General features: G+C 39.9%; 5 protein-coding genes across 7 annotated transcripts; 3 read left to right on the top strand and 2 right to left on the bottom strand.

Moving 5' to 3' along the window:
- Positions 1–10,051: 10,051 nt before the first annotated feature.
- On the top strand, positions 10,052–13,010 carry LOC120526764 (zona pellucida sperm-binding protein 3-like). The gene is made up of 9 exons (XM_039749915.1): positions 10,052–10,438; positions 11,324–11,442; positions 11,614–11,717; positions 11,813–11,987; positions 12,069–12,189; positions 12,280–12,371; positions 12,445–12,557; positions 12,630–12,743; positions 12,892–13,010. Exons 1-9 carry the CDS (start codon positions 10,085–10,087, stop codon positions 12,993–12,995), a joined length of 1,296 nt encoding a protein of 431 aa, XP_039605849.1. The 5' UTR covers positions 10,052–10,084; the 3' UTR covers positions 12,996–13,010.
- A 7,739-nt stretch (positions 13,011–20,749) lies between these two features.
- LOC120526763 (zona pellucida sperm-binding protein 3-like) lies at positions 20,750–23,168 on the top strand. Its single transcript, XM_039749914.1, has 9 exons — positions 20,750–21,135; positions 21,456–21,574; positions 21,699–21,802; positions 21,927–22,092; positions 22,167–22,287; positions 22,397–22,488; positions 22,560–22,669; positions 22,750–22,863; positions 23,050–23,168. The coding sequence occupies exons 1-9, from the start codon at positions 20,788–20,790 to the stop codon at positions 23,151–23,153; spliced, it is 1,278 nt and encodes a 425-aa protein (XP_039605848.1). The 5' UTR covers positions 20,750–20,787; the 3' UTR covers positions 23,154–23,168.
- Positions 23,169–45,093: 21,925 nt separating this feature from the next.
- LOC120526762 (zona pellucida sperm-binding protein 3-like) lies at positions 45,094–48,065 on the bottom strand. The gene is made up of 9 exons (XM_039749913.1): positions 47,677–48,065; positions 47,223–47,341; positions 46,825–46,928; positions 46,564–46,729; positions 46,369–46,489; positions 45,797–45,888; positions 45,613–45,722; positions 45,416–45,532; positions 45,094–45,212 (listed from the first exon to the last, which is right to left on the bottom strand). The coding sequence occupies exons 1-9, from the start codon at positions 48,025–48,027 to the stop codon at positions 45,109–45,111; spliced, it is 1,284 nt and encodes a 427-aa protein (XP_039605847.1). The 5' UTR covers positions 48,028–48,065; the 3' UTR covers positions 45,094–45,108.
- Positions 48,066–73,633: 25,568 nt separating this feature from the next.
- On the bottom strand, positions 73,634–76,087 carry LOC120526761 (zona pellucida sperm-binding protein 3-like). Its single transcript, XM_039749912.1, has 9 exons — positions 75,700–76,087; positions 75,242–75,360; positions 74,988–75,091; positions 74,718–74,892; positions 74,522–74,642; positions 74,315–74,406; positions 74,131–74,240; positions 73,936–74,052; positions 73,634–73,752 (listed from the first exon to the last, which is right to left on the bottom strand). Exons 1-9 carry the CDS (start codon positions 76,048–76,050, stop codon positions 73,649–73,651), a joined length of 1,293 nt encoding a protein of 430 aa, XP_039605846.1. The 5' UTR covers positions 76,051–76,087; the 3' UTR covers positions 73,634–73,648.
- Positions 76,088–112,961: 36,874 nt separating this feature from the next.
- On the top strand, positions 112,962–227,755 carry LOC120525023 (phospholipid scramblase 2-like). 3 transcript variants are annotated; one of them, XM_039746955.1, is made up of 10 exons: positions 112,962–113,114; positions 166,216–166,311; positions 191,895–191,971; positions 201,820–202,000; positions 202,034–202,295; positions 205,594–205,636; positions 206,116–206,336; positions 206,498–206,659; positions 213,786–213,947; positions 226,671–227,755. In XM_039746955.1, the coding sequence occupies exons 3-10, from the start codon at positions 191,959–191,961 to the stop codon at positions 226,728–226,730; spliced, it is 1,104 nt and encodes a 367-aa protein (XP_039602889.1). In that variant the 5' UTR covers positions 112,962–113,114; positions 166,216–166,311; positions 191,895–191,958; the 3' UTR covers positions 226,731–227,755. The 3 variants fall into 3 exon arrangements, with proteins under 3 accessions (XP_039602889.1, XP_039602887.1, XP_039602888.1); XM_039746953.1 differs by having other exon boundaries at positions 112,963–113,114; positions 201,820–202,295; XM_039746954.1 differs by lacking the exon at positions 166,216–166,311 and having other exon boundaries at positions 112,963–113,114; positions 201,820–202,295.
- Positions 227,756–284,495: the final 56,740 nt, after the last annotated feature.

Below are 284,495 nucleotides of genomic sequence, written 5' to 3'. Positions count from 1 at the left end.
GGACGCAGTGTAATCCGGGCCCACTTTTAATAAATAGCGGGTGCCAGTACACAGCGTGCCCTACAAAAGATGCCAGTTCGGTAACCGAGTGGTCGGTGGAAGGGCTGTTCGATCCGGGGCAGCTAGACAGTGCTGGCTCCCGGAACGAGGCGGCCCTAAAGACGCCGCCACCGATAATTTATAAAACTGAAGGGGTGCAGACAGTAAAGGGTCTCTCTTTATCTAATAGAGAGACTCAGACTGTGGGCAAGCCCCAGATCAAACAGGAGATCCCGAAAATAAAACGGGGGTCTCCTGACAAGAAAGGAAAAGGAGAGAGAACACCGTTAGAGGCAGCAGGGGTTTCTTTCCCAGCAAGAGAAAGGGTGGCCCTAACGTTTCCCCATTGTTTTCAATTCCACATGGGGAGAATACCAGGAGGACAGAGGCAGTGTTACAGGTGCCGAAGGTTGAGCCACATTTGGCAAACTGACCTTGGAGAGAGGGGGACAGGATGTCAAATTGGACTAATATTCCCCCTAGATTCTCCAGGGATCAAGATACAAAGATTAGTCAAGGCTCAACCGGAATGTCCTCTTGGAGAAAGACTTCCCTCTCGGCAGGCGCCCGAATGATAATTCGTCGCTGGGAGGGGAATACTGTGGTGGATGGCCAGCCATTTATCCTGGCCAATACCCCCAAGCTGCCACGTGGAGCCCTCCTTGCAGTATGGAGGTCCCTAGAAGACCAGCAGGGCATCATGGACAATGTAGTTTTTATACGCAGCCCTGCTGGATGCCGTCGGGGTCACTAGGGGATGCTGCAGGGAGGAATAATGAGTATTTTCCCTACGCCCCGGAAGCACACGTGGACAGGAGGAATGACGTGCTTCCGGGGTGAAGAAAAGAACTTGTTCCTGGCCCGGAAGTGATTGAGAGTCACATAGACTGGGGATGGAGAACACTTCCGGGTCAGTAGATATAAAAGGACTATGGGAGCTCCCAGACGGCGAGCTGAGCTGGGTGGAAGGGTGGCAATGCGTCTGGGAGTTGGAGGATTGGTTTATTGTTAGTTATTGTGTAGTATATGAGTATTGTGGAGGAGAGGGTGCTGTGTACACTGTGGAGATTTATTAAAGTCAAGGACTGGACTTTTACCTGGTGTCTGGAGTCGTGGACAAGGGTTCAAGGGAGCGAGAGCGCCCCCTATCTACCACACCATATATACTCATGTTTAAGTTCCCCCGAAGATAAGTCGGGGCTTAATTTTATCATATAATTTCCAGTATTTTATATTGTTGATCATATAAGTCGAAAGCGCACGTTATTGGTCCAAGAGATTATGATATGCTAACTCCCACCTGAGAGATTAACCACAGAGCACACTGCCTTTTTTTTTAAATGTATTGTGCCTACGTGACCACACAGTAATACCCGGACTATTCCGAGGCAACATTTGCACTGTTTTGTGTTTTTTGTATCTCACACCCTCATACACCTTTATCGTAAGAGCATCCCTTATTTACAATGGAGCATTTAATGAAAAAAAAAATATTAAGCTGGTTTTAAATTAAAAGTTGTTGAAGTGGCGAAAGAAAATGGTAACTGCGCTGCTGCAATAAAATTCAATGTGTCTGAAAAACTGGTGCGAGAATGGAGGAAGCAAGAAGATTAAAAAAAAATGTAAGTGTCGCATTTTTGAACAGTCATATAAGTCGGGGTTTGATTTTATGATCGATTTTTTGGGTTTCAAGATCCGACTTATACGGAGTATATACAATACAATACAATACAATACAATACAATACAATACAGTTTATTTTTGTATAGCCCAAAATCACACAGGAAGTGCCGCAATGGGCTTTAACAGGCCCTGCCTTTTGACAGCCCCCCAGCCTTGACTATCTGAGAAGACAAGAAAAACTCCCATAAAACCTTGTAGGGAAAATGGAAGAAACCTCGGGAAAGGCAGTTCAAAGAGAGACCCCTTTCCAGGTAGGTTGGGCGTGCAGTGGGTGTCAAAAGTAGGTGGGTCAATACAATACAATATACACAACAGAACAATTCCTTAATACAGCATAATAATAAAAATTTTAGAAGTACGGTTTAACAGTAGATAATATGACATAATTAGGTTTGGATATTTGTATCCAAAGTTCTGGAGACCTCATCCATCAAGCTGCCTCCCCATTTGGCCATTCCACGGCTAAAACGTTGCTCCGATGAAAGGACCCCTCTTTCCCATGATTCCTGTGATCCCCCATCAGGGATGACTTTACCATAGGCAGGCAAACAACTTGGCAGGTGGGCCGTGGCACCAATTGCCACATTTGGGTACCGAGAAAAGAAACAGAATAGGTGAGGGTTAGTATTCAAATATAATTATCATGTTACTTATGGTATAGTGCTAATGACTAACAACAGAGATGCAGTCTGTACAGCAGCAGCTCTAGTAAGGATATGCTAAACTGAAGTAGTGAGTCTTCAGCCGAGATTTAAAGGTTAAGACTGAAGGGGCATCTCTTATAGAAGCAGGAAGACCATTCCACAGTTTAGGGGCCCTGTAACTAAAAGCTCGACCTCCCACTGTTATTTTATTAATCCTTGGAATCCTAAGTAGACCGGCATCTTGAGATCTTAATGTGCGCTCAGGTTTGTAAGTCATGATAAGTTCAGACAAGTAAGCCGGACCTTGGCCATTTAATGCTTTATATGTTAAAAGGAGGATTTTGAAATCTGCCCTAAACTTAACTGGGAGCCGGTGTAAAGATTTAAATATACGATATTTTGTTCAAATCAAATGATACAAATTTATTATAATTTTTATTTTTTTCTTTATCACAACACTATTTTGTTTTTCTAGTGGTCACCACCATTTTGAGAGTCTCATTGCCAGAATAAAATTCCTGGTTGTTATGGGGCACAATACCAAATGCCGCTCCTGGTGACATGCGTAAAAACCCAACACCGCGCATCTTAGATTGCGGAAAATTCAAGGAACTTTGGGCTTGGTATTATAACATATTTATTCTTGCTTAACTCACAGTTATTCTTAATTCCCGGCTAACGACTCTTTCCTGGCTTTAGGCTTATGTTTCACTCCCCAATCCAGCGTTTCTCAACCTTTAAGTATTTGCAACCCGAGTTTTCATAACAGTTTTCATTGCGCCCCCCCTAACACATTTTGAAATGTAGATGCATATTTTATTATACCTACTTAACTTTTATTGACATTTATCTAACTCTATATTTATTGTTCTAGTATCAGAATGTAGTTTAAGTTAATTTGTTTTGGTTTCAACAGATGTTTTTTCATATTTTTGATTCTTGTTTTCTTTTTTTCACATCTTCGTCCCCCCCTTTTTGTTACTTCACGCCCCCCTAGGGGGGCCCGCCCCACAGGTTGAGAACCACTGCCCCAATCTGTATAAAATTTCAAAATTGCTCATATCCCTGTCTCTACACTAAGTAAAAACATTTTCCACAGCTAATTTATTGTTTACTAGCTGATTACCCAGTGGCTTCACTCACTGAGTGCAAGGGATAAAAATAAAATGTAGTATATAAATTATTAAACAGTAAAACATTAACATGTAAGAAGTAAAGATACATTGAGCAGTAGTGGAGTGCTTTCGGGTAAAGTACATTTTAAAGGCGTTATAACACAACAGGAAGTAGCACTAACAGCAGCTTAAATGTATTTGGATCATCTCTCGGTAGCAGATCCCTTATGAAAGGCGCTACACGACTGCTGTGGTATAGAAATTACATTTTCTATGCAATCCTGCAAATTTCTGCCTGACAACCTTGCACTACGTGCCTGTGATTTAAGAGAAAAATTATTCTGAGAAATGTGGGCGCTGCCATTCCGTGCTTAATGGGCAGAAGGTCCAAACAATTCCCAAGTCCAAAACTTAACATTAAGAGGTCGGTACATCTTCTTAGATATAAACCTGTGGTGTAGCGGGTCCACAGCACACGACAAAAAGTCCATTTTTAAATAAATAGTCACTGTGCTCGAGGCTTAGCGAGGGGGTGTGGTAGTGTGGCTGAAGCGGTTCTCGGGATGATTCACGGTGTGCACGTTTCTCACCAAAGTGCACAGGAAAAACATTTATGAGCCTCCTTGTTTTCAAACCTGATGTTTGTTATGGACAATCCCTAATCCAACAACAACTCACCATTTTGGTTCAGATCTTGCAGTTTGTTCCTCCCAACATCCCTCTTACACCCCTCAAATTATCTGTGTCATTCCCAACATGAGCATTGAAGTCACTTAGTAACACTGCCGAGTATGTGGACGGCACAATTTCAAGTACCTCACCCATCTTCTCTAAGAAGGCTGAATAGTCTGAACTGCTCTTTGGTGCTAACACAAACAACAGTCAGAGTTTTCTACTCTGGAACTTGCAGCCACATTCAGGCAAACGTCTTATCCTCTGGTGATGCACAACCAAATGCAGAGCCCTCAGCCAGGAGCTTATGAGTATCCCCACACCCACCCAAGGTCATTCACACTTGAGAACTTCAGAGTAGGAGACCACTCCGATCAAGAAATTTGGTTCCATACAACAATTATATCTAGCTGGTACTTTTCCACCTCCCATACTAGCTCTGGCTCCTTGCCCTCCAGAGAGATGATCTTCCAAGTTCCCAAAGCCATTCCCCGTTTCCAGGGTCTAGTAATTCAAATGCTTCCAGTCTGTGCTTGCAACTAAACTGGCATTGCACACAACCCTCCCCCTTTGTCTCTCAAGTGGTGAGTTCACAAGACAGCTCCACCTCACCATTCTGGGTTCAGCCTTGCTAGGTTATGTGGGTTACTTAACCACCAGACACTTGAGGGTGAATGCCACCTCCTGGCCTGGCTCTACAACTGGTTCCTGTTAACCCCATACCAGGCAGGGTACACTGTTTCTTTAATTAGTACCTTCATGAGGGTCATTGTTAACCAATCTTTGTATGACCTTCAGCCCAATCCTGTTCGGCAAGGGAGACCCCAACCAGGAACACAAAGCTTCAGATGACCTAGCTCTGAGCATCACTAAGGTGCACAGGCCCCACTCCACAATAAGGTGAAGGTCCATGGTGGGGACAATATCTATATATAAATATATAAAATATACACAGTATATTGTCACCCACGTGTGCATGGGTGCAGCTATAGGACTCGAATGAGGGTAATTCCATGCCAGACCAGGGGGTGTCGGAGTGCACAAACCCTTTTTCTCTTTACTCTGCAGAGCAGTTAATGGAAATTCAGCCTTGTTCCGGGTCAGATGATGTCACTTCCGGTTCCAGAATTGACAACATCACTTCCAGTTTCGTCCTCAATGATCTCACGTAATCATAAAACCGCCATTTTGTTTCCTGCAAACCTGTTCTGTGACCACGATTGCTCACATCTTTTGCATTTAGAACCCAACTTACATTACATGGAGTGGTTACCCCAAACCATTTTGTGGTGTTTGTCTGTTCTTTTGACAATATATAATATACAAATAAGATGAAAGAGCACCTCCTAGATACAAATGAGAATAAAAGTCCTCAAACTGCCCTTTAAAAATATTGCTCTTTCCACCCCCTGGTCCATAACAGTCTGCCAGAAGACATGGAATTCTATTATTTGAAAGTTCAGTTGTAATAGTTGGCCCAATTGTCCAGCCCGGCAACTACGCCGTCAAGACCTATGGCCTGGCAACCTGAGGGGCATTAGACTTAGACAAGCCGTACTTCTTCCAATTACTTCCCCAATTGGTAATCAAACAGGCAAAAAAGGCAAACAGAAGGTAAGTTACTAAAGTGAATATATATTGATGGAAAGAAGTGAAACAAAATGCCAAACAGTATAAATATTTCACTTCCCCTAACACAAACAACCCCACAAGTGAATGGTTAGAAACTGTCCAGCAGTAACTGCGATATGGAAGCACTTGATTGTTTGCATCTTTCCTGAAATAAAAAGAAACTGTCTTACAATATGGTCCTTGGTGTGTCCTGTTACTACTGAACCCCAGGGTTTTCTGAGAATGGAGAGATCATTACAGGTCCAGCATTGAGAGCAGCAAGCTGTGGAAAGGTACGTGATGACCCCGATTGGCGTTTCTCTGTTTCTTGATGCGTTTCTGTGTTCTGTTCTGGTTTGTCTCCTTCTTTTTCCTCTATCTCCTCTCATTTAAATAAAAAATAACTGGATGGACTTGATGGGTGGACAGGCAAATTACCTTGAGGGGTCAAAGTCCTGCAGGGTTCTCCTTCCCCCTTTTTTTTCCAGGGGACAACATTTACACAGACGTACCATAGACTACTTAAATGAGACAGAGCTATGAAAGATGCGACTTTGCACAAAACACATTAAGACGTCCCCATTTATGTACACCGATACACAGATTATGACCATGTTGGATTTTTGCCACCTGTTATACTGCCTATTAAGCTTATCTTAAACGTCCTGTGCAAGGAGAAGAATGGACAGGGTGAAGAAGTGGAAGTCAAGTACGTTCTGTAATGGAAAAAATGGTTGGACAATTTGCAGCTTCTTGTGGTCAGGAGTCCAGCTCAGTAGTTGCCTGTTCATTGGCTAATGTGCTTCAGGTAATACTGATAGTGCAAAGTTCACTGAGTGATGAGAACAACTACAGATTCAAAGTTAAAGAAATGTAAGTGAAAGCAAGAATATGCCTCAGACGTGTGCATATCTGAGATGCTTGAACAAGCAGAAGGTCAGCTCACGTGTGCAATTTTAAAGTCTGTCACTAAATACTCCCAAGGTACACCAGTTATGGGCCTACAATTCAAATGCTCTGTCACATCTGAGTGAGTTCCATTTTCGTGCAGTACGCAGTGAATACACATGACTTGAGCATTTCTAGTTTTCATCCTCTTTCTCTGGACATTTAGCATTCATTTGCTCAGAGGTTGAAAACGCTTGCAGCTTCCTGAGCAGCTCTTCTTTTCTCCACCCTTCTCTTCTTTTGTTGGCATCTTTACACGTTAAAACTGATTAAGTCAGTGTTTGTATTGCAATTACTTAATATGTTTTCTTCATTTTTTTATTTAAGCTGGCACTTATGTGTTTAATCTGCCTCAAGAATGATTTAAGATATGAAGAGGTAGGGGAAGTGACAGAAAAGGTGGTAGGGATGAGAGCAGCGCCCATATGCCCATAAGATTATATATATATATATATATATATATATATATATATATATATATATATATCATTGTAGTTTTTCATGTAGTTATTTATTTCAAATGTATGATTTTATTTATGCCAATTTTGCACAAACTGTGTTCCATAATTAACTTCATGAGGATCTCACCCTTGTGATGTCACCTCTTCAAATAAGCGGACATTGAGGCTGATAAAAGGACAAAATCAGGCATCTACTAAAAATGTCTAGTAAAGTAAGCAAATGATCATTTGGGTTCAGGTTGGGTAATAGCTACTGGATGTATAATTGCTGTATGGACACCAGTGGTTAGTTGTTTTATTAGATAGTGTAGGAGTGTAGGCTTTTGAATAAGTTGGAAAACCAGCAGAAATACAAAATGTAATTACTTAATTAATTTATGTTTTTTAACCATATACACATAAAAAAAATAAAGGTACCAAAGGGGTTCCTTAGAGTGATGCCATAGGAGAAATACTATCCAGGTGAATGTTGCAGAAAATAATTTGTATTTATTTAGATCCAAAGCAGGGTCCATAAATATAACCTGGTAATTGATTTGTGAAATCCCAAGGACTCTTGCTGCATAAGTTCAGGTTTTCTCAGTGTGTTATAACCAACAGGTATACAGGGCTTGAAGTGTGTCAGTACAACCAATGCAGTCTCAAAAAACAAGGCCCGCTCATGCGTTACTTATTGGTCCGGTGACGTCACAATCGAGGTGCTATGTTTACAAACAGTGCCAGCTGAACTTCCTGTCTAAGATCGTCGTTGAAGTTGTAAAGAAAGTTAGTGGCGTTTTAGTTTTTGATATAAAATTATTGCAGTCGTAAAGGTTATAAGTTCAGATGTCTGCGGTGCAGTGCAAGGTAATATTTTGATGTGTTTTGTTTATTTTAATGGAGAACAACTGCACCGCGTGCCGGGTAACATCGATAATGCTGCAAATGGAGGTTAGGGCATGTAAAATCACTTATATTTGATGCTGGTTATGTAGGGTTTAAAATGGTTACAGGCGCAGTTCAGTCACTTCAGTGTGACATGTGCAGAAATGAGCTAGTCATGGATAAGTCTTAGAATTTTCACAGGAATATAATTACCTGCTTGACTCAGACAGGGGTGGTCTGAAATGGCCCTCAGATTTGTTGGTTGAATGTGTTACGCAAATGTTTTTGATTTTCCAGTCAATTGTTACTAATGCTGTATATGAGTCAAATTTTTTATTGTTAAAAAATCAAAAATCTGCATTAATCTCACTGTTTAACGAACGCCTGAACAGATGTGGACTGCAAGTTGGTAATTGTGTTTCTGGGAAGAGTATCTGTGACTTACTGAAGTTGTCCATGTCTACAGTGGCCAACATCTGTTTAAATAAGTATTGCAAGCGCGCTGCAGATAAACGTGGTACTCTTAAGGAAAAAGCTAACCTCAAACGTAAACTGGCTACATTGACAAAAAAGAGGTAACTTAATAAGCCAGTTATTTTGATATAACGTTCTGCTTTCGTACAGATTAATATCAGCACATTTGTTAATTTTGCTTATTTTATGATGGTATGAACAAAATCATCGTTTATCATTAGTCATTTCAAAATAATGGCTGTTTGTATTTTATCTGGTGTTGCTTGTTATTTTTTAGATTTAACTGCATTAACAAAGTGTTAAATGTAGCTTTTCTTGTGATTATTAACGGTAAATCTGCATTATTTTTCACGTTACTTCTGTTTAATCCAGGAATATGTGATTTCCTGAGATGCATGTAAATATTCATTTTTCATATGGTGCCAACCACTCGTCGCTGTGATTTTCCATTTTTTTTACTTTATCATAGTCATTTTCATATATGAACATTCAGTATTGCATTGTTTTATTCAATACAGTATTCAGTGTTACTCTTAGGTTAATCTCATGTTTAAGGCATTAATTGCATTAATGTTGAGTTGCTGATATCTATATAATGGTCGCTGTTAAGTATGTCAAATATGTGATTTAAACGTTATGTGTGACGTTTTATATAAAAATAAATGAAATGCATAACGCAACTGACTTGCCTTTGTTATTTCACGCATTGCATTAATTAATTTTACACGGGAATAATTTATTTACACGCGTACAACGCGACAGGTTCTCTATATGCGTCTGTTGCTGCTGTAGCACCTCGAATGTGACGTCACCACAGGCATGAGCGGGCCTTGTTTTTTGAGACTGCATTGGTACACCCCCACAGCCACCACATACCCCCACCGGCCACCCCATCGATCAGATTGAAAATGGAGGGACCCTGCACCTTTATGTCTTCGCTTCAGGCGCTGGTCTACTATACGGTTCAAATTTCCGTTTTTTTCCACAAATTACAAACCCTTTCAGAGCCCAAAGAACTAGTTTAGTATGCAAAAAACAAATCCCAAAATAAAAAGGTTATTTGTCTAGCAACTGGATTCACGAGGAAACACGGGACCCAGTAAAGTGCTATTGTAGAACCATTATGTTTAGAGTGTATAATAATTGTCATTTGAGCACTACTTTCAATAAATATCATTGTAAGATATATGGCTGCTACAATTTCAACCCCTTTTACTTTTTAAACCTCAAACCTTAATGACACACACGTCTACAGGACATTTTTTTAAACTTCCGCTTAACTCTTGCTAGAGAACCGAGTAGTACTGTGTTGATTGAAGACAAATGACATCGATTGCAAATAAATAAACGAATGCAAAGAAAAAGTTAAAACACGACGCCGCCTTCCCTACGAGTTCCAATCGTCTGACTTCTCCGGCAGTTTCACGCTCATCTGCTCTCATTTCTCAGACAGGTGCGCGAGCACATGCACGTGCGAATGAGGCGCGCAGCCGCGGCGCGTTACCTGACGGTATAAGAGGACCGGGGTGCGTGGCTCATTTTTCTAGCACTTTGAAGTTTCTGGTTTGTTGTCATGGGGTGTAAAGCTGTATATCAGTTGGTGCTCTCTTTTGGGCTGCTTAGTTTTTATTTTGATGAAGTTTATTCTGCTTTCGGTTACAGGAGGGCCAAATTGCCATCGAAAGTCCACAAGGCTGTGGTTATACCGAAACAGAGTGCAGCACAGCAAAGAGCGGGGTCGCCCGAAACGGTATCTGCACAATGCACGGAGTGGAACGTTATCGTGACTATCAATCCTGATCTACTAGGTATTCAGCATCTTGTCCAGGCGTCCGATTTGTCAGTAGGAGGATGTGGAGTGACCAGCCAAACGCCAACTGCCTTTGTGATTGAGGCTCCATTACAGGGCTGTGGCAGCACCGTTACGGTGAGATTTTTGTATTAATGACCGCAATTTATATGGAATGATGTTAGCCATTCAAAAAGGCTTTAGTATCTTAACTAGTTTGTGAAAGCATTTCAAAATGGACCTTGTTTCTAGTTTTAGAGTTAAATTGGCACTTCTGATTTAATTTGATGTGCCCATTAGTGTAATACCCTAGTGAGTTTGAAGCTGTTGGTGCCATGTAATCTGGGACTAATTCCTTTTTCCTTGGTAATGCTTTCACTTGAACTTGATGTATAAATGGACTATCCTGATCAAAACGTCTTTGCTGTTAAAATTTTGTTGACTTGTTAGTCTTGTTGAAAAACTAATTTTTTTATTTCTTCCAATGGAAGCCTAGCCAGTCTCTGGAAATGCACTAAAGTTTAACTTTTTTTTTTTTTTCCTCTATCAACGTGGGATTCCTGTTTCCCTATAAAACATTTGTTCTTTTTATGTAGGACTTGTATGTGTATGTGTATGTGTATGTGTATGGGGACACCTGCACTTCAGGAAACCATATGCAGGGAAGAGTCTTTAACTCCAACTTCATGTTTACTGTTATGTTACATAATCCACTGGGTGTACAAAATTCTTTAAGATTACATGAAAAAGTTATCATCAAACTCCTTTACCTTGGGCAGTAACAAGTGATCCCTCTACATGCTTGTGGCCTTTCCTGTTCTATGTATTGGATCATACTGTCCGGAATTTTCATAGGTTGTGAAATCTTTGTATCCAATTTGAATCCCTCTACATTTAACTTGGGTTTAGTTTGTGGAGAGGATATTTGACATTGTTAGTTGTACATTTTAAACTCCATGATTTTGAAAATGACAGATCAAGAACTGTGGTTCCACACAAGTTGATGCATTCACTTTGTTCTAGATGACTGCTAATGAAATGGTGTACACATTCACCCTTGACTACAATCCCTCTCCTCTTCCTGGAATTCCCATTATACGAACCAACCCAGCTGTGGTGCAGATTGAATGCCATTATCCCAGGTGAGATGCTTTATCCAGTAAGTGTGTGTATGAACACTTGGTAAGGCAACATTGCCAAACATAAGGGATTGGCATTTTGGATAGACCTTGCAGGAAGTGGAAGACCTGATTTGAAATATCCTAAGATGGCTAACCAGTTCTGGCTAATTTAACTGTTTACCTCCCTGGCAGGCTCCACAATGTCAGCAGTAATGCACTGAATCCCACTTGGGTCCCATATACCTCCACCATATCTTCTCAGGATGTTTTGGGATTCTCTCTGGTTATAATGAATAGTAAGGCATTCTTATAACTATGTAAGGATCCAAACCCAAAATTGGGGAAGTGACACTTTGACAACATGGCCAATGGTAATGTGCTCTCTCTACAGGTGACTGGAGTGGACCAAGTTCCTCCAAGATCTTCTACCTAGGTGACCTTATCAACCTGCAGGCATCAGTTGACAGCACTAACCATGTGCCTCTGCAGCTCTTTGTAGACAACTGTGTGGCTTCATCAGCTTCAGATGGTTCTGCCCCAACATACACCTTCATTGGTAACAATGGGTGAGGAATCTAAACCTTCTGCCACTACAGTAGATGCGCTTTTTTTTTTTTTTTTGCCCCTCATCTCCTGCCTTTTTGCAGGTGCTTTATGGACAGCAAAGTGACTGGGTCCAATTCCCAGTTCCTCGCTCCCAGAGTTGCTCCATCCACCCTCCAGTTTGTACTTGATGCCTTCAGATTCTATGGTGTGGCTACAAGCTCTGTAAGATTAACAGATTTCACTTGATCCAATAGCAAAGTAACATCAGTACACGATTAAATTATCAAGCTTGGTTTCTTGTATGCTTTTTAGATCTTCATTACATGTCGTCTGAAGGTGACTTTAGCTTCCCAGGGCATTGACTCCTTGAACAAGGCCTGCACCTACATACCTGGACTGAGCCAGTAAGTGTTTTCTGTAGAATTTGATAAGCACCTTAACAGCCCATAGGGTTCTGACAGGCCTGCTTTCCTAAAGGTGGACATCTGTAGATGGCAGTAACCAGGTATGTGGCTGCTGTGATGACAGTTGTGCTGCTGGCCTCCGTAGACGGCCATGGAACATTGCCAGATCAAGGCAGAGGAGGGATGGTAGGTGTCTAGTGAAAGTGGCTTTTGGCCAAGGTCTGTCTTGATTGAATGTAACAGTTTGCCCTCTTTTAGCACAAACCATGCCAGCTGAATGGGAGAAGACCCTCATTGTTGGCCCTGTCTTCCTGGAAGAGAAGCCTGAGCCTGTGGTGTCTGAATATCTGGCTGCTACTGAAAAGCCAGCAGGTGACGTCTCAACCAGTCATGCATTTGAACTAAAGCAGAGTTTCCCAATAGATGCTAACCACAGCCATTACTCTTTTTGGGGTGTAATGGGGAGAATAACAGCTTCTGTTCTAGGGGTGCTAAAAGCATGACTTTCCTCTTTTCACAGGTTCCTTTGTGCTGGTCCTGGGTTCAATGCTGGTTGTATTGGCTCTGGCATGTTCTGCTTTTCTTATTTTCCTCTTGTATCGGAAACCTCAAATTTCTAATTAAACTGACTGAAATTTCTTTGTCTGCTTTTCTAGTCTGTTGGGGGTTTTTAAAACTAACCTGGGGCTCAACAATGAACAGTGTTTTGGTATGAGGTTCAAGACCTTTATTTAAAAAAAAAAAAAAAAAAAAAAAAACCAAAATGAACAAAAGTTAGTGCTGCTGGGGTGCTTCTAAAATGAATAGACAAGTCTTTAGTCCAAGTCTTTCAGTTGTCCCATTTGACAGATCTTGGTCTGCTGTGATTCTGGTTTTGCTGGGGGTCTCTTTGGTATGCAGAGAATTGAAATGACATGGTCCACTTGTTCAGTGTAAGAGGGGTGTTGGGGACCCCTGACCTAATTAGCAGGGTTTAGCAACAGTGCATGAGTCACAGATGGATGACTGGCAATAGACTGAATTCTAATAGAATATCTACAGCAAGTTAAATACACTAATATGGTGCAAACTCTGACTCGCTTCCAGTTGACCGCATGACCTCCTTAACTTGCACAACTGCCCCAAATTTTAAAATTTGAAAGTTTAAACTATTCTTACAATCTTAGGAATTTATCAGTGAAGTCCAGAAGCTGTATCAGTCTTGAGCCTTTACATTAAACAATGGCCAGTCATCTGAAGACCAGCTGTCCAAGCTTAAACCATCAAAGTGACTTTACCAATTGTCCAGTTAAGTACAGCCATGGGATCACTCCATACATCATCAGGCAGAATGATGCCATAGCAGATGGGTTGGGAGAGAGAAATGCTGGGATAGATTTAATCCTGGGTGTGGAAAGTGAGCACTGACTGCAATGGTTCCTGCTGTAGTTCAGGATGTTCCACCTGGTGATCTGCCTGGCTGGGAAAACTCTGGTTGTAACTGCTTAGGTACTGAATGGACTTTCAGTGCTTCTGTCATTAACTGGAGGCATAGGGGCATTCATTTCTGAGCACTGTCAGAACTGACTAAAATGTGGACATTCATTCCAACTATTTCTCCAAGATTATAAATAATGCTAGTAATCCCAGAGTCTTAATCTCTATGATCGTCTGCTAAACCCAGGTAACGCAAAGGAATGCATCCAAAATGCCTCCAGTGAAACCTGTGAGGGTATTTCTGTATTCAATCAAAATTAATATTAGAAATATCTCCCCACCACTGGATCCTCCTGAGCCCCAGTACTCGGTTATAAACAATTCTTTCACCAGGACAGATTTACATAATTTCTCAGCTGAGACCCTCCACCTGTATCCTTGACCCAATACTAACAAGCTTTTTTTTTTTTTTTTTTTTCACCCCCCCACCCCCCCGAGAAGTATCTGGTGTGCTAATCTTGACATCGTAAACTTGTCATTAGATAAGGGGCTTCCCAGACTGTCTTAAGGCTGCTGTAAAACCCCCTACTCAAGAAAAATAATCCTGACCCCCTCTGCTTTTGAAAATTTTAGACCCCTTTCTAACCTGCCTTAAGTAAAATTTTAGAGAAGGCAGTCATCATGCAGTTAAATAACCATCTCAAACATGCTATTGATAAATTTCAGTCAGGTTTTAGAACAAATCACAGTACAGAAACTGCACTCATTTAAAGTAGAAAATGACTTGCAGGTGAATGCAGACTGAGGCCATTTATCTGTTCTCATCCTCTTAGATCTGAGTTCAGCATTTGACACCATTGATCACAAGATTCTTAGAAATCGCCTTCCTCAATGGGTGGGGCCTCTCTGGCAGGGTCCTAAATTGGTTTGAATCCTACCTGGCAGATTCTTTGTGGTAATCACAACTCAAACACATGACATCCTATATGGTGGTCCACTGCTCTTCTCAATCTACATGCTTCCATTAGGCATTAGGTCAGATTATCTCAGGGCACAACGTGAGTTACTACAGCTGTATTTATCAATAGCACCTGATGACCCAGATGCTAATTCACTAACAATAATGTCTTGTGTGTGTTTCTAATTGGATGAATAGTAACTTTCTCAACCTAAAAGAGAAAACAAATAGTGATTGGCAATAATGGAGACAATGAGATTATTAGAAATAAACTTGATGCATTAGGATTAAAAGTCAAGACGGAGGTAAAGAACTTGGAGGTAACTATTGACTGTAACCTAAATTTTGAATTGCATATTCATCAGACCACTAGGACAGCATTTTTTCACTTAAGAAACATAGCTAAAGTTAGACCTCTTATATCTTTGAAAGATGCTGAGAAATTAGTTCACACGTTTGTTTTCAGTCGACTAGATTACTGTAACGCACTCCTCTCAGGACTACCCAAAAAAGACAAATTGTTTGCAACGAGTGCAGAATCCAGCTGCTAGAATCCTAACTAGGAAAAGAAAATCTGAGCACATTTCTCCAATTTTGATGTCACTACACTGGTTACCTGTGTCATTTATAATTGACTTTAAAATACTGCTTATGGTTTGTAAAGCCTTAAATAATCTCGCTCCATCTTATATATCGGAATGTCTGACACCTTATATTCCAAATCGTAACCTTAGATCCTCAAATGAGTGTCTGCTTAGAATTCCAAGAGCAAAACTTAAAGGTGGTGAGGCAGCCTTCTGCTGCTATGCACCTAAAATCTGGAATAGCTTACTGATAGAAATTCACCAGGCTAATACAGTGGAGCACGTTAAAAAACTGCTGAAAACACATTAGTTTAACATGGCTTTCTGGTCCTGAGAAGGTTGTTTCTTGGACTGTCCGAGGCAGGGCTACCTGGAGCAGCAGGCTATAAAAGGGGAGGATCAGGTGTTTGGGCCACAGTGAACCTTGGCTCCACTCATAGGGCCAGGTGTAATTGTGGCACATAGTATTTAGTCCAGCTACAGAAGAAGCAAAATGGCCAACAACCACCAGTTACTGTACTGCAGAGTGCTAAAGCCATGGCTCACACCCCATCTTGTTACTATTGCAGGAGTTTTGTCCTCTACACTGCACAAATGAAATCAAAGCAAATGTCTGATAACCTAAATGATCGCTTTCGAGCGGCCTAACTCCCAGGGGCCTTCACACTTGCCTTCACAGTGCTAATGGGGCTGTTATGGGAGCCCAGGCCCACCCTAAGATATATCCATTTACTACAATGAATCTCAAAGTCCGCATCCCCCAAGGTGTGTTAAGGGTATTCACTAATGCAAATATTTTAGTACAGAATAAAATTCCATCCTGCCCTAAGTGACGCTCTTGTTACTTTGCCTATCCTTCAACTGGAGCAGACCTGTGTTGGTGGGCCTCAGGAGATTGTACATCACTTACAAATGTAATTTTTTTTTTAAATTTACACTTTTGTATTTATAGATACATGTACACATCCATCCATTATCCAACCCGCTATATCCTAGCTACAGGGTCACATATTCTAGTAAATGCAAACAATTCAACATGGGTTTTTATTGATTTAAAATGTACTCTTCAAGCAATTGATAACTTCTCTTGCCCAATTGGCGGCTTAGCAGTGTGTGTTTCTTGCGGTATCTTGTGTAAATTATTTAATGTAGTGTGTGAATTTTACAGCACCAGACACCATTTTTCAAAAATGAATGACTATCAAACTGTATAAAATCACTCTGGCAGCGTTTTTTACACACAAGACTGAAAAGGAGTCTCCCAATCTGTTACAGCAGAAGCCCCCCACATTCCTGGCAGTTGGCGATAGAATGCAGTTACCAAGTTATAGGAATGGGCCCTAGGCTAATATTAGCCATGAATGAGGCAGCAGAAGAGTCGGACTAAATCACGTGTGCCAAGATTCTTCACTGCGGATGATGTGGGCACAGACAATCCTAAACGAGTCACTCTGAGCGTGTGCTGAGGGAGCTCCATGTGCACACACTTATTTTCTTCTCTCTCTGGTTTGTTGCCTGTGTGTGTATCCTGTGCCCGCCATGGTGTTTCTGCTGCTTATACCGTTTTGTCTGCATTGGTGATGATTGGTTCTGGTGTTGAGTGCGTAATTGTTATAGAACATGTTTTAAAAACGATCATATCTGACTAAATAGCCAGTGTTAGGCTTCCTCTAAGGAACAAGAATGATTTTTATTTACTGTTTTAGAAGTGAAGAGCCAAAATTAGGAGTAAACTATGTACAGTACTACGTTTTGAGTGGATAGACATTAGGTTTTCTATTAGGGATAGTTTTCTCATTGAATTGCTACAATTACATTTTCTTTTTGAAATAATACTGCCTTTTCAATGTTTTCATTTTTTTGCTTGTTACTTTTTGAAAATCTTTGTTTTCTACTAAAATACATGGATGGTGTTGTAGTGGGGTGGTGGTTAGTTAAAAGACCATATTTTATACCCCCCCCCCTTTGTTGTTTATATGAAATTGTAAAATATGACTGTAAGTGCAATGTTAAAATAACAATATAATTGCATTGAAAGCCTCCTGAAATTATTTTGAGTGAATATTTGTTCCTGCCCCACTCAGGTAATTATTTAAGCAATATATGTGCCCCTCGAAGAGATAAAGTTTAGAAAAGCAGGTCAAAATAAATCAGCAGCCAAATGATCAGAGCATCACTTCAGCCAAGTAACATAATAATAATAATAATGAACCCCCAAGTTTTCAAGTAGGAAGCCAAATGGCCGGTCATGAGAGCTGGCATGTTGGGCTTAAAGTTCAAGATCACTCTGAAGAGCACAAAACTGCTGTTAATGGAGAGAGTTCCTCAGCAGAAGTGACAGACCATTTGGTGAGGTTTGTTTCATTATGTTTCCAAATGTGCCATTTTTAAAAAGCAATGAGGACTTCTCCTAAGTTATAATGGATGTAGTGTTCATCATTTCTACTTCAGGTGTTGAAACGACAGTGCATTAGAAAAAAAAGTACATTTTAAAATGGTGTATTACAGAAGCTAACACCTACCACTCATCACTTTTATTTTGCAAAAAACTGCTAACAGCCTATAAGGATTCCTGGGGGGGACGGGGGGAGAGAGGGTGTCCAGAGTTCTCATCCCTTGACGTTCCCTAAACAACTCCCTCCTTATCCATAGTATGAAAGTTGGAGTTTGGTCAGAAAAGGGTATGCGCTGCTTGAGTTACATGAATGGTGCCCATTGATGTCTTTAGTGTACATTTGGGGGGCTGGTGGGGATGGATTCCAGAGAGCACACCGCTTCAGTAATATGAACAGCACCCCAAGGGGTCCACGGCGCACACCTTTAAACTTTCAGAAATGGTGCCCTAGGCGGCCGCCTATGTTGGCAAATGGATTGATCGGCTCTGCCAAACATATTGTATTATTACTAGTTGCACTGTGCATGCATGTGCATCAGTTGTTTAGTGAGTGACAGCTATTGATTGGAGAGATTTAGCATGTGCATAGCATACAATCAACTGATAAGAACAGAGGTTGTAGGTATACAATATTTTAGTTTTAATCAAGCTAAAGTTTAGTAGGTTTGGCACAGCTGAGTTTGAAGAGTAGTAGTGCAGAGCTGTCATTCCTCTCTCACAGTGACAGGGTCTCTATGGTGCTTGCATGTTCTCCCAGTGTATTCGTGGATTGATTTTCATCAGTAAGTGTGTTTAAGTGCATATGATTACCTGTTTTAACAGTGAATACTAGAAATGTGTTCGTTAAACATTTCAATTAACAAAATGTGCTGTTAATTATAAATTGCATCTATGCCCTTTATCCATCCACAACCCAAGCCCCCTAAGCTTTGCGATATGAATACTGGCTGCTGTCCACACCATAGCAAGCTTTTTAAAAATATCTGTTTGAAAATAACTGGGTTAAAACTAAAGAGACATTTTATTTATAGGTTTCAGTTACTGGATTGCATGCAGCACACACTTTTCTGACAGGCTATGCAACTGAGCCCCACACCAGACCACCAAGTGTGCTTCTCACCTCACACCCAGTGCTGTTGCTGCGATAATCTCTAGCTCCCCGTTACCCCTAACTGGGCAGATTAAATTTATACTTCAGCACATGCAGGACTAAATGTACAATATATTTAGAATGTCTGCTCAGTTCTAGTCAGTAGATTTTACGCTGCTGTTTGTACTTAATCTCTCATTTGCTAGCTGTGACTTAGATGGTTGGTGCACATTAACAAGTGGCAGGAACAGGGCTTGGTGTACTAGTCGCAAAGGAGGTGCCAAGCAGAGTGCCATTTATTCACTATGGATGATGTGGGCACAGACAATCCTGAACAAGTCATACTCAACGCATACGGAGTGTGTTATGAGTGCATTATCTGTACAATAAGCAGAGCCACTGTCTGAGCAAATCTCTATCACATGTTACATGCGGCTCCGTTACTAAATGTTTAATAAATAAAATATGATAGCTATCTTTTTGATAAAGTAAACAAAACATTAAAACACTTCTTCTTTCAAATCAGTTAAGCCAAACTCTGAACACAGTCGAATGTTATGCCATGTGCACACTTTCTAACTTGTTCCAAAAATATAACAACATTCATATTTTTCCACAATTACAATTGGCAGAAAAACTACAAAAAGCAATATTTTCTGATAGTTACATTTCACTAATGATTGTTGTGTACTTTTTTGTAATTTTGAAGTTTTAAATGTGTCACTGTGGAATTTATGTTATACCAGTAACGGCGCACTGCATGATAATGTGTAGTGAATACGAATTGTAATAGGAGTAAAGTGTATTTTTTATGCCTAGTCAATAAATGATTAATAAACTTACCGATTGAAATTGAAAAAGAGTATAATTTTTTCGTCTCTTTATTTATATTGTTTGCACTCGATATTTCAGAAGTAGAAAGCGGTGAAGGAGCGTCCGTAGACTTCCATGGAGTTTGATGATAGGAAGTCAACTTGGTGCAGTTGAGCAAACCGCTGCTTAAAGACTCGCGATCGCGCACGATTTGAAGTTGTTTGTATTGACACTTAAAGCACCACAAAATGTTCTATTAAAGTGATCTCACAGGCACATCGATGACAAATCTTTAGCTATATTGCGGTTTTAAACATCAGTGGCAACATACAAGCGTAGGTGTGTGAATGGCGTGTCAGTAACATCCACGAGCTTGTGTGGACCGCAAGTGTAAAAGAAGAAGAAGACTGTGTTTCCAAGGTTGAGAACCCCTGCCCTAATATGAAGCTTGGCCATTTTGCTCTTTTAACTGGTTGTACCTCATTGCAAACGGGTGCCTGATACATTATGAACTGAACTTAAAAGCTTTTGATTTTGGTAGTTACCTTTTTTTCGAGCGCTCTTCTTTAATTAAATTTAATTTAATTGTATTTTGGATAACATTACCGGCAAATGCACATGTGAAGACACAAGCATCCCTTGAGATAATCGCTAGTTCGCTACCGGTATTTCCTGCATTTGGGCCGGTGCTCCCAGGACCCGCTGGCCAATTTGTCCATGTAGTTAATCCCGCCCTGCGTTTAAGACTTGAACATTACTGAAATCGATCAATAATAATAATAATAAGAAGAAGAATTATGACGATGATTATTATAAAAGCAATAACATGTACTGCTTTTTTACTTCACAATAGTAACCCTTCTAGTCATAATTTTAAAAGGCAGGGTTGTTTACTTCCAACAGACAAACAGTGTGACATTGCGTTAATAGACGTTAATTGACATTAATCGTAAATAGGTAAATGAATTTTAAAAAAGCCAAAACGCCCCCTTCTACTCGCCCGACTCCTCCGCCAGTTTCCCGCTCATCAGCGCTGACTTCAGACAGGTGCGCGCACACGTGCTTATGAAGCGCGCGGCCGCGGCGCGTTACCTGACGGTATAAGAGGGCCAGGGTGGCTGGCTCATTTTATCGTTCTTTGAAGTTTCTGGATTCCCATCATGGGTTGTAAAATGAGGTATCAGTTCCCACTTCTCGGGTTTTGGCTGCTTACTTTGTGTTTTGATGATATTTCTGGTTTCTGGAGGTCTGGCTTTCCTCCAAAAACCCACAAGGCTGTAGTAATACAAAAAAAGAGTGCCGCACAGCAAAGAGCGGGGTCGCCAGAAACGGTATCTGCACAATGCACGGAGTGGAATGTTGTTGTGACCATCAACCCTGATTTGCTGGGCATTCAGCATCCTGTCCAGGCGTCCGATTTGACAATAGGAGGATGTGGAGTGACCAGCCAAACGCCAACGGCCTTTGTGATTGAGGCTCCGCTTCAGGGATGTGGCAGTACCATTACGGTGAGCTTTGGTGTTGATGATAGTAATTACTGATTAACAGCTAGCTGGTGACATTACATGACTTGTTTACTTTTGTTTCAGTGTTTATTTTCAAATGCCAAATTAACAGATGGTACAAGAAGTTGATATTTTTACCATATAAGCCTGTTGGGTTGATTACATGATACCCATTCCTGCCCAATTTTAACCAGGCTGCTTAAGTTTTACACTTCACCAGGTTCATAAAACTCTGTGCCAGCATTGGCAAGAAACTAGTTGCAGAAGGTGTACTGAAGTACTACATCACTTGACATGTTGCTTGTGGTGTGGCTTTTTTCTAGATGCTTGCTGATGAAATAGTGTACACCTTCTCCCTTGACTACATCCCCTCTCCTATTCCTGGGATTCCCATTATACGAACCAACCCAGCTGTGGTGCAGATTGAATGCCATTACCCCAGGTGAGATGCTTTTCTTTATTCTGCAATTTGGCCTTGCAGATCTGCCTAAAATGCCAGGCTTTTCAAAGATTAGCTAAACTTTTTTTTTTTGGCTGTCTTCCTAATGGCTTTTTCTCCCTTGTAGAAACCACAATGTAAGCAGTAATTCATTGAATCCCACTTGGGTCCCATATACCTCCACCATATCTGCTCAGGATGTTTTGGGGTTCTCTCTGGTTATAATGAACAGTAAGGCATTTGTAGTGTTTGGGGGTTTTGCTCTCCTCAACCCCAGCATTTTTTGGCTTTGAATCCTTGTACTGTCTGCAGGATGACCTTGACAATATGGTCTAAGGCAATGCTTTCTCTACAGGTGACTGGAGTGGACCAAGTTCCTCCAACATTTTCTATCTAGGTGACCTCATCAACCTGCAGGCCTCTGTCGACAGCACTAACCATGTGCCTCTGCAGCTCTTTGTGGACAAATGTGTGGCTTCAGATGGTTCTGCCCAAACATACACCTTCATTGGCAATAATGGGTGAGGAATCTAGACCCGACACTTGTCCAAGGCAAATGCCTTTCTTACAGCTGTGATCTCCTCCTGTTTTGCAGGTGCTTTACAGACAGCAAAGTGACTGGGTCCAATTCCCAGTTCCTCACTCCCAGGGTTGCTCCATCTACCCTCCAGTTTGAGCTTGATGCTTTCAGATTCTATGGTGTGGCTACAAGCTCAGTAAGTTGGCTTAATATTGGTGTCCAAGTAACCACCTAGTACACTTGACTACATCAGATGTACGAAGTGGCTTCTGAGTTGCGTGCTTAGATTTCTTGTATGCTTTCAGGTCTTCATTACTTGTCGTCTGAAAGTGATTTTGGCTTCCCAGGCCATTGACTCCTTGAACAAGGCCTGCACCTACAGAACTGGACTGAGCCAGTAAGTTAATGCAGAGTTCTCTCATTGAGAATGAGAGCCCAAATGATTCTAATAGACCTGCTTTCCTAAAGGTGGACCTCTGTAGATGGCAGTAACCAGGTATGTAGTTGCTGTGATACCAATTGTGCTACTGGCCAAAAAAGGAGGCTTGAGATGGCAAGACGAAGACCAGGGAGGAGTGGTAGGTATTTACTGCAAGTAGCTGTTGGAGAGAGTCCATTTTGTACATTAATAGCCAAAGGTGTCCTACCCCCCCTCTAGTAAAAACCATGCCAGTTGAATGGGAGAAGACCCTTGTGGTTGGCCCATTATATCTGGAAGGGAAGCCTCAACCTGCTGTATCTGAACATCTGACTTCTACAGAAAGACCATCTGGTAAGGACTTAAAGCTTCATGCAAAATAACAAATTCAAGAGAAGTTGTGATGTAGATGGTATTAGACTAAAAACAGGGTTACATCACTCCCCAGCCAAGACTAACTAGAATAACAATCTAGCCATGGCAGGCTACTCATCCACATGTGTGCCAGAACCTTCCATCTACAGTGGTTTTCTTTTACAGGTTCCTTTGTGCTGGTCCTGGGTTCAATGCTGGTTGTATTGGCTTTGGCATGTTCAGCTTTTCTTCTGTTCCTTTTGTACCAGAAACCTCAAATTTCTAATTAAAATGAGTGGATCATATTTTTGTCTCTGGTCTTTTTTTTGTTAAAGATTAGGAGTGGTTTAAAGACCGTGAGTATTTAAACTAGGATAATCCTGGTATGTTCAGGCCAGAAATGTTTTTTAAAAAGGACAACTGGCAAAACTCTGCCTGTGCTCCATGGGTTAGGGGGTTTTTGTTGAAGCTCCTGGCTTTTCCAAGCTTGGGTGAGATGTATTAAACTGCCCCTTTCCTATGCTGTGTGTTAAATTTTAATCCTAATACTGTAAATAGTGAATTTTATTTTTTGAAAAGTTGCCTCTTCTGCTGAAGATTACCTGTGGGGTGTGGTTTTTTGCACAGTCAAGTTCTGTAAAATATCTACCTTTAAAATATCATACTTTACTGATGCATTACATTTTATACTGAATTTTTACTTTATGGTGTAAAACTGTTATAGCAAAGGTGAATGATTAAAGCACTGTCAGTAACCAGTTCTAATATTTGCATAAGGACACCCCTCTTACCATTTTCCTGGTGAACCAAATACCTTTCAATAACAGGGGAACTGAAAGTTAACCACATGTGTAAGGTTATGGAAGCTAATTGATGGTGGGGAAGTAAGTTTGCTTGTATGGTGTGTAAGTTTATTACAATGTGCCATAACTTCAACATTGAATTGTACCATTATACATGTTTGCTCTTGGTGGTTACTGATGTGTACTGGGGTTTGACCCTGACAATTTTATAATGGTTTATTACACTGTATGAATTTCTGCTTAGAGGTAAACATTCCCTTCTGTTGGAATGTGTTGTAAAGCAAAAGCAGTCATTTTACTACAGTTATACCATAGACCTAAACATATCGTCGCCTTAATTTTTGGCAACCCAGCTGCCAGTCTTTTTATTTTGTGGAAAAATTAAATTTTTATAGATTCTAATCTTGTAAAATTCTGGCAGCCCAGTTGCCAATACTTTACTGTAACTTGTTAATGTACCTTTTGCTGATGTATTTACAGGTTATAGAATGAAATGCATAAGAATTCAATGGCTATTGTGGGGTCCTTGAGTGAGCAGGTATGTTTTATACCTCTTGGAATGAGGGTTTTTGGAGCCAACAACAAATTAAATATTTAAATGGAACATAAGCCTCCCTTTAAAGGATGATAATGTAGGGGTTTAATGGATATGAATTTGATTTAACAGACAATTGTCTAAGCCTCTCTAGAGCAGGTTTGACCAATGTAGGTGCTCTCTTTGGAGTGTTAGAAATCCAAAGGATCTGACATGGACCCATCCCTTGTGTGCTGCTCCTGGACAGAAATGATGACTGAATAGGCTGTGGAGCACAAGTGAAGGGAGGTAATGGTCCAGCTCCATGATTTGCTAGTGAGGCCTCAGTTGGAGTTGTGATGAGCTGCTAGGTTGCTTCTTGGCTTGTACTGTGTTAAGGGGGGGTGTGTGGGGTTCACTCCAAACCCTCCCCATATTTTGCATTGTTGGGGCCATATCTTGGCATGTTTGAGTCTCCATTCTCAAAAGAACAGGAACCTGTCTACAAGACCTTTAATGTTCAGTCTCCTCAAATCCACTCAAAATCCAGTAGTCAGATTGGATCCATTTGTAACTCCAGCAACGGAAATTGACAAATACTATGTATAGTGTATCCCTCAAGATGTACTTGATTGCAGACTGTCTCTCTGATTTGTTCTTTCATGTACTTTAGAAACCAGACCCTAGAAATTGTTTTCAGCCTGGAATGGCTAAGTCTCTGTAGGTGGCAGTAAGTTTAATGACTTTGTTCTCATCTCTGATATTTGCCTCCACTGTTGTCTAAAGAACTTTGAGTTGTGTTGGTTATTTGAGGCATCTTCAATGTCCTTAAAATTCTTAAGCATTTATAAAGTCTAGTGTGTGAACTGCTGCACAGGTGCCTGTCCTTTGTCCAAGGATACCCAGCAGAGACCCCTTCTCTTTGTAGGTTGTACACCTGCAATGAGGGGCTTCTGCACAGGGCATATGCTTCCTGTATACTAACCTACACACCAGCCAATCGGTTAACCGTGTGTGATATCCTTTTGCACTTAATCAGAATACTGAAGAAAAATCACAGTATCATTAAAGGCAAGGAGTGAAGCTGCTGAAACAAACTTCAAGGGTTCTGCTTCAGTTGACTTGTTTAGACTCCCTTTGATACCTTGAATGGTTTCCTAACCTGCCAGTCTTGCACTACAAAAAAAACAATTGTTCTGTAAAAATGTGATTTGGATGGTGTTCACTGTGAGAGATTGTCCTTAAATAAGATGGTGATTTGACTGACATTTTACTTGGGAGGTGCTTAATCAAATCTCCAGGAAAGTGGTGAGGTTTTTAAAATAAGTAAATAAATGGTCACTTGCCTGTGGTTTGGTAGGGACAGAGAAAAGGGGGCTGCAAAGGGGGCCCCAGAACTAGCCTCTCTGCTCCTTGGTGGTGATGGATGAAAATACTGCACCCTATCGCCAAGAATCACAAGGCCAACTTCGTTGCAGTGGATTTAAGTATGGTGGCTTGTTTTCAAGCTTGTTTACATCACTGCCATGCAGAAAATTCTTGCATCCCCACTTCAAGGGGAGCTTATTGCATTCATGGTAATAATTAAAAGAAAATGTTGCCTTGGATAGCATTCACTGTACAAAGGGGCTTAATAAAATTAACATTAAGACGTGAATGGCCATTCATGCTGGAAGAAAATGATGCCTTGGGTGGTGTTCAATATAGAAAAGTTGTTATATAAAATACAAGTGCACCTTTCAGGTGGAGTGGTGGCTCTGAGGCTAGGGATCTGCACTAGCAATCAGAAGGTTGCCGGTTTGAATCCAGTAAATGCCAAAAGGGACTCCGCTCTGGTGGGCCCTTAACCTGCAATTGCTGAGCGCTTTGAGTAGTGAGAAAAGCACGGTACAGGTGCCGGTCTTTAAATTTAGAATGTCATGACAAAGTTGATTTATTTCAGTAATTCCATTCAAAAAGTGAAACTTGTATATTTAGATTCATTCATTGCACAGAGACTGATGTATTTCAAATGTTTATTTCTTTTAATTTTGATGATTATAACTGACAACTAATAAGTCCCAAATTCAGTATCTTGTGGCATGGAGTCAATCAGTCTGTGGCACTGCTCAGGTGTTATGAGAGCCCATGTTGCTCTGATAGTGGCCTTCAGCTCTTCTGAATTGTTGGGTCTGGCGTATTGCATCTTCCTCTTCACAATACCCCATAGATTTTCTATGGGGTTAAGGTCAGGCAAGTTTGCTGGCCAATCAAGAACAGGGATACCATGGTCCTTAAACCAGGTACTGGTAGCTTTGGCACTGTGTGCTGGTGCCAGGTCCTGTTGGAACATGAAATCTGTATCTCCATAAAGTTCGTCAGCAGCAGGAAGCATGAAGTGCTCTAAAACTTCCTGGTAGGTGGCTGTGTTGACCTTGGACCTCAGAAAACACAATGGACCAACACCAGCAGATGACATGGCACCCCAAACCATCACTGACTGTGGAAACTTTACACTGGACCTCAAGCAACGTGGATTCTGTGCCTCTCCTCTCTTCCTCCAGACTCTGGGACCTTGATTTCCAAAGGAAATGCAAAATTTATTTTCATCAGAGAACATAACTTTGGACCACTCCACAGCAGTTTTGTCTTTAGCCCAGGTGAGGCGCTTCTGACGCTGTCTCTCATTCAAGAGTGGCTTGACACAAGGAATGCGACAGCTGAAACCCATGTCTTGCATACGTCTGTGCCTGGTGCTTCTTGAAGCACTGACTCCAGCTGCAGTCCACTGTTGTGAAGCTCCCCCACAGTTTTGAATGGGTTTTGTTTCACAATCCTCTCCAGGGTGCGGTTATCCCTATTGCTTGTACACTTTTTTCTACCACATCTTGTCCTTCCCTTTGCCTCTCTATTAATGTGCTTGGACACAGAGCTCTGTGAACAGCCAGCCTCTTTAGCAATGACCTTTTGTGTCTTGCCCTCCTTGTGCAAGGTGTCAATGGTCGTCTTTTGGACAACTGTCAATTCAGCAGTCTTCCCCATGATTGTGTAGGCTACAGAACTAGACTGAGAGACCATTTAAAGGCTTTTGCAGGTGTTTTGAGTTAATTAGCTGATTAGAGTGTGGCACCAGGTGTCTTCAATATTGAACCTTTTCACAATATTCTAATTTTCCAAGATACTGAATTTGGGACTTTCATTATTTGTCATTTATAATCATCAAAATTAAAAGAAATAAACATTTGAAATACATCAGTTTGTGTGTAATGAATGAATCTAATATATAAGTTTCACTTTATGAATAGAATTACTGAAATAAATCAACTTTGTCATGATATTCTAATTTTATAACCAGTACCTGTATAAATGCTAAGAGTTATTATTATTTCATTGCAGACACTTTGCCAAAAGAAATGCTTTTAAGAAGGGGTAACTGGACAAGCACTAAAAAAAAGGACAATAACTGAAGTTAAGTGTATCCATCAGGGGGTGATCTTTCTTGATGCAGACCAGACTAGAGCAAATACCATCCCTTTTGTAATCATGATGGAAATAATTACCCATATAATATATATATATATATATATAGATATATGCACTGTGGCACCCGGCCAGGACGCCCCTTCTGTATATGTTCTGGGGGAGCAAGTATTGGCTACCCAATACCTCCTCCGGGACGTTAGATGGCATCCCCTGGGTTGCAACAGTGCCTCAGACTCCTGCAGGGCTTCATACGAGTTGGAGTTTGGTGCAGCCCTGTTGGAATCTGCAGGTGCTGCTGCAGGAGCTGCTTGAGCCCTTATGGACAGTGTTTTCGCCACACCCGGAAGTGCAGCCAGAAATGGGCAATCAAGAACCTGGAGCCTTATAAAAGGAGACAGCAGCCACCACTCGAGGACCCAAAGTCGGGAGGAGGGAGACAGTGCTGCAAGGGAAGAGTGGAGGATTTAATGGAGAAGATTTGTGCTTTTGTGTGTTTGTGGAACTGTGTTGTGTCTGTAGGTACGGGGAAGATGTAGCCCACAGACAAAGAAAAATAAAAAGTTCATTTATTTTATGTGTGCCTCTGGTGTCAGTCTGTCGGGTTGGCGCTCATATAGCGCCTTATCACAGTCTTTAACTTGCCTTAAAAGATAAACTTCCATTCCCAATAATACAATGACTATTCATGTATACATACATATTCAGGCCAGAGAGAAGCCAAGGACCAATGCAGCCATCACAGCCAGTTCTTCAGGTGGGAAAACACTGCCAACTTTATGTCCCACCGGCAGAATGTTTGGTGGCATGGAGGTGCTTCTGGTTTTGTGCTGGATCCTTGTCATTATAACCACTCACATATTTACATAGCCATGGCATTCTTGTCACATATGGGGACGGACTGTTTACTTCTGGAGTGAACCCAAATAACACCTTCAACTGGGGGACATTTTCCGTACGTCGCTTAAATCATCTGAGATCAGATGCCTCATCTTGGATGAGTTAATGCCAGTGAAACTCATCCAGGATAAATCGGTTTTTCAAACGCAGCCGTGTAGTAGATTAGTCTAGCTGGATCTAATCATCTGAGATGAATGCGTGCGCCAGCACTGATTGAAAAGCCCATATATATCGAGTATAGAAAACATGATCAGCAAGTCTTTGATAGGCTGCAACAAAACGACGAAAGAATGGGCGCATTATTTTTCCACACAAGCGGAGCAGGACCTTTTATTCGAAGGATATGAAGAATTTCAAGATTTAATATGCACAACGGGTAACACTGCAAAAGCAGCCCAAACCAGAAAAGACGGCTGGCAAAAAATGGCCGACAAATTAAATGCTAAGTAGTGTGCACTGTACTTACTGAATGCAGCGTTTCATTTCCTATGTGTCAGATTTATTATTATTTAATATGTCAGAATTCTAGATCAAGCGTGAGCACAAGGAGAACATGGGAACAGTTTAAAGTTAAGTACAAGAATGTACTTCAAACTGGTAAATATTGGTATATAACTATTTAAAGAATTGTTGACATAAAGAATCATATATAATATAAAAAACATTAATTTTAAAGTTAATAAGAAGGCAGACAAGAAAAAACAGGTGGGGGTCCACGCGGTCCAGACCTAACCCCTGCAGAAGAGTTGGCACACCAGCAAAATGCCCATCGCCCTGTTTCTGAGGGTATTTTTTTTTGTTGGGTCAGTTGCAGGGAATGTCATAACCCTAGAACTTGTGTCTGACCACTGAGATATTGACGGAGGTCAAATATTTGATGAAGACACTGTGTCTGATTATTCATCAGGAGGACAGGTACATTTTCCAAATAACGTTTGATCAAAGTCCACTCTGATCAGTCCCATGTGCCCCAATCACATTTGGAAATCCTGGGTGATGAGAATGTTAGGCTGATTGTGAGATTCTTTATGGAACTGAGGGTGTTTTTGCCTGTGTATTACCTACAGTACCTGCAATGGCATGAAACGCCTCTTTTATGGTCTGCACACGCAGGTGTCCAGGAAACACTATGAAAACCCGAAGGAAATATTTCAGAGCCAAACAGACTTTACGAATTGCCTGGCAAACTGCACTTTTAGATAGATTTTCCGCATCACCTACAGTATATAAAAAAAGTGCCACTTGCAAAAAAACTCAAAGCAATGCATGCTGTCTGTGTAGTTGTGAGAGCCCGACTTCGAATATAAGGTGCTAATAAATCTTTGAGGTACAATATTCCCCCTTGGCTAAAGTGGTAAATTTCGAAAAGAATTTCCTCCGGGATCAATAAAGGATCTTGCCGATCGCGCAAAACCCTCTCTATATGAAATTCTTTTCTTATAATTTGCGCACCGATATCAATTGTAGCTCATTCATGAACGGCGAAGCCATGACTGAATGAATTCCATGCATGGACACTGATTAAGTGTATGAGCTAATCCTTGATTACATAGAACAGACCTGCTCCGAGCAGGTTTTGAGGATTTGGATCTGCTGCTGTGACAACACATCCAGGAAGAGTTTCAAAAAACCGACAGACCCAGGATCAGGTCAAATCGTCAACAATTACATCCGGCTAAACGAGTAATCCACGTACAAAACATACCCCCCAGTTCATATCATTTATGGCATATCGGTCAAGCATACATCAACAGTTTTTAAATAACCTGCTTGTGCGTCCTTCACATGTCTTCTGTTCATCCCTCTGGCCTGCGCCTTCCAGTTGTCAATTGTCCATCTCTCTGCCAGTCTCTCTCTTTCAGCTGAATTGCTTGATTTTGAAATAAATTTCACAGATTATATTGGCACAAAATGACCTTTTTGTTCCACTAAGTTACATTCCTTTGTTTCGCCTCCTCTTTTACTTTTCCTATGTAATGTCAAATATTTCATTCTGCATAGCATTTAATGGGTGGCATGGTGGTGCAGTGGTAGCGCTGCTGCCTCACAGTTAGGAGACCTGGGTTTGCTTACCTGGTCCTCCCTGCGTGGAGTTTGCATGTTCTCCCCGTGTCTGCATGGGTTTCCTCCGGGCACTCCGGTTTCCTCCCACAGTTCAAAGACATGCAGGTTAGGTGCATTGGCGATTCTAAATTGTTCCTAGTGTGTGCTTGATGTGTGTGTGTGTGTTTGCGCCCTGCGGTGGGCTGGCACCCTGCCTGGGGTTTGTTTCCTGCCTTGCGCCCTGTGTTGGCTGTGATTGGCTCCGGCAGACCCCCGTGACCCTGTAGTTAGGATATAGCGGGTTGGATAATGGATGGATGGATAGATAGCATTTCGGTTTTGGTTTTGGTTTAGGGTTATTTGTCATATTTAGGTTAACACAGGGTCAACATACAATGAAATGTGTATGACGAGAAAAACAAGTCACTCAGCCTAGATCCAATAAAGCTAAAAAATAATTAAAAATAATAAAAAATAATTAAAAACGATTAAAAAAAATGACAAGTTAAAAATAGACTAGCTATATAAAATAAAATGTGTACATTTTAAAAGAAATTATAGAGCAATATGAGTTGAATGAGCAGCAAGTAGAAATGACAGTTATTGCACAGATAATGTTTTATAAGTACAGATGCGTATTCCGTAAAGTGCAGATGCATGTTCCAGTCAGTATTCAGAGTGTATGCAGGTACAGTTTGTGTGTGAGTAATTCAATGTATGTGTAATGTAAGTGTATGTAAGTGTACAGGTGTTGCTGTTGAGGAGTCGAATGACCTGGTGGTAAAAACTGTTCTTAAGTCTTGTAGTCTGAGAAGCCAGACTCCTGTATCGTCTGCCAGATGTTAACAAGGAGAACAGCTGGTGTGCTGGATGGCTGTTCATATATTAATATATCGAAAAACACTTCACAAAGAAGATAGCTTGAACTTGAAGTCTCTTGTTCAGTTCTGTGTTTCAAGTGCTGCATTGCAAATTGTGAACCTGCAGGTTCAACCCCAGCAAATTTAATTTGGGTTTCTGCAGGTCTGAGCACCTTGCTAAGTCAGACCATAAGTATTCTCCTCATCCCGTCTGCAACGCCAACATTGTGCTGTGTTGATGTGCCAATGGATTTTCTACTGTTTACATCGCTCTTATAGGTAGCTCACTATCCTTATATATGGATTTCAACTTGTGCAGCAACAGTGGGCAGTCATTCTGACTTTGGCAAGCCTGGCATTTTTATTGGCTCCCTTGCAGCTGGCTCTGAAGCTGCTCATTTGCAGAATGGAATGCCAGCTCATACTATTAATAACATGAGGCCTAGGCTGAAGTAACAAACTTTTTCATAATGCAATGTATTGTTAATTCAACAAGACTGTTACACTTCTCTCTTTTCTAAAGATGCTTCTATGCTTCTCACTAAGTTTTCTTTTGTTAAAATGACAAGAAAGAAATGAATCTTCATAAGAGCCAGCAGCAACAAACATACAAGACTGAGTCCCATCTTAGAGTGGATGCCATTCCACCAGCAGGCATTGTCACTTACACTCCCACACACATACAGGTCCTTGTCGGGCTTGGCAAAACTCAACTGAAACTTTAAAAAGGCATCAGTCTTTTCTCAAAACTGTGACAATTAGATTGGAAATGAATCTTCATAAGAGCCAGCAGCAACAAACATACAAGACTGAGTCCCATCTTAGAGTGGATGCCATTCCACCAGCAGGCATTGTCACTTACACTCCCACACACATACAGGTCCTTGTCGGGCTTGGCAAAACTCAACTGAAACTTTAAAAAGGCATCAGTCTTTTCTCAAAACTGTGACAATTAGATTGGACCAATGACATTTAACACTTTACAGTAACCCCTTAGACATCACAGTAAATCTCAATCATTAGATAGGGGAGTGCATGCCTACTTTGCCAGTTCATTTGACTGAAGTACCCTATTATGCCAGTTAAAACTCAACTGTTCTTTGTCAAAGTCATTGGTCTTAATGTTGAATAAGTAAATCTTTGCACAAGGTATGCTAATAAGTAGCCAGCCGAACGAGGAACATGCAAATAAGTAGGCAAGTTCATCCTCATTGTGAACGAGATCAATGTCAGAGCATAATGTTCAGTGCATTTACATGGACACACATAACCAAATTAAGATGAATAGCACGGTTTAGGCAGAAACCTGCTTTTTTAATATAGTAAGTCATCTGCAGTTCTCCTTTGTCAAAACACACCAACAACATAAATCAAGGCAAAACAATTAATCCAGTGTGTAATTATTTTCTTGGTGTTACATCGGACGTTGCTTTAACTGACTTTGCTCAATGCTCTCACTTTAAAATTGGAAATTACAAGATGGTCAGCATAGCCTAAAGATAAATCACAATAACCGCTGGACATCTTTAGCAAAAACGTCAATAAAAAAATTAAGCTTTTTTAAATGTGCTTTTTGTTTGACACGAGGAACCAATCATTGGAATGTTGGTAATGCAAGAGCTAAAATGAAGCCTTGACAGCCAGTTGAACTAAAAGAAGATATTCTCTTTGTAGAACCAGTGACTGCCAATTTGTGATGAGACTCGTATGCTGAATTTCATAACATGTTTTATGTCTTTGTAGCCTTTGGTGTCTTGCACTTTGTCATCTGTGGTGAATAGCTCACCGGTGACAATTTAACACTGATCTGTTGAATTCAGATCACGGCACCAATGAGATGACTTCTTCTCTGGCAGGACTGTTGTTTAACCGCCATTAAGGATGTGACTGTACAGTAAACTGGAGTGGCCTGCGTGACAGGGAGGGCCATTACTGTTACTTTAGAGTGATGTCACTTTGGAATAGATTCACTCGCTCACAAACAGCTTTGATGTATAACAGTGCTCATGTAGGTAAGAGCTAATGTGCAGACACAAAGTATATTGCACAGCTAAACCAAATGTTTAATAGTGATTGTTATATTCCTTTACAGATCATTGATTGTATATTCCTCTGGTGTTTTTAATCAGACTCCAGGAGCACGAAAGCCGAAATGATCTGTCCGAACTGAAGGTAATGATCGCAACAATGGCCACGGCCATAAATGAGTTCAAGAAAGACATTCAGAAAAATATAAAGAAAGAAAGCAAGAAGCGACTGCTGGAGATGCAGGAGCTGCGGCAGGATAATAAAGACTTGGAAAAAACGTATATAGAATCGCTTTGATGCAGCTTTTAAAGGTATGTTGGGAAAAATTGAGGAACACATTCAGGAGAATGCGTCCAAACTGAGAGTACTTGTCAATCAGCTGAAAGAAGTTAAGCAGACATTCAAGACTCGAATTGAAATAGCTGGACATTTGGCATCTACCGCTGATGGAAAAGCTACAGCTGCGAATTCTGAATGCAAAAAACTCGGAGACAGATTTGCGGCTCTGGAAGATGGATGTAGAAGGAATAATATTAGAATCTAAGGTCTACCTGAGAATCGTGAAAGTCCAAACCCAGTGAAACTCGTAGCTGAACTATTCTCAAAAATAATTGGAGAGGACTTTAAATCAGATATCGAGATAGCGGCAGCTTATGTGGACGAAGGTTCGAGACAACAGCAGGCAGATTCAAACAAGCAGAATTCTTTTTATTCTTTCTTTTCTTGGTGAGCAGACCCTGTCAGCTTGTCATTGACAGTTTCAAATCACAGCTTTCCCCCCCTTTACAGTAGGCTTTTATATCCCTTTTTTTATCAGTACACACTTACCACAAAGCTTATTTTATAGTTGCAGCTTTACAGGCGGCCCTCCCTCACTGGTGGAGTAACTTCTGTTTTTGTTAACTAACACAGGGTGCATCTTCCTAAGGGCTGACACACCCTTCATCCACCTCTTCCCACTTAGCTTGTTGCTATTCTCTACGCCCAGGCTCTAACTTTTAACATTCCTACATCACATACCTTAACAATCTTAATGCATTCATATGGTTAACACAAAGAACTCTTATACTTGCAGATATATACATTTTCTTAGCATCAGCTGGTTTGCATAACATATTTTCCATCCACCCAAATGCACCCAGATAGTCATCGTCAAGGCGTTTTAGACTTGTTTATCTAAGTACCAAATGTTATGTTGCGCTTAGGTGTAGTCTCGAGATCTTCTTCCTCTCTTTTGGACAAGGTCAAAAGGCCCTGAGCCCAAGATTCTTTGTTCAACTACTATTTAAGATATTGATTCAAATTTTTTTATTATTCCAAAGATTACTTTGAGAACACCTGCCACTGTATCAATGAGGGCAGGCACCAAAAACTGTACAAAATGAGCTTTTGGACTCCCCAGAGCACTCGGAGCCATGCATACATTTTTAAAATTAATTTTAAAAAATCACTCGGACTGGTATTTGGGTTGTGCTGTCATCTGCAGATGTTTTTTATAATGTCAATTGCTCTGTATTACTTCATTTTATTGGATGTTTTTTTGCTCAGCGCTTTGTAACTTTTGTCTGTGATAGGCGCTTTATAAATAATTTTGTACTTACTTATTTAAAAAAATACAAGGTTGTGTTTATTTTGCCATAAGTACAATAAGTAAACCAAGCAATTGTCATTTCAATATCACTAATGGAATTTGTGCAACTTTTCAGAATTTCAAAGCTTTAAAAGTGTTGCTTTAAGTGAAATTTGGGTTATAATAACAAAAACATTTATTTCTATAGCATGTTTTCATACAATTGATGTAGCTCAAAGTGTGTTACAAGATGAAGAAAGAAAAAATATAAAGATTAAGCAATATTAATTAACATAGAATAAAGTATGGTCAGATGGCCAGGAGGACAGAAAAAACAAACAAACAAAAAAAAAAACCTCTAGAGGGCTGGAGAAAAAAACAAAATCTTCAGGGGTTCCAAGGCCACGAGACCACCAGCTGCCACTGGCCATTCTACCTAACATAATGATTAAAGTCAGGCCTTTTAGTTTACAGGCTTCACATGGAAGAATTAGACGATGATGGACATGCAGACCTCTGACCTTCAATCCATCAATGCAGATCGCCACTACAGAAAACCGGAAAAAGGACAGCAGAGAAACTAGGGGTTAGTATGGATTTGGGAGCCACCATGAATGATAATGATATGCATATACACAGGGGCGGTCCTAGCTTGGTGGCCTGGGTGAACACCCCCTCTGGTGATAAATAATAGAGAGAGCACAGGCATTAAGCTGGCGTCAGCTTCACACAGGAGACTCCCCCGCCACCCCGCCCCTCTCCTTCCTGTGCGGCAAGCAGCAAGCAGCAGGCGCACCTTTCAAATGGAGGGCGCCCTTACTCCCTGCAGATGGGCAATGGAAAACCGACCGGTGCCCATGCAATCCCAAAAATGCTCTGGCATGGTGTCGGGGCAGCATGGGCGTGCACAAAAAAAAAAATTAAAAAAAAGTTTTGCCAACGCCCACGATGCCGCCCTGGGCAATGGCCCATGTCGCCCATATCAAAAACCGCCGCTGCATATACAGAATATCAGGGTTACATTAAAATGAAGCTATGAGAAAGCCATGTTAAAATAATGAGTTTTTAGCAGTATTTTAAAGTGCTCCACCGTATTAGCCTGGTGAACTTCTTTTGGTCAGCTATTCCAGATTTTAGGTCCATAACTGCAGAAGGCTGCCTCACCACTTTTTTAAGTTTAGCTCTTGGAATTCAAAGTAGACACTCATTTGAAGATCTAAGGTTACGATCTGGAGTGTAAGGTGTAAGACACTCTGATATATAAGATAGAGCAGATTATTTAAGGCTTAAAACATAAGCAGTATTTTAAAGTCATTTCTAAATGGCACAGGTAACCAATGCAGTGACATCAAAACTGGAGAAATGTGCTCGGATTTTCTTTTCCTAGTTAGGATTCTGGCAACTCCATTCTGCACTTGTAACCAATTGATGTCTTTTTTGGGTGGTCTTGAGAGGAGAGTGTTACAGTAATCTAGTCGACTAAAAACAAAAGCGTGAACTCATTTCTCAGCATCTTGCAATGTTATAAGAAGTCTAATTTTTGCTCTATTTCTTAAGTGAAAAAATGCTGTCCTAGTAATCTGATTAATATGTGATTTAAAATTCAGGTCAGAGTCAATAGTTACCCCTAAATTCTTTACCTCAAAACTTGACTTTTAAGCCTAATAGATCAAGTTTATCTCTAATATCCTCATTATATCAATTTTTGCCAATCACTAAGATTTCCGATTTCTCCTTATTTAGTTTGATTTTAATAACTTTATATTATGAACAATTTATGATGTGTGACCTGTGATATGAAGTAAATATGTTCAGGTTCTGTTGTGACTCAAAAAAATATGCATTTTTGTTAAGGGTTCATCTGCCACCCATTAAGGAGCCTACATTTTACATTTTTAATCTGTTTGTGTCCTGCAGCCTATCAAACATTAGAGATGTACGTATTTTTCTACATATTAGGTAGTTTTTCAAAGTACATAAAACCATTTTCAGAAACACCACGACGACTCAGGAGAAGCTGAATGCTTTGGCCATGCTGTCAATGGAATAGAGTGGTGACTGAAATGACTCAATTTAATCACAAAGCAACGGAGACATTTTGAGGCCTGAAGAGGAGGTGGACAACAATTATGTGCGGGTAGTGCTGTTGGGCACGATGTCGGCCGTTTGCGTGTGTGTGGTTTTTTCTTTTCTTTTCTCCTGAGCTATGAAGTGCTGCTTCAGTTTGCCCCCACCCAAGTTTTTTTCAGCAGCCGCCACTGACTTTGTAGCAGTGCTACTATTAGTTAGAACTGCATCTCCCAGCAGTCCCTGCAGGGGCTGTTGGGGTCAAAGGTGGTCAGAGGAGTTTAAAGGGAGGGCAGGTGGCCAAGGGAAAAAAAGTGTTTTTTGTTGTATTTTGTGTTTCGTTTACCTGTCGGACTGCCTTCTGTTAATTAAGCCATATTTAATCGCTGTGTCCGGGATTGTATTCGTTCGTCTGTCTACCTGTGTGCTGAGGACTGTTTGTGGATTCCCGGCTTTCCCGCAAGTATAGGAGCACTCCTGAACCATCCGTCCGTCTTCACCCTTACACTGTCTACTGGTAGGGCTGTTTTTTCATTCCCTTACAACATACAGATCTCTGGACTTGCTCTTGTCCATCTCTCATTAAATCCAGTGTGGTATTCCATGGACTTTGCTGTGCGGCGTTTGTGTTTATATGTTTAATGTAATATCGCCGTAGGGGTACAGGGGTGGTATTATTGGTTTCATTTATATTATTTAATTTAAATTATATTGTTAATTGTTGTTGGTTCCAAGTGTGCTTTATTTTGTGTGTGTGGGCAGGCCAAGACTGGGGCGCCCCGAGATCCTCTATAAAAAAAGAATAAATCACCGTCATCTTGACGGTGTGAATCTTAGCGGCACTGAACCGCTACAACTTTATTTAGCATCTTTCAATATTAAACACCATCCAAGGCATCATGAATGCCATTCAAACAGTAATTTTTATTTTATGAAGCCCCTTTTTATAGTGCATGCCATCCAAGGCTATTTTTTCTTTTATGTGTTACCAGGGACACAGCAGGTTCTTTTGAAGGGGGCATGTAAAGAGTTTTTCCCAGTACTGATGTAGTTTGCTGTGATGGGTGATCCCCTTTGAAGACCGACCACTCCTGACTGTACTTTAATCCACTGCAGTCGAGTTGCCCTTGGTGGTCCTGGTTGACAGGGTGTTGTATTTCCGTCAGCTTCCACCCAAGGGGCAGAAAAGCTAGTTATGGGCCCCCAGGCACCACACCCTCCATTTGCAGCCCTGTGTTCTACCTTTCCAGAGCAAACAGCATTTTATTTGATATAGCCCCTTCCAAAGTAAATGTCAGCCAAGTCACCATTTTATTTAATGAAGCACTGCTCCAGAGTGAAGACCAACCAAGACACATCACATGCAAACAAAATTATTAATTGATTCACTTTGAGCGCTTGAAGGCTTACACTGTAAAAAATAAATACAAAGACGTGAACTGAAGCGGCCCCCTTGAGGCTTATTTGTTTCATTGGCAAGGCCACAAGGCCAGCACCACTCCTTACCTTTAACAGTATTGTGATTTTCTTCAATACTCATAATATTAAGTGCAGAAGGCATGATTCATACTGGTAGATTGGTATAGAGGAGACATGTCCACTACAACAAGGGGTTCTGCATAGGGCTCACCATAACAAGTTTTGTATGAGGATTTCCAGCAGAGTTCTTAATTCTAGGTATTCAAGTCAATTGACTTTATAAATAGTTTTACAAATTTTAAAGACCTGGAAGTGACCTAAAATAGCCATCAATGCTCAAAGTTTATTTTCTTTAGCTAGATGGCTCTGTAGGAAAATATCTGGGATGCTCTGGAAAAAGAGGAACCAACGTGTGACTGGCCATTACAGCATCTGCATTAAAACGGTCTGCATCTATGGAGACGTGGCCATTCTAGGCTGGTAAGTCAAGTAAACTGTGATAATGGATGATTGCAGCTTTGCAGCTACCACTTGTTTCTAAAGTACTTGAAAGAACAAGTAAATGTGACGTAGCGGTCCAGTGCTGTTCAGGTTCACACCATCAAAGAGATGGGGATTTGTTTATTTTTTTGGTGGGGATCCGAGGAAAGCACCCAGCCTTGGGCCAACTCGCACCACGAAATACAGCAAATCAAAAAATATAAATAACTTAGTTATCTTATATCTATATCTTACATATATATATCTTTATATAAATAACTTAGTTAAAGCACTTTGAGCTACTGTTTGTATGAAAATGTGCTATATAAATAAATGTTGTTGTTGTTCCTTTTTTTAATATATTGCTATTAAAGAGTTCATACTTCCCTTCCCTTATGGTAATAACAAATATTAAAACATCACACTCTCCGGGGGTAGGCGTATCGATATCCAAGTCTACCATAAAGAGAAGACTGCATGAAAGTAAATACAAAGGGTGCACTGCAAGGTGCAACCCACTCATAAGCCTCAAGAATAGAAAGGCTAGATTGGACTTTGCTAAAGAACATCTAAAAAAGCCAGCACAGTTCTGGAAAAACATTATTTGGACAGATGAAACCAAGATCAATCTCTACCAGAATGATGGCAAGAAAAAAGTATGGAGAAGGCGTGGAACAGCTCATTATCCAAAGCATATCACATCATCTGTAAAACACAGTGGAGGCAGTGTGATGGCTTGGGCGTCCATGGCTGCCAGTGACAGTGGGACACCAGTGTTTATTGATGATGTGACACAGGACAGAAGCAGCCAAATGAATTCTGAGGTGTTCAGGGACATACTGTCTGCTCAAATTCAGCTAAATGACGTCAAGTGGATTGGGCGGCGTTTCATGATACAGATGGACAATGACCCAAAACATACAGCCAAAGCAACCCAGGAGTTTATTAAAGCAAAGAAGTGGAAAATTCTTGAATGGCCAAGTCAGTCACCTGGTCTTAACCCAATTGAGCAGGCATTTCACTTGTTGAAGACTAAACTTCAGACAGAAAGGCCCACAAACAAACAGCAACTGAAAGCCGCTGCAGTAAAGGCCTGGCAGAGCATTAAAAAGGAGGAAACCCAGCATCTGGTGATGTCCATGAGTTCAAGACCTCAGGCTGTCATTGCCAGCAAAGGGTTTTCAACCAAGTATTAGAAATAAACATTTTATTTCCAGTTAATTAATTTGTCCAATTAGTTTTGAGCCCCCGAAATAAAGGAATTGTGTTAAAAATGCTTTAGTTGTGTGGTCGCTGAAGTCGATAACAACCGGGAAAACAAACACCAATTAAAACAAAAAGCAATTTTTATTATTCTTGGCGAGATAGAGAGACTGCTGCCCCCCTATGCCTCTAAACAGACTGGAGCCCAAACCACCACCCCCCCAAGCTCAGTGCCACTGGCTGGTCAGAACTGACAGTCTTGCTTAAAAGAAAAAAATCCTCTTTATATTACCTAGCTTATTCATTAGCCTAAGAGAAAAAAAATTACAGTTCATTCTGAGGTCATACTTAGATTGCTATAAATTACGTTTACATCCTGATTTATTACATGCAGGAGTGCCCAGTATCTTCCCAAAATAAAGAGTTCTCGGGGCACTCACATTCCTAAAAATACGCCTTTATCAGTTTAAAGTAGTTTCTTATTCTTTATAAAGAGATTACATTCTTATAGCTTTAATATCTTGATTAGATTATTTGTTTTATTAGATTAATAATCCTTATTTATTCTCATATTCTGTGCATAAACATAATTCATTTCCTACCTAAATGAATATCAAATCATATAGCAGTATAAAATCATATAGTTCTCTGCATCATGATTAATACAAAATAGTCAATGGTATTTTGTGAATTAAAATACTTATAATTATCCACGGTGGGCTGGTGCCCTGCCTGGGGTCTGCTTCCTGCCTTGTGCTATGTGTTGGCTTGGATTGGCTCCAGCAGACCCCCAACCCTGCAGTTAGAATATAGCAGGTTGGATAATGGATGGTGTTACGGCTGGCTCATAAGTCGCAACATAAAACTGGCACAACACCACATTCTTGGGGGAAAACTCCATTTATTTACCCAAAAATAAGAAAAGTTTACAAAACTAGACGTCTAGGGGTGTAAAATAAAATTTTACACGCGCAAGTAATTAATAGAAAAGCTAAGAAGAGGGGAAAGAAAACACACAAGCAAACACAAAACCTGACTCCTCCAAAGGTAAAAACAGGTTTTTATACATCATGACCCTCCCAGAGGCTTAATTAGTGATTAATATCACCTGTTGCTCAGCCAGCGCTTTCACTTCCCGCAAAACCAGCAAAGGAGCAGTACACAGGCGTAACAGATGGATACTTATCATTACAGTTAATGTTTTTTCTGCTTTCTCAGTTGCCTCACATTTTTATGCAATCTTTTTGTTCTTCCCACTGAATTAAAGCTGAAAGTCTGCACTTCAACTGCATCCGAGTTGTTTAATTTAAAATTCATTGTGGTAATGTACAGAACCAAAATTAGAAAAAAGTTGTCTTTATCCAAATATTTATGGATCTAACTATAGAAGTTGGGTCTTGAAACCCAAAAAAAAAATCAATCATAAAATCAGACCCTGACTTATATGCCCGTTCAAAAATAGTTTTAAAAAACATCTTCTTGCTCCTCCAATCTTGCACCAGTTTCCCAGATGCATCGAATTTTGTTGCAGCACCACAGTTACCAATTTCTTTTGCTACTTCAATGATATTTAATTTAAAACAACCCTCCAAGTATGATTTCAAATATATGTTCTTTAATGACATTATAAAATGCAATATCTATTGAAGTTGTTAAAAGTAGATCTAATCAGAACAGTGATGAACTTTAATTTTGTGATTTTCTTCAGTACTCTGAATAGTCAGTGCAAAAAGCACACAAAGCAAGCTTGACCAATTTCCTGGGAGTATGTATATTAGTATACTGGAGGCATGTCCACCACAAAGAGAGAACTGGTCTCTGCTGAGAATCCTCATACAAGATTTAACAGCAATTCAAGTCAACTGTCTTGTTTAAGATCATCAGAGGACATTGAAAAAGACCTCAAATAGCCATCATTGCCCAGACTTTATGTTCTTGAACCAGGTAGCAGTTTGAGAATATCAGGGAGGGAAACTTTCTGCCTTTTAGACAGCCCTCCTAGGCTGAAAGAGTCAACTAAACTGATGAAGACAGCAGCTTTGTAGCTACCACTTATTTCTGGGATATTCTGGAAAAAGGAACCACCAGGTGACCGGCCATTACAGCATCTGCATTAAAACTGTCTGCCATCTACGGAGACATGGTCATTCCAGGCTGATAAGTCAAGTAAACTGTGAGAACGGATGATTGCAGCTTTGCAGCTACCACTTGTTTCTAAAGTACTTGAAAGAACAAGTAAATGTGACATAGCGGTCCACACCATCAAACAGACAGGAATTTATTTTTTTGGTGGGGATCCCAGGAATGCATCCAGCCTTGGCCCGACTCACACCACAAAATCCAGCAAATCAAAATTTATAAATAACTTAAATATATTAAAAGAAAAGGAAATTAAACTACTATTAAAAGAGGTAGTCATTCCCTTATGGCAATAAATATTAGGACATCACACTCACGCCAAAGTCCTTACCACAGTCCAAATGCAGCAGTAATGGATGAAAAGATGCAGAGAACATCTTTCTATAAACAATGTGATAAACAGTCCTACTGGTAGTCCTGGTGTTGAGGGTTGATGAGATTTGGAGAGTGCTACCCTCTGATGAAGCATGATGATCAATCCAACACTACTCAGGACAGGCAATCAATCAAACATATAGCACATATTCATACAAAAACAAAAAAAAATGTAGCTCAAAGTGCTTTACAAAATGAATAGAAAAAATAGAAGACAATATAAAAAATAAACATAACATTAACATAGAATAAGTAAGGTCCAATGGCCAGAAAAAAAAATCTGTAGGGGCAGACAGTTCATGCATCCTTACAGGTCTGACGATCCAGGATAGAAATGATATTCCACCGGTGGTAGTGGAGACAAGACAGATCCGGTGGTTACAAACACAAAAACGGGGGTCCCTTTTAAAGTTCCCGCCAGCCCTGGTCCCAAGCAGCCCTGCAGATGTCCAATCAGGGAAACACCCTCAGGGCAGCTGGGAAATGGAACCCATTATTTGTAGCATTGCTACAATGAAATAGGCCAATTAAAAAAAAAAAAAATCTGGTCTTGAAACCCAAAAAAAAAAAAAAAAAAACCAGACCTGGACTTATACGCCCCTTCAAAAATGCGACTTCCCCCACCCCCCATCTTCTTGCCTCCTCCAATCTTGTACCAGTTTCTCAGAAGCATTGAATGTTGTTGCAGCAGCACAGTTACCAATTTCATTTGCTACTTCAACTATGTTTAATTTAAAACCAGCTTCATATTTTCTTCTGATTGAATGCTCCCATCATAAAGAATTCTCTTACAATAAAGGTGTATGAGGGTGCGAGATACAAACAAATCAGTGCAAATGTTGCTTCAGAATAGTTTGGGTATTACTATGTGGTCATGTCACAAGCGAGAAAGACACACATAAAGAGCACATGGCTGCACCCACATAGGGAGAAAACCCCCCAGAGTTTACCACATTCAACTTGACTGCCATTATAAAAACACCAGAAATTACAGTAAAATTAAAGCCCCAACTTACCTGTGGGAAAAGTTATCCATGAGTGTGTATATATATATATATATGGTAAGTACATATGGCTGTAAGCCCCTCCAAGTATGATTTCAAATATGTTATTGCATTATAAAATGCAATACCTATTGAAGTTGATCTAATCAGAACAATGATGAACTGAAGCAGAGCCCTGGAGTTTGTTTCAAAGGCTAAGCCACAATAGCAACCTCACTCCTTGCTTTTAATATTGTGATTTTCTTCAGTACTCCGAATATTCAGTGCAAGCATTTTTATATATATATATATATATATATATATACACACACACACACACACACACACAATCTTACTGGTGGTAGGACAGGTCTCCTGTAGAGTAATATTAACAGTGAAGTGCTCACCACAAAATGTTAACTTTTCTCTGCTGGAAATCCTCATACAAGATTTAACAGTTCAAGTCAGCTGACTTTATACAAGCTGATCAGAAACATTAACCACTTGTTTCTGGGATGTTCTGGAAAGAGGAACCACCATTTGACATGCCATTACAGCAACTGTTGTAATATAGATCAATATACTTGATCTTTGAATTAATTTTCAGAAATCAAAAAATGAGGTCAAAAGGATCCATTTTATAACAATGGGAAAGGGAGAGCTTTTGAGCAGATTTGATAGGCAGTGGTCTTTTTGGTTTTAAGTTGGAGTTCAAATCCAACAAAAAAAAAAAAAAAAATCTGGCATAACACTACACACTTGGAAATCTATTCAATCCTTGTCTGGGACAATCTTGTCCAAGCCATGATGAATCAGTCTAGTAATCACTAGTGAGACCTGCTGAAGCATTGTGAAGAACAACTCCCTTAACTTTTACTCCACATCAGGTTAGATAGATAGTCTGCAGTCATATTAAACCTCTGACATGTCTGCAGCTTTTAGAATGTGTCTAAGACAATTCCTGACCAAATGGCTCTTGTCTATTTCAGGACATAATCTAATTCTCTGTAAATTAGAGGTTTGTGCTCCTTTGAATTGTGTGGTTGGATCCAAGGCTTCATGGAGATTGCCTCCTGATCAACCGTTTTGGATTTCACCAAGGTTAATGCTCACATCAATTGAAGTTTCTCCTCATTGCCAATAACCAGCTTAATGTGGAGGGAACACTCCCACACCACACCCAATAGTGTTATAACCCACTGTAGTGGAACTGGATTTCCAAAATAATGCCTGTAGTCAGTGGGATTTTGCCAATCTTGGCCCCCCAAAAACTTTCAGGCTAGCACATCCCCATGATTATGCAACACTGAAGTTCATATTCTCCTCATGGTGTTGCACAAAACCCTGAACTCCCCCCCCCAAAAAAAAGTATTAAACCAGATGCAAATAAATTTCAGTCAGTTTAATTAGAAATATGAGGTTTCTGGTACAAGAGATACAAAAGAAAAGCAGAACATGTCAGAGCCAGTACAACCAGCATTGAACCCAGGACCAGCATAAAGGAGCCTGTAAGAGGAAAGGAAGCAAACATCATGCAACTGTAATGTTGGCACACAGAAGATATAGCCTGGGAAAGCAAAATTGGTTTGACAATTTAAAAAAAAAAAAACATTCAAGTGAATAATCCCCAAAGCAAAACACTGCCATTTAGTCCACAATTTCACTTTACCTTTTAATCCTGTTATTTGCATATCCTATTCAGACCTCACCTGCTGGCTTCACTTCTGTAGCAGTCAGATGTTCTGATCCTGGAAGGGAAGACTCAGCCTGCAGGAATAGGGGACCAACCACAAGAGTCTTCTCCCATTCAACCGGTGTAGTTTTTACTAGAGAAAGGGTGGGTAGCCTTTAGCTATTCATTTACAAAATGGACCATCTCCAAAAGCTATGTGCAGTAGACACCTACCACTCCTCCCTGGTCTGCGTCTTGCCATCTCCAACCTCCTTTTTTGGCCAGTAGCACAATTTGCATCACAGCAACTACATACCTGGTTATTGCCATCTACAGATGTCCACCTTTAGGAAAGCAGGTTTGTCAGAATTCTATGAGCTACTATAGTTCTCAACTAGTTAACCCTGCAGAAACTTACTGGCTTAGTCCAGTTCTGTAGGTGCAGGCCTTGTTCAAGGAGTCAATGGCCTGGGAAGCCAAAGTCACCTTCAGATGACAGGTAATGAAGACCTGAAAGCATACAAAGAAACCTAAGCACAGACCCAGTTCTATGTTCAGCTGCCTTCATGCATGACCAGCAGAATACAGGCTTGGTGTGGGGCTCATTTCAACCACCCACAATGTTAGCAACTTGCTTTTAAAAAAAAATAAAAGCCACCCACACAGCTTGTGACAGCTCAAGTACACAGCACATCAAAAGTTTGTGGTGTTAATCAGAATTTTACTGATAACTTGTGCTAACTAGTTGTGAAAACTAGTGTTTTCAACCCAAGAAATTTTGACATTAAGGAAATTGCAAAATTTTAAATACACTGGTTTAGAAAACGAGTGAATGTATTCTAGGGTGGGGGTTAGGGAAGGCAGGCAGCAAAAAATTAAATAGCCGCTTCACCTCTAGATCCGGGCCTGCCTAAGCATGCAACATTCTAGCAGGTTTTTCTGCATCAGATGTAGAAAGTGGTTTCTGACGCCAATATTGAGCCAACTTACTGAGCTTGTAGCCACACCATAGAATCTGAAGGCATCAAGCTCAAACTGGAGGGTAGATGGAGCAACTCTGGGAGTTTTGAACTGGGAATTGGACCCAGTCACTTTGCTGTCTGTAAAACACCTGCAACACAGACAGGAGATCAGGGCTCTAAGTGACATTTGCCTTGGGACAAGTGTCGGGTCTAGATTCCTCACCCATTATTGCCAATGAAGGTGTATGTTTGGGCAGAACCATCTGAAGCCACACAGTTGTCCACAAAGAGCTGCAGAGGCACATGGTTAGTGCTGTCAACAGAGGCCTGCAGGTTGATGAGGTCACCCAGATAGAAGATGTTGGAGGAACTTGGTCCACTCCAGTCACCTGTAGAGAGAGCACACCACCTTTATGGTCTGGTCTAAGGTAATCCTGCAGAAAGATAGTGGCAGGACCCAAAGCCAAAAATGACAATGCCTTACTGTTCATAATAATCAAAGAGAATCCTAGAACATCCTGAGCAGATATGGTGGAGGTATATGGGACCCAAGTGGGATTCAGTGCATTACTGCTGACATTATGGTTTCTGCAAGGGAGACAAGCAGTTAGGAAGAGACACACAACTGAATCAGAATCAAAAGCTCTGCAGTTCTGGTCAGAGAATATTGACCAGAACTGCAAAGATTTATTAATGTAGCACTTCACTACTCAAAGCACTCAGCAATTGCAAATTAAGGGCCTTGCTCAAGGGCTCAGAGCAGAGCCCCTTTTGGATTCAAACCAGCAACCTTCCAATTGCCAGTGCAGATCCCTATAGCCTCCAAGCCACCACTCCACCTAAAAACCAAAAGACCACTAGCAGGTCTTTTGTGCATCTCACCTGGGGTAATGGCATTCAATCCGCACCACAGCTGGGTTGGTTCGTATAATGGGAATCCCAGGAATAGGAGAGGGGTTGTAGTCAAGGGTGAAGGTGTACACTATTTCATCAGCAAGCATCTAGAAAAGCAACAGTAAACAAGCATATCAATGCTGTAGTTTCTGAACATGTTCATGCAGTTACAGACTTTAGCAACTCTCCTGCAACTAGTTACTACTTGGTAAATTAAGTGGCACCTACACACACGGCCCCTTAACCCAATTGGCTCTTTAGTAAAATTAAAATTTTGATTAAAATAAAAAAAAAAAAAAAGTCAGGTTTATATAAATATATAGTACATACACAATTTCGTATAATCGATCGTAAATTTAACGCCAAAACAAAGCTCAATATACCATAATGATTCATGTAGAAACCACCACTTTGCTCGGTTTGTAATATAAAAAAATCTCACCGTAACGGTGCTGCCACATCCCTGTAAAGGAGCTTCGATTACAAAGGCAGTTGGCGTTTGGCTGGTCACTCCACATCCTCCTACTGACAAATCGGACGCCTGGACAAGATGCTGAATACCTAGCAGATCAGGATTGATAGTCACGATAACGTTCCACTCAGTGCATTGTGCAGATACCGTTTCGGGCGACCCCACTCTTTGCTGGACTAAACTTTCTTTCTGTATAACCACAGCCTTGTGGACTTTAGAAGGAAAGCCATTCCGCCTGGAACCGAATGCCGAAGACACGACATTGAAAGTCAGCAACCCAAATACGAGGAGCGGCAACTGATACATAGCTTTACACGCCATAATAAAACAAACAGAAAACTCAAAGTAAGAAATCAGGTGCCCCCAGCAGTCCTCTTATACTGTCAGGTAACGCGCCGCGGCTGCGCGCTTCATAAGCACGTGTGCGCGCACCTGTCTGATGTCAGAAATGATAAGCGGGAAACTGGCGGAGGAGTCTGGCGAGTGGAGGTCGATTGGAAGGGGCCGTTTTGGCTTTTCTTCTTCTTCCTCCTCCTTTTTTGGCCTTTTTAAATTAACGGTCGATGTCATTTTTCTTCAATTGTGTAAATGCAGGGCTGTCATTAATTAACCACATAAACAACTGGGCGCTTCTCGGGGCGCCAGGACCTGGGGACATCTTTAGCAAAAATTCCCAAATCATGAAACACTTGATTTAAGAATATTCGACGGATGTTTGCGTCGTCTAATGTGCATTTTCCGGTAGCTTCATAAAACAAAATAAAATAAAATGTAAGAATGCCAAAATGCAAGCGGGCGCCTAAAGACAATATCAACAGAAGTGGTAGAGACAGTTAAGAAACCCATCCACAGGGGATGCACAAACCAGTGTGTTTCCCAGATAAATGGGGAGGGTTACGTCAGGAAGGGCATTCGGTGTAAAATTTTGCCAAATCAATATGCGGACAACATGATCCGATGTGGCAAACCCTAACGGGAATTAAGCTTAGAACAAGGATGCTCACCCTTGGAAATGCAAGCAGTCTTCTATTTGATCTTTTTTCAGATGCAACCCCGACAAGTTCTTGGATGTTACTGTCATGCCGATCACTCTTCTACGCTTGTCTGTTGAGCTGTTCTTTATCACCCCAATATAGCTAAAGACTGGCAATCTCCCTCTCATAAGCTGTGCGTGTCAGATCAGTTTATTATAACATTTAATATTCCGTAAGCGTGTCTGATGTGGAGCAGCAACTTCAAATATCCATCCATTCATTATCCAACCCACTATTTCCTAATTACATGGTCACGGAGCCAATCCCAGCCAACACAGGGTGCAATGCAGGAAACAAACCCCGGGCAGGGCGCCACAGGGGGCGCACACCCACACACATCCACACCAAGCACACACTAGGAACAATGTAGAATCCTCAATGCACCCAACCTGCATGTCTTTGGACTGTGGGAGAACACCCACACAGACACGGGGAGAACATGCAAACTCCACGTAGGTAGGACCCGGGAAGCGTGCTGCCCAACTTCAAATATCCTTAGTATAAAAATCTTCAAATCGCGCGCCATCGCAGCGGTTTGTTCAACTGTAGAAAGCTGACGTCCCATTTTCAAACTCCTGGCAAATCTGCTGCTGCTCCTAAACCGCCTTCCATTTCTGGAAAGTCAAGTGCAAAGAAAATAAATAAATAAATAAACAGTAAAGGACAGTCTTTTTTCACTTCAGTCAGTAAGTACGTTAAGTACAATAATCATTTATTGACTAGGTGTAAGACATTACACTTCCCCCGCAAAACAATTTGTATAAAAATTTAGGCTTTCCCAATAGATATTTCAGCAAGATGAAAATTTCATGAAAATAATACACTGTATATGTACATTCATAAATCAAAACACTGGAAAAAATTCATAACCAGTATGTAAACAGGCAACTTTTAACATATATTTTTGTAAGATTTTCCTTTTGTATAAAACTTAAATAATCTTGTAAAGGACACAGAGCTAAAAAGATTGTGCCACTCTCCACATCACAGTTAAGCTCAACAATATGCACTTATTTAACAAAGTACGAAATATCGTTGTTAAATAACACCTTCCCGCTGTTATGGCCATGGGAGATGCTTTATAAAATACCACACACCAACTGGTAAGTATTGCGGCTACTCTTCACCTCTGCAGTCCACCGATGACCACTTACCTCTTTGAGGACCTTTGATTATCCTATGATTCCAGAGCCTCAGACATATATATATATATATAGCAAAATACCTGCGCTTTGCAGCGGCGAAGTACTGCCTTAAAAGTTTTATTAGGGAGAAAATTAAACTTTTTTAAACTGAGGGAAAATATACCAATAATTATTTGTTAAGGATCTCTTTGTATACCACATTGTGAGTTCGGCCCTCCGGTTGTAATATGACCAAGCTGTGCGCTGAGCTTACTCTTAAGCATGCAACGTACAGTTGGCCATGTGAACAGTAATCTTGTTTCAAATCTCACAGCTTGGATTGCTGCTGTCATAATCGGTTTGAGTTTCATGGTTTGTTTCAATTACGACAGTATTTGTAGGACTTGTGTTGAAGTGACATTCAGCATCTGTCAAGCGTTGTAAGTATACAACCAGTTTCATCGATAACTTCACATCCAGCTTTTTAGAGTTTAAACATTCATAAACATCAAAGTGTTCACTACTGAAATCGTCACCTGTGAATCTAAGATGTTTAAGAGGCATTGGCGGTTGTCCAAAGGTGTAAAATATTTGGCCACTTCGGTACACTTGAAAGCGACAACCGAACAATTCAGCGGCAGCCATCAACTCACATGCAGAACCATAGCTGAAGGGCTTAAGCATTTCACTCTTCTAGTGCTCCTATGAAGTATAATTATCTCCTGTACCGTCATCAGTCCACACATTGAACCTGTCCCAGTTATTCAATACATAAGACACAATGTTTCTCCAGATATCAAGAGTGAGCCTGATATGGCCGTGCAATATGTAACACAGAGAATGGAAAAGATAGATGCCATCTCCGGGCATGGAAACCACTCAGTAAGTGACAGTTCTTTGATCGATGGTGATCACCTCGGTAGACATGTTAATGCGGGTCGGTTGGAATGATAAAGGAAATGGGTACCTGAACAATGTAAAGTAAGTCTAAAATACCTACACAATAACTATAATCATAATAAACGAACAATAAAACAGCGGAGAAGCCGTGGATTAAATAAAAAGGCTGTAGTTATCAGCAGTGAGACGTGAATCCCGTGGCGAAGCAAGGAAGGGACTGAAAAGACTGGGGCGACGGATGGCCTTATATAGGCAGGCAGCCAACAACGTGGGAGGCGTTGGGATGGGGGACCCAACGCCGCCTCACACGGTGACTGAGCTGCAGGCTATGGACATATATATGTACGTAAGTAGGATTCAGTTAGTGTTGGGAACCAGTGTACCAAATTTCTTGAAGATGGGCCCATAAGTAACAAAGACTGTTGAAAAGTTCAATATGGCGGCCGACAGTGGCATCATACCACCGAAATAAGTACCAAATTTCAGCCTTCTACCTACACAGGAATTTGGAGAATTAGTGACGTTGGAAAGTTCAATATGGCGGTTGACAGTGGCGTCATACCACCAAAATAAGTACGTACATTGGTTTCGGTTAGCGCGGGAAGCCGCCTACCAAATTTCGTGAAGATGGGGCCATAAATAAGAAAGTTCAACATGGCGGACGTTGTTGACCGTTATGACTGTTATGTGTAGAATTTCGAAATTAAACCTGCTTAACTTTTGTAAGTAAGCCGTAAGGAATGAGCCTTCCAAATTTCAGCCTTCTACCTACACGGGAAGCTGGAGAATTAGTGACGTGTTGGAAAGTTCAATATGGCGGCTGCCAGTGGCGTCATACCACTGAAATAAGTATGTACATTGGTTTCGGTTAGCGCAGGGAAGCCGCCTACCAAATTTCGTGAAGATGGGGCCATGAATAAGAAAGTTCAACATGGCGGACGTTGTCTACCATTATCGACTGTTATGACCGTTATGCGTAGAATTTCGAAATAAAACGTACTTAACTTTTGTAAGTAAGCTGTAAGGAATAAGCCTGCCACATTTCAGCCTTCTACCTACACGGGAAGTTGGAGAATTAGTGACGAGTCAGTGAGTGAGTCAGTCAGTCAGTGAGGGCTTTGCCTTTTATTAGTATAGACTGCTGAATTTGCGCATTTCCTGTTCAAATAGGAGAAACACAAGATGCTTCAATAAAGAGCCTCACCTCACCTCGGACTGGGTTGATGCATGCATTTGGCGCGTGCCTGTTGCTGTCTCTCTGTATGTCTCCAATATAATGTTTGCAGACATGTTTATTATACACCCTGACTTTCCACAGTCTGGCTAATATCTCTAATGAATGCATGTGACATATTTAATTTTGCTGATCGGAGGTAAAACCGCAGTGAAATGGCACAAGGTGAGGCAGACAGTACCGTGCCGCACCGTAAGGGGCGCATATGAGCCAAACAGGTGCTTGTTGCTGGTGTTCTTCTATACGCAGAGGCTCCAATAAGTTAGTGATATCAGAAAGCAAAGTGCACTGCAGCAGTCCGTTTATTTCTATGTTTTGTTCCGACTGACTGCCAAAATGGAAGATTAAGACTTCCTTATTCCTCCTTATTTTCCTTTGGTTTTAAATGAAAGTGACTGAAATTTTCGTGGAGAAGAATAGATACGTGGAGTTCATTTACAAATCAAGATAAGACCATAAACGGTCCAATTTTATAAAAAATGTGATCAGACTTAGAAAGAAATCCAATTTTTAAAAACTAAATTTTGACCTTAAATAAAATATTCTTTTGATTTTCTTGTTATCCTTTTGTTGAACAGTCTGTATTACATTTAATTAAAGCCTCATAATCAAAAGCTTTTAAAAACAAGAAAATATTTAAATTAAGGTCAAAATTGAAATCCGTTTTTTTTGTATATCACTCTATACTTTCATTTGCATTGAATGAGTATGAATTGTGGAATTGAAATGGCAAAATTAGAACACATGGTGGGTGCAGAGTAAATGTGCTGTCTCCGCTCTCTCTGTCGCTATAAATGTAACATTCTTTCTTATCCAAATATCTACCTTACCTACAGTATGTGTGTGTAAAGAAATACTGATGAGATATGAAACATAAACAGTAGTCAATGTGCATGCTGCCAATTGAAAAATGAATAAGCTACTCTTTTTGATCCATATATTTGTAAATGTTAGTCTGAAGGAGTCAGTGCCTCACCAGCCAAAAGCCTCGCTGCATGTCACTGCATGAGAACTGTTCTAATGCAATACATTTGTGCTTTTGGTGGTCCCAATAAAGTTCAATTTTAAGACAAGCATGTGAGTGCAGTCATAGACATAGAATTACTAGACGCCGCATAATCAGCAGCATCGTACATCAATGTCGACACCATATTGCTAGTGACACTGCTGCGGAGTGAAGTAATGGATAAAGATGCCTCATGCATGTGCTGCTAGGGATTGTACAAACTGCTGTACTCTCTAAACCAGATCCCGAGGGATTACAATTCATAGGTAAGGCTGAACAATTGTTTTGGTTGTACAGTGCATCCAGAAAGTATTCACAGCGCATCACTTTTTCCACATTTTGGTATGTTACAGCCTTATTCCAAAATGAATTAAATTCATTTTTTCTCAGAATTCTACACACAACACCCCATAATGGCAACGTGAAAAAAGTTTACTTGAGGTTTTTGCAAATTTATTAAAAATAAAAAAACTGAGAAATCACATGTACATAAGTATTCACAGCCTTTCCTCAATACTTTGTCGATGCACCTTTGGCAGCAATTACTTCAAGTCTTTTTGAATATGATGCCACAAGCTTGGCACACCTGTCTTTGGCCAGTTTCGCCCATTCCTCTTTGCAGCACCTCTCAAGCTCCATCAGGTTGGGTGGGAAGCGTCGGTGCACAGCCATTTTAAGATCTCTCCAGACAAGTTCAATCAGATTCAAGTCTGGGCTCTGTCTGGGCCACTCAAGGACATTCACAGAGTTGTCCTAAGGCCACTCCTTTGATATCTTGGCTGTGTGCTTAGGGTTGTTGTCCTGCTGAAAGATGAACCGTCGTCCCAGTCTGAGGTCAAGAGCGCTCTGAAGCAGGTTTTCATCCTGGATGTCTCTGTACATTGCTGCAGTCATCTTTCCCTTTATCCTGACTAGTCTCCCAGTTCCTGATGCTGAAAAACATCCCCACAGCATGATGCTGTCACCATCATGCTTCACTGTAGTGATGGTATTGGCCTGGTGATGAGCGCTGCCTTGTTTCCTCCAAACGTGACACCTGGCATTCACACCAAAGAGTTCAATCTTTGTCTGATCAGACCAGAGAATTTTGTTTCTCATGGTCTGAGACTCCTTCAGGTGCCTTTTGGCAAACTCAAGACGGCCTGCCATGTGCCTTTTACTAAGGATTGGCTTCCATCTGGCCACTCTACCATACAGGCCTGATTGGTGGATTGCTGCAGAGATGGTTGTCCTTCTGGAAGGCTCTCCTCTCTCCACAGAGGACCTCTGGAGCTCTGACAGAGTGACCATCGGGTTCTTGGTCACCTCCCTGACTAAGGCCCTTCTCCCCCGATCGCTCAGTTTAGATGGCCGGCCAGCTCTAGGAAGAGTCCTGGTGGTTTTGAACTTCTTCCACTTACAGATGATGGAGGCCACTGTGCTCATTGGGAACTTCAAAGGAGCAGAAATTTTTCTGAAACCTTCTCCAGATTTGTGCCTCGAGACAATCCTGTCTCGGAGGTCTACAGACAATTCCTTTGACTTCATGCTTGGTTTGTGCTCTGACATGAACTGACAACAGTGGGACCTTATATAGACAGGTGTGTGCCTTTCCAAATCCTGTCCAATCAACTGAATTTACCACAGGTGGACTCCAATGAAGCTGCAGAAACATCTCAAGGATGATCAGGGGAAACAGGATGCACCTGAGCTCAATTTTGAGCTTCATGGCAAAGGCTGTGAATACTTATGTACATGTGCTTTCTCAATCTTTTTATTTTTACTAAATTTGCAAAAACCTCAAGTAAACTTTTTTTCACATTGTCATTATAGGGTGTTGTGTGTAGAATTCTGAGGAAAAAACTGAATTTAATCCATTTTGGAATAAGGCTGTAACACAACAAAATGTGGAAACAGTGATGTGCTGTGAATACTTTCTGGATGCACTGTATATGGCCATTAGAAAATCCCATTTTATAATCTTTAGCTACGCCAGGCTAAGATAGCAAAGCTATGCATTTATGTTCTCAAATGAGCCTCCAAACAATGTTTTGGCTAAATGTATTTAGTCACTATGTAGATTGTTGTTAGCTGTTAACATTTTTCAGACTCTGAAAGTTTTCCAAAGAAATCTACCTCAGGAAGCAGTGGGTGTAGCCCTTAGACGGGATTTTGAGAAAGCTGTCCTGTGACGTGTGTCGTGCTAGTTTGGTAACAGATGCTGTACCGGCATCATATGATCAAAGCTACCACTTGCTCACATTAAAAAACAAAGGAGGTTTGATGATTCCTTCTGAGGGTACAGTCAAGGTGGTCAAAGTAGTTGAGCGTGTTATCCGACAGTCGACATTAGGGCAAGCTGTCAGTGTATCTTTGATCAATCAGTTTGTTTGGGTTGAGACTGGTTCAGATGATGTGTTGTTTCTCAAGGATCACATTGAGGAAACACAGTTTGAAATTGACAACCATAATTTCATGCTCATGTCTTTAGTTGTGTCTGTCTTCCATAAACTAAGGCTGCACCATATTGCCAGACTGAATACTCTCAAATTACAGAGTTGCAACACATGGAAAAAGCTATGTAAGACAGTTCTGTTTCAAGGATTTTAGATCCTATCCTGTATATATTTGAGTAACCACATTGTGTGTGTGTGTGTGTGTGTGTGAGAGAGAGAGATTGAGAGAGGAATGAGTGAAATGTTTTCAGAAATTATTAAGCCAATTTGTATATAATAAAATTGCTTCTTTTGTCATTGAGTTTATCACTTCACTGTTAAAAGAAAGACCAGACTGCCAGTTGCAGTCTTACTATTTTGACTTTCAGACATTGGTCAAGTTTTTGTCTCAATAATTGATAATAATTAAAATAATAATACATTTTATTTAATAGGTGCCTTTCTTAGCACTCAAGGTCACCTTACAATAAAATTAAACATTAGTAAAATTAAAACAAGAGAATGTTAAATCAAAAAGCAATAATTAACAAACAAACAAACAAAGATAACTGGCAGTAACAGTGCAAAATTCACAATTGGTATGACAGTTTGAAAAGATAAGTTTTGAGGTCAGTTTTAAAATGTATTATTGAATTGAGCTGATATTTATGAGAGGGAAGAGAATTCCCGAGTTGAGGAGCACTAGGAGAGACGCTCCAGCTCCCATAGCACAGAATTTGATGTGTGGTACAGAAAGTCGAGTTTCAGATGAGGAGTGCAAGCCTGTAGGAGATCAGTGAGGTTGTGGAGATCTTTAAATGTTAAGTGCGGTATTTAGTGTTGTATTCTGTAGATAACAGGAAGCCATTGAAGTTGAGAGAGGGTAGGTGTGATATGTTCAGTGGATTTCGAACAGCAGGTTATTATCCTGGCAGCAGAATTTTGAAGAAGTTGTAAGCGATGGATAAGATTTTGTTGGAAGCCAGATAGAATAGCATTACAGTAATGTATAAGTGAGGTGACTCGGCATTAACCAATACTTCAGTACTGTGTTGCGTAAGAACAGGACGAAGTCTAGAAATGTTTCGGAGATTGAAGAAGGCAGCCCGTAAAATGTTACTTATATGGGAGGAATTATTTAATAATAATAATTATTATTATTATTATTTAATAATTGCCTTTATTAGTGTATAAATGGATATAAATAATTGCATTTAAACGATTCGCCAAAATCTGTTGTATGTAAACAATACTTTTTTAAACATTATTGATTCTTCATCAGAAAGCCCGGTTCCCACGTCTACCTGTATTAGTTTAAATGGCACTTTTGCCACTCGCAATATGGCGGACACGCTGATGTATTGTGTCGACTGGGCAACACAGGGAATGCAGTGTCTACCTATATATGTCTATGGGTACAGTAGTACCTGAATAAAAGTCTGCTTTCATTTACGGTAATGTCTATCGTGTTTTCATTCGTGATCTTCATGGAGTCAATGGAGGCTTTGATCAGGGCTCTCGAGAGACTGAGTGAGGAGTCTGTCTGGGCTTGCGAGTGTCCTGATAAAAACCAAGATCCAGGCCTTTAATGACCTCTTGGGCAAAACCATCAGCAGTGTATCTGTTTGTGGAGAGAGTTTTGACCTTATCAAGAGGTTTACTTACCTTGGCAGTGACATTCATGTCTCTGGTGACTCTTCCTATGAAGTCAGTAGATTGGGAGAGCATGGAGGGTCATGAGGTCACTGAAAAGGGGTGTGTGGCGCTCCCGATATCTATGCAAAATATGCTATACGGTTGTGAGACATGGGCGCTATCCAGTGATCTGAGACAAAGACTGGACTCCTTCAGTTCTGTGTCTCTCCGGAAAATCCTTGGGTACTGTTGGTTTGACTTTGTGTTGAATGAGCGGTTGCTCATGAAGTCCCGAATGAGGCACATTACCTGCATTGTGACGGAGCGTCAGTTACGGCACTACGGCCATGTGGCGCTTTTCCCTGAGAGTGATCCCGCTCGTAAGATCTTCATTGTTGGGGACCCAAGTGGCTGGACCAGGCCAAGGGGTCACCCACGTAACACCTGCCTGTGGCAGATAGAGGGTCATTTCCGAAGGGTGGGACTGGACCACGTGTCTGCCTGGGGGGTTGCCAACTGGGATCCCGAGATGTTTCGTTGTGTGGTGGGTGCTGCAACTCTCTGTACCAGTGCATGCTCCCCAACTTGACTTGACTTGAATAAAACAAGTATTCACAGAAACCTGATTCTAAATGCCATACAAAACCATTTAGAGACATCAGATTACTGGCCACTGAAAAACTATTTCGTAGTTTGAGTTTAAAGACCCCCCCCAACACATCAAATATAAAGCATACTACATATCATAGAAAAAGTAAAAACAACAATTTGAACTATGTTTTTAATTAATAATCACAATTACAATATACAATCTACAACTATTCAAATAATAATTAATTAATTATGCAATACTACTTTTCTTGCTTTTATGTTGGTAAATCATCAATAATATTATCAAAGTCGATTCTGTTTGTCAGTTGCTGCTCTAAAGAAAGTATGGAAAGGATTCTTACATGCAAAAAGCAGTCATTGAAGATCTTAAATAATTGTTTTGTAACTTTGAGTTTGGAGAAAATTCTTTCACAGCAAGCAAAACTAATAGCAATTGAGAGGAAAATTCGCAGAAGTGTTATGATATTTAGAACTGAATATCCAAGATTGAAGTTTTGAATACATTTCAAAAGTTGAAGGGGACCTCTGTTTAATCTCATGTAGCAGCAACAGCAATGAAAATTTGAAGTCTTTTCCTCTCAAGGAGGAACTCTTCCTTGTCAATGCTGTTGAAATCTTGATGCAGTTGACACTTGTAATCAGTATTTAAAAGACTGGATGGAGTAAGAAATATGTAACCCGCCGCATGGTTGAGTGGTCGATGAGTAAACCGTCCAAACCCTTTGAACACTGTTCCTTGGAGGAGGGTGTGCTAGACATCCTGTTGGAATGAAAAACAAAACCCATCAAAGGCGCCTCACTGGTTGAGGAGTCATCCAGTTACCGTCTGCGTCATTTGGGAAGGCATATGATATGCTCAAGTAACATCAGCACACAGGAGTAAGAAGGCAAAAATCTCATTATCATCAACGAACACACAAGCTCGAACACCATCCTTGGGCAAGGAGGGTCCCAATGCAGTTGCCCAGTTCCTTCATTGTCAGGATTCACTCCTGCTACTAGATAATGGGAGTCGGTCGATCAAGTCAAGGTATGAGTGAGGAATCCGTACCCTGATTACCACTGAAATCAAAGCATTCGGAGACTCTTTCTCTCCTTCTCCCTCTATCTTCTTCTTTAAGTTCAATGGGGATGGGGGATTGGCAACGGGTGCTGGGGCTGACCTGTCCTGGAAGTATCCAGTCCAAAACCTGCACATTGACGGCTTGTGCATGATGGTCATTCCATCCATACCATAGGAAATGGTAGCGTTCATGTTCGGTAGCTACACAAGTGTTGTAGCAGTCACTATTGAGGGAAGCACCGCTTCCCCCTCACCAGAGGAAGGGTCTAAAAAAGGTGGCCTAAACAAAGCCAGGCCTGTTCATTCTGCCTGGATAGTCAAATTTGGGACAAATGGTCCTGTCTGTGGTTCCAATAGTGTACCTAAGAAACTGACATCATTTTGGCCTCTTCTTGTTGAATCCTGGAAGGTCAAAAATTTGCTTGATTCGGACTCAAGTAACTGCCGTAAAAGACAAAAAACTGCCCTTGTTGCTTATGACCTTCAACGGTACAATATTGATGTTTCAGGTCTGAGCGAAATGAGATTGTCAGATGAAGAAAACCTTCAAGAAGTCGGAGTAGGCTACACTTTCTTTTTCAATGCTCGAGTTGGGTGTGCCTTTGGGCTATGGAAGAATGTCCTCAGACGACATAGAGTTGGAAACTGCAATGCAATCAGCTGATGACTTTTAAGCTCTGTGTTTGTAATTGTCAGGTCAAACTCAACACAATCGTCGGAGAGAAGAACACCTGTAAAATGACATGGATGCATCCAAACTCAGGTCATTGGTACATGATAGATTATATCATCGTTGAGATATACCAGATGTTCTTCTCACTTGGTCCCTCCGTGGAGCCAATAACTGTTGTGCAGATCATAAACTCCTTCTTTCCAGACTTCTCCTGAAAATACATCTGAAACCAAGATCCAATCAACCTCTAAGACACCATTTTAACATCATCAAATTACAAAATCCAGTGATTTTGAATCAGTACCCAAGAAGAGTTTTGAAACAGTTGGAATCCCATCTAGTGACAACCTCCAGCCTGGAAGAATTCGATCATTACGGCAGCAACAGAAACACTGGGTATAACTTCTATCAAACATCAGGACTGATTTGACTCAAACAATCAAGAAATCCTGATTCTCATTGATAACAAACGCCATCCCAGGATATCATGGGACAATGACCTGAAATCTAAGAGCAAATACTCTAAATACCTGCACCTGAAATCTGAGACACATGTTAGGCTGCTTGACATGGTGGAAGTAAAAGGTAGCAGAAATTCTGGAATATGCTGATTCTTGATGCACACGAAACTTTTTCCAAGCAATCAGACAAGGGTATGATCCTATCCAAAGCACATCCAGTGCAATGTGATCCATGGATGGTAATTCACTCATTCAGGACAAATATAAGATTCTAGAAAAATGGAGGGAGCACTTTGTGTCACTGTTCACTTGTTTGATCAGTCTCAGCCCTGATGTACTAGATATCATTCAGCATTTCCCAATTCATCCAGAACTTGACCACTATCCCAGCATGAGGGAACTAGACCTGGCAGTTTGATAGCTGGAAATCAACTAGTACCTTGGTCCAGACGGCATTCCTGCACAACTCTTTTTTAAGACTTCTTCCCTCACCTTTTTTTTTTTTCTAAAAGCAGCACTGCTCTCTTTTACTCTTTTCATCTTGAGATTGAGAGAATAAAATATTAGTAAAGAGATTGAAGGGTTTGTCATTTTTGGTCAGAGTAAGTCATCGGAGTGAGTCTTCGGTCAGAGCACATCAGAGAACTGGTCAAGATTTGCGTTTATAAAACATAACTATGGCAACATATGTATTTGTAAGAGTTTATAAATATTATAAATGATGCGATTTTAACATTGATAACACACCTTAGCTTGCCAAAGCCCTATCAAACAAAATTGTCAAAAAACTCTAAAAAGTCTATTACTAATATTACTATAAAGTACCAACCACAAAATATTGCTGCCCAGGACAGACCACCCCCTCCAACCCCAAAGGCTACACAAATGACTGGGAAACTTGATTAACAGAGGTAGATTTCTCCAAGAATAATCCAATTATGCAGCCATGTAAACTCACCATTGTGTTACTGTCGTAGCAACCTCTCTGTAACAGGTTTGAAAAGGAAGACTCAGCAGGACACAAGTTATTGCAAAACAGTTTCCTTAAAGCCGTCTAACAATATGTGAATGCAAACCAAAATGAATGACATTGAACTACAACTATTTATAGTGATCTATAAACCGCTCTTTGTTATAGCCATTATAGACGCTGTAAAAGAGAACTTCTGTTTCCTACACAGAATCCACCTTACTACTGTGTTTGTCCCTCCTCTTTATCTCCCTCACACCTTCCTATTGTTCCCTGAACCATCCAGAAATCTCAACCTCCGTTTTCAGCTCCTTCGTTCAGGGTACCATTAGTTTTCTTCCTTTCAGCTTTAACCATTTCCCTAACTGCAGTCCTCCACGCCACTTTCCGCCCTCCCCACGAGCCTCAACAGACCCTCAGCTGCCAGGCTTCATCTCGGCTACACTGTTTACAATTTTGTAGTTTGCACTTGTGTATTGCACTCTGTTACCCTGTATATGGATTTGCTTCGCACATGCTTTCAGCAGTCAATGGTAGAAGTGTCCACAAAATAAATTTCCAGAGGCAAATACTATACAGGTGCTGGTCATAAAATTAGAATATCATGACAAAGTTGACTTATTTCAGTAATTCCATTCAAAAAGTGAATCTTATATATTAGATTCATTCATTACACACAAACTGATGTATTTCAAATGTTTATTTCTTTTAATTTTGATGATTATAACTGACAAATTCAGTCAAATTAATACTGTCAAATTCAGTATCTTGGAAAATTAGAATATTGTGAAAAGGTTCAATATTGAAGACACCTGGTGCCACACTCTAATCAGCTAAGTAACTCAAAACACCTGCAGAAGCCTTTAAATGGTATCTCCGTCTAGTTCTGTAGCCTACACAATCATGGGGAAGACTGCTGACTTGACATTTGTCCAAAAGACAACCATTGACACCTTGCACAAGGAGGACAAGACACAAAAGGTCATTGCTAAAGAGGCTGGCTGTTCACAGAGCTCTGTGTCCAAGCACATTAATAGAGAGGCGTTGGTCCATTGTGTTTTCTGAGGTCCAAGGTCAACACAGCCGTCTACCAGGAAGTTTTAGAGAACTTCATGCTTCCTGCTGCTGACAAACTTTATGGAGATGCAGATTTCATTTTCCAACAGGACCTGGCGCCTTTACACAGTGCCAAACTCCTTGGGTACTGTGTCTCTTCAGAGAATCTTTGGGTACTGCTGGTTTGACTTTGTGTTGAATGAGCTGTTACTCATGGAGTCCTGAATGAGGCACATTACCTGTATTGTAAAGGAGCGTCAGTTACAACACTACGGCCATGTGGTGAGATTCCCCAAGGGTGATCCAGCTCATTGTTGAGGACTGGAGTGGCTGGACCAGGCCAAGGGGATGCCCACGTAACATATGGTTGCGGCATATGGATGGTTATTTCCAGAGGGTGGGATTGTACCACATGTCTGCCAGGGAGGTTGCCTAATAGGATTCCAAGCTCTTTCAAAGTGTTGTGGGCGCAGCAACGCATTGCACGCTCCCTAATCTGACCTGACCTGTCTAAAATAATTTGTCTCGGTATTTCAGAAATTGCTAAATTTATGTTGTTAAGCTGAGTGTGCAATAAGTGCAGTCTGGTAAGAGAACCATATAAGCGTTAATTTAACTAAACATAAAAACACAAGAAAATTATCATTGGCGTCATTCTTGTTGTCAGATTTGGATGATGATGTTGATTAACCCTTTTTTTGACCATTTTTATATTAGATAACAAGCAGACACTGTTCATCTTTGCCAACTCCTGGACATCATTTTCTTAAGCCACAGTCACACCAACCTGAAAAGAGCACCTCTCACAGACTCAGGAGCAGAGCTGGTTAAATCACAAGTGATATTTGCAAACACAGTTCATGAAAGTTAAGGGGTGCACGTTCTGGACAAGAAGGGGTGTCCTTAAATTAACTGAAGAGGTGCACATTGTGTACCATTCCATTATATCTGCACTATTTAAACTGAGAGGTACTGTTTTGGTTTCTCAGGTGTTGTAATCTCTGAAAACCAAGGAGGACCCGAAAGTCGTCAAACTCTGACAATACTGCCAGTATGGTATGGACTATGGACACCCATGGGGATAATAAATCCTAGGCCTCTCTGGTTGTCATAGCTTAATAACACAGAAATTGTGCTATGGACAATGGACACCAATGGAAAGAACCAACCCCCTACCTCCCTGCATCTTCGAAGTTAAATAATATTGACAGCACGCTATGGACTGTGGACACCAAGGGGTGCTGTCAAGAGGACGTTCTAAACAACAAGAACAATTTATTTCTAGCTCAAAATGACACAAGGAATGCATCAATGGGCCTTAATAGTCCCCTGTTTGAACTGCCCCTCAATCTCAATCAAGAATAACCTCATAGGGCTCCATATGGGCTTTGACCAGGGGGGTATTTTCCGTACATTGCGAAATCAGGTGCCTCATTTTGGATAAGTTAATGCCGGTGACACTCATCTGGGATAGGTCGGTTTCTCAAATGCAGCGATGTAGTAGATTAGTCTAGCTGGATCTAATCATCCGAGATGAATGTGCGCGCCCGTGCTGATTGGAAAGCCCATATATATCAAGTCTAAAAAACATGTTTAGCAAGTCTTTGATAGGCTGCAACAAAATGATGAAAGAACGGGTGCGTTCTTTCACACAAGCGGAGCAGGACCTGTTAAGGATATGAAGAATTTCAAGAGTTAATATGTACAAGGGGTAACACTGCAAAAGCAGCCCAAACTAGAAAAGATGGCTGGCAAAAAGTGGCTGACAAATTAAACGCGTAAGTAGTGTGCATTGTACTTACTGAATGCAGCATTTCATTTCCTATGTGTCACATTAATTATTATTTAATATGTCAGAATTCTAGATCAAACATGAGCACAAGGTGAACATGGGAACAGGTTAAAGTGAAGTACAAGAATATACTTCAAACTGGTAAATATTGGTATATAACTATTTAAAGAATTGTTGACATAAAGAATCATATATAATAGAAAACCATTAATTTGAAAGCTAATAAGAAGAAGGCAGACAAGCAAAAGACAGGTGGAGGTCCACGCGGTCCAGACCTAACCCCTGCAGAAGAGTTGGCTCTCCGGCAAAATGTCCATTGCCCAGTTTCTGAGGGCATTCCAGGGGGAATCTCCTCCTCAGAACCAGTGGCAGGATGCAGTGGTAACTTCATTTCAGGTAAAGGATGGTCATTGCATATATTTTGTCCTCAATGTGTGCCATAGGTATGTCCCATTTAGCCCTCTTTTTTATTTTGTTTTTTTGTTGGGTCAGTTGCAGGGAATGTCATATCCCTAGAACCTGTGTCTGACCACCGAGCTATTGACGAATGTCAAATATTTGATGAAGACACTGTGTCTGATTATTCATCAGGAGGAGAGGTAAATGTTCCAAATGTTTGAACAAACTCCACTCTGATCAGTCCCATGTGCTAATCGTGATATAACTATGTTGCAGGAGTCTGTAGCCAGCACACATGTACCTTTTGGAACATCCACATCAAAAAAAGGAGATGGTGAGGTTGGTTGAGCCATCTGTTGTACTTGATACGAAATGATTCAAAATGATATACTGTGTATACAATATAGAGGAAAAAGGCATTTGTAATTGTGTATTTATTTGCAGAAAAATGTGAGGGCTCTATACAAGAGATATCTTCAGCAGAAAGTCACGTACAGGAAACTAAAAATGAGGAAAATACAGCAGGACATGGAACTTCATGAACTGAAGACAACCAAAATGAAGTTGCAGATAAAAATACTAGAAAAATAATTGGTAACAAATTTCTTTTCTCTTTCCCATGATGTGTATGCGTGAGTGTATCCTTAATTTATGTTCTCCTCCTTACAGGCTGAACGTCTGTAATATATAATAAATCAGTTTTGTGTGAAACCACTGTTGTCTTTTTCGTTGAAAATGTTGAGCCACAATTCTGTCTCTGGCAGCTCTGCCATTGCTTTGCTCAGGGTCATCATCAGGCTGCACCAAAATCTCAGGGACTCTCTCTTTTCTGATGGTCGCTATGTTGTGTAAGGCAGAGCATGCAACAATTATGGCACATGCTCTGTCAGGTGCAACCCTCAGCCTTTTTAGACATTGAAATCTCTCCTTCAGATGGCCAAAGGTCATTTCAATTTGTGCCCTTGTCCTAGATAGAGCTGCATTATATCGAGTTTGTGGCCCAGGGTTGGGGTCCGGAAACGGAATCATTAGAAACTTCCTACAGGCATATCCCCTGTCCCCAAGCAGGATTCCATCGTGATGACCTGTGGAATATGTAAAAATTGTGACTACAATACACAGGTCACCATGATTAATAATTAGATTATTACCTTGTTCAAATGTCCGATACAAGTGTGACTCCTTAAAAATTCTAGAGTCATGAACAGACCCTGGCCATTTAGCCTCCACATTTGATACAAGGTAGGATGCATCACAGATCATCTGAGAATTGATAGCATGTAGGTCAAACAATTTTACTGTTGTGGAAAAATACAAAACAGCTTGATCAATCTGGTGTACATGACAAGGGTCAGGCAAACTCTGCTTGCCCATGGCGAACGTGACAAAGGGTCGTGTAGACCTTGCGTGCCCAAAGTATGTGTGCTAAGTGCTACTTCTTGTTTTAAGGTTACTACACAAAAAACCACAAGTGTGGACTCATCGAGCCCCAAACTAAGGAAACTAACAGATGTATTCCACCTTTAGATTTCTGGTAGTGCTGATTCAGGCTAATATTTTGAAATACTTGTGTAACTAAAGTCATAAGACAAAAGCCCTATAAAAATTTGGGACACCGACCCCTGGGGGCAGACGAAGGGCAGGTGTTCTAGGACTGTGCTTCTCTGTCATTTAACCTTTGCCTGGTGTGTATCAATAAAAGATTTTTACTAACTTTAATTATATCTCTCTGTCTTCAGTCACAAGAAACGACACTATAGAAAAAGTGTCCACACTGTCAACATACCTATTGGCTATTTTCAACTCTTTGAAAAAGTGACATTACCTGCACGTTAATACTGTGGAAGCCTTTTCTGTTCACGTAATCTGTCTCATTTGGACCTGATGGGGCCTTTATTCGGATCAGCGTACAATCCAGTGCCCCAATCACATTTGGAAATCCTAGGTAATGAGAATGTTAGGCTGATTATGAGATTCTTTATGGAACTGTGGGTGTTTTTGCCTGTGTATTACCTTCCTGCAATGGCATGAAACGCCTCTTTTATGGTCTGCACATGCAGGTGTCCAGGAAACACTACGGAAACTCGAAGGAAATGTTTCAGAGCCAAAAAGACTTTACGAATTGCCTGGCAAACTGCACTTTTCGATAGATGTTCCGCATCGCCTGCAGTATAAAAAAAAAGTGCCGCTTGCAAGAAACCTCAAAGCAATGCATACTGTCTGTGTGGTTGTGAGAGCCTGACTTTGCCGAGTTTGATTTTGAATATAAGGAGCTAATAAATCTTTGAGGTACAATATTCCCCCTCGGCTAAAGCGATATCTTTCGAAAAGAATTTCCTCCGGGAGCAATAAAGGATCTTGCTGATTGCCCAGAACCCTCTCTATATGAAATTCTCTTCATATAATTTGAGCACCAATATCAATTGGTCGCTCATTCATGAACGGCAAAGCCATGACTGGATACAGTTTACAATACAATACAGTTTATTTTTGTATAGCCCAAAATCACACAGGAAGTGCCGCAATGGGCTTTAACAGGCCCTGCCTCTTGACAGCCCCCCAGCCTTGACTCTCTGAGAAGACAAGGAAAAACTCCCAAAAAACCTTGTAGGGAAAATGGAAGAAACCTTGGGAAAGGCAGTTCAAAGAGAGACCCCTTTCCAGGTAGGTTGGGCGTGCAGTGGGTGTCAAAAGAAGGGGGTCAATACAATACAATACACAGAACAGAACAAATCCTTAATACAGCATAATAATAAAAATTTTAGAAGTACGGAGCAGAATTTAACAGTAGATGATATCACATAATAAGATTTGGATATTTTAGAGTTCTGGAGACCTCATCCATCAAGCTGCCTCCCCATTTGGCCATTCCACGGCTGAAACGTTGCTCCGATGAAAGGACCCCTCTTTCCCATGATTCCTGTGATCCTCCATCAGGGATGACTTTACCATAGGCAGGCAAACAACTTGGCAGGTGGGCGTGGCACCAATGCCACATTTGGGTACCGAGAAAGAAACAGAATAGGTGAGGGTTAGTATTCAAATATAATATCATGTTACTTATGTTTTAGTGCTAATGACTAACAACAGAGATGCAGTCTGTACAGTTAATCAGCAGCTCTAGTCAGGATATGCTAAACTGAAGTAGTGAGTCTTCAGCCGGGATTTAAAGGCTGAGACTGAAGGGGCATCTCTTATGGAAGCAGGAAGACCATTCCACAGTTTAGGGGCCCTGTAACTAAAAGCTCGACCTCCCACTGTTATTTTATTAATCCTTGGAATCCTAAGCAGACCGGCATCTTGAGATCTTAATGTGCGCTCAGGTTTGTAAGTCATGATAAGTTCAGACAAGTAAGCGGACCTTGGCCATTTAATGCTTTATATGTTAAAAGGAGGATTTTGAAATCTGCCCTAAACTTAACTGGGAGCCAGTGTAAGATTTAAGAACTGGAGTTATGTGTTCATATTTTCTTGTTCTTGTAATAATTCTTGCAGCGCATTTTGGATTAACTGGAGGCTGTATAAAGAACAGTTTGAACAGCCAGTGAACACCGCATTGCAGTAGTCAATCCTACTAGAGATAAATGCATGAATTAATTTCTCACAATCCTGTTTATTTAGAAAGCGCCTTAATTTCCTAACATTTTTAAGATGGAAAAAACATGTTTTGGACGACTTTGTAATATGTGCTTTAAATGACATGCTAGAGTCAAAGATAACTCCTAGATTGTGGGCTGATTCAGTAAAATTAATTGGGATTCCAACTGAGTTAAATGATGACAAAATATTGCTGTGATCAGCGTCATTCCCTCCAACAATTAACATCTCTGTTTTATCTGTATTTAAAGACAAGTAGTTCTCATTCATCCATTCCTTTAATTCACTAACACAACTAATTAAAGACAACATCGGAGAAACTTCATTTGATTTAAATGAAAGGTATAACTGGGTGTCATCTGCATACGAGTGAAAATTAACATTATGTTTCCTAATGAGAGATCCCAGTGGAAGCATGTAAAGTGAAAACAGTAAAGGTCCCAGTACTGAGCCCTGCGGGACACCATATTGAACTTCTGTGTATAATGATGGAGTACTGTCAGCACATTTCTGTACATATTGGAATCGATTTGATAAATAAGAACTGAACCAAGCGAGCACGGGCCTGTAAGCCCAACATCGCTTTCTAGCCTGTGCAGTAAAATAGAATGGTCAATGGTGTCAAATGCTGCACTTAAGTCCAACAACATAATTACAGTGGAGTTTCCTTCATCAGAGGATATCAGAATGTCATTTACAACCCGTGTTAGTGCGTTTCTGTACTATGACCAGTGCGAAAGCCAGACTGGAATTTCTCAAATAAATTGTAATGCGTAAGGTGTGACTGAAGCTGACTGGCGACTACTTTTTCTAGTATTTTAGAGAGAAATGGTAAATTTGAAATAGGCCTATAATTATTTAGTATGTGTGGGTCTAGGTCTGACTTTTTAAGTAAAGGTTTAATGACTGACACTTTTAGTGCATCAGGTACTGTGCCATGCAGTAATGAACTATTGATAATGGTTAGAATAGGCTGCAAGAACATCCATTGCATTTTTTACTAGTTTTGTTGGCACTGGATCTAGGGAACAAGTAGTGGGCTTCATTTTAGTAATTAAAGTTAAGACTTCCTGGTGAGTTACAGGATTAAAATTACTAAAGTGCTGAATGCAATGTGCAGCAGGGTCTGCTAAGCTAGTATTTGGTTTGTACTGTGATGCTGAGATCTGGGATCTTATATTTTTAATTTTCTCATTGAAGAAGTTCATAAAGTCTGTACTGCTAATATCTGTTGGTATTTTGCACTGTTGATCTGAATTCCATTTGTTAATTTAGCCACTGTTCTAAACAGTACCCGAGGATTTTTATTATTGCTATCTATTAATGTAGAATAGTATTCTGAGCGAGCTTTAAAGAGGGCTTTTTTATATTTTTTAACACTTGTGCTTTGATCACTTTTGTTTTAAGGGGAGCCACTGTGTCCAGAGCATCTCTCAAGGTCACATTATAATGTGATGTTAGCTGATCTAAATTGTTTTCCATGTTTACATTTGATGTTAACTGATCTAAATGGTTTTCCACAATTACACTCGACTTACTCAAGGTATCTATAAATTTTGAAGCAGAATTACAATCTAGATGTCGCACTGTCTTTGTTTTAATCTGTGAGTGCGTTGGCATGGGCAGAACTAAATCAAATGTAATTAAGAAGTGATCGGAAATAACTACATTTAATGGAGTAATATTTAAATTTTGAATTTCAACTTTGTAAGTTATAATTAAGTCTAATTTGTGGTTATGATTATGAGTTGGACCTTTGACAATCTGACAAAATCCTACTAAATTTAACAAATAATTAAAACATTTGCTAAAAGTGTCAGTTTCCACATCAATGTGTACATTAAAATCCCCCATCAGAACTACGTGATCATAATTTATAGCCAAATCAGATAGAAGGTTGCTAAATTCAGTCATGAACAATGAATATGGCCCTGGTGGTCTGTAGACTAGCACTATAATTGTGTTGGAATCTGTTTTAATATTTAAAATGAATACCTCAAAGGATGTAAAGTTGCCTAAATTTTTAGGAGTGATTTGCATTTTGTTACAATGAATTATTCCAAGGCCTCCTCCTCGACCACAATCTCTATGCTTATGAAGGAACGAGTATCCATCTGGTGACGCCTCTGCTAGGGGGACAGTGTCACATTTACTAAGCCAGGTTTCAGTAAGAAGACACAGATCAGATTTTGTACTTAATATTATATCATTTACCAAAACAGCTTTAGTGCCAAGAGAGCGAATGTTCAATAAACAGCATTTAAAACTGCATGGTTCTTTCTGAACTGCTGATATATTTTTTATTTTAATTTGAAGTAAATTTCTATTACAGATGCCCCTGGTGGAGGGTCTGGTTTTATCCCTTGGTCTAATTATACACCTTATTTTTTGGTTATCAATTAATTTAAGGTTTGTATCAAGACTAAATTTACTGGATGCCCCACAACAGGGATTATGGGTAACAGCTTCAGGAAAATAACAGGTGGGATAAACAACAGCCTGTGATTTAAGATTACATGACTGCGGCCTGGATGGTGCTCTAATCAGTCAACCAGGCAGTTTTGCTGCCATATTTTGGGATAATACATAAGATCCCCTCCAGTTAGGATGAAGACCATGTCTTCTGAAAAATCCAGGCCTTTCCCAAAAATCATCCCAATTGTTCACAAATGCTATGCTTTTATTTGCACACCAGGATGAATTCCACGCACCGTCACTGATTAAGTGTGTGAGCTAATCCTTGTTTACATAGAACAGACCTGCTCCGAGCAGGTTTGAGGATTAGGATGTGTTGCTATGACAACACTTCCAGCAAGAGTTTCGAAAAACCGACAGATCCAGGATCAGGCCAAATCGTGAACAATTACATCCAGCTAAACGAGTAATCCACGTACGAAAAATACCCCCCAGCACCGCTCAAGAAAACTCGACGTATATTATGAACAGGAGCAGTATATCTTGTCCTTTGTGGCAAAGTTTTTGCTAAAAATGCATAAAGATTACACTTTTAACGTTTATAGTTTACTAGTTTTTCCAACTTTATTATTTTGAGTGCAAGGCAAATCTTTCACCTGCACCAGGAGGCACCCACATATTTTTCCATGCTCATAATAAGCACAGGTGGAAGGTGGATAATCAACCCAATGAACCAGGCAGGGGCAAGCTTGTCTGTTGCGTCTTTTATATTCTCTTCAGCAAATACTTGAAGAGGGAGCGTTCCTGTTACAGCAATCTACTGGGAGACTAATGGTCACAGAATACAAGCAAAGACCTATGTTTATGATAACTGAATTTGCATACATATTTCTCTGACATTTACTCTGATTGGTTCAAAAGACAAGGTGTTTTGTAAGCAGTTCTCATACCTCAAAATAAAAGTATTGTTTCTACTTTATTCTTGGTCCTTGAAATACTTTCCAATTTTTCTTGAGTTACTGTGTACGTAACCTGTCAAGTCTCACTGGGTACATGATAGTCAACTTCTTGAACCATCTCAGTAGAACCTTCTTGTTCACTTGACCTTTATCTGGTTTCCTGATATGAGCAGACTACTTGCTAACCCTTTATGCTACTTCTAAGATTTGTGCTCTATTTTATTTATGGATAGCACACAAAGACAATTCCTATATTACCCCTTTATGACCCCTAATTCTAATTTTTCTTCCACAAAGGCAATTCTTTTTGCCAGCACCTGGGGCACCCTGAAGACACAACCAGCACACAAATATCCATTATACATGTTTTGTGGAGCATATCAGCACACGCTGCTTCTTTCTTTTGTTTTTTGTGCTTCTGGTATTGACTTGAAATCACTTTCTCTCTGGTCGTTAATGGAAATAGCAAGTATCATTGATGGAAAGGGGTGCTATATACAGCTTTATAATCTCCTATACAGCATCGAAAATACTACAGCACTTCTTACAGGAGAATAGAGCTACCGTTAATCATGGCTGGATTTAGAATAGACAGTGTCTGAGGCACCATCACTTTTGGTGCCTTCCTATACATGCACGGACACAAATCCAACGCATACACATTAAACAATTTAATTAGTACTTTATTGAAAGCAAACAAGCTTTCAAAGGATAGACCTGACACCTTTATTCATATTCTTAATTTCACACACAATAAGGCAAATTTTTTTTGCTACTTCAGCTATTAAAACCAGCTTCATATTGTCTTCCGATTGAATGGTCCATCGTAGATAAAGGAATCTCTTACAATAAAGGTGTAGGACGGTGCGAGATAGAAACACAAATCAGTGCAAACATTGCTTCAGAATAGTTCGGGTATTACTGTGTGGTCATGTAGGCACAATACATAGAAAGGAAAAGAAAAAAGTGTGCTCTGTGGTTACTCAGTTGGGTGTTAGCATATCATAACCTCTTGGACCGATAGCAGGTGTTTTCTGCATTTGACTCATATGACTGATATACCAGAAATTATATGGTAAAAATCAAGCCATGACTTATCTGCAGGATAACTTGTCCACGAGTATATACATATGGCTGTAAGGCTCTCCGAATATAATTTCAAATATACTTATAGCATTTTAAAATGCAACATCTATTAAAAAAATGGAGCTAATCCGAACAGTGATGAACTGAAGCAGAGCCCTTGCAAGTTTGAGGCTAAACCACAATGGCAGCCTCACTCCTTGCCTTTAATATTGCGATTTTCAGTACAAAAGGCATTATATATACACTGTATAAAGCGTCAATTTCCTGGTGGTTTGTACATTACTCTACAGGAGACATGTTAACCAGAGTGAAGTACTCCAGCACAAAAGGTTAACTGGGAACCCTCATACAAGATTTAACAATTCCAGTCCATTGACTTTAAAATGCTCAGAGACCTTGAAAAGCCGTCATTGCCTCGAGTTTGTTCTTGAGCCAGATAAGTTTGAGAATATCAGGAACTGCCATACATATAACTCACCCAGGCTGAAAAGTCAATTAAAATTGTGATGGAGGGCAGCTTTGTGGCTACCACTGGTTTCTGGAATGATCTGGAAAGAGGAACCATTACAGCATCTGCTGCAATTCAGAAGATCAAGTATGAAATAGTCTAGAGAGTGCTTGATTACCAGTTTTCAGAACACAATTTTAATGTATTAAGATAGTTGTCAATTGATCCATTTACAACAATGGGAAAGTGATCAAGCTTTTGAGCAGATTTGATGGGTAGTGAAGTCATTTTGGTTTTAGTTGGAGACTGAATGCACCAAGAAAAAAATTGGGCAAACTTGGAAGTCTATTAAAAAGTCTTGACTGGGATGATCCTGTATAAGCCACAATGAAAATCAGTCTAGTTCTTCACAATGCTCCAGCAAAAAAAAAAAAAGTCTCACTAGTGGATTACTGTACATCACTTAAACCATAACCTCCCTTCACATCAGGTTAGATAGCCTGCAGTCATATTGAACATCTCAGACATGCCTGCAATAGGGCAGGGTCCAGATGGGACAACAGCTACAGCTTTCAAATCTCTGTATACATGGTCAAATTAGACAACTCTTGAACTAATAGAATGTGTTGTAGGCAAGAGCTATTTCAAGACAATCACACCAGTTCTGTAAGTTAAGGGAGGTTTGTGCTCCTTTGAATTGTGCAGTGTTGGGCTGTTTGATCAGGAGGCCATTGATCTATCATTTGGGATTTCAAAGGTTAAAGTTAAATATCAATTGAATTTCCACTTATTACTAACACCCCTTGCTTTAAAATACAATGTTTGGAGGGAAGAAACCTACAACCAATAGTTTTAACCATTGTAGTGGTGGATCTCCAAAATTAGCAAAGTAGTGCCTGTGGTCAGTATTGGGATTTTGCCAATCTTGGCTCCAAAAACCCTTTCAGGCTAGAACAGGATTATAGGATAGTAAAGTTCATCTGCTCCTCATGGGGTTGCATGAAACCCTCAATCCTGCCCCTCCCCCAATGCAATAAACCAGAAGCAAATACATTTCAGTCAGTTTAATTAGAAATCTGAGGTTTCTTGTACAAGAGGTATAGAAGAAAAGCAGAACATGTCAGAGCCAATACAACCAGCATTGAACCCAGGACCAGCATAAAGGAGCCTGTAAAAGAGAAGAGGTAGTAAGCATCATCATGCAACTGTAGTGTTGGCATACAGAAAGGTATGCTGGGAAACAAAGAAGTCTTCACACCCAAAAGACTAATGCCCAAAGCGAGCAATGGCATTTAGTCCACAACTTTGCTTTACCGTTCAATCCTGTTTGAAAATTGCATTCAGACCTCACCTGCTGGCTTCACTTCTGCAGCAGTCAGATGTTCAGATACTGCAGGTTGAGGCTTCCCTTCCAGGAATAGGGGACCAACCACGAGAGTCTTCTCCCATTCAACCGGTGTAGTTTTTACTAGAGAAAGGGTGGGTAGCCTTTAGCCTCATTTACAAAACGGACCATCTCCAAAAGCTATGTGCAGTAGACACCTACCACTCCTCCCTGGTCTGCGTCTTGCCATCTCCAACCTCCTTTTTTGGCCAGTAGCACAATTTGCATCACAGCAACTACATACCTGGTTATTGCCATCTACAGAGGTCCACCTTTAGGAAAGCATTTCTGTCAGAATCCTATGTGCTACTATAGTTCTCAACTAGTTAACCCCACAGAAACTTACTGGCTTAGTCCAGTTCTGTAGGTGCAGGCCTTGTTCAAGGAGTCAATGGCCTGGGAAACCAAAGTCACCTTCAGATGACAGGTAATGAAGACCTGAAAACATAAGAAACCCAAGCATGCAAATCGAGAAGCCACTTCCTACATCTGATGCAGAAAAATATGCTAGGATGTTGCATTGACATCAATATACTGTTTTGGGCCAACTTACTGAGCTTGTAGCCACACCATAGAACCTGAAGGCATCAAGTTCAAACTGGAGGGTAGATGGAGCAACCCTGGGAGTTATGAACTGGGAATTGGACCCAGTCACTTTGCTGTCTGTAAAGCACCTGCAAAACAGACAGGAGATCAAAGCTATAAGACAGACATTTGCCTTGGGCAAGTGTCAGGTCTAGATTCCTCACCCATTATTGCCAATGAAGGTGTATGTTGGGGCAGAACCATCTGAAACAGATGAAGCCACACAGTTGTCCACAAAGAGCTGCAGAGGCACATGGTTAGTGCTGTCGACTGATGCCTGCAGGTTGATGAGGTCACCTAGGTAGATGATCTTGGAGGAACTTGGTCCACTCCAGTCACCTGCAGACAGAGCACACTACCTTTATGATCTGGTCTAAGGTAATCCTTCAGAAAGACAGTAACAGGATTCAACACATGACAAATCAATGCCTTACTGTTCATTATAATCAAAGAGAATCCAAGAACATCCTGAGCAGATATGGTGGAGGTATATGGGACCCAAGTGGGATTCAATGCATTACTGCTGACATTGTGGTTTCTACAAGGGTGACAAGCAGTTAGGAAGAGGCAGACCCACAACTGAATCAGCAGTCTGGTCTTTCAATGTATTCCTCCAACCAGAAAGGCAGCGCTTTAGAAAGACCAAATTGCTTTTCTTAGATTCTAGCAGGTCTGTTGTGCAGCTCACCTGGGGTAATGGCATTCAATCTGCACCACAGCTGGGTTGGTTCGTATAATGGGAATTCCAGGAATAGGAGAGGGATTGTAGTCAAGGGTGAAGGTGTACACTATTTCATCAGCAAGCATCTAGAAAAACCGTAAACAAGCATATCAAATGCTGTAGTTTCTAAACATGGTAAAGAATGTTACAGCACTAACAAGTAGCAACTAGTTGCAGGAGAGTTGTTAAATCATTAAGTGGCACCAACATCTTCACAGGGCCCCTTAAGCAACTAATTTCAAAGAGCCAATTGGGTCGATTTAAAAAAACATTTACACAAACCTGAAATACAGAAGTACCATATACAATTTTGGATGTTCATTGATCGGAATTTTAACGCCAAAATAAAGCGCAATATACACTAATGCTTCATGTGGTTGAAATCACCACTTTGCTCGGTTTTTAATTATAAAAAAAACCCTCACCGTAACGGTGCTGCCACATCCCTGTAACGGAGCTTCGATTACAAAGGCAGTGGTCGTTTGGCTTGTCACTCCACATCCCCCTACTGACAAATCGGACGCCTGGACAGGATGCTGAATACCTAGCAGATCAGGATTGATAGTGACGATAACGTTCCACTCAGTGCATTGTGCAGATACCGTTTCGGGCGATCCCGCTCTTTGCTGGACTAAACTCTCTTTCTGTATAACAACAGCCTTGTGGACTTTAGAAGGAAAGCCAAGCCGCCTGGAACCGAATGCCGCAGAAACGACATTGAAAGTCAGCAACCCAAATACGAGGAGCGGCAACTGATGCATAGCTTTACACGCCATAATAAAAACAAACAGAAAACTCAAAGTAAGAAGTCAGAGGTGCCCAGCAGTCCTCTTATACCGTCAGGTAAGGCGCCGCGGCTGCGCGCTTCATAAGCACGTGTGCGCGCACCTGTCTGTGGTCAGAAATGATGAGCGGGAAATTGGCGGAGGAGTCTGGCGAGTGGAGGTCGACTGGAAGGAGGCGTGTTGGCTTTTCTTCGTCTTCCTCCTGCTTTTTTTTTGGCTTTTTTGAATTAACGATCTGTGTCAGTTTTCTTTAATCAGGTAAATGCTGGGCATCATTAATTAACCACATAAACAATTGGGCGCTTCCCGGGGCGCCAGGACCTGGGGGCATCTGTATCAAAAATTCCCAAACCAGGAAACAATTGATTTACGAATATTCGACGGATGACTAATGTTCATTTTCCGGTAGCTTCATAAAACAAAATAAAATAAAAAGAAAGAAGGGCAAAATGCAAGTGGGCGCCTAAAGACAATATCAACCGAAGTGATAGAGACAGTTAAAACAGCTAAATGTCATGGCTTAAGCTTAGAACAGGGATTCTCAACCTTGGAAATGCAAGCAGTCTTCTATTTGATCTTTTTTTCAAATGCAGACCCGACAAGTTCTTGGATGTTACTGTCACGCTGATCACTCTTCTACGCTTGTCTGTTGAACTGTTCTTTAACACCCCAATATAGCTAAAGACTGGCAATCTCCCTGTGTCTGTCACATCAGGTTTATTATAACATTTAATAATGCGGTAAGCGTGTCTCATATGGAGCAGCAATTTAAAATTCAAAGACATGCAGGTTAGATGCATTGGCGATCCTAAATTGTCCCTAGTTTGTGCTTGGTGTGTGTGTGTGTGTGTGTGTGCCATGCGGTGGGCTGGCACCCTGCCCGGGGTTTGTTTCCTGCGTTGAGCCCTGTGTTGGCTTGGTTTGGCTCCATCAGATCCCCGTGACTCTGTAGTTAGGATATAGCGCGTTGGATAATGGATGGATATTATAACGGACACAGAGCTAAAAGACTTTGGAACTCTCCACATCACAGTTAGTGCCAACAATATTCGTTTATGTAACAATGACATTTTGTACTTTGAGAAGTAGGACCTTCCTGCTGTTATGGCCATGGGAGATGCTTTATAAAATAACTATAACTATAAATAAACTAACTGGCAACTATCGTCTAACCACCAATTGTCACTTCTACTGTCAAAGGCGGTTTCCCTCTGCAATCCACCAATGACCACTTATCTCTGTGAGGACCTTTAATTATCCTATGATTCCAGAGCCTCAGACATCATTTTTTAATCTTCCCCGGCTTGTGAACGTGGGATTTATACAATGCAGAGTTCTTCTTACCTGTGTGGCAGGTCTCTGTCAATCAAACATCCAGACCTAACTATTGTCAGGGATGCCAGGGGCCATGACCCGGCCGGGACACCAGGAGGGACTGGAAGAGGGTCAGAGCCCTGCCTGGATCACGTGGGGTTTGCCTTCCGGGTTGCTTTGGGGGCCACGGGTCAAGGGCATGGAAGCCTTTCCCTGTAGGGGCCCGTGGTCACCGCCAGGAGGCACCCCGATGTCTTGGAGACTTGTTGCCCCAGCACTTCCGCCACACCAGGAAGTGCTGGGGGGAAGACCTTGGGTGTTACCCGGAGGGCTGTCAGGAGGACAGCCGGCACTTCCGCCATGCTGGGGCGTGGCCAACGGAGGAATGCCGGGAACACCTGCTGCTCATCCGGGCACTCTTTAAAAGGGGCCCTCCTTCATACATTCGAGGCTGGAGTCGGGTGGAAGGAGGACAAGGCAGAAGGAGAGGATGAAGGCGGCCCAAAGAAAGGCATCGTGAGGCCAGGACTTTGGGATAGGGGTTTGTGCACTTGTGTGGGTCTGTGTGACCGAAGGACTGGGGTCTTTGTGACCAGAACAATTGTATATACTGTAAATAAACGTGTGGTGGTTGTGCAAAACAAGATGTCTGCCTGTCTGTGCCCGGGTGCCATTGACACTATCTTCAGGTAAACTGCTGACTACTGCAATGCTAACATAAAATATTTGCACTGCAGTAACATAATATGTGCTGTATGTTACATGCAAGTAAGAATTTCACTGTATACACATGATAATAACGATCCTATCAAATTATAACATAAAGCTACGGCTGCGTTAAACCAACCTAATTTAAACTTATCTTTTTGTTTTCTAGTTTAAAATCAAACATTGCGCCAACCATCTCTGTCCTTTTATCCTATTCAAATGCGTTACTGGCCTGTTAGCTGTGGATCTTGAAATAAAGACAAATTGTATGCATTGTCCGTTTATTTATATATGCTGTCAAAATAACCCATCCTCTCCCAAAACAAAAAAAAATAGAAGATGAGATCATAGGTGAACTGCCTTCTCGAGCCTTTCTTCTTACTGTACATCCATGGTTCACACATTTGAGTATATCATGAGAACAGAGACGTGCTTTCAGGGGAGGATCATGAAAAGTTAAAAAAAACTAATAATGATAACATAACATACATTTGTCCACTGGTCTGTGCTATAAATTTGTTTCCTTCAATAATTTTGATAATTTTTATAGTCAAAATTGCTGAATTTGCGCATTTCCTGTTCAAATAAGAGAAACACGAGGCACAGCAGTGACGAGCCTCACCTCACCTCGGACTGGGTTGATGCATGCAATTGGCACGTGCCTGTTGCTGTCTCTCTGTATGTCTCCAATATAATGTTTGCAGATACGTTTAGGATACACACTGACTTTCCACAGTCTCGCTAATATCTTTAATTAATGTGTGAGATGTATTTAGTAATGGTGATCGGACGTAAAACCGCCGTGAATAGGCACTAAGTGACGCAAACAGTACCGTGCTGCACCGAAGGGGGCGCATGTGAGTCAAACAGGTGCTCGTTGCTGCTGTTCTTCTATGCAGAGGCTGTATGTGCCAATAAGTTAGTGATATCACAAAGTCAAGTGCACTGCAGCGGTCCGTTTGTTTAATTTTTTGTTCCGACTGACTGCCAAAATGGAAGATTAAGACATGTAAACGTCCTCCTTATTTTCCTTTAGTTTTAAAAGAAAGTGGCAGGAATTTTCAAGGAGAAGGATTGTTTTTCTTGTTATCCTTTTGTTGAACTTTCTGTATAAAAATTGATTAAAGCATCATAATCAAAAGCTTTTAAAAACAAGTAAATATTTCAATTAAGGTCAAAATTGAAATCCATTTTTTTACACCACTCTATACTTTCATTTGTATTGACAACGGTAAATGTAGAACACATGGAGCATGCAGAGCAAATGTGCTCTCTCTGCGCTATCTCTCGCCGCTATAAATGTAATGTTCTTTCTTAGCCAAATACAGAGATATGAAAATGTTTGGGAACCCCTCTCAGCCTGCATAATAATTTACTCTACTTTCAACAACAAAAAAACAAAAAAAAAAACAAAACAGTGGTATGTCTTTCATTTCCTAGGACCATCTGAGTACTGGGGTGTTTTCCGAACAGAGATTTTTAGTGGAGCAGTATTTAGTTGTATGACATTAAATCAAATGTGGGAGATTCAAATCAGATCAGAGAGTTTTCAGTTCATACGAAATGATTCATATCCCCAAAAATTTGCCTGTTTAGGAAGAAATGATATTGAAGAAAGGGGCACACTTGAGTTGTTCCCTCCTTCACATTTTGTCATGTGGGCCTCCTTGGTATCATTGTAGTTATATGAAATTAAGTACAATGGAGGGTTACATAATGGAAAGGGGTCTGCCTAGCCTGGCAATTCTCCTAGCTACAGTTCTGCTCATAAGTTTACATAACCCTGGCAGAATTTGTAAAATGATAGCAATTTTTGGAAAATATAAGTGATCAAACAAAACTGTTTTTTAAATTTAGATGTAGTAGTGAGGTGAAGCATTTTTCATCACAGAATTGTATGTGTCATTTAGTAATCATAATAACTAAAATCACAGATAGTACTGATCATGAGTATTTAAACTCTTGAATGTTTTTCCTGATAATACAATATATACTCAAGTTGACACACACAGGTAGAGATGATGATGGATATGAACGATAAGTATGCACATCTGTGGCTTGTTTTATTGTAATTAGTGTCTGTATGTAAACAGTCAGTGGGTTTCTTAGCTCTTGAGAAATCTTTGCACATTTCATCCAGAGTTGGACTGATTTTGCTGGCTGCTGAAGCATGGGAAAATCAAAAGCACTGTAAAAAGATCTGCAAGCAGAAGTAGTTCAACTTTGTAAATCAGGAAATGTATATCCAGAGATTTGAAAATGACTGTCAGTATTATTCATGCTCTTATCAAGAAGTGGAAAATTAAGGGTTTTGTTAATACCATGCCACAGTCTGGGAGACCAATCAACATTTCAGATACAACTGGCAGAATTTTTATTTTTTGGAGAAGCCTATATTTCATTTGAAGTTTCATTTAGGGTTTTTCTTTGCATTACAAAGTGGTGGGGCTGTTTCAGCATGTACAGCAAGGAGATACAGAAATTGGCTGCATGGCAGACTTGACTAAAATGCCCTTACTGTACCAACACCCACTTAAAATACACCAGACAGCACCTAAAGAAGCCTCAAACCTCTGTAACAAAATCATTTGGAGTATTGAGCTCAGAATTTAACTTTATGGTCATACTGTATGCACCTTACCTATGTGTGTGTAAAGAAATGCTGATGAGATATTAAACATAACCAATAGTCAGTGTGCATGCTGCCATTTGAATAGTGAATAATGTGGATTCATATGTTTGTAAATGTCACTCAGAAGGAGTCAGTGCCTCACCAGTCAAGAAGCTCGCCGCACGCCACTGCCAGAGTACTGTTCTAATGCAAAGTACTCATTGAAGATCTTAAATAATTTTTTATAAGTTTCAGTTTGGAGAAACTTCTTTCTCAGCAAGCAACACTAATAGCAATTGTGAGGAAAATTCACAGAAGTGTTACGATATTTGGAACTAAATACCCGAGATTGAATTTTTGAATACATTTCAAAAGTTGAAGGGGCCTCTATTTTATCTCAAGTAGCACCAACAGCAATGAAAAATTGAAGTCTTTTCCTCTCAAGGAAGAACTCTTCCTTGTCAATGATGTTGAAATCGTGATGTAATTGACAGGGTGTGCTAGACATCCTACTGGGATGAAAAACAAAACCCATCAAAGGTGCCTCACTGGTTGAGGAGCCATCCAGTTACCATTTGCGTCATTTGGGAAGGCATATGATATGCTCAAGTAACATCAGCACACAGGAGTAAGGAAGCAAAAAGCTTAGTATCATCAACGAACACACAAGCTCGAACACCATCCTTGGGCAAACGGGATCCCAGTGCAGTCACCCAGTCCCTCCATCATCAGGATTCACTCCTGCCATAGATAATGGGACTGGGTCCATCAAGTCAAGATGCAACTGAGGAATCTGCACCCTGAGAACCACTGAAATCAAAGCATTCAGAGGCTCTTTCTCTCCTTCTCCCTCTGTCTTCTTCTTCAAGTTCAATGCAGATGGGGGATTGGTAATGGATGCAGTCAAGAGAAGCTTGTCTGTTGTGTCTTTTATTGTCTCTTCAGCAAATACTTGAAGAGGGAGAATTCCCATTACTGCAATCTATTAGGAGACTAATGGTCACAGAATATAAGCAAAGACCTATGTTTATAATAACTGAATTTGCAGACATATTTATTTGACATTTACTCTGATTGGTACAACAGACATGAGGTGTTTTGTAACCAATTCCTCTACCTCAAAATAAATGTATTGTTACTTTCCAATGCTTTCCAATATTTCTTGAGTTCCTGTGTATGTGACCTGTCAAGTCTCACTGGGTACATGATAGTCAACTTCTTGAACCATCTCAGTAGAGCCTTCTTGTTCTTTCTTGTTCACTTGACCTTTATCTGGTTTCCTGATAAGCTTAGACTACTATCTTTTAAGATAGATGCTATATTTTATTTTTGGATAGCACAATTCCTATATTACCCCTTTATGACTATGTGACCCTAAGTCTAATTTTTCTTCCACAAAGGAAATACTTTTTACCAGCACCTATGGGCACCCTGAAGACACAACCAGTGCACCAATATCCATTATACATTTTTTGTGGAGCTCATTAGCACAAGCTGCTTCTTCATTCTTTTGGTTTTTTTTTGTGCTCCTGGTATTGACTTGAAGCCACTTGCTGCTATTTCGATTAACGAACAGAGAGAAAGTATCATTGATGGAAGGGGCACTATATTCAGCTTTGACTATTCTCCTATACAGCATCAAAAATGCTACAGCAGATCCTGTCAGTAAGATGTTGTCGTAGTTTGTTTACTTCTTACAGAAGAGTAGAGCTACCTTTAATCATGGCTGGATTTAGAATCGACAGTGTCTGAGGCATCATCACTTTTGGTGCCTTCGTATACATGCACGGGCACAAATCCAACACATACACATTAAACAATTTCATTAGTACTTTATTGAAAGCAAACAAGCTTTCAAAGGATAGACATCTGACATCTGTATTCATATTCTTCATTTCCATATTGACAGAATCTCTGTAATTAATCATAAAATCATTCTTTAAGTAGCTTTATCCAAATGTTTTTGCCCAGAAACAAAATCACACAAAGACAATAAGTCCTAGTCATTCCCTTGAACTTTTTTCCCTGAGTACTCTTCTTTTCTTTTCTTTTCTTTTATATCATACCATGGGGTGAATACACATGAGAAAGCACAAGTATTTATCGACATGATTGTGAGTCCAGTGTTTCCAGATTTAGAATTTTCACCACACATGCCCACAGGTCTTGGTGCCCCGGGCAGTGCCCAATTGTCCATGAAGTTAATCCTGCACTTGAAGAAAACTGACATTGATCATAAATAAATAAACAAATGACTTCTGACAGGTGTGTGCACACATGCTTATTGAGTGTGCAGCCATGGCGAGTTATGTTGCGGTAAGAGGACTGGGAGCAGCCATTAATTTCTTAGTACTTTGAGTTTTTTTTACTGTCCCACCATGGGGGTGTAAAGCTGTTCATTAGTCGTTGTTGTTACTCTTGCTGTTGCTGTTGCTGCTTTTGTTTTGGCTACTTACTATATATTTTGATATTTCTTGCTGATTTTGGTTATAGGCACGCTGGTATTCCTCCAAAAGCCAACAAGGTTGTGGTTATACAGAAAGAGAGTTTAGCACAGCAAAGAGCGCGGTCGCCCGAAATGGTATCTATACAGTGAACTGAGTGGGACGTTATTGTGACTATCAATCTTCAGCATCCTGTCAAGGCATCCAACTTGACAGTAGAAGAAAGCGGAGTGACCAGCCAAACGTCCACTGCCTTTGTGATTGTGGCAGCAACGTTACGGTGAGATTCTGCATCAGTGACCTAGCAGTTGGGTGGTAGTGGTGGTTTATATAGCACAGATCATTAAAGCATTCTAACGCTTGCTTTGTTTTGGCATTAAATTTCAGTTAGATGATACATACACTCTTTCAGGTGCTCATTTCAAGAACGTTTAAAATTTTTCAATGATTAAAGCAGTCAATTAAACATATTCTGGCATCATGTATCAAATAAGAGTAAGGTGGGTTGATTAACAACTAAGGTGCCCTGGTAGGAGTGTGGAGGCATAGTTGCTATGCACTGATTTACCACTTGATGGTGCTGGCACAGAATTTTCTGTATCTGTTGAATATGGTAAAGTGTAAAAGTACAGCATTTGACATGCATGTTTACTGTTGCTTTTCTAGATGCTTGCTGATTAAATACAAGTAGTGTACACTTTCACCTTTGCCTACAACCCCTCTCCAATTCCTGGTGTTCCCACTAGATGAACCAACCCAGCTGTGGTGCAGATTGAATGCCATTACCCCAGGTGACATGCCTTTCATTAGTTCTACCCAGTCTGATTTGCAATGTGGCCTTGCCAAGCCTTGTCTGCATTATAGAAAGACCCAGTGGCCACAAATTAAGAGCCATTTTGCAAATCTTACAAAGAAAAATTCTGGCTCTTCTTAACTGCTTCTCTCCCTTGTAGGAACCACAGTGTGAGCAGTAATGTATTAGATCCCACTTGGGTCCCATATACCTTCACCAAATCTACTCATGATGTTCTGGGATTCTCTCTGGTTATAACGAACAGTAAGGCTTTTCCATTGCATTAATTTTCTAATTTTTGCTTTGTAAAGGTTGTCCTGCAGAAAGACTTCAGTCTAGTCTAGGATTCAGTCAAGGTCTAAGACAATGGTGTCTCTACAGGTGATTGGAGTAGACCAAGGTCCTTCAACACCCTATACCTACCTGCAGGCATCTGTTGACAATGCTAACCTTGTTCCTCTACAGCTCCGTGTGGACAACTGTGTGGCTTTATCGGCTCCAGATGGTTTTCAAGGTTATACACCTTCATTGGGTGAGAAATCTAAACCTACCACTTGCACCAAGGCAGATGCTCCTGTTACACCTCTGCTGTCTGATCTCCTGCTTGTTCTCCTGCTTGATTACATCTTGCCAGAAGAAGGGGCCTGAGTTGCCTTGAAAGCCTGCATATTGTAATCTTTTAGTTTTCTAATAAAAGGTGTCATTTTGCTTGCCTTTTCACTACATCAATGGAGGAAGACTAAACCAAATCAAAAAATTAATGATATTAGAAATAACATAATATATCCCTCCAACACTAAGGATCCCCCTAAACCCCAACACCCTGTTATAAACAAATTAAACTCTTTCACTAGGATAGATTTACCTGATTTACAAAAAATAATCTCTCAATTAAAATCCTCCACCTGTGTCCTTGACCCGATACCAACAGGGTTTTTCAAAGAAGTATCAGGCGTGCTAATTGACAATATTCTTGACATAGTAAATTTGTCACTCGATACTGGGGTCTTCCCAGACTGTCTTAAGACTGCTGTAGTTAAACCCCTTCTTAAGAAACATAATCTTGACCCCTCGGCCCTTGAAAATTTTAGACCCATCTCTAACCTGCCTTTCTTAGGTAAAGTTCTGGAGAAGGCAGTCATTATGCAGTTAAATGACCACCTAAATAAACATGCTATTCTTGATAAATTTCAGTCGGGTTTTAGAACAAATCACAGCACAGAAACTGCACTCGTTAAAGTAGTAAATGACTTGTGAGTGAATGAAGACAGAGGCCATTTATCTGTTCTCATCCTCTTAGATCTGAGTGCTGCATTTGACACCATTGATCACAACATTCTTAGAAATCGCCTTAGTCAATGGGTGGGCCTCTCTGGCAGTGTCTTAAATTGGTTTGAATCAAGGTTATTATAGTTTTGCCTTTTTATATTAGTTTTTATTTCTATATTTTTTCTGACCTTACTTAGAAATTCAGTTTAGTTTTAGTTTTCCTTCATCATGTATTTTTAGTTTTAGTTTAGTTTTTATTTCACAAAGACATTTCTATTTTATTTTTATATATATTAGTTTCAGTTTTAGTTTTAGTAATTATGGCATGGAGCACCCAAGGGGTTAGTTATATGTTACAGTCAGACAGAACTGTACACTTAACAGATTTGATATACGTTTAATGTTGATGAAAGCTTACTATACTTCCTGGTTTATTATCTGGTTTTGTTTTTGTCTGATAAAAACAAGCATAATCAAAACTAGACACTGAATATGAACAATTTTATAATTTTTTAAATATTTTCTCATGAAAATCACAGGGGCCTAGGAAGAACAGGGCTCTTAGACTTGAATCAGTGTGTAGACCCCAACTGGCTGTATTGAGGGAAACAAAGAACAATAAGCATGTAGTGTCAAGGTTAGGGGTGGTGAGTCTTGAATAGCCCACCATAAGAACAGTAAACCCATAATGAGCAGGGCAAGAGCAGATAATAAGAGTATGGACAGGCACAAAACAACAGAGACAGTGTCTGAGTTTAAAAACAACATATACATTATCTAAACCAGTTTATCCAGAGTAGGATTGCAGGAAACCTGGAGCCTACCGCAGCAGGTTTGAAAGCAGGAAAAATCCCTGGTATGCAATATGTATGATAAGGCTCATGTTAAGAACAAAAAGAATATGATATTTCAACCATCTATTTAGAGAGAGAGAAAAACATTGAAAAAAAGGAGACAAATATTTTAAAATATAATTCTGCTAATGGATTACTTTCACACTATCAGGTATTTTGAGTTGTGAATATGAACTAAAAAAGATAAATTAATAAATATGGAATAAATACAAAAACCCATTAGTAGTTTTTCATCACTTGTCAGACTCTCTACCTTTGTTTGTATCGCTTCGTTGTTAAACGATTTTTTAAAGCAAAAGTGATTGGTCAGCAACAATACGCTGATCTTGTATGATGACCTAGTCAGTCTCTTGATCGGCGCCGTTTTATTTTCAAAAACCGGGAGTGGTCTCCCCTGGGGATGGATATTTAAGGATTAAACCGCAAGACAATGATTATATTTTTATATCATGGACTTTAAGGAACCATCAACAACAAATCAAATTAATAATATATTGAACAATTATTATAAAAGTAAAGTTGAATAAATCGGACTCTGCAGCTGTATAAATAAAAAAAAAATCGAGTATGTGTTCAGGTAAAGTACCACTTCCGGGTGATGGATATGGCCCAAAAGTTAATACAAATCTACAATTGCGGTGTTACTGTGTTTACACACACATACATGCGCGCGCGTACACACACAATTCCAAAAAACAGTATTGTTGGACTCTGGGAGGTCTATAACGTCAATATTCATCAAAATATCGAGGTCAAATTTTTTCATGATTACTATACTTTCTCTATACTTTGTATATGAGAAAGTAAAAACGATTTCTCCTGTCCCAAGTGGCAGGTGAATTGCTGTCAACAAAAAGCAGACACCTGAGAAATAAACTGAAATGTTACTCACTCGTGATTTTTCAGTCCATATGATAAACGTTCTATTGTCCTGCACATTCTGATTTCTGCCGTTTTAATTACATCTTGATATACAACAAGCACAAATCACTTTCTATTTCTTACGCTTTACGCACCCGCACTCAGCTTGCTCTGTCGCCGCAAATGCTGTGTGAACGGCCACCCTACGTCACCAGCCACTGTTCACTAGATGAATATGTGCGGGCGGCTCGTGGTGGATGATTTTCTGATTTTGAGTTAAAACTTACAAGGGTTAAAGAGTAACGGCAAGAATATTCATTCAAAAACGAAAACTAAAAATATTTTAGTAAATTGTTATTTTATTTCAGTTAGTCTATCCAGCTAATTTAACAGTTTTATTTAGTTTTAGTTTTTCATTTCGGTTTTGTTAATTATTTTATTTCAGTTTACGAAAATATTTTTTTAATAATAGTTTCAGTTTTGATTTTAGTTTTCGTTATCTATAATAACCTTGGTTTGAATCCTACCTGACAGGGAGAAAATTTTTTGTTAGTTGTGGGAATTACAACTCGAAGACACATGATATCCGATATGGTGTTCCACAAGGCTCTATCCTGGGTCTGCTGCTCTTTTCAATCTACATGCTTCCGTTAGGTCAGATTATCTCAGAGCACAATGTGAGCTACCACAGCTATGCTGATGACACACAGCTGTACTTATCAATAGCACCTGATGACCCCGATTCTCTTGATTCACTAACAGAATGTCTGACTTGTATCTCAGAATGGATGAATAGTAACTTTCTCAAGTTAAATAAAGCGAAAACTGAAATCTTAGTGATTAGCAATAATGGATACAATGAGGCTATTAGAAATAAACTGGATACATTAGGATTAAAAGTCAAGACGGAGGTAAAATGCTTAGGGGTAATTGTTGACTGTAATCTGAATTTTAAATTGCATATTAATCAGATCATTAGGACAGCATTTTTTCACTTAAGAAGCATAAGTAAAGTTAAACCTCTTATATCACTGAAAGATGCTGAGAAATTAGTTCACGCGTTTGTTTTCAGTAGACTAGATTACTGTAACGCACTCCTCTCAGGACTACCCAAAAAAGACATAAATTGTTTGCAATGAGTGCAGAATGCAGCTGCTAGAATCCTAACTAGGAAAAGAAAATCCGAACACATTTCTCCAGTTTTAATGTCACTACACTGGTTGCCTGTGTCATTCAGGATTGACTTTAAAATTCTGCTTATGGTTTATAAAGCCTTAAATAATCTCACCCCATCTTATATATCGGAATGTCTGACACCTTATATTCCAAATCGTAACCTCAGATCCTCAAATGAGTGTCTCCTTAGAATTCCAAGAACAAAACTTAAAAGAAGTGGTGAGGCGGCCTTCTGCTGCTATGCACCTAAAATCTGGAATAGCCTGCCAATAGGAATTCACCAGGCTGATACAGTGGAGCACTTTAAAACACTGCTGAAAACACATTACTTTAACATGGCCTTTTTATAACGTCACTTTAACTTAATCCTGATACTCTGTATGTTCAATTTCCTCATAATAACTATTCATGGTGGCTCTAAAATCGGTACTGACCCCTACTCTCTCTTCTGTTTCTTTTTTCCGATTTCTTTGTTGTGGTGGCCTGTGCCACCTCCACCTACTCAAAGCTTCATGAGGCTCCAATAATGATGGATGGATTAAAAGGCAGAACTCTACGTGACCATCATCATCAAGCCCTTCCGTGAGAACCCTAAATCCAAAGAGGAATGTTTCATTTATGTTAGGTAGAATGCACAGATGGGACTGGGGGTCTCAGGGTCTGGAATCCCTACAGATTTTATTTTTTCTCCAGTCGTCTAGAGTTTTTTTGTTTTTTCTGTCCCCCCTGGCCATTGAACCTTACTCTTATTCAATGTTAATTAATGTTGATTTATTTTGTTTTCTTATTGTGTCTTTTATTTTTCTATTCTTTATTATGTAAAGCACTTTGAGCTACTGTTTGTATGAAAATGTGCTATATTATTAAATTTAGTTGTTATTGTTGTTACATTCATAATGGCTAACATGGTACAACATCCTAGTACTACCATGTATATGGAAAGCTAAAAGCTGGCCTCCATCTCTTTAACACAATCTATACAATCTGAATTGGAGGTCCCTTATTGTTGGTCCTCTATTTCTAAAAGGGAACCATCAGGTTGCAGTTTGGATATCTGACTGCTACAGAGGAGAAACCATCTGGTTAGATCTTGACAGAATTCTAATTAACTAAAGGAGAGTTGGAGTAGATGGCATTAACGGTTTTGGGTGACCTTTTTGGGATGAGTGTGAAGTGACCCAGTTTGAAGTTTAGCAAATCGAGTCCCTGTTGCAGGCCACTTCTCCACATTCTTGCCAAAAGCCTACATCTGCATAGTTTCTGGGTCTTCTCTTTTACAGGTGCTGACCTAGGATTCAGTGCTGGTTGTATTTGCTCTGGCATGTTCTGCTTTTCTTCTGTTCCTTTTGTACCAGAAACCTCAAGTTTCTAATTAGCCGACTGAAAATTCTTTGGCTCTGTTTTAGTGGTCTTTGTGAGGGAGTGATCAAAAGCAGGTTTTTTTTAACCAAGCCCTAGGGCTAAACACAGTGAGAATAGCATACCTTCTGTGGTATTTTTCCAGTTGTCATCTCCTAAAACCTCCCAGGCTCACCCTGTCTTCAGCTTGGTGGGATTTTAGTAAAGATCCAGCTCTTCCTACATTGGGTGATAAATTTTAAAATGCTCGGGGTGTTTTTGCTAATCAAATCCCCCAGTTGAGATACAATAAGTAGGAATTGACTGTGGCTATCACAGGCCCCTTAAGCTTGTTTCAGGAGAACATTATGGATGAGTTGCTACAATGTGTATTAGAATGCAGCCTTGGGTCCAGCACCTAAATACTATAAAATTTAAACTGGGTACATACTTCTCGATTCAAGGAGAACATTAAAGTTACAGGGCCCTTAACAACATGGGTTTCTTTTTTGGCTTGGTTAATCTAATACAGAACTGAACAGTTGTTAACTACTAGCCCTTTTCTAGAGTAACTTTGCCAAATATTGGTTATTTGGATGGTTTGAAAGCTCTCATGAGATGGCACTGGTGTGGACTAGTCACTTCCCACATGCAAGCATACTTTTTGTCATACTGGCTAACCTGAATGTGTTAGCTTTATCATTTACGTCTACGGAAGTCGGAGGTTATGGCTAAGGTTCATAATGCTAGTGCAGACTCATCTGGGGTATTGTGCCTATGATTTATCTTGGCTTGCATTTCCTCTTCCAAAGACAGCAGTTGATGACTTAGCATAGAGTTTTTCAAGTAGGCTTGTAATATCTACTTGAAGTACTAAATTATGAAGGATATTGGTGCAGTAGATCCTTCTGTTCTTGTCTGTTCTCTCCATATGAACAGGGCGACAAGAACGGAGACTTCCTCGGGGTAAGCTTTGTTTCCTTTGTGAGAGATGGCTAGCAGTTTACCATGGCCAACACCCCCAGGCTGCTAGATGGAGTCCTCCCTGTAACATGGAGGTGCCCCAAATTCCCACAGGGCATCATAGACAATGGAGTTCGGCTTCACAGCCCTGCTGGATACCATGGGGGCTGCCAGGGGACGCTGCAGGGAGGCACAGGGATTTATATTTCCCTTATAACCTGGAAGTACTCCCTAGTCACGGGGACAGAAGAATTGAAGTACTTCTGGGCTGAAGAAAAAGAAGAATTTTCATCTGACCCGGAAGTGCTATAGAATCACATGGACTGAAGGACAGAAGCGCTATAAAAAGGACTGTGGGAAAACCAGCAGACGGAGCCAGAGTTGGCAGGGAGTGTGACGGAAATGCTGGGTGGAGAGGAGGATTGATTTATTGTTGATTATTGCTTATTATTGATTTATTATTGTATATTGTGGAGGTGGAGGTGCTCTGTGTACGTTATAGAAGAAATTAAAAATATTTCTGGGACTTTTACCTGGTGTCTGGATGTGTTTACTGCGGGTTTGGAGGAGCGACTGTCACACCTTGTAACACATAACTATAGTCACATGGACATTTGTAGTTTACAGGTCCTCCAACCACTTGGATTCTCTGCAATATCATTAGATTAATCACAAGATTAATGAAAATCTGAGATGTAGTGTTACATTTTAAAAAGAAATTGTGGTGGTCTGTCAACCCTGCTGAAGAAGAAAACAGTGGTTACCCAGACCTCACTGCTGGTTGTGAAGGAGCCCCTATAAAAGGTCAAGCTTCAGGCCCTGAAAAATATGGGTCTGCCACTGCCCTCACGTGTGGTCTCCAAGCTAACAGTCATCAGGGCAAAAATCTGAGACTGGCTGAAATCCAGCACTCTCAAACTCAAATACAATACTGTTGGATTTGAATCTGAATATTTTATGAAAAAAAAAGTCTTTCATAAAATATATTTGAGAAATACTGAATTATTCTAACAGTTGATTGTCAAACTCAAGAATGGTTTGCTGTTAAATTTGAGTTTAGTAAAGTGGTCTTCAGTCCTAAACACTTTGAGTATCACTATGGTAGAGAGACTCCCCATGTCTTTAGAATCAACAAATTGAAGATAAAATAAAATGAAGGACATTTAAAGCATTTCATAAACTGAATCCCTGTGCTGTTACACAAAGAACAACTCTTGTTAAACAGCTTTCTTAAATAGTATGTATTACTCTCTTGCCATTTTTCTGTAGCACCTTTCTTTGAGGCTGGCATATTAGTTAGTGTTTGTAGTGCCGGTTTCAATTCCGGACCTGTGCACTGTCTATGTAAGGTTTGCATGTCCTCGCCCTGTCCATGTTAGTGTGACAGATGACTCTAAATTGGCCCAGTTTGAGTTAGTGTGCCCTGTGATGTGCCAACCTTGGGTGCTTCCTGTCTTGTACCCATTATAGCTGGGATGGGCACCAGTGTCCACAGCCCTGAACTGGATCAGGCAGTTTTTCAGACACACAGTTACCCAGCACACATGCCAACACACGCTACCCACTGAATTCAAGATGTCTTCCTGGTTCGCTCAGTGTCCAAATAGAGGCCTAAGAGTGAGACTGGTTGATCCATGTCTTCATGCTAGATCATGCTATTGTTTCAATTCTTCAGGACTTTCTGCCCCCTATGGGAGTAATATAAATACACAAGTTAAATCTACTTTCAAAATATCTTCACTTCATTAAATTGCTGCAGTATCATGACTCCTTAGATAGCTTGTCTACAATGACTTATAAAACTACATTTGCATTTACAATTATTTACGTAGCAGTAGTGCGTTGTACCGTGTTAGCCATAGATTGGTACAGGAGAAAGTAGGGTGAAATGACACCCTTTATTGGCTAACTAAATAGATTACAAATGCAAGCTTTTGAGGCAGCTAAGGCCCCTTCATCAGGCAAGGTCGTTTTTATCCAAAATGACTTACAAAAGAGGTAAACATAATTGAGTAACATTAAGCTAAGGCTTGTTTGTTTAGCAAGTGTATTAGGACAGATAGCAAAAGTTGATTTCCAAAAGTGAAAAGATATAATAACTAATACATTTACAATCATGCCTTAACAATCAGAGGTGGCAAAAGTACACAAGTTCTTTACTCAAGTAAAAGTACAGAAACCTGCATAAAAAAGACACTGGTAAAAGTACAAGTACTCATTCAACTTTTTTACTTAAGTAAAAGTAAAAAAGTACAGGCTCTCAAATATACTCAAAATATAAAAGTAAAAAGTAGCTTCTTTAATAATGATTGTACAAGCAGTTTCTGTTCAATGCTGACTGAAAACTCACAGTATATTAATACAGCTTGAAAAATATCAAATCACTGTAACTTCAAATTACCAACAAAATAAAAACAGTATACTGATAATGAACATTCTCATTGCTTCAGTGCTCACTTTTCAATATCAGCATGCCAATTTTGTCAGAAATTCCTTTATTTTTTACAAAACTACCAAAATCTTTTATTCAACTTCAGCAGAAGCTGGTTCTCAAAGTTCTCTGAATCAAGGTGGGCCCTTTTTGGTGTAAAAATCAGTCCTGCGGTGCTAAAAAGCCTCTCACAGTTTGCCGAGGCAGGTAATGGAGTGTTGAGCACCAGAGACAACTTGCATATTGCTGGGAATGGGAATCATGTTCGATAGACACATGCCCGCCTTGTTTTCACAGTCGAGTCCCCGCTCTGTTCTTCTTTCTTGTTATGTCGTTTCCGTCTTGTTATGTCTGTCATGCATGATTCGCGCTGATTGATACTCTATAATAACTGTCTTTCCTATTGTGGGGTACAGCCCGGACACAGACAGGCAGACATGATGTTTCACCACACACACGTTTATTTACAATTATAAGAAAGTGCACAGACCCAGTACCACAGCACCAATCACCCCTTTAAGTCCAGGCCCTCTCACTATGCCTCTCAGTCTCTGGTCTACCTCCACTCCTCTCCTCTCCTCCGAGCTCTGTCCTCTTCCAGCCGACTCCAGCCTTGAATGAAGGGAGGCGGCCCCTTTTATACACACCCGTATGTGCTCCAGGTGCTTCCCGGCAATCTCCCTCCGACACGCCCCAGTGTGGCGGAAGTGTCGGCTGTATCCCCGGAAGCACTCCGGGTGTCCCTGCTCCTCTTCCGGGTGTGGCGGAAGTGCTGAGGTCCAGGGTCTCCAAGGCATTGGGGCGACCCTGGCTGTAACCACGGGCCCTTACAGTGTTGAGCTTCCTTGCTCTCTACTCGTGGTCCCCAAAGCAACCAGGGCGGTCGCCCCCACATGGTCTGGGGAAGGCGCAAGCCCTCCTCCGGTCCTCCTGGGTGCCCCGGCCAGGTCGCCTCCCCAGCTGTCTCTGACACTATATACCACTGGCCCATTCATTTAGGTTGAAATCGGTCTTTATGCTGAGAACGTGAAAGGATGAAAAATAGAAAAATACTTAATGCCAGGTTGAGTGGTAGATGGTGGTCCTTTATCCAGGTTGTGATATCTAAGACATGCAGAGACTTTAGCTGACGCTGCGTTGTCCCAAGGAGGGAACGACAGGTACAGCTGTGTATCATCTGCATAACACTGACAAGAGAACCCATGGAATTGAATGATGGAGCACAGGGAGTTGGTGTACAGAGAGAAAAGTAGAGGACCCAGCACAAATCCTTGGGGCACCCCTGTGCATGTCTAATGCACCCTCGATAACTCTCTTCACCAGGACACACTGAAGATCTGACAGAGATGTAGGACTCAAACCATCTGAGGGCAGTCCTAGTGATGCCAGGGTCAGAGATGGTAGAAAGGATGTTGTGGTTGACCGTGTCAAAGGCAGAGAAGAGGTCTAGAAGGATCAGGAATGATGGCATGTTGGTAGCTCTAGCAAATAGTAGCTGGTCAACCACAGTCAGTAGATCCATCTCATTTTAGTGGTTCCTCCTTAAGCTGGACTGGTTGGTTTTAAGCAATCCATTCTTTACAAGGAAGAAAGAGTCCTGGTTAGAAGCAGCACATTCAAGTGTTTTGGAAAGAAAAGAAAGGAGAGAGATAAGTTTTTAATGGTTAACTTGGGATAGATCGAGTGTTGTCTTTTTGAGAAGTAGGGTTATCAGAGTGAGTTTGATAATGGTAGAAAATGTTCCTGAGCTGAGTGAGGTGTTAATGACGTGTGCAATTGCAGAAATGAGTGAGGGGAAGATGGCCTGAAGGAGATGTGAGGGGAAAGGGTCAAGTGGACAGGTAATGGGGTGATTGGAGAGTCGAGAGAATGAGGAGAATGTTGAGTGATGCTTGAGAGGAGGAATAATGGGAGGTAGTTAGAGTGACAACTGACTGCTGATGGCAGTCCACCGATCCTTAAAAAAGGGCAAAATCATCAGTAGACAAGGAGGCGCACGGGTTAAGAAGGGAGGTGAGAATGGAAAAAAGAGAGCATGTGTCAATGGTGGTGTTAGTTCTGCTCTGGTAGTGTTGATCGTGGCATAAGAAAAGGATGCATGACGGGATTGGTACTTATCCTGGTCTGCCTGACCCTTTGACTTCCTCCATGTCCTTTCTGCCGTTCTGAGCTTGGTCCTTTGATTGCAAAGTGCTTCAGAAAGCCAGGGACAGGAGGGTATTTTGCACAAGGGCCTGGAAGAGAAGACAAACATTGTCAAGACAGGAGTATAAAGTCGAGCATAGGTTGTCTGTGGCAGTACTAGTGTCAAGAGAGGAGAAGTGGTCAGGAGAATATTGGCGTCTTACATTTATACAAACATTGTAAAATGTCACTTTTGATAAATATAAACAATATTATGAGGTTCAGCCATTTTAAAAGGAGACCAGCTGTTAATGCCTCCTTAGCACTTGTTTACTCCCGCTCAAATCTTTTACAGGGCATGGTTTCCACTTGAAAGACCGCATCAAAGTAAATTTTCCATGCCACCTGGTTGGTTTTGTTTTTACGTACTTCCATATTTAAGTTAGAATTCGCACAAGCAACTAGAATATACTTTAAAATGTGTATTTACAGATCACATTAGTTGTCAGAAATATGTGTTGGAAACACAGAAGGAATGTTTTCCTTTATCAAAGCTTCTGTTGCTTCATTTCTAAGTTTTTAAGCTTTTATTTTCCAGTGGTGCCCCATGTCCCATTAACCTTTATTGTAAAGCACAAGTGCAGGTAAGATATATATTTTTTCACTTCATAGGAAACACTTAAATTTAGAACATGTTTTGTTAGCAAATGCACAAATACTATAATGTGATCCTGCCTTCACTCCAACTGTGTCTGTGTGTGTGTGTCTGTCTAGATATTCATATGCTTAAAGCAGACACCTGATTTCATCCTCCTGCATTTAAAAGGGTGTGCCAAAATAGCTGAGAAACATCCTGCCACTATATATACATAACAAGATCCTTTAATGTCACTAGAAAGACGCCCTTGGCTATAACTGGTGGAGCCGGTTCTGCATTTCCTTTTGCTTTTTCCATACAACATGCCAAGTGCTAATTAAGTGTAACATATCCATCTTCCTTGCTAATATAATATTTTCACATTTCTCTCCCAAACAAGTTATGAGAGCTTTGCATTAGCCAACTATTTAATCTAGCATCTTTTATTTTGGATACAATCATAAATGGCTATGAAAATGAATCAGTTAAGTTGTTCTGCAGGTTTAATCAAACAGAGCAGCCCAACTAACTAAAAAGAGTGGAAAGGGCAGGAGAGAGTGTGTAGAAATTAAAAGTCTCGTCTTTCTTTGCTGTAATTCTAGATATGTAGTGGAGACTAGTGATTAGGGGGTCAGATGTTGCTGTCCTTTTCTGTTCCCTATATATTTATGTAACAATTCAGGTCCTTAATTCGGTACTTTGTAGAAGCCCCTTTGGCAGCAACTACATCTTCAGGTCTTCTTGGAAAGTCAATACAAACTTTCACTACTTAGATCTGGACAGTTTATCCCATTCTTCCTGGAAATTCCTCTCAAGCTCCATTAGATTGAATAGGAAGTGTCTGTAAACTGCCATCTTCAGGTCTATCCACAGATATTCAATGGTGTTTAAATCTGGACTTTGGCTAAGCCATTCAAGTACAACCAGAGAACTGACACTCCAGCATTGTCTTGGTTGTATGCTTCATGTCATAGTCATGTTAAAAGGTGAACAGTAGCATCAGTCTGAGGTCATATGCACTCTGGTGCAGATTTTCTGCAAGCACCTCTTTGTATTTGGCTGCATTTATCCTTCTGTCAATTCTGACCAGTCTCCCTGTCCCTGCCTCTGAGAATCAATCAATCAATCAACATTTATTTATATAGCACATATTCATACAAAAAAAATGTAGCTCAAAGTGCTTTACAAAATGAGAAGGACCACTACACCTTGATACTGCCTCCACCATGCTTCACCATAGGTATGGCATTAGGAAGGTAATGAGCAGAGCTTCATCTTTGCCAGACACAGTGTTTGGAGTTCTGCTCAAGGAGCTAAATGTGTGTCTCATCAAATCAGAGAACCTTTTACCTCATGCTCTCACATTCCTTTAAATGCTGCTGGGCAAGAGTGGCTTAGTAGCCACACTACTATGAATGACTAATTAATGGATTGCTGCTGAGATGGTTGTCTTTCCGAAAGGTTCTCCGATCTCAGCAGTGGATTTCTGAAACTCTGTTAAAGTGATCATTGGATTTTTGGTTTCTCCTTCCTGAACAAGACCCTTATTGCCTGGATACTTAATTTGGAAAGACAACCAACTCTAGGTGAAGTCCTGCCGGTGTCAAACATCTTCCATTTTACAATTATTGAAGCAACTATACTCTTGGGATCACTCAAAGCTTCAGAAGTGGATTTATAATCTTGACCTGATCTATGCCTCACTACAATTTGAGGCCTACAGAGTTCTTTGGACTTCATGGCTTGGATTTTGTTCTGACATTAGTGATGTTATGTGAGGCACGGAGGCTTCGAAAAATGATTCAAGTAATCCAGGAAATATTCAGTGAATCCTGTATCACCACTTGTATTGTATAAGACATTTGACAAAACCAGTAACATGTGAAGCCTTGCAGCTCATATTCTTTCGTGACTGGTTTGCCTTGTGGCTTGAATCATAAAATAGAATATCAGTGTATATAACAGATAGCAAAGATTTGGTATATAAGGATAACAATCAGGCAATGAAATTTTTCTTTACCCCAACCTCTTCTCTGCCCCCTGGATGACTATTCTCAATGGCAGGAGAAACAATTTAAAAAAATCGTATCAGTCCTGAAGCAGCTTAAAATTGTTGTTTCTAAACAAAATTAAACAAAGTCCCCCTTTAACATGATTCATTTTTCTGTTTTACATGATGGGTTATACCAGTGGTTCTCAACCTGTGGGGCGGGCCCCCCTAGAGGGGCGTGAAGTTACAAAAAGGGGGGCACGAAGATGTGAAAAAAAGAAAACAATAATCAAAAATATGAAAACAAACATCTGTTGAAACCAAAACAAATGAACTTAAACTACATTCTGATACTAGAACAATAAATATGGAGATAGATAAAAGTTAAGTAGATATAATAAAATATTTATCTACTTTCAAAAAAATGTTAGGGGGGGGCGCGATTAAAACTGTTATGAAAACTTGGGTCGCAAATATATTTAAAGGTTGAGAAACGCTGGGTTATACCAACACTTTTACTAAGTTTAGCTCAGTTAATGCATTTCCACATTTTATTGTAAGCACTTACCTTTCAATAAAAAAAAAAATCAAAATGTTTTAAAATTGACCACAGAACCAATATTCATATGCATTTGATGCATTATTTATAAAGTATGCATTTCATGCATTATCTATATGCTGCCCAGTAAAGCACAGACTTACTAAGATTTTCATTTATTTAACATTTTGACGCAGTTTAATTTAAAGGTCTGTGGTCAGATTTATAAAACTTGTATATGTACCAAAAAAGGCTAGAAACGTGTTTACGTAGCTTCCCATAGAAACATTTGAATTAGTAAAATGAAACTTGATGAGAGAACATGTTTATGCTTACCGTAACTCTGACCCATACATACCCAACATTTCAGAGAAACTGGGAAATGATGATAAGCTTGAGCAATTAGGGAAATGCTGCCAAACCAGCTAAATAATTACTTAAGTGCATAATAATTTATATCACAGAGCCCGTTATTATAATGTGTGTTGACGTGACAAACATATTAAACCTTAAAAGTGATGACTCTGATGCCCAGACTGTACTTTAATTACCTTTAATAGGGCCAATGCTGCATGTTTTCACTGAAGAACTTTTTTAGATTATGTCAGTTCATATCAGTTGCCTGTTTTCACTTTCCAGGGAACTGGCCGACAGGTCAGAAATATTTCAGCCAAGCTTCACCAACCTGCAAGGTGCTATATTCAGTTTTTGTATGGTGTGAGTGTACATACATAAAACATAACAGGTTTCTGCCAACATTAAAGGGGAATTTGCAGCCTTATATGATTCTCCTAATGTAATCAGAGCACTATACTGCACTTAAATTGCAATAAGGGCATCTAGCGAGAGTGAAGCTGTCTTTGTTATCCATAAACTGTTACATTCCAATAAAGCACAAGTCATATGTGATGCCAAGATGAGACTGACAAACATCTTGTCTCTGTGGTCTGAGTCAACCTGTGATTAATTTATTTTGAAGTCAAACTAGCTTTGGCAGACATAATGGTGCTGTATGTGATGAAGGTAATTGGCTGAACCCTAAGTGTTCCATATGTCCTATTTTATTAAATGTAACAGCAATCATATCATTTCATGTGCCAGGTGATAGTGGCTATCTGCTGAGATGCTTGCCCATACACCCTTTCTTGGACCCCCAGAATGTAGCGGAGTGGCACTATAATGCTGCACATAATCTTGCTTGACCAGTTGAATAGTGCCACCAGATACTCTAGAATGGAGGTGGTGGAGCCTTGATGTGTCAGGAGGGAGGCTGCCATACTAGCCAATGAAGTTCTGCTTCATTGTGATTGAACATGTATGAGGTTGATGAGAATGACTCATATATGGTTGTTTCAGGGCGTCAACCAGGCAGGGTACGATGTGCATACATTTGCATTACACTTATGTATCACTTTTCTCACTACTCAAAGTGCTTTTCAAAGTGAGTGGAGATCCACTTCAACCAACACCAATGTCAGCATCCACATGGATGATGAGACAACAGCTACTTTTGCACCAGTGCCCTCACCACATATCTGTTGTTAGGTGGTGAAGTGGTAAGAGATATAGAGAGAGAGACAATTAGAGACAGAGGATGACTACTGGGCCAGAATAACCAGGCCGTAGAGTGCAATTTAGCCTGGATACCAGGAGACACCTTACACTTTACAAAGGATGCGCAGGGATCATTAATGACCACAGAGAATCAGGATCTTGGTTGTAAGTCTCATCCAAAGGACGGTGCCATTTATACAGCGAGGCCCTTTATGGGCACCAACCCATACAACCCACTATACAACCCACCCTTTGCTCCCTCTTACTTGCCCCCAAGCTCTTAAATTTCTTGTATTTTTGCTTATTATTTTTGAGCAAAAGGACTGCCACACAAGACAGTGTTGTATTCATTTACATGAATCTTTAGTGCTTCATAACAGACTTTTAATTTAGTTTTCCCCCATTTATGCCTAGCCTTCCAACAATCTGTCTTAAGCTGAGACACTCTATTCATCTTCCAAAGTGTTTTTTCCATATATACGCCATATACTTTGTAAATCAATTATTTCAAACAGCTGTAGGATTTTGGCCGCTGCGCAACTAAAGATCCTTGCTTAGATCGCTGCGGGAACTGCTAGTCTACAATCATAACTACATTAATACAGGAAATGCAGAACATTTTTAGTTATGTTTGTTTAAAAGCTATTCTTGAGGCAATTTAATAACAATCTTCAAAACAGGATTTTTTCTTTTGGTTTTAAGAAAGTCAACTATGTTAAGATTACTGCATCCCCCGGTTTCAAAACCATTGAATTATGCGTTCAGGTGCTATGGAAATTCTAAGAGCTCCCACTTGTGTCGTCTCTCCTTCCTACTCCATTTCATTCATGTGACGTTGTGTTAAGTTATGTGGGAGCTTTGCTGTCAACAGAAAGAGCATAAAAATGTGCAGATTGTTCATTGTTTTAAATCCAAGTTGACCACATAAAACATCACCTCTGGCCGACCTGGTCATTTTGTTGTGGTAGCTCTGCTGTCCCACAGTAGAGAAACAAGAGTTCGCTTCACAGCACCTCCTAGTGAGGAGTTTCCATGACCTCCCTGTTTCTGTGTGGGTTTCCTCCTGGTGTTCTGCTTTCCTCCCACAGTCCAAAGACATGCAGGTTAGTTGGTTGGGCAATGCTAAGTTGGCCTGTGCATGTGTATGTGTGTGTGTACCTTGCGATGGACTGGCACCCTGTTCCTCCACACCCACATTGCCCTGTTTAGGGTTAAGCGGGTTTAGTAAATGGTAAGGTGTGGTCTTTGATATTATTGAATAAGGGAAAGGTTAGCATTACATCACAGGTGGGCTAGTTTGGGTGGCAGTGTTGGTCCTTTTTCTCACAAAACATAAAAATGTTGGGGGATTACATTTCTTTGCAACTAACCAATCTCTTAGTAAACTACCAATTAGATTTATTAATTCCATCAACGTCGATGGGTGATACGAGGAACAAGGAACATTATAAATGCACAGGGCACAGTACTGCTTGGCCACGACCCTTCCTGACTGCTGTATCTGTGTATAGGAGAGCGGCAGATCCTGCTACAATAAATAACCGCGCTGTTGCTGTTTCAAGCTGAATAAAGCAGGTGGTGCAAGACGGGGACTCGCACGTCACAGCACACACACACACACACACACAGTCACAATGCTGTAGCAAACAGTATATGCTCGTACAAATGTTGACTATAGGTGAGTGAGGCACGCCGACTCAGACGGAGAATAGGAGACAATTGCCCACAATCCCGCAGCGAGAGAGAGAGAAGAACCAACTCAGTTGTGATTACATGATGTTCAGCAGACAAAGCGTATACATACTTCTCGTATTGCAAGACATCGCTCGTTTATCAAGTCAAGATTTATTAAAAATTTTAGCTCGTCTTGCAAAACACTCGTAAACCAAGTTACTCGCAAACCGAGGTTCCACTGTATTTATAATATACATAGCCCTACACAATAAAAAATATCATAACTTTACAATTTTATATATTCTTAACAAAAAAAAAAAATAAGTAGCATACCTTTCCAGAAACAATAGAAAAAAAAAACAGGGCATCACACAAACAGTTTCTCCCCTATGCCTATTAAATAATAAATCAAATCAATTACAAATTATTGTAAACAAAACTATTAATACAAAATAAATAAAAACATATCCAGAATAAAATTTAAAACAGAAAATATTCATATGGTCATACTGTACACAGCACCAAATTACATTAACACGCTGTTCACTAAAAAAACAAAACATTAATTGTTTCTTAATTTTCAAAAGTAAACATACAGAAATGACATGTAGGAGCTTGGGAAAGATACATTTGACTTAATATACACTCGAACATTTCCAAATAATTTAACATAAAATAAAAATCAGAAAAGCTTGTGGAGAGCTAAAAACACCACCTACTCCTAACAGCATCCACTGTGCTTCTGGCGGCTGAGCCAAGAAAAACAGTGCATGCAGGTTGTGAGGTGTAAAATTAATTATAGTTAAGTATAACATACTGTACGATTGGTATACTACTAACTATTTACAAGAATAATGGATTTTGGCAAATTCACAACTAAACAAAAAAAATGACAAGTGACAGATTACAGTTTGCTACAATAGCACTTTAATGGGTTGTGTGGTTCCTTGTGCAACAGGGATCCTCGATCACGGTCCTGGAGGGCCACAGTGGCTGCAGGTTTTCCTTCCAACTTGACTCCTAATTAGAAGACAGTCCTTGCTGATAATGAAACTTTGCATCTAACTATTTGGCTTGTTAGTGCTTTCATTCATCCAAGAGAATTTTTAATTACACTGTCAAGTTTCCTTCTCAGAGAACATTATCCATGTGTTTTGTGGACCAGAACGGCTTTAAACGTAATGGTCCTTCCAATCCCCCTCTCATTTATTCCTAAACTTTTTTTTTTTTTATCTTTTATTGAATTTATTAAATCCATGCAGCATTCCATACAATCAAGTCAAACTTAACAAAATTAAATTCAATTCAGCCCCCACCCATGAAAAAGAGAGTAAAGCCAACAGTCAGAGTAAACCTTTTGAGTCTTTCTCCCTAGTAAAAGTGCTTATTCTACAATGTTATTGATTAGATAATGGCAGGTTTTTTTAAAAAAAGTTTTGAACAGATCCTCTAAGTGTGAATTCGATTTTTTCCAATTTCAAATAGTATATAACATCAGTTACTCACTGACTTAAAAGAGGTGGGCTAGGATTCTTCCAGATGACCAAGATAAGTCTACGTGCCAATAGTGTAGTAAAGGCAATCACAGTTTGTTTGTCCTCCTCCACTTTAAGCCCATCTGGAAGTCCACCAAACACAGCTGTTAATGGATTAGGAGGGATTGTGACACCAAGGCTGTCTGAAAGGCATTTAAAAATTTTGGTCCAGAATGGTGTTAATTTGGTGAATGCCCAAAACATGTGGCCCAGTGAGGCTGGAGCTCAATTGCAATGTTCTCAGGTTAGATCTTGCCCTGGAAACATTTTGGACAACTGATAAAAAACTTAAGTTGAATAATTGAATGCTTTGTGCAAATGAAGCTAGAGATTCCTAAACATTTTTTAACACAAATGATTCATGGTGTATATGTGCAGCTTTAAAAGGAAACATAGTAGCTGGAGAGCTGATGGCTTATTGGTTTGCTGCATTTCATTATTAACTAATGTCTGGTTAAGAAAACAGACAACAATTAAAACTTAAATGCAGCTGCTAAAAACTAAAATAGACAATCAAGGGTTCTGATTTGCAACAAGCAAAATAACTAAAATTAAGCCCAAAACATATACTGCTTTAATAGTAAATAAATGGGTTCTATTTTAGTGTTGAAGTGAAAATCTGCACCAACTATGGACTGCCAGGACTATAATTGAGCACCTCTGTTCTGGAAACATTGCGTGACATTCTGTGATGGGTTCTTTGAATATTAAGACAAACTAGTAATGTTTCATTTTTTTGTAACATCACTGATCAGTTGCACGAGCCAGTGATGAGTTGCCCACAACATGAGCTGGCATTCCATCATGCAAATAAGCAGCTTCAGAACCAGCTGCAGGGGATCCTATAAAGATGGCAAGCCTGCAAAATGCCAGAATTCCAACTAGTGTGGCAAGTCACAAAGTCACAGCGGCAAGCAGTCCTTTTAAGGGTAGCAAGGCACTTTAAAGGGCTATGGGAAAGGCAATAGATCCATTCTGCCACCCCGCCCTGTGCTACACTATAATAGGCAACCTACGATTCTAACAGATCAAAGCAAGCTGAACACAGCCTGTGTGACTGCATGCAGTGAGAGGCCTTTAAAATCACAAACCCACTGGCATTTTACAAATATGTTTCCCTCTATTATTAAAATCTGTTATGGATCTCAGTAAACTGCTCTTTCTGCAACTTTCATGTGGGTCATTCTTTTGGTGACCAAAAATAGGTTCCCTATGGCCTCACTCTGAAGAACCACTTTAGTATCTTTATTTTTCAATTTTTTTTCTGTGAAGATCATTTTTCTCTTATATTCTTAGCCATAAGACCTGGGTCTTGCCCTACAAATTCTGTATTTCAAATGAGGTTTGTGAAGTTCACATTCACCTTTGTAATACTTGAAATTGAAAAGCATTGTTTTTTGCAACTGAAACTGAGAAAATGTGATGGGCTATATAATTATAAAGAAATATTATTGTTATTATTATTATTACCTTGTACATTAAATGTGCGATGTATTTATTGCATACTGGCAGATATTGTAACAAATGTTGGTGAAATGTAGTTATTTATACAATGAAATAGCTCATTGTAATGCAATACTTGGAAAAGATCATTTGAATTACTTTAATTCCACATTGAAATCAATAAGGTACTAAGACATTTAATGATTCTTATGGAAAGTTTTTATCTAGACCAGGGGCCTCATGTATAACGGCGTGCGTAGAACTCGCACTATAACATGGCGTAAGCACAAAAGCCGAAATGTGCTTACGCACAGAAAAATCCAGATGCAGGAATCTGTGCGTACTCCAACTTCCACGTTCTTCCGCTACATAAATCCCGATCAGCGTGAAAACTAACGCTCGTGCACGCGCATTATGTAACGCCCCAAATCCTCCCAGTATTACGCCTATTTGAATATGCAAATCAATATAAATCGCCCTTAAGCGCAGCCTTCTGTGAAAAGACAATGGGAAAAGCACGGGGAAAATATAAGAATTTCAGCGAATACCAAGTGGAGGCAAAGGAAAAACATACTATTTGTTCCAATAAACCATGGTATAATCAACAAAAGGAAGTTGATTGAGTGACATATCGTGTTGGAGAAACTTGAAAGCTCACGTTCACAAAATCGCACAGTGTCGGAAATAAAAAAGAAGTCACATATCAAAGTCGCCGTGGAAAGCCGAGTTGTAAGCCCACTGTCTGAGTGTCATATGAAAGTTTATTAGGGTACAGAGAAAAAGCCACACGGTGGGGAAAAAGCACGAAATGTCCACTTCAATCTCGACATTTCCACTTTAATCACGTAGTTTATTTTGTCATTAAAGTAGAACATCATAAAATTCATCTTAAAATTGTTTAATTAACCAGTTTCTAAAATCACATCGTAATTAAAGTAGCACGTTAAATGCTTTGTTTTGTATTTGATTTTCTATGTGCTCTATGTGTGTGAATCACTACTTGCTTCTTAAACCAGCTCTCTTCCTCCAACTGGACATATTTTGCTGCATTTCACCTTAAAAATGATATCGTCATCATATGTAAATACGCGCTTTATAAAGTGGCCCAGGTTGTGAGATATTATAACTATAGTGCAAGTTTACAGTGGGGTGATTGTACTTACAAGTACAAACAGTTCTACAAGGTGCAATTGATTGGCTGCTTTTAAAGTTCTTGGGATTAAACTGTTTTGAACCGCGAGGTCCGTACAGGAAAGGCTTTGAAACGTTTTGCCGTGGCAGAGACAGCGTGTGCTTAATGCCGTATACAGATAATTCTCTTTCCGATCAGCTGCTGCTGTGATTCACACTCAGATACAGTGATATAAATACTCTGAGTGGTGCAGTGAGAGGAATATGGAAAAAGATGATCCGCTGTGGCAACTCCTAACGGGAGGAGCTGAAAGAAGAAGAAGAAGAAGAAGAAGAAGTGAGAGTAACAACGCTTAAGCAGTTATGGCATTTGGAATACTATGGCTGTTCCCTGAACCATTATATTGTTACGAGTTAATTACAATCAGATGCATTACACTAATAAACAATATGCGGTTAGTTTCTGTGTATTTATAAAGCCGCGTCATGAAAATAATGAGTAATCACACAAGAACAGTAGCACTGCTTTGACGCTGGGTGCCGCCAGTTTGCAAAACCGAGCGGAGAACTTGCGTACGACAAAACATGAGGTACCGTGGAAAAGTGCGTGGCTTTACGCCAAGTGTAGGTTTTATACATCGCGATTTGAACGTGGAAAAGTTCTTACGCAACATTTCTGTGCGTACGCACCGTTTATACATGAGGCCCCAGGGCTGGCAAACTCCAGGCCTGGAATGCTGCAGTGGTTACAGGTTTTCATTCTAACCCTTTCCCTAATCAGTGACCAGTTTTCACTGCTAATTAACTTTTTCCCCATTACTTTAATAGCCCTGTTAGAAGAGTTCAGCTCTCTGAATTGATTCCTTTCTTCATTAAATGACAGCCAAGCAGAAATGAGATGTGAAACGAGCTAACAGATGACCAGCTAAACTGGGGCTTCAAACTCCAACCACTTTCACTCCAATCACTTTCTTAATGAGAACCCAATTCTTGCTGTTAATTAAACCTGTTATTTAATTCCATGGCTTGTTGCTGCTCTCATTCTGCCACAGCACACATTTCGAAAACTGTTGTTTTTCTGTTCTTTCTAAGAGCACCGTCAAAATGTTTTGGTGACCTGAGAGATCAACCTTACCAAGACCTTCACCTCTCTTTAATTTCAGATATTGTGTAATGGGCACAGGGGAGCTGGTCATGTGGTGGCTTGTTTTGTGTCTCATTATTGTTTGGCTGCTAATTAAAGAAAAAAAACAACAATGGGGCCGGAGTCAAGTTAATTAAAAGAAATAATCAGCAGCACAAACTGGTCACTAATTAAGAAGATGGTAAGAATGAAAACCTGCAGCTACTGTGGCACTCGAGGCCTGGAGTACACCACGCCTGATCTACACAAATGCAAGTTTGGACATACCATTCTACCATTAAATTCTTTTGTTGTGAATTTCAACATTTCATTGAGCCTCTTAAATCTTTTAAAAATAAAAAAGATTTTACGTAACTGACATTTCTAACAGCCAATTTAACATATCCTTTAATTATTCCTTATATTGTTTTAATGTTATTTAAGACGGCCCAAGTCTGGTGGATTAATTGTCATGTCATCCATACTCAGTATAGCATATTTTTAGTTATTGTACTGTTACTATTGTTGCATTGTTTTTTAGACTTTGATTACTTAAAGTGTAACATCTTTGCTTTTAAAATAAATAAATAAAGCAATGCAATTGGTTGATTCGCTGGATTTTTTTCCAACAAGCACAAATGAGCAGTTGCGTTAATGACGTTAAAGAGGCCGGGGTCGCTGCAGCCACCCCGTTCTGGATCCCCGTGCTTCGTCGTGAATGTGAGTGTGCCTTCAAACAGACCAGTGTTCATTCGTGCTTTGTGCCCTGTCTGCCAGGGATAGGCTCCGCCCCGACCCATTAGATTTTACAAATGCTTTATTAAACAGATGGGAAGCTGAAGCCACTCGTTGTTTACTACCCAGCTTCCACCACAAACCACATGGATTGGAATGCCGGCCTGTGAGAGAGCAGCTTTGTCCTTCAGCGAGAACCACAAACTGCGAGGCTCTGGTTTCGATTTGCCTCAGTCTTGTGACGTCACGTTTACCGCGGGGTACATGTTAGTCAATTTCCAAAGCTGGAGCCACTACGGCAGTAAAGCCGTTTCAAAATTCCACAAACAATAGAACACGAAGCACCGATTCAACTAGTAGTTCACAAGGTTAGACACGGAGCAAGTCATAATGAAAAAATGACACACGGTAATCGATCGCTAAAGCGACTTTACTCACACGGTAATGTGCAGGCTTGGTGAATATCGTATTAAAAACGGGATGAAAAATAGCAAATTGGTAATGAGAGAGAAAGAAAGCACGAATTCATCAGATCAATCACAGTGAGAGGAAAATACCATACATGAATATCTTAGTCGATTTGTTGAAAAGTATACCATAATCGATGAACGATTGTTTTTCGAAAATAAAGTAATCGTTACACTTCGAATACTTTTGGAATGCAAGAAAGGAAGCGTGTAAATAATGTATGGATGTTACAGTGATTATTAGAAAAAAAGATATAAATCGTTAAAAAATGATAACATAAATAAGAAAAGCTGGGCTTGTGTTTTACTGTCTTCGCATTCATTGAAAACCGCAGCTATTGGAAGATTCGCAGGCCAACTCCCTGTAGAGCTTATTATACCTTGCAGCGCTTTAATACAATTCGAGATATCTATCGGTGCAATTCCTGAACTGTCTGTTAGACCCTTTTCACCCATTTGACATTTTTAACAGGGAGCGGCTTTCAGATATCTCAAAATGAATATCAAAAAGAAGGAAGTAATTTTTAATTTAGTTTCCACATAAAAAAAAAAAATCCATATGGACTAAAATGTTTAATGCTAGAAGAAAATTAAGAAAATAAAGTCTAAAAGAAAATTAATACATTTTCAAACCTAGAAGGCTCAAGGCATGTACAATATGATAGTCATTCTATTTATGAAATCAAACTACAGAAAATGAGTTTGTGTAAAAAATGTATATGTATGATTTTTATATGTATGATTTTTTTTCTTTTTTCACTAAACAGCTTCTGATTTGTTTACACCTTTTTGTATGTATTGCATGTTTGCAATAAAGGTGGAATAAATTCTGACAGGATTTCTCTTGGTTTCATTTTTTATCAAACAACAAAATCTGCATTTTGGCAAAGGTGTTTAGACTTTTTATAGTCAATGTAAATATAAAACGTTTGGGGCAAAGAAACATTTTTCCTTGATTTACCCCTCTGCTTCACATTTTAAATTCACAAATCAAACAAGTCAGACATGATTAATCTCCAGGGCCATCCTTTATATTCAGAACATCTTCAGTCCTTCTTGGCAATCTTGAACTATGCGTTGTGGGATATTGCACAGTTCTTCAAGAGGAAAAGCCCCCAGTTCTTTGAGGGATAAAGGAGGTGGAAATTAACTTCACATTCTGTGCGCCATATAAATTCCATGTAGTTTTAGGGTAGCATTTCTGTTCTACTAAATTTGAAGGAAAGCCATTTGGCCAGTAAATTGTCCACATAAAATAAATATGAGACTCTCAGATGTGCTCCATTCAGTTCAGAGTGGCAGAGGGTTTAAACATATCCAGACAAAGTCCAACACAAGGTGGACTCCACACTCGGGCGGGGTACTAGTTTATCCCAGGACTCACTCATGCATATGCTCACAATAATACTCAAGCCCACCATAATGTTTCAGACAAAAGACACATTTTTTCTTGATGTACCCCTCTTTGCCACAGTTTAAAATTACAAATTAAACAATTCAGATGTGATTAAAGTGTACATTGCAGACTTTAATTTAAGGCTACTTGCATACATTTCAGTCAAACTGTGCAAAAATTATACTTTTTCTGCGTGTCTCCCCATTTCAGGGCACCATAGTGTTTGGCACACAGGTATGGCAGGTATATTAAAGCCGTCATAATTTGTACTTTGTCACACATCCCTTGCATGAAATGACAGCTTGAAGTCTTTAATTCGCAGACATCACCAGGTGCTGAATATCTTCTCTGGTGATGCTCTGTCAAGCATCTAATGCAGTCATCTTCAGCTCCTGCTTGTTTTGGGGGCTTCTCCCCTATGGAAGGCCTTCTCAATTGGGTTTAACTTGAGTTAAGAATTTTTCATTTTTCAGCTTTAAAAACTCCTGTGTTGCCTTGGCAGAATGTTTGGGGTCATTATCTTGTTGTAGGATGAAGCATTGTTCAATGAGTTTGGAGGCATTTGCTGGAACTTGAGCAGATCAGATTGTGCGACTGCCGTTAGTTTTGACATCATTAATAAAGAGAAGTGTGCCAGGACCTGTGGCAGCCATGCATGCCCAAGCCCTAACACCCCCACCACCATGTTTAACAGATGAGGTGGTCTGCTTTTGATCTTGGTCAGTTCCTTTTCATCTCCAAACTTTGCTCTTGCCATCACTCTGATGCAGGTTCATCTTTGTCTTGTCTGTCCACAAAAGCATTTTCCAAAATTCTGCAGACTCTCTTTAGTCATTTTTCATAAACTGTATTCTGGCCATCCTGCTTTTGTGGCTAACTAGAGGTTTGTATCTTGCAGTGTGGCCTTTGCATTTCTGTTCATGAAGTCTTATGTGGATAGCACAGTTTCTGGCACGTATACACCTGGCTCCTGAAGACTGTTTCTGATCTTTCAGACAGGCATTTGAGGCTTTTTCTTTACCATAATGAGGATTCTTCTGTCATTAGCAGTGGAGGTCTTCCTTGGCTACCCAGTCCCTTTGTGATTGCTGTGTTCTTTCTTCTTAATTTCAGTCAGTTGATTTAGGTAATTGTAAAGTTTTACTGATGTCTATAATGATTTTATGTTTGTTTTTCAGTCTTGTAATGACTTCTTCTTTGGCACAGCACTCGTCTTCATGTGGAGTAATGGCAACTACAGACTCTAAAGGGTAGAAGCAGGCCAAGGTATCTTATGGCTGCACTAATGAAGCAATGACACACACCTGATGAATCACAAACGCCTGTGATGCCAAGTGTCCCAAACATTATGATGCCCTGAAATGGGCAGACCATGTAAAAAAAGTGTTGTCACTTCTAAATGGTGCGGCCAAGATGTATGAAAATATCCTTAAATGAAAGTCTGAAAAGTGTACTTTAATCAGGTCTGAACTGTTTTATTTGTAATTTTACACTGTGGAGAAGAGGGGTAAATCATGGAAAAATGTGTCTTTGTCTGAAACATTATGGAGTGACACTATATACTTGAGTATTATTGTGAGCATATGCATGAGTGAGTCCTGGGATAAACTGGTACCCCACCCAAGTGTGGAGTCCACCTCGTGCCGGACTTTGTCTGGATATGTTTAAGCCCTCTGCCACTCTGAACTGAATGGAGAGTCTCATATGTTATGCTATGTGGTCAATTTACTGGCCAAATGGTTTTTCCTACAAATTTAATATAACAGAAATGCTACACTAAACCTACATGGAATTTTTATGGCGCACAGATTGTGAAGTACATTTCTGCCTCTTTTATCCCTCAAAGAACTGGAGGGTTTTCTTCTTGACGAATTGTGCAATATCTCACTATGCATAGTTCAGGATTGCCAAGAAGGACTGAAGATGTTCTGAATGTAAAGTATGGCCCTGGAGATGCACATAACATAGTATACAGTAATCTTGATGGATAAATGAGGGTCTCGGTTTGAATATACCTACAGTTGAAAATATCTGAAGGAGGAAAAGGAAGACTTCTTCTGATGTGTCTTTGTCACTGAGCACACGACTGCTGTGGAAACAGACACCACCCCACTGTTCCAAAGAGCTAAAGGTGATTGCTGGAGACAGTACCTTCGAAGAGAGGGATATGTGGACATGAGTCACCAAAAGTACAAGCTGATATTCATTCTGCAAATGAGCAGCTTCAGAACCAACCGCAGAGGAGCTTAAAAAAATGACAAGCCTCTCAAAGTTGCATTAAGAATTCCAAGTAGTGCAGCAAAAGCATGAGATGTTGAGCTGCAGGTGGTTCAGTTTGTATCATGTAACAAAGTTCTTCACCGGTGTCCTGCATTGATTTTTCGTCTGAAAAACCCAACAAAGGCTATGTCATCAGAAAATTCTGCAGATGAACTGATTTAGTGTTTTATCTAAAGTCTGAGGTGTACAGGATAAACAGAAAGGGAGCCAGTGCAGTTTGGAGTTGAACAACACACAGTTTTTAAGCCACACAAGCTGTGCTATACCATATGTATGTATGGTGTTAAATCCACAATATCTCATATATATATATATTGTCAAACACGTGCGACTAGGAGTGAGCTGAATGGACCAAGTGGAGGTGATTACCCACTGGGCCAGGGGGTGGCGGGGTGCTCTAAACCTGTTTCTGTTAATTCTGCAGCTCAAATACGGGTAAACCTGCCTGATTCAATGTCACTTCCGGCTCCGGCTCCCAGACTGACATCACTTCCGGATCCGGCTCCCAGACTGATGTCATTTCCGGCTCTCAGACTGAAGTCCCTTCCAGGTTACAGACTATAAATCCTCCATATTGCCAAACTGAGTCAGTTCATTTTGGGAATTCAAACCAGCAACATCAATTGTGCTCTCAAAGATCCTTTTGCAGCTAGGAACAATATACGGGTGGCTGCCCCAAGCCTTCTTTTAGCTTTTAGTGTGTTGAGACTCATCATTTCATTATATATATATATATATATATATATATATATATATATATATATATATATATATATATATATATATATAAACTCGCTTCAGAAAACAGAAACAGCTTCATCCATCCCATCTGTTACTGGTACTGAAACTGCTGAGACTCCCGGTGACGTTCTGACAAGGAGTTGCAAGTGAGACAATATTGGGATCTTCATAATGTCTTAGGTTATAGCCACTAATCAATGGTTATTTAAGACCTTCAGCTACACTATCTTGAGGAGTTGTGCTACGCAAGACGTTTAATATACTGTACTTTGTGGTGTTCGATTCAGATGCAAAAACTACACACAGTTGCCCAACAAACACTTTCAATACCTTGGGATTAACATTTTCAGGTCCGGTAGCTTTTACATTTCTGTAGTTCTTTCTTTACCAGTGTGAAGGTCAGTCCTGGGTGGCTGGGAGGTTGGTAAAAAAAAAGTGAGTGGAAGTCGTTGTAGCTAGTGCATGAGGACAGCGACACTGACATTTGGTATGCAAAAAAGTGTAAATGGAAGGTGAGGGGGAAGGGAGGGTGTGTGGAAAGTGGTACATAGTCTTGCAGAGTAATGTGGACTGCATTTCGGGAATAAAAATGGCACTGATGAAAAGTCAAAAGACGAAAATAATGTGTTATTAGCAACTCGAGGAAATTGGATAAATTGTGCGAAACACATTGAGATACCGCGAGTGAACACTAGGTGGCACTGTAGAACAATTCGCGCACTCCGTGGCTCAGAGAGGCGCTCTGCTTGACTGATTCAAATACCTTGAAAACTGCGGAAGCAGCGGAGAAAAGAGGCGGGCAGCTGAGGTTGTTGCTTTGCTTGTTGGTGGTTTCGAATTAAAGCAGTCGATTATCTAGAAAGAAAGTCACATCGGAGTTTAATCGCAACGAGAAGCGTGCTGCCTTTAAGGCGAGCTCAGTCAGGTAAGACTGTCACAATCTTTTTTGCTTGTTACTTCTACTCCAGAAGCTTGTTTCTCGTGGTTACGTGCAGACTCGCTCCTTGACCCATTAAGAATCCCAGCAGGATCCAAGTCGTGTCTGCAGTAATGGGCTGTGGAGGAAATGATGGTGGCGCACTTTTGTAGTCTATATTTGCCCCTCGGCAGGCTTAGAAAGATGAGGAGAAATGGAGTCTCGGCGATATAACAGTGCTTGGGAGCGAAGTGCGAGCTTAATTATTAATCCCACAATAAAATGCTGCAAGAGTACCCCCTGTTTGTGTCAGCCTCCACAGACAGCCGTTTAATATTCAGCTGGTGTTTATTCATTTAGTGCATTACTATTATTTTGGAAATTTAATGGATACCTCCGAACGTTAATGCGTCTGTTTTATTGTGCAAAAACGTGCGGCTCTATGAAAACCTCCTTGAAGGGCGCCGTATGATACATTATTAAGGGGCAGCACGATGATTTAATCAGTAAACGTTTGTTGATTTCCTTGACGATTTTGGAAAAGGGGCTGATGTGCGCTGTTTCGTTTACCTGAGTGTCCAAATCTAAACTAGAAGTTAACACTAAATGGTGTTTGCTGTCGAGGCCAATGTGCAGTAAAGGTTGGGCTTACGGCCCCGGTTACCCGACTTTGGAAGTTCTGTAACTTTAGGGGCCGCAGATTTCACGTACAACCGATTTCTCCGCAGGAGGTCAGTTCTCAGTTTTAATTGGTTATTTTATTCCGGTTGTCGCTCCTCTAATTTGGAGGTACTTGGTATAATTAGCTTGCCGCAAAATAAAATTCTCCAATCCATTTAATTCAGTGGTTGAAGGAAGTGCGATACTTGTGTTGACTTCTTTAGTCTGGTTAGGAGGGTTGAGAGGGTGCGTACTTATATCAGCTAATTCAAGGGTTCCCAGCCTTTTCATCTTAAACCTTTTGGAGTACTAGGAGGGGTGGATGGACGTCCCCCCCCCCTCATTGTCCATAACGGGTATTCGGTGTTATTAACTTCGATGAACTTGGCGGCGTGAGGGTGGTGTATGCCCCTCTCGGTGGCCGTAGCACGCGCCCCATTGTGAATATGATACAGGCTTCCAGCAGCGCCCCCATTTTGGTGTACGAAGCGTGTGCACTTAATACCACGACCAGCGGGTAAGATCTCCCAGTCTGTATCATCCAAGATCGACGAACTTGTCCCAGCATTTTGCAATGGTAACTAGTGATTACTGATAGTTTGTTGTATGGTTGTGCATCTTTTTTAAATTTTTCTTGTTTTAAGTTTTTAAAATTATTTGTAACAGAGTAACGGTAGTGTGGTTTGACATGGAATAAAAAATTGCTTATAAATTCAATATGTTAAAAAAAAAAAGTACCGAATTATATATTGTAATGTGTGGGTCACAGACATGCATAGGAGAGAAGGAGGGGAGTCCAGGATTCGAAGATAATCAGCTTTGTTGTTGTAAAGACGGAACAGTCTTGTGCATTTTATTCAAAGGGGAACTGTCACATCAATACACACAAACACAGCTAGCAAGCAAGCAGTAATATTTTCAGTAATCCTGCATTCGCTCAGTTCGTCAGATTAAAGGAACAGATTGCCAGCTTCATTGTGGAGGAGAGATGCCAAACCTGCAGTTGAACGGACAGCAGAAAATCAATTCCTGCTTGTTTCAGAGCACCGTGCAGTCGGGGGTTGCCGGGTTCTTAAAAATCTCGCCATATTAGTCAAAGCCAAAAGAAGTTTTCACGGGTTACATACTACTTCAGGTCAAAACATAGAGCAAAATAATAAGTCAGTGTGAAAGCGGAGTCTGAGTCTTGGCTGCAGAGTTCTGCTTCTCCCTGTTATTTTTTTTAAAGAAGGATGAAGATTCCTTAACATTGACAACTCTGATACAATAGCTTTCCATATTGATTAATATTAGTAAACACTGAAATGAAATGTCAGATACGTTTATTTTAATTTTTGATAATTAACATTCCTGTTTGTCATTGTATTTGTCTGCATTAGTCTGACAGCTTCTAGAACCATTATTAACATGATGGTACATTATTTTTAGTTTTAATAAACATTTTTGTTAGCAACTTGGACCAGAGAGAGAGAGAGACACACACACACTGTGCAAACCTCTTGTTGGGGACGGAGGGGTGACAGAGAGTAGTAACCTCTTAAGAAGTCGGTTTTCACAAGAATCCCTCAGTTGTGATGCATGTTCTGGCATGAATCAACCCAAAGAGGTGGGTGGGGTATGAGAGGGTGAGATTATGTCAGGCATTTATATAAGCAGAGGGAGACTCAATTTGAAGCAGGCAGTAGACATGGAAGAGGAGAATGTGTTAGGGTGGACGAGATAGGAGTGAAATCTCCAGTGGGAGTACAATGAGACACGGTTTCAGCTGCTGTTTTTTTTTTTTTTTTTTTTTAAGGACTACTGTTTTCCTTTATTTCTGTATTTCTTTTCTATTGTGCAGTTACATTCATATTGGATTACTGTGGAGCAGTTGAAGAACATTTTGATTAATATTTGAAAACTATTTGAGATAGTTTAAAGCAGTCTTTAAAGTCTGGCTTTTATTTATTTATGAACATCAATCTTGGCAGGACTGCTGTGGGCCCCCAAATGTAGCATGGAAGCACCAAAAAGTTAAACATTTCTGAGCTAGTAGATATAGATTTCAATTAGGAGACCCCCATTCCTCCTTGCTACATTTTGCAGGAGATTGCTGCTTGTCAAAAACCTGTTGCATTGTAGTAGTACCAATAGGTTGTAAGAAATTCTGGTATGGAGTACCAAAAGAAAAAGTGTCCTTAATAAAGTACCAGCCCACTCCAAGCAATAAAGTTGGTGTGATGGAGCCTGACCCACCAGAACTGGGCACAGGAAAGGGGTAGAGGAGCTGTCAGTAAATCACAGGGCACATTGCACTCACAAAGGGCCAATTTAGAATTAGTGGTCATCCTAACACACGTCTTTAGAGATGTGGGTGAAAACCCAGGTGGACTCATGGAAGATATACAGACTACAAACCGACAACAGTGACTTGTGGGATATAAAACACAGAAGATATATAGATATATATATATATATAATAATTCACTAAGGCAAGACAACCATGGAAAGCGGGGCGTGGATTCACTAAGCCGCCAACAAGTGAGACACCTATGGCACAATCCAGCAGGAAGGAGCCACGCCCACCAACTCCAAGACCATTGGATACGACGACAACTCGGAGCCACGCTCACCAACTCGGACGCAACGATACAGAAAAACCAGCGTCATTTATATTCGTCTGTCGTAGAGGTCACATGCAGCTCCGACCCACATTGACTGTTAATAGAGGCATGTTTCTCGCTGAGGTGAATCGCCATATGCGGCGTAAAACTGTTTGCGAGGGTATCCCATGGGATCCTTAAAACGTTGCTTTACAACTGAGGTTAAAACACAATGAAGTGAGCAGTCTTTAAAAACGAAGTTTTGATTACGACGCATGACCGCGTGCACCATAGCAAACTGTTTTACACACTACATACAGCAATTCGCATCCGCGACAAACATGCATCTTCGTAGATACTCCTGCACTTTGTACACACCCCCCTCCCAACCTCACTACCACCGTGGTCGGGTGTCTTAGTGGATTATATATAGAAAGGCAGCCAAAACCGCACAGAGCAATGAAAAGTCTACGTGAGTCACAGGTGCATCTGGACTGTACAAAGACGACAACGACTCGAGTGACGAGTTGGAGGTGGGCACATGAGCAGGCAGCGCATACTGGACGAGAAATCAGCAGACTAGCATGACGGAGGGAGCGAAGTGGATGTCCTTCTCCTCACTTCCCGTTCCACCCTGAGCGCCGCATGGACGATTGTGTGTTGGTTCGTTCCGTGCATTGGTTAAAACCCAATGAAGGAGGCAGTCTTTAAAAACCAATAAGCCCTGTGCCTCTGTTTCATTACCGTCTCACCTGCTTCACCAATGCAGGCCCAGCAACAGGCGATCCGGCGGCGTCATTCCCATGACCCGCCGGGTAACCAAAGTCTTTGGGTTCAGGGGGGAGTATGGTTACAAAGCTGAAACTTAAAGGAATTGACGGAAGGGCACCACCAGGTGTGGAGCCTTTCGCTTCATTTGACTCAACGCAGGAGACCTCACCCAGCCCGGACACGGACAGGATTGACAGATTGATAGCTCTTTCTTGATTCTGTGGGTGGTGGTGCATGGCAGTTCTTAGTTGGTGGAGCGATTTGGCTGGTTATTTCCGAAAACGAACGAGATTCCCCCCTGGTAAATAGTTACACGACCCAACAGCGTTTGGCGTCCAAATTCTTAAGCGGGACAAGTGGCTTTCAGCCACGTGAGATTGAGCATTAACAGGTCTGTAATGCACTTGTATGTCCGGTACTGCACGCGCGCTACACTGAATGGATCAACCCGGTCTACCCGTGTCTACCCGGCGCGGGGAGGCCGTTGAACCCTATTCGTGATGGAGACCGTGGCTTCCAGTTGTTCCCCACGAACGAGAAGTTCCCAGTACGTGCGGGTCATACGCTCGCACTGTTTACGTCCCTGCCCTTTGTAAAGCCCCCCATGGTCGGGTGACTTGGTGGATTATATATAAAAAAAAAGCAGCTGGAACCGCAAAGAACAATGAAAAATCAACGTGGAAACCGACTGAGGCGGTGTTTGGAAAATTAACAGTCAACGTAACTCACAGGTGCGTGTGGACTGTACACAGACGAAAGCGACTCAGGTAGGGAGTTGGGGCGGGCACATAAGCGGGCAGTGTGTACTGAACGAGCGCCGTTCAACCCCGTCCTTCGCTTTGGAAGGAGAAAGTGCGACGGCGCTCCTCCGGTTTTCAGTCACGGACAATTGTATGTTGGTTCGTAGTGTGCATTGTTGCAATGTTACTTTTCTTGGTGTTTTATTAAATTACGGATTTTTCAAATGTTTGTTTTTTCCTCTGTACTTAAAAATCATTTAAAAAGCGGCCTGATTATGCGGCGTATGCTATGCCGCGGGTTGGCTAGTTTGTTATACTGCAATACTGAGCATTATGCCACCTACTTAAAGAAAAATGAGAGCTGGTGTTTGCTTCATCCTCTCAACTTCTGTGATCAGAGATAAAGTGCCAACCAGATTAAGCTCTGTTTTTAATGTGGCACGGAAGGGAATAATTTTTTTAGGAGTCAATTTTTTTTTTTGTCTTTTCTAATTTAAAATCCAGGGGTATTTTTATAAATAAGGATTTTTTTCAAAAATGTACATAATGGCATTTTGTATTTTGGAACACAGAGAGTGATTTAATTCAGTCTTGTCAATGGAAAATAAAAATTAAGCACCTTAGGGGTTCAGTTTCTTTTTCTTATTAAACAAAAACCGTCAAAACAAAAGCAATACAGTTAAGCTGTGTCTAGATTGAAAGTTTCTTTTATGGTGGTCTTCCTGAGCATTTTATTTTGGTCGGCCATTTATTTTATGTTTTGTCCTTTTATTTTACCTTATACAGTTTCTTGTGTTAGGAATTTGTCAGTTTTCACTTACCCCTTGGGGTCAGAGTGCAGGGTCTGCCATTGTGCAGCACCCCTGGAGAAAATTAACGGCCTTGTTCAAAGGCCCAGCAGGGTAGGATCTCTTTTGGCAGTAATGGGGATTTGAACCGGCGACCTTCCAGAATACCAACACAGACCCATATACTGCTCAACTAGTTCATGTTATGGCCATGTCAAATGAGACAACCTCCAGAGATTTTCAGTCATAGCCCCCATTTGCATAATCTTACAGGGTCAGAAGCATTTGGTGATGCACTCCTGTGGAGATCTGTCATCTTCTGTGACATACTCAACAACTCACTCTAACCAAATCAAACAGGTTCAATTTTGTGATTGGTTGTAGTGGCAGGCTCTTTGTTTATGAGAGCTGACAATCAACAAATGCTCATCTGGAAGTATAATTTATACATGAGGAATACAAACATTTTTGGTTTAGACCTCACAAACAGAAGAAAAGCTTTTCCATGTAATTTCTCATGTTTTATGTATCACAACTGAGTGAAAAAAAAAAAGGGCAGAGATTGTCATACCTGCTAATATTTTATACAGCACCGGCTCCACCAGGCAGCATGTTACTCGCTGTCACAAAAAAGTGCAAGCATGAGAGTTTGCTGGACGGTTGGCATGCAGTTGACTAAAAATTACTGGCCACATTTAGCATGTCAGCAAGTCCAATGATGCAATCTGTTTGAAGTGAAAAGTGGAATTTTGAACTGGAGCACTCCTGAAGTCAGAATTTGCAAGTCAGAAATTGAGGCTGATCTATCAAGTCTGAGTTTATCTGACTTCAGATTATGACATCAATCCAAGTACACCAAAGACTTTGGTGAAAGAAGTAGCATTATACTGTTTATTAGCACTTGTCTCATTTAATCAGTCGTACACACAGTAGTGTCCAACATCTATCCGTGGACAGGTTGCTCTAATGATTGAATGTTCAAAATACTGCATAATGCATTGTTATCAATTGCTGTTTATTACAATGGTGCAAGAACAACAAAGGTTTTCCGGGATACATCCATATTGGTTTCCAGATTTTTTTTACTGGAAATCAGTTAACTCGGGTGTGACATCATTCCCAGCTCCAACATCTTTCAAGGTAAATGGAATGCAGCATAACATACTCAATGACTAGAAGTCACATAATATAATATCCGTTGATTAACTGATAAATGTAAATTGAATCAGTGTGCTGTGTGTCCAGTCTTTCTTCCTAATGTTCCTAAAGTGAAGAGGAGTGACAATTCAAGTTGAAGTGGAGCTGCTTGGTCAGTGTCCATTTTCTCAGATCTGTGGATGAAACAAGGCTGAACTCCTACTCTGTACAATCAGATAAATGGATCCGCTCCAGCAGATGGAAGAAAAATGAAATAAAGCCTTTGTCCTTGAGCAGGCTCTTGTTTGACTGTGTGGAGGATTTCAATTGAAGGTGGCCTTTAACGTTTAATTTAGAACAGTAGAAATGAAAAGCTGCAGCCATGGTAATGGCCGTTTGCCTTCTTGTTGTCTTTTCTCTAGTGGTGTATATGCATCTTTTATATATATATATATATATATATATATATATATATATATATATATATATATATTTTTTTTTATTCTTTTAATTGACCCCACACCTTTATTTTATACTGTATAGCAGCCTTGGGATTTAGATTTTTATTATTTCTAGTCCACATTGCCTGCCAGTATTTGATTGTTCTTTGTTACTGCTGGGATAACAGGCCGTCATTACTGTGAAAGCCATGTGGACTTTTCAGGGAAGGAAATGATGGTTTTAAAAGGTGATTTTTGACACTTCTTGCTAGCGGCACAGTAGTTAGTGCCTCATCCTCTCAACTTTGGGGATCTGAGTTCAAGTGCCCCCAGATCAGTCTTTATTTATTTTGAAGAACAAAGAATACGTTTGCTTTGATGACCAAAATCCAGTGGCATTTTATAAATAAATAACGGCATTTTCCAAAATGTAAAAAATAACACTTTACCTTTTAGAACGGTGATTGTGACTAATTTGATCTTAATGACTGTAGAGAAAAGGACAATTTAACCACATTATTTCTTTGTTTTCTTATTTTAAAAACTCAAATTAAGCTTTGCATAGTTATAATTGTTTTGTCATAAACTAAGGAATAAGTCTTATATTGACCCAGTGAAAAGAGAACCTGTTTCATACAACTGGTACTTAGTGTTTCAGACTGAGGGCCAGTTTGCTAAAGTCATAGATACAGTGGTGCACCTACCATCCACAGTCACTTCTTAGTGTAATCCTTTATTAAATTTACCCCATTCCCTTATTAAAGAATATGCAGTATGCCAAAATACCAAAAGTCAAATCAATAATTGCTGTATTTGCATTTTCAAAGCCACATATTTCAGTTGGTGAAACTAAAGTTACTGTAATATACAGTGCATACATATTCTGTAAGGAAACACCAGCCTGATGTAATCACAAATCAGAAATGGTGATGCAAGCTAATTGAACAAAAAGAAAGAGTATGTGTTGCAAGCTAGGAAAAAAATGTTTTCCATATTTTTTTTTTAGGTTTGTGCCAGGTCGCTGACATCCAAAACAAAGTTTAGCCAAATGGAGCACACACACAACTGGAAAGGTGGTTTTAGATTAGATTAGATTGTATTTGTCTCCAAGGAAAATTTTAAAATGTTACAATAAAAATTGTAAAATAAAAACTTTTGGTTTTAGTTAGAGAGCTGCTACTGTCAATAACAGGGTTGTAGGTGGCAGTAATATAAGGTCAGACCTGCTCATATTCTGCCCCAGGTTTATATTAAGTCATTAATACAGTATTTGGATAGAGCAGGTTCAGTCTGTAGTGTCCACGAATGGAACATGGACAGAATGATTCATCAAAAAGATGTGGTTTAGAGTGAATCATTTCTGTCAGACAGTATGATATAACATATCTTCCTAGGTAGTGACATGGACAATTTCAGCCTGTATTTCAAAGTCTTTATCTCAAATGTTGTTTTTTTTTTTTTGTACTCTGTATTAGTCCCCAAGGGGAAATTTGTCTTTTTGCATAAGCTTTAATTGTCTTGTACTTCAGTCTTCAGCATCACACATTAATAAAAAAATCTCCATTGCCCCATCTGCTTTTTCCACTCAGTCTGATAAAACTCAGCTAGCATTAAAATAAGAAAAAAAAGAGGCATAAGCCACTTCTCCACAGTACCAAATCTTTCTTTAAGTTACTTTGAAAGATAACAGCTCAAACAACTTGCATGAAAACAACAGAACACTTCTCATTATATGAAGTCAGACCAGATCTAAATTCTTTCCGCCTTACTTTTATCATCCCTCTGGGGGTCTCGTATTACCCCTTTTTTACAACTAACTCTGAAAGGTGGCATATGGAAAAAACTATCTAATCAAAGTTCTTTGCACTTTCCTTTTATAAATCCCAAATAATGTGAATTTTAACCCCATTCACGAGCCTACAGCCCCATCCTGAATCCTCCCAGAATTTTGAATATTTGAATATGCAATGCAATAAAAATATCCCCTTCCATTCAGTGTTTTGTTAAAAAAGACAAGAGCACATGTGAAAAAGAATTTCAGTGAATGTGAAATGGAGGTTCTGCTCAGTCAAGTGGAGGCAAGGAAAAATGTACTATTTGTTGGTTTAAGCAGTGATACAAGCAACAAAAGGAAATTGATAGAAGTGGCACAGTGTGGCAGAGGCATTCAAAAGTTCAAGCTAAGAAGTCACGCAGACACAAAGTCGATGTGAAAAGGTTAGTGTCAGCACCACTGGAGGAGGTAGCGGAATTCCGGGGCTCGCACCGTTTGAGCAGCGAGCTGCTGCAATTATTGATGATACACTTGGATGTCTCGCCACCACATTAAAGAGACGCAGTATTGTATTTTTGCATCACAAATCATTTGCATATTAATAGAGAGGAAATACTTTCTCTTCACATAAGCAAATTAATTTTCTGAAGGTACCTTTATAGCAAAGTGCGTGCAGTTGACCACTCCAGTTACATTTGGAAAACTGGACGTTGCTGTGAAGTGTGCTGTGATGTTTGCTGTTCAACCAATGTATAAGGAAAGCTTGTATATCTGGATGACAAGCAGATAATACCATCCTATACAGCTGGCATGGTGCTGACTGAGAAATATGCGATCTGTCAGCTAGTTCACATTGAAAAGCTCCTGTGGCTAAAAACCCTAGGATGGACAGAACTTGTAAAGGAGCAGTTAGAGCACAATTCCTCAAAGACTGCCTTTGTAAAGGCGGTGCCAGTTCAGCACACCGCTCTAAGAGGATAGCTGTTGGAAATCGAAATCGACTTAGAAGCCAGTCATCATCATGGGACAAGAAATCAGTGTGTTCTCTAAATATGCATTCTTTTTTTTAATTCTACCGTTTGCGATGTCTTCAAACAATGCTAAAGGAGGCAGTTGGAATAATTTGGTCATTCCATACGCCATTATATTGTTACAGAATGTTTACTATTGTATGCCTTAAATTTGTAAACGCTATGCAGTTAATTTCGGTGTATTTGATAAAGGCAACGTCATGGATGCAATTGTAAAAAAAGAAAGGGAAACCACAAAGAAACCGCACTGCTTTGACGCTAGGTGCCGCCTGTTTACAAAACCAAATTGTAATATGTGTACGCATGGTGTGAGGTTGCCGTGAAAATGTGCATAGTGTTACACCGAATTTAGTTTTTTTTATACATTTCGACATGAGCATGGAAACGGGCATACACACAGTTTATACATGAGGCACCAGGTCTTCACCTCTTCTGTCTTCAGATGAGCTTGTAACTTTTATCCTTGCTCTTGGTATTCACCCTTTTTCATTTTCAGATGAACAGCTCTTATTTTAGGGCATAATGAGGCTCTTTAGGAGGTGATAGTGGTAATGTGTAATGGATCTAACTTTCCATTCCTCAGAGTCTCTTATATTCTTGTGTATTATAGATGTAGGCAGCCATCAGATCATTTAAGCTCAGTGTGTGACATTTCTCAAGTTGGTTGTTGAGGTGGGCCGGTGCACGTGTTTACATTAAGAGCAGCATCTCTTCAGTTTAGTTTAAAAATCATTCAAAAAATATGCTAACAAGTCAGAAGCTGTATCTTAACATTACTAACAAAGCAACATCATTAATTAACAATAATTATTACTTTAAAACATTAAGGTATTTAAAAAGTTTCTGTAAAGGCTGCCGCATGGTGCAGCCTCTGGAAGTCCATGGTTTTGGCTGTTGCAACACATTCTTCAAGCTACCTATTAATTATTTTCAAAAGCTGCTTTATCCTAGAATTGTTTTGAGCTAGAGAAACTGTGACTATCTCCATGACAGTGCTGCAGCCTTAGACATCTTAAAAGTATGGTAGAAAGTACTCTGACTTGCCTGCCTCTGTAAATGAGGAATGTTCAATCACGTTTAAATAAGTTTAATGCACTTGTATATGTCATGGCAAGTCACAATCAGTGCAGGTACCGTGGCAATTTTTTATTGCGGAGAAGCAGCTTAAACATCTTATTAGAGTGGCTGCTTCAGTACTGGACAATTTTCACCTGATACATTTCGATGGAATGGAAAAGGCAGGAGGTGGCTTCAAAGTGAGTGAATGAGTAATAATTAAAAAGCAAGCACATTACGTTTAAAACTAAAATGTGTTATCCAGCTTTTTAAATACTGGCTGCATTTGTCTTTGTTACTACGTAGGTAGTGAAAAGTCAAGGAAAGTGACAACTTTTTACATCTTGCTTGAAGAAGGGGCCCGAGTTGCCTCGAAAGCTTGGATATTGTAATCCTTTTACTTAGCCAATAAAAGGTGTCACTGTGCTTGACTTTTGACTACATTCATAATGGCTAACTAACACAGTACAACACCCTACTACTTACTATATAGGTAGATGCAGTATGTTACATCATTCTGAATAGTGCTTATTAACTTAGGAATAGAAATGATTCACTAATATTGTAATAAATGAATGAATCATTTTGACCCTTGAATGCTGTTGACTTAACTAGGGGACACCAGAATAAATAAACTTGAATTAACATTTTGGATTTGTGGACACAACAAGCTGGTCTTGTTCTGTTTGAATGTCAATACTTCTAAAGTAAACCTGCAGCAAAACTGAGCAGATTTGACCACAACTTTCACCTACAAGCTCTGTGATTCACAGTAGAAACACCTCTCTTATTCAAGCCAGAAGTTACGTGTGTGTGTGTGGGTGGTGGTTGTGTTTTGTTTTGTATATTGTTTTTTTGTTTTTTTTCTTGAGCTTCTAGAAAGTTTTAATTTCCCCTTTGGGACAGATGGTCTATCCGTCCATCCTGAGTAATTATTATAAAATGATACGACTGTTATCTTGTGGAAGACAGGCAGTCAGATGACCACACTTTTAGAATCACTGACATACAGTACGTCTCTGCTTTGGTTTTCCTAAAGTAACATTTTAGCTAAAAACTTTCTAAATTAACTCATTCAAAAACATCATCTGAGAGAGATAGTGACTTTATTATTACTTCTCAATAGGCTGACACCTTTATCCAGGAGGTACTTTTGAGGTGCAATTTGTTGCATTTCTTTTGTTTTTTTTCAGTTGGAGCAGTGGCAGGTGAAATGATTTGCTTATGGTCACACAGGGTCTAGCTAGATTTGAACACCCAGCTTCATTCATTGAAGTTCCAAGTCAATAAACGTATGCCACACTATCTGCCTGTCACTTAGCACAGTGGTCCCCAACCTTTTTGACACCAAGGACTGCTTTACTAGAAGCAGATTTTTTCAGGGACCGTGGGGGGGATAGATTTTTTGTAGGGCAGTTTTTTACACAATTTACATTACATTTCTATTATTAAGTTATAATATCATAATAGAAATTATACAGCTTACCATAATGCAGAATCAGTGGGAGCCCTGAACTTGTTTTCCTGCAACCAGAAGGTTCCATCTGGGGACGATGGAAGACCGTGACATGCGAAGTGTGTTGCTTATATTCAGTTGCTGTCATTGCAGAAAATGCCGCCTCACAAAGATAGGATGTTGGAAATGGAAGCAGATTCAATAGTTTCTTTCGTGTTAATTTTAAACTTCTCCTCCCTACAAGTTATGCTGACGAGAATTTTTCTCGGCATTTCCTTGCAATAATACACTTTCAGGGTGCGAATGATGCCCAAACCCAATGGCTGAAGCACTACTGTGCAATTGGGTGGGAGGACTTTAACGCAAACATTATCTGAATGTGGAAGTATGTTGTGGAAAGCACAGTGGTCAATCAGAAGCTGAATAATCCCCTTTTTCTTCTTCGTATTGTGAGGTTTCTGAACTATTTTGGGATCCCCAACGGGAACGTCACACTGAAGTGCATCCCGAAGTGCGATTGCAGCATCTGTGTAAGATTGTTTGTCCATTGCCGGAGGAGGGAAACAGCAGGCTCACAGCGTGTTGTTCCGTTGACAGAGGTCCCAGGACAGTTTAAAAACCACACATTTTCTTGAATGAGTGCCGCATTAATAGGAATGTTTCTTGAAGGAGCATCACTGAACCACATAAAAATGGCTTTTTCGCCATCTTCAAATGCAGCAGTTCGCATACGTTTTGCAACCCGAGATTTTTCTTTTTTGCATATAACAAAGTGATATGCATTGCATTTGTCATTCCAACAGTTTGCACATCACAAACATTAACACTGTTATCGTTTTTTCATGTCTGCCGTTTCTATAGGAGGGTAACAATGACTTAAATTCCGATGGATGTTTTTCAAATGTTGACGAGCAATAAGCAAAAGGTATCACTGAAAACCACAGATAACAAAAATTGCAAAAAAACAATACGAGGAAAGTTCGAAGAAAGAACTTTTTTTTTTTTACAATGTTTCTGTTTGAGGCTCATTGTGCAAATGTGCACAACTGAGCTGCGACCACAGAACTAACTGCTCTATGGATGATTCATTCAAGCATTTCAAGGTCACTTTGTTGCAATGAAAGTATCTGCTGCTGAATGTACTTTGTAGTAACAAGATTTCTATAGACTCGTATCATATGGGGAAACTGTCAGAAACATAAAAATACTTTGTTGTAATACTCTCTCGTCCGCCTAGTGTTCTGAAAAGTGTCCTTAGTGAAGGTGGCAGCCTTTGTGCTGTAGCCCTACACTGAGTCTCGCAGCCCGGCTGTCAGATGGCCGCGGCCCGGTAGTGGGCCACGGACCAGGGGGTTGGGTTGGGTTGGGTACCCCTGACTTAGCATATGCAGACATATGATGCAAGGTTGATTGTCGATTAGTGCAGAAAAGCCGCATTTTTCTGTTTTTATGCAAGTCTTTTAATTTGATTGAGGTGTTTTACCAGAATGCTTTTCTATATCAAGCCAATTTAACTTCCATTTCTCATTAGTTGATAAATAGACCTTTTTAAAAGTTATAGATATGATTGTGATGTTACTGTTCTTGTTTTGCTTTAGTCTGCTGTGCAGCAAAGTGCTCCATTTTATGATCAAAAGTATTTTGGTAGTCAGTGCAGAAAAAAATGTAATCAATCAATCAATCAACATTTATTTATATAGCACATATTCATACAAAAAAATGTAGCTCAAAGTGCTTTACAAAATGAATAGAGAATTAGAAGACACAATAAAAGATAAACATAAGTCAACATTAATTAACATAGAATAAGAGTAAGGTCCGATGGCCAGGGTGGACAGAAAAAACAAAAAAACTCCAAAGGCTGGAGAAAAAATAAAATCTGTAGGGGTTCCAGACCAAGAGACCGCCCAGTCCCCTCTGGGCATTCTACCTAACATAAATCATCATATTTTCATGGAAGGACCTGATGATGATGGTCACGTAGACTTCTGGCTTTCAGTCCATCAATGTTGGAGCATCATGATGCTTTGAGTAGGTGGTGGTGGCGCAGGCCGCCACCACAAAGAAACCGGAAAAAGAAACAGAAGAGAGAGTAGGGGTCAGTACGGATTTTAGAGCCACCATGAATAGTTATTATGAAGAATTGAACATACAGAGTATCAGTATTAAGTTAAAGTGAAGTTATAAAAAGGCCATGTTAAAGTAATGTGTTTTCAGCAGTGTTTTAAAGTGCTCTACTGTATTTGCCTGGCGAATTCCTATTGATAGTTTGATTGATTGATATCCCTAGTGATAGGGAAGTGGAAGGTTATGTAAGATTAGATGGGACTGCCTTGTCAAAGCCAGAATTGCTAACACAACAGCTATACCTAATAAGTTATGATTAATATTAGTAATAATCTGAAAGACATTTTTTTTTCCTATTCCTTTATACTTTAAGGGACATAATTTGTTCATTTTGGAGCATATTTGCTCTCAATTATTTACAGTGCTGTGACTTTGCAAATTTTTCTAGTATCACAATAATTTTTTCACAGCTGCATTTATTTTCCTGCCAAATTGTAATGATGTGCCTGTGTGGTTAATTGGTGATTCTAATGTGACTGAGTTTGGGGTTGTATGAATAGGTCCTGGTGCTCCGTCGGGGGGGTTCCTTCTTTCTCCCCAATTCTACCATGGCATGCTCCAGCTCCTCTGTACACTGAATTGACTCAAACAGGTTTGATAATGTTATGTAATGCATGTACTGTATGTGTTAAATGAGTTTATTTAAGCTATATTACTTGGGCTTAAAAGTTTAAGGAATTGCCTTAAAAAGAGGGATAATAACAGCTGCGTTTCCGAGTCAGTCATGTGTCAGCTGCATTAATTTCATTTTTATTTATTTGTGTTTTGTTTTTTTGCTTGAGGCTGCATTTTTCCTTGTTTCTCACATGTGTTCTGGTTATTAAGTAATGCCTGCAAGATTCTATATAACATAAAGAAAACTTGAGGGAATACACTGTGGGACATGTCTGCACCTGACATACCAGGTAGAACGAAAATAGAGTTGTTACTTCCTGACTTTTATCAGTTTCAGTTTAAAAGCAATGTGTGATGAAGGTTTCATTTTCTCTTGTGTGTCAATTTACAAAATCATTACTGAGTGGAGACAGGATGCCATTTCTTTGTCAATCCTTTTTCATCAATAACTACATGAGGGATGCATTCTGCTCATAATCCATGAATCATTCTTTATGGCAGGAAAAATGTTTTCTCCAGCTTTGTGGCCTAGGTGTTATGGCATTGACCAATAAAGCACACGGTCAAAATATGATAGAAATCTGAAAACCACAGTGCTGTGACTGGCAATCATCCATGGATAGTCTATCCATTTTTCTAACTTGCTTATCTAGGTCATTGGGTGACTGACATCTCTTCTGACAGCACTGTATACAAGGTGGAAACTAAGTCCATCACAGGGCACACTTGCACACAACAAAATTCAATACTTAACATAAAAAGCACCATATAAAGTAAAGTCAATTATAATTTATATACTGCCTTTCATATCTACTTTCTGAAAATAAAAAAAAATGTAAAGAACTACTGTGACTGTCCAGCACCTTGGGATTGTGTATAATACTGAAGGATATAATCCGCATAGTATAACCCAGTTTTTGTCAGCTACGATTAAAGTTTTCTTGTAGGTGAAATCAGTTTTGTTACAATTTGTTCTCTGTGTGACAATTAACTTTTTTTTTTAAACGTATGTACGAATTTTCATTGTTATCAGTGTATATTAGTAAAGGAAAGGTGCTATACTCTTGGGTTTAATTTATCAGTCCTAACTCGTCCTGTAATCTTTGTAGGCTTCTCCTGCCAGCAGTGTTGAGGTACATTACTTTTAAAAATATCTTAGTTTTATTATTATTATTATTTTTGTTGTAAATAATGAGTATGTTAAATAGTTATAAAATGTAAAGCATTTTCTTTTATATGAAAAACTGTACATTTCACTGGCCGGGTTTGTTCTTAAACCCTAAACCCATATATGAACCTTCATGAAACTGACCGGAAACACGGCCAAATCCGAAAATTTGTTGTGTTTTATAAAACCATTTAGTCCTTCATAAATAACATCACAGGCTTTGGCAGTAAAGAACCAAATCGAGCAGAGTTGGGTTACTGAATAGATGGATGACTTGGGTCCATCTTTGCCAAGTTGAGTGTAAGATAGTCTTCCTTCATTAAGTTTGCAATATATGCGAGACCTGCAGAAATTCTAGCTGGTACAGTGTGGTCCTCAATAATATTTAAGCACCTTTAGAAATTGTCCACAATGGAAAAGCAGGCACTATATACAAAAGGTTTGTTTGTGCCCTATAGTTCTTTTCATGTAGAGTAATATTCAAAAATGTTTCTTTGAGCTCCAAATGTACATAAATGTGATGTGTGAATGAAACAAAATTAAGCACCTTTGGAAGGTGTTCACCATAAAAAGGAGCTTTGGAAATGAATTGATATTGAAATGATTTCCTTGCACATAATGTAGAACACTGAGCAGAATTGCTGTTGGAGATCTGAATATATTCAATTGCATAAATCTACAAATGAATAATATTCACTAGGCAAAGGTTTCATACAACTGATGTAATGGAAGCTTCTCTGGACACTACCTTGAATACAGAGAACTGGTCCAGAGTTGTTTTTTGAATCTTGATGTATATAATCCAGTTTTAGATGGTATTCATCATTGGAAAGTGCCATGTGAAGTTACATTTTTTACAGTAAGTGTAGTGCTTTTCATAGAAAGAAATGTTAATAATTGTTGCTTGGACTAATGTTTAAGTCCAATGTGCGAATGACTCGTGCAGTAAAGCTTTTCAGGTTATGTAGAAAGAGGCTTCTTTCAGCGAAAGTACTACCTAGAAGTGCTGCTTTGACTCTAAATGCACTGCGTTAATTGTATGAATTATACCACTGTACGTAAGCTCATTTGTGAGAATAATTAAACTATACGTGTTGTCTACCCTTTGAATAGTGTCCACCATGAAAAGATGCTATATGTTAGGTTTGTTTGTACTGCCTTTCATGCCAAATGCTGTCCAAAACATTTGCCTTTACTCTAATTGTGTGAATGTTTCACCAGTACTGTATATGCTGAATGTCCTGGAATTGTTTTTTCCTTAGAAAGGCACTTTATGAAATACATTAAATTCTGTTTTGTGCATTAATGAACTTTAAAAGATCTTATGATCACAATGATAGATCCATGGACTATAAAGCACAGAGCTGCACATGTATTGCCATCTCTGTATGTCATGGGACCCCTGAGCCGTTGTTTTCACATTTTAGTCTGCCAGTTGTTTCATGGTTCTAGTAGCCATTGCATACTTGGTCCATTCAGTGTCTTATGTTAGTTCACACAGGGTCATTACTGTCATGTGTACAGAGTGGTATAATTAAAATTTTAGAATTCGTAGCTTACAGTGAATCATATACTCGGACACCCATAAAAGCAGGTGATGTGCATTTAGGTCTTCTTTAGTCAAGAGTTGTGGGAATCTGTAAGAAACCATAGTGACCAAACAGTTCAAGCAAAAAATTTAACATGCTTTAAAAAAAGGATGTGGATAAGATATTGGACAGCTGAACATGCTTGATGGATTGAATGGCCTCAACTTGTTTGTCAAATTTCTTATGTTGCCCATTCTCTGTTGCTATGATTAACAAGTATATCTGCCTTACTTAAAAATTTTAGACTTCATTATCTTAATGATCTCAGAATACAGTTTATACAAATATACAATGTACATAGAAGGCAGTGACTCAGATGATATTTTCTTATACCATTTCCTATATATAAATCGCTGCTGAAATGAACCAGGCCTTTTTAAAGTGTGGCTGGAGGCATCCATTTCATCACTTCAGGGTGACCTTGAGTGCACGGAATAATATGTGTTTAAAGTGGCTGCAATTTATGACTAATCCATAAACTTAGAGGGATATGCTGCATCTGTGTTAACTTACATTAGTAAGTGCATAAATTGTGACTGCCTTTTATACACGTCACAGTAAGAGACAATCGGAATCTCTGCTGAAATCTAGGATGTTTGCCTTCAAAGCGGGTGACCCCTCCAAACAGCTAATTCTAACCTGAGAGTGTGATATTCATTTAGTCGATGCCTTTACAGATATTGTTAACACATTACTCCGCCAAGCTTCTCTTCCCAAGTGTGTTTAACATCATCACTATTGTTCCTGTGCAACAGTAAGAAACATGCTTAAAGGTCTATCTTCTGATTGCATTTACTTCTGTCATCCTGAACTGGTTTGAGGTAATAGTTATGTCATACATTAAGCCTAAGTTTTCCAGTTACTTTAACCCTCTCTAGTATGCAGATTGGCAAAATTGGTTCACTGCTGATGACATTTTTATTGCCCTCCTTCTTAGCCCTTCTCATTTGAAGAAAAAAGAATAAGTGTACTATTCATTGAAACTCTGAAGAGAATGCTTGAAAATTCCACTATGTAACTGGATTTCAGATTTCCTTCCCTCATGCTGTCTGTTCAGATGTTCACACTCGCTTCTGGTACACCTTAGGACTGTGTTCTTTCTCCTGCCCTGTCCATCTTACTTACAGAGGAGAGATTAAACTCCTGACAAGCTGGTGCACAGAAAACAATCTCTTATCTCATTGTGGAATGACAAGTGATGAGCATTTTCAAGAAGCACTTGTATTGTACAAAATGGTATGGTTTAGGCTTTCTGTGTCTAATCAAATGGAAGAAGTGGAGGTGGGACCCAACCATATGGCATATGGCCAAAGAATTGATTATTGCCTTTAGGGCATCACCTGGAGCCATAACTCTTCTTCTGTTGCTAAAAAAAAAACAAAAAAACTCAACAATGGCTTTACTTTCTGAGAAGGCTGAGGAAAACAACCTTGCATTTCCTCAAACCATCTGTACCACATTTTACAGGCGAGTTTCAGAGAACATGCTGAACATGTGGTTCGGGAATGCAGTATTAATGAACGATAGATGCTACAGAGGATTTGTGAGAACATGCTAAGCACATGATTATTGCATCTCTGCCTTCCCTCCAAGACAGCTTTATTTAATAAATGCTGTCTCTGTAAAGCATCCAGTATTGTGGCTGATTTCATTCTCTCCTCACAAGTGTTGTGTGTTTTTTCTTTTTCTCTCCTCCTTCCATCTGGTAAAAGATAATGCAGTATCCATGACCGCTCAACCAGCCCGCTTAACAGCCTCTATCTACAAGCTGTCAGGCTCCCTAATGCTTCCACTAACTGCAGCAGAATTGTTGACGTACATTAATTTTTTTTTTCCCTTGTAATCATTAATTCTGCTTATATTCTGTTTTTTTGAAATGGGTTAGTATAGTAATTTTGCTTAATAACATCTAAAGTAATTTCTTGTGTTATAAAATGCGTGACACTTTTTTGCTGTCTTGAGTTAACACACAGAGCCTGAAGGCATGTACTTTTGTCCCACTCTGTACTTGTATATATGCCTTTGATGAAATAAAGAACACTTGAATTGAGAACCCAGCTATTATAAGACATATTAAGTTACATGTATAGTTTTTTACGGTCCAAAAACAAAGCAATGCATCTGTTTTATAAAGTGCCTTTCATGTATGTCATCTCGAAAGTTCTGCCTGCACTGTAATTGTGGTGATGATAGCACATTGATATGGAGTTCAAAGTAATATGACACTGAATAAACATACAGTATTTAATGGGGAGGTGTATCCTTAAGCAGAAGCAATCCAAACATGAGATGTGTGGTAATTTCCATGATTGTAGCTGAGCATTTGTATCCATTTGCTTTCCTGTAATGTTTGATGTTTTAAATGTCAGCAGCTTATGACCGAGTAGAAACTTTTGCTGTGGTGAAATTCCTCCTTTCAACCATTTTTGAGAAAATGAAAGAATATTGCATGACCAAAAAGAAAATGTTAATTCTGTACAGTAACGGCTATCCTGGAAGAACATACTAGCATTTTAGCTGCTTGAAAGATCCAGCTTTCTTGGATTCAGAATCATTCGTGGTTGTTGTCTTGGTGGAGTTCACGTGCTCTCCTTGTCTCTGTGTGTACTCTGCATACTCCAACTTCTTTTGCATGAAGGTTATTGGAAGATTGTAGATTATGGGTATACTGGTATATCAATATACTGAGGTTAATGGTATACTGTTATACCAATATACTGAGCTTCACAGTACTATATATCGGTACTGGAAGAATACCGAAAAAGCCCAATTTTAAAATGTCAGCTGTCCTCTCAATTCCCTTCCCTGCCCTCCTCCCTTCCCTTGACACTTGCCTTTGCAGTTGTGGAAAAATGTCCATTTCATAACCTGCCAAATAAAAATGCCCTTGCCCTGATTGCTTCAACGTGAGCAGAACTATACAAGGGTGTTGCTACCCCACCCCTTCCTTATTGCTCTAAGTCTAAGTCTATCCAGAGGGAAGCAGTGCATAGTATGGTGTGATGGTGTAGCATAACTGGGATCCTGGTGTAAAACTTGGGGTTTGGTGTTATCCGTTATTTTCTTTACAACTTGTTTTGGTATGGGCACTGAGGATTAGAAGCTGGTATCAACATTGAAGTAAAAAATTTTGGTATTGATCCAACCCTGTTCTAGATTGGCCCCAGTTTTAAGTGAGTATGGATCTCTTGCTTGTGTGTGCCCCATCCAGGGTTATTTCCTGACTTGTGCTCAAGGCTGCCAGCATTAAAGCCAGCATGCTACCACCTTGATTTGGCATAAACAGGTTCGAGTTCATCATGTCTGTCCTTGAATCAGATTTTCACCTGTCAGCTGAACAAAGTCCCAATGCTTTTAAACAACGGCTTGGTCCTTTTTAACAGATGACACATGATGAGCATCTTCAAGAAACACTTGTATTGTCCAAAAATGATGTGGTTTCGACTTTCTGTGTTTAATGTAATGGAAGACTTGGAGGTGTGGCAAAAACATATGGCAAGCAGAGAAGATGGGGGAGGGAGGGTCAAATCCAACTATCATGTTGTGATGGTCTGGGTCAGCTCCACGTTCCCTGTTGTGTCCAGAAGCCTCTTGAATCTGGATCTTCGATAGTCATATACCGAGTTGAGCTGGGCAGATGAGGGTACACACACATTTTAAGCCAGGGGGTTGGTACAAACAAGTGATTTGTGCCTTTATTTAAAAACAGTCCAAAACAGTCTAGTGCTTCAAATTCTTCCATAAATAAATAATCCATGAAATCGTCCTTGTCCAAGTAGAGTTAAAAATATAGATCTAAGTAAATATCTGTAAAAACGAGGGTAAAGTATTACAGAAAGCTTTCCTTTAAAATGCAAGCACCCTGGTACATATCTCTTTAAAAATGACGTTTCCCTGGCTTACCCTTTTCAGGTCTCACAGCACAGTTAAGCTGTCATCCATAAAGCACAGATAGCCCTCAGTTCCTGTTTGTGTCCCTGCCTCCTATCCCATGGCGTTCCACAGGGCGCCACTGAGCCTCCAGTACTTTGAACTCCTACTGCATTTCTCGGCCTTGCGGGAGAGTCCTTCCAGAGTAATCTTGTTACTCCTGCTTGCATGGTCATCAGGAGCCCCCTTGAGCGTCGGCCAAATGCTTCTTTCCCAGGGCTCACATTCCCATCCACTTGCTTCCTCCTCTTGTACTAGCTTTCTTGCTCCTGCCTTTCTCATCGTCCATTAACCTCCACCCTCTTTAATTTTTGTCTCTTTGTTCTCCTATTCTCTGCTCTGTGCAGACTTCTTTATATTGCCTGTTTAATTGGTGTGACACACTGCTCCATCAGAGGCACAGTTGAGACATCTGACCATTCTGCCCACCTTCACACGTGTATACGGCATTATTGGCCGATTACACCAGTTAACCACTGAATGAAACCTACTCGCGCACTCAATTCCAAACCTTTGACATGATTATTATTTTGAATTCTCCTGACACCACTGACCACTAATCACACTTGTGATTATCAGGCCTTGGAATTCACTTATGAAATGTGCTTCCCAATACACATTGTTTGGCTCTACCAACCAGTAAAATGTGGCCATGTTGCCATGGACCTGTTGATGGATATTTGCTAAATCCATCTTTGTGTGTGGTGGGCCAAGTTGAACCCAAACTCCTGAAACTGGTAATTCCACGGTGTGGCTTCTAGCTACCAGTTGGAGTGACGGAAAAAAAATTTGGCAACCTTAAGAAAAGTGAATACTGTTGTTACCACCCAGTGTTTTTCTTAGGCACACCTTTGTTTTGTACCTACAGTTGTGAGGTTGGCTTTGCCTCACCCATGCCGTCTAAGTTCCCTGTGATCATTACAGGTTGTGTGTTCCTGTGTCGCCCACACAACATCTAAATAAACAGTTTTAACTATTGCACCTTAATTATAATCTTTTCTGCGAGTAATTTTAGAGTAACTTTTTTTTTTTTTTTTTTGGAGTTTTGTTTATTTTTGTTTCTTGTGTTGTACCTCAGTAGATAGGGTTTTAGACTGGTATGTGCAAGGCTACCTGTTCTTGTCTCATTTACTGTGTGACTATGGATGATTCTTTCTTCATTTGCCTATGATGATATTCTGAAAAAGTGAAGGTAATTGGAGCAAAATGAATTGTGTCACTTACATTTGTTATGGCTTTACAGTTGAATTAGTAGTGGCTAAAGTGCTGAACTGTTCTGCAATTGTGTGAGCTTTCCTATTTTTGTTAGTTCAATGTGCAACAAGATGCAATGTAAGCACACTCATCACATTTTTTTTGCAAATATAGAAAAGTCCCAACAATTTACATCTATGAGAAAGGTGCTTTGTTTCCAAATATCTTAATAGTTTGGAAGGCTTTCTGCTTTCATTGCAAGTACCTCACTGCAGATCACGCACAATAAGTGTTTCTCACAGCACTTTAAGTTAAAACTAAATCTACACCTCCAAAATATAGATTGTATATTCTTTGAACTTTGTTTGGTTCAGTTTTTTGTGATGATGCTTGTTGGGTTGATATAAAATTAGAAGAGGTCAGAGTAGGCTTTAATTGAAGCATTGTGGTATGCAATAGATTTTAATCTGTCCGTGATTGGACATATCCGTCGTTTCAGTTTTGTAATATGCAGGAGCAAAATTTCTCCTTGGCTGTGCACAACTAATCTGCAGTTTGTGGCTCGATAAAATATTAAAGCAACGTGTCCTACAATAACCAACATCTGGGTTGTAAAGCACTGTATTAGACTATACCTGAAAAGTGTTTTCAGTTGATATTCATTATGGAAAGGGTCTATGTAAAATCTCAGTCAATGAAGCTGCCTTATATTGATTGTGTTACCCAGAGCAAGTCATATCAAATCTCATTGTAATGGAACACTAGACACCAGGAACAACATTGATTTATGTATTTAAAGCACAATTGTATACATACTTCAAAGTACTTCAAATAATGGCTGAATAAAATTGCAAAGAATTTATAAACTAAAGAACAGTTATTTACATATAGCAATAGGGAATCTTATTATTCAGCTTAAAACAAATTATGGCTGGATAGCCAGGGAGGACAGAAACATTAAAATTCCAGTTGTCAGGATGTTGGAGAAAATAACCTTTGGGTTTCAAAGGCCAAAAGACTGCCCACTGCATTCTACAGTCCATGAATGTGTCACCAGTAACTGGATACTGTGGTAGAGTTATCGTCAGTTTCCCGGCATTGCAAATGGTTACAGCATACTTAGGCCAGGGGCAGTGGCACACAACACCACCACGAAGTACCACAAAGCAGTAAGATAGATAGATACTTTATTAATCCCCAAGGGGAACTTCACATACTGCAGCACAAACAAAACAGAAAACACACAAACGTACTGATTGACCAGTCCATAAAATGGCAAATATAATTGTATTTTAAGAAAATACTAAGTTCTCCCCAAACCCATTGAAGAAATGCTAGTGATGCAAGAAATTTCTTACATGATCAAGAAAGTATGATTGAAAAGGTTTTTTTTTTTTATATATATATAAATTAAAAGTGTTTAACTTTTACTGGCACAGCGAATGTATACAGTAATCCCTCCTCGATCGCGGGGGTTGCATTCCAGAACCCCCGCGATAGACGAAAATCCGCGAAGTAGAAACCATATGTTTGTGTAGTTATTTTTATATATTTTAAGCCCTTATAAACTCTCCCACACTGTTAACATTATTAGAGCCCTCTAGACATGAAATAACACCCTTTAGTCAAAAGTTTAAACTGTCCTCCATGACAAGACAGAGATGACAGTTCTTTCTCACAATTAAAAGAATGCAAATAGATCTTCTCTTCAGGAACAGAGAATTTCAGAGAGAGAGAGAGCTCGCAAAGAAAAGCAAACAATCAAAAAATCAATACTTGTCCTTTTAAGTTTGCCGCGGCATTTTTTAGAGGAGCGTTCGTATCTTCTAAGCAAACCGCCCCTCTGCTCACATCTCCTCCGTCAGGCGCAGAGAACGTCAAAGAGAGCGAGATTAAAGCAACAATCAAAAAATCAATACGTGTGCTTTTGTGCTTTTAAATATGCCGAGCACCGCAATAAAGCGGCATTTTTTTAGAGGAGCGTCAGTATCTTTTAAGCAAACGGCACCTCTGCTCACAGCCCCTCCGTCAGGCGCAGAGAATGTCAGAGAGGGTGAGAGAGAGGCAGAGACAAGCAAACCATCAAGCTCCGCGAGGGATGCATATCTTATAGCATTGAGGAGTTTTAGTTAATATGTAATACATGCTCTGATTGGGTAGCTTCTAAGCCATCCGCCAATACCGTCCCTTGTATGAAATCAACAGGGCAAACAAACTGAGGAAGCGTGTAGCATAAATTAAAAGACCCATTGTCCGCAGAAATCCGTGACCAGCGAAAAATCTGTGATATATATTTAGATATGCTTACATTTAAAATCCGCGATAGAGTGAAACCGCGAAAGTCAAAGCGCGATATATAGCGAGGGATTACTGTACTGGAAAAGTATTCCAGAATTTGGTGGTTAAAAGTAGAAAGCTGCCTCACCAGTTCTTTTTAATCCTAAAGAACATGGGCAGCCAGTGTAATGATGCTAACACTGGTAAGAGATGCTCAGATTTTCTTTTTTAAAATTGAAATTCTTGCAAATGTTTTTAGACTAAATGTGACTGACATATCTCTATCCATCTATCCATCCATCCCCTTTTGGCAATCCTGACTGGATTGCATTGCAATGATATAGACATCTGAAGACAAAAGCCATGGATTAACTGCAGCATTTTGCAGTAATATAAAAGGTGCAACTTGTGCAGTGTTTAAGTAAAATAATGCAGGCTTAGTAATATGCTTAATATAGGATTTGGAATTTAGCTCTGAATCTAAAATGACACAAGGATTTTTTTTAAACTTCTGGCCTTATTAGTAAAGTCAGATGGTCTAGTTTGTTTCTAAGATCCTGACTTTTTTGTTTTCTTCCAATTATTAAAATTGCAGGTTTTTCATTGTTTTAAGGACATTTATTGCTTATTTATTTGTTGATGCTAATTAGATACAGGGTTAGTGGATTTAGGCCATCTGGATCTTCCAGCTTTGTTAACAAATACATTTATGTATTGTTTGCATAACTGGTGTAATTTGTATTGTTTTGCAATAATCAGGCCTATTGGAAGCTTGTAGCTTGAGAATAATAAGGTGACCAAAAGAGTTTCCTGTGGTGCACCATACATAATATCCAGAACAGAATTTTAATTAAAGTAGTCCTTATATAAGATCTAACCTTTTTGTTACCAGGGGGGAATTTTGACTTTTTACAGAAGCTCATTAAATAAATTAAAATGCTTATACATGCACACACTAGAATGACTCAAACAGAATAGAATTAAAAAGAAAGAAGACTTCTGACTTGGCAGTTGCAGTCACAATGAGTCATTATACAGGTGTATTGCTGCTAATATAATGGAACCTAATAGTGTTTCTTCATACATTTCTGAATAATTTGCTGAAATCCTCAATGCCAAGTGTGCTGAGGAGAGGATGTGTAACATTGTTAATAATGGTACAAAGTTTTGTTTTAATTCTCTCCTTCGCTGTTCCCTCCACGGGGTTCAGAGTAGGAATGTGCTGTATACCAGTACTGGAAAAGTACCAAAAAACTCACATTTAAAACAGTACAGTAACAGCATTTTGACGTTTTTACTACCGGCAGTAAATGTTGGCCTTCTTTTCAGTCCTTCGTCCTCCCCCTTTCCTCGACACTCGTTTTACAATAACTGCTATAGTGTTCATTTCATAGTCATCACAAAAGGAATCTACACATTTAGATGCCTGCTCCCTCCATTTTATGCTTTGATGTGATAAGGATTTCAAGATGAAGCAATAATACCTCATCTCATCTGTAATATTTCAACATGATAGGGGCCTCAGGGGTATCGGGTGGAAAATGGTGCTTTGGTGTGGCATACCAGAGAGGATGGAGTAAGACTGTGGCGGAGTGGAGGTTTGGAGTTGTTTACTTCAGAACCTGTTCTGTACCAGTACTAAGGTCCAAAAGCTGATATTGATACTGAAGGCAACATTTTAGTATCCATCCAAACTGTGTCCCAGTACTGAATTTGTTCTTTGCTGATTAACTGGTCCTATCTTGAAGTGATGTTACTGGCCCAGCACATCATAACTTAGAAAATGGCACTGGTCATCACTGAGTTGTAGAAGATGTGAAGGAGGTCACTACCTACTGTAAAGGATCACAGTCTTCTAGAAGAAGAAGAAGGAGCCTGCTCTGCCCTTTATTTATTTATTTATTTATTTATTTATTTATTTATACTCCTCTGTACTATGAAACCAGTTCAACCTGTCCGTGATAGATACTTTATTAATTCCAAAGGAAAATTCACATACTCCAGCAGCATACTGGTAAAGAACAATATTAAAGAGTGATAAAAATGCAGGTATAACAGACAATAATTTTGTATAATGTTAATGTTTATCCCCCTGGGTGGAATTGAAGAGTCGCATAGTGTGGGGGAGGAACGATCTCCTCAGTCTTTCAGTGGAGCAGGACAGTGTGGTGTTATGGGTCCACAGCTCGTTGAGAAAAGGCAGGGACTGCCCACATCCGTGATTGTTCCCGTGGCTAATGTGCTGCAGCTGCTATGGCCCCTCGCAATATTAAAGAGTCGGATAGGGGAAGAGGAAAGAAAGGTCATATAAAGAAAAGGACGGAGGTTACAGGAAGCGAGAGAATGAGCAAGGCGGTGCGAGAAAGAGAGTCACACGGAGTGTATGGGTAAACGAGCGCTCGTGGGCAGCTGCGAGGAAGCTGGGTGTTAGGCCGACACCCAGGCGTTGGAGTTAGAAGTCTCTTGTGCTGAGCGATCGGGTAGCGGGAGTGACCAGGGAAAGGCGACTGGCCGCAGAAGACCGGAAAGGCAGCGGGAGTCGCGAGGCTTTGAGTTGCAGTCCTTGGTGTGGGTGTCCTGGAGACCAAGAAGTCCAAGTCTCAGGTCTGGGATGAGTGCCAGACCGAAGCCAGGATCGGGAGGTCTCCAGACCTGTGTTAGAGAATAGAAAAGGGCAGCTGCAGAGAGAGCGTCTCGCCTGCTGCAAAGCCTAGTCGGGAGAAGCAGGTGTGATGCTAATGGTAACGGGAAAGAAGCACTGAGCTTGTTGTTGGTGTTTTTTTTTTTTTGTTTTTTTTTTAAGATTGCTTCCTGTATGAACATTTTAACCTTGTTTTTTAAAGGATTGTTTTTTTGTAGTATTTTTAACCTCCACATTTTTCTTTTATTGGATTATTTATTGAAGAATTTTTAATTGAACTGCACCATTTATTGAACATTGTTTTTCATTGTCCTTTAAATAAAAGCACTTCTGCACTTTTTGTACTATCCCCTTGCTCAATTGTTTATTGCCTCAACTGTCTAGCTCATCGGTGACATTACTGACGGTGTTGGGTTCAAGGGCTTCCAAACTGATGGGAGCGTGGAGCCAAACCCACATCGTCACAGACTGTAACAGCAGTCTGTCGCTGAAGCTGCTCTTTTGTCTGGAGATGAAACTGTTCAGTGGATGCAGTGGATTCTCCATGATTGACAGGAGCCTGCTCAGCGCCCGACACTCTGCCACGGATATCAAACTGTCCAGCTCCGTGCCTACAATAGAGCCTGCCTTCCTCAGCAGTTTCTCCAGGTGTGAGGCGTCCCTGTTCTTTATGCTGCCTCCCCTGATAGAAGGCTGACATCTTTCAACATCTGCAATAAGCTGCTGCAGATGTTCTAAGGAAGTCCTCTCTTGTACTGAGCATCAGTATTGGCAGACCAGTCCAATTTTATCATCCACCGGCATTCCCAGGTATTTATAGGTCTGCACACAGTCACCTCTGATGATCACGGGGTCCATGAAGGGCCTGGTCCTCCTAAAAATCCACCACCAGCTCTTTGGTTTTGCTGGTGTTCAGTTGTAGGTGGTTTGAGTCACTCCATTTAACAAAGTCCTTGATTAGGTTCCTATACTCCTCCTGCCCACTCCTGATGCAGCCCACGATAGCAGTGTTGTCAGCGAACTTTTGCACGAGGCAGGACTCCGAGTTGTATTGGAAGTCCAATGTATGTAGGCTGAACAAAACCAGAGAAAGTACAGTCCTCTGCGGCGCTCCTGTGTTGCAGACCACAATGTCAGACCTGCAGTTCCCGAGACGCACATACTGAGGTCTGTTTGTAAGAGAGTCCACGATTCATGCCACCAGATATTAATCTACCGCCTCTGTTGGCTTGTCCCTAAGGAGAAGAAGTTGGATGGTGTTGAAGGCGCTAGAGAAGTCTAGAAACATAATTCTTACAGCACCACTGCCTCTGTCCAAGTGGGAGAAGGATTGGTGTAGCATATAGATGATGGCATCCTCCGCTCCCTAAACCTCCTGGTATGCGAACAGAGGGTCGAGGGCGTGGCGGACCTGTGGCCTCAGGTGGTGAAGCAGCAGCTGCTCCATGATCTTCATCACATGTGATGCAAGAGCGACAGGCCGGAAGTCGTTCAGCTCACTAGGATGTGATACCTTTGCGACTGGGGTGATGCAAGATGTTTTCCAAAGCCTCGGGACTCGGGTTGAAGATGCGCTGTAGAGGACTCCCCAGCTCCAATGCACAGGCCTTCAGCAGTTACTCCATCTCCATACTTTGGCGATACTCCATCTGGACCCACTGATCTGCTGATACCAGCATAGGAGGGAGTTTCCTCCCCACCCACAATTACAGTAGTCCAGGTAAGCAGAGAGCTAAGGAAACTTTGTGTCAGCAAAAGGATGGATGGAGGGCGCAGTACTCCGAGGTGAGAGTGGATTAGGGTGGTCAAAAATGTGAAGTTGTTCATCTGGTTTGCTCTCTGCATGTCTCTCTCAATGGTGGCACCCCGCTTCGAGCTGCAGCCAGTGATGATCTTCATCCCATCCCACACTTCCTTCATTCTGTTATTCAGCAACTTCTGCTCAGCTTTCTCCTGTACTGCTCCTTCGCTGCTCAGAGCTGGACTCGGAGTTCCTTCTGCACGTGCTTGAGCTCATGCTGATCACCGCCTTTAAAAGCCCTTTTCTTCTGGTTCAAAAGGCTCTTGATGTCGCTTGTAATCCATGGCTTGTTAGCATAGCAGCGTACTGTTCTTACTGGAACTATGTCCATACAGAAGTTGATGTAGTCGGTAGTGCAGTCAACAACCTCCTCAATGTTCTCACTATATGATCCCTGCAGGATATCTCAGTCTGCAGTTCCAAAGCAGTCTCTCAGAGCCTGCTCTGCCTCAGAGGACCACTTCCCTCACTCATGGTTTGTAGTGAGGCTGAAGCAGAACCAGTTTATGATCTGCTTTCCCAAGCGCAGGCAGTGGGATGGCGCTGTATGCGTCTAACGTTTGCATACAGTAGGTCAATAGTCTTATTTCCCCGGGTGTTACAATCCACATATTGGGAGAAGACAGGTTATGTTTTGTCCAGTGTCACATGGTTAAAGTCTCCAGCGATTAGCACAAACGCCTCGGGGTGCTGTGTTTGTAGTTTAGCAACAGTGGAATGGATGATGTCACCCGCTGTCTCCACATCCACCCAAGGAGGGATGTAAACAATAACAACAAGGACGTGTCCAAACTCTCTGGGCAAGTAATAGGGACGCAGACTTACGGCCAACAGTTCGATTTCCCTGCAGCAAGCGGAGATTTTGATGTTTACATGTCCAGAGTTGCACTACCTTGTATTTACATAGAGGGCGAGTCCTCCTCCTTTCCGCTTCCCACAGGTATTTGCGTCTCTGTCCTCTCTAACTGTGCTAAACCCGGGTAGCTCCACGTTAGCATCTGGGATGTTAGTTGTTAGCCACGTTTCACAAAAACACAACAAACTGCATTCTCTGTAAGTCCTGACATTTTTCACCAGCGCGGCCAGTTCGTCGATCTTATTTGATAGTGATTTCACATTTCCCAGGATCACAGAAGGCACCGAAGGCTTATACACCAAAATTAATTGCATAATGTTTACAAATTTAATATGCCTGACTGTAATCATTCTGCAATAATATAATGGGGCATGGAATGAGCAAATTATTTCAAATACCATAGCTGCTTTAGCGTTGTTACTTTCAGTGCACTACTCGCAGTATTTTTTGGGGGTCATAAAAGTGTTTAGAAACTTAAGTCTACTGCAGATGTTCTACCAGACGGTTGTGGCGAGTGCCCTCTTCTACGCGTGGTGTGCTGGGGTGGCAGCATAAAGATGAAAGACTCCTCACGCCTGGACAAACTTGTTAAGAAGGCAGGCTGTATTGTAGGAGTAAAGTTGGACAGTTTAACATCTGTGGCAGAGCGACGGGCATTAAGCAAACTCCTGTCAATCATGAATAATCCACTGCATCCACTGAACAGTGTCATCTCCAGGCAGAGGAGTAGCTTCAGTGACAGACTTTTGTCACTGTCTTGCTCCACTGACAGACTGAGGAGATCGTTCCTCCCACACACTATGCGACTCTTCAGTTCCACCCAGGGGAGTAAATGCTAACATTAATTTTATTTTCATTTTTTTCATTTTTATTACTATTTAATTTAATATTGTTTCTTTGTATCAGTATACTGCTGCTGGATTATGTGAATTTCTCCTTGGGATTAATAAAGTATCTATCTGTCTATCTAAATCATTAACTTCATTTAAATGTATGCTGTTAATAATTAAACATGTGAGGGCATGGTGGGGCAGTGGTACTGATGAGCTGACGCCCCATCCAGGGATTGTTCCTGCCTGGATGGATGGATGGATGTAATAATTAAACATGTATAACAAAGAGTTTGCAATCTTACAGAAAAGTTTTGGAGAATCTGCATTCTAAGTTTGCAGGTGGTTTTACATTTATTACAGAGCTCACTGTGTGGCAATTGGATATGTGGAGAAAGAAAACAGGAGGACAGGAAATTGGGATAGATACATTCAGGGTTGTGTGTGTCCCAGCAAGCATCTTGCAGGAGCAATCCCTGAACGGGTTAGGCAGCTCATCACTACCACTGCACCACTGTGCCCCCATGTTACTAGTTAATAGTACATGTTACTATTCTAAAATGTTCAGAGAGCTGTAATATCATGAATGTAATGTATTTTGTGTGGCAATCGCTGCCTATGAAAGAGAGAGCCTGTTTAAGAAACACGTAGTGATTAATGAATAGGTAGGAGAACACACAGAATACCTAACATTTAATGTGCCATTTCAGTTATAATGGGATTTGAAAAACTCTAGTGTATTAAACATTGATTTTAAAATGAAGTATACTTTGTTCTGCTTTAATGACAAAAAAAGTACGAGGTTAAAGTGGAAATTTCGAGATTAAAATCCACATTTCGACCTTTCTTTTTATCTTCACTGTAGATGCACAGTTTTGTGCATCTGAATTATTTTGTGCATACGTACATTTCCGCTTTTGTCCGTATGCCATGTTAAAGTGTGTATTCTACGCATGGCTTTATACATGAGATTCCTAGTATTTATTGTATGAGGTGTACAGACTAAACGGAACGGCAGACTAAACTGGTTTCTGTGGTAATCGCATCAGTATCTAAGACATCATCCTTAAGTCTCACAATCTGTGGTCTTCCTGACAGATAGCCCATTACCCAGGATACTGTGGGCTAAATTCACCTGCGTTTCTCTGAGTTTGCACAGGGATGGCTGCATGGTCTTGAAGACACTGGAGATATCAAAGACAGAATTGTCACAGTCCTGCCAGCTTTGCCCAGGTAAAAATAAGCTTTGCAGAAAAGATAGATAACTACATCCTCGACTCTAATATACATTTTAATAGGTAAACTGCAGTGGGTCCATATGCTTTACCAGAAGAGGATTTGTACTCCATAACCAGCCTCTCCAAAGTCTTCATGATATGACGTGTGATTGTCACTGGTCTGTAGTCATTAGGTGAAGAGGTGTCTGTCGTCTTTGGTACAGGAAGAATGCAGGATTTTTTCCACTGCAGAGACCCTTTGTAGAGCCTTAAGGACAGACTGAACAGAAGACAGAGGATACCACAAAGTTTGTTAATATAGGCCTCAAAAATGCAGATGGACACCATCTGGTCCTGTGGCATTTCCTTTGTGTAGCTTCCTCAGTTGTCTCCTCCGTAGTCTTCAGTTATAGACGGCCCATACTGATGGTCTGAGATAGTCATCGCTTGCCATTCCAGTTGAAATGATAGATTTTTTTTCTCCCACTGCCAACTTCTTCCAATGACTAGTCCTTCCATACCATCCTTACTACATCAAAAACATCCTGTTTAAAAAAAAAAAAAAAACAATAAATGATTCAGGGCATTATTGTTGTCCACATCCCCTTCTAGCACATGAGCCCTGTAATGCTGGAGTCCAGTAATTATTCAGAGTCCATTCCAGACATATTCCATGTTATTCTAACTGATTGAGTTTTCTATTTTAGGACTGTGAGCTTCAGCACTCATTGTACATCCTTCAGGGCATCTCTGTCACTGGAGTTTAATGTTCTGTTTTTCTCATTAGGAGAATTTTTCGTTCCTTCGTAATGCAGGGCTTATTGGTAAGAAAACAATGCACAATCTTTCAGGATACCACAATGTCAACTCAGAAGTTAATATATAGTCTATAGTCTGTGATACAATAACTGAGTCCCACAGTGTCATCCCCATGTTACTCTCACATCATTTCCCAGTTTGTCATTTGGAAGCATTATTTCAGAGCCATTTTCAGGCTTCACTTTTTCACTATCTTGGTGGTAACAGGTTGCTATCTAACAACAATCTTGTAGTAAGCTGGATCAGATTGTGGACAGATCCCCAAAGATACTTAGACTTTAGTGCAGAATTTGATTCCATAGACCACAATATTCTTATAAATCACCTCAGACAATTGGTGGGCTGTCCCAGCAATGTCTTGTTTTCAGTAGAATGTACAGTACAGGCCAAAAGTTTGGACACACCTTCTCATTCAATGTGTTTTCTTATTTTCATGACCATTATACATTGGTAGATTCTCACTGAAGGCATCAAAGCTATGAATGAACACATGTGGAGTTATTTACTTAACAAAAAGTTATTTTTTTGTTAAGTAAATAACTCCACATGTGTTAATTCCCATATCCAAAGAACATCCCTAAAACCTGGACACAAATAGATGAACATACACAGGCTTGGTCCGCAATAGAAATAAAATCCTGCAGTACTCCTTTATATTCCTTGCTTTGTGCCCCAATAAATGCAAGTTATCGGCAATATACTAATAACCCAATTGTGCTTCACTCGCTCAGAATATGGAACCAATGTAGAAAGCATTTTAAGATGGAGAAGCTTTTATCTGTGGCCCCTGTGCAAGAGAACCACCTCTTTCAAACTTCAAAAACATATGCAGGTTTTAATATCTGGAAAAAATTTGGGATTAACTTTTTTAGAGATCTTTATATAGACAACGTCTTTGCATCCTATGAACAATTACATTCCAAATTTAACATTCCAGCTACATATTTCTTTCACTATCTTCAAATTAGGAACTTTGTTAAACAGAACCTTCCTGTTTTCCTCATCTTGCACCCTCATCCATGCTAGAAAAAATATTGCTCAATTTCAGGGACTCGGACACTATCTCTGCAATATATAAAATTATTTTACAGTCCCTCCCTTTCAAAGATCCAAGAGGACACTGGGAAAAAGATCTCTCAATTAATATATCAAAAAAAGGAGTGTAAAATAGCAATGCAGAGAATTCACTCAAGCTCCATATGCGCAAAGCATACAATTATTCAACTCAAAATTATATATCGAGCACATCTGTCTTGCCTAAAACTCTCCAAAATGTTTCCAGGGCAAGATCCAACTTACGAATGCTGCAATCAAGTCCCAGACTCACTGGGTTACATGTTTTGGGCCTGCACCAAATTAACATCATTTTGGACCAAAATTTTTAATTGCCTTTCAGATAGCCTTGGACTCGCAATCCCTCCTAATCCACTAACAGCTGTGTTTGGGGTTCTTCCAGAGGGGTTTAAAGTGGAGAAGGACAAACAAACTGTGATTGCATTCACCACACTTTTGGCACGCAGACTTATTTTGCTAAAGTGGAAGAATCCTAACACTCCTGTTTTAAGTCCGTGGGAAACCAATGTTTTATACTATTTGAAATTGGAAAAAAATCAAATACTCAGAGGATCTGTACAGATATTTTTCAAAACATGGCAGGATCTAAACAGTAATATTTTAGAATAAGCTCTTAAAGCACAGAGGAAGCAATTATTTCTGTATTTCTTTTTCTTCTCCATTCATCTCTATTGGCTTATCAAACTTATCAATTTAGGTATGTTTACAAGCCTTAAGTTTTACTCCGTTGGCCTTGCGCTCTCTCTCTTGGGTGGGGGCGGGGTTGACTTGTTCTCAATCCTACTTTTTGTAAAAATTGATTGATTTGTATGGAATAATTGCAATAAAATTTACTAAAATTAAAAAAAAAATAAAAATAATTAGTGCAGAATACTGCAACCCGAATCTTTTACTAGGAAAAAACAAATCTGAGCACATCTTGCCAGTTTTAGCATTGTTACATTGGTTACCCATGTCATTTAGAATTGACTTTAAAATACTATTAATGGTTTATAATGCCTTAAATAATCTTGCCCCTTATATTTTGGAGCGCCTGTACCTGTACACTCAGAGTCATAACCTTAGATCTTTGAATGGAGGTCTGCTTATAATTCCAAGAGCCAAACTTAAAAGAAGTGGGGAAGCAACCTTTTGCTGCTATGCACCTAAAATGTGGAATACTTTTACCTATAGAAAGTCACCAGGCTAATACTGTGGAACAATTTAAAAAAACTATTAAAAACAATTTTTTAAATGTTTTTTTATAGCTACATATTAGTGTATTCCTAATAGACTGTATGGGCACAGAACTATGATATTCTTCAGGGATTCACAATCTGTACTAATATCCGCTATTTTCTGCTGTCTTTTCTGGGTTTCTCTGTTGTGGCGATTTGCGCTTCAGCCACTGGTGGTGACATAATGAAGGTGGGTATCTCGGATGTCCATGAGACCAACTTCATCATGTAAGGCAAGAAAATGTGTTGGAAACATCTTATGTTAGGTAGAATGCCCAGTGGGGGTAGGGTGGTCTTTTGGCCTTGGAACCCCTGCAGAATTTTTTTTCCCTCCAGCTTCACTGAAGGATTTTGTTTTTCTGTCTTCCCGACCATATTTCCTACGTTGATTATATTTATGTATCTAGATAGCAAATATACATTGCATCAATGTTCATATTGCTAACTACATGTCAATATAGCTGCTACTACTTTTGTCTTGTCTTTGCACAATGCCTTGTCTCGTTTGTGTTTTAATTTTAAATTTAAATTTTATTTTTATTATTTGCACTTCATGTTGTTACGCTATGGACCCTGAGCTTCGCAATTTCATCTATTGACTTTCCTGAATTGTTTTCTTGTAACTTTTTCTTTGTCTTGTAAAGCACTTTGAGCTATATTGTAAATAAATGATGTTGAGATTATACTCTAAGGCATCATTAACATTTGAATAGAGTAGGTCATGTTTCCTCGAGTGGAACATGACACAAATTGATGGACGTTTGTCATAGTTCCTTCTAAAGTCAAATGGTTGACGTCACCAAATGCTATAGCTATAGCTGCATGGTCAGAATGAGTCATTATTAAAGTATTGGCGACAGAATGAATCATTTCTATTTCCGAGTCCCTATTTTTAGAGGAAGTAATATTAACAATATAATAATGATGTTGTAACTTCTCTTCCCTTGGCAAATTGTTGGAAAAACTACATTTTCTAGAATTTTATTTAAAAAAAGGCAGGAAAGAGAGAGGTATAAAATTGTCCATGACAGAAACTTCAGATTATTTTTTTAAGCAGTGGGAGAATCCAGTGAACAACTGACTGCATCAAATACAGTCAATTGGGAAGTTTAAGATGTCTTTAGAAAAAGGCCTGTAGGAACAGGCTAAAAGACGCATGTGAATGGCATTAACCAAGTAATTATTCAATGAAGATCAGTAAGGCTTATGTTAGTAAAGGACTTTAACTGTTCATTATGTTGAGGTTCAAGTTTGTGATTGAGGTCTATGGTATACTATATCATATGCAGTTTTATATAATGTATTTGAAAATAATGCTGCAAAGGCCTCACATTTAGCCACTGATGATTTAAACATCCATTATACAAAATAAACGGGGTGCAAAAGGCAGTCAAGCAGATGAAAAATAATTATTGGTTTTCCTGCACTATCCATCTTTCAGATTAATCCTGCACTATCCATCTTTCAGATTAAATATGAACATTTAGCGTTTCATATTGTCAAAGGGACAAAAATGTCACAATGAAGAAATACTAAAGTAAGTTCCCAAACCGCCTCTGTCTTCCACCTTATTACACATGTGGTCTTTTTTATTTTGCCTTTTTTCCAGTTTCTCCAATGTCAGCCATTGTCTTCAGTTTTGCATTGAAATTGTCAAACCTAGCATTTAGGTTGCCGGCTGTATTAGAATAACTACTAAAATAAGACTGATTATATTAGAAAAGCAGCTGTGGCATCAAAAAATCTTAAATGTTTTTTTCCTTAGTCCTAGTAAACAGAATTATTATATTAAAGATGATGCACTAATAATCAGATTTACCAGTATCCATAGTCTGAGTCACAGCATTTCTAAGCCCACATGAAATGACCAGGAATAATGTGTAGCCCTTTTTATATGATGGCTTGATGATATGTTGGGTAAGGTCAAAACCTTTTAAAAGATCCATAAATTCTGTAGCTTTCAGATAAAAATGATGTAAATGAAAGTTGAAATCAACCACTATTAGGAAATTCTGGTAACTAGTTATTGTAAAAGATAATAAATCAAAAAATAGTAATGCATTATATTTTGGCAGTCTTACAGTTAGATAAACAGAATGTGGTAATCATATAATGGTGACCACAAGATACTTTAAAGAGGCTGGCATCCTTACAGTTTAAATTTCTAGGGAAAATACTTGCTAAGACACTGCCTTTCTTCTATTCAGGCACAGACTGAGTTAAACTAAAGCTTGCTGGTGCTGCCTCAGTAAGTCCCGCAGATTCATCACTACTGAGCCACATTTCACATAGTAAAATAGAATTTTCAATTCTATCAGCAATAATCATTTACTTAACATTTTACTTAGTAATACACTAATGTTAAATCATATCATATTAATGGTTTTTGAAGGGGACAGCAGTGCACTCACTAAATTGCTGACATTAACACCAAACTGTGCTGTTTTGCTTACCTGTTATGCATAATTGAAGACTCTATATAATGCACTTCTTTAGGCAGACCCACTGCATATTTATTACATTTTCCTAATAGGTCATGGCTATTACAAATAACTGAAGGTTTTATGAACTCTGTAGCATTTGCAGTGAGGACCCTAGCACTGAATCTTTGGGGTGCAGTCTGTCCATCTGTAGGAGCATGGTCTCTCCCAAGAGATGTCCCAATTATCAGTGAAGAAAATATGTCCCTCACAGAAGGATTTCAGCCAGTCTTTTTAAGGTAGAATTCTGCTGTAACACTCATCATATCTTATCCATCGTCAGCTGTCTGGTGGCGAAGACTTTGGTAGCCGGTGTCCTAGACAACTTAAATGAGTCATGCAAAGTCACTCTTCAGTACTTCTGAATAGAAATATTGGATGTAGTTTGCAATGACATGCAGTTCCACAGTTCTGATGTCTCTGACAATGCCTTCCTTGTGATGTCCATAACACTGGAACTTGGGGAGCAGGCAACAAACATTTTGCAGTTAGAAGTTGAAAAGTTTGTTGCCAGTAACGTGCATGTTTTGACAGTCTGCAAATATGGTAGGAGAGCTAGATGAGACTGAACAGGTTAAGAAAAGGTGTAGGAGTTGCTTGTGGTTTTGTTCTCCTGCTTGTTGGTGTGGTTGATCTGCTTTGCAGTACAGAGCTAAGTTAAAACGAACAAGACCCGGCTATAACTGGTAGTGATGTTCCAATCAATTTGCTACTGATCTTGATATGCCAATTTTCACCCCAGTTGACCTGAATAGTGATCAATAATTTGAACGCTTTTTTTTTTTTTTTTTTATTCAATATCTGTTTTTGTTAAACTTTACAGTAATTTAATTGTAGCGCCCCAATACACGAAGTATTGCAACATTTGAGGAATGACATATGTCATTTGGCTGACAGAGTTTCTTGTAAACGTTAGTATTTGTCTTGTGTATGGAGAGGAATGGCAGATTTGTATGTTGTCCAGCTGATGTTAGAGTGTAAGAAAAGAGAGACACATCTTTAGCAAGAATTAAAAAGAAAATGAGTTCAGACCTTTTTACTTTGTCCTGTAATTAAACTGGGCATGCCTTATCTGAATGTGGATGGTGAGTAAGCTGGTGTTTAGTACAGAAGCTCAAATTTTTAAGTAGAAAAAGAAATAAAGATGATTTCCCCTGGCTGCTTATTAAAATAGACTTGTTAGTACAGCGAAACCTCGGTTTGCGAGCATAATTTGTTACGGAAATGTGCTCGCAGTCCAAAGCTCTCGTATATCAAAGTGAACATAAGAAATAATGGAAACTCCAATGATTCGTTACACAGCCCAAAACTATTCATATAAAAATGATTAATACAAAATATAAAGTAAAAATACATAAAACAAATTAACCTGCACTTTACCTTTCAAAAGAATCATGGCTGATATGAGTGAGTTTTTAAACTCTTGTGGGATTCCACCCAACGGAACGACACCGGAAGAGTGTCCCAAAGCAATCGCAGTCTCCCAGCACTGTAGCAGTTCTCCGTATAAGCGTATCCAAAAAGATCGCAGACATGCTGTAAGCGCCTGCCGTCGATGGGTGATGAAAGGAACATTATAAAGATCCCGCTACAATAAATAACCGCGCTGTTGCTGTTTCAAGCTGAATAAAGCTGGTGGTGTTAAAGTACTGAGACTCAGCTTCGTGTTTTGGGGCACGCACTTTACAGCACACACACACAATGCTGTAAACAGTATACACTCGTACGGCTGTTGACTATATGAGTGAGACACGCAGACTTGGACAGAGAATAGATGATTGAGAGAGAGAAGGAGAGAGAGAAGAACAATCTGCTCAGTTGTGATCACATGACGCTCAGCAGACAAAGTGTATCCATACTACTCGTATTGCAAGACATCGTTCGTTTATCAAGTCAAAATTTATTAAAAAAATTTAGCTTGTCTAGCAAAACACTCATAAACCAAGTTACTCGCAAACCGAGGTTCCACTGTAATTGGTAAATGTGTCAATATTACATGTAAACTTGCAAAACTAATTTGTGTAATATTTTTTTGAATAATATGAACATTTTTATTAAAATCGTAGCTTATAATAATAAAGGTTAAGGTTCTCCCACGCACTGATACAGCGTGTTGCCACACCCACCACATGACAAACCACCCAGATTGAAACCTGAGTGCAGCCGTGCATTGGGTGACACCTCAGCACCACACTGGAATAGTGTGAAGTTTTTTTTTTTGTTTTTTTTTTTTGCAGTGGCTGGAGTGCCAATCCTGCCACCAACCCCCAAGTTTTCCCTGCAAATTGGAAGACCTGCTTGCAGGGTTGGATACAGATTAATGTCATACCCAGGGTGAAACAATTGCAGTTTAAGGGCCTTGCTCAAGGGTCCAATGGAGTAGAGTGACTTCTGGTGTTTGCAGGATTCAAACTGGCAACCTTCCAGTTGAATTATGGATTACGTTTTTCATTAGTTTAAAAAATACTAATTTTAAGTAGATTATATTTTTAGTATTCTAATTCTGTGATGTGCAGTTTTATTATAAAAAAAATATGTCAAACAGTGACACTCCAATTGATCAGCCACGACTCTAAATTGGCCAATTTTCACTAAAAAAGCTGTAATTGGTAACGTAAAATCTGATCGTTTATTTAGTTCCATTGCTTTCTTTTTTTTTTTTTGCAGCAGCAGCAGCAGCAGCAAACTTCCTGCAGTATAAATAAAGAGTAGTCAAACTGTTTTATCAGAGGGCTTAGCCTTTACATTAGAGAAAAGTGGAATAATAAACTGAAAAAATGTAATTAGAGAAGTATTCTGTTGCTTTTGGACAAACTGCAAGAAAAACTACTTTAATTCAGACCTTTTTTTTTGTTCTTTAAATTAAAACGGACAGCAAGTTTGTTCTAAGTACAGCAGCTTACATTTTAACTGGAAAAAGAAAAGATAACGAAGAATTTGAAATTGCTGTTTAGTAAGCAATAAGAATATTAGCTTAACATCCAAATGTCTCTTATTTATATACCTGTTAAGCACGTTAGTACTGTCTTCTTGATAAACAATATATGAACATTTGATACATTGTTATTTTTTTAAAGATTTGTACTGTGTATTATTTCTGTGTGTTCTATAGTTTAGTAAGAAACAAGTACTAAATAATGAAAATGGTAATCCATATAATTACACCTCAAGAATTACAGATTTCTAAGGGTGGGGATCGATCTGTTCTTAGCATAATTCTTTTTTTTTTTTTGTAAAAACTTGATTGCTATGTATTGATTGTAATAAAATGAATAAAAAAAAATAAAAAAAAAAGAATTACAGATTTCTAGCTGATAACGCTGTAAAAAAGCACACCTTTATAAATATGGTAAATGTATATTTTAACAGCCAAAAAGCAATTAATGATTAAAACCTATGTGTTTAAGCAGTGTTTAATTGCCAGTATTAATGTATTCATTGTGTGAAAATACATGAGTATTTTTTTTTTTGTTTTTTGTTACAGAAATAATGAAAACTTTTTTTTATTTGTTAATTTTTGTTAATTAAGCCTTGTTTCAAACATATACATTACAGAAAAAATAAAAAAAAAATACTATGGCTTTTAATTATAAAAAGGGTTTTATTTTGTTTTATGCCATATGTATTATGGATACATATTTTTTTAATTAAAGTATGTATTTTAAGGAAATTTAATTTTTTGTGGGCAATAAACTTACAGAATGTCATTTTGTTAATAAAAAACAATTAATACCCGTGGTCTATAGTGCAATTATAAAAATACCAAAGATAACACTTTAATATAAGGCTTCTATGAGTTAGTATAAAGCGTTTTTTAAAGGAATATGGAAAAAAATAAGAATCAGTATTGTAAGACTTTCCAAGTAATATGGAAAAACAGAAAACCTGATCAGATAATATCAAACACAAGTCTGTTGAATGGCTGGTTATACAGCACCTTAGTGTAAAAAATGAAAATAAATTTAAAAGGTGTGTGCTTGACCTCATCCACTGCCGCCCGTCCTGTTATTCTAATGATGTTCATAATTAACCTTGTCCTTATACTTGCCTGCTTTATATTATACTGCCTTTCCCATTGTTGGTCCTCAGGATATTCTGACTGTCACATGAGTTGTTTTCAACATTCACATTTTCGGTTTCATCATGTGCTTTAACTTTTTGCCTATAACACATCTCAGCCCCCCACTTCCTGTTTTTTTGATTAATTGATACAGTGACCTTTTTTGCCAGCCAGTGTTTCCATGTTGTCTTCATGACCAACTTCCACTTCAAATGCTTTTTCAAGCACTGCCTCTAATGACTCTCATCTCTTGTGCAGACATAAGATCCAGTTGCTCACCAGAGTGGGATTGCTCAAGGGTGGGTGCTGACACTCATGCTGTCAATGTTTTTAACAAAAAAAAAATCCATGACCTTTAGCCATGAATGGAAATCCCCCCCCAACCATTTTCTAGCACTGAAGGCAGGTGGTTCAGTCCTTACTTCTGACAAACTATGTGACCATGAGAGAGCTGTTTATCCTGCCTTGACTCCCAACTGTTAACAGTTCTATTATAGCTGAGCATTTATAAAGTGTCATGTGAAGTAAATCGCCATATAAAATAAAGTTTTTGTTATCCTTCAACCCACAACTCATGGAAGTTGGTTCTCCACAAAAGTGTATTGTTTCTCTGTTAATTGGAGATTCTAGCAGATAAACTCCCCTCCCCCTGCCTAGTTGTATTAGAGCTATTTGGTGGGCCATTGACATCTCCATTACAGAGACTGTCTTATCTCAACTCTGTGTTCTGCTGTGCCATTGAGATCCTATTAGCAGTCTTTGTTATCCGGGTCTTCCAACCATAACCATCCTTGCCCTGTTTTTATTACATGAAGGAGTTAAGTACCACCCCATACCCCCTTCCTTATTCACAGCTGTTCTCTAGGAATCTGGAAAGTGATCTCACAGACCCCTCTGATCTTTCTCTGTGGGGTTGGTGGGGGAGGCAAAGTTTAAATGGCAAGAGAATATACTAGCAGAGTCATTTTCAGTTGAAGTTGCTGTTTGAAGGCATTTTGTACTAGTATGTACAATCCCCCCCCAACATCCTGTGTCAGTATTTTTGTGTAGTAATATATATAGCAGGTGATGAAGAGTGAAGGATTAGCATTCACTGAGATGTAGTGACTATAATGAGCTCATAGGTATCATTTAACTTAATTTCGATCACAAAATGTTGTACAAGTGAATTAATTTTTGTTGTGTTGGCTCAAAGCGTGATGCTGATGTGATAAGTGCCTTTAGTCTCCTACATTCTGCACCATTTAGTGTCTAAGAATCTGGTTTATTGTGATGTATGGTTAAATTGCATCCTTTAAACAAATTGGTAAAGAAGTATGTCAGCTGGCCGTGTTGTGTAGACCTTACCAGTTGAAGGACTGCAGTGTCTGCTGCAGTATGTCGAAAGGCTGCCCTGTGCATACTCTGCTAACTGAAGATGCATGGTCACCTCCAGTTTGCTGGGAAGATGATCTGCTTCGTTTGCTCCAGTATGTCAAATAAGCAGCTTAGATAAGCAGAACTAATTGAAGAGCCACATTGTCTGCTCCAGTATATCAGCTGATCAGGCTACTCTGGTTTACTAATTGAAGAGCTGTCTTCTCTCTGCCTGTCAAGCGACAAGACTGTGGAAACATTACTCAGTTAAGGGCTGTATTGCTGTTGGGTGAGTGTGCTACACGAATTTACTCCACAAGTTGAAGAAATGCATTGTCTGTTGTAGTATGGCAGCTTGCAAGGGTGCTCAGTTTTATTTTGTTTTTTTTTATATAAGTGAAGAGGTGCCATGTGTCTGCCTTTGGGGTGACAGACTTCCAGTGTATCAGATGAATATTTACTCCTCTACCTGAAGAACTGTATTGTTTACCCCATTATGCCAGTTGATTTAACTTGCTTATAGTTCCTCTTACAAATTATTGTCAGATTAGTGGCGATTTGTTGAATATTGATAAGCACAGCGAGTAAGAATTTTATTGTCCTCCGTACATGTAACAATAATGATCCTATAAACCTATATTATATAAAAAACAAAAAAAACAAAAAAAAAAACAGAGCAGGGCTAGCTCATGTGGTGATGAGATGATGACCGGCACTCAGGGCAGCATTTTAATATGAGTAATTTGTTTTTGGTCATTAGGAAATATTCCAAACAAATATGAAAGTTAAAGCCAATGTCTTATCACGCAACTTCTAGTTTAAGGGTATATCAGACTTGCCAACTACAGCTGCCAATCTTGTTGATGGTCCATTTCAATTTACTCAACCAACAATTACTGGGCATGTCAAACTTAGCAACTGTATGCTGACTTTTCAACACAGTTGAGCTTTGCTCCGTTTTCTGAGAGTCAATAGCGTGGTGCCTGATGGAGCAAGTATTATACGAAGGGTTACCAGGTATGGTTAGTTCAGCTGCAATCTCTGTCCTTATTTTCTTACTTTCGTGATATGGAAAATGAAAGATGTTAGACAGACAAGCTTCTGTTTTGTTTGAGAGCTTCAAAACTCAGGTTTCTTATTCCTGTTGCTGCATCATTTGCATTGTACTTAAGGGTGAGCATTCATTGGTTGTAAGCTCTCATGCACACAGAGCCTGTCATTATTACTAAAGATAGAATCAAATATGTTTTGTTAAGTCAGGGCAAGTCACAGATTAGTTGGAGTGAGTTGCTTGGTTTTTCACATTACCTGACTATGTTCTCAGGAGCAAGCCAGAAATTTCTGATGTGTTAAGGTGCCAGATACATGTATGATATCCTGAAATTTGCAACACTTTTTGAAACCCAATTAATGTGCTGCCTGAACAACAGTGGTTGTACAGATACTTCCCTGGTATGAGTTCATTCACAGTGTTTTAGCCTTTCATCTTTCTTTTTCTGGTTCAACAAATGCAAGCACTTTCTGCTTGCACAGTACTGCATTCCAATTTTTTGCCTTGTCTTTTTGCTGCATTATAATATATGTATTATACTTGAGTGCCCCTTGGTTGTCAAGTTTTGCACACATAGGAGTTGGTTGTACAGCATAAGACATTGATTCCCAATCTGGGTGTCCCGACCCTCACCAGGGGTCGCCAAAGCCTCACAGTGGGTTGTGAGGACCTCTCCATTTTAAGGGATGCAAAATTTATTTAAATATTTGTTTATTTAACGTGTCTAGGCATGTAGTTTTTGTTTATGTAACATGAACAACTAAATTTTGTAGAAGTTTGTATTTCTTTATTAAAAAAATAAACATCACGATATCGGCAATGACAAGGATGCGCTTTGCATAATACTATTAGTATTCACAGAGCGGAGCTAGCATGCAAGCTAATCAAACCACAGAATTACGAGGTAAAACAGTTAAAGGGCTTTTTGAAAAATGGCCAAGCGTCAGGAAGAAGAGAGTATTGATTATCAGAACAGTTATTTGGAGTTTGGTTTCATTGAGTCAATGGACAAAGTCAAAATTGAGTGTGCCATTTGCGGTGAGAAACTGGCTAATAAGTATGAAACCCTGCAAACTGAAGTGACACCAGACTACCAAACACCTGGATACGGTGGGTAAACCCAGGGAGTTTTTTCTCCGAAAAAAAGAAACTAACAGACCACAGAAAATGAGGGAAAGTTTTGTCAGGGCTGGAAGTGACCAAAAGCAAGCAACTATTGCATTGTTTGAGTGCTCTCTCCTTATTGCAGAAGCCAAAAAGCCACATAACATAGCAGAGACACTTATTAAACCGTCTTGCTTTAAAATGGCAGAAATAATGTGTGGACCTCAGGTCACTAGAAAATTCAAGACTGTACCACTGCCTAACAACACTGTGAAAGACATAATTGATAGACTGGATGGAAACTTTGGGAACACACTGATAGAAAATTTCAAAATGGGCCCCGTTTTCCATCCAGCTCGTGAAACTACCACTGTGGGAGAGGAGGCAATACTGATTGTATATGTACAGTACATCGACAAAACCGAACTGAAACAAGACATTGTCTGTCAACCACCACACGAGGTGAAGATATTTTCTTTGTTGTTGATACATACATCACAAAACACAGTCTTCCCTATGATAATTTAGTTGCATGCTGCACCGATGGAGCTGCCTCTGTGATGGGAAAGAATAAAGGCTTCAGCAGCCATTTAAAAGAGAAAGCGGCCCACTGCCTGGTGTTTCACTGCTTCACATGATACACAGAACGGCTCTGGCCAGCAAACACCTCTGTGAGGAACTAAATGAAACCTTAAAGATTTTTGTAAAAATTGTGATCTTTATTAAAACTTGTCCAGTCAACAAAAAAAATCTTTGCACAGCTGTGTGAAGACAAGACCCATCAGACATTCCTCCTCCATACTGAGGTGCGCTGGTTGTACCAGGGCAAAGTGTTGGAGCGTTTCATTGAACTTCAAAATCCGATAAGAGACTTCCTGACCGTCCATAACCAGAAACTACTGGAGGAAATGACAGTCGAGTTTCTAATTAAGACATCATACCTGGCGGAGGTATTCGGTCTCTATAATGAAACAAACGCATGCAGGGCGCAGAGACCAGTATAATGGTGTGCATGGAAGCAATGGATGCATTTTTGCGTAAAGTGGAGTACAGAAAGAACAAACTGACGAAGAGGGATCTACAGCCCTTCCCCTCTTTCAATAAACAAGCAGGAAGGAAATTATCCGATGCTTTGATCTGCCAGTTTACTCACCACATGGAGCAGCTTCAGGAGGAGATGAAATCCCGGTTTTCAGACATATATGAACACGTCACAAAAGTCGCATGGGTGCTGGACCCATTTCTCGCGAAAGAGGAGGATGTCGAATATCTTCAGGCTGAGGACAAGCTCATGGGTATTAAGTCAGATTCTCTCTTGAAGAAATTCTATGATGAATATGGAAACATGCAGTTTTGGCTTGTGAAAGGACCTGACATTGCTCCAAGACTTGTGCTTTACGCAACCACCAGATTCATCCTGCCATTCACAACGACATACCTATCAGAGACTGCTATCAGTGCTTTTGTCAATATCAAATCAAAGGCACGCAACAAGCTTGACGTGCACAATGACTTTCATTTGGCTGTCACCAAAATCTCACTTGACATCCCATTACTGGGCCAAGATTTACAAGCCCAAAGCTCACATTTAAATGCCATCCTGTTTGTAGCCTTGAAAGGGAACAAGTTCATGTGTCACAAGCCCATTTAAACATAGGAAAGACTGGCTGATATACTGCAGTATTCACAGGAGTTAATCCAATCAGAAAAGTAATACACACTGTTAAGCATGTTATTGCACATTGTGCTCACTGTTTGGCTTCAGTTTACACGTAGCCTATTATTTTTGTTTTGTATGGTTACTGTTATGCATTGAATATAAAAGATCAAAACAATTTAAAAGTGCTAGGGCTAATTTATTTTTTCTTAGTGTTTGTCCGGGATGGGAGAAGGTGGGGGTCGTCAAAATATTCACAGGTAAAATATGGGTCCCTTGGGGAAAAAGGTTGGAAACTACTGGCGTAAGACACAATAAAACATGACAATGTGTTGAACAATTTAACTGAGTCACTGAGGATATCTCACTACATGACTGGCAGTCACCATAGAGTTCTTTAATTATACACAATTTGATAAGATCATGTGACTGAAGGCTACAACAAAAATAGCTGAAAATACTGTAGCTCATCACTAAAGCTGGTGTGACTTGAAAAGATATGTTGTCTGTTTCAGTGTTTTGAGTGACTCAGCTGTGTGCCTGTAACAGTGTGTCAAATGGCAGGTCTGCATGTGTAATCTAGTGTGTTGGGTTGTTGAGCTGTGCCAACTTTTCTAGTTGAAGACCTGATCTGCATTGCCTGCTCCAGTGGGTTTGGTCTCTGAGCTGCATAATCTTTTGTAATGTGTTGGATCTTTGAGCTGCACAATCTTTACTAACCGAAGAGAACACCAGTGTACAGTCTGTGAAGTCTTAGTTGTACTTACTATGTGAAAATCTGTTGCTTTTTCTCTTTGTCAGGTGGCTGAGCTGTGCAGACTTGACTAAGTGAAGAGTTGAAGAGCTTGTCTTTTGTGTTCTATTATCTAGGAAGAGCAGGCTGTGCTGACTGTAGTAACTGAAGAGCTTCGTTGACTGCATGTTTGTGACTGTTGGATGTGTTCCACACATTTTATTGACTAATTGAAGAGCAACCGTGTCTCTTTGTATATGTCAGCTGACCAGGCTATGCAGATTTAGTAAGCGATGAGCTGAGTTGTGTGTTCAAGTACTTGGGTTTTTTACTGTATTATGTCAGAATGCAGAGCTGCATTGTGTGTTCCAGGGTATTCAATGACTGAGGTGTCAAAACGTTACTACTTCAAGGGCCGTATAAACTGCTCCAGTTTGACATTTGGCTGAGCTGCACAGACTTTACTCAACAAGCTAAAGAGCTACCTTGTCTGTCATTGTGTCAGATGCCTTTCCTGATGTTACCCTCCCCATTTATCCGGACTTGGGACCTGCACAAAGAAACACGCTGGTTTGTGCATCCCCTGTGGCTGGGTTTGATGGCTAGACTGTGCTGGTTGTACTAAATAAAGATCTGCATTTGATTACATGCTCTCCCATGTGTTAGATGGCTGAGCTGCACACACTTTACTATTTTTAGAGTGGTCCTGTCTGCTGCAATATACCTGATGGCTGAGCTGGGCAGTCTTTATTCAGCTAGTTGATAATCTGTCTTCCTTGGACACCTACGTACAGTATGTGTCAGATGGATGACCTAGGCAGACTTTACTAATTGAAGAGTTGCTTGCATGTTCCAGTGTGTCGGATGGCCAGGCTGTACTAATTGAAGAGCTTCAACCAATTAAACTAAGTGGGTGATTAAGCTGCATAGACTGTACTATTTAAGAAGCAGTCTTGTCTGCTCCAGCATCTGTTGGCTGAGCTGGGCTGGGCACAGTTACTAAAAAATGTGCTTGTATTTTACAATATGTCAGCTATGATATACAAGCGTTACTAATTGAAGAGTTGCATTGTCTGCTTCAGCATAGACTCAGGGCATCAAATTTTTAGTCAGTACACTACATTTCAGATGTGTGGCGATTTTAGACTCCGAATAACCGTTTTATTCCCTTTTATGAAATCAGAAAGAACCATAATAAAATCTAATAATATGAGTTACGACTTAATGTGGATAAAGTGCACAAAGCAGCTATTAGTCTTCTCCAGGTCACATTAATGTTGCTGCTGTGTCATTGCTAAACTGTATGCAACCAAAAAATACATTTATTGCAACAATTATTATGGACCAAGATTTGTCAGTTGCGTTAATTTACCCACTCATGGACTTGTCTGTAAATTTTAAAAAAGTTAGATCAGTAGTTTGACCGAGTTTAAGAACCACTGTGTTAGAGTACCAGAATGCAATTTCTCCTGAGCAAATTATAGAATCCTTATTAGTGAAGAGTGAACCCAGCAGAGTTCACTTTGCCATGGCAAAATCAGGGAAATTTTTCCAGAAGTTTGCAGAAATATACCAAATTCTTTGAATTCAATGAGTAATGATGAACTGAACTAGTTTTGACTGGATTATAATGGTGCAGTCCATGAGTGCTAGGAAAGCATCTACTAAGTATGCTATGCCAATTATTATGCCCAAAAATATGATCTCAAGTATGTGGCAACAGTGCTATCAACTGTACCATCGTGCCTCAAACACCAAAAGGTAAAGACAAAATCAAAAAATAGCAATAAATTAAAAAATAAATAATAATCAAATCACTGTGATCACAGAGTTCCAATCTTGGGGCACACATTGAAAACAGAGTGTAATTTCAGAACACATACCTATGGATTCAGTCATTTAGCACCCCGATATCATGAAACATCCATCGCATTACACTATGGTTAAGATCAGGGTTTGGGGGGGGTTTATCTGATTCAAGGGATGTTTCATGACTGATGTTGTGGGCATTACCTGACCTACGTTATAGCAGGCTGCATTTAGACATAGCTGCACATTGAATGTGCTGGAAGTGCTGTCAGGGATCAGTGTTGTGTATCCACCGCACATGTTGTGTTATGTGGCAGTACTCTTTAATATTCTCATTATGGTCAGCTTTTCAGTGTTTGTCAAACTTTATAGTCCCACGTCCCTGTTTTGCCTTTTAAAATTAATTGATGATCCAGTAGCAGTGAATTCAAATTGAAATGAGCGTGATCAGTAGAACGGTGGGGTTTGATTGTGCTTGTTTCACCAAGGGGGATAATCAGAAGAGTTATGGATTCTGCAATGGTTATACAATTGATTGGAAAAGCGGGAGGAGATATTCCTCTTTGTGAAACAAGCTCAGTGCTGTGTGATGGGTTTCCCTAATTCTAACTGTTGATCCCTTAGTAGACCTAGCAAAAAAACAAAAGTGGATTGAAACTCTGTGATTGAGAAACACTGAACTATACTATAACATAAACATGCAGGATTTAAATCCCACTGGAGTGTGATCAGGGTATAATGGCATAGATCTTTTAATAGGTCTGTTAAAGTTCTGCACATTGCTGATAAAGCTTTTCATGCTGGCCTTGCAAAGATTCATGGGGCACTAGCAAAAAATGTTTGTCTAAGCTTGCTTAAGGTGAATTTCCAGGAAAATATTGGGCTAACAGGGTCACCAGCAAATATAGCATATTTGCTGTGAAAACCACTTTGGTGAATTGTAATCCTCTTCATCTAGTCTGAGAACTTGGCAAGAACTTGAAAAATTCATAGTTCAGCTGCAGGAGTGTATTTATAATCGTAAAAGATTGGGGGAATAGACTTCACTTGTTTAAGGGCATACAGTTTGCTCTGTATTTCAGTTATTTTAATAAATGGGGTGGAGTGGTGGCTCTGAGGCTAGGGATCTGTGCCGGCAATCTAGTATTTATGGAATCCAAACCGGTCACCTTCAGAAGTGACTCAAATCCGTTTGGCCCTTGAGCAAGGCCCTTAACCTGCAATTGGTTTGTCCTGGGTATGACAATAATCTGTATCCCTACAAGCAGGTCCTCCGACTTGCACTCCAGCCACTGTTTAAAAGAAAAATAAATAAAAAAATAAACAAAAAAACTCTCACTGTTCCAGTGTAGTGGTGAGGTGTCACCCACTGTACTTGGATCCCAGTCTAGGTGGTTTGTCTTGTGGTGGGTGGGCATGCTCCCAACCTCTCTTTCTCTCCCTCTTAATAACTTCATTTGATTATTCTTAGTCTCTCAGAAATCTGTGTTTCAGATTTTTTTCTTCATTTGTGCCATTGCCTTTTTTATTTTCATAGCTGTGCAGAAAAAATGAAGCACATTAAAGGCAGGCAAGAGACAACACACTTGGCCCACGATATAATTCCTATTGCCACTCAGTCTTCAGGTTATGAAATTTTCATAAAAGAAATGTAGTTGTATGTTTAGCGTTACTTATTATGAGACATTCATAAACCTAAACACCACCAAATAAATTCAGGTCGGTGCATAAAAATACAAGATTTAGCATACATTTTTGTAAGCTTTTTTTAATTGAATTACAAATCTTAAATATTAGCTTAAATATTTGCATTGTAGTAACATAAGATGTGCTGCAGGTTGATTAGAACATGCAAATACTGCAGACTGTATATGTAACTGATGACTCTGTAAACCTATAACATAAAGTTATGGAGGTGCAAAGCCATTCAAATTTAACTTTATCTTGACATCAAGCATTGTTCCACCAATGGCTGTCCTTTTATTTCCTGCCTTACTTAACCATTTTGCTGTGGTTCCTGGCTGGGTTTATGAAGAACTTAGTGTTACTTGTATATTTAAGAAAATGAGAATGTCAGCACTCTTGGTGAAGCTCACACATCTCTGATCTTTTGACAGAGTTCCATTCACTCACTGGGTACAGACATAAATGTGTAATTTGACCAGAAAAGCAACCATTGGGAATTTCTCAGTTTTCTGTGTCCATCATGCTAGAAGCCTGCGTGTGACAGCAATGTGAATCTACTGCTGTATAATTCTACCTCTATTTCTGAGCTCTATTAATCAAAGATACACACAGTAGATACCTCAAACACTTGTTCTCACATCCACAGTTTGTAAGCCTGCTGCTTCTAGTTGTGTTTGAGTACTGTATATATTGAGGGCTGTTCCAATATGGAATGTTTGCGTTTTAGCTGTCCTTTTTGGTTTGAAAACAAGGCTGTGGGTGCAAGTGAAGCATCTGTGCAGCAATGTTGCTATTCACAGTACTTGACGGAGAATGTGAATCACTTAATTGTGTGCAAAACACTTGACCAACCCACTTTTATGTACAGCTATATATCTATGTTGTGTGCCAGGAACTTTTTACCTTCACGTCATTATACAGATGGTGAATAATGGTTCTGCCAAAGTTCAGTCAGTTTGTCATAGTATACCTTAGTTCTAGTTTTTCAATCAGATTTTGAAATCCCCTGCTTTAAACAAAGACATTTTCATTTGCCTTTGTGTTTTATTTGAGTCATGTGGTAATGTTATACAATGCCCAACACAAGGGCACATTTTGTATCGTGAAATTTGATGCAACAAAATAGGTTCTGATGCCTAGTTAAAGGTGTTCATTGTTTACAAATGTATTTAACCTAATTTTGCAGTTTTCTTTTTCATTTTTGTTATTATACTGCTTACATAGTCATTTGTTATAGCAAAAGGATATATGCTCATTGGAAGTGTTCATTTAAATGTCTTTGCATTATTTATAGTATAGTATTTTTTTGCACTTCTTATAATAAAAACCTCTGGTCTAAAGTTTTAAGCTGAGAAGTTTTTTTTTTGTGCTTTATCCCCTGCAGACTTTGCTGAATTAGTTGAAGAGCTGATTGCCATTGTATATCAGATAGCTGAGGTGCGCAGACTCTACAAACTGAAGAGCTATATTGTCTTCTACAGTAAGTTTGGAACCCTGTCCTATTTTTAGGTGTGAGAAGCACCTGTTGAGATAGTCCTTTCTGTTCTCATGAAATAGCTCAGCCCAGAGTGGAACAATTTTGTGAAAATGAGGCACACGTGTTCATCAGGGAAATTTTTCAAGACAGTTCACTTTTTGTTGAATTTTCAAACACATCACGCTGTACAAAGCTTTATCAATTTTAAAATCTCCCATTGGTTAGCATTGGTGAATTTGAAAACTTCTCTGTCTTAATTCAGTGGAATATTCTGGGAGACTTCAATCTTCAACCTGCAGTTAAAATTTGTTTGAAATAATTATTCACACATGAAGGTGCAGTTCTCCTTATATAAAGATAGTATGGCCTTACAAAGGAAACTGCAGTTTACATACAGGCAGAAAATCGGGGACCTTTTAGGTGCATTTATTTTATCGTAGAGTAGTACTGATTTGTGATTTTATGATGGTACAGTATTGTTTATTTTCCTTTTATAGTTATTTTGGTAATTTCAGTTTCTTTTTACAATAGGAGTTTAGTGGGTAAATAACTGGTATGATATTGTATTTATTGCACTAAATACCTGTTGGGTGATTTTTGGGATTTTAGTCTTTTTGTGTTTCCTTTCATTATCGAGAAGACAAACAGAAAAAAAAACATACAGTTAGTCAAAGGCCTTCCACGATTAATAACAGCACATCAGTTGATGCCATTTTCACACCACTTGAATTGGAATCTTCTGTGTATGTAACCTGTTGAGCCGCCACAAGCATATTAGTGCTTCATTTTTATCTACATGATGTTGTAAAGTGCTGCTGAAATTTAATACAGTCTACTAATGCATGTACTGTAATTGCATGCTGTTATCACTGTTATAAAGTATTTAGTAAACAATAATGTAACTGATACTTTGAGGTAATCAAACAAATGGAAAATGCACCAACACTTACATCTGTTAACTTAGTCCCTGAAAGCTCGTGAATGATATGCAAAGCGTTCATTTTCTAACTTATTTGATTAATGCGGTGGTCAACCTACATACTTGGTATCTGCATGTATTCTTGAGACAAGAAGTTTAAATAGTACCTGAAAGTGTCCAGAGATACTTATTTTTTTTTCTCTCTTGGCTTTTTCATTGTTCTTTTCTAAATGATCACAAAGTTCCTTCCTTGCTGATGCTGGCTCCACTGGGCTGTACATCATTTCTGAGATTCTGTGCGCACTTTTATCGATGTGGTTTATTTTGATTTGATGCTGGGACATTTTCAGTCACGGTATAATTTAACATTTTCATGGTTTGGGTAAATACCAGTGTAGTGCATTTGTATGTACTTTTCAAACTGAAAGTTTTTTTTAACAAACAGACTGCAGATTCATTTTGTACACTGAAGTGCCTCTTATCTGTTGAAAAGCTTGTTAATGCTGTGCTTCACAAATAGATTTGATTTCAGGTATTCAACTCTAACTGATAGAAGTACAGCTTCTTTTTCCCCTCAGTCATTTTTTCACTCTGCCAACATAGGCAAGCGAACAAGGCACAAGATGTGACTTCTTCCTCTTTTCTCCTCCCGTTTGCAACTAACCAGCCTGATTTGAAGTGCACATTACAGTACGATTGTAAATTTGGATTAAGTGAACTCAGTAAAGACATGGGTAAAGATTTCCTTTGCTGTATTCCTGCTCAGTAGTTAGCATTGCTCCCATGTGTTTTCAAAATCCTGTGTTTAAATCAAAGCATGTTCAGTATCATCCTACAGCTCAGAGAACTGCAAGCTCCTTTGATGGGCAATTCAGATTCTGTCATGTATGAGAGAATGTTCTTTGGGATGGGTCTATAAAGATGTTGATGTAAACAGCTTCATGAAATGTGTGAATGTAATCTGTTTTTGGTTGTATTCTATTTTCTTTGGTAAAGTGGAATATGTAAGGTACTATATGTTCCGTGTCTACAACAATCTATGAAACACATAGTTAAAACAAGTGTTTTTTCATGTTTTAGTAATAAATGACAAAATGTAGACATGAACTGTATTATGTGTGAAGGGTGATGGCCAAATATAAAATAAACACTTTCATAAAAGGTACAAGTACGATACGACCGCTTCTGTGGTACAGCTGTAAGAACTGCTGAGTTATAATCCAGAGGTCATGAGTTTGAAACCAGCTGCCCCGCAAATTTACTGTTTTCAGTAGTGAGCTGCTGTTATTGTTAAAATTATACAATAAAAATATACATTTGATTTGTGTCAGCCGGTGTAAATTTATAGTACTTGTAAAAGTTATCTTTTATTTAATTTTTTTTAAACTTTTATTCTCTCAGTCACGATCACGATACAACACCCTCCCCCGCCCCAGATCTGACACTGTTACTTTATATCTGAAACTGGGAATAACTGTAGATGTGAGTGGTGTTTTGAGACAATGGAACTGGGAATTCTCTGATCTGGAGGGCTAAAAGCTAACACACAGTCGCTGGTGAGTCTGCCTTCTTCGTATCTCACTGTCACTTGAATTTTTTTAATCATTTTAATTGAGTGCTCCTGCTCACACTGAATTAGTGTGCAAATTATGGTCCATGATGTCAAAGCCGCACTGACAAAAAAACAGAGACATAGGTATATTTGATATTTGGAATAACTAATTTTATGACCTGTATATTTATTTCAGCAAACACTGTGGCACTGATGCAACATTATTCATATTCATTTGCATAACTTCTTGCGGTTGTAATCACTGACCACATGTGTTTTTTTTTGTTTTTTTTTTCTCTCCCCCGATCTTGCCTAGTCTCCACATTTTGGTGCATGGTAGTGTTTCTTTTATACTCCAGGACATGCATAGGAAAGAATAGTACAGACAGGCCAGTTCTTCGCTATATACAATCATCAAATTCAAATGTTAATAGTTCCCACACATCCAAGGACTGTCCTTCCTATATTTGACATGTGTACCTGTTGCAATGTACACACTTCTCTCTGTGCTGTGGTTCCTATTACATTGAAGGGTAGCCTGACACTGACTGAGTTTGCTTTCCTGGGGGAAGTGGCAGTCTTGGAACAGAAGCTTGTTGATGTTGCATCCTCTTTCTTTTTCCATCACCTTTTCTTGTAAGAAGCGACAACGAAGTTCCTCTGCAAGGTGAGCAAAGAAAACTCTTCTTTTATCCGTGGACTCGTGCATGCCTTCTACAGTACATGAACAATTAGGAAACTGGAGATAATCTGTTAGGTTATATCATTCTTGGGCATTGGTTTGTAAAGCAATGCCTTCCACAAGATTTCGGCCCCACCAGCAGATCTTCAAGCTGCTTCTCATCGATAATAATTCATAATTCTTTACATTTATATAGTGCTTTTCTAACTACTCACAACACTTTTCATTGTGAGTGGGGAGACACCTTAACCACTACCAAAGTTTTTAGCATCCACCTGGATGATGAGATGACGGCTATGTTTGTGCCAGTACGCTCACCACACTTTAGCTATTAGGTGGTGAAGTGGTGAGAGAGTGAGACCATTAGAGACAGCAGACAATTGGGTGGGGGATTAGAATGACTAAGCCATGGAGGGCAGTTTAACCTGGACATCAAGATACACTCTGCTCTTGATAAAGGATGCCCAGAGATCTTTTATGACCACAGAGAGTCAGTACTTCGATTTTATGTCTCATTCGAAGCCTGGCATCTTTTTAACAGCACAGTGTCCCCGTGACTATGCTGAAGTATTGGAATCCACATTTAGACCACATGGTAAAAGCCCTATGCTGGCTTAACCAGTATCTCTTCCAGCAGCATCCCAAGCTTTTCCTAGGGCTGGCTGGGCATAAACATGCTTGGCTTCAGGTGGATGACCTTTTCTGAAATGCATGTGGTATGACTAACATTTGTGAGCCAACTAAAATGGTTTCCTTAATTTTGACATCAGTTATTCCTGGAACTGTCGGTCTCAAATATCGAAATCCTTCATCTCTGTTCTTCATTACTTTCACTGAGCTCTTCATCAGTCTTGAGTTTTTATATGAAAAGGAGGTAAAATTATTGATGGGTTGACAAGTGGTTTATGTGCCACACTGTTTGTCCTGGAGCCAAATCCTTACAGAGCAGCCAGTTGGTATTTAATATAATGGAACTCTTTCTAGCATGGCTGTCATTTTCGTAAATTAAACTGTACTTGGTATGTCTAAGATGCATTATTACTTGCAGTTTTATTACTTTTTAGATCTACCAGGTGTAGTTGTACTGTATTGTACTGTACAGTATGTTTATAATATGAGAAGAAATAACAAAAAAGGGATTATAATAAAAGGTTATATAATCTGAAAATGTAGAGGTGATTTTTGTGATCAACAGACCAAAATCCTTAAGATTCAGCAAAAACAATTCAGGAAGAAAACTCTTCTTTGACCAATGTTATTAGCCTTTGTAGTAGGCACAGGGGTCAGTTGAACTAGTATTTCTCCTAATTAGACTCAGAAATGGAAGATAAGCCGCTGTGTGTTGCCACTTTGTGCCATGGGGTTTCTGGGTAATGACTCTTGTTTTTCTTTTAAGTCTACAGTACTTAAGTGATCTCACCAGAGTTTCCCAAGGCCAGGCAGGTGGCAGACTCTACAGCTGCATACTGAATAAATAAAACCACGTGCAACATCATTTTGGCTCCCAGACAAATAGATTGCTGGGCATCTGTCATGAAAAAAAATATGTTCTTCTGAAATCCCATTACATGCTGAACTAAAAGCTATCCCAGCAACATGAGGCCCAAGTCAGGAACCAATCCGGGATTGGATACCAGTCTTATCACCAAGCACCCGTAGAAACACACGGCCAGTTTAGTGTTCTGACATAAATGTCATTTTGACGGTGCTGTTAGAAAGAACATAAAAATAACAGTTTTCGAAATGTGTGGTGTGGCAGAATTAGAGCAGCAACAAGCCATGGAATTATATAATGGGTTTAATTAACAGCAAGAATTGGGTTTCATTAAGAAAGTGATTGGAGTGAAATTGGTTGGAGTTTGAAGCCCCAGTTTAGCTGGTCATCTGTTAGCTCATTTCACATCTCATTTCTGCTTAGCTGTCATTTAATGAAGAAATTAATCAATTCAGAGGGCTCAACTCTTCTAACAGGGCTATTAAAGTGATGAGGAAAAAGTTAATTAGCAGTGAAAACTGGTCACTGATTAGGAAAAGGGTTAGAATGAAAACCTGCAGCCACTGTGGCATTCCAGGCCTGGAGTTCGCCACCCCTGATCAAGGGCATAGCATGGCACATTAAATCACAAATAAAAATATGAGAACTCCATCCTGGTGAGGATCAAGCAATGAATTTAAATTTGGAATCTTTGTGAAGGTGTAAAGCAGCAGTTCAAGGAAAAAAAAAAACATTGAATCTTTATTTTGTTTAGAAACTTTCACAAACCACGCAGTTATAATGTGCTTCATAAATCGAAAACAGTGTACAAAAACACAGAGGCTGGCAGGCATAGTTCCCTGGAGGTTTTAAGCAGCCACGCATAAATCATTAGTAATTCTTTATATAGCTCATCATCACAAAGTAAACAAGAGTGTGCAAAATCTGTACAGACAAAAGAGAGAACTAAGATTTGAACCCGATCCCCTGAAATTATCAAGCAGCCTCATTATCTGTTGTGATGATAATTCAGAATCCATTCACGGAATCTTTTATGTAGTGCCCTTCATAGAGCACAATAGCATAAACTGAAGTACAGACTTAACAAACATGCTAACTCCACACAGACAGAAATGTGACAAGAAATGCAAATTAATTTAATTGTGAAGCAGTCCATAATAGTATACCACTCATGAAGCCATGAGTCTTATTTTTTGTGTTTGGGCTGGGTCGGATGGGAGCTTCCTCACATCATGTAACAAAAATGGGGTTGTTTTATTAGTTTTTGTGTATTTATAACGTGTCTAATGCGATTATCTTGCACTACTCCCTTTATCTGGCTATGTACATGTAGTAAATTGTTCACTGACATTTTCTTTTAGGGTAACTGAAAAAACAAATGCTGTTTAAAATGAATACTAAAAAATAATTCAGAAAGTCTTCTTTCCATGCTAATTGAGTTACTAAATACTATGATTATTCTAATTAAACTAATTATTTTTTAAAAACTTCTTAAAGTTGCTTTTGTACCAACACATTTTTCAAATCCGGTTTGTCATCAAGTAACACTGTCAGGTTTGTGACATTTGCTGTTCTGAGTTTTTTGTTTACACCAGTACATAAAGAAGACAATTGCTAAATAAGAAAAAAAAACAACCTGCTGAAAAGTAACATTTAGTCAATAATCTGTTAAAACTCTTGATTAGGGGAATGCTGGTGCAGTAGTTAATACTGCTGCTTTACAGATCTGTCTGCCTGAGTTCAGATCCTTCACCCAGCAGTTGTCAAAGTGGAGATGGATTTTCTCCCGCTGTCTTTGTGTTTTTCTTCAGGTGCTCCAGTTTTTCTTGTATATCAAAGATACACTCACTGAGAATATTCTTGGGACCACAATACCAAAACTGCTGGGCAGGGCCTCATTTTGTTTTTAAACAGCCTAATTCTTTGTAGCATGAATTCCACAAGACTTTGGAAACATTCCTTTTGAGATTGTGGTCAACACTGACCTGACTGCATTGCATAATTTGTCTGTGGCACATTCCTGCTGCAGATATGCGTTTCTATCACATCCGTAGGTGATCTATTGGATTCAGACGAAGTGATTTGGAAGGTCACTGAAAATTTTTGCTTTGTGACATGGTTCATTATCATGTTGGAAATATCCTTTAGAAGATGGATAAATTGTGCCCATGAAGGGATGCTCATGGTTCAGAAGAACACTCAAATAGATCATTACATTTAAGAGATCATTGTTTGGTATTAGTGGACTCAAAGTGTGCTAAGATAACATTCCCCAAACCAATACACCACTATCAGCCTGGACTTCTGAACAGAATAAAGAAATTTTGACCCTGCCATCTATGTGCCTAAGCAGAACTTGAGATCCATCAGACCAGAATTCATTTTTACAGTCTTCAACTGTACATTTCTTGTGAGCCTGTGCCCAACTGCAACTTTTGCTTTCTTTTCTTGGCCAAAAGGAATGGAACCAGGCTTGGTTTGGTTGTAGCCCTTCCGATGTATTCAGTAAGTGTATGTGTTTCGGGTTAATTGGTGGTTTTAAATTGGAGCTTGTGTAAGTGTGGATATATGTGGGAGAATGCACCCTGTGATGAACTGGTGCCATCTCCCAGGGTTGTTTCCATGCCTTCTGCTCAGTAATGTTGCTGTATGCACCAGCTCCTTGCAACTCTATATTAGTATAATGGGTATTAGATTTATATGGTATTACGTCTGGCACTGATATCCCTATTGGATTACAATTTAAAATTCCCCGATTCAGCATTGAATTTATCTTTATTTAATTGGCATGCACTGGTATATTTGAAGTGCTGGCATTTTAAGGGATTACTTAATGCTCATGCTTTGAGAACATCAATATAATGTAACATTTCAGTAACACTAAATTTGAAGGGTGTCTACATATTGTCTTCATAACATATACAAAAGCATGAAATGACATTTAAGAATCAATACTTTAGTAATGAATAGTTAACATCAGTATTTCCAAAATGTGGGACAAAATACCATTGCTCTTTTTATTAAAAAAAAAAATCAATACTTGATTAGTAATGAATAGTTAACATCAGTTAAGGGTGGGCGGCATGACCAAAATTCTATATCACGGTATTTTTCTAAATTATCCCGGTTTCACGGTATTCTATGGTATTTTTTTCCCCCATGCATGAGTGGATGTTAATCACATTTTCCACTGCAATTACTAGCTAAGAATAACCTATTCCACTGTCAAGAGTATTGTACATTGTACAACAAAAAAAAACATTTTAATGTGCACACAAGTATTAGTACAGTTTTGCATTGCCCCATAAAGTGATAGTTTTCAAGGGGGTGGCACTAATGGAGAAGGTATCGCATTGCATGACAGATGCAGTCAAAATATAGAACCTTTTTATTGAACAAATTTTCCAAAAACAAACTAATTTTGACAAAATATTTTCAACCATACAAAGAGGCATTTAGACTTAGTAAAATATCCAGAAGTGCTTGTCAAAAATTGTATTGCACCGAATATGTCTTAGAAAAGGAATAAATAGTAAATATTTTTGTAAACCAACTACACTTTCTGTTAATGTTAACAATCTCTGTCCACGGAAACGTTAAAGTGACTTTTTAAACAACTTTATCATCATTAAACTGCATAATATTTAAACTAATAAATAATAACAATAAAATAAAAATAGTATTATTACTGATAGTTGCACTATTACTTTAAGACTTCAAGCCCAGGTGCATTACACAGTATTCACCAAATTAAAATAAAGTAAAACAAGTGCAACTTGGTGATGACATCTTTACCAACTGAACCATCATTTAGGCAAACTGCATTAATATGGACCTTGCTTCAAGCTAAGCTATACTGGGAAGATAAAAACAAACTATATGTCGAGAACAAAGTCGACATTTCCACTTTATTCTCATAGTTCATAATTAAAGTAGAATGTCGTAAACTAAACTTCTTCCTAAAATCAATGTTTAATCAGTTACTTAATTTACCCCATCATAAATTAATGCAGCACATTAAATGCTTTGTGTTGCGTTCCCCGACCCAGGGGTTAATCACTACGCTTCTTAAACTGACTTCCTCCGCACTAAGAGAAGACAGCAATCACCATACAGAATCCATTCACTTCATGATATTCCTGCTTTCTGAAAATTTAGAATCCTAAGATAAATACTTGATATTATTTTCATGATGAAATGCATTAAAGCAGGTATTACACATGCACGGTAGTGAGGCGGTAGTGCTGCTCCCTCGCAGTAAGGAGTCCCCAGGTGTATGTTCAGTGTAGAGAACTTTATGGCAGGTGTGACGAGGCTCCAAAACACTGGATGTATGAATAGCTATCGTACAGGTTTAACTTAAATATTGTGCAAATGTTGGGTTTCTGATCTGCTGGTCGGAGACACAAACACAGAATTCAATGCATGTTCTTCTGAGCGGGCTGTTTCTATCTGACGTACCAAAACCCCAGTTCCTTTTTCCTTCCTTCCTTTTTCTTTCACCACATAACCAATCGCCACACGATAAACGTCTTTGTGAAATTAAAACTAGTTATAAACTTAGCCCACGGAGTGTTCAGAACTTTAAAAAAATCTTCATTATGCATGTTTAATTATGCCATCCATTCAGAGTTGCGCCCATCTCTGAACGAGTCGCCAGCACATCGCAGGATGAATACAAGCAAAACATACACTAGCAGGGTCAATATAGCACAACAAAACCCCACATTCTACATGACTTTGAAAGGAAACTGAAGCACGCCGAGTAAACCCACCAGAAAAACATGCAAATGCAAGGCAGGCATGCCGTCGTGCCCCCATATGATTAATGCATGCTTCAATGCATTTCACCATGAAAATTATATTAAGTATTTATCTTAGCATTCTAAATGTTCAGAGAGCAGGAAGATCATGAAGTGAATGTATTCTGTGTGGCGATCGTTGCCGGCACCTCCTCTTAGTGCAAGAAGAAGTCAGTTTAAGAATCACTTAATATAAAGCATTTAATGTGCTATATAACTTATGACGGGGTTTGAGAAAATCTAGTAAATTTAATATTCATTTTACGATGAAGTTTGGTTTACGATGGTCAACTTTAATGACAAATTACGAGAATAAAGTCAACATGTCATCACACTATTACACAGTACCCAGGTACATTACACTGTATTGAAAACAAATAAAACAAGTACAACTTGGCTTGCAGTATTATCCAGTAGTATAGAAACAGTATTTACACATCTGACCTTTTAAAACTAAAGTTATCTCCAGGCGACGGACACGACTCCTTTTTAAAGGCAAAAGTTCTTCTGTTCATCATGTTCAACTTTTTTTTTTTTGTTCAGTTTCCGAATGCTCTCTGTCCATTTTAACCGCGCTGCATACCTATGCTACCACCCACTAGAGCCCTAGTACATCGAATCTGTGTTTAGCGGTGTAGTAGTGCAAAAGGTCCCTGCTTGAACAGTTTCCCACTGCGCCACGTTCCGTAGGCAATTTAAACCGGTGTTGCGGTATAAGAAAAATCCATATCATAAAAAAAATAAAAATGGTTTTCGGTATGAACCGGTATACCGCCCAGCACTAACATCAGTATTTCCACAATGTAAAAAAAACAACTTTTGCACAGCATTCGATCACTTTCAAAATTCACCATAATTTAGCAAACACATCTATCGCCACCTCAGATTCCACAAATATAATGGGGGAGCTCCTTTTTTTAATAGAATGCAGAACTACTGTATAAAATACTATATAAAATTTATAACCTAGCAGATAACACTAAACAATAAATATTGCTTCTTAAAAATAAATGTTATTTAGTACCTCTTAGACACATGTATTCCTCTACCGGACATGTTCATTGCTCTTGCCAACACAGAAACTTGTGACTGATGTGGTCACGCAAAGAAACGACACATTGGAGATGCTAGAAATGCTTTTGCAATGATAGCCAATATCTCAGCAGCTCTGCAGACTAGTTCAGGCAGCCAGGTTACTCCCGGTGGAACTGGCATGCAGTGCTGTTATCTGTGCCACAGATGACCAGTCATTTTTATTGTAATGACATGTGACAGTCCAACTATCACAAGTCTATCTGCTGCCCTGAGAGATGTGTTGATGCTTTGCTTCAGATCTTCATAAAGCCTAGGTACAATTATTTAATTCATTTTCTTTCCTGTTGGTATAGTATACAGTGGTTCCAAAACCTGAAATCCTTTCATATCAAGATTTAAACTGCTATAGATTATTTTTTGGGCACGAGACAAATAAATCTTGGAGCTAAATACGGTTTCCATTATGGACTGTTTAGGCTGTACTAGTTTGGATGTTGACTTTTCTGGGTAATGTCAGGATAAGTGATTTCTCAGATTTGGTTGTATTATCACAATATTTTGTGTTGCACAGTTTACATATGGCTTTGCTTTAATCCAGCTGTGCTTTACTGTTACCCTATTTGAATCCATGGTAAGTCCACACATCTAATTTAAGTGTCAAAGATGTAGATTTCAGGTAAGGAGGACATGTCAATTTGTGCAAAGTACTATGTGTAGATTTTTGCTTATCTTCGTTTAATGTCATAGAAGCTGATTTCATATAAGGAAGACATGTAACATGTGCAAAGTACAGGTAGTAAAGGTCCTTTTTCTGTAGAAAGCCTTAACGGGTGAATTAAACAAAAAATAACAATCTGAAAATATACAGTATATTTTTACCTAGGTTTATGGTATTGTACAAACTCCTAATGCTTTCATTTTCCAAATCTCTCCTACATTATTTATTTAAACATGTGAATCCTCAAGTCACTAAAATGAAATTTCATAATTGAAGATTAATCACATTTTTTTCTGAATTCTTGTAAAACAGTCTTTGTAGTGTTGTGTTCAAGTTGCTTATGCATGTAGATTCATTCAAACAAATGCCGTTGTCACATTACATGACTCTGAGTCACACAACATTTCACTTTTTATGAATGCAGTTGCTTGATCTCATTGTCTTGAAGATGTCAGATTACACAACTAGAATTGCAGAGGATGAATCATTGTGACCTTCTCATGACTGCTTAGCACTGTTTTCAATTTCCTATTGTACTGCCAAAGTATTGCAAGTTTGCTTTATTTTGATAGCCAGTTAATGCGCTGCCTGTCAGTGCTGGTGGCTTTATGGATGTTTTCAAAGTATGGTGAGTTCTTATGTAGCATCTGTTTTTTCTTTCTCCTCTCTTTCATGGTATGTCAAAAATGAGACTTCGAATAGATTCCTGTTCTGGCTCCAAATCTTCATGAGCATGCGTTCTGTATGGTCCAGAACACCCATTTTCTTTTACTTCCTGAGGCCACTATTACTCTTCCCTTTTCTTGTGGATTTAATTGAGATCTGTTTCTTAGTATTGTATCTCTTGCTAAGTGCTCATTGTTTGTCAGTTTAGTCAGCTAATGATCAATATTCTTGAGTCACTGGGGATGTCGCACTGCATGACTGTCCTTCTGTGACTACCCACGACCTACTAAGATTGTAAATGAAGACTACATCTAACCTGAAAATTGCTGGTAAAGTTTTAATGTGCAACAGAACAGGTCATTCTTCCTAGTGAGTTTGTCAGTTCTGTTCAGCTGGCTTTACTAAACAAAAACATTTTAAAACATGTTAATATTTGAAGGTCCCTTAAGTCTTCCTCTTCACCACACTACATGGTCACTTATACCGTGTGTGTCTAGTTCCTTGTGTGAAGAATAACTTACATTTGAGCAAAATGCGTCTCTTTGTTTTCATCAGGTCGTCTTGGAATTTATTTTAATGTAACAGTTGGTATACACTGTATTAATTTTTTTCATAATTTAAAACACTTTAGTCATGTCACCTCATTAACTCTGTTTGCCAAAACTCAAAAGGTTCAACTCTTTTTGCCTTTCCTCACAACTCATACCTCTTAGTCCCGAATATGCCTAGTTGCTCTTCCTGGGATGTTGTCTAGTGCTGCTACAGTATGTCTTTTTTGTAATATGGAGACCATGTTACCTTGGTTTGCGTTATTACAGTCACTGCTTTAGCTTAAAATACCCAACGAGCACAATTTTTTGCCAATTTCTTTTAAACAATAAAGCAAGTACAATAAACTGTTGGCTAATTGTTTTGTTTTTGTCTCTATATGTATTCTTCCTTTTTTTGTTTCCTTTTCTTTTGTCTTTCATAATTATTTTAGAATCATCGTGCTCAAGAACACATTACTATTTAATTTCTGATGCTGTCATTTTCATCTGTTTATTGATCTGCACTAGTGAGAAGTCAAGTAAAATGACACCTTTTATTGGTTAACTACAAACATTATAATGTGCAAGCTTTCAAGGCAACTCGGGCCCATTCTTCAGGCAAGATGTAATCTGCACTATAAAAAGTAAGCTTACAGATAATGATTTTGTCCAAAGTTTCTTTGTACAAGTCAAAGACTCACCTGTGCATTCTAATAAGACTTTCTCTATTTTTATCTGAAGGCACAATGCTTTTTCATCCATCCATCCATTCATTATCCAACCCACTATATCCTAACTAGAGGATCAGTGATCATAAATAACCCAGGAATAAATTGTGAATTGATCAACCAGACCATGTTTAGAGGTCGTCAGAATTAGAAAGCAACCAAATGTAGCAGTTGTTAACATAAACATGTTTTCTATCTGCGCACAAAAATCATGTAAAGTGAAGCTGATACAAATTTTACACAAGGTAAACATTGATTACACAAGATAGCATTGATCTTTTTCTCGACACATTGTATTGAGCAAAGATGCATATTAATGGCATTTATAAATGTAATCTTTCTAAATTATATTCCAATATAATTCAGATCCAAAAATGCATGTTAATGCCACATTTAAAAAAGGGCCTTTGTTAGAGACCAATACTTAACTAGTAGGAGAAGCATCCTTGACTTGAATTTTGTTTCTTAGGTTAATTTCTTGTTCAGTCTTAATAGCATGAATAAAGAATTTTGTGTACCAGCTCTGCTAATATCCATAACTATTCTCCTCCTAACTCCTAAACTAAAGGCATTTACGATCTCCCCGTTCATGTCTTTATTATCTTAGTAACACCAGCTAATGTGTCTGATGGAATAGGCTCAAAGTCTACATCTTTATAAATCAATGCGGCTAGAAGAGTGTAGTATCATTACACCTGTCTGTTTCATACATAATGGTAGCATCATAAAGTGAGTCACTCAAATGTCTGGATAATGCTGAAGTTGTGAAAGACTAGTTCAGATTTTATTTTGGAATGAACCTATAGCATAACTTTGACCATATGGTTATCCCACAATACCGACAAAATGAGCTAAGTCATTGTTTTGATGTCCGCTCCAACTGCACCCAAATCTGAACTTTTCTTGTTTTCTTTGCTTTAAATTTCCTCCAACATCCAAAAGAGGTGCAGATTATGCTACCTAAAGACTTCCATTTGTCTTTGTATGAATAAGTGTAGGAATGTGTGTATGTCTTTCACTGTTAGGATGCCCCATCCAAGTTAGAAGGATGAGTGCAAGGATGGGCAGAAAACTGTAGTGATGTCCATGGTGTTCAGACTCTCCTGCCCTAACTTGTGCAGTGTATAATTCCCAATGATCCATTGTGCCCTAGTTTCTAATTCCTTTTTTTCCATCTGCTGGAAGCAACAAATGTAAACAATTAAGAATAGGTGTTTTGGTGGTGACGACAGATAATGAGTCAAAAGATCTAACCCTAGAAAAAGCCATGTACAACTGACCATGGCTGAAGACTGGTTGTTAGAATTATTGTGAAGAGTAAACAGCATGTGGGTATGAGGAAGGCCGCGCTTCTGAAATTCGATTATGTAAATATAATCAATAACAACCTGAAAAACATGTTATTGTAGAATGTCTCTAAGTAATTCCTGCAGCTTAATCCAAAAGACTCGTACTACAATATCAGGTCTGTGCTCCGGTCTTTGGGTATCCGACAGTGCATGTAGAATTTCCGGCCAAGCAGGATTACATGTGAAAGTGATAAATAAATGAGGCTGTCCGAATTTACGTACTATGGCCATGGCATCCTGCTAGTTTTGTTGTATGTATCTTGGACTTCCTGGAAATGTGGACAGTAATATGATCATTTTGCCTACATGTACGTTGTTATTTTCAGCGTTTGCTTGCAGTGCATCTGACAGTCCTTTGTATTGTTCCACACGCAAATCTTGTTGATGTAATCTGAGATAGTTGAGATGCGCTTCCTTTTAACATACGCATATACGACGTACTGTTGGAATAGTTTGTCGCTTGAGTGCAAAATACTAAATATATTCCTCATTGCTAATCTGTGCGCGTAAAATTGGCATTGAGTAAGCCTTCTTCACTTGGCGGTTCTTATATCGGGAACTTGTTGTAAATCTTTGTGCCAGCCAATGTCTCCGTAAGGGAATAAAAGTGGGTAAACCATAGGATCGCAATTCATATTAAGCGTGGAAATCTGCTTACAGGAGTTGCCTATGGGACAGATGCAAATGTCCCTTTCGGCAGGTGGTTTGCCATCTTCTCCGACGAAAATTGCTGCAACATTGGTGTGACATGTCAGGGCATTGTATCGTCGTAAATCCTGCCTAGGGTTTTCCTCAAAGTATTCGTACAGATGCTGTTGGATTGGACTGAGCGATTTCATGCATGTGTTTGTATGATTTAGCAAAGGGTTTGATGGTTCTGAGCATGGAATCTTGCCAGAGAAGTAAATTTTCACTGCATGTAGCTCTCTATCTTGCGTGCGTCTTGCTTGGCCTTAGAGTTGGCGGGCGGGGCTCTGTCAAGCGTATCTCATGGTCTCAGAGTTGGTGGGTGGGGCTCTCTGTCTTGCATGCGCTCTCTGTCTTGCGTGCTTCTTGCTTGCCCTTAGAGTTGGCGGGCAGGGTTCTGTTGAGCGTATCCCATGGTCTTAGAGATGGCTGGTGGGGCTTTGTGAGTTGGCGGGTGTGGCTCGGAGTCTTGCGTGCCCTTAGTGAATTATATATATAGATGGGTACTTACTTGTTTGCGGCGTGCTATAGAGTATGTGATGGTGCGTGTTGAAATAGCTGGTATACAGGCATCATATGAAGCAAAGAAACAGTAAGAAGAACATATGTAAATGCCTGTGATGCTGGGTGTAAACTTGCTGAGAATTGCACAGTTGTACATTTGTGAGATTTTTCTTAAAGTACTTTAATTGTACTTTCAGACTTGAAGAAGCAGAATTTGGGTATAACACTTTTGGCCTCTATAACAGTGGCATCTCAAAAGTGTGAAGAGTAGTGTTGGAAATACAGGAATCAGCTAACTGAAACTTAGAATGTCAAGATTTTAAATATGTCTTGTCCTTGACATTAAGCAGCTGTTCCCTCCCACAGCTCATTGTTCCAATTATAAATATTTCTTGATTTAAAATGCTTTGGTTGTTAATCCATCATTGTATGCTCATTCAGTTATAGGCTTTGGTATTTTCAAGTCCAGAGTTTAGTGGCAGCCTGATTCTGTCTACTTTATGGAGGTTGCTACATTCACCAACCTTTATTTTTATAGCACTTTTGTGTACATTCTGTATAGAAACAATTCTTTTCATATTTTAACAATTTGTGCTAAAGTAGTTGAAGTGAATTCTTCAAACTGCTGCAAATAGTCAAAGGTGAGGGTTGTATCTTAAACCTTGTCTGACACCTTCACCATTGGGGGCCACACTACCTAAATTATTTTCAGTTGCTAATGCAATCAGTTTATTATCACTGTGCGATAAAATCACTGTAAGTAGCCCATAGTGGGACATCTTCACATGGCACGAATACTGGACACTGCTAGGATGGACTCGCAGTGCTGGACATTAGAGGTAGGGGGTGCAGTTTTTGGCCAGGATTGTATACGTACCGATATGGTGTTTGATGGTGGAGTGTAAGTGGTTTAGTTATCTGCCTGTGCTTTTGTGTTTTAGGTCTCAAGTACCAGAATCACCTGAGGCAAAGGAATGTGTTTGTGGTAGAACTAAATGTGGGGGCAGGGAATGGAGGATTTTACAACATGTGAATATTAAAGAGTGCAGACTAGAAATTTAAATGTTGTATGCTTTATTATCTTTTTCCTAACCAGTCATAAATTACCCAAACATGCTTTTTCCATTACAATGTTTAAGGGAGTTGGAGCTTGTCCCAGCAACATTGTGTACTCGGTTTTTCCATTGCCAACCCTGAGGACTTTCAAAATTCTGCTGGATGCCCCAGCATAATAATAAGCAGGCAGACTACCAGAGTAAATGTTTAAGAGCAGGGACCATGTATAGCATGTTGATGAGTACAGTTCTTTTAATGGTTTTATTTTAAATGTCTGCGTATGGAGTTCTTGGGTGTAATGAAAACAGTTTTTTATTGTTGTTTATTATTATTATTTGTATTGCCATTTTACTACACTGCTATCCTAGAAATTAGTATGTGCATCAGACTGGTTAAAAATGAAACATTGTTGAGAAAGAACACTCTGCTAAACTGAAAATAACACCTAATACAAATGCAAACTGAGAATGCAGTGAATGTGGCTGCGTGTGTACTTTGAGTGGCTTGACCGCATTTGCCATAGAACATGCATTAACTCGGAAGGAGAAAAGAACAATAAGATTAGAAACAATTGCATATTAACATGCCTCCATTAAATTAATTGCACAAGACACCATTAACTTATTCACATTTCGTTCTGCTTTCTGTTTTTACATTAGATTATGCACACAGAGTATCCCGTTTTTGTAAAAGCAGCAGTTTTCTTGTTTCCTATAACCTCCTTCTGTTTACTCACAGAAAAAAGGGAGTGAAAATCATTTTTTTTTTTTTTTTTTTTTTGAAAAAAAATGTTTCAAAGAAACGTGAATACCAAAACATCCATACAATTACAATAGGAAAGGCATGTCTAGTGTCTACTGTTGTACTGATGCAGATTTAGTATTTAGTATGTGCTTTGCATGATATGTTTTGAAATAGCCACCTACACATATAGGCACTGTTCAAGTAGGTGTTGAAAGATTTGTTTCGTCATTTTGCAGATATACCCAGAACTTGTTTTGCATAGCATGTAGTATTTGATACCAGATCGTGCCTAACACTTTCTTTGTAACCTATGTAACTTATGTCCCAATGAAGAATGTAAACCTTCTGCATACTTTTGTTGATCACCTGATACATATCCCACAGTTTATTTAGAATTGGTGCTGGGTGATTGGCTTCATCATAGTCATTATTAGTGAAAGGCAGGTATTTTGTAATAAGTGAATAATGACACTCACTCATAATTTCAAAGGAAATGGGTTTCTGCAGCTGGTTTGTGGTCAGTACCTTCTCTGGACTGTTTAACTCACTATACCCTGCAGTATAAGACGAATAAAAAGAACATCCACATGTGGTTTGTAATGACAGGTTGCCAGCAACTGCGACAAGCAAATTATTTTTTACTATGACTTTCTGACACTGCTCAGCATAGCAGCTTGTTTCAACAATTGTCTTCTCCACCAGTCTATCATCCACGAATCATACATAGTTCAGATAATCATGATCAACAGCCATCTTTTGGTCGAGGTTACCTTTGAAAGGGCATTGAGGAGATGCATGATTGTCATAGTAATCTACCAAACAGGTGTGTGTTTTGCTCTCTCTGTCAATGTCTAAGGACCGATTCACATTCACTCCTCCTTCAACCTACTGTAATTACCACTCCTGTCTTTTAGTAAGAGAGTGTGTGTGTGTGTGTGTGTGTGTGTGTGTGCGTGTGCATGTATGTAGAAGGTGGTCCAGATCTAAATATGCGATTTTCATTACGCTATAACTTAAGTTTATTACTCCGAGCCTGTATCCAACTGAATGGAGGACAAGTGGGACATTACATGGAAAATCAGTGAATTAATTCAATGTAAGTCCATTTTCGTTTATTACAAGATATTTCAAACAATTCTTTTGTCTTGTCTTTTCCTGCATTGCATTAAAAGTTGCATAATTAGATCTTTGAACTGTCTGTCTGTCTGTCCGTCTGTCCGAAGTGCCAATCCACTTATCTTTGTATTCTCTGCAAACCTAACCAGGTATATTCCTATCTAAATCATTTATAATATAGCACTGACCCCTGTGGAACACCACTCTTAACATCAGCCAATTCTGATGAGGTTCCTCGCTCCATAACCCTCTGCTTCCTGTGTCTGAGCCAGTTCTGCACCCATCTACAAACATCACCTTGAACTCGTACTACTTTTAATTTGATGCCCAACCTCTCATTAACACAGACTCGCTGTTCTTTGTGATGGGTGATCATAAAGAACAGCAAGTCTGCATTAAATTTTGTTTTTCCTTTAGGAAAACAGCTGCTGAAACTGTAGTGGTGCTTGAAACTTCTTTTAAAGAGGAAGTTTTAAGTAACACACAGGTCTACGGGTGGTTTTCACGTTTCAAACGAGGGGAAATGTCACTTGATCTTGCTCTGTACGACATTTTCTTGTTCCCATATATAAAAAAAAGAACTCAAAGGAAAGTGTTTTTGTACCATAGAGGGAGTCAAAGAAAAATTGCTGCAGGCATTGGACAATGTTCCTCTTCAGCAATTGCAAAAATGTTTCCATCTGTGGGAAAACTGTTGGGACAAATACATTCATTCACATGAAGAGTGCTTTGAAGGAGACTAAAGTTTCAGTAAGTAAAAAATTTTTAAAACAATTCTAGTAATTTTTGGGTACCCCCTAGGATGTGCATATACAGAGCATCCAGAAAGTATTCACAGCGCATCACTTTTTCCACATTTTATGTTACAGCCTTATTCCAAAATGGATTAAATTCATTTTTTTCCTCAGAATTCTACACACAACATCCCACAATAACAACATGAAAAAAGTGTACATGAGTTTTTTGCAAATTTATTAAAAAGAAAAAAATTGAGAAAGCACATGTACATAAGTATTCACAGCCTTTGCCATGAAGCTCAAAATTGAGCTCAGGTGCATCCTGTTTCCCCTGATCACCCTTGATGTTTCTGCAGCTTCATTGGAGTCCACCTGTGGTAAATTCAGTTGATTGGACATGATTTGGAAAGGCACACACCTGTCTATAGAAGGTCCCACAGTTGACAGTTCATGTCAGAGCACAAACCAAGTATGAAGTGAAAGGAATTGTCTGTAGACCTCCGAGACAGGATTGTCTCAAGGCAAAAGTCTGGGGAAGGTTACAGAAAAATGTCTGCTGCTTTGAAGGTCCCAATGAGCACAGTGGCCAACATCATCCGTAAGTGGAAGAAGTTCGAAACCACCAGGACTCTTCCTAGAGCTGGCCGGCCATCTAAACTGAGCGATCGGGGAGAAGGGCCTTAGTCAGGGAGGTGACCAAGAACCCGATGGTCACTCTGTCAGAGCTCCAGAGGTCCTCTGTGGAGAGAGGAGAACCTTCCAGAAGGACAACCATCTCTGCAGCAGTCCACCAATCAGGCCTGTATGGTAGAGTGGCGAGACGGAAGCCACTCCTTAGTAAAAGGCACATGGCAGGCCGCCTGGAGTTTGCCAAAAAGCACCTGAAGGACTCTCAGGCCATGAGACAAACACAATTCTCTGGTGTGATGAGACAAAGATTGAACACTTTGGTGTGAATGCCAGGCGTCACGTTTGGAGGAAACCAGGCACCGCTCATCACCAGGCCAATACCATCCCTACAGTGAAGCATGGTGGTGGCAGCATCACGCTGTGGGGATGTTTTTAGCGGCAGGAACTGGGAGACTAGTCAGGATAAAGGGAAAGATGACTGCAGCAATGTACAGAGACATCCTGGATGAAAACCTGCTCCAGCGCGCTCTTAACCTCAGACTGGGGCGACGGTTCATCTTTCAGCAAGACAACGACCCTAAACACACAGCCAAGACATCAAAGGAGTGGCTTCAGGACAACTCTGTGAATGTCCTTGAGTGGCCCAGCCAGAGCCCAGACTTGAATCCGATTGAACATCTCTGGAGAGATCTTAAAATGGCTGTGCACCGACGCTTCCCATCCAACCTGATGGAGCTTGAGAGGTGCTGCAAAGAGGAATGGGCGAAACTGGCCAAGGATAGGTGTGCCAAGCTTGTGGCATCATATTCAAAAAGACTTGAGGCTGTAATTGCTGCCAAAGGTGCATCGACAACGTATTGAGCAAAGGCTGTGAATACTTATGTACATGTGATTTGTCAGGTTTTTTTATTTTTAATAAATTTGCAAAAACCTCAAGTAAACTTTTTTCACGTTGTCATTATGGGGTGTTGTGTGTAGAATTCTGAGGAAAAAAAATGAATTTAATCCATTTTGGAATAAGCCTGTAACTTAACAAAATGTGGAAAAAGTGATGCACTGTGAATACTTTCCGGATGCACTGTATGTATGTGTATGTGTGTATATATGTATGTGTGTAGATATAGATATATATAGATATAAACGAAATATGGATTCTCTTTGGTCACAATAGCATTAGCATGGAGTTGTGTTACCCATTGGCAAGTTAGTTTTGTTTCTATAGCAAGCTGCTGTTCAGGTCATGAATGATACAGTCTGATTTATGCAATTGCAGTCATTTGTTTGATATAATAAAGCTCAGTAATAATTTGTTACTGCTAAACTCAAATACTTTTCCAATGAATATATTCTTCTCAGGCATATACTGTAATATGCCTTACTGCTTGAACCATAGTTTCTGTGTTGTCACATGTTAGCTCTGATGGTTTTTGCCATTATTCCTGGTACAGGATGAATGTAAAGACTCTGTTTTCAGCACATTTACGTTATAATCAGCTAGCACAGATACAAATGCACAAATTCACAATTTAGACTGAATAGCCTCATTTATGACTTTGGCAAGTGCATCTTCCATTTCCTGAAATATTTTATGTGATCTCCAGCAAGAAAGGATATTCTCCATATTATATGGAGAATATTTGGAACAAAGTTATCTAAGTAAATATGCAAATAAGTAAGTGCCTTGTGAAATGTGACAAATAGTATGTGAATATTAGTGAATTTTCTTGACGGTCATGTTCAAAGTTTTGACTGTAAGGGATTAATGCAAGAAAAGGTTGTCCAGAATTACTGTGTGAAGCAATTGGTTTTAATTCTAGAAGATCTGAATGCAATTCAGATTTAATTCTTGATGCATGAAGATTTTCATCCCCACTACAAATGATTCACCAATCACAACATAGTACCCGCTAGAGCTACCCTCTCAACTTTGGTGGGTTAAAATGACAGTTTACATTTCGCTGCTTATTTCATGTTGCATGTGGTGTCAGTGGAATAAAGAAATAAATACCCTTTTTATGAAATATGTAATTATATATGCTCACGTATAATTTTTATTTTTGTGTTGCCATACTTCACAATATATTTATCTATTTGCATGTTTCTTTAATTTTCTCATAAGTTTTCTCCATTTGTCACTATTTGGAATTCATGAAGTTCAAAAGAAGTACACAGTTGGAAGAGCTTCTCGACTCTGTCATAGCCCTTTAAAGGGCAGTTTGTTTAATTTTTCCAGTGCGAGTCCTACTCTAGTTGGAGTGAGTGGCTGGATATGTCACATTACATGACCGTCGTTCACAGAAGTACACCGTTGGCTTCCTCAGACCTGCTAAGACTATGTAAATGGAGGTTACATCTAAAATTTACTTGAAAAGTCACATAGTGTATCATAGCCTTAACAAATTTCAGTGACCTTTTGGATTTCATTTAAAAGAGTAGAAATTCTAAAATTCTTACGCCCCTCACTAAGTGGATGTTCTTGTTTTTAGGGTGATAGAAAGATACAGTTAGATCAATTTTAACAATGCCAAAGGTATAAAAGTTTTTCAAACTGTTGGTGGCTATTTTTTTAAATTGGTTGGCTTACATTGTGGTTGTGCTCATAATCTTCCTACCTTATTTTATAACTTGTAGAAATGTCTACTACAGTAATGCATGTGGTGTATAAGTTGGTTAGACTTCTAAAGGTTAAATTCAAACAGTTTACTGTTTGAGTTTTCTAATGAAGCTTCACACCCTTTAATTTTTTTTTTGCATTTTTTCCTGTCAGTCATCTTCTATGGCACAGATGTCAAACTCCAAGCCTGGAGGGCCGCAGTGGCTACAGGTTTTCATTCTCACCCTTTTCCTAATCAGTGACCAGTTTTCACTGATGATTCACTTTTTTCTCATCATTTTAATAGACCTGTTAGAAAAGTTCAGTCCTCTAAATCGATACTTTTCTTCATTAAATTGCAGCAAGACACAAATGAGACGTGAAATAAGCCGACAGATAAGCAGCTAAACTGGGGCTTCAAACTCCAACCAATTTCACTCCAGCTAATCTCTTAATGAGAAGCTGATTCTTGCTGTTAATTAAAGCCGTTATTTAATCCTGTGATTTATTGCTGTTATCGTTCTGCCACAGCAGACCTTTCCAAAACTGTTGATTTTCTGTTTGTTTCCGTCAAAATGTTTTGGTGACCTGAGAGATCAGCCTTTCTGAGACCTTCACCCTTCTTTATTTTCAGATATTGTGTGATGGGCACAGGTGAGCTGGTCATGTGGCGACTCGTTTTGTGTCTCATTATTGTTTGGCTGCTAATTAAGGAAAAACAAACAACTAAAGGGCCAGAGTCAAGTTAATTAAAAGAACAACAACATTTATTTATATAGCACATTTTCATACAAAAAGTAGCTCAAAGTGCTTTACATAATGAAGAATAGAAAAATAAAAGACACAGTAAGAAAATAAAATAAGTCAACATTAATTAACATAGAATAAGAGTAATTTTCAATGGCTAGGGTGGACAGAAAAAACAAAAAAAACTCCAGACGGCTGGAGAAAAAAATAAAATCTGTGTGGATTCCAGACAATTAGTCTGCCCAGTCCCTTCTGGGCATTCTACCTAACATAAATGAAACAGTCCTCTTTGTATTTAGGGTTCTCACGGAAGGACTTGATGATGATGATGATGATGGTCACGTAGACTTCTGGCTTTTGATCCATCCATAATTGTTGGAACATCATGATGCTTTCAGTAGGTGGACGTGGCACAGGCCACCACCACAGAGAAACCGGAAAAAGAAACAGAAGAGAGAGTTTTGTTCAGTACGGTTTTTAGAGCCACCATGAATAGTTATTATGATGAATTGAACATACAGAGTATCAGGATTAAGTTAAAGTGACGTTAATAAAAAGGCCATGTTAAAGTAATGTGTTTTCAGCAGTGTTTTAAAGTGCTCCATTGTATTAGCCTGGCGAATTCCTATTGGCAGGCTATTCCAGATTTTAGGTGCATAGCAGCAGAAGGCCGCCTCACCACTTCTTTTAAGTTTTGCTCTTGGAATTCTAAGGAGAAGGATTACTTCTAAAAGAAGTAATTAGCAGCAAAAACAGGTCACTAATGAAGAAGATGGTAAGAATGAAAACCTGCAGCCACTGTGGCCCTCCACGACTGGAGTTCGACACCCCTGTATGGGGTGGTATTCTTAGCAATGGAACGTGTTGTGCCACCTACCAATACAGACTAGATGCTTTGCTGAATATGCAGTGTATTAGTATTGCATGTCATCATTCTTCATAGTATTGCTTCAAAATGTTATGTAGTCAATTGGATGTATGCACTCATTTTTAGAGTAATATTGATGATATGATATATGATAGTTGTGCACCGAGTAACCCCAAATACATGGGGAGTAGTTAAAACTTAAAAGATTGACTGCCTGGCCAATGTCTGTGTGGTGTTTCAATGTTCTTCCTGTCTGTATCTTTGTGGCTTTTCCTTTGGGTACTTGGGTTTTCTTCCACAAAGATGATGTGTATGTTAAGTTAATTGGCTATTGTAAAATAAACCCTGTGTGGCTGTTTGTGTGAGTAGAACCTACAAGTGTCTAGCATCTTCTTATGGTCTGGTTCCTACAATAGTTCAACAATCTGTTAATGGACAGATATTGTTGGGTTGCATTTATGTTAGTTTCAAACTACAGTACTTTATTTTCCTGCCTGTTTAAACAAATCTATCTCTATGTGTACTCATTATGTAATGAGTAATTTGTAAAGTTTGTGTTTGCCTTTTAGTTTTGTTACAGCGCTCAGTTTCTACACTCGGTGATATACCAAAATAAACTGAACTGAATTGAATTTTGCTTCAGTTGTTGAGTGGGATTATGATGTGCACAGTTCAGTTGTGGTCAGTGTTGTGCTGCGCCTGTAGGCTGAGACCGGTACTGGTGGTACTTACTGAGCTGACAGGAAATGAGAGGGCTCTTAAACTGCATTGATTGTTGGGCTAACTGATCTGATCTAATTGACATGGGGAGGTTGATTTATATTTTATGCAGCAGGATGAGTTTCTGTTTATCAAGCAGTCCATCTTTGTGTTGTATAGGTACAAAAGGGCAGGCAACATATAATAAGCAATAATAAAGAGCACTATACAAAACATAAATATTCTGTAACCTCTGAGAACGTTATAATTTTAGTGAAATATGAAAATAAATGTAATGAAAAATTACTAATATTTCTTTAATTACAGAAAAAATATTAAAAATTAATACTTTAAAACCTACAAACCACTCATGGATCTCACAATTTGGATATTACAACTACAAAATATATCTACTGAGGTACATATATAGAAATCCAGAATATTAAATACAGAATACAAGCAATACAGGAGAATCTTAAGGGAATATTGGATGCATTTGAAGGGTAAAAGGAGAATGTATGGTGAACTGAACCACCTCTGTTTTCCACACACCCATCTGCGTGCAGCCCCATCTGCTGACTAAGCCCACCAAATACTTCAACTTGCACACAACATGGCCCCTTCCCAGAAGGCCCTGCGCAACAGCCGTCGTGATGTCTAATGGGTTGCAGTGGAGGAGGTGCTGTCATTCTGATCTAATAACCTTCCCCGTCTCTTATTTTCTTGCAGTCCTGTAGCTTGTGGAGGCTGCAGCCAGGCCATTACAGAGATATCCGCTGTGAAACACCGCACCATGTCTGCACCAGGTAAGGCCACAGCTTGGATCCTTTTGGGGCACTGGAATGCACACAATAAGGAGGTGATTTTAGTAGGTTTTTGTTGCCTCTCCATGCCTTCCCAGGGGGGTGGGGGAGTATATGGCATAGCAGTTAAATTAGTAGTAGTAGTAGTAGTAGTGAGTATTTGGCTAATTCCTACATCAAAGGCATCTTCCAAGATGCATCTCTACTTTTTAAGAATATCTTTTACAATTGGGGCACTGGCATGTTCATTGAATTTGTCAGGGCCACGCAATGAGTAAAAGATGGACATTGAAACTACAGTCTTGGGTTTAAAGTCCAGTATCTTAATTCAGTATGTCACACTGCCTGTTCATAAAAACATTTTTAAGCAGGTAGGGACAGTATTTCCAGTTTCTGTTCCTGCACTTTGCCTTCTACTGTTGTTTGCTATAATAATTTTGTCAGTTTTCTTTTAATAAGAGGCACTAGGTCAGTAAAACTGAGCACTAATGGAAGACACAAGTCAGGCAAGCTGCAGTCTGTTTTGGTTTTAAAAGTCAAGCCATTTTGAAGTGTGGTGTCACATATTTTGACCATGGAATTATCTTTATACAGCATCTTTAGTACAGTCCAGTCTGGAGTTACTGAGGTTGGAGCCTCTCCCAGAAAAATTATGGAGAAGACCCAGTAGCTGGGCACACTCAAAATTATATACAGTATTTATACTCCGTTATTGGTGGTGAATTTAAAACTTGCAGTTAACCTAACCTGTAGATCTTTAGGACACGGAAGAAGTGGATCCACTGGAGAACAAGCAGGAAGATGCCACACAGACACTGATCATGTGCCAGATTCAAACTTAGCACATCTACAATATTGTGTCATTCACCATCACAAGGTCATTCACAAGCCAGCAGGGAGGAAGCACAGAGAAAATCCATCAATGAATCCATTCTTGAACCTGTTTAATATAGTTGAGAGTTTCCAGGTGGCCACTGTGCTTAAGGCAGACTATCACAGAGCACACACAGTCACCCACACTGAACCAATTTAGAGTCCCCAGTTAAGCATTCCTACGTATTTTGTAGGTTGTGCAAGGAAAACTTTAACTTTTGGGAGAAGATTACCTGGAGACACTTGGAGAACATGTGAACTCCAAGCATATGTTAACCAGGGTAGAAGCTGAATCTAGGATTCTGAATCTTTGGGGCAGCAACACACACAACCGTGCCTCAGTTTCAATCATTGTTTACAAAGTGGAAAGCAAGGAGCAAGTTTTAAATATTTAACGTTAAGACCAGTACTGTGAAATGTGATTCTTATGTGCCTACTAGGGCTGAATTGATTGGTGATAACATTGTCCATCACTGATCAGCTGGATATATCATCAATTGGCTTCAAACATTTGCAGAAATGTATTCAGTGTGCCAAACTGCAGCTGTCTTTTATTTAAATCTTTCGTGCCTCACAAGAAAGCTGTCAGGCACTCATATTCAGAGTAGGAAGCACGTGTGATTCCTGTGCTTAGCCAGTATTGTGCACTGTACATAAGGGAAGGTAGCCTGATAAGTGCATCATGCACAAAGTTTGAATGGGAAGAGCAGATATAGTTATAGCACTGCACTACTAAGGTGCTTGCAAACTTGTGAGTGGCCATGGTTTCTCACTCTTTTTAGGTAGCTCACTATCATTAACATTATTGCTCACCTCAGAAGTTGGAATTCTTTTGCTATCTTTGCCAGGTTTGCCCCTTTTAAAGGGTTAACTTGAAGCTGCTCATTTGCATGATGGAATGTCGGCTCATACTGCATGAGATTTTCTGTTTTCCTAATCCACTTACCCAGGGCAGTTTGACCCTGTTCTTGTGGAGTTACAATTTACATGATATGTGAATTGAAATTCAGCACCAGCCAAGGACTGTGGCAGCAAAGTGGTTTGGTCTTATGGGTAATGCTTGAAATGGGGCAATACCTATTGTTGTTCAAAGCCTCAAGGGGATATATAACCTCCAAACCCCAACCCGATTTCACTATCATATACCAAGGGTACGCAACTCCTGTCCTGGAGGTCCACAGTGGCTGCAGGTATTTGCTTTAAACATTATTTTTAATTGGAACCTGTTTATTTACAGCTAAAGGAATACTTTTTTGGGGCTTAGTTTTATTAAACTTGTTGGTTGCGATCCAGAACTCGTATTTGCCTATTTTAGTTTTGAACAGCTTCTTTAAGGTTTTAGTTGTTGCCAGCCATAAGTTATTGAGGTGCAGATGACCAAAAAAAAACACCAGTTAAAGTGTTTCCATTTAAACCTGTGCATAAATGAGAGAGAAGGGGAGTGAATGACCAAGAGGTACAGATATGTTTAGAAATGTTATTAAAGTACTAACAAGCCATATAATTAAATACCAAGTTTCATTATCTGCTAAGCCTTGCTTCTAATTTTAAAACTGGTTGCAATGAAAACTTGCACCAAGTGCAGACCTCCAAGACTGAAGTTTAGTACCCCTGTCATGTACAAGGGACGTTCAAAAAGTTTATGCACTTTTATATTTTTGTTGAAAACTGTGAAGGCGGAAAGAGTAGTAATTGGTCATGTCTGAGAGTGTCATGTTACTGGGGAAATTGTACCACAAAGGAAGGTGACTATGTCGAAATGTTGTGTAATTTTGTTTTTGAAATTCTTAATAGGGGGGAAAAATGTTTTGAACATCCCTTGTATTATTATACATAATGCTCCCACTTCCATGGGGAAACCTCTCACCCCATCAAGTAACAGTAGTGACAGATTTGGAGTAGGAACAAGGCACTGACTAAATGACAGAGTACCGATTTTAATTTGTTTCCACTTCAGGCACTGCTTGTAGGCAAATATGAATGTAATTGTACTGTGTACGTGAGGTAATAAGTCTAAAATAAGCTGATTACACCATGTATCACAGCAGTGCCTTTACAGTTATTTCTAATCCACAAGTATCTGTCCAGCCAAGAGGCAGTGATATTATACATTGTCGATGTTTTTAAGAACTCGAAAGTTAACCAGACCCCCTTGCCCCAGCATCCTATGGTTTGAGTTCATATATTTACTGTAGATTCCTGTTTTGCTTGGGCTCCATAACTGTTTCTGGCACCCTGGTGCTTAGTACTTTATTTTTATTTGTTTATATTGTTACCTCTTATGCGGTTGTAATAAATTCTTCCTTCCATCACATTATCCTTGTACTAGCCTGATCCATTTCTGGCTGTTGAAGCTGTTCTGAAAGGTGCTATAGTTATATAACATTCTCAAACCCACTTACCCTAATTCATGGTCATAGGAGGCCAGAGCCTATCCTAGCAACCTTGTGTGCAATTCAGGCCCTAGAGAAGGCACCAGGTTATCACAGGTCTAGTTGAGTCCACCCCACAATTGTGCTGACACAGGGCCATTTTGGAAATGCCAAATAAACTACCAATCACATTTTTGGGGGATGTGGGAAGAGATTCGTAGTACCTAGGGAAGAATATGCCAATTCTGTGTAAACAATAACTGGGTGCTGGATTCAAACCCAGGATGCAGAATTCATGAGGCAGCAGTACTGACCATTGCACGATTATAAAACCCATCATATATGTACATAATAAAACACTAATGCCTCCCCTCCGAGCAGTCTGATTGGTCAGTTTGGTTTTACCTGTTCACAAGAATATGAATGATGTTTTCACAGTGGGAATAGTCAAAAGCAAACATGAAGCAAGAACACACCTCAAAATGGCAAAGTCTGAGAAGCAGGCTTTACGGAACATAATCGACAGAAGAAGCACTGGATACGAAAAATTGACATACGCAGTGATACTCAGGAAAGATGTAGGACAAATTCTGAACAGTACATGTAAGGCAAAAGATTTCAGATATTTTTAAATGTGTTCTATTATCTGTCTTTGACAGGTAACATAACCTATAATATTGTACTGACCCCTATAAAAAAATATAGGAAAGGACTAACACTGCGACAATGTTGGTAGTATACAATCCATTAAAGGACCTGTTGGTTGTACAGCAGCCGAACCAGAGTCTCTGTCATGAGTTGTACTTTCATGTCACCACTGTGCCTCGCGTTGCTCCTCCTATTAGACTCTACCTCCTGTCTGCAACCCAGCTTTCAGTCTTCTGCAATGTCTACTGCTTATATGGGTTCCTAAGCATCATCCCTCACACACCGCAAATTCACAAGGCATAGCCAAGGTCTTTCTTGAGTCTACTCAATAACCTTGCACTAAGTCCAGTGGGTTTTAGCAGCAGAGAAGTGCTATATAATTGCTTCCGAACAGGTAAATGCTTTCCTTCTTTCAATTCCATGTGTTTTTGCACAGGCTCCTTTCATGGGCGGCTTCTCAGGATGTCTTTGCCCCGTTTTACAGCTTACTGGCACCCTTGCTGTGTCTTTCTAAAGTTATTCTGCATATGTTTTATAAATGAGCATTGGCATTTAACATTTATAATAACCTTTTTCTGCACCATCTGTAACATATTAAGAGTAGTTGATGGGCGAGATTATAAAGAAGGAGGAGAAATGCAGGCATGGCTAATGGGGGCAGGGTAGAGTGAGAGAGAAATGCAGGCAGGTTCCTCCAAGGACTCTAAAGCTTGTTGATTATTAAAGTCACCCACACCATGCTGCACTCTTTGTTTTATCCTCGTTATTGGGCCGCTCCTTAACTTCTTGTGTATTCCTGACTTTTCACCCCAAACTAGCAGCTCCAGTCAGGTCAGTGAGTCAGAGGCTGGGTGTGGCTGGTTCTTTTTTACTTTTGTGCGAGACAAATGCAAATTACACATTCTGAATGTGCCTTACTAAGATATGAGGTGCATTCTGCTGGAAGAAAAGAGGCCTTGTGAAAGGCAGTGTTGGGAGATGATCCAATTGCATTGCACAGAATTACATGGTAACTTCCCCCATTTTCCTGAATACTGATGTCTCAAACATTATTTAATTAAATTATTTAATTGTAGAAGTTTCAAATCAGATCAGAGTGTTTTAAATTCATCAAAAATGATTCATATCCCCAAAAATTAGCCTCTTTAGGAACAGATGATATTGAAGAAAGGGGCACGCTTGAGTTGTTCCCTCCCTCACATTTTTTCATGTGGGCCTCCTTGGTATCATTGTAGTTATACAAAATTAAGTACAATGGAGGGTTACATAATGGAAAGGGGCCTGCTTTCCCTGGCAATTCTCCTAGCTACAGTTCTGCTCATAAGTTTACATAACCCTGGCAGAATTTGTAAAATGATAGCAATTTTTGGAAAATATAAGTGATCATACAAAACTATTTTTTAAATTTAGATGTAGTAGTGAGGTGAAGCATTTTTCATCACAGAATTGTATGTGTCATTTAGTAATCATAATAACTAAAATCACAGATAGTACTGATCATGAGTATTTAAACTCTTGAATGTTTTTCCTGATAATACAATATATACTCAAGTTGACACACACAGGTAGAGATGATGATGGGTATGAACGATAAGTATGCACATCTGTGGCTTGTTTTATTGTAATTAGTGTCTGTATGTAAACAGTCAGTGGGTTTCTTAGCTCTTGAGAAATCTTTCATCCAGAGTTGGACTGATTTTGCTGGCTGCTGAAGCATGGGAAAATCAAAAGCACTGTAAAAAGATCTGCAAGCAGTAGTAGTTCAACTTTGTAAATCAGGAAATGTATATCCAGAGATCTGAAAATGACAGTATTATTCATGCTCTTGTCAAGAAGTGGAAAATTAAGGGTTAATATCAAGCCACAGTCTGGGAGACCAATCAACATTTCAGGTACTGGCAGAGATGTTTTTTTTTTTGGAGAAGCCTGTTTTTCATTTGAAGTTTCATTTAGGGTTTTTCTTTGCATTAAAAAGGGGTGGGGCTGTTTCAGCATGTACAGCAAGGAGATACAGAAATTGGCTGCATGGCAGACTTGACAAAAATACCATTACTGTACCAACACCCACTTAAAATACACCAGACAGCACCTAAAGAAGCCTCAAACCTCTGTAACAAAATCATTTGGAGTGTTGAGCTCAGAATTTAACTTTATGGCCATACTGTCATATGAAAAAGTTTGGGAACCCCTCTCAGCCTGCATAACAATTTACTGTACCTTCAACAAAAAAGATAACAGTGGTATGTCTTTCATTTCCTAGGAAAATCTGAGTACTGGGGTGTTTTCCGAACAAAGATTGTTAGTGAAGCAGTATTTAGGTGTATGATATTAAATCAAATATGAAAAACTGGCTGTGCAAAAATGTGGGTCCCCTTGTAATTTTGCTGATTTGAATGCATGTAAGTGATCAATACTGATTATCTGCAACACCAAATTGGTTGGATTAGCTCACTAAGCCTTGAACTTCATAGACAGGTGTGTCCAATCATGAAAAGTTATTTAAGGCGGTCAATTTCAAGTTGTGCTTTCCTTTGACTCTCCTCTGAAGAGTGACAGCATGGGATCCTCAAAGCAACTTTCAAAATGTTCAGTCTCATGGCTTAGGGGAAGACTACAAAAAGCTATCTCAGAGATTTAAACTGTCAGTTTCAACTGTAAGGAATGGAATCAGGAAATGGAAGGCCACAGGCACATTTGCTGTTAAACCCAGGTCTGGCAGGCCAAGAAAAATACAGGAGCGGCATATGTGCAGGATTGTGAGAATGGTTACAGACAACCCAAAGACCTGAAAGAAGATCTTGCTGCAGATGGTGTATCTGTACATCGTTCTGCAATTCGGTGCAATTTGCACAAAGAACATCTGTATGGCAGGATGATGAGAAAGAAGCCCTTTCTGCATTCACGCCACAAACAGAGTCGCTTGTTGTATGCAAATGCTCATTTAGACAAGCCAAATTAATTTTGGAACAAAGTGCTTTGGACTGATGAGCCAAAAATTGAGTTATTTAGTCATAACAAAAAGCACTTTGCATGGCAGAAGAAGAACACCGCATTCCAAGAAAAACACCTGCTACATACTGTAAAATTTGGTGGAGGTTCCATCAAGCTGTGGGGCTGTGTGGCTAGTTAAGGGACTGGGGCCCTTGTTATCGCCGAGGGTCAGATGAATTCAACTCTATCAACCAGTTAATCAGGATAATGTTCAAGCATCAGTCACAAAGTTGAAGTTACGCAGGGGTTGGATATTCAAACAAGACAATGACCCAAAACAGTTTGAAATCTATAAAGGCATTCATGCAGAGGGAGAAGTACAATGTTCTGGAATGGCCGTCACATCCCCTGACTTGAATATCATCAAAAATCTATGGGATGATTTGAAGCAGGCTGTCCATTCTTGGCAGCCATCAAATTAAACTGAACTGGAGAGATTTTGTATGGAAGAATGGTCAAAAATACCTCCATCCAGAATCCAGACACCCATCAAAGGCTATAGGAGGTGTCTAGAGGCTGTTATATTTACAATAGGAGGCTCAACTAAGTATTGATATCATATCTCTGTCGGGGTGCCCAAATTTATGCACCTGTCTAATTTTGTTATGATGTACATTGCATATTTTCTGTTAATCCAATAAACTTAATGCAACTGCTGAAATACTACTGTTTCCGTAATGCATGTCATGTATTAAAAGGAAGTTTCTACTTTGAAAGCTCAGCTAATGATAAACAAAAATCCAAAGAATTAAGAGGGGTTTCCAAGCTTTTTCATATGACTAACTTTAAACACTGTGTTTGAAGCGGAGATAGTAAAGCCTATGAACATCAGCACACCATTTCTACCATGAGGCATGAAGGTGGATCTCTGCTGTTTTAGAGGTGTGTGAGTTGCATAAGCACAGGGAATTTAGTCAAAATCGATGGCAAATGAATGTAGCATGTTGGAAATATTAGTGGAAAATTTGTATTTAACCATTTGGAAGCTGAGCATGGGGGGTACACTTTTCAGCCTGGCAGTGATCGGAAACATAAGGCCAAGTCAACCTTTCATTGACAACAGAAAAAGTGAAGGTTTTGGAGTGGCAATCAGTCTCCTGACCTTAACATCAGTGAACCACTTTGGGGGATCTCAAGCATGTCGTTCATGCAAGACAACCATAGAATTTACAAGACTTGTAGATTTTTTTTTTCGAAGAAGAACAGGCAGCTTTACTACCTGAGAAAATAAAGAAAGTCCTAAAAGACTGCAAGGTGTTTCTGATGCCATAGGGGGAAAATACCTGATAATAAGAACTAAAGATATACATTTTTTTAAGCAGGAATTATTTGGAGTTGACCATTAGGAAATTGAAGGAATTGCTGCTGAAAATGGGGCTTTGTAGCCATATTTATTTCAATTGCATACAGATAAAAAAATATAAATTTCTATCAAAAACATGAAAGTTTCCAAGTGATCCCAACTCAAAGTAGTGTATTTATTATGTTGACTCAAAGCACACAACATACAAGATACAAAGCATTTTATCACTGACATTATGAATTATCAGGCTACTTTTTAGCACCCTAACATGTTAAAGTTTGGGGTTAAAGGCTATAGTGATGCCATTGCGGTTTTGGTTATTCATTAAAGAAGTTACAAATATTGAGTAACATTAAACAAGAGACAGGACTTACAAAATTCAAAAAAAGTGTTTAAGACTAAAAGTTTTTTTTTTAATTAGTATATGTGAAATTGGAAATTGTAACACAATATATTACAATTTACATTTAGTTGAATTCAGTACATTTTTGCTGACTCAGACTCCAGTATCCCAATAATTACTTCTGACTCCACAACTGTGCTTATGACCTTGTAGCTTGTCCAGAAACCTTTGCAAAACAAAAAAAATAAAAACAATCCATGTTGGATTAAATACACACATTCCACAGCGTGTAACAACCCCATGATTAAAGCCATTAAAAGAGAGCACAGCTTCACTGTTATCGGTCCATTCCCCAGTTGGCTCTTCTGACAACTGTCTGAGAGCATGCACTTGCTGTTCTACTGAGCTGCCGCTGAATGAACTGTGTCAGTGAAAAGTAAAAAGAAATAATTACTCTGTCTTTTCAAATCCCTGTGTCGAGTTTAAAGTGTCTAATGAAAAGACAAAGAGACATGGTCTGAAATCTTTGTAGCACAATGAACCCATTTCTATGGCAATGTGTCTGATAGGTTAATAAACATTGTAAACATTAATTTAGACACTTCTGTGAACCTGACCTTGGTTCTGTACCATGTTTTGGCCATACACTTCAAGTTGTAGTCAGTCACACATCTCACATGTGTCTTCACTGTGTTGTAAGGCTACTAGACTACGCCTGAAATACCATTGCTATCAGGGCAGCAGCTCTCGCATTCTGGCTTGACCATTCACAGGCTTCACACGTGACTAACTCCGAAGCATGTTGATATTCCCATTTTCCCAATCAAACATCTGTAAGTGATGATTGTTGTTATATCAAGAGAAGTTTCCATGTTTAGATTGCCAAGAACAAAATCAGTGATTGGCTTAAATGGCACAATAATGCAATTTCGAATTACTGATGGAGTAAAATCCATGGGCAGCTTGAACAACAGGATTCTGAAAATTTTAATTACTTAAGGGTGCGATCCATGGTAGAACAGGAATTGATCAACATGATGCAGTTTTAAATTGGAGATTTGGAAGTTATCCATAAACAGCCTCAATAGTACAATGTTATAATCACTTATGAGTGATCCTTATAAAATGGCAATGCCATCTCAAACTGAACCATTACATCTTGGTAGCCTATGAAATCTTACGACACTCTACTGACTGTTGTGTCTTGATGAAATATTTTCTGCATGTGTTCCCCTCAGCTCATGTGAAAAGTTACTGTTATGTGTGTTGTCAGTCAGTTTGATCTGTTTTTGTTTTTTTTTTTTTTCTTTCTTTATTGCAGGATATCCTTCTCCTCAACAGCCCCCATACCCCATGCCTCAGCCGGGTGGGTACTCTCTGCCCCCTTATCCTGTTCCACCTTCCAATAATCCAGCTGCTCCTGCCCCAGGATTCAGTGTGTATCCATCATCTCCAATGCAGCCAGGAGGATATCAGCCGGGCCCGAATGCGCCGCCTCAGGGGTATCAGCCGGGCCCGAATGCGCCGCCTCAGGGGTATCAGCCGGGCCCGAATGCGCCGCCTCAGGGGTATCAGCCGGGCCCGAATGCGCCGCCTCAGGGGTATCAGCCAGATCCAACTGCACCACCTCAGGGGTATCAACCCTCACCTGGTCATCCAATGCATCCTGGCTACCACCATGTACCAGGAGGTTTCCAGCCAGGCCCTGCAGCCACTCCCAAAGATCCAAATGCTGTGGTCACCTCTTTTGCTGCAGTGCCTGCTGGGGTTCCACCAGGACTGGAGTATCTTACACAGGTAGTCAATTGCTGTGTGTAAAAAGCTCAATAAATGGGGTAAAACTGTCATTATCATGGGGTTGCAGCTGGGATTTAATCTCTGCATGGCTGTTGCATGATGCAGTCATGCTTATACAAAAAATAACTTAGAGAATTGTCTGTGTTGTTTATTAAGCGAGACTTTTAAACAAGAAAACAAAAATGGTGGTGGTTGTTAAACACTTTAATCTTTTTTTTTTTTAAATTATAAAGCCTTTGGTTGATGAGAGGTAGGACAATTTGAAGTCTTTGTAGAGTCATGAACTTTTCTTTTCACTTTCATAGTTCCTATTGGGTTTGAGTAGCCAGAGTAGTGTTTAAAAATCCAGTTAATGGTACACCTGTACATCCAAAAGCAGAGTAGTGGGGAAGAAAAATCTGTTTCAAATGCTCTTTGAATGGGGCGTGTTTAAGAAGCAGAAGGGTGTCCATTTTACTAAAGATGATGCACACTAGCTATCCATCCATCCTTTTTCCAACTCATGGGGGTCTGCTGGAGCCATTCCAGCCAATACAGGGCGCAAGGCAGGAACCAGTCCCAACCCACCGCAGAGCACACACACACACCAAGCACACACTAGGGACAATTTAGAATCGCCAGTCCACTTAACCTGCATGTCTTTGGACTGTGGGAGGAAACCGACGCAGACACGGGGAGAAGATGCAAACTCCACGCGGGGAGGACCCGAGAAGCGAACCCGGGTCTCTTTACTGCAAGGCAGCAGCGCTACCACTGCGCCACTGTGCCGCCCCACACACTAGCTATTTAGCATAAATGTTTCTCTGTGAACCTTAAGATTATTTTGTAAATACATACAGGTGCTGGTCATAAAATTAGAATATCATGACAAAGTTGATTTATTTCGGTAATTCCATTCAAAAAGTAAAACTTGTAAATTAGATTCATTCATTACACACAGACTGTATTTCAAATGTTTGTTTATTTTAATTTTGATGATTATAACTGACAACTAATGAAAGTCCCAAATTCAGTATCTCGGAAAATTAGAATATTGTGAAAAGGTTCAATATTGAAGACACCTGGTGCCACACTCTAATCAGCTAATTAACTCAAAACACCTGCAAAAGCCTTTAAATGGTCTCTCAGTCTAGTTCTGTAGGCTACACAATCATGGGGAAGACTGCTGACTTGACAGTTGTCCAAAAGACGACCATTGACACCTTGCACAAGGAGAGCAAGACACAAAAGGTCATTGCTAAAGAGGCTGGCTGTTCACAGAGCTGTGTGTCCAAGCACATTAATAGAGAGACGAAGGGAAGGACAAGATGTGGTAGATAAAAGTGTACAAGCAATAGGGATAACCGCACCCTGGAGAGGATTGTGAAACAAAACCCATTCAAAACTGTGGGGGAGATTCACAAAGAGTGGACTGCAGCTGGAGTCAGTGCTTCAAGAACCACCACGCACAGACGTATGCAAGACATGGGTTTCAGCTGTTGCATTCCTTGTGTCAAGCCACTCTTGAACAAGAGACAGCGTCAGAAGCGCCTCGCCTGGGCTAAAGACAAAACTGCTGCTGAGTGGTCCAAAGTTATGTTCTCTGATGAAAGTAAATTTTGCATTTCCTTTGGAAATCAAGGTCCCAGAGTCTGGAGGAAGAGAGGAGAGGCACAGAATCCACGTTGCTTGAGGTCCAGTGTAAAGTTTCCACAGTCAGTGATGGTTTGGGGTGCCATGTCATCTGCTGGTGTTGGTCCATTGTGTTTTCTGAGGTCCAAGGTCAACACAGCCGTCTACCAGGAAGTTTTAGAGCACTTCATGCTTCCTGCTGCTGACGAACTTTATGGAGATGCAGATTTCATTTTCCAACAGGACCTGGCACCTGCACAAAGTGCCAAAACTACCAGTACCTGGTTTAAGGACCATGGTATCCCTGTTCTTGATTGGCCAGCAAACTCGCCTGACCTTAACCCCATAGAAAATCTATGGGGTATTGTGAAGAGGAAGATGCAATACACCAGACCCAACAATTCAGAAGAGCTGAAGGCCACTATCAGAGCAACATGGGCTCTTATAACACCTGAGCAGTGCCACAGACTGATTGACTCCATGCCACGCCACATTGCTGCAGTAATCCAGGCCAAAGAAGCCCCAACTAAATATTGAGTGCTGTACATGCTCAAACTTTTCATGTTCATACCTTTCAGTTGGTCAACATTTCTAAAAATCCTTTTTTTGCCTTGGTCTTAATTGATATTCTAATTTTCTGAGATACTGAATTTGGGACTTTTATTAGTTGTCAGTTATAATCATCAAAATTAAAAGAAATAAACATTTGAAATACATCAGTCTGTGTGTAATGAATGAATCTAATATATAAGTTTCACTTTTTGAATGGAATTACTGAAATAAATCAACTTTGTCATGATATTCTAATTTTATGAGCAGCACCTGTATTTGTTATGTTGCAGATTCAAGTCTTGAGTGTTATGTTTGGAGCAGTTGTCTGTCGCTCTATCTCATCTCAGTCTATTTATATTTTTGTCTCACTTCCTGTTGTTTTCTTATATAGTGTCTTATGTTCACCTCTCTAAGCTATATAGTGCCTTTCACATCTGCCTGTGTCTCACCTTTCATATTTATTTATCTAAGCAATGATTCCCAAACACAGTCCTGTGGACCCACTTTAGCTGAAGGATTATTTATAACCAGATTCACAGCCAGTGATGATAACTGATTTCATTTAGTTAGCTGCTGTTTTACATTTATAAGACATTTAGAAATATTTCTATTTTTGCTATGGCTTTAAATGTTTAACTGTCTTGTGGTGTTTTTATTTTGCCCTTTTTCTGTGTAGTTTGCTCCCTTCATTGTCTCCTAATAATGACAATTAAAAACAAGCAGAGCAGGAACTGAATGATGAACTGATGCAACCTGTTCAATTTCAGACCTAAAAATTAATAAATAATGGATTAAATAAGCAGAACACCAGGATGAAAATATAAGTGTTAAAAAAATCCCCATATAACTGTTTAGTTCATTTTTAATAAAAATGGGACAGATTTAGGTACAATTCCGCAGCAAAATACATTGTATCTATCTACAGTTTGTAATAGTACCTTTGATATCCATCATAATTAGCACATCTGTCTATCACTATTACTAGGTTATCTTTGTCTGATGGAAGTGAAATGTATTGCATTTTTTGTTTTTAAATTCCCTTGTAGTTGTGACCACATTTCATGTGACAGATCATTTAGACTAAGACCAACATTTCATTCTGTTTTGAATATCTTGCCTTGCTTTCTCTCTTTAGATCGACCAAGTCCTCGTACATCAGAAGATTGAACTTTTAGAAGGTGAGAGATTTTTTTCTATTTTTCCTTGTTCCTTTGTCACTGACATTTGGTTTGTCCTTAATTCTCGCCTCAAATATTCATAACCCCAGACATGTCCACTGTCCAGTTTTTGTCTCCCAATGTTTTGACATTAAAATGCATTAAGTGCACCCCGCTTGCTTACCACAATATTGACTATAAACGAAATTGCTGATCACGCTTTAAGAATAAAAATGGATTCCTTTCAGAATGACTCTGTTGCTCATCTTTTTTGGTATTCTTAGAAGGCTGTATTACTTATTAAACAGGTTAAATAAATTTCAGTCTGTCTTGGGTTGGCTAAGGTGCTATTATTGTCACTTGCAAACCATGCATTAGTGACTTCAGCAGGTGGCAAGTTACCCCCACTGTGGATGAGGTGAAAATGGACAAACACAGCCCTGTACATCTTAATGTAACTGGCAAGTTTGTAGAGTCTGAATTTAAGTCCTCTTTCCTAGCTCTCATTGGATTTGAGACCAACAATCAGTATGAGATTAAGAACAGCATGGGCCAGATTATCTTTCATGCCAAAGAGAAGAATGACTGCTGCACACGTAATTGCTGTGGCTCCTTGCGCCATTTCAACATCAAGATCACTGACAACTTTGGCCATGAGGTCATTCATCTGATTAGACCCTTCAAGTGTGCCAGCTGCTGGTGCCCCTGCTGTCTGCAAGAGGTACGACAGATTGTGCGTTGAATGTTGGAAGTGCAGAGATCCATGGGGTGGGGAGGGTGGAGTTCTTGGCATGCAGAGCGAAGGTGAAGGTTTTTTTTCTAGAGTGTGAGACAACACATCAGGAGTGAGTCCCCTTGTAACTCTTGCTATTCCTTGGGCAGCTGGAAGTCCAATCACCACCTGGAACTACAATCGGGTTTGTGATCCAGAACTGGCATCCCTTCCTCCCAAAGTTCTCCATCCAGAATGCTTCTAAGGAGACTGTGATGAAAGTCGTTGGACCATGCATGGCCTGCAACTGCTGTGGGGATGTTAATTTCGAGGTAAGGGAAGGATGTTCCCAGCATAAAGAGTGAGAAAAGGGCATTATGCAGATGAGTGGGATTTAGAAAGTCCTTGTATATATGAAATGAGTATCTAGAGAGTAATGTGGGGTGGCGATTAAGGACTATTTATACTTGAATTAAAAAATGATTTTCAAGTGCTGACAACATGTAAATTTGAACTTAAGTTGTTTTTAGATCATGTTATGAAGGAACATCAGTTACTACAATGATCACTGCATATAAAAAGTATTCACTGTGTTGGAAGTTTTCACGTTACTGTTATACAACATTAGATTTAGTTTGTTTTTTATGACAATGATCAACTGAAAGACTCTTTGACATCAAAGTGAAAGAGATATATGCAAAGTGGCCTAAGCAATTACAAATGTAAAACACAGAATAAGTAATTACAGTATTCACCCCCTTAAAATCATGATTTAGTAGATGCCCCTTTGTCAACCATGACAGCTTTGAGTCATTGTGCATGTCTCTCTCTGTCTCTCTGTCTCTCTCTCTCTCTCTCTCTCTCTCTCTCCTTGGCACATCTGGAGTCTGCCATTTTCTTTTATTCTTCATTACAAAATTGCTCAAGCTCTGTCAGGCTGCATGGGGATGTTGAGTCAACAGCCTTTTTCAAGCCCAGCCACAAATTATCATTTACACTGAGATCTGTGCCCGTGTTTATCAAGTGTGTCTCAATTTGTCCCAGAAATTGCACTAAAATAAGTCTGACTAGGATAAGAATGTGCAAATACTTCTCAAAGTGTCCTACTATCACTCTTAGTGAGGAGTACAAGGCCTCATTTGGGAATCGATGATATCACAATATAACAGCACCCCAGCTGCAAATTGGCACTGATGGTGACATTTTGTAGTTTTCTGATACTAACACCAAGGCTTCACCAGAAAGATAATAATAATAATAGTAGTAATATTAAAAGTAGTAGGAGAAGAAGAAGAAACAACAATATGGTAGGATAGGCTATACATAATTATTACTATTTCGCAACAATATCAAGAATAATATTGTAATGAGCACCAAGATGGAAAGACTGAGGCGCACACAACAAATGAGAGTAAAGCCTGATAATGGGCATGTTTATTTAACAATAAATGATCCACAACCATACTTTGAGAAGAATTGCCTTCCCACTGTGGAGGCCACGGGAAATGCCTTGTAAAGTAACAGTTATTGAAACTAGCCACAGCTATTCTTATGCTGTTTATGAAGTTGTGGTCACGTTTGCTATGTTCCCAATTCTTTTTTGAGAGTTCCAAGTTATATGTCTGTCTAGTCCCCCCTTTTGTCTTCTGTGAAGCTCTGTGCCCCAAGATTATCTGCCTGTATTCTTGGAATATCCCAATTTGTAAAATGTGATACGAATGTTTCTGGGTTCATGGAATGCAAAGCTATGCATACCTTTGTGACATTTCACTGTCAATCACCTTTCCAGCCCTGCTAATCTTTAGGGTAATATGCTGGCTACTACAGTACAGTTCCTGTCTGTGACCATCTGTATATTAATATTGTCATATCACTTGGGATTCTTATATGCGTGCCGAGTCCACACTTGGGGCAGTGATTTTTATGTATATGCCAATTTGCATAAATGCAACTTGCTTTAAATTTACCTCACGCATTGTAAGGGTGTTCAAAGTTTGGTGCAAAATTTGAGAAATGCTTAGTTGTGACATACCCAAATCATCTCTATTGCAAAGCTGCATATTTACACACAAAGTTATCAACACTTTTATTTTGACTGACAGCACATGATATGTCCATGTAAATGAAGTGATCACATAATTTGAATTATTATTTCATCTCTGTCAAATTGATCTCTTTTTGAAGTGTTCATTGTTGTCCAGTATTTCCAAAACATTACACTTTTCCCACAATGTACATATCAATCTCATGCTAGCTTTTGGCAACATTTAACAAGTTAGAACAGCTCACAAACTTTCTTAATTCCCAGTGAAGTTAGGAGTAATTTCTTAAATTTCTAAAACTGATAAAATCCTTTTCTTTCTACTCCTAAAAATAGTAGGACCAAATTTGTTGTCAGTTGAGCCATTTAGGACTGTTTTTTCTACTGAGATGCTTGATAAATTGGGGCACTGGACTCGGCCACTCTAGGACATTGTGTTTTTAAGCCATCCTGTGTATCTTTGAATTTATGCTTGGGGTTGTGTGTTTGCTGGAAAACTAATTTTTCTCAAAGTGCAGGTTTCTTGTAGACAGTACAGCTATCAGATCAAACTTCACTATTCGAATATAATTTTGAGTTTATTTTGAAAAGGTCTTGCTGTTTGCTTTACCTTTACTAATGTTGGTGTCATGTTACTCCAAATGTGCTATGCAGAGCTGCAGTGTTTTACTGATGTATTTTTGTGCTTCATTTCCATTATCAGCTTTTTTATAATTTTAAATGGTTAGATTGTTAACTTCATTAGTAAAATTTACAGCCAGACTCCTTCCCAACATAGTGGGTTTTTTTGCCCCTGTCCCACTGCTCTGCACTTAACAACCTGTTCCAACACTTTTCCAGTGCCGAAAGTATCATTTCACATTTGATTTCCGAGATCCCTTACTATTTAATACTGTGATCTTCTCATTAAAGCAAATGGAAAATAACTGTCGTCATTCTACTTTTCCTTTTATTAGAACACTTTAAAACACCACCTTTAAGAGTCTTGTCACCCAACACTTTCTGTCCCACAATTAGTCTCCATCTTGCATGCCTGCTAGTATGACACATTGTGCCTAAAACAATGTGGTATAATTAAAAATACAGTGGTGTGAAAAACTATTTGCCCCCTTCCTGATTTCTTATTCTTTTGCATGTTTGTCACACAAAATGTTTCTGATCATCAAACACATTTAACCATTAGTCAAATATAACACAAGTAAACACAAAATGCAGTTTTTAAATGATGGTTTTTATTATTTAGGGAGAAAAAAAAATCCAAACCTACATGGCCCTGTGTGAAAAAGTAATTGCCCCTGAACCTAATAACTGGTTGGGCCACCCTTAGCAGCAATAACTGCAATCAAGCGTTATGTAACTTGCAATGAGTCTTTTACAGCGCTCTGGAGGAATTTTGGCCCACTCATCTTTGCAGAATTGTTGTAATTCAGCTTTATTTGAGGGTTTTCTAGCATGAACCGCCTTTTTAAGGTCATGCCATAGCATCTCAATTGGATTCAGGTCAGGACTTTGACTAGGCCACTCCAAAGTCTTCATTTTGTTTTTCTTCAGCCATTCAGAGGTGGATTTGCTGGTGTGTTTTGGGTCATTGTCCTGTTGCAGCACCCAAGATCGCTTCAGCTTGAGTTGACGAACAGATGGCGGACATTCTCCTTCAGGATTTTTTGGTAGACAGTAGAATTCATGGTTCCATCTATCACAGCAAGCCTTCCAGGTCCTGAAGCAGCAAAACAACCCCAGACCATCACACTACCACCAGCATATTTTACTGTTGGTATGATGTTCTTTTTCTAAAAATGCTGTGTTCCTTTTACGCCAGATGTAATGGGACATTTGCCTTCCAAAAAGTTCTACTTTTGTCTCATCAGTCCACAAGGTATTTTCCCAAAAGTCTTGGCAATCATTGAGATGTTTCTTAGCAAAATTGAGACGAGCCCTAACGTTCTTTTTGCTTAACAGTGGTTTGAGTCTTGGAAATCTGCCATGCAGGCCATTTTTGCCCAGTCTCTTTCTTATGGTGGAGTCGTGAACACTGACCTTAATTGAGGCAAGTGAGGCCTGCAGTTCTTTAGACGTTGTCCTGGGGTCTTTTGTGACTTCTCGGATGAGTCATCTCTGCGCTCTTGGGGTAATTTTGGTTGGCTGGCCACTTCTGGGAAGGTTCACCACTGTTCCATGTTTTTGCCTTTTGTGGATAATGGCTCTCACTGTGGTTCGCTGGAGTCCCAAAGCTTTAGAAATGGCTTTATAACCTTTACCAGACTGATAGATCTCAATTACTTCTGTTCTCATTTGTTCCTGAATTTCTTTGGATCTTGGCATGATGTCTAGCTTTTCAGGTGCTTTTGGTCTACTTCTCTGTGTCAGGCAGCTCCTATTGAAGTGATTTCTTGATTGAAACAGGTGTGGCAGTAATCAGGCCTGGGGGTGGCTACGGAAATTGAACTCAGGTGTGATACACCACAGTTAGGTTATTTTTTTAACAAGGGGGCAGTTACTTTTTCACACAGGGCCATGTAGGTTTGGATTTTTTTTCTCCCTAAATAATAAAAACCATCATTTTAAAAACTGCATTTTGTGTTTACTTGTGTTATATTTGACTAATGGTTAAATGTGTTTGATGATCAGAAATATTTTGTGTGACAAACATGCAAAAGAATAAGAAATCAGGAAGGGGGCAAATAGTTTTTCACACCACTGTATTTGAGCCACCTTTACTAAAAATATTGCTGCATCTTCAAAGGTCAAAAAAGTAGGCTGATTGTGTGGACTTCCAACTTATCTAAAACTGCTCTGCTTGTGCCTGTTTGGTAGCACAATACATTTTCACTGCAGGACTCTAGCTAAGTGTTCCAAGCAGGACCCTCACAACAGTGTCATAAGTGCTTTATGATTTGAAGATGCACAAGAAAAAAAATTACTAATAATGTAGTGGAGCATGGTGCCCTCACATGTGTCAGGCATCGATATTAGCTCCTAATACACCTAATGAAACAAGTGATGGTGTCCTGGGGGATCTCCTACCAGATCTGGACCAGGGCATCACTGAGCTCCTGGACAGGCTGAGGCGCATTCTGGTGATGCCAGATGGACAGAAACATAATGTCCCACTGTGTGTGGTATGTGTTTTATTTGATTTAGGACAGGTGAGTGTTGGGGCCAGTCAATGGTATCAATTCCTTCATCCTCCAGGAACTGCTTGCATACTCTTGCCACATGAGGCTGGGCATGGTCGTGCACCAGGAGGAACCCAGGACTCACTGCACCACCATAGGGTCTGACAATGGGTCCAAGGATTTCATCCCAGTACCTAATGGCAGTCAAGGTGCTGTTGTCTAGCCTGTAGAGGTCTGTACGCCCCTCCATGATATGCCTCCCCAAACCATCACTGACCCACCACTAAACCGATCATGCTGAACGATGTTACAGGCAGCATAACGTTATCCATGGCTTCTCCAGACCCTTTCACATATGTCACGTGTGCTCAGGGTGAACCTGCTCTCATCTGTAAAAAGCACAGGGCACCAGTGGTGGACATGCCAATTGTGCTCCACGGTGCCAGGCAGTGAGCACAGGGCCCACTAAAGGACGTCAGGGCCCTCGGACCACCCTCATGAAGTCTGTTTCTGATTGTTTGGTCAGAGACATTCACACTAGTGCACTGCTGGAAGTAATTTTGCAGGGCTCTGGCAGTGCTCATCCTATTCCTCCTTGCCCATAGGAGTAGATACCGGTCCTGCTGATGGGTTAAGGACCTTCTACGGGCTTGTCCAGCCCTCCTAGAGTAACTGCCTGTCTCCTGGAATCTCTTATGTGCCCTTGAGACTATTCTGGGAGACACAACAAACCTTCTGCCAATGGCACGTATTGATGTGTCATCCTGGAGAAGTTGGACGTCCTGTGCAACCTCTGTAGGGTCCAGGTATTGCTTCATGCTACCAGTAGTGACACTGACTGTAGCCAAATGCAAAACTAGTGAAAAAATGGTCAGAAATGACGAGGAGGGAAAAATGTCAGTGGCCTCCATCTGTTAAACCATTCCTGTTTTGGGAGTTGTCTCATTGTTGCCCCTCTAGTGCACCTGTTGTTAATTTCATTAACACCAAAGCAGCTGAAACTGATTAACAACCGCCTCTGCTACTTAAATGACCAGATCAGAGAAGCATTCCCACAACATGATGCTACCACCTCCATGCTTAACAGTTGGAATGTTGTGATAATGTAACATGGCTTTTTACACTGATTGCTAAAAAATTAATCTTGATCTCATCAGACCATAAACCTTCCAGCTGACTTTAGTCTTCCATGTGCCTCCTGCCAAGATGTCATGCTTTTTTTTTTTTTCTTTCTTTCCCAAAACGGTGCCTTTCTCTTTGTTACTTCCCCATAAAACTGTGACTGGTGAAGCACTCGGGCATAGTTGTTGTCTGCCCAGCCACTGTAGCCTGTGACTCTTTTGCAGGTTTCTTGGTGGCCTCCCCCACTTGTTGTCTTGTGTAATCACTCAGTTTTTGTGGATCTAGGGAGGTTTACAGCTGTGCCATACTCTTTCCATTTCCTAATGATTGATTTAACTGGACTCCAAAGGATATTCCCCAAATTATTTTTTTTTTTATTACTATCCAGAGTTGTTTGAAGAGTTCTTTTGTCTTTATTGTGAAGGTTAGACCACCATACTAACTCCGCACAAAGTGACCCTTCCACATTCAAGTGCATTTAAACTGCAATCAACTGAAACCCCAGACAATTGACCTCCATTGATCTAAGTATGTGACTTTTAAAGCCAACTGGGCGCAGCAGAGATGATTTAGGGGTATTGTATTAAAGAGTATAGATACTTATGTGAATAATTATTTTTGTGTCTTACATTTGCAATTAATTCAGACTACTTTGCAGAGAATCTGTTTTCACTTTGACATTCTTCTTCTTCCGGCTGCTCCTGTTAGGGGTTGCCATAGCGTATCATCTGTCCGCATATGGATTTGGCAAAATTTTTACATCAGATGCCCTTCCTGATGTAACCCTCCCCATTTATCCGGGCTTGGGACTGGCACAAAGAAACACACTGGTTTGTGCATCCTCTGTGGTTTAAAAACCCTTTTTCTGTTGATCATTTTCAAAAAAAACAATTAAATCCACTGTGATTCAATGATGGAGTTTTTCCAGTTGTTGTTATATAAGGTGGTGAATGCGTTTTATAGAAAGTTTACTTCAATTAACACACTTACGTCGACACTGCTTATATGTATGTCTGCTTCCAGGTAGCATTTTAAAAATAAGAGTTGGTTGTGTCTTGCCTGAAATTGTTTTTGTGTTTCCAGTGAGAATATAGTAAACATTGTTGAAGTTCTGGTTTGACTGCCATTGAGTTGTGCCATTGCTGAATGGTTTTGTAACTTGTTTCCATTCCCACTTAGGTGAAGACCCCTGATGAAAGTGCTGCCATTGGCCGGATCAGTAAACAGTGGAGTGGGCTCGTCAAAGAGATGTTCACTGATACTGACAACTTCGGAATCCAGTTTCCCATGGACCTGGATGTCAAAATTAAGGCTGTGCTCTTGGGTGCTTGCTTCCTCATTGTGAGTATTCTTGGCATGTTACACCTGTGTGTCTAAGTACATTTTTCTGTCCAATTTTTCATGGTGGACATGATCTGAGGCTAACCAATACTACTCAAAGGATTAAACCCTTGAGTGATGTGGCCCAGCTCCTTTATGGGATAAAGATACTCATTTGCAGATATGCTACATACACCAATGACAACACACAAACCTCTACTTATATATAGCTACTGTTTAGTCAAGTATTTTTCTTTACCTTGACATCCAATGTTTTCAGGTTTTGTCTCTTCAGCAGTCTCCTGATAAGGATTCTCCACACACACTATACATTGTAGCAGAAAATCTGGATAAAAATGAGTATAATGAAGACAAACCAGAAATAATAGTGCTGATGCTAGTCACCAATAGTGTGTCATATAGTTGCTCTCTTTCATTAAACTGTAGCTGCATTACAGCATTATTTCAGGATTTGGTGTGTGACAGTTGTCCGGTCATTTCACCTGTCCGTGTAAAGCCTTTGTCTGTCTTGAGTGAGTAAGGAAGCCTGAATTATGATGAACAGTCATTCTGTTATTACAAACTATAAAGCTTCAATTTTTTTCACCTTCTGTGATCAGTGAAATAAGATGGAATTTGTCCTCAGTCAACCACACAAAAATAAACAAGTTTAACAATGTCTTATACCCATTACTGTACAGTTAGGTCGATAAATATTTGGACAGAGACAACTTTTTTCTAATTTTGGTTCTGTACATTACCACAATGAATTTTTAAGTGAAACAACTCAGATGCAGCTGAAGTGCAGACTTTCAGCTTTAATTCAGTGGGATGAACAAAAAAAATTTCATAAAAATGTGAGGCAACTAAAGCATTTTTTTAACACAATCGCCTCATTTCAGGGGCTCAAAAGTAATTGGACAATTCACTCAAAGGCTATTTCATGGGCAGGTTTGTCCAAGTCCGTCTTATGTCCTTATCAATTAAGCAGGTAAAAGGCCTGGAGTTGATTTGAGGTGTGGTGCTTGCATATGGAAGATTTTGCTGTTAACAGACAACATGTGGTCAAAGGAGCTCTCCAAGCAGGTGAAAGAAGCCATCCTTAACCTGTGAAAACAGAACAAACCCGTCCGAGAAATTGCTACAATATTACGAGTGGCAAAATCTACAGTTTGGTACATCCTGAGAAAGAAAGCAAGCACTGGTGAACTCAGCAACGCAAAAAGACCTGGACGTCCACGGAAGACAACAGTGGTGGATGATCGCAGAATCCTTTCCATGGTGAAGAGAAACCCCTTCACAACAGCCAACCAAGTGAACAACACTCTCCAGGAGTGGGTAGGCGTATCGATATCCAAGTCTACCATAAAGAGAAGATTGCATGAAAGTAAATACAGAGAGTGCACTGCAAGGTGCAAGCCACTCATAAGCCTCAAGAATAGAAAGGCTAGATTGGACTTTGCTAAAGAACATTTAAAAAAGCCAGCACAGTTCTGGAAAAACATTCTTTGGACAGATGAAACCAAGATCAACCTCTACCAGAATGATGACAAGAAAAAAGTATGGAGAAGGCATGGAACAGCTCATTATCTAAAGCATACCACGTCATCTGTAAAACACGGTGGAGACAGTGTGATGGTTTGGGTGTGCATGGCTGCCAGTGGCACTGGGACACTAGTGTTTATTGATGATGTGACACAGGACAGAAGCAGCTGAATGAATTCTGAGGTGTTCAGAGACATACTGTCTGCTCATATCCAGCTAAATGCAGTCAAATTGATTGGGCAGCGTTTCATGACACAGATGGACAATGACCCAAAACATGCAGCCAAAGCAACCCAGGAGTTTATTAAAGCAAAGACGTGGAAAATTCTTGAAGGGCCAAGTCAGTCACCTGATCTTAACCCAATTGAGCATGCATTTCACTTGTTGAAGACTAAACTTCAGACAGAAAGGCCCACAAACAAACAACAACTGAAAGCCGCTGCAGTAAAGGCCTGGCATAGCATTGCCAGCAAAGGGTTTTCAACCAAGTATTAGAAGTAAACATTTTATTTCCAGTTATTTAACTTGTCCAATTACTTTTGAGCCCCTGAAATAAAGGGATTGTGTTAAAATAAATGCTTTAGTTGCCTCACATTTTTATGCAATCATTTTGTTCAACCCACTGAATTAAAGCTGAAACTCTACACTTCAACTGCATCTGGGTTGTTTCATTGTGGTAATTCATTGTGGTAATGTACAGAACCAAAATTTAAAAAAAAAGTTGTCTCTGTCCAAATATTTATGGACCTAACTGTACAATGGCACCACCTTGTGCTAAAAGCCAACTGCAGATTATCACATTTTTCATTTCTGAATCACAGCCGCCTTGGCAGTAACTAAATGTGGGCGGAGTCACATGTCAAAATGCAGAAGTCACCAAAAAGTATTTGTACCTTTAAACTATTTAAGAAAGTATCACATTTTTTTTATGAAATAAGTTGAAACTTTCAGAATTAATTGGCATCCACAATTCTTTGTGCAATAGAGAAGATATTTTGCTTCTGCTTTAGAAATTTATATATTGAAAACAAATGAAATGGCTTGGACGAAACTATTGGACCAGTTAGAAGTTAAGACATGATTGGATTGTACTGGTCTCTCAAGCAGATGAATTACTCTAATTCAGAAGGTCTAAAGCTGTGGTTGGTATACTGATGGTATGCAAATAATTACTAGGTAGTACTGTATGTGAGGAAACACAAATGAAATTCAGGAAGTAACACAGAGAGAGACACAGCCCCACAACTCTCTCAGTTGCTGTTACACCAAGAAATGCTTCCCGAGTTCATTTTGATTGCAGAATTGCATGTGCCTAATACTTAAAAATATCACATAACGTGTGAGAATCCCACTCTGCTTTCAGTGCAACAAAAAATAAAAAAACAAATGTTTTTAATTATTGCTATTGTTATGCCATTATAGATTTAGAAAATAAATACACAATTTGTGTATGCTTTGGGAGCACAATATTCTAAACAATATTCAGTTGATTTAGTTGAACAAGTGGCAAGTTTGTTCGCCAAATAAAGCCGCAATAAAAGAACAGACATTTTGCATTTATTCTTAGTTTGCTAAGAACATGGCTACACTTTTGTGTTCCACCATCCATTTTCTGACCCGCATAGTCACTTTAGGGTTGCTCGGAGTCTGTCTATCCTTTCTACAAATGGACTTGAGTGCCAGTGTCACACACATCCACCTATACATCATTCCAAAATAACATGTATTTAGTTGATGTTTCAAAATTTCTACATTAGCCAGATATTCATTAATGTTTTGAAACACAAGGTAAATTTCTCAAATTACACAACATGCAGCATGTGCTAATGCAGGCATGTCAAACTCACTACCATTGGTGGGCCGCTTTGACTGCCACACGTGCGTCAGCGGGCCGCACTCTAACAAATAGTATTATACTATTATCCAAAGTTACTGTAGCTTTCTTTCCAATACTGAAAACTTTAAAAAAATGTAACACTTAAAGTTTAAAGAAAAGTAATTTATTTCCATGCAGTCTCTGTACAACAGTGTACAATTAGAGTCTTAGCCTCTTAGTTAGGTCCTTATATAGGAGTCTTACAGTCTGAGATCTATTTCTTTTGTCCCGACACTTGCCTTCTCTTGTTAGTAACCAGTTTGTCAATATCAGGCTTGAAATCTTGTGCAGCTGCAACTTTTATGAGGGATAAAAGGTGTTCGCTTGACAGTAAGTCTTGAGTGATGTGGGGTTTTGGTAGCTTTCTTTAACGAAAACAATTGCTAACAAAGGTAAGTGCTTTCGAACATAGGAAGTAAACAGCGCAAAGTCCTGTTCGTGTGAACTGAAATCACGAAAACGCTTCCTGAATTCATTGTTCGGTAATTCAAGTTGGAAAACAAATCCTCCAAAAATCTAATTTTACTTTACTAAGTTTACTTCAAAGTTTATATTGTAAAATAAGCCGATATGCAAAAAGACCCCTGACCTACACTCATTTTACAAACTCAAAATCACAAAAATTTGTTAATAACTCACCAACTTCTCATGTCCACTACAGATCTTCAGCTGTAGTCTGCACTGTGTTCATTACAATACTAGCGCAAAATTACATAAAACTAGAGCAAAAAAACGTGAAAATATCCATCCATCCATTTTTTTCCGCCTATCCGAGGTAGGGTCGCAGGGGCAGCAGCTTGAGCAGAGATGCCCAGACTTCCCTCTCCCTGGCCACTTCTACTAGCTCTTCCAGGGGAATCCCGAGGTGTTCCCAGGCCAGCCGAGAGACATAGTCCCTCCAGCGTGTCCTGGGTCTTCCCCAGGGCCTCCTCCTGGTTAGACGTGCCCAGAACACCTCACCAGGGAGGCATCCGAGAGGCACTGAGCCACCTCATCTGACTCCTCTCGATGCGGACGAGCAGTGGCTCTACTCTGAGTTCCTCCTGGATGAGGATAGGGAGCTTCTCACCCTATCTTTAAGGGAAAGCCCAGGCACCCTGCGGAGGAAACTAATTTCAGCCGCTTGTATTCACAATCTCGTTCTTTCGGTCACTACCCACTGCTCATGACCATAGGTGAGGATAGGAATGTAGATCGACCGGTAAATTGAGAGCTTTGCCTTACGGCTCAGCTCCTTTTTCACCACGACAGACCGATGCAGAGCCTGTATCACTGTGGATGCCGCACCGATCCGCCTGTCTATCTCCTGCTCCATTATGTGAAAATATGCGAGCATTACTACTCGTGATGGTCAGTTCTGCCCAGTGGCCAGTCTCAGCAGCTCAGCCAGTAGTGTAGCCTGCCAGGTTGCTGCAGCCTAGCACTTCAGTTGCAACGTCGCGGCTCATTAACTTTGGTCAAGGCTCCTTGGGGGCAGTGTCATGCCTAGGGTATCAAGGAGCTGACGCCACAGCTGCAACTGTACTAGCAGATAACGTTTCCGGTACAGTAATGCCATGGGAAAACACGCTTTTGTCAGATGGTGGAAGTAAGAAAAGTCAATAAGTAACGCCAAAGATGCAGAATGATTCAAACACTAACGACAGTAATCATTTTGTACAAGTTTAGTGCTAACTAGAATCTGTCATGCGGGGCGCACAGATTTCTGGGTCGCGTTTTTGACATGCCTGTGCTAATGTAACTACATAACCTCTAAGACGCAATTAGCAGGGTATGCTTAACTTGTGAAAACAAACCAGCAACGGTTGACTTTAGCATCAAAAACCCAATGAACGATACAAAATGATGTTTGTTAGGATAACCACTAAAATCTGACTAAAACACAAACAACAAATATCTGAAGGGTACAGGAAATCTCCTTCTCTGCCGTACAAAATTCAAGCTTTGAACTACTTTTTGTAAAGCAATAGTATAGAACATATGTGCTAAATTTTATTTCAAACAAATTATTTCATATAAATCCATACTATTAAAAAAAAAAAAAAATCATATAAAAATATTAAGTGTACATGGGGAAAAATTAAAAGGGCACACACCTACAAAAACTATCTGAATACCTTGTTAAACTTTCATATACAATAATGTAATATCTTTTAAATGCTGAACTGTATTGGCTAAAAGCCCAATAGTATTCACTAGTATGTTTTTGTTTAAAAACACAGATTGTTGTCTCCATTTTTGTCTTTTTTTCACACTACTCCAGCATTTTCAACCCACCAAAACAATTACTTTTAAAAATGCTGTCTAGAGCTTGAGGCTTTTAAAACACGCTCAATGTTTCGGTGTTGATGGGTGAAAATGAAGATCTGGTTGTTTCGTGCTTATTTTGTGGTTTGATCTGATTGGATCCTGCTCATTATGACATCTCATTCTGTGACTGGTACTCTTCAATGAAGAAAAACACATTCCAACATAGCGAGTGTAGAAGAGTTGCTTGCCATGGCATTCTGTATTTACAATTTGTGCGATTTTTAGAAATTATAGTTAAGCGACTACACACACTGTATGATGAAGTCTGCAAGTTGTATTATATGCAGAAATGCATGAGCACATTCATCCGATTGACAGAAATTCCTCTGATCTTTCAGCAGCCAAATCATGAGAGGCAATTGCATCGCAACCATTCTCATACTGCACATGAAAAGGCATCCGTTGAAGCTAAAGTTTTAGCTGATTCAGAATATCAGCCAGTGACTGCAAAAGAGATGGTTACATAGTGTATTCCCACTTAAAACATCTATCCTGCGTGCATACCCACTGTTGTAGGTCATACATTTTCAGTCGTTTTAGTATAAAAGAAAATAATTTCATAAGAAATGCAAAAATGTTATTGTGGAAAGAGATTATTTTCATTTAAAAATGCTTTTTTAAAAGAAAATGTAGTAGTGAGGATGTAGCCTTAAATTCCTTACAAAGGTACATATAGAGACAAAAAGTTTGAGAAACAGCGTTTTTGAACAGAGCAGTCCTTGTTCAGCTGTGTGCATCACACTGGATATGGGCAAGAGAAGGAAAAGCTGAGTTGTTGATAATGGAAAAGAAGTAGTTCACTGTCCAGCATTGCCAAGGCAAAAGCTACAAGACTACCTCTAAAGAACTTCATATTCTTGTAACAATGGTGGCTAATATTATCAAGCAGTTGAAGGTCCATGGGACCATAGCCATACTCTCTGGACATGGCTGCAAAAATTGGCCTCAGATTAAACAGAATAATAGCATGAACGGTGAAGAAAGAACTAAAGAAAACATAACTGTTGTAATTTGATCTTGGAAGTCTGTCTTCAGGTTGCACCATGCATCACTGTCAGAATGAAAGTGGGCTCTGTGATAGAACACTGAGAAAGACTCCACTTCTCAAACAAAAACATAAAAAAGCTCAACTGGAATTTGCTAAAAATGCATTCTGACAAGCCACAGTCCTTATAAAAAGTCCTTTGGACAGATGAAACCACCTTAGATCTTTTTGGTAAGTCACAGTAGCTCTTATCAGAAAAGACAAAGAAAAGAACTTGAAACATGGAACAGACCCGTTAATGTTATAGGGCTCCTGTGCTACATTTGTCACCAGGTTCTTTGAATCTGCACATGCCACAATGAAATCTGATTATCAAGGCATTCTGGACCGAAACGTTTTGATTAAAGTTAATATCTCGATAATAGGGTTCACCGACAAAAGCACGATAGACATATGCGCCCCGACAAAACCACGACCGAGAAATGAGCACCGACAAACCCGCTAACTGGTTTTTGACAAATGCGTGCCGACAAAATCACCACGTCAAAATTGCGAGAGAGGCCAAGAGAGTGGGATGCCCTTGCTGCAATTTTTCCTACATATGCAGGGCGTGATCTTAAGGATTATCTGCGTGCTGTGCTGATGCCATGCCGCGTCTCATAATATTGACTGTTAAAATAAACATTATTATAAATGCTTTAAACTAGTAATTCATATTTAATGAAACTTTCGCGATTTTGACGGCACGCATATGTCTATCGCGCAAATGTCGGGTCACAGATAATAGAAGTCCATTAGCATTATATTTGAGATATAGCCAGTTAAAAATGAAGGAGAAGAAAACAAACACTGAAGTTAACATCAGTACTTTAGAAAGTAAGCCCTCTCTTTGTTGGGATCTGCATTTGGTTATAAAAGTTTAAGTCAAGACACAGTCACAAATCTGGAGACATCACCCAAATGGCCATCCAACCTCTCCTGTGCATTTTGTGGTATTATAAGTGCATGCTGGGCCACCTTAAAAGAGGATTAAGTCTTTGCATTGTTGGTTTTCAAGGCTCCTGGCATCTCTGGTGTCATTTACCATGACCAGGAGTTTGACAGCATAGCAGTTCCACAGCAAGATAACGAGAAGAAAAATAGAATGGAACAGAGCATAACGATTGGTAAGCTTGAAAAAGTAACTGACCTACAGAGCTGAATAGTCAATAGTTAGTAGCAAGGAGGTAAAACTAAGGATTAGCACTACTGACTAATAACTTTGTAGGCGTAAAAGTGCTGAATTTCCTGGCTTAATTATTTTATTCACTTTTGTGGTTGCTTCATGTATTCATTTTGTTAAACATAATTCTGTTTTTTTCCTGTACATGGTCAGTGGTTTTCATTACCTCAACTAGAAGTCCATGTGATTTAATAAAGTCCATGTTTTAATTACAGTTATTTCCAGGGCAGCATAGTGGAACAGTGGCTAGTGCTGCTGTGTCCTGAATCTGGTGGCATACATTTGAATCCCTTGTCTAGTTTACATGTTTTCTTCTGTATCAAGACCACTATTGAGCGTGCCAGCCACCCAACCTGACACAGACAGACATGGGAGGCACACTTATAAAAACAAATACAGTAAATGTTTTTTTTTTTCTTTTCTTCACCTGTGGGCAACACCTTCCCCGTCCCCACAGGCACTACACTGTCCCAACACAAGCACAATCCACACAATACTTTTCTTTCTCCTCTTAGCTTTTATTCCTTCTCCTCCACTTCTCTCCGGCAAGCTGTGCCTCCCTCCTCCTGACTCTGGCTTCCGGAGTGGTGGCTGCCAGCTACTTTTATAGCCCATCCGGAAGTGCTCCAGGTGTTTGACCCATTTCCGGTTGCACTTACGGGTGTGGCAGAAGAACCGCCCACATGGCCTCAGGAACCACTGCAGCACCTCCAGGTGGCACCCCTGTATCCCAACAGGGTCATAGAGAGTCTCCCATGGAGCCCTGCGGGAATCCGAGGCACCACTGCCACCCAGGAGGGCTGCCATCTAGCGTCCCAGGAGAGGTACTGTTCAGTCCATGCCTGTTCCCCCAGACCATATACCACACTTCTTGTCAGCGTTCATTTTTTTTCAGAATGCTCTGCTTTTCTTCTCACATCCCAAAGACATGCAGCTCTAAGCTGACCTTTTGTAGGTAGGCCCTATGCTTCTAGGCTAGTCTACTACCGTCAGAACTAACTTAGCTTTTGAAAGTTGCCTTGAGCTGCATCACAGTCCCTTTCACAAGTATGACTGAGCTTCCTCTGTGAGCCAGCAATACACAGCAAATCAGTGGAGTTGACTAAACTACCTTTTTATATATGTAACACTGCACAGTTATTTCCATATTCCTGCAGTATGCCCTGGGACAAGGTAATTGACTCACTTAAGCTGACACAGTAGGCCAATAGAGCCAACTAATCAACCTTTATATGGGACTTTTTCATGGTGAATTTTACTTGAAGATACGATACAAAAACAACGTGACTGTTGTCCTGTGCATACAGTGTTGGATCGGGCAGTTTATTTGACTCACTCAAATTCGCACAGTATGTCAGTGGAGTTGACTGAACACATCTTCTCTTACCTATGTACAGCTCATGAATGACACTTCACGTTTGAATGCTGAATATTCCCAAGTAGCATATAGCATAAACCTACACAACATCCAGGCATGAATGCATTGCACAAGATAGATAGAATTTTTTTTGACCCCAGGGAGAAATTTGGCAACATGTGCAAATAAATGCAATGAATATGTAAGTAGTAATAAACACAAACCAGAAATGCCTGTTTGGAAAACCTGCATAATGAATACAAATTTTAAGGTTGATGCATAAGTGTTAATCACCATATTAGTGCATTTATTTTCATACCACATTTCAGTGTGTCATTTCTTTCGTATTTAGCACTTGGCAGGCTTTATATATTTTTGATATACAGTGGTACCTTGGTATACGTCCGCTTTAGAATAAGTCCAACTTGGTATACATCCCATTTGGACGCGAAAAAATTTGCTTGGTATACGTCCTTTGTTTGGAATACGACTCGTGTGCTAGAACACCGCGCGCTATCCTTGTTTACCTTTCTCAAAACCAAGCCATGACTGCCCACAAGAGTCAGTAACGCCAGTTGCTAATATTCAGTGAAAACCTGCGCTATAACTTCATGTGAATTTTCACGTGATTTTGTGTTTTTCTCGTAAATTTGAATTGATTGTTTAAAAGTATGAAGTTGGCATGCATATTCTGGACAAGGCTGCTGCATACCGTATGCCAAGAACAACGGTATCTAAGATTGTGAAAAACAAAGATGTTCTTAAAAAGTAAAGTGAGGTTAAATTTTCATTTATTTCATCTAATTGCTTTTGTATTTATGTATTTTAGTATTAAGCAGTTTAAAATATTTTATACTACCCCATCAATGTATAATATGCCAATAACGATAGGATTTTTTTCATGGGAACCGATTTATCATTTTCCCTTTATTTCTTATGGGAAAAATTCGTTTGATATACTTCCTGTTTGGTATAAGTCAAAGGATCTGGAACGGATTGAGGATGTATACCGTGGTACCACTGTGTATTTATTGTCATTTTTACACATGGCTAAACACGTCAGGGTGATGGCTCTGAGGCTAAGGATCTGCACTGGCAATGGAAGGTTCCTGGTTTGAATCTCATAAATGCCAAAAGTGATTCCATTCCATTGGGCCCTTGAGCCAAGGTCCTTAACTTGCAAGTGCTCTATCCTGGGTAAGACTTTAACCTATATCCAGCCCTGCAAGCAGGTTCTCCAAATTGCAGAGAAAACTTTGGGGTTGGTGGCAGGATTGACATTCCAATCACTGTAAAAACCTCACACTGTTCCATTTCATTCAGACCAGTGTGTTGCTGAGGTGTCACCCGTTGCACGGCTGCACTCAAATCCTAAATTGGGATCCTGAGGTGGTTTGTTATGTGGTTGGTGTGGCAGTGCGCTGTATCAGTGCATGCTCCCAACCTCCTCTGAACACATCAGAGCAACCTCAAGAGCAAAAAGCTAAAGTTCTTGAAAAGCAAGGAAAGGCAACTTCCAACGACAGGGTATTTGCTCAAAATGTTGTATAAGAAAGTGTTTTCTGCTTAAATGTTATTTAACTCAATTGAGGAATTATGCAAACATGTACTGTTATGGCTAATTGTACAATATAGCACCCACCCTTTCTAAATGAACTCCCAACTCTTTGCGATGGATGGACAGGTATAGCTTAGCCATTTCTAAAATTATACAGCTCAAGAATTAGAGGGTAAAGGGCTTTACTCCAATCAGGACTCAGTGGTGGGCAGGTTTGGTTTTTACTTTAGTGAATTAATCACAGGGTAGACAAACATCTGTTCTGGCTACCTCAAAGTATTGTCAAGAAAACCCACCACCCTGGCCCACTAGCAAAAAGTTCAGCTTAATAAAACCGAATCAGTTCAGAAATGGACTGGAGGTACTCAAATACTGGGACATCAAATTAAGGTGGGCATGTGGAAACATAACTGCTCAAATGGATTATTTAAAATTTAAGTAGTAAGCTGAACACAAGGGCAAGATGTAAAATTAAAACCACTAAAAGCAGTACTACACTTAAAACAGCTTGGTTCAAAACTTAATTTCAGAGCTTCAGTGCTCGAGTAATAAAAATAATTAACTCATTATTTAAACATAGATGACTATAAACCTAAAACTTGTTATTTATGGAAGTCAACCTGCTATATCCGAACACAGGGTCTGCTGGAGCCAATCCCAGCCAACACAGGGCACAAGGCAGGAACAAATCCCGGGCAGGGCGCCAGCCCACCGCTGTATTTATGGAAGTTAAAATAATAATTATACAAAGAAATGTATATCTTAGTTAAGTTTCTTTTATTCTAATTCTATTTGTTACTGGTTATTAGACTTGAAAAGAAACGTATTACACCATCCCAGAAAAGAATGTCCCTTTAGATCAAATGATAAATAATAAGGAAACAGGAGTTTCTGTGCTGCTGTGCTCAAACCTATGAAATGAAAGCTCAATAAGATTTGAAATGGTATTGTAGATGTCATCTTGAATATATCATATCACATATTATGAATTATTAGCATTTAATCGTCTATCTTCATATTCCATTTTGTGCTTTCTTAAATAATATAGAGAAGAGCCAAGCAAAATTACACCTTTTATTGACTAACTAAAAAGATGACAATATGCAAGCTTTCGAGGCAACTCAGGCCCCTTCTTCAGGCAAGATGTAATATATGAACTTTTAATTTTAATGTGGTCTAGATTTTGGTCTCAGATGTTAACGTGTGGAGGTGTTAACCTTGGGGTTTCATTGAAGACTTAAGCAGAGTTTGGAATGTGAAGTATAGGATGATGGAGGCTTCAGGTCTACAGCAAGTAGCCAAACCGTTTAAAGCCTCACCACCAGGAAAATGGAACTGCAGGGTGAACCGTAAGGGCCTTAAGGTCACCATTGCCTCACCCCTTAGCCAGGAAATGACAGATGGATAACCTGGGTATTCCTCCAGTCCCTACTGTAGACACTGCCAAATCTAGCAGATAGCCATCAGAGGAATGGTTTGTTTCAGTTACCTTCCTGTGGAGATGAATGTGGTCGCACTGTGTAGATATTTTTCTATTTTACATTTCTAGTCTAGATATACCTCCAAGAAAAATACGACTCGACCGTTGGCCACTGTTCAGGCCTCTGTGTGTACATTTTGCTGCTGTTTCCTAGTAGGACTACTGGAGACATTGATGTGCATTAATGTGCAATGCTTATACAAAGCATTAGTTTAGATCTGTTTTCACTTTGTCTTTTTTTGATACTAATCAGCAGAAAAAGACTTTCTTTTCAAGTTAAATCCATGGTGATTTATGTTGTATAACAATAAAATGTTAAGAACTTCAACCACCGTCTGTTCAGATGTCTTTTCAAGTCAGATGTTTGATCTGTGATAACTGATACTCAAGTTATTTGTTTTTCTTTTGTAGGACTTCATGTTCTTTGAGAAGGTGGGAGAAGCTAATCAACGTAACACTGTCTTGTCTTGAGACGACACCTCTATGTGGAGCCCTGTAATCGGTCATCCTGGAGTCAAAACTGTAGCCTCTGGCCTTTCCTGATGATTCACAAGCTCCTCTTGCCTTAACAGTGGGGGGGATAAAAAATACTTACTAATCTTTATTTTAATTGATTATTTTTTAATTTATTTTATACTAGTATTGTAGAGGTTTGTTTTAAAATGTTGAGAAAAACAGCAAATTACTCTATAGGAAAACCCAAACCAAATAGCTGTTGGTGTCCAAAGAAGTGAACTGCCCTTGCCTTCCCAATCGAGGAGTATTACGATAAGTGGTCTTGTTCAAAGAGAGCCATACTGTCGTCCAAGAAAAAGGTCATTTCACCCAAAGCGTATTCTCCACCATCCATCCAACTGCCACCCTTCTTGTTGTTTTTTGATCCAATGTGGACCCCAGTCATTAAATACTCTGTTTCCCTCTGACTGGCCTGCCCTGCCCTTCCCCCTAGACGAGAGGCAGAACGACGGGCAGCTCATTCACTTACGGTTGGAGTTGCTGCCCTCTGTAAGTGGGCTGTTTTGTTTTTGCCGTGTTTCCAAAATGGATCAGACTGACATTTCCCCTGGGAACCACGTCGGCTTCCCAAGCATCCATTTAGGGGTGTTGTGGATGTCAGTCTGCCAATCGGTAGGTAAATACAGTAATGTGCTGCAAAATTGTGTTTTAAAGCTGCCTAATTGTGTCAAATATTTAATGCTTTGTTTTTATGCAAATACATTGCCAGGAGGCCTTAAAGGTATTTTCTGCTGTTGCATGTTTTGTTGTTTTTTTTCTTTTATAAGTAATGTAATGCCACATTCATACGACTCGTTTTTCTTGTACTTGCATTGATGCAAAGTTATCCATGTATGGTGCCTCTGAAGGTGGTACACATGTTTTGTTGCCTTGTTGTGTGGTTCTGTAGGTATTCTCCTTATCATATATGTTGTGGCGGAGTCTCCCCAAGTGGGCCATATGCATGTTTTTATCAAAATTAAAAAAATTTAAGTCCACAAGCCATATGTCTTGTGATGTTTAGTTACATGTAGAGTTCTACCAAATTTCAAGCACTAGTTGTGGCGTTTTGACTGTTTTTTGGTTCTTTTGCTGTAGTTTTTTTTATTCTGTCAGACTTTGTCTACCTTTTTGCAGAACTTATGATAAGATCTTGAAATCTTTTTGAACACTTGTATCTAGAATTATTAGAATAAATAAAATAATACAAAAGTAAACTTTTTGTCCCTGTATGTTCAATGGCAGTAGAATGTTGTACCATGTTAGCCATAGCTTGATACAGGAGAAAGTAGGGTGAAATGGCTAACTAAATAAAAGGGGTCAATTTCACCCTACTTTCTCCTGTTCAATGGCAGCAAAGATGGCATCCATCAATCTGTCCCAGCAGATTGGTGAAGAGGGCACACACCCTGGAAGGAACACCAGTCCATCATAGGAAACACTTCCTCACACATTTAGCCAATGTAGAATCACTTGTTATCTTATTATGGTAGCAAATGTAATGGTGCTCATTCACAGACCTATTAAAATGGGATGGCACAATCTGATGGCACTCACTCAGGCCACCCTCATGAAGTCTGTTTCTTTTTGTCAGAGGTCCGAGACATTCACTCCAGTGCCCTGTCCTCTAAGTGGCATAATTCAATGTTTCCCACTTGCTCCCCTCATAAAATAGTATGGCACAATCTGAATGTGCATATTTGCTACTACCATAAAATGTGTGGGCAAATCTGGTGGAGTTTGCTTGCTCCTGTACAATGGGTGGCACATTTTGATGGCTTTCATTAACATTTACGTTGTGTTTGGGTCTGTGGGAACCATTTAACACGTCGACAAAATTAAAATCATCAATTTCTGTGTTAATTGAAAACAGTTTTTCGTTTACATTCATGAAACAGAGTATACAAAATAATTACACCACGTTAAGAGTTTAAACGTTAATAATAAAAGTAATTACCTTTTTTAATGCATGTGCAATATTGTTCTAAACCAGTTTAGAATGAACATTTAAGCCAATCTAATATTTTTAAATATTTATGTGAAGAAAACAACAATACATATTCTACACAGAATTATGCCATATATTAATTGCATTATATAGAACTGCTCTAGTTTTTGTCACTTATTATTATAAACGATGGGCCATCAAAAGAAAAATACTAATAAGAACACACTTTATTTATATAGCACCCTTCCTATGCCCAAAATAACATTGGCTACAAATAATATCTTCACTAAATAAAGATAAATACAGGATATAAAAAACATTCAAATAGAATAAAAGACAATAATGCAGACTAAAATACAACATATAATACTACAAATAACATAAATTGTGATAAAAATGCAAACCCCGAGTACCTGAACAGTCAGAGGAGGTAAACTGAACGAAGGGGCCGAATGTCAGGTCTGTTGAATGTCCTCCTAAACGAATGAAGTGAGTCCACTGATGTCATTAATGTCAGTCCACCGTCAGGGCGCCATACAGCTGAAGGCCCTGCTGTCACCCACAGCGTGCAGGTTAGTGGGGGGCACAGAATGAGAGGACCTCAGTGGGCAGGTCAACAACAGAATGTGATGTTCAGTCCTGTAAGACACCGGGAGCAGTGAAGGTGCAGCAGGATGGCTCTGATGTGCTCGCTGTTGGTGGTTCATGTCAGGACTGTTGCAGTTGGGGTTTGAATCAGCTGGAGCTGTGATATAAAAGATTAGAAATGGCACCTGCCAGTAGTGACTTACAATAATCAATGTGGGACGTGATACAAGCAGACACAAGATTCTCAGCATTAGAAAAGGAGAGGAAGGAGCGAACACGAGAAATGTAACACAGGTGGAAGAAAGAAAGTTTCTTAATATGGCTTACGTGGGTGAAATAAGAAAAGGAGGAATCAAAGTGACACTGAGAAGGTCTGATGAGATCATCACCCAGAATGGGGAGTTTGCTCTGTTCAGGTTTTAATTTTAATTTAATTTCACTGAGGCAAGTTGTGAGCTGAGAAAGCTGTCACTTTTAACACTGAAGTAGATCTAAGTATCATCTGTGCGATAAGCCAGTCAGTCCAAAGCTACGAATAACAAGCTCAAGGGGAAGCCCAGAGATACAGAAGAGCAGAGGATGTCATTTCATTAACAAAGGGAAGTCAGATGGAGGGACTCCTGTGAGAAATGAAGGCGTGAGGGTTGCCCTGGACATGACATAAGCTGCATGGCCACAGCGCCATATGTAATAACTTTTACACAAACTGGGACAGCAGCTCCTCAAGAGGAAGGTAACAATGCTTAGCACAATAAGCCAGAGCTCCCATCTCAACTGCTGGCCACACAGAATAGGCCAGTGAAGACATTAAAGTTTGTCGAAACTAATGACACATCCTTGGTGCACAATGTGACCTGCACAGGGACAGGAGATGCCATGGCCAGAAATGCTAATGGACTATAATGCTACAAAAAGAGGAGTGGAGAATTTAGACAAAACATTATGCTGGATGCTGGCCACAGTCAATTTTTTTCAGCATATTGAACAGATCAGAACCTTGAACGGAGACTGGAACAGGGAGAAGGAGACAGAGCCATCTTGAGGAGCAGGGTGAGCCACTGGTGACACCTCACAGGACACTGGGACGACAAGTGCCAAAGACCCCAGCATGTTCAGCCATTGTATCGATGACGGCACCTGCAGTGTGTATGCATAGCGAGTGTTTGTGTGGCTCACTGTGTCGACTGTACCGTTATTACAGTATTGTGTAGAAAATGAAAATACTCAAATAGAATGTGATCTGAGGGTAAAGAGTAAACAGCTCATTTACATTGCTTGTTAAAATAAATGACCATCTGATTTAGAAGAAAGTCCCGCAATAGTACATACATAGCAAAAATGTAATCATAAGTAGAAATTCACCACAATTATCTTTCATGCTTCTCAAAGAGAAATCAAAACACGATGTTTGTAAACTACTGCATTTGTGAAGGACTGAAGTGCGGGGCAACCAAAACTATCACTGAGTGGATTTCAGTAATGTGTGTAGTGACTTAGAAAAGCACAATATTACATTAAAATATACTGCTCACAAGAATTAAAGGAACACATTTAATACGAGTATAGCTTTAAGACAATGCCACTTGTGGGCTATTGATCTGCTCAGATACATAGCTGAGGGGGGTTGTTCATCAGTTTCAGCCGCTTTGGTGCACTGGTGGGCAACAAGAAGACGACCCCAAAACAGGAATGAATGGTTTCACAGGTGGAGGGAGGCCACTGACATTTTTCCCTCCTCATCTGTTTTTTCATTAGTTTTGCATTTGGCTGTGGTCAGTGTCACTACTGGTAGCCTGTGGCGATACCTGGACCCTGCAGAGGTGGCACAGGCAGTCCAACTTCTCCAGGATGGCAGGCACATCAATATGTGCCACTGGCAGAAGGTTTGCTGTGTCTCCCAGCACAGTTACAAGGGCATGGAGGAGATTCCAAGAGATGGACAGGGTCAGAGAAAGTCCTTAACCCATCAGCAGGACCGGTGGAACAGGATGAGCACTGCCAGAGCCTACAAAATGACCTCCAGCAGGCCACTGGAGTGAAGGTCTCTGACCTCTGACAAAAAGAAAGGGTGGCCTGACATCCTCTAGTGGGCCCTGTGGAGCTTGATTGGCATTTGCCATAGAATATCAGAATTGGCAGGTCCAGCGCTGGTGCCCTGTGCTTTTCACACATGAGAGCAGGTTCACCCTGAGCACATGCGACGGACGTGAAGGGTCTGGAGAAGCCATGGAGAACCTTATGCTGCCTGTAACATCGTTGACCATGGCCAGTTTGGTGGTAGGTCAGTGATGGTGTGCAGAGGCATATCCACGGAGGGACGCACAGACCTCTACAGGCTAGACAACGGCACCTTGACTGCTTTTAGGTATCGGGATGAAATCCTTGGACCCATTGTTAGACACTATGTAGCTTATGTCATGTCCAGGGCAACCCTCATGCCTTAATTTATAATATAATAATCACCTTAATTTTAAAAAATAATCTTATATCACAGCTCCAGCTGATTCAAAACCCAACTGCAACAGTCCTGACACGAACCACCAACAGCGAGCACATCAGAGCCATCCTGCTGCACCTTCACTGCTCCCGGTGTCTTACAGGACTGAACATCACATTCTGTTGTTGACCTGCCCACTGAGGTCCTCTCATTCTGTGCCCCCCACTAACCTGCACGCTGTGGGTGACAGCAGGGCCTTCAGCTGTATGGCGCCCTGACGGTGGACTGACATTAATGACATCAGTGGACTCACTTCATTCGTTTAGGAGGACATTCAACAGACCTGACATTCGGCCCCTTCGTTCAGTTTACCTCCTCTGACTGTTCAGGTACTCGGGGTTTGCATTTTTATCACAATTTATGTTATTTGTAGTATTATATGTTGTATTTTAGTCTGCATTATTGTCTTTTATTCTATTTGAATGTTTTTTATATCCTGTATTTATCTTTATTTAGTGAAGATATTATTTGTAGCCAGTGTTATTTTGGGCATAGGAAGGGTGCTATATAAATAAAGTGTGTTCTTATTAGTATTAATAAGTGACAAAAACTAGAGCAGTTCTATATAATGCAATTAATATATGGCATAATTCAGTGTAGAACATGTATTGGCGATTTCTTCACATACTGTACATATTTAAAAATATTAGATTGGCTTAAATGTTCATTCTAAATTGGTTTAGAACAATATTGCACAGACGCACAGTACATTTTAAAAAATGTAATCACTTTTATTATTAACGTTTAACTAAACTCTAACGTGGTGTAAACATTGTAATTATTTTGTATACTCTGTTTCATGAATGTAAACGAAAAACTGTTTTCAATTAAGATTTTAATTTTGTCGACGTGTTAAATGGTTCCCACAGACCCGAACACAACGTAAATGTTAATGGAGTATTTCACAGAAACGATCCGTATTGTTTAGTTTGATGTACGACACGACGCGATGGCAGACGCTCTCTGAACTTCACAATGGTGCGTATTATTTGGTTTGATGTACTGTGTTTCCTTCTCATTTTTATTGCTTAATTTCTGAACGGGTCCTTGACCCAACGTTACTTTCTGGGCTTTGCTGAAACCTTCCAAAAGTAATTTCACGAAGTCAGTCCTGAGACGATGGAGACGTTACTTCTGGGTCTGAAACTGCGGTGACGTGTGGTGCTGTGGCTCTGCAGGTGGATGCTACTCACAAACACAGCTACACTTAAGACAATTTCCCCAAACATCTGATTGCATCTCTGACTTTCTCTCTAATGGCAATCTTTTCACTGCCCATCAGACAAAGGAAGATCACCCGTAGAGGCAAGAGGCTCTTATGTTTGTCAGTCATTTTAAATCGTTCTGATTTTACAAGCAGCTCGTACAACAAAAGCGAGTTACTTGGTACTTGTGATTATTTGCAAGCACACCGTTAAAGCAGACTTTTTCTTGGTGTTACTGCTGATCAAGGTGTGGTAATGTAGTCAGATATGGAACAAATAATTGGCTATTACTTTGGGCCAATAAGCCATAATATTAAACATAAGTAATAAGAGGCCACAACACTGATGGAGTGTTCTATGGAAACTGTGAATGTGAAGCTTGGGTACAGCCATTACAATTCAAATGTATCCATGAAAAGGGCCAGCGTCTTGCATTAATGAGAGTAGTGGTGGTGTTTTCCACTAAAGACGTGCAGTATCCATGCTGACAATAGGTGCCAATTCTCCTTCAGGAGGACAAGTTGGGAACCTAGTATAGACCTAAATCAGGGAGACTTTTACGTTGCCAATGTCATGTACAATGATGACCAACGATAGTCCAGCTATGCCATGCTCATATACACAAACTATTAGTATGTTTTTTTAAGTGAATACTTGGGCTGTCTGTGTCACTACCAGTGGTGCCATTGAATGGTCTGATCACAGACAAAATACAGGATTAGATAAACTGTTGAAAAATCTAAAAGGAAGGAAATTAACTTTGTCAACAGTTACTCTAACACAGGAAAAAAAATGATATTGTAAAAGACATGTTGATTTAATGGTGATCAAATCACTACGTGTTCAGTCATCTAACCCCTATGGGCAAAGCGTAAATCACTGTCATTACTTTTTACTGCTATGAGGCAGGGGTGCATCTTTGTATAATCTGAAGTGAAATGTGTTTTGTACCTTTTTTTTTTTTTTTTATTTTGGGCAGTCTGCCATGGCAATGCTGGACAATATACTAAACTGATATACCCGAGAGAGAGGTCAACTGTGAACCCCACCCTACCACAAAGAAAACTGATTGGTCTCTCATTTTCTACTAAGTAGACCTATCAGAAAGCTCTCTCACTCTGTTACCCTCTCATTACATTAGTCAGTCACTCGCTCGCCTTCTCCAAATATTCTAGATCAGCTATGGAATCAATGCATGTGTGCAGGCTCTCACTTTCAAAAATAAATTACTGGAATATTGTATATAATTTGAGGGCATCTGGGAGCCACTGTCAATACGCCGGAGACTCCCAGAACTTCTCGGAGACGTGGGATGTTGTCTTCACAGCAATTATATACCTGGGTCCTCATGTATAACGCCGTGCGTAGAATTCACACTATAACATGATGTAAGCACAAAAGCCGAAATGTGCTTACGCACAAAAAAATCCAGATACAGGAATCTGTGCGTACTCCAACTTCTGCGTTCTTCTGCTCCATAAATCCGGTCAGCGTGAGAAGTAACGCTCATGCACGCGCTTTATGTAACGCCCCAACTCCTCCCAGAATTACGCCTCTTTGAATATGCACATCAATATAGATAGCCTTTAAGCACAGCGTTCTGTGAAAAGACAAAAAAGAAAAGAATTTCAGCGAATACCAAGTGGAGGCAAATGAAAAACGTACTATTTGTTGATTTAAACCGTGGTATAAACAACAAAAGGAAGTTGATCGAGTGACATAGTGTGTCGGAGAAACTTGAAAGCTCAAGTTCACAAAATCGCACCAAAATAAAAGAGAAGTCACATATCAAAGTCTCCGTGAAAAGCCGAGTTGTAGCCCACTGTCTGAGTGTCTTATGAAAACTTATTAGGGTACAGAGAAAAAAAAGGCACACAGTGGGGGAAAAAAAGCACGAAATGTCAACTTTAATCACATAGTTTATTTTGTCATTAAAGTAGAACATCAAAAACTTCATCTTAAAATCGTTTAATTTACTAGTTTCTCAAATCCCATCGTAATTAAAGTAGCACGTTAAATGCTTTGTTTGTATTTGTTTGTCAATGTGCTGTATGTGTGTGAATCACTACGTGCTTCTGTTCTTTCTCTTTCTCTGACTGGACACAGAATCCATTACATTCGTGATATTACAGCTCTCTGAATAACTAAAATACTGACATGTATACGTAATCGCATTTTCATGATGATTGGAGTTAAAGCACGTTATTAAACATGGGAACACGATGGCGCAGTGATTGTTCATGTCTCAAACAAGATGCTGCTGTGCCGTGCGCGGCCTTCGATGAAATAATTTATTGTAGCAGTACTGTCGATGAAATAATTTATTGTAGCAGTACTGTCTGTTTCAAACATACTAACCTGGGTGATTAGTGGGGTGATTGTACTTACAAGTACAAACCGTTCTACAAGGTGCAATTGATTGAGTGTGTTTATAGTTGTTGGGATGAAACTGTTTCTGAACCACGAGGTCCGTACAGGAAAGTCTCTGAAGCGTTTTGCAGTGGCTGAGGCAGCGTGTCCTTAATGCCGTATACCGATAATTCTCTTTCCGATCAGCTGCTGCTGTGATTCACACTCAGATACAGTGATATAAATACTCTGAGTGGTGCAGTGAGAGAAATATGGAAAAAGATGATCCGCTGTGGCAACTCCTTAACGGGAGGAGCTGAAAGAAGAAGAAGAACAAGGTGCAGTGAGAGTAACAATGCTAAAGCAGTTATGGTATTTGGAATACTATGGCTATTCCCTGGGCCATTATATTGTGACAGGTAATCTACAATCAGATGCATTACACTAATAAACAATATGCAGTTAGTTTCAGTGTATTTATAAAGCCAGAAAGGTGGTTCTAAGAAATAAAGAGTAACCACACAGGAACAGTAGCACTGCTTTGACGCTGGGTGCCGCCAGTTTGCAAAACCGAGCGGAGAACTTGCGTACGACAAGGCATGAGGTACCGTGGAAAAGTGCGTGGCTTTACGCCAAGTGTAGGTTTTATACATCGCGATTTGATCGTGGAAAAGTTCTTACGCAACATTTCTGTGCATACGCACCGTTTATACATGAGGCCCCTGGTCACTTCCAGCTACTGATGTGTCCACCTTTAGGAAAGCAGGTCTGTCATAACTCGTTCAGAGCCATTGACTCACATAATGTTAACTCTGAGAAACTTCCTGGCTCAGTCCAGTTATGCGGGAGCAGGCCTTGTTCAAGAAGTCAATGTCCCAGGAAGCCAAAGTTGTCTTCAGACAAAAGGTAATGAAGACCTAAAGCATACAGGAAGCCAATCTTGAGATGTAAGACGTGACATCCATTGCCAACCACGTGTGTTGTTCTCACCCTGTTACACTAAGCCTTTCATCGAGCTTGTAGCCACACTACAGAACCTGAAGGCATCAAGTACAAACTGGAGGTTAGATGGAGCAGTTCTGGGAGTTATGAACTGGGAATTAGAGCTCATCAGTTTGCTATCAGTAAAACACCTGAAAAACAGGCAGGAGATCAGAGGTGCAAAAATGAGCATCTGCCAAGGTGCAAGAAGAAGGCTGCGTTTCTGCACCCATTGTTGCCAATAAATAGGTATACATTGGGGCAGAACCATCTGAAGCTGATGAAGCCACACAGTTGTTCACAACGAGCCACAGAGACACATGGTTAGTGTTGTCTACAGATACCTGCAAGCTGATGAGGTCACCTAGACAAAATGTGTTGGAGGATCTTGGTCCACTCCAGTCACCTGCACAGTAATCCTTACTTTAGACCTATATTGTCAAGGTCATCCTGCAGACCTAAGTGAAAGAATTCAAACCCTAAAGCAAATGAAATGCCTTATTGTTCATGATGTCCAGAGAGAATCCCAGAACATCTCAAGCAGATTTAGTGGAGGTATATGGGACCCCAAGTGGGATTCAATGCATTACTGCTGACATCGAGCTGCCGGCCAGGAAGGCATGCAGTTAGGAAGAGGCAGACCTGTTTACCCCAACTGATCATGCAGTATTGAGGTTTATGCAGATCCCTTATTTTCTGCAATGTAGACTCACCAGGAGGTTCATGCACATGCTCAAAGTAAGCCAAATTCAACAAGCTTGGGATAACGCCATTTAATCTGCACCATAACTGGACTGGTTATTACAAAGGGAATTTCAGGAAGAGGAAGAGGTGTTGTACTTAAAGGGAAAGGTCTACACTATTTCATCAGCACGCTTATAGAAAAACAGTAATAAGCATGTTAAATGGTGTAGTCTTCTTCTGGTATTAGTTCTTGATAAAATGAACTAATTGAAATTACATGACACCCTTGCTTCCACGCTAATACAAAGGCACTTTTGTAATTTACATATACAACTGGCTCCAATTTAGCAAAATACATTAGAATTGCTGGTTGATTGCTGTAAACGACACAAAACTTACAGGTGCTAGAAGATCAAAAGGAATTATCTAGCATCTTAACTGGTTTCTAACATTGTTCCATGCTAACTACTGTCATTAATACTAATGTTCACATCCACATCTTCGATCACGGAAACAGTTGGCATTTGGCTGGTTACTCAGACTGCCAGATCGGACTGCTGAACTGGATGCTAGATACCCAGGAGGTCAGGGTTGATGGTCAGGATAACCTCCGCCTCCGTACACTGAGCAGGTACCGTTTCGGGCGACGCCACTCTTTCCTGGGCCCAATTCTCATTCTGTTCATCTACAGCCTTGTATACTTTTGAAGGACATCTGGGCCTCTTGCAACTGAGAGCTTCAGAAGCTTCACCAAAATAAAAAAAAAAAATACGCAGCGCAGACACGCGCAGTAACTGACACATAGATTTGTGTCCTATGATAAGACAGCAGTAACGTCGAATTGCTATGAAAAGAACTGCACACACCGAGCCTCGCGCCCGCATCATGGCAGGTCCTCAGAAATTAACGCGACGCGTGCGCGAGTTGCAGTACTAGCAAAAAGTCGGGGGGCGCAGTGTGCTAAAAGTCGGAACGTGACGTCAGTCTCTGTTTACTATCTACATGTGACAGCAAGCCTCTATGGAGATCCTTCGGGGATCGATGTGCGCGCTTTGCTGTTGAAGCAAAATGCCGACATACAGATGCATTCGTGGTGCTTTTATATTCAAGCGTCGCATATTCCCGATCGTAATGACACGATACATTTTAAAAGTCTCACATACCATCGTTTGTGCCGTCTAGACCTGTCAGGTCTAAGAAGCTCGTAGCGATTAAAACTGGCATGACGTTTACGACCGTCTGCTTTAATAATAAAGTAAACTACGAGGTTAAAGTGGACATTTCGAGATTAAAGCCGAAATTTCCACTTTAATCACAAAATCACCGTGTCTTTTATTTTTCTCAGTGGCTCAAATACAGCGCTATACATTATGTTGCCGATGTAAAGTTGCGAAAAAAAAGACGACACAAAAGATGGTATGTGAGACTTTTAAAATGTATCGTGTAATTACGATCGGGAATATGCGACGCTTGAATATAAAAGCACCACGAATGCATCTGTATGTCGGCATTTTGCTTCACCACATCGAAGCATCCATCCCGTAGGATCGGCACAGAGGCTTTCTGTCACATGTAGATAGTTCCCGAATGTAATGACACGATACATTTTAAAAGTCTCACACACTGTTTTTTGTGTCGTCTTTTTTATTTTTGCAACTTAACAACAGCAACATAATGTATTGTAGCAACCCGTGGTTGAGTATTGAAGTTTTCGGAGCCGAACTCTGCCGTGCACTTCCCCCAAGCTATAGGCTAGCGGAATGCCAGCGTCATGCACGCAGCTGTACCCAGCTCATTAAGTAGGCGAACACTCGTGTGCCATACACCGCACGACTCTGAGTGTCTCCGTAATAATTGCATAGATGAAATCTAGCAACACACAGCTCTGTCCTTTGTATCTCTTTATTAGAGCAGATAGTCAGAAACAAAAGCTCAACATATTGTAAGGCCATTGCCAAGTTCATTCAGAAAGACATCCTTCTCCATGATGGTAACTGTTACACTTACCACTCCTGGGCTGCAAACGACCCAAGCCCACCCAAGCAACTGCAACACAAACACATATAACATTTATAGTACAACAGGAAATCAATTGCCTTGCTTGCCCAGTACAAACAGTAACGTTACAGAAATACCCACAATGCACCATGCCGCCAGCGCTGACTGCCGGGTCATTACAGTATAGCGTTATATTTGAACCACTTAGAAAAAATAAAGGACACGGTGAAAACGTGTATTTTGTGATTAAAGTGGAAATTTCGGCTTTAATCTCGAAATGTCCACTTTAACCTCGTAGTTTACTTTATCATTAAAGCAGACCGTCGTAAACGTCATCCCAGTTTTAATCGCTATGAGCTTCTTGGGCCTGACAGCAGCGGAAAGCAGCAATAGATCGCCACACAGAACAAATTAAATGTATGATATTCCAACTCTCTGCACATTTAGAATCTTTAGATTTATACTTGATATCACTTTCATGATGAAATGCATTAAAGTGTGTATGTTACATTTTACATATAATTTCGTTTAAATAATGAATACTGTTAATAAATACACACATGGGGGAATAATTACACACATAGGGGTGTCACGGTGGCGGAGCGATAGCACTGCTGTCTCGCAGGGAGTTATGTTGCTGGTATTTCCTGCTTGTATTCCACACTGTGCTCCGGTTTCCTTCCAAAGATATGCAGATTTGGGGATTTGGTGCCGCTAAAATGACGCTAGTGTATGTGTGCTTGTATTCACCTTGCGATGAGCTGAGGCCTCGTCAAGGGACTGTTTCTCACTCGTGCCCAATTCTTGCTGGAATGGACACATCCCTGGATTGATGGATTTAATCAATAAACATCCTTTTCAGAGATATTGCGGTAAGGTGTCATCGGAATTTAATGAGTGTTCTAGGCAATTCACAACACAGAGAAGCCGAACATGTTCTCACCGTGATAATATCTCGCACTGCCACCTGGTGGATTCCTCCAGATTTACGTAAAGTACGCTTGCGTAGCAGGAGCGTCCGCTGCAGCATGCGTCGCGTCGCGTGATACCTCCGTACAGTCAGGTAACGCGCCGCGGATGCGCGCCTCATACTCACGTGTGCGCGCGGACCTGTCATAGGTGAGAGCTGATGAGCGGGAAACTGGAAGAGTAGTCGGGTGAGTTGAACACGTCAGGAAGGGGCGTCCTTTATTCTTTTCTTTTTTTGTATTTCTTTATTAATTTCTGAATGGTGTCAGTTGCCTTGAACTAATAGTATTTCACTGTCTTCTCCCTTAATGGTTAAACGAAACCATTTTACACAATGACGTCTTGTCGACACGCCCGTGTCCAATAGGGCGTCAAAATTGGAATGCGACATTTACATAAACGATAAAGACCCCGAGTTACAAACACTGACTCAATAAAACTGTCTGATTCCCATTAAACCTATTAATCGATAAACTCGATATAAATCGATTTATATTATTTTTTACATACTGGTCTTAAGGACTGACTTATTTCGCAAGCTTTTTACAGGTGGTCTTCTAAATCGCAGGGTGAACTGACTGCAATCCTGGTTTTAGAACGTCCCTATTTCGACATTGGGTTGATGCCGATTTCCTATACAGAAATATATTTTTCTTTCCGTTTCATCCCCTATTTTCAATCAATCAATCAATCAACATTTATTTATATAGCACATATTCATACAAAAAATGTAGCTCAAAGTGCTTTACAAAATGAATAGAGAAATAGAAGACACAATAAAAGATAAACATAAGTCAACATTAATTAACATAGAATAAGAGTAAGGTCCGATGGCCAGAGTGGACAGAAAAAACAAAAAAAAAACTCCAGAAGCTGGAGAAAAAAAATAAAATCTGTAGGGGTTCCAGACCACGAGACTGCCCAGTCCCCTCTGGGCAATCTACCTAACATAAGTCAAACAGTCCTCTTTGTATTTAGGGTTTTCATGGAAGGACCTGATGATGATGGTCACGTAGACTTCTGGCTTTCAGTCCATCAATGTTGGTGCATCATGATGCTTTGAGTAGGTGGTGGTAGCGCAGGCCGCCACCACAAGGAAACCGGAAAAAGAAACAGAAGAGAGAGTTGGGGTCAGTATGGATTTTGGAGCCACTGTGAATAATTATTATGAAGAATTGAACATACAGAGTATCAGGATTAAGTTAAAGTGAAGTTATAAAAAGGCCATGTTAAAGTAATGTGTTTTCAGCAGTGTTTTAAAGTGCTCTACTGTATTTGCCTGGCGAATTCCTATTTTGCAAGTGCAATGCCATTTTAAAATGATCTTTTATGAGCCTGCTAGGAATGTGACAACAATAAGAACAAAAATACTCAATTTATGGCTCCGGTGGTCAGCATACACCTTATACATTTGGTATTTCTGAAACTGCCTATTTAATAATATGCTAAAAAAAATTATAGAAAAGCCCTATATTATACAGTATGATAAAATAGGACTATGTATGAAGATATTGTCATTGCTCTGTCTGTTTGTGTTCTTTGTTCTCTATTTAGTTTCATTTTATGTGTTTCTTGTGTAATTTAAAATATGTTTCATATGTTTGGCATGTTTATGTTTTGTTTATAATATTTCATAATTGGGTATTTAAGTTTATATTTGTGGGGTTTGGTGTGTCCCTTGTGCTTTGTGGATGGTTCCTCAAGAGATAGAGCCACCTGTCTGTCCCTTTTTGGAATCACCCCTATTGTCCTATAAAGGCTGGCGAGAAGCAAATGCAGTTAATTCATTTCATAGGTGTTGGTGAGTTTCCTTTGTGTTTTTTTTGTTGATATACTGTAATTGATTGATTCTCTGGATTCGTGACCGCTGCTTATCAGATTTATGACCAGTTTCCCATTTCAGGGGTCTGCTCCCTGATAAGCCAGCAGGTGTGATTTAGAACCTGCCTGAAGTTTAGTGTGCCTCTGCTGGGTGGTCCAGGCGGGATCGTGGCTTACTACTCGGCTAGTTTGGAGGCCCTTCTCAGGATTGTGGAGGAGACCTTCCTAAACCAGAACAGATATATATGACAATATTCTATGTTTGCCAAGATGAATTTAAGAAAACAGCTATTTACAATTTTAAAAATACAAATCACTGAAATTTTAAAGAATGTTAACTGCTTAAAACTGAAATTCTATTAGTGAAGTGACTCTTCCATCAAGCAAGTAGCCTATTTATTTTTATATTGTTATATTTAAAACAATGTCTGCCTGGGGGGTTGCCAACCAGGATTGCTTCATCATGTAGTGAGTGCGGCAACGCACTGTAACTTGATATTTCTATTTTATTAAATTTGTGTTTATCCATTTTGTAAAAAAATATACTCAGGAAAATGAATATAAATTTGACTTAGCATGTTAGAACTAATATCTGTGGTAAACTGCTAGTTTCTTTCGCATCATTTGTCAAGAACTGCAAAACTCATTAAAGCAAATAAATGCCTACATAAAGGAACACACAAAATACATACACCGCACCTAAAAAATAAAGAACCATTCTTCAGCCAGTTTTAAAGCATGAGAAATGAAAGCCCGTCAGCATATTCCAGTTACTACTCTTCTGCAGTTGTGTGTTTTAAAACATAAATACAGGGGAAATGCTTTGTATAAATCAAATCAAAACAAAATATCAAAAATCAAATGTAAGATATCTAATACAAATAATGGGGAGGTAGTGTGCAATTCTGCTGTAGCGATTAGAGACCTTTATTGTTACACACACTGCAAGAGCACAGAGAAATTCACAATTGTGATGTATAAGTAAATACAGTAAACAAATAAGAGTAGTGTAAGATACATACATGAATAAATAAAAAATACAGTAAATATGATAAAAGTAAAAAAAAACTGCAACCTACAGTACAATTACATAAAGCAGCAAGTGGGTTCAGTAGATGGTTGGTAAGATCAGGTTACATGGAGTTTGGTGGAAGAAGCCACACATGAAGTGAGTGTAATGTGTGGTGAGGCTCCGGCTGTGCTTCCCAGAAGGCAGAAGTGAAAACGGGATAAGCTGGACCGCTGGTATCAGAGATGATGGATTCAGCTCTCCTCAGACGATCTGGTGGAGTTGATGGTATGAAGCCGTGGAAGATCAACCCCAGTGATTTTAGAAGCTGTATGTACGGTCCTTTCATCCTAGCAAGTCAGGTTACCAAACCACACAGAGATGCATTCAGTCAGGATACTTTTAATGATAAAAGTTTAGTAATGCTTTGGTGTCTACTGTTCACTAAAGCTCTTTAGCCTCCTCTGGGGGGACTTTTTGCCTATGCAGGTGGTCTTGACTGACCACACAAGAATATGAAGCAGCTAATCTTAGAGTCAAATGTGACTGCCTTGCTCTTTTTGAAGTCAACAACGACTTCCGTTATTTTGGAGGTATTCGGGGTAGGTGGCTGTTAGCCACCTTACAAGCAGGTCCCTTTACCCCCCTCATGTGGGCACCCTCATCATTGATCAACAAACTTGATGATGCTGTTGCCTTCATGCTTTACTACACAGTCATAGGTGAATAGACTGAACTGAATAATATGTTAGTAATAAATGAAAAAGAAACTAGGGTCCATTTGGTAGTAACTGTAATTCGAGACTTTCCTGATTTCAGTCAAAATGAATTGTTAATGTCAAAAATTTCCCCCATGGCCAAATTGAAGCATTCTGCTCTCTTACAGTAGAGGCACAAGCTTGTGCAGTTGTTTCTTAAAAATGTTGCCATATGTGTGTCTTAAACGGTGGGGTACTCTGAAATATTTTATGACACAGACTTATTCAATAAGGAGTGTAAGAGTTGTCTGGAACAAGCAGGCGATTTGTGCTTTAATAAAGACACTAAGAGTGCAGTAAAAAATATCCTGTTTGTTCAAAAATGATATGTCAAAGTAGTAGTTATAAAAATGCTTTGGAAATGTTTTGTGTCACCCTAGTGTGTTCTTCTATTCTGTAGTTACGAGCTGCAGTCCTTATCGGGTCGTTTACACAATTGCTTACATGGGGTTTTTTTCCCCACTGGTGTGTTTAAAGTTTTTTGTGGTGCCAGTCCATTGCAGGACACGCTCACACTCACACCAACAAACCAATTTAGAGTTCCTCACAATAATTATAGTGAAGTGTCCTTGAGCCATTGGCCCACCACAATTGGCAGGGCACCGGCCCTAATTCATTGGAAGTACACAAGCCATTCCCCAGTGGTTTGTACGTTTACAATGGAACACCATGCTGCCATACCAACACAGGCTGTACAGGTGCTGCCCTGTCCTCCTGCCTCTCACCCCCTGCTGTATACTGTGCTACAGTGCTGAGTTATGACACAATTTAGAATATGAGGGCCTAACAAACAGACAACTTAGGTTTCAGTCCTAACTGCGCTTCTAAACACTGCTTGCTAGCTGATGTTAACTCCAAACCACTTGTGGAAGTTGGTGTCCTTGTAAAATTAAACATGAAATAATTTTCATTGGTTCTCCTACTCAGTCCCAGACAGCCCCTGAAGTGTTAGGCTTTTGTTCACAATCAGTGAGCCTTTCTTCTCTCTAGTTGATCTTATTTATTACTTTGTCATTTTTCTTCCTCATATTCTACATTCAGAAGAGCACATCAGAGTAATCTGTATGTTTAACAGATATCCATAAATGTTTCTATTTTTGCTACAGCTTTAAATGCTTAGCTTTGTTTAACTATTATTTTACCTTTTTTTCTGTGCAGTTTTCTTCCTTGATTGTGTGCTAAAATAGTGACAATGATCAATAAGCAGAGCACACGCTGAATGCTTAAATGCTGCATCTTCTTCAGTGCTGGACTCACTAAGGTACTCAGTAGTGAATACATTAATTAAAGAACCAGAACACCTGGAAAAACACAATAAAAATCATCATGATGAAGACAATATCTTACACAGAAATCCCTTAGTGCTTATTTTTTCAAACTTTGTGTTTAACGTACATAGATGCTCGTCACATTCTACTAAAACATTTCCAAACTTAGTTTTTAGTACTAGGGTGTTGTACCGTGTTAGCCATTATGAATGTAGAGAAAAGTCAAGCAAAATGACACCTTTTATTGGCTAACTAAAAAGATTACAACATGCAAGCTTTCGAGGCAACTCAGGGCCCTTCTTCAGGCGAGATGTAATACAGAAACTGAAGTTCCCTGTGTTAATATGCACACTAGGACAGAAAACAACATTGATAAATCATTAAGTGAGACATCTTAAATGTAAAAATTAATAGATTCCTTCAGGCTAGGGTTCATTTAACAAGAGAGAAGAACAATGTACGGTCAAGATCTTTGGATAAGAGAACTGTCAAACTAAGTCTTGTCTATAAACGTGTGCCCACATTTATAGTACAGACCGTACAGTTATGGGCCTGAGGAAATATGGAGGGAGGTTTGACAGAGGGACGCAGGAACTAAGCACTCTTCCATCCTCCATTCTTTATTTATGAAGTGTTCTCCACAATATCCTCGATTCTAAAGAAAAGCTGCGAGTCACTGTTACAAATAAATTTGAAGGGTGGACATGTATTATTACACCAAGTGGTGGAGCTTCGCCTTGTGAACAGCCGAGCTCTTTATGGCAAGACTGACTTAAATGACAAGACAATGGTCTGAAATTGAGTATGTTTAATTATTTAACAAATTCATAAACATTTTAATTTAAAACATAGATAAATTAAATATGTTTTGAACACTGTTATGGCTTAACACTGTCTAAAAGCCCCTATGATCTCATCTCTAATTTAAATGTGCTGGTACAAATGACGTCGGGTTGACCTAGTTAAACAGGCAGGAACCCTTTCAAGGATCACCCACTGGAAGATATCTGAATTCACTTCCAGGAGAACGATAGTGATGCAGCCTCTTCAACAACACAGCCCTATAACTCCAAACTTGAACAGAAGTTGGTGTTCAGTCTGAAACTAGCTAATTACGGGACCTACTGACTTGAACCTTGGTAGAAATATGCCAAACCTGTTTACTTTGGTCTTTTTACACTCTGATTCCTCTCCTTTTTCTTTCAGACATAAATTGGGGATCCTTTAGTAACCCGACATGTTTTCAACTCTCATTTCATTCATTATGCACTAGAAACTGGGAAGTGGAAACTGGCGGCATGGTTGAGGACTGGGTAGCGCTGCCATGTTACAGATCCAGCGTCCAGAGTTCAAATCCTTCACGCTTTTGCTTTCTTTGCAGAGTTTCTGTATTGTCCCTATGTTCTGTGTAGGCTTTTCTCTCACATTCCTAAACGCTTCCAGTTCAGGTTGATGGGCAACTGTGAGTGTGGGCATGTGACAGGGACTGGGCCCAGTAGTGGACTGTCACCCCATTTGGAGATGCCCTTTCCTTGCCATTAGCACTACCAGGATAGACTCCTTCTTCCACAAGCCTTGAACTGGATTAGGTAAGTAATTCTTGCCAAGACCAAAATCCTACATTTTAGTACCTGTCGCTCACATCCTGACCGGATTAACAATTTCATTCTCCCTCAGTTGATGTTTCTTGGTGTTGGTTACAACAGATTGCAGTTGTTTCTCAGATGTATGTTCAAAATACAATAGGTTTAGAGGATCATAATATTTATATATTTTTGGACCAAAATGAATAACATGTTTTGAGTTGCAGTGGCAGATGCTGCTTTTGGACCCCCTGTTTAGATGACCACTGACACCTAAGGGTGGCCTGAGCTCCATTTCTACATCTTATATTATAGTAACAATAACAAGGAACAACTGCATAATAGACATTTGACATGTGTTCTGTGCATTGTAAGACATTATTATGTACATGTGAAGATACTAGCTGTGTGTGGTCTTCAGGACAAAAAACAACCTGAAGACTCCCTAGCATTTCTACTATATTCATGAACTTGGAGAGATGTCATCTAACTCTTTAAGAATTTCCCAGTGCAGTGGACACGGACGCACCTGTGCTTGCTGCCCCACTTGAAGAGACCTGTGATAACCACATCTGAGCCGTATCGCTGGCATATGAGACCTATTAATCTTTGTCTTGAGAAAGTACCTCCAGATAGACAATGGTTTTAGTGAAAACGTCAAGCCTTGCCCTTCATTGCTGATTTGTTTCACTTGTATGTTGTTGAGCTGCAGCAATTACTTTGTTTCAATGTTGTGTCACTTCATCTGTGTCATTTGCTGCACCCAGGTCTTTCTTTCCAAGCCAAGTGCATGCACGCGCCATCTTGTGGCTGTGGTTGAGCATGAGCTGAGCAGACTGTTCCATGCACACACACACAAACATACAGGTATTTCATTTATATATGTCTAATTATAGAAATGTAGAACCTATCTGCTTTACTGGGGTTGAGTGCGTTGGAGCTCAGTTGTCATAACTGACAAAGAAAGGCATCCAAAAACCTTCTGGTACAAGATACATCTTTGATGCATCATCATTCACATTTATGGGGTAATTTTTGGTCTTGGGTCTTTCAACAGACTCCCTTACACAGATGACCCAGACAGGGATGATCAGACCCCAGTTTGCATCCCAGCAACAGCCACCCACTCATCAGCCCTTTTAATTCATGGCCACCTAGTAGCTCTGTTTGTGGCTTCTGTTTTGGATCTTATGGCCTTCCTTCTATTGCACCCCATGTTCCCCAGCATGGTGAATTCTTTGAGGACTGAATATCCTGGATCCCACTGCAACAAACTCATAGCAAATCTTTCACCCCCAGCTCCAGCACTGCTCCACTAGTTCCTGCTACTTGCTGTGCTTTCTTTCATTACCTTCCTCCATGCACTCTTACAATGGCACTCTGCGTTCTAGCATGATCACCTGCTTAGTGGAAGCTTAAATGATGTTCATGTCTGGGCGTTGGATTATTGATGCTATGTGGTTTGAAAAATCTTAGCTTCTGAGTAGCAGCTTAAAGTAGACCTGGGTAGACAACTGAGGGAAGAATGCCAGAGATTGCCTTCGGCTGTTGGTTTGGTTAGAACTAATCTCCAGTTTTGACAACGGAAATGGACGGCTATGGAGGATGTTGGCATCTGTTTGCACTTACTGCTCCAGCAATGTTCTTACTCACTGCTTTCAGAAACAGGTCATGGCGCCACCGGTGACAACTTTCACCCCATGCCTTTAGACAGCTACTGAGCAGATGGTACAGGGACCCTCATCCTGAGCAAAGCAGACATGATGGGGTGTCACTCTTCGCAAGTATAGACGTTTGTGGAGCTTAGGAGAATGTCATAAACAGCTTGAACAAAGAACCGGACTGAGTAAGAGTCTGGCTGCCATATGTAATACCAAGAAATCATTCACTGCAAAGCAGTATAGCAATCTTAATAAATACTCTTACCAAAAAACTGCCTTAAAACTATTAACTGATTAAACATTCCATTCATCAGGTCAAAGTTGTATTAAAGCACCTAAAATCAAGCCGTTAATGCCCTCCATTACAGTAGATTGTATACACAGAAATGATCAGAGAAGAACTCCAGAAGGACACAATCTACAAATAACATGATTTGAAGTGATGGATGTAAAAGAAAATGCAGTACACAAAATGTTTCAAGTTTAGATTGAGAGGTTATTTCAACATTTCTAAAGCACATTCACAAAGAGTGCTTTACAAGATGTCAAAGAAATAGTTGGAAGAAAAGAAAACCAAATTAAAGATATAAGAATGAATGACATACAGAAAATATAGCAATGCACAGTTACATAACAGATGCATAATTAATAAAAATTTAATCTAATAACTCTTTTATAAGTCTATAAAGAGAAGTCTGATAAGGTCAAATAGTTTCAGGGAGGAATTCTATTTTACATAAGCTGCAGATCCGTTAGTTTTATATGTGTTACCCAAAGCAAACCTTAAGGCAGGCATTTACATTCTGTGAACTTGCACTTATCCATAGGGCTTTCCAGAGTAAAATCAAATTAAGCCTTGGTTACAATTAACTATTTTAGTAAAGCATTAATGTCAAAAGAATTTAAACTAAATGAATGGTAACCCATACAGTAGATTAAAGAGAGATGGCCCATAACAAGACGGCAGGGCCACTATGAGCTGACATCCTCCACTGCAACACACAGACTAATAACAGAAAAGATCTTTTACTGAGAAATAACCAAAGGGCACAAAAATAAAACCAAACAATGAATGCAGTAAACATTTTGAACACCACACCAGGGGCCTCATGTATAAACGGTACGTACGCACAGAAATGTTGCATAAGAACTTTTCCACGTTCAAATCGCGATGTATAAAACCTACACTTGGCGTAAAGCCACGCACTTTTCCACGGTACCTCATGCCTTGTCGAACGCAAGTTCTCCGCTCGGTTTTGCAGACTGGCGGCACCCAGCGTTAAAGCAATGGTACTGTTCCTGTGTGATTACTGTACTCATTATTTTCATGACGCGGCTTTATAAATACACCGAAACTAACCGCATATTGTTTATTAGTGTAATGCATCTGATTGTAATTAACTCGTAACAATATAATGGTCCAGGGAACAGCCATAGTATTCCAAATACCATAACTGCTTTGGCGTTGTTAATTGGGTACGCTGGGGCAAGAGTGGGCAATGTCCCCTTAAACAAACGTCCTGCCCCTTTAAATCAAACTTTTAGAAGTTGAGAAAGAAAATAATAGATTGCCCACAAACTGAATATGGACAAGATTTACTACAGTAGCTGAAAAATCCACTGGAAAAGGCACAAATAAGATGATAGGTTTCACCTCTTGTTCGCTCTTTCCCTCCGTGCACTGTTTGTCCGCAGCTCACGCAGTATTCCGTAGAGATCCCCCACTCACCCTCCCCCCAGCTAAACATCCAATCACTGTTAGTATGCAAATGACCCGGTTTCAGGTTTCTAAGTAGGCAGGGCAGAGCAAAATGGGTTGCGCAACAGCGGGAGGCTTTGAGGAAGCAGCAAATCTCTGTCGTCAACATCATAGCGACTCGTGATATAATTAACTACAACTAAAAAATACATCTATATTTGTACAGTTAATGGGGGACTAGTCCATTGTTCTCACAGTTTCAGTCTGGTAGAGAAGTGTTTCTTTCTCTTTTCCTCAAGCACCACTGCATAGAGCCGACTGGAGGACCTGTGTCTGTCTGTCAGACCCAACACAAAGCCCCACCTCAGCTTCAACTCTGCACTCAACAGTTTTCTCGTTTCATATACTGATGTAATCCCAGCGATTTTAGTAAAGATTATTCACTTTCCACCCAGCTTCCAGCAGCTCACAAAGGGAAAGTTAATGCTGTGAGATGCATCCTTTTTTCCAAGCTGTTAAAAAGTGTGGCGCTGCCCCTGCCAGCACCAATAGCAGTAGTAATGCAGAAACCTTGAGACATGATGCAGCTGGTAATGATGATGACATTGCTTCAGGTATTTTTCTAAAACTGATGGAATATACCTTAGAAAAGGACAAGAAGCTAGCAAGCATTGCTAAGGGTATCCCAAAAAATGCAAAATACACATGTAAGGATATTCAAAATACAATTATCCAAACACTGGCTGACATGGTGCTTGGAGAAGTCAGGAAAAAATATGAAAGTGCTGATTCTGTAGGGTTTTGCTTCAAAAGTGATGGGACCAGGGATAGGTGCAATGTGGAAAATGTGTCTGTGATAATACGGTTTGTCAGAAATTCCATGTCAGAGGAGCATCTTATTGGGTTGCTTGACTTGCAACAAGTTGACGCAGAGTACATCACCTCTGAGATGCTGTTACACCTTTCTGTTGCTGGCTACAGTGCTGACAGTATACTGAGCCAGTGTTATGATGGGGCTTCTGTGATGAGTGGGGTTAGAGGTGGGGTACAAGCTCTGCTCCAAAAGAAGCTTGACAGATATGTCCCATACATACACTGCTACAACCACCAACTGCACTTAGTGGCTGTGCATGCCATGCAGAGTGAGCCGTGTGCAAAACGATTTTTTAGCCTATCTAGTTCACTCTATAACTTTTTCACCACCACTATGTGCTCAATAAACATGATGCACCTTGTCTAAAACGGCTGCTTGAGATCAGATGGACAAGTCACTATGAGGTGACAAGGTGCACTGTGGACAATCGAGAACAAATCCTTAGTATCCTATCTGAGATGACAGAGGATGATGATGCTGCAGTTGACCTGTGCACCGAGGCATGAGGCCTGCTATGCCAAATTAAGAGGCATCACTTCTTTGAGATTGGAAAGCTCCTAGTGTGGGTGCTTGGTGTCTTGAAACCAGCAAATGCTATTCTACAGTCTCAGTCAGTTGATCTGTGCAGTGCTTCTGAGGTTGTTGGTGCAGCTCGGGACTCCTTAAAAACATCCGTGAGGATGACTGTTGGGGAGTGTCATCTCCTGCTGAGGAAGAGTCACATCCAACAAAGAGAAGGAGAACAATGAGCAAACACCTGGGTCAAAGTGTTGTGCTCTCAACTTTGGGCCATACAGACTCTGGTGACCCTACCATTGGCCCCATCAGTTTCTGAAAAGATCCCCGCTCAACATCCTTGACAGGGCCATTTCAGAAATGGAAACTAGATTTTCACACAAGAATATTGACCTGATGAGAGCCATATCTAGTCTTGCACCCAAATCTAGCATTTCTAGATCCCACCCTGTTGCACCCTCTGGCTGTGATGGCTGGCACTGTAGCAGATGTTGTAAGTCTGAAAAATGAAGTTCTTGTGGCAAAACAGATGCTGCTCAAAAAATGTTCAAAGGAAACAGACCTGTCCACTGTGTGTAAACTCCTGCAGGAGTACAAGGAAGCCTTTCCTGAGTTGCATAAATTGTGTGTAACAGCCCTGGTAATTGGTGTGTCTTCAGCATCATGTGAGAGTTCCTTCTCCACTTTGTCACGGGTCCTAACCCCCTATTGTCACACCATGTTACATAAAAGAAGGAGGACTTTGGTGATCTTGGCCCATGAGAAGTCCATAACAAATAACTTGGATATGATGAATTTGGAAGAGTTTTTGCAAAGGGAGACAGGAGACTGTCGTTGTAGAGTGGATTGTGGAGAAAGGAGAGCGGAGCTGTTCAGTTGCAAATAGAGAGTTCAGTTGATGCAAAACAAACAAGAAAAAAAAGAAGAAAACAGTTCAAATGTTCAGTTCTAAATCTGTTGTGTTCTACAAATTAGTTTGAGAATTGTAGGAAAAGACATGGTGAATTGTTTTTTTAATTACTATGCCAACCCTTTTTAGTTTTGTAAATATTGGATATATTGAGAGGTCTTATTTTACGCTTACTTTATTTTGCAAATTTATTTGAGAATTAGGCCATCCAATTAAGATAATTTTTATGTTGTTGGTTGTAAAGATCTGGATGGATATTTTATTTTATTCATTATTTATTTATTTTTTTATTCTATTTTTCAGTTTTATTTTTCAAGACTTTTTATATATTTTTTTTATAACTTGGCCTACCCTTTTTAGTTTTGTTAATATTGGCAATGGGGAGAAGTGTTATTGTTGGGTTTGAATATATTTGATATAGGCCATCCAATTAAGGTAAATGTCATGTTTTTAGTTGTTATAATCTGATGAGGAATATTTTATTTTATTTTTTGTTGTTTTATTTTTCAGTTTTCCTCTTGAGATATTGCCACCTTATCGTAGTCAGGAGGTTTGCGTGCCTTAGTGACCCTAAGAGCTACACCAGCAGAAGCTTAGCCTTCAGGTGGGACACCTAAGTTGGACAGGTCTTAGGGTAGAGGCCTGACGAAGTGCAATCCAATGACATGACAAAAACAGTTATCCAGAGCACCACCACCCCACCCCTTTCCCACCTCCGTCGCCACCATGTGCCCCCTTCACATTTCTGTCTGCCCCCTTAAATATGCCTGTCTAGAACCGGCCCAGCCGCAGACGCCGGTGTTTCCCGCCGCATGCGCAGTTGTTTCATAAAAATCCCCGTCTTACAGTGATACGCGTTATAACCAGCGGGCTGCTATTTTGAGTATTTTATTGCGGAGTCTGATTCAGTAACGATCATTCACAGGCGGCATTGCGCAGGGAACGCGCATGGGATTCAGGCTCGCTGGTGCACGGCTGTCAAAATAGACGAAGGCAGTAAATGCAATAAAAGAGAGTAATCCTGTAAGTTATGTTTAAAATTTATATGTCAAATTACTAGTATTGAAAATGTGTTGAAAAACGTTCTTTGTAGCCCTGGTACGTCAGAGATGAGTTGTTCTATTCCGTAGCTGCGTGCTTCTGTAAGCCTAACGCTTCAAGAAACATTGCACTGCACACACTCAGGCACACACACTGACAGTCATCCATGTACACTCTTAAAAATAACGGCCCTTAATAACAATTTAATGGGCAGGGTTTCTCATCTTATAAATTGCTTGATAAAGATCCACTTCAACTTAATTTGCAAAGATGCCTCCCCAGAATGATTATTTGTGCTTTAAAATGGTTCCCTAAACGTGGACAGAACAGAAATCTTATATATACTATTATATACAGTATGGTAGTCTAGCAGGATACAACGCATAAAGAAACCTAAACTGAGCCTGTATTATTGTATGTAGCTAGAATGCTTCTAAAATTAAGAACCCACTGGTATTTCACAAATCTGTTATCATCTATTTATTATGTTACCTGTTATGGATATAAATAAATACGGGTTCTTTCTAGAATCTTCATGTGCATGGTTCTTTTGAGAACCAAAAATGGTTCCCCTATGACATTGCTCTATAGATCCACTATTATTTTTAAGAGTGTAAAGGCAGTTTAGAGGCATTATAGGAAGGGATGCACTTGTAGCAAATATTGGCATTGAATGTTTGGCCCACCATAATTTATAGACCACCAATCCCAATTCAGTGCACGTACACATGACATTCCCTATTGATTTGTAAGTTTATAATGGCACACCATACTCACTGGCTGTGCAGATACTGCCCTGTCCCCAACTCTCCGGCCCTCCTGACTCTCACCAACAATTGTACGTGTTAGATCCTCACTTTCTATGTTTTAGCCCAAACTAAACTTCTAAACACTGGTTGATAGCTGATGTTAACTCTGCATAACACTCTGAAAAATATTGGTTCTTCAATGGCATTTTATGGTTCTTTACTGGGGTGTGTTATTCATCATAGAACAATTGCTTGACAAAGCACCATTTTATTCCATTCTTTGCATATGAAGTTGATTCTTTCTGCTTTGAAAAACTTCCTAATATGTAGAAAACAAACCTGAAATATTTCATCTATGGTAAGCTACCATGATGCTACATTACGAGGACTCTTGCTTACAATAATGCAGGCTAGGTCCAGGTTTTCTTAAAATCATGACTTATTGGTATTTCACAAATCTCTTACCACCTATCTGTGGTTATTAATGATATGGAGCCTCTTATGGATGTAAATAAATTAAGGTTCTTTCTGGAACCGTCACGTGGATGGGTCTTTTGAGAATAAAAATGGTTCCCCTATGGCGTCACTCTGAAGAACCACTCTGGCACCTTTATTTTTAAGAGTGCATTTCTGGAAGTTGGCATCCTTTGTGAAATAAAACATGCAATACTTTAGATCAGTGATTTTCAAAGTCAGTCCCGGGGACCCCCTATAGCAGCAGGTTATGAGCCTTTTGTCCCGCTAACTGATCTCATGTAATTAGCTTGTGTCTCCTTTTTTTTTATTTTTCTTCAGTTTTCTGTGTGCAGAATAAGAGAAGAGTGTGAAATAATGCAATCATTATTTTGTTCTGTAAGCATTGGGATATTTCACCAAAGTATTACTTAACTTACTAAACTTAAACTTCTGATTGAAATTAAATGTGTGCCTATAACTTTTGCTTCTTTATTGTCCTTTGATGGCAAGCTAAGTGCTTTCCTCACCTCTCCCTCCATGCACATGCCTGATGTTACTGGTTGCCTCTTGTCTTATGCCCAGTGCTGCTGACATAATCACTTGCTCCCTAAGACCCTTAAGTTTATCACACAGCACACACACATAGCAGTTAAGCTATGACTTTTGTTTAGTCCTTGTCACACACATGCACATCCTTAATCTGTCCCTCACTAGCCGTCATAGGACGTCGACAACATGTATGTGCAGGGTGATACCGACCACACCAGCAATATCTCTGGTGTAAAAACACTATACTGTACTTTTGAAAAAACAACACAATACCGTTTTTTTTGTTTTGTTTTGTTTGAGTAGCAGAAATAAGCTTTCATACCAAAGGCATTCATAAGACATTCAGAAATATTTAAATTTTTGATAATAGCTTTATATACTTAGTTTTGCTTTCACATTTTACTATTGTTTTTCTTTTTTCTGTGCAGTTCATGAAAATGAACAATAAGCAGGGCAGACACTGGAAGCCGAAAGACCAGAACACCTAGAAAAGCACAATGAAAATCATTATAATGATGACAATCCTTAAAACCAAGTTTAAAAAACATAATAAGTTATCCCAATGTAACAAACACAAGTAGATAATAATAAAAAAATTCCAAACTAAGTTCTGCAATTTTTTTACATTGACCTCCAAATCTAATGTTAAGCACATGAGCACTGGGGTAGCGCTGCTGCCTCACAGTAAGGAGGCCAAGGTCTGCATACTGGGTCCTCCCAATATGGAGCTAGCATGTTCTCTCCATGTCTGTGTGGGCTTCCTCTGGGGGCTCTGATTTCCTCCCACAGTCCTAAGACATGCAGGTTGGGTGAATTGCCAGTTCTAAACTGGGCATAATGTGTGTGCTTTTTTGTGTGTGTGTGTTGTTTGCCCTGCAATGGTCTTGTTCCCTGTCCAGGGTTTGTTCCTGCCTATGCTAACTGTGATAGGCTCCCCGTAGGCAGAACCCCGTGACCCTGCTCAAGACTAAGTAGATTACAAAATGGCTGACTGGCATAAGCACCAGGAGGGTCCAACAGGTTCTTGCCTATGGAAACATAAGGGGAAGGCTGAAGGTGTGACACAGGAGGTAAGCACTTGGGTTTTTTTTTACTTTTAGAATGGAGGATTTTAGGGGAAATAATTAATACAACAACAACAACAACATTTATTTATATAGCACATTTTTATACAAAAAATGTAGCTCAAAGTGCTTTACATAATGAAGAATAGAAAAATAAAAGACACAGTAAGAAAATCAAATAAGTCAACATTAATTAACATAGAATAAGAGTAAGGTCCGATGGCCAGGGAGGACAGAAAAACAAACAAAAAAAAAACTCCAGACGGCTGGAGAAAAAATAAAATCTGTAGGGATTCCAGACCATGAGACTGCCCAGTCCCCTCTGGGCAATCTACCTAACATAAATGAAACAGTCCTCTTTGTATTTAGGGTTCTCACGGAAGGACTTGATGATGATGGTCACGTAGACTTCTGGCTTTTAGTCAATCAATGTTGGTGCATCATGATGCTTTGAGAAGGTGGTGGTGGCGCAGGCCGCCACCACAAAGAAACCGGAAAAAGAAACAGAAGAGAGAGTTGGGGTCAGTACGGATTTTAGAGCCACCATGAGTAGTTATTATGAAGAATTGAACATACAGAGTATCAGGATTAAGTTAAAGTGAAGTTATGCGAAGGCCATGTTAAAGTAATGTGTTTTCAGCAGTGTTTTAAAGTGCTCTACTGTATTAGCCTGGCGAATTCCTATTGGCAGGCTATTCCAGATTTTAGGTGCATAGCAGCAGAAGGCCGCCTCACCACTTCTTTTAAGTTTTGTTCTTGGAATTCTAAGGAGACACTCATTTGAGGATCTAAGGTTACGATTTGGAATATAAGGTGTCAGACATTCCGATATATAAGATAGGGCGAGATTATTTAAGGCTTTATAAACCATAAGCAGAATTTTAATGTCAATCCTGAATGACACAGGTAACCAGTGTAGTGACATCAAAACTGGAGAAATGTGCTCGGATTTTCTTTTCCCAGTTAGGATTCTAGCAGCTGCATTCTGCACTCATTGCAAGTGATTTATGTCTTTTTTGGGTAGTCCTGAGAGGAGTGCGTTACAGTAATCTAGTCGACTGAAAACAAACGCGTGAACTAATTTCTCAGCATCTTTTAGTGATATAAGAGGTCTAACTTTACTTATGTTTCTTAAGTGAAAAAATGCTGTCCTAGTGGTCTGATGAATATGCGATTTAAAATTCAGATTACAGTCAATAGTTACCCCTTAGTTTTTTACTTCCGTCTTGGCTTTTAATCCTAATGCATCAAGTTTATTTCTGATAACCTCATTGAATCCATTATTGCCAACCACTAAATAAAGAAAGGGCATGAGACACCATTACAAATGAAGTCAAAGATGCACATCCTTTATTACAACAAACTGGTGGAGCCCTGCCATTTGAACATTGCAGTTCCCTATGGCATGACTGACTAAAATGACAAGGGTATAAAATACGCTGGCTCAAAATATATCATATTCACAAATATTTTAATTTTCACCAATCAGCCCACAGGTAAATGGTTTATTCTTTTGAACACCCTTAAGGCTTGACAAAGCCCACACGATCACATCTCTGATTTACAAGTGCTGCTGCAGATGATGTCAGGTTGTCCTAGTTAAACAGGCAGGCGCAGGGTCTAGCACTCTACAGATTCATCCAGTAAGTTTATCCTTTACAAGGAACACCCACTGGGAGACATCTGACGTCACATCTGGGAGAACACTTGTGACACTGCATCTTCCACCTACACGTCTATACAACTCCAAACTTGACCAGAAGTCAGTGTTAAGCCTGAAACCAGATAACCAAGGGATCTTCAGGGATCTAGTAACTTGAACCTTGACGGAGATATGCCAAAACTGCTTGTGTTTTGCACTTCAATTTTGTTTCTTTTTTCTTTCACACATTAAATGGGACATCCTTTAGTAACCCCAACTTTGTTAACTCTTGTTTCATTCACTTTGCAGTAGAAACTGAGACATTACAACTGGAGGCACGATGGAGCATAGGTAGAGCCGCCATGTCTCAGATTCAGCACCCACAGTTCAAATTCTGCACACTTTGCTTGCTGCACAACGTTTCCATGTTCTGTGTAGGCTTTCCTCCCACATCCCTAAAACACTAGCAGTTCAGGTTGATTGGCAACTGTAAACTGGCCCTGTGTGAGTGTGGGCATGTGACAGGGAGTGGGCCCAGTGATGGACTTCATCCCAACCAGAGATGCTTCTTTCATTACTCTTAGTGCTACCAGGATAGAACTCCATGAGGCTTAGGCAGGTTTGTGATTGTAAGTAATTCTTGCGAAAAGCAAAATCCTACGTACATTTTAGTGCCCCATTCACATCCTGATCACATTGACAATTCAATTCTTCATCAGCTAATATTTCTTAGTGTTACTTACAGTTGTTTCTCAGAAAATAAAATAGGTTTAGAGAACCATGATATTTAAATATTTTTGGACCAGAATGACCAATATGTTTGAGTTGCAGTGCCAGATAAAGCTGGCTGATTTTGGACGCTCTTGGTTAAACACCTAAGGGGGGACTGAGCTCCAATTCTACACCTTATATGACAGTAACAATAGCAAGGAACAACTGCATAACAGATATTTTATTTGTTCTTCTGTGCAGTGGTTTATGTGGTATGTGTGTTATATACAAACCGGATTCCAAAAAAGTTGGGACACTATACAAATCGTGAATAAAAACTGAACGCAATGATGTGGAGGTGCCAACTTCTAATATTTTATTCAGAATAGAACATAAATCACGGAACAAAAGTTTAAACTGAGAAAATGTATCATTTTAAGGGAAAAAAATGTTGATTCAGAATTTCATGGTGTCAACAAATCCCAAAAATGTTGGGACAAGGCCATTTTCACCACTGTGTGGCATCTCCCCTTCTTCTTACAACACTCAACAGACGTCTGGGGACAGAGGAGACCAGTTTCTCAAGTTTAGAAATAGGAATGCTCTCCCATTCTTGTCTAATACAGGCCTCTAACTGTTCAATCGTCTTGGGCCTTCTTTGTCGCACCTTCCTCTTTATGATGCGCCAAATGTTCTCTATAGGTGAAAGATCTGGACTGCAGACTGGCCATTTCAGTACCCGGATCCTTCTCCTACGCAGCCATGATGTTGTGATTGATGCAGAATGTGGTCTGGCATTATCTTGTTGAAAAATGCAGGGTCTTCCCTGAAAGAGATGACGTCTGGATGGGAGCATATGTTGTTCTAGAACCTGAATATATTTTTCTGCATTGATGGTGCCTTTCCAGACATGCAAGCTGCCCATGCCACACGCACTCATGCAACCCCATACCATCAGAGATGCAGGCTTCTGAACTGAGCGTTGATAACAACTTGGGTTGTCCTTGTCCTCTTTGGTCCAGATGACATGGCGTCCCAGATTTCCAAAAAGAACTTCAAATCGTGACTCGTCTGACCACAGAACAGTCTTCCATTTTGCCACACTCCATTTTAAATGATCCCTGGCCCAGTGACAACGCCTGAGCTTGTGGATCTTGCTTAGAAATGGCTTCTTCTTTGCACTGTAGAGTTTCAGCTGGCAACGGCGGATGACACGGTGGATTGTGTTCACTGACAATGGTTTCTGGAAGTATTCCTGAGCCCATTCTGTGATTTCCTTTACAGTAGCATTCCTGTTTGTGGTGCAGTGTCGTTTAAGGGCCCGGAGATCACGGGCATCCAGTATGGTTTTACGGCCTTGACCCTTACGCACAGAGATTGTTCCAGATTCTCTGAATCTTCGGATGATGTTATGCACAGTTGATGATGATAGATGCAAAGTCTTTGCAATTTTTCGCCCTGTAATACCTTTCTGATATTGCTCCACTATCTTTCTGCGCAACATTGTGGGAATTGGTGATCCTCTACCCATCTTGGCTTCTGAGAGACACTGCCACTCTGAGAAGCTCTTTTTATACCCAATCATGTTGCCAATTGACCTAATTAGTGTTAATTGGTCTTCCAGCTCTTCGTTATGCTCAAATTTACTTTTTCCAGCCTCTTATTGCTACTTGTCCCAACTTTTTTGGGATTTGTTGACACCGTGAAATTTTGAATCAACATATTTTTCCTTTAAAATGATACATTTACTCGGATTAAACGTTTGATCTGTCATCTATGTTCTATTACAAATAAAATATTGACATTTGCCATCTCCACATCATTGCATTCAGTTTTTATTCACAATTTGTTTAGTGTCCCAACTTTTTTGGAATCCGGTTTGTACTTTAGAAGAAATTATTGTGGAACTATGAAGATAGTATATATATATATATATGGTGTCTGTTTCCTTTACTGAGGGCGAGTGCAGAGGAATTCAGTTGTCATAACATCTGACAAAAAAGGCAACAACAAAAAAAAAATGTGTTGCAAGAAACATCTTTAGGATGTGTTGGGATTCATCAATATTGAAGTTCACGGTGTCATTGGTGGTTTCAGGTCATTCCACATCAGCCTATGTCACCCAGGCGATGAAGCTAGGGGTGGTCAAACCCAGGCTTGTGTCCCAGCAACCGCCATTCACTGATCAGCACTCTTAATCCATAGCCACTTAGCGGCTCTGGTTTGGATCTTATGGCCTTCCTTTTGATAGTCCCCATGATGCCCAGCATGTTGAATGCTTTGAGGATTGACTGTCCTGCAAACATCCAAAAACCCATAGCGAGTCTTCCACCCCAACTCCGGCACTGCTCTACCAGTTTTTAGTACTTGCTGCGCTCTTTCCAAGGCATTTTGAGTTCTAGCATGATCACCTGCTTGGTGGAATCTGAAAAGATTATCATGTCTGACTGTAGGGTTCTTGATGCTATGTGGTCTGGAAATTTCAGTTGTCTACCCTGGTCTAGTTTTAGGTTCCAGAGAGAAGCAGTGGGAAAAATACCAGATGTTGCCTTTGGTTGTTGACTGTGTTGGAACTAATCTCCAGCTTTAACAAAAGGAAATGGACTTCTTTGGAGGATGCTTACATCTACTTATTGCTCCGGCAATGCTCTTAGCACTGCTTTCAGAAACAGATCATAGTGCCACCAGCAACAACCTTCACCTGGGCCTTTGCACAGCTACTGAGCAGATGTTGCAGTGATCCTCTGCCCAATCAAAGCAGATATGATGGGATGGCATGCTTCACCCAGGTATGGAGGTTTTTCGAGGCTTTGTTAGACTATCAATAACAGCTTGAACAAAGAACTGGACTTTGTCAAAGTCCCAATGCCACATGTTAGACCAAGAAATCATTCACTGTAGAGCTTTCCCCCATCTTGGCCAACTTCATTGTTGCCTCAAACCCCATTCTTGCTCATTCTTTCTACTCCAAGCTTCCTATATCAGCAAACTCCTGCCATTGTCCTGGGCCTTGTCAGCTTAGGTCTTAGGCAGATACAATAGGCCAACTCCATCCATTATCACCAATCCCACTGCGTCTCTTTATATCTCATCTATATCTATATATATAAAGGAGAGTTGGGATCCGAGAGTCTGTGTTTGTGGAGAGATTGAGAGTTAAGGCGGGTGGGGGAGTCACGTGATCATCTGCCCTCCCATTCACGTCATTTCATTCACTTCAATTCGCTCCGAGCTGAGCTCCGCAGGTGACGCGGTCTTGCCGTTCTTTTTCCTTAGTGTTTAATCCTTTCTCCTTTACTAATTTACTGTTTAGTACACGCGGTACTTACACAGTCACTCATAAAAGGGGAGAAGACTCCGTGCAAGAAATGGGTATTGAAACTATCTTGGATGACATGCAATCAACGAGGCCATTAAATGGATCTCAATAGAGGTCTTCTAGGTTGGAAAAAAAGCGCTTGGCTGCCAAAACCAACGAATCTCAACAAGAAACGACTTCTACGTTAGAAAAATAAACGATTCGCTGCAAAAATCAGGCGGTTAAACGAATCTAAAGAAGACAGGATTTCTAGATTGGGAAAAGGACGATTGGCTGCCGAAACCAGGCGGTTAAAAGAATCTGAAAAAGAGAGGACGTCTAGATTGGATAAACCACGATCCGCTGCCGGAACTAGCCGGTTAAACGTTCAGCGAAGCGCGCCAGGGGCCTCATGTATAAACGGTACGTACGCACAGAAATGTTGCGTAAGAACTTTTCCACGTTCAAATCGCGATGTATAAAACCTACACTTGGCGTAAAGCCACGCACTTTTCCACGGTACCTCATGCCTTGTCGTACGCAAGTTCTCCGCTCGGTTTTGCAAACTGGTGGCACCCAGCGTCAACGCAATGGTACTGTTCTTGTGTGATTACTCATTATTTTCATGACGCGGCTTTATAAATACACAGAAACTAACCGCATATTGTTTATTAGTGTAATGCATCTGATTGTAATTAACTCGTAACAATATAATGGTCCAGGGAACAGCCATAGTATTCCAAATACCATAACTGCTCTCACTTCTTCTTCTTCTTCTTCTCCTCCTTCTTCTTCTTTCAGCTCCTCTTGTTAGGATTTGCCACAGCGGATCATTTTTTTCCATATTACTCTCACTGCACGACTCGGAGTATTTATATCACTGTATCCGAGTGTGAATCACAGCAGCAGCTGATCGGAAAGAGAATTATCGGTATACGCATTAAGGACACGCTGTCTCAGCCACTGCAAAACGTTTTAAAGCCTTTCCTGTTCAGACCTCGCGGTTCAGAAACAGTTTCATCCCAAGAACTTTATTTATTTTTTTTTTATTTATTTATTTATTTATTTTTTTATTTATTAATTTTATTATGATCAATACATAGTAATCAAGTTTTAACAAAAAAAAAGAATTATGCTAAGAACAGATCGATCCCCACCCTTGAGAGAGAGAGCAAGCCAAATGGTGTAAAATTTAAGGCTTGTAAAAAATACCTAAATCAACAAATTCTCTGTGCTTTATAAACTCATTTCAAAATATTACTGATTAGATCCTGCCATGTTTTGAAAAAAGTCTGCACAGATCCTCTAACTGAGTATTTGATTTTTTCCAATTTCTAATAGTATAACACATCGGTTTCCCACTGACTTAAAAGAGGAGAGTTTGGGTTCTTCCAGTTTATCAGAATAAGTCTGCGTGCCAACAGTGTAGTGAATGCAATCACAATTTGTTTGTCTTTCTCCACCTTAAGACCCTGCAGACACAGCTGTTAATGGGTTAGGAGGGATTGTGAGTCCAAGACTGTCTGAGAGGTAATTAAAAATTTTTGTCCAGAATAATGTTAACGTCTTTGCATCCTATGAACAATTACGTTCCAAATTTAACATTCCAGCTACAAATTTCTTTCACTATCTTCAAATCAGGAACTTTGTTAAACAGAACCTTCCAGATTTTCCTCATCTTGCACCCTCATCCACGCTGGAAAAAGTATTGCTCAATTTCAAGGAGTTAGACTCCATCTCTACAATATATAAAATCCTTTTACAATCCCTTCCTTTCAAAGATCCAAGAGGACACTGGGAAAATGACCTCTCAATTAATATATCAGAAAAGGAGTGGAAAGTAGCAATGCAGAGAATTCACTCAAGCTCCATATGCGCAAAGCATACAATTATACAACTCAAAATTATATATCGAGCACATCTGCATCCCAAGAACTTTAAATGCACTCAATCAATTGCTCCTTGTAGAACTGTTTGTACTTATAAGTACAATCACCTCACTGTAAACTTGCACTACAGTTATAATATCTCACAACCTGGGCCACTTTATAAAGCGCGTATTTACATATGATGACGATATCATTTTTAAGGTGAAATGCAGCAAAATATGTTTGTTAAATTATACAGATAAAACTTTTAACTTCATTTAAATAATCTATATTCTTCACTGGGAGTGTCGTGAAGGATAGAATAATTAAACATGTACTACGAAGATATTTCAATGTTCTTTAAACGTTTTGAAGAATCGGCGCTAAGCTTACAGATGGCTTAACTTCTATTACAGAGCTGATTGTATGGCGATCGGTTACTTGGGGAAAGAAAAGCACTGACTGCAGTGACGGCTACGCCAATATATATTGAATATAAAACAGAAAGATAAAATAGCAACACAGCTAAAAACGCAGCGACAAATTTCGACAAAAGATAAATGCTTGTCATGAGCACGAGGCTCATGAAACACATGTTTAATAATGTGTTTTAACTCCTATCATCATGAAAATGACATCACGTATACATCTCAGTATTTTAGTTATTCAGAGAGCTGTAATATCACGAATGTAATGGACTCTGTGTCCAGTTGGAGGAAGAGAGCCGGTTTAAAAAGCAAGTAGTGATTCACACACATAGAAAATCAAATACAAAACAAAGCATTTAACGTGCTACTTTAATTACGATGTGATTTGAGAAACTGGTTAATTAAACGATTTTAAGATGAAGTTTATAATGTTCTACTAAATGACAAAATAAACTACGTGATTAAAGTGGAAATGTCGAGATTGAAGTTGACATTTCGTGCTTTTTCCCCACCGTGTGCCTTTTTTCTCTGTACCCTAATAAACTTTCATATGACACTCAGACGGTGGGCTTACAACTCTTCTTTTCACGGCAACTTTGATATGTGACTTCTTTTTTATTTCCGGCACTGTGCGATTTTGTGGATGTGAGCTTTCAAGTTTCTCCAACACGCTATGTCACTCGATCAACTTCCTTTTGTTGATTATACCACGGTTTATTTGAACAAATAGTATGTTTTTCCTTTGCCTCCACTTGGTATTCGCTGAAATTCTTATATTTTCCCCGTGCTTTTCCCATTGTCTTTTCACAGAAGGCTGCGCTTAAGGGCGATTTATATTGATTTGCATATTCAAAGAGGCGTAATTCTGGGAGGATTTGGGGCGTTACATAATGCGCGTGCACGAGCGTTAGTTTTCACACTGATCGGGATTTATGTAACGGAAGAACGTGGAAGTTGGAGTACGCACAGATTCCTGCATCTGGATTTTTCTGTGCGTAAGCACATTTCGGCTTTTGTGCTTACGCCATGTTATAGTGCGAGTTCTACGCACGGCGTTATACATGAGGCCCCAGGTCTGCTAGTCTTTTACAAAGCATCTGCTAAATGTCTTCGTATCTGTTCATTTTTCTTCACCATTGACTTTGTATTTATTTGTTGGTGATTCAGCAACGGCGGAACTTTAGGTGATTAGGTGTACATGTAAAAAACATTATAAAGCTTTCCAAACTTTAATTCAAAATACTTTTTACTTTTAACTCAAGAGTTTATATTATTTATATTATTACCTTACTGAATCTAAGAATTACTAAAGGAATATGATTAATGCGATATTTTCTCATTACATGAAAAAATATGAAACAGCAGTAAAACTTGACAAGTTTCATTTTTCAATATAATCTCCATGAACAGTAAAGTAACACACTTGTTCTGACAGTCACAAAGCTTTTCTGTGCCACCCTTATGAAACATCTTGACTTGCTTGTTTAACTGCTGTTCTGCAGATGACTTGTTATTCTCCCGATTTGATTGTCTTAGCGTATCCCATGAAGTTCACGCTGCACAGAGCGAAACGGGCTGTAGTCAAACTCGACCACGCTGGAGAGTAGGTTGGCTGTGGCATCTCTTTCAATCCACAGTTACCGTGCAGTGTCGGTCGGTGGCGGTCTTGCCATGAAGCAGAAGTGGGATGGTTGACAGCACTCCTCACGGACTTTCCCTGATCGACTGCTATAAACACCAGTGTAAAGCAGCAGAATTTTGACCAAATTTAGGGGGATTTTAATTTGCAAGAAGGTTATTTGTGCCAAATGTAATTTGTGAAAATTTCACAAAGCTATGCAATTCAGCCGAGAGAGAGACTGCCAGAGAGATGAACAAATGACAGCTGTAAGTCAGGTTTGGGAGATGGGCAGAAAACATTTGAAGGACACAAGCAGGTTGTGGCCCAACAGGCTTGCACCGCCAGCTTAACTCAACACAGGCCAGCACGGGACACAAGTTCAAGGCAGACACGGTATTTATTTTCTTTTTCCTCGTGGGAAATGCCTTCCCCGTTTCCCACAGACACAACACAGTCCAAAGCACAGCACACAAACAATACTCTTCCTCTTTGTTTTCTCCTCCATTCCTCAGGTCAGGCTCCTTGAGTAGTGGCTGCTGTCTCCTTTTATAAGGCACCCGGACGTGCACCAGCTGCTTGATGACTCGTTTCTGGACTGGCAGCACTTCTGGGTGTGGCAGAAGAACTGCCCATAAGGGCTCAGCAGCTCCTGCTGCAGCACCCCCTAGCGGCGCCTGCTGATGCCAACTGGGCTGCACCGCACACCAACTCCCATGAAGCCCTGTGGGAGTCCGAGGCACCACTACAACCCAGGGGGGCTGCCGTCTAGTGTCCCGGGGAGGTAACGCTCTGGCCACGCTTGCTCCCCCGGTTCCCCAAGCATGGAGGTGTTTCAGCTACGCTACAAGGTTATTTTAAAAGGACCAATATGGTTAAAAAACCAGAGTCTGCAAAGGTATTAATAACCAGCCAGTTCTTCTGGTAGTCTCCCATATCTGACTTGTAATTATAAACAATCACACAATTACATATTCATAGAACTTGAGGGTCCAGCATGACATCAAAAGCGTCTCACTATGCCACAGACATTCCTCGCAGCTGCATGGGACATCTGTGTGTCAGCATTGTGCCACTTGGCTAGGCTGTCCCTTTGCTTCTCTCCGGCCTGAATACGTATGTATACAGGATTATGCATTATGTTATCTTTTAAAGCAAGTTAAACGCATATATCTCTTCTTGTATCACATTTCTCTCTTGTAAATATTTTCCATCATGGGTACAAAAGAGATGGTCAATTTTGCATCAAGAAACACATCCCAGGGTAGAAAGAGTGCCCTCTGCTAGATACAGGACCACACTGTGAACATCATAAAAAAAACATCCTCACGATATTATCAGCATGGGCTTGGAACTCGAACTTGGGCTGTGAGAAACATTAGAAGCAACTGGGAATGAAACCCGGGTAGCCTACAATGACCAGAAGTCCAAACAACAACACAAATAACGGAAATGTGGTGATTCTTGAACATCAGAGAAATTCATGACCTCCAGATTCTCCTTAGAACATTAACATGGTGGTACTTCATTTCTGGGGTCAACATTCTGCACAACCTTGTATCCATATTTATTTATGAAGAATGGATTCAGAGAAAGATGACTAATCCTCAATGTCTCATGTATCATCACTCTTCAATTCTCCATTGCAGTTTGCTCGAGTGTTTTTCTTCAGTTGTCAATGCCAGCCAGCCAGACCTTCAGATGAGAGATTTGTCAGCCCATCACTTGACTAAAGCTTATGAAGTGGACTTGTTCTAGTAACCAGGGATTAGATGAGAGTGATCCCCTGAATACGTATTGTTCTCTCTTGTCTGAAATTCATTGGTAGGTTAATACTTGAGTTTGCAGTTTTTCACATCCATCTTCATTTGGTCATGAAACACACACTCTAAACCAAACTGCTCATAATTCATATCTTTTAGTAGACAGAAGCAAAGCTTTGGGCAGTTTCAAAAGCAGCACTATAGAAAACCCTCTTCAGGCTCAAAACGGTTTTGTGATGAATGATCACCCCTACCAGTTTTGGCTCCTGGGAAAGGCTACAGCACCACACAGACTCAAATTGGACTAAACAAGTGATGAAAGGATGAGTTAAAAGAGCGCAGCCCATCAAAGTAATGGAGGGTGAAAGGCAGGAATTAGGCAGGCCAGACTATTGAGAGCACACTTGTGTACGCACACACACACACGCACACACACACACACACACACGCACACACACGCACATTCAGGCACCAGAACCATTAGATAATCCTGAATCACCAACTTATTATTCATGAAGAGCAGCACGATAACTTTACGTTGGTAGCTTTTCCTTAATAATAACATTATACCAATTTGTGTCAAAACAACAACGTTTTATGATAGCTCAGTATGGTGTCCTTCAATATCTTGATTTTACAGTGTTTGCGTCTTTCCAGCTTTACACCCAAGAGAAGAATTGGACTGAGTCCTCACATACATAGTCTTCTCTGCTCAAGAATAAGGAGGTAATTAATTCCCTTTCAGTCCAGGGATGTTGTCCGGTGGCACTCATTCCCTCCCTCAGTACTCCTGGCTGGTAATGCTCCATACTCTTTGCGTGATTTGCACGTCCTCCCAGTGTCCCGGTGGGTTTTTTCTCCAAATATTTTGGTACAGTAGGCAGTAAGGCAAAGTAGCTAAGGCAGTGAACTTTAAACCTCAAGGCGTGACCCTGAGCAAATCCCTTAACCTGCCAACACCTTAACCGTAAAACATATCTGTAAAGAGCTGAAATGTATACTAAACTTATCTTTCTTTGGGCAATGTCCAAGTTATTAAATGGATGAAGTCCTGAGATGGACTGGCACACTTTTCAGGGATATTTCTTGGCTTATGCCCAATGCTGCCAGCATTGTTCCCCATGCCAAATTGATGAGATGACTGGAATTGGTCATTTTGTTACTATAAGAATGCCCAGCAGTGTGGCTTTGGGTTGTAAAGTACCAGCCAGATCTTAGATCAGGCCCAAGCGCTGACCAAGTGACAGGGAACAGCTTACTTCACCTGATGTTGCCCACGCTGGGTACAGTTGATTTGAATTTATGAGAGTGGCAAATGCATAAATACTGTTACAAAAAATGCCTTAAATGGAATAAGCTACAGCTCAAAAATGTATTAAAAATATATAACATCAAGCCATCATGCTTGCCTTCATCATTACAGTAGAGTGTATAAACAGAAATGATCAGATATGAACTCCAGAAGTACACAATCTACAAATAACCCGATTTAAAATGGTGACCACCAAGTGATGGCTGTGTAGAAAATGTTTCAGGTTTAGCTTGTGAGCGGTTATCTCCACAACAACAGCATGTATTTCTGTTGCACACAGGATATAGCGGAAAGGGCTTTACAAGATGTCAAAGAAATAAGAAAACCAAATGAAAAGGTCTAAGAATGAATGAATAACATGAATTTAATTACGAATTAATTATGTATCTGTGTCCTCATTTATTTTTTATACGTCTGTAAAGATAAGTCTGATAAGATCAGATAACTTCAGGGAGATATTCAGTGCGACTTAAAAGTGCAGATTAGTGTGTTTCAGACGCATTGCCCAAACCAAAGGCAGGTGTTCTGGACTCATGTGGTACTGCCTGTCTTCGGATGATCCTTGAGTAGCGCTGGTTTGACTTTGTGTTGAATGAGCAGTTGCTCGCCGAGACCCAAATGAGGCACATGACCTGCATTGTGAGGGTGCGGGAGTTATGGCAATACGGCCATGTGGTGTGATTTGATTCGTTGTGGGCTTGCAGGATCCTCATCGTTGAGGACGTGAGTGGCTGGATCAGTCCAAGGGAATGCCCGCGTAACACCTGGCTGTGGCAGGTAGAAGGCCATTTTCAAAGAGTGGGACTGCACGTCTGCCTGGGGGGTGCCAACAGGATTCCCAAGCTGTTTTGTTGTGTGGTAGATGCAGCAATGCACTGTCCTAATGCATGTTGCCCAACCTGACCTTTCTGATGGTTCTAATTGGACAACCTGAGGCTCTTGCACATTCTACAAACATCCTCGCCTAAAGACGAATTGGACTCAACTTGACCTTTTGGATTCAACATCTCCACAATGATATGCAGCTGACACTCAGGAACTTCTTATAGACCTTGTGGCCTGTGAGTACACATGATGTCAATCTGGTCCAAGTCTGCAGTGTTAGATATCAAGGGATGGTGGGGTTTGCTAGTCACTGGGGGGCAGTGGGTATCTCCTTTTGCCAATGGTGGCCAACACCAGTGAGAAATTCCCAAACCATGCCTGAGAGGAGGTATAGCATTGCGCACATACTGTGGACCAGCACTAGTCAATAGGAGTTTTCAGCATAAAATCAAATCTGCGTTACAATGACTATAGAAGTAAAAAATTAATGTCAAAAGAATTTAAACTAAATGAATGGTAGCAATGAAGTAGATTGAAGAGAGAGTTCATAACAAGACAGCAGAGCCACTATGAGCAGACAGGCTAATAACAGAAAAGATCTTTAACTGAGACGCCACACCAGAATTAAGAAAAGGGCACAAAAATACAAGCAAACAATGAATGCAGTAAACAGTTTGAACACCAACCAGACCACACCAGACCACACCAGACCAGACCACACCAGACCAGACCAGACCACACCAGAACAGACCAGACCAGACCAGACCACACCAGACCAGACCACATACTCTTCATTTAAGGCTTTAGTAACATAATGAAGGCCTGGCCCACCCTAATGGATGCACTAACTCCACCAACAGCATAAAGAGAGCCATGGTGCCTCTTGGGAGCAGTGGATCAGCGGTAATGGGAGGCCGACAGTTGTTTTGGGTCCCAGTGGACATCAGTGATGGTCTGTTTGGTTTTAACAATAATAAAAATGCAAGCTTTGCCTACTCAGTTCATCTAAAACAAAACATTACCTGCCTTCTCCCAGTATGTGGATTGTAACACTCGGGGAAACAGGACTATTGACCTACTATATGCAAACGTTAAAGACGCATACAGCGCCACCCCACTGCCTGCGCTTGGGAAAGCAGATCATAACCTGGTTCTGCTTCAGCCTCAATACAAACCAAGAGTGAGGGCGCTACCTACAACCACACGCTCATTCAGGAAGTGGTCCCCTGAGGCAGAGCAGGCTCTGAGAGACTGCTTTGGAACTACAGACTGGGATATCCTGCAGGGGTCACATAGTGAGAACATTGAAGAGGCTGTTGAATGCACAACTGATTACATCAACTTCTGTATGGACATTGTAGTTCCAGTAAGAACAGTATGCTGCTATGCTAACAACAAGCCATGGATTACAAGTGACATCAAGGGCCTTTTGAACCAGAAGAAAAGGGCTTTTAAAGGTGGTGATCAGCATGAGCTCAAGTGCGTGCAGAAGGAACTCCGAGTCCAGCTCAGGGCGGCGAAAGAGCAGTACAGGAGAAAGCTGGAGCAGAAGTTGCAGAACAGCAGCATGAAGGAAGTGTGGGATGGGATGAAGATCATCACTGGCTGCAGCTCGAAGCGGGGTGCCGCAATCGAGACAGACGTGGAGAGAGCAAACCAAATGAACAACTTCTTTAATAGGTTTGATCACAGTAACCCACTCTCACCTCGGAGTACTGCATCCTCCAACCATCCTTCTGCTGATACCAGCATAGGTGAGACATCCCCACCCACAATTACAGCAGCCCAGGTGAGCAGAGAGCTGAAAAGACTTTGTGCCAGCAAAGCAGCGGGTCCAGATGGTGTATAGTCACGATTGCTGAAGGCCTGTGCGTTGGAACTGGGGAGTCCTCTACAGCATCTTCAACCTGAGCCTGGAACAGGGAGAGTCCCAGGCTTTGGAAAACATCTTGTATCACTCCTGTCCCAAAGGTATCACGTCCTAGTGAGCTGAATGACTTCTGGCCTGTTGCTCTGACGTCACATCTGATGAAGACCATGGAGCGGCTGCTGCTTCACCACCTGAGGCCACAGGTCCGCCACGCCTCGACCCTCTGCAGTTCGCATACCAGGAGAAGGTGGGAGCGGAGGATGCCATCATCTATATGCTTCATCGATCCCTCTCCCACCTGGACAGAGGCAGTGGTGCTGTAAGAATTATGTTTTTGGACTTCTCTAGCGCCTTCAACACCATCCAACCTCTTCTCCTTAGGGATAAGCTGACTGAGATGGGAGTAGATTCACACCTTGTGGCAAGGATCATGGACTATCTTACAGACAGACCTCAATATGTGCGTCTTGGGAACTGCAGGTCTGACATTGTGTTCAGCAATACAGGGGCGCCGCAGGGGACTGTACTTTCTCCGGTCCTGTTCAGCCTCTATACATCAGACTTCCAATATGACTCGGAGTCCTGCCACGTGCAAAAGTTCGCTGATGACACTGCTATTGTGGGCTGCATCAGGAGTGGGCAGGAGGAGGAGTACAGGAAGTTAATCAAAGACTTTGTTAAATGGTGCGACTCAAACCACTTACACCTTAACACCAGCAAGACCAAGGAGCTGGTGGTGGATTTTAGGAGGCCTAGGCCCCTCATGGACCCTGTGATCATCAGAGGTGACTGTGTGCAGAGGGTGCAGACCTTAAATATCTGGGAGTGCAGCTGGATGACAAATTGGACTGGACTGCCAATACTGATGCTCTGTGTAAGAAAGGTCAGAGCAGACTATACTTTCTGAGAAGGTTGGCATCCTTCAACATCTGCAGTAAGATGCTGCAGATGTTCTACCAGACGGTTGTGGCGAGTGCCCTCTTCTATGCGGTGGTGTGCTGGGGAGGCAGCATAAAGAAGAGGGACGCCTCACACCTGGACAAACTTGTTAAGAGGCTCCATTGTAGGATTAAAGTTGGACAGTTTAACATCTGTGGCAGAGCGACGGGCACTAAGCAAACTCCTGTCAATCATGAAGAATCCACTGCATCCACTGAACAGGATCATCTCCAGACAGAGGAGCAGCTCCACTGACAGACTAAAGAGATCGTTCCTCCCCCACACTATGCGACTCTTCAATTCCACCCGGGGGAGTAAATGCTAACATTAATTTTATTTTAATTTTTTCATTTTTATTACTATTTAATTTAATATTGTTCCTTTGTATCAGTATACTGCTGCTGGATTATGTGAATTTCCCCTTGGGATTAATAAAGTATCTATCTATCTATCTATCTATCTATCTATCTATCTATCTATCTATCTTTATATAGTGCCTTTCATATCTATCTATCTATCTATCTATCTATCTATCTATCTATCTATCTATCTATCTATCTATCTATCTATCTATCTATCTATCTATCTAAAGAGTACAATAAATAGTATTCACTGACTTTCTCCAAAATACCAAATTTAACTTTAAGTCTCTGGTGTCCTAGTGCCTACTACACTACTTGGAAATTTCTAATTTAAGAGTGAGGACAAAAAAAAAACTGCAAAATGTACCCTAAACAGGTTTCCTGCTGTGTACCCATGTCATTAAAGTGGGACTCATTTTATGTTTCTACCACACCACAAAACAGCTTGGGAATCCTGTTGGCACCCCCCAGGCAGATGTGCAGTCCCACTCTTTGAAAATGGCCTTCTACCTGCCACAGCCAGGTGTTACGTTGGCATTCCCTTGGACTGATCCAGCCACTCGCGTCCTCAATGATGAAGATCCTGCAAGCCCACAACGAATCAAATCACGCCACATGGCCGTATTGCCATAACTCCCGCTCCCTCGCAATGCAGGTCATGTGCCTCATTTGGGTCTCGGCGAGCAACTGCTCATTCAACACAAAGTCAAACCAGCGCTACTCAAGGATCATCCGAAGACAGACAGTACCACATGAGTCCAGTTTCCATCTCGGCTCACTGGATAGCATCGATGTCTTGCAACCATATAGCCAAAAAGGAAGCACCAGGACTCTAAAGACTTGGACTTTCAGACTTTAGCAGAGCTATTGGGTGTGCCACATCTCCTGTTCCGGCATCCTCATAACCCCCAATGCGCTCCCACTCCATAGGAAGAGTCACAAGAAACAGGAATGTTAATGCCAAGGTAAGTAAACATCTCAATAAGGTTGGCATTCTCTCTGCAGACAGACACTGCTGCTGGCTGGGCCCAGGAGGTCAGGTCATTCATTAGAGGTAGGTCTAAAACAGAAATACAAATTCATTTCACTTATTGAATAAATAACTTGATTACACCAACGTTAGATAAGGATCGCAAAGAGTGATAAATGGAACTGGTGTGTGGTTTCCTATAATAAAAGGAGAAATAAATATTCAACTACGGCGATAAATTCAAAGAACATGAATGAGATAAATACTAAATGACAATGAGAGAGTAAAGTGCAATGAATATTTTAACTGATAATGTTTAAAGTACAAAAGAGCATTTTGGTCATTCGGGACGATCATTATACTTGAAAGCACCAAGTTTAAACAAGGTTACAAAACACATCATCATCTGTAATAGTGAAGCATACGTATTACTGCTTGCAAAGATTACATTTTAAAATCTGACCAATACATTGCCTAATTGCTATTTACACAAGAACAAAGTTGTATTAAACATGATACCCTCTAGAGTTTCAGGTGTTCTTGGACATAAATAACTTTAGCTGCAGCAAGTTTCATAATGAATGATTAACTCCAGCCCATAACATGATCCAGACTGGGCTGATGCAACAACTCTGGGACAGAAACTCCAGGTTTAGGCAAAGGTGCTCAGGCCAGTCTCTAAGTTCAGGCTGATGCAAAAGTGACAGTTTATACCAGAAGACCACCTGCAACCCACTGTATATAGAGGACACTCGGGACTGCAGCTGAATAATAGATCTGTTGTACACTTACGTACACATTTAGATACCGGGTAGCTCGGACAGGTACATTTGAAATCCAGCAGGCTTGGAGTGAGCAGGGATGAGCTTTTGGTCTTCTGCACCCAATGCCAAGTATTCATGACTTCCCTGAAAACCAGATGGCTCAAGCAAGGCATTGCCTTTTATATATATATTTTAAGTTAAAATTCTGGTAACCTGCACTGCTGCCAGTGGTTTACCGTAAATTTAACATTGTTTTTAGAGTGAACGATTATGACAAAATTAATAATTGCATTTAATTGCCTTTGATATTATAATTGTGATAATTAAATTTGATGAAAAAGTACGATGAGAAATGCACCTTGCGTCTTGTGAAGTGCATAGTCAGCATTGTTGTTACACACAGTACAGTAAAACGATCATAATGCAGGGAACCACTGAAAACATTAATATTGTAGCGACCCGGCAGCAGCGCTGGCGGCGTGTTGCATCATGGGTAATTTATGTAAATAGCATTGTGGGTAATTTATGTAAAAGCTTATTGTTGCGTTAAATTAACCAAGTAATATAATTGTGTTTCCTGTTGTAATTATTGTATGTGTCTGTGCTCAACTGGTGGGGTGGGTTGGGTTGTTGCCGTCCGAGGGTTATTTGAATGTAAATAGTTACCATCGATAAGAAAGATGGCTTCATTAATGACCTTGGCAATGGCTAAGCAAATGAGTTGAGCTTTGTTTTTGCTTACTATCAGCTCTAATAAAGAGATACAACAGGACAGAGCTGTGTATTGCTAAGATTTCTATCGAAGCAATTATTACCGAGACACTCGGAGTCATGCGGTGTATGGGACACGAGTGTTCGCTACATAGAGAGCTGGGTGAAGTTGCGTGAATAACGCTGGCAGTCCGCTAGCCTACAGCTTGAGAGAGGTGCACGGCAGAGTTCGGCTCGAAAAACTTTAAGACTCAATCACGGGTCGCTACAATATGAAATTGGTTAACTATTGAGAAATGTAAAATGAAGTGTTTCATAATATCTGCGGTGGGCTGGCGCCCTGCCCGGGGTTTGTTTCCTGCCTTGCGCCCTCTGTTGGCTCGGAGTGGCTCCAGCAGACCCCGTGACCCTGTAGTTTGGATATAGCGGGTTGGATAATGGATGGATGAATGGAGGGTTTCGTAATGTTTTTTTTTATTTGCTACAATAAAGATACAGCACACGTAGAAAATACGTGCCACTGATCTTAATACCGTAAATATAGCAAATTACTGATGTTTAGATAGTTATATAATACAATTAAATTTTTAAAAAAGGAGTAATGTCTGTGTAGTTAATGTTCCCTCTGATACATCACTCATCACCGGCTTTTAAAATGTTTAATTGTGGAAAAAGTTAAATATGTGAGTGTTAAAATGGGGTTCTGCTGTTGTAAGAAAACAAATCATGTGTTCTTGATGTATTTTTATGTAAAAATTAAAATGCCTGATGAAATCTTCAATGCCAGTAACGTCGGATGTTCGTGTAAACTCCACCTGAGAGCTCCCAGCAGAGGCTGCAGTTAGAGAGCCATCTCGACACTTATGGTGCACTATAATATTATTACATGTAATGCTTTAATATTCATCTGTCGTGAACCGCTGTACCTGCTGCTGCCACACTCGGTCCTGGAGCGGCGGCGGCGGCGTCCCACTTCTGACTGCCCAAAGTCTCGTAATGGAAGGCGCGAAAGCATCTGCTGTCCAGCGCTTATTCCCGACCGATGCAATGAAACGCTCTGCGCACACACACCTTCTGTTCAAATTCTAGTAGACTCTGGTTGCATAAAGTGCTACTTGTTTAAAGGTCCATTTTCATTGTTATCCTGAAACACGATAGAATAATTACAGGAGGAGGGGACTTCTCTTGTTAAAAACCTTCCGCACAGTTCTAATTGCACCCTTGTCTTTTGGAAAAAGAAAGATAACTGCTGTTTTCTGATTTCACTTTCTGTTGTATAGAGCAGCGGTCCCCAAACTGTGGTACGCGGAGCCTTTATAGGTGGTACGCATCGCGGTCCCTGAAATTTAATTTATCTCTGCAAAACCCTTTATGACAAGCCTGTTGTGAGCAAAAACCAATGAGACTGTTTAAATACAATAATACGTGGATTCCCAAATTTAGTGTGGTGTGAAATTTCGTCATCGGAATAAATAACAACCTATTATTCGAATCAGTATTTACAGTGCATCCGGAAAGTATTCACAGCTCATCACTGTTTCCACATTTTGTTATGTTACAGCCTTATTCCAAAATGGATGAAATTCAGTTTTTTCCTCATAATTCTACACACAACACCCCATAATGACAACGTAAAAAAATGTTTACTTGAGGTTTTTGCAAATTTATTAAAAATAAAAAAACTGAGAACCCCTGGTATAGAGTACAGATACGCGTCACCATATAAACAGGCACCTGCAATTAGTGGCCATCCGTGTCTCGGACATAACGTTACTGGGACTTTGTGCTGCTTGCTTAGTTTTCATGCTCTTATTGGACTAAGTGATTGGTTTAGAAATGGCTGTATAAATGTTGACCTGCAGTGGTTTAATAATTTGCACAGTACACTTCCAGGGCCCTCCCTGCGTGGAGAGTGCAATTCAACAGTGAGAAAAGCGCTATATAAATGTAAATAATTATTATTGTTACTTTTTAAAACAAAATATTTACAAATTATGGGCAACTCTCTTCAATTTGGTAATTGAACGTCTAAAAAGTGTGAAATGCTCTACGTTGGTTCAACATCACTTATATAGTACTCAATTTTTCTTAAAACCATTGTTGACAGAATTAAAATATATTCACACTTTACAAAATATATTGTCTGGGATCAGACTCCTAAAAATACGTCTAGAATTTGATGTGAGCGCCTTTTGTACTTGAAGTGGGTATACAGAAGAGTCGGAGTCCTGCGAGTTAAGCCGATGTGTTAACGTGAAGAGCCGGAACCGCGGAGCAGCAGATTCAACTGTCGCGACACCTTAGAAATTCTTGGGGGGTGTGGGGATTGGCGTCTACCTATGATCGCTGTCATGTCTGACTCATCTTGTAAGGTGAAAGCACACAGCTGACCCAACACCCTAACGCAAAGCACAAGGTACTCCGTTTGATATAAACAGAAGCAGCACGAGGCGCTGCCTACTGTAGGTGCTCGGGTAAATAATGAATGTAAAGTACAGTAATGCATGTTGTGTGGCTGTTCGGATGTTTTGCTTGCTATCAGCCAGCAGGTGGCAGTGGTGTGTAAACTATAACACAAAAAAAGAACAACCCACAACAAAACAACCTGGGGGTACAAAATGTTGAGTTCTAAAGTCGTCGATATTATTCGCATGATTCTAGAGGGCAACTATAGCAGATATGGACCAGATCGGTCAAAGAGTGTAGGATAGTACTGGTGTTGACATTTAAATGTAAAATGCTCTCAATTGAAAGATGTGTTCCCCTCGTTTAGTGCTGTCGTGGTTTTGGTGCACGGTGGTGCGCATGTGCATGTAAAAAAATTTTTTTTTTTGCATGACCGGTGTATTTTTACCCTGGTCAAGAAGCTTCAGAGAGTGTTGTTGTTCTACCGACGTCAGTACCTGTATATTACCCAAGCGTACGCTGTTAATAGTTTTCTTGCCATCGCAAGGGCATTTAGTCTACTTGTCAACAACTGGGAACAAACTGACAGTTATCTCTATATATAATATAGAAGGTCTATTTAAATTAGATGAAAATTGTCTGATCTATCTATCTATCTATCTATCTATCTATCTATCTATCTATCTATCTATCTGTTATATAGTGCCTTTCACATTATCTATCTATCTATCTATCTATCTATCTATCTATCTATCTATCTATCTATCTATCTATCTATCTGTTATATAGTGCCTTTCACATTATCTATCTATCTATCTATCTATCTATCTATCTATCTATCTATCTATCTATCTATCTATCTATCTATCTATCCAACGTCTGTCTGTATGCCTGTCTGCTTTTCACAAGAGAACTACTTAACGTTTTTTTTTTTATAATTTGCTTGAACATTCTGGTTGAGTTTGTGACGTCTCACATCACGAGCCTCCTCAGTCACGCGCCAGCCTCCATTCGAGTTGCTCTACCTCTCGCCACGTGTTGAAGCGTACCTTTCCTCCACTTAACTAGTGATACCTGTTTGTTCAGCAGACATTATCATCTACAGGTTGTTAAGGAGTAACGTTTGACGTTTTTTGCGAGAGAGATCAGAGCTACATGTGTTTTAGAGGGTAGCTGCTCATTGGCAGAGATATCACAGCCACGTGTTCTTCTCCCCACGTTGGGGATGCTCTCCCATGAGAGCTGAACACGATCAGATACTGTGGCAACGTTTGACGTCAGAGGGTACCTACCTTCCGCTCAGCCAGTGTTACATTTTTATATATTTTTTAATTGATTTTTAAATTTGTTGTGTTTCACTGCAATCTGGGTAATGTGTTAGGAACGAAAGGATGCAACATTGTTTGATGGAAATGAAAATTATCAAGCTACAGAGGGCTGAATTCAAAGACAAAGTGAAAAAATGATGTGTCAGGCTACTCCATTTTGCCAAAATTTCATTGCAGCAACTCCAAATCATACTCAGTAGTTTGCATGGCCCCCATGTGCTTGTGTGCATGCCTGACAATGTTGGTTTGCATGCTCCTAATAAGATGACAGATGGTGTCCTGGGGGATCTCCTACCAGATCTGGACCAGCGCATCACTGAGCTCCTGGATAGTCTGAGGTGCCACCTGGTAGCGTCGGATGGACCCAAACATAATGCCCCAGGGGTGTATGTTCTATTGGATTTAAGTCAAGCAAGTGTGCGGGACAGTCAATGGTATCAATTCTTTCATCCTCCAGTAACTGCCTGCATACTCTCGCCACATGAGGCCGGGCATTGTCGTGCACCAGGAGGAACCCAGGACTCACTGCACCAGCATAGGGTCTGACAATGGGTCCAAGGATTTCATCCCGATACCCAATGGTGTTCAATGTGCTGTTGTCTAGCCTGTAGAGGTCTGTGTGCCCCTCCATGAATGTGCCTCCCCAGACCATCACTGACCCACCACCAAACTGGTCATGCTGAATGATGTTACAGGCAGTATAATGTTCTCCACAGCTTCTCCAGACCCTTTCTCATCTGTCACATGTGCTCAGGGTGAAAAGCACAGGGTGACAGTGGTGGACTTGCAAATTCTGATATTGTATGGCAAATGCCAATTGAGCTCCATGGTGCCAGGCAGTGAGCACAGGACCCAGTAGAGGATGTCGGGCCCTAAGGCCACCCTCATGAAGTCTGTTTCTGATTGTTTGGTCAGAGACATTCACACCAGTGGCCTGCTGGAGGTCATTTTGTAGGGCTCTGGCAGTGCTCATCCTGTTCCTCCTTGCCCAAAGGAGCAGATACTGGTCCTGCTGATGGGTTATGGACCTTCTATGGCCCTCTCCAGCTCTCCTAGAGTAACTGCTTGTCTCCTAGAATCTCCTCCATGCCCTCGAGACTGCCAGGAGACACAGCAAACCTTCTGGCAATGACACATATTGATGTGCCATCCTGGAGAAGTTGGACTACCTGTGCAACCTCTGTAGGGTCCAGGTATCGCCTCATGCTACCAGTAGTGACACTGACTGTAGCCAAATGTGAAACTAGTGAAGAAACAGTCAGAAAAGATGAGGAGGGAAAAATGTCAGTGGCCTCCACCTGTTAAACCATTCCTGTTTTGGGGGTCATCTCATTGTTGCCCCTCTAGTGCACCTGTTGGTAATATGTGGATATAAAACAGTGATATATTATTTTTATGTTTTGTTTTGGTATTCTTTATTAATCCCCAATACGGTAAATATAAGTAAAAATACTTACTACAGAAGTATATTTATCCTTCTGATTTATAAAAATCGCCCAAACAAGTGCATGTTAACCCAAGATTGGCTTTAAAAGAAACGCCTTTTTCTTGAGTTCATCAATGCAAACATACGAGTAGTTGTGAGTTGTGGTGATCTGTATGTTTAAAATTGTAAATGGCTTAAATGTATTTTTAATTATCAGTTAAAACCTGAAGTTAGGTTCATAAAATCAAACTTCTACCAAGCAAGTAACCTATTTATTATTGTTATATGTTTCTGTTTATATTTTATTAGACTGTATTTGTGTTTACTCCTTTTGTAAATAAAACATTACAAAGAAAATTTATTTGAGGAAATTCTATGTGATAGGATAAAAGAGCAATACTCCAACATTCTGTGAGGTGAGAATTTCATAAAATAGCGGTGCAAATGGCCAGCATTGAGAGGTCACCATTTACTGTGTCGCCTGTGGAAACTAGAATGCGAGGGACAACACCTCTTCTTCTTCTTCTTGTTCTTCTTCTTGTTCTTCTTCTTGTTCTTCCATTCAGCTCAGTCCTGCACCCCCTCCTCGGTCTGAACCTTTTCCTTTAGATCTTCTTTTACTTTATCCATCCACCTCAGCTTTGGCCTCTCTCGCTTTCTCTTGCCCTGTACTTCCATTCCCATCATTCATTTGCCCACATATTCCTTGTCTCTCCTCATCACATGTCCATACCAATTGAGCCCACCTACCTTCCTGTACTTTCTTAGATAGCTCTCCTACTTTTGTTGTGCCTCTGGTTGTCATTGCCATTGACCAGCTTTTCCAAGTTAGTCTTCCATCAACTCTTGATCCCATCATGCTCACTCAAGACCACACTTTGCTCATCTTTCATCTGCTTTATCCGACTAAAATCCTTTCCAGCCTTGATATTCTAAAAATCTTTTGTCTGCAGTTTTTCAAACATCTCCTCCAAAGCTTGTGCCTTGCCTCCCGCCGCTGCCCTCTTTGCCACCTTGTTTGTCTGCCAATACATTTCTCTATCTGCCCCCCTCCCTGCTTGGTACCATTTCTTCTAAGCAAGACCCTTAACCTGCATAGGCTTCAACAGTAAAACCATTCTGTGAACAGTTGAAATGAATATTGAACTTAGAAACTGACGGCCCTAGATTAGGCTACGATGGACTGGCACCCTCACATGGGTTGTTTGCTGCCTTGTGCTCAGTGCCTCCACCACAACTGAGTTAAATTTCTTTAGTAATATGATGATATGCTGATGGAAGAAGGCCCAGATGATTGTGGAGCCCCTAGGCCCAGAGACTAAGGCTGTGGGTTATAAAGTAGCGGCCAGACCTCAGTTCAGGCCCAGGCAATGACCAAGTGGCAGGGAAGAGCTTACTTCATCTGATGTTGCCCACGCTGGGTAGAGAAATGTGTTTTTGACTTGTAAGTTGATTTGGCTAAGAGTGCAAAATGCATAAATACTGATACCATAAAACGGCCTATAAGGAATAAGCTTGATTAGGTCTTTCATCCATCAGGTCAAAGATGTATTAAAGAGACATCAAAATCAAGCCATCGTGCTCCTCTCCATCGTTACAGGAGATCATACACACAGAACTGACAAAGTCTGCAAAGAGCCCAGTTTCAGGTGGCGCACTTCAAGGCTGGTGGCCACTGTTAAAGGTCAATGGTGGTGGGTGAAGCTGCTTTGTTAATTGTGTTTGCTCTTTTTGCAAAATTAGACTGACGTATAATTATGTACTGGGTGTTTTTATGCCTTTCAATGGCCGATCCTGAAGTGCTGGGGCACTCGATCGCATGTAACTTGAAGGTCAGAGGACGGATTTCACCAGTCACCAGTCATTCCAGTCCAACTCCGTAGACATCACTGCCCATCAATTTTAATAATGTTTGCTTTTTATAGCGATGAAAGGCACTACACGAAGTAAAGAATCATTGATTAGAAGGCCAAGATACTTGGCTGTGTACCCTTTCCTTGTTTAGATTGTCTACAGGCATCCATCCATTATCCAACCCGCTATATCCTAACGACAGGGTCACGGGGGTCTGCTGGAGCCAATCTCAGCCAACACAGGGCACAAGGCAGGGCGGCAGCCCACACACACCAAGCGGCAATTTAGGATCACCAATCCACCATGTCTTTGGACTGTGTTAGGAAACCCACGCAGACACGGGGAGAACATGCAAACTCCACACAGGGAGGACCCGGGAAGCGAACCCAGACGGGTCTCCTAACTGCGAGGCCGCAGCGCTACCCACTGCGCCACCGTCTACAGGCAGGATCCCAAATGACTAAAGGGTCGCAGCACTGCTTGTTTTTGTTTCTCTCCAGTCTTAAGCAGTTCTCAAAAATGCTCTGCAAAAAGCCTGAAAAAATTATCGACATGTACACTGCCAATCAAAAGTCTGCACACGGCCAGAAATGCTCATGTTTTTGAATGAAATTGTTACCTTTTTAAATCAGGCTGCCATTAAATTGATTTTAAAGTACATCAGAAACATTACTAGTGTTTTTAATTACTGCTTGAAATGCCTGATTTTGACTTAATCACTCTCGTCGGATCACAAAGCTCCATTTCTTCAGCGTCTTAATGTTCAGCTCCCTTTGCTTAGCTTTACTTAGTCACGTTTTAATGCCAATTGGTTATTAGAGAAACCTTTATAACAGCATTTGCACCATTCAAATCTGCTGTGCTGGTCACATGGGTGGCACGGTACTGGCATTCCTAAAGTTCAGTTCTGGGTTCAAAAATGGCCAAAATAAAAGAGCTTTCTCCAGAAACATGGCTGTCATATGGAACAACCTTCATTCTGCTAAAAAACCCCAAAACAACAGCCTATTGCCAAGGAACTGAAGATTTTCTAGAATTCTATTTGTCTATTACAGTCTTGAGACAGGAGGGTGAACAGGAACTGACCAGGACAGAAGAAGAAGAAGCAGGAGGCCCAGATACACAACTGCAGAACAGAATAAAGACTGAATCAGAGTGTGTGCTTTAAGAAACCAGCGCCTCGCAGGCCCTCAGTCGGCTTCTTCCTCAAATGCAAACCAAATACCCGAAAAAGGATGCTGACCACAATATGCTTTTCCAGTTGTCTCTTGTCCAACAATCTGTGTGCTTTTGCTTATTTGACCTCTCCTTGTTATTTGCCAATTTCACAAACGGCTTTTACTTTGAAACTTTGCCTCTTAGGCCACCACCCTGTTACAGACGACACCAGAATATGCCGTGTATTTACAGAATAAGCCAACTGGGGACCAGTAAGGTGTTTGCTTCTCAAACTACCCACGCTGACGTCCTTATCCTCTCATGTGTTTGTTTGTCTGGGCCACCTTCTTCAGTTTCTTGCCAGTCTGTCACATGGATTGTTAAAAACAACAGCAATACATTGACATGTTTCTTGAGAAAGCGGTTTCATTTTGGCCATTTTTTGAACCCAGAACTGAACTGTAGGAATGCCAGTACCTTACAACCCAAGTGAACAGAATAACGGGTTTAGGCAGTGCAATGCAATGATAGAGGTTTCTCTAATAACCAATTAACGTGAATTTATACGACTAATCTCTATATACAGTATATAAAATCAGATGTCTGTCTGTCTGTCTGTCTCTCCACTTTCACGAGAGAACTACTTAACAGATTTAGATCAGATTTTTTCTATAATTTGCTTGAACATTCCAGTTGATTTTGTGACCTCTCTCATCGAGCAAAGTATCATAGTTCTCTTGCAGTACCGATTTATTTGCACGAATCTGAGAGAGATCACTCACGCGCCAGCCTCAGGGTGTATCTTCCTTCTGCTTAGCTGGCGAACGAGAGGACTACTTAAGAGATTTCAGTCGTTTTTTTTCTAGAATTTGCTTGAACACCCTGGTTGATTTTGCGACTTCTCTCATCACGCTAAGAGTCATAGTTCGCTTGCCGGAGCGATTCTATTCGTGCTAATCCGAGAGAGAGGCTGCAAGCCGAGGGGAGGGGGAAGCGTGACGTCAGGGGTGGGGAGCCGGGCAGGACCCTCCTCACTGCCCTGTTTCACTTCTATGCGGGTGGAGCCGAGGGGGACGGCTAGTCAAGGATACAGTAAGGGAGTTGACCATTAGAGGACGCTGAAGAAATGACAGCTGAAAATCGGGCTTTGCAGTCATATATGAATAATAAACTAGAAAACAGTCATTTCAAGCAGCGCCAGCTCTTAGTAACACTAGTAAAGTCTTGGTTGTATTTCACCCCAATTTAATGGTATCTTGATAGAGAAGGTAACACTTTCTATCAAAAACATACACATTTCTGGGTGTGTCC

This window comes from Polypterus senegalus, chromosome 3 (assembly GCF_016835505.1).
Source record: "Polypterus senegalus isolate Bchr_013 chromosome 3, ASM1683550v1, whole genome shotgun sequence".
Classification (NCBI taxonomy): domain Eukaryota; kingdom Metazoa; phylum Chordata; class Cladistia; order Polypteriformes; family Polypteridae; genus Polypterus; species Polypterus senegalus.
The sequence above is the reverse complement of the archived record's forward strand: the minus strand, read 5'-3'. Positions and strand labels throughout refer to the sequence as shown.

Coding starts and splice junctions, on each gene's coding strand:
- LOC120526763 (XM_039749914.1), top strand. CDS start 20,788: ATGGGTTGTAAAATGAGGTATCAGTTCCCACTTCTCGGGTTTTGGCTG. Junction 22,093..22,166: donor ACCTTCATTGGCAATAATGG/GTGAGGAATCTA, acceptor CCTGTTTTGCAG/GTGCTTTACAGACAGCAAAG. Junction 22,670..22,749: donor ACGAAGACCAGGGAGGAGTG/GTAGGTATTTAC, acceptor CCCCCCCTCTAG/TAAAAACCATGCCAGTTGAA.
- LOC120526764 (XM_039749915.1), top strand. CDS start 10,085: ATGGGGTGTAAAGCTGTATATCAGTTGGTGCTCTCTTTTGGGCTGCTT. Junction 11,718..11,812: donor CTCTCTGGTTATAATGAATA/GTAAGGCATTCT, acceptor CTCTCTCTACAG/GTGACTGGAGTGGACCAAGT. Junction 12,190..12,279: donor ATGGTGTGGCTACAAGCTCT/GTAAGATTAACA, acceptor TATGCTTTTTAG/ATCTTCATTACATGTCGTCT.
- LOC120526761 (XM_039749912.1), bottom strand. CDS start 76,050: ATGGCGTGTAAAGCTATGCATCAGTTGCCGCTCCTCGTATTTGGGTTG. Junction 75,361..75,699: donor GATGTGGCAGCACCGTTACG/GTGAGGGTTTTT, acceptor CGGTTTTTCTAG/ATGCTTGCTGATGAAATAGT. Junction 73,753..73,935: donor TGCAGAAGTGAAGCCAGCAG/GTGAGGTCTGAA, acceptor TCTCTTTTACAG/GCTCCTTTATGCTGGTCCTG.
- LOC120525023 (XM_039746954.1), top strand. Junction 205,637..206,115: donor GAAGATTGAACTTTTAGAAG/GTGAGAGATTTT, acceptor CCTCTTTCCTAG/CTCTCATTGGATTTGAGACC. Junction 206,337..206,497: donor GCCCCTGCTGTCTGCAAGAG/GTACGACAGATT, acceptor TTCCTTGGGCAG/CTGGAAGTCCAATCACCACC.
- LOC120526762 (XM_039749913.1), bottom strand. CDS start 48,027: ATGGCGTGTAAAGCTATGTATCAGTTGCCGCTCCTCGTATTTGGGTTG. Junction 47,342..47,676: donor GATGTGGCAGCACCGTTACG/GTGAGATTTTTT, acceptor TTGCTTTTCTAG/ATGCTTGCTGATGAAATAGT. Junction 45,533..45,612: donor ACGCAGACCAGGGAGGAGTG/GTAGGTGTCTAC, acceptor CCCTTTCTCTAG/TAAAAACTACACCGGTTGAA.